At 39.8% G+C, this 282,041-nt stretch overlaps 13 protein-coding genes and 2 long non-coding RNA genes across 27 annotated transcripts; 11 read left to right on the plus strand and 4 right to left on the minus strand.

The window, feature by feature from the left end:
* Window positions 1-2,689: 2,689 nt before the first annotated feature.
* On the plus strand, window positions 2,690-5,202 carry LOC124860821. The gene is made up of 3 exons (XM_047354408.1): window positions 2,690-3,764; window positions 3,914-4,166; window positions 4,353-5,202. Exons 1-3 carry the CDS (start codon window positions 3,631-3,633, stop codon window positions 4,770-4,772), a joined length of 807 nt encoding a protein of 268 aa, XP_047210364.1. The 5' UTR covers window positions 2,690-3,630; the 3' UTR covers window positions 4,773-5,202.
* A 554-nt stretch (window positions 5,203-5,756) lies between these two features.
* On the plus strand, window positions 5,757-24,422 carry pmt (phosphoethanolamine methyltransferase). 2 transcript variants are annotated; one of them, XM_047352725.1, is made up of 12 exons: window positions 5,757-5,883; window positions 7,213-7,384; window positions 8,388-8,543; window positions 9,552-9,688; window positions 9,943-10,094; window positions 10,224-10,412; window positions 14,054-14,143; window positions 14,243-14,332; window positions 14,449-14,571; window positions 14,725-14,856; window positions 23,879-23,995; window positions 24,121-24,422. In XM_047352725.1, the coding sequence occupies exons 2-12, from the start codon at window positions 7,224-7,226 to the stop codon at window positions 24,229-24,231; spliced, it is 1,458 nt and encodes a 485-aa protein (XP_047208681.1). In that variant the 5' UTR covers window positions 5,757-5,883; window positions 7,213-7,223; the 3' UTR covers window positions 24,232-24,422. The 2 variants fall into 2 exon arrangements, with proteins under 2 accessions (XP_047208681.1, XP_047208680.1); XM_047352724.1 differs by lacking the exon at window positions 5,757-5,883 and adding an exon at window positions 6,098-6,255.
* A 5,160-nt stretch (window positions 24,423-29,582) lies between these two features.
* zgc:152774 (uncharacterized protein LOC553526 homolog) lies at window positions 29,583-66,581 on the plus strand. Its single transcript, XM_047352831.1, has 17 exons — window positions 29,583-29,664; window positions 29,785-29,857; window positions 34,595-34,727; window positions 34,929-35,149; window positions 36,419-36,566; window positions 37,157-37,310; window positions 44,728-44,856; window positions 46,921-47,040; window positions 47,123-47,226; window positions 47,456-47,584; window positions 52,487-52,603; window positions 52,805-52,882; window positions 61,455-61,494; window positions 61,572-61,897; window positions 62,023-62,482; window positions 63,860-63,975; window positions 65,212-66,581. The coding sequence occupies exons 1-17, from the start codon at window positions 29,626-29,628 to the stop codon at window positions 65,366-65,368; spliced, it is 2,544 nt and encodes an 847-aa protein (XP_047208787.1). The 5' UTR covers window positions 29,583-29,625; the 3' UTR covers window positions 65,369-66,581.
* A 4,054-nt stretch (window positions 66,582-70,635) lies between these two features.
* f8 (coagulation factor VIII, procoagulant component) lies at window positions 70,636-93,525 on the plus strand. Its single transcript, XM_047354362.1, has 27 exons — window positions 70,636-70,848; window positions 70,979-71,079; window positions 72,391-72,513; window positions 73,409-73,621; window positions 73,809-73,991; window positions 74,133-74,236; window positions 75,816-75,936; window positions 76,042-76,312; window positions 76,391-76,556; window positions 76,647-76,734; window positions 77,511-77,728; window positions 77,815-77,959; window positions 78,073-78,282; window positions 81,284-81,957; window positions 82,049-82,191; window positions 82,823-82,988; window positions 83,170-83,400; window positions 83,481-83,709; window positions 83,793-83,975; window positions 85,422-85,538; window positions 87,018-87,089; window positions 87,277-87,362; window positions 87,456-87,611; window positions 87,716-87,860; window positions 87,948-88,096; window positions 89,743-89,925; window positions 91,469-93,525. The coding sequence occupies exons 1-27, from the start codon at window positions 70,691-70,693 to the stop codon at window positions 91,667-91,669; spliced, it is 4,836 nt and encodes a 1,611-aa protein (XP_047210318.1). The 5' UTR covers window positions 70,636-70,690; the 3' UTR covers window positions 91,670-93,525.
* On the minus strand, window positions 93,374-95,376 carry LOC124860789. 2 transcript variants are annotated; one of them, XR_007036437.1, is made up of 3 exons: window positions 95,061-95,376; window positions 94,551-94,607; window positions 93,374-94,417 (listed from the first exon to the last, which is right to left on the minus strand). It is a non-coding gene; the product is annotated as an uncharacterized LOC124860789 (long non-coding RNA). The 2 variants fall into 2 exon arrangements; XR_007036438.1 differs by having other exon boundaries at window positions 93,374-94,462.
* Window positions 95,377-104,226: 8,850 nt separating this feature from the next.
* slc16a2 (solute carrier family 16 member 2) lies at window positions 104,227-146,765 on the minus strand. Its single transcript, XM_047353848.1, has 7 exons — window positions 146,335-146,765; window positions 127,132-127,276; window positions 122,802-123,294; window positions 120,417-120,560; window positions 113,899-114,127; window positions 109,536-109,802; window positions 104,227-109,445 (listed from the first exon to the last, which is right to left on the minus strand). The coding sequence occupies exons 1-6, from the start codon at window positions 146,762-146,764 to the stop codon at window positions 109,552-109,554; spliced, it is 1,692 nt and encodes a 563-aa protein (XP_047209804.1). The 5' UTR covers window position 146,765; the 3' UTR covers window positions 104,227-109,445; window positions 109,536-109,551.
* Window positions 114,134-120,044, minus strand: LOC124860489. The gene is made up of 3 exons (XR_007036372.1): window positions 119,997-120,044; window positions 117,716-119,914; window positions 114,134-117,630 (listed from the first exon to the last, which is right to left on the minus strand). It is a non-coding gene; the product is annotated as an uncharacterized LOC124860489 (long non-coding RNA).
* Window positions 146,766-146,919: 154 nt separating the features above from the next.
* On the plus strand, window positions 146,920-181,881 carry zgc:195212 (DUF4554 domain-containing protein). Of its 4 annotated transcripts, none has more exons than XM_047353850.1 (14): window positions 146,920-147,016; window positions 172,534-172,657; window positions 174,047-174,100; window positions 174,178-174,290; window positions 174,434-174,517; window positions 174,607-174,662; window positions 175,097-175,168; window positions 175,311-175,506; window positions 178,309-178,486; window positions 180,058-180,228; window positions 180,427-180,548; window positions 181,188-181,298; window positions 181,388-181,486; window positions 181,561-181,881. In XM_047353850.1, exons 2-14 carry the CDS (start codon window positions 172,555-172,557, stop codon window positions 181,606-181,608), a joined length of 1,407 nt encoding a protein of 468 aa, XP_047209806.1. In that variant the 5' UTR covers window positions 146,920-147,016; window positions 172,534-172,554; the 3' UTR covers window positions 181,609-181,881. The 4 variants fall into 4 exon arrangements, 3 of the variants coding, with proteins under 3 accessions (XP_047209806.1, XP_047209805.1, XP_047209807.1); XM_047353849.1 differs by lacking the exon at window positions 146,920-147,016 and adding an exon at window positions 172,256-172,366; XM_047353851.1 differs by lacking the exon at window positions 146,920-147,016 and adding an exon at window positions 172,256-172,366 and having other exon boundaries at window positions 178,309-178,432.
* Window positions 160,610-163,654, plus strand: si:ch1073-303k11.2 (LRRN4 C-terminal-like protein). Its single transcript, XM_047353852.1, has 2 exons — window positions 160,610-160,766; window positions 162,557-163,654. The coding sequence occupies exon 2, from the start codon at window positions 162,559-162,561 to the stop codon at window positions 163,330-163,332; it is 774 nt and encodes a 257-aa protein (XP_047209808.1). The 5' UTR covers window positions 160,610-160,766; window positions 162,557-162,558; the 3' UTR covers window positions 163,333-163,654.
* Window positions 166,611-172,136, plus strand: tstd1 (thiosulfate sulfurtransferase like domain containing 1). The gene is made up of 5 exons (XM_047353853.1): window positions 166,611-166,662; window positions 166,908-166,964; window positions 167,838-167,954; window positions 169,770-169,929; window positions 170,445-172,136. The coding sequence occupies exons 2-5, from the start codon at window positions 166,952-166,954 to the stop codon at window positions 170,497-170,499; spliced, it is 345 nt and encodes a 114-aa protein (XP_047209809.1). The 5' UTR covers window positions 166,611-166,662; window positions 166,908-166,951; the 3' UTR covers window positions 170,500-172,136.
* Window positions 181,882-184,553: 2,672 nt separating the features above from the next.
* LOC124860647 (thiosulfate:glutathione sulfurtransferase-like) lies at window positions 184,554-188,096 on the plus strand. 2 transcript variants are annotated; one of them, XM_047354110.1, is made up of 5 exons: window positions 184,554-186,601; window positions 187,203-187,319; window positions 187,441-187,603; window positions 187,696-187,774; window positions 187,880-188,096. In XM_047354110.1, exons 1-4 carry the CDS (start codon window positions 186,589-186,591, stop codon window positions 187,745-187,747), a joined length of 345 nt encoding a protein of 114 aa, XP_047210066.1. In that variant the 5' UTR covers window positions 184,554-186,588; the 3' UTR covers window positions 187,748-187,774; window positions 187,880-188,096. The 2 variants fall into 2 exon arrangements, with proteins under 2 accessions (XP_047210066.1, XP_047210065.1); XM_047354109.1 differs by having other exon boundaries at window positions 184,571-186,601; window positions 187,696-188,096.
* Window positions 188,097-196,516: 8,420 nt separating this feature from the next.
* On the plus strand, window positions 196,517-206,382 carry pola2 (polymerase (DNA directed), alpha 2). The gene is made up of 18 exons (XM_047352609.1): window positions 196,517-196,866; window positions 197,382-197,506; window positions 198,222-198,310; window positions 198,412-198,469; window positions 198,554-198,663; window positions 200,272-200,471; window positions 200,859-200,947; window positions 201,548-201,700; window positions 202,284-202,346; window positions 202,413-202,464; window positions 202,588-202,712; window positions 202,841-202,879; window positions 203,008-203,081; window positions 205,019-205,127; window positions 205,388-205,494; window positions 205,577-205,633; window positions 205,706-205,832; window positions 205,914-206,382. The coding sequence occupies exons 1-18, from the start codon at window positions 196,782-196,784 to the stop codon at window positions 206,064-206,066; spliced, it is 1,815 nt and encodes a 604-aa protein (XP_047208565.1). The 5' UTR covers window positions 196,517-196,781; the 3' UTR covers window positions 206,067-206,382.
* Window positions 206,383-206,775: 393 nt separating this feature from the next.
* Window positions 206,776-215,204, minus strand: LOC124859773 (sarcoplasmic reticulum histidine-rich calcium-binding protein-like). Of its 2 annotated transcripts, none has more exons than XM_047352608.1 (10): window positions 215,088-215,204; window positions 214,015-214,168; window positions 212,688-212,771; window positions 210,968-211,055; window positions 210,390-210,869; window positions 210,171-210,309; window positions 207,776-208,459; window positions 207,563-207,709; window positions 207,463-207,488; window positions 206,776-207,374 (listed from the first exon to the last, which is right to left on the minus strand). In XM_047352608.1, exons 1-10 carry the CDS (start codon window positions 215,183-215,185, stop codon window positions 207,277-207,279), a joined length of 1,998 nt encoding a protein of 665 aa, XP_047208564.1. In that variant the 5' UTR covers window positions 215,186-215,204; the 3' UTR covers window positions 206,776-207,276. The 2 variants fall into 2 exon arrangements, with proteins under 2 accessions (XP_047208564.1, XP_047208563.1); XM_047352607.1 differs by having other exon boundaries at window positions 210,968-211,070.
* Window positions 215,205-237,119: 21,915 nt separating this feature from the next.
* LOC124860184 (sodium- and chloride-dependent transporter XTRP3-like) lies at window positions 237,120-268,633 on the plus strand. Of its 6 annotated transcripts, none has more exons than XM_047353227.1 (12): window positions 245,220-248,648; window positions 248,756-249,053; window positions 256,377-256,517; window positions 256,624-256,693; window positions 258,060-258,287; window positions 258,449-258,559; window positions 258,654-258,895; window positions 259,707-259,869; window positions 262,959-263,160; window positions 264,150-264,309; window positions 266,003-266,168; window positions 266,921-268,633. In XM_047353227.1, the coding sequence occupies exons 3-12, from the start codon at window positions 256,483-256,485 to the stop codon at window positions 267,089-267,091; spliced, it is 1,548 nt and encodes a 515-aa protein (XP_047209183.1). In that variant the 5' UTR covers window positions 245,220-248,648; window positions 248,756-249,053; window positions 256,377-256,482; the 3' UTR covers window positions 267,092-268,633. The 6 variants fall into 6 exon arrangements, 5 of the variants coding, with proteins under 5 accessions (XP_047209179.1, XP_047209180.1, XP_047209183.1 ...); XM_047353225.1 differs by having other exon boundaries at window positions 245,223-248,648; window positions 256,624-256,715; XM_047353223.1 differs by lacking the exons at window positions 245,220-248,648; window positions 248,756-249,053 and adding an exon at window positions 237,124-237,278 and having other exon boundaries at window positions 256,624-256,715.
* Window positions 268,634-271,645: 3,012 nt separating this feature from the next.
* On the plus strand, window positions 271,646-276,061 carry zdhhc24 (zinc finger DHHC-type containing 24). The gene is made up of 3 exons (XM_047352705.1): window positions 271,646-272,575; window positions 273,571-273,848; window positions 274,090-276,061. Exons 1-3 carry the CDS (start codon window positions 272,271-272,273, stop codon window positions 274,380-274,382), a joined length of 876 nt encoding a protein of 291 aa, XP_047208661.1. The 5' UTR covers window positions 271,646-272,270; the 3' UTR covers window positions 274,383-276,061.
* Window positions 276,062-282,041: the final 5,980 nt, after the last annotated feature.

Raw genomic sequence — 282,041 nt, forward strand, 5'->3', positions numbered from 1 at the left:
TGGGCCTGAAAATGGGGCGCTTGTGTTCTTAGGCAACAGTATTATTTTAGCTATTTTCTATGCTGCTGGAAATTCACAATTTTTAAAACTCTTATTAAACACATGACAAAGAGGAAGCACAATAATTTTTGCTACAATTTCTAACAACTTTCCATCCAGACTGCCAACCCCTGCAAACACATAAACGCGCTGCAAGCACATAAGTCTCCAAAACACAAAAAACAAATGCAACAGAAAAATATGACAAAAACAAAGCTGCAATCACAAAAATTACAGAGAAGCAAAAACCTACAACCAACAAAACAAAGGAAAAATGCTGTAAATAGGAAAAACAACAGCAGAAAATCTGCAAATTCCCTCCACAAAAGGAAGTGCACAAGACCATTTATTTGGATCACTTTCCCAAAGAACACTGTCCCAGTGTATATTTTTCACAACTTTAACAATAAAATCTTTATTTAAATGCTTATATGTTCATTCAAAACTTTGGTCCAGCCTTGGGGACTTTTGTCTTTCTCAGAACTGTAATAAGGTTGTCATCAATAAAGCCAAGTAGTGTGGAAAATGCTTCATGTTGAGGTGTCCTGTCTCACCCACACTCTGTCTGGCTGAATCACAACCTGCTTTAGATTACATGCTCTGCTAACAGCAAGGAGGTGAGACTTTAGTGGGCAATACGCCTCATTTCAGTAAAAATTTTGACCTCCCAAAAAATAAATCTGTATTTAGATCACACACCATATCAAATATTTCACATAAGCAATCAAGACACCTGGAATTAGCCACATCCAAATAGGAGAGGAGCCATAAGACCTCAATCTCCACTGACATCAAGTCCTCTCTACGTTTGACAGGTCTAGGATCTTGTACAAAAATGGCAAGCCCTCCACCATACAAATTCCTATCCCTTCTTTACAAAAAATATTATTTTCCTGTTTTAAATCAGTGGCTTAGCCTAGTTTAAGTCAGCAGAACATGAAAATTATTTGCAAATCCTGAGGAGGTTTGATCACTGACTCAGCTATGCCAAAATCTTAAATCTGATATTGTACTTTGCTTTTGAGAATGCTCTGAATGCATTCCCAAAATACTTGAAAGAGTTCTCTGGAAGTATGCCAGTACTATCTGCATCGTACGACTCTGTTATCTGTTCTCCACAAAGCATAACAGAAAGGCACAATGACAAAGTTCACAACCAAACTCACTTTCAGCTGGTCAAAGTTCAGATCAGGCTTACATCAGAGAGGAAAAACCCTACATACGGCAATGCAAAAAAAGTCAAATTGTATCTATAAATAGCTAATGGTAGGTCTATAAATGTTAAACATTTACAGCCAGCACCCCAACAAACAAGTGTGGTGAGAAAAAAAAAACATCCCACCATCTGATCCGCAGAGAACTGGACAACTCAAGATACGTTCCACAGTCAGAGCTGCAACCAAGCAATCTACCACAAACGCAGACACACCACATGCTAACTTCAGAATATGAAAAGACAATTGAAATGTTCATATATTGTATCTTTAACTATTCCACATTTTGTCATGTTACAAAACATCTATTGTATTGAAAAGTTATGCAATAGACCAACGCATAGGGAATAGATATATGTTTTTACATTTTTTTACAAAAAGACATCTGAAAAGTGTGGAGTGGAGTAAAATTCAGTATAGCTAATTGCTAATTACATTTGAAAGTAACCTTTATAGTTGAGTCCTCCTAATGTAGTTTCAGTATCTGTTCTATAAAGAGCTGAGACTCTAAGGCCTCTGAGGCTTACATGTTTGTTATGAAACATTAGTGAGCAAACAGCTGCATGAAGAGGAACAAAGTTGAATAAAGTTGTGGAGACGTTTAGACCATGATTAGGTTTTAAAACTATCTCAAGCTTTGAACATTTCATTGAGCAATGTTCAGTCCAGGCAAAATAAGCATTATTCAGAGGAGCAGCAGGAAGGGCAATGGTAACTCTGGATGAGCTGCAGAAGTCCCCCGCTCAGGTGGGAAAATCTGTCGAGAGGACAGCTATTAGTCATGGACTCCACTAATCTGGCCTTAATGAAAAAGTGGCAAAAAGAAAGCCAGTACTGAAAGACAGACATAAGAAGTCCTGTTTAAAGTTTGCCAAAAGCCTTGTAGGGGATGCAGCAAGGATAAGGCCGATAAGGCAGTTCAGTCCAGTAAGACCAAAATTGAACAGTTGATCTGACCTACATTCGAAATGTTACTTTTGGCAGAAAACTAGCACTGCACATCATCCTGAACACAGCATCCTCAATGTGAGATGGTGGTAGCAGCAGCATGCTGTGGGCAAGCCTTTTATTCAGCAGAGGCACAAAAGCTGGTCAGAATAGTCATATAGAAACTAGGGGTGTCAAATTACCGCGTTAATTGCGATTAATTAATTACAGTCATGCTTAGCGCCTTATGTTTTTTAATCGTGTTCATCTAATTTTTAATCTCCAACTCTACTATTTCTTTATGAGAGTCCCCTTTTTATGAAATCTTGTTTTTTATGCATTGGGCTTCTTGTGCTTGAGTTGTTGAGGGTGGAAAACAATGGTCAGTCACATCCTGAAGTGGACATTGATTGGCTGTCGTGGGTTTGTATGAGCTGATAGGCTCAAGTGAGTAGCGGAGAAGAAGACGCGAAAATGGAGGAGCATGTGAGAGTTGTCGGTCCAATGACCGGGAAATTTACATTCCAAAAACACCCCGACGGCACCATTAATAAAGGTAGAGTGATATGCCTTCTTTGTAAGAAGGAGTTTGCTTACCACATCAACGCAAAGCACCCAGTCGCGAGTGCCGCCGCCACAGTTAATGTTGGCAGCAAAGACATTAGCAATTTAGCAAGCCACAGCAAAGCTCTTCGCCAAACTAAACTCGAGAAGAGAACACCCCACGTATGAGCTAGTCTGCAACCGACAGGCTGACAAATGTTCTTGCCACGTGGATAGCGTTGAACTGCGGGCCGATAAATATAGTGGAAGGTGAGAGGTTAACAGAGGTGTTGCAAACTGCGACCCGTCATACAAGCCACCGTCCAGGTCGACACTGACGACCAAAATCGCCAAGATGTACGATGGCGAAAAGAAAAACAAACTTTTGGTGAAGGTGAAGGACTCGCCCTTCTAGTTCGCCCAACTAGTTGCTATAACCGGAGATCATTGGACCTCAGCTGGCAATCACAGCTATTTGGGAGTGACCGGACACTTTATTGATGGTGAGTGGAACCTCAACTCATTTGCGCTGACCGTCATGAAAACAGAAACCAGGCACTTTGCTGATAAATGTGCCGAACAGTTCCTCAAGGTGGTACATGACTGGGGAATTGAAAAGAAGATATCCACCATTGGTACAGACAGCGCAGCAAACATGCTGGCTGCTATGAGAGCCCTTCCATACGAGCACATCGCCTGCAATGCTCACCTTCTCCAGAGGACCATCACGGTCTGCCTCGATAGTACTGGGTTTGCCGGTGTACTGACAAAGTGCCGCTAAATTGTTGGCCATTTTAAACAAAGCCCTGCGAGTACCACAGAACTTAACCAGCAACAAGTAGCACTTGGAAAAAAGAGCGAGCAACTTGTACAAGATGTACCGACCAGGTGGAATTCAACACTAGCAATGGTCTTACGCCTCCTACGCAACCGAGAGGCTGTCCAGGCTACATTGGACCAACAGAACCACAGATTGGTCATGCCAAACGAAGCTGAGTGGGGGAAACTGCAGAGGCTGGAGGTCCTGCTTGAACCATGCAGGTAAGCCCAAATAAACACGTCCATTATAATCAAAAACTATTGTCACATGTTAGGTAGTTACATTTCAGAACAATTAAATTGGAAATCAGTGACACTTTAGTTTAAATATCCAGCTAAGTTTATTTTTGCAAACTTATCCAACTCTGCAGGTATTTGATTGAGCTGCTGGGTGGTGAGGCCTACGTCTCCTGCTCTGTAGTGCTGCCTGCTTTTCGCCATCTGGACCGTGTCATGGACATCACTGATGATGATCCAGCCTATGTGGTAAAGTTCAAGAACGTGTTCCAGAGGGACCTGGCAGCACGGCGAGATGATGCCAATGAGACATGGTTCACGTTGGCCACAGCACTGGATCCACGTTTTAAGGATTTGAAATGTCTTCCAAGAGAAAAGAGAGAACAGGTAAAAACCATAAGGATAAGCTGGATGAAAGAGTCCAATTTATCAAAAACAAATTAATTTATATAATACTTTTCACACATAAGAAATGCAACACAAAGTGCTTCATAAAATAAAAAAACATCTACTGCACTTAGTGTTAATGATAATCATTCACTCATCCATCTATTAATTCATTCATTCATTTAGGTGTGGACCAGTCTGGAGAACATGCTCCAAGCAGCAGAGCCCAGAAGAGAAGCTACTCTCCAGCCCTCCACAGAGTATGATGAACCAGCTCAGAAGAAGAGGAGGAGCGTTCTCCTGCTGGGGTCTGACTCTGACTCAGAAGAAGATGGAATGATGTCTGGAGAGCTGCAGCACTACAGAGGAGAGCCAAGGATCAGTATTGATGATTGTCCCCTGCAGTGGTGGTATGCTCACTCAGGAGCCTATGAAAAGCTGTCAGCCCTAGCACGCAAGTACCTGACCTCCCCGGCAACCTCCATACCTTGTGAAAGACTGTTTAGCCTTGCAGGCCACGTAGAACAAAAGAAAAGGGCAGCCTTGCTCAGAGAAAATGTGACCAAGTTGGTCTGTCTCAGCGACTGGCTGAAGAAGAAGAAATAAGAGGCATGAGGTCAGCAAAGCTGCTATGTCCTCTGCCTACTAGAAGTGATTGTTTCAGCACTTTATTTTTGTTATGATGAACAATTATTTTTGGTGTGCTTGCTTACAGCATTTTGATTGATAGGTCTGTTTTATTTATTTTGTTATTTAAAGCAGAGGAAAAGCAACAAGTTCAGTGTTCAATAATTTTATTGTTCATAAAAGTGTTCTTGCCATTTTATATGTTAACGTACAGCATTTTATACGGACCTGATGTTTTCATTTTTAAATTATTTGGAAATTCAAAAAAAAAAAGAGCTCAGCAATATTTCTGCCCTAGTGACAGAAACTACAAGTTGAAAGCAGCACTTGGGACTAGTCTCAAATACAGCGGAATGTAAATGGCTAGAACTGCATCTGTTCAAAACAATAAATTACTTCATAAAACCACTTTTTTGTTATATATCAATCTTTTGATCTACCACAATAATTAACAAATTGAAATTGAAATATCTCAACCAACTTAAGGGCCTTTCTCAGCAATTTTTAGGTGAGATTAAAAAGGAGATTAATTAGATCAATTTAATTACACATCATAGTTAATTAATCTCAATTTTTTTAATCTATTGACAGCACTAATAGAAACCCAATAAAATACAATGAAGTTTATGGTTGTAATGTGACAAAATGTTAAGTGTGCTGAGTTTGAAAATCCTAAGTTTTGTTGTGTAATTTTTCAGAATCATTTTTTTTATTACTATTTTTGTTGTTTTTGGAAGGAAAACTAAGATTGTTCAAACCTGGTAACTTACGGTTCCTCCATATCTATAGTTTAAATAAGACATATATAGTAACAATCTATGTTAACTATTTTCAACTTTTAAAAGTAGGACATCCAAAGATAAAATCCCATTGAACTTTCCAGCAACTTTTGCAGCTTTAGCCCTCACATGGCTCAGTGCACTAGTATTGGCTTTGAGCCTGAACAGGATGATGCAATATTGCGCAAGTCACACATGCCACGAGACGTTTCCCATTGTGTCGGCACAACCCACATGAGATGAGACAAAACCAGTGAGGCAGACCAAGGCTGGGAAATATCACATAGACGGTCCGTTGTGCAAAAAGAGAAGTAAGTGTGCATCACTGAGCCTCTATCTTGCCTTAGGCTGATTGCTATCACATGTGTTTCTGTTTGTTTTTTTTTTTTTGTGGGAAGCTCTAGCATCTGACACTTTGTGGACTCTTGTCCTTGATTGATTATTCATGTTCATCCCCTCCCCCCGGCTTCGCAACCAGACCACCTCCTAACCACGCCACTTTGACCTTTCTATGCCATATAAGCAGCGACCACTCAAGTCAAATTCTCCATTTTGTCTGTGAGGGGCTACAAGTAAAAAGGTCTTATCTGAGACTATTATTATCATTACCTCCCAGACTGAATGGATATTGGATATTAATATTTGAGGCTGCACTAATTACACAGAAACCACCATGGAAAAAGGTATGAGAACAACAGAAATATGTTGCTGACTTTGAGAGGAAATGATGACCCTAAAGTTTGAATTCAGCTGGAGCTGCCTCATTTGGTTTAGTGGTAATTGTTCACTCAGCTGGTGGAAGTAATCCTACTGGGAGCACTGGGCTGACAAAACATCCCTGAAGCTTTGTCATGTTCAGAGCAGGATTCAGTTTTTCCACTTCTGTGGACAATAACTACAACTCATTTTCCTACTTATTACATTTTGGTTTTTTTACATTGATAGTAATGAGGACACAGTGTTTTTTATTAAGCCAAAAGATGGTCAGGAGAGAATAAATAAATGTCTATTTTTAATTCACTTGTTATGCATTTTTTTTATCTGATGTCACTAACATGTTGCTGTAAATCTTGACTTTTTACAAACCCTATAGAAAAGTAAAATGATTTAAATGATTTGATGATTTCTGAAAGGTTTTTTTTTTGCTTTTATCACATTTAGAAGCTTCATTAAGAAAGCAAATTAAAACCTTGTAATAAAATTTAAAATGGATTTCTGTCTGCATATGCAGCACATCGTTTACTGTTTATAGATTGCATAATCCATTCAATTAATGGTTAATCTGTATGCTGAACAGGGTGTTAGTGTGGATTTATGTTTAAAAGATTTTAAATTAAACATTTTAAAAGAACTGCCTGTTTAAAATATAATTGCAGAACTGGACACGTACGTGGTTACAGCTAATTTTTAGGTCAATTATGATTGACATGAAATACACACAAGCATATCTATTGACCCCCATGTCAAAAGTCTATGACATGGGAAAGAGTTCAATGGTTCAAATTACACAACAAGTTAATATTGCCGTGGCATCTGACCAAGGTTTGTTTTTTATTTTTTTATTTGACTAGCCTTTTGTAAATCATCAGTTTCAACTCACACAGTCTTTTGCCTTGTCCAAACCACTGTTTGCTCAACAGTTCGTTGCAACATGACAGAGTTTTGGAAGGAGCACTCCATGGCCGCCACGGTTGAGGAGATGATGTTGGATTCTCAAGCCATAGAGCTGACTGAGCAAGAGCTGCCCGAGATCCTCTCTATGCTCCCTCCCCTGGATGGATGCAGAGTGCTGGAGCTGGGAGCTGGGATCGGGTAGGCAAGCTTATTTGTATAGAATCATTAACATACAAGATACATTAAAGTGTTTTCCAGGAAACCAAAGGAACAGATAGGTAGACATTCAAAACAAGAAACATAGAAAACGAATAATGCATCACATAAAAATAAAATGTTTAAAACTAACATAAAAGAGATACTATGACATCATCAAATGAACCGTTGAAGCAACATTTGACCTTTATTAAAAGCTGTAATAAACAGTAATGTTCTCAGGCCTTATTTAAAGGAGCCAACTGTTTCTGTACATCTCAAATTTTCAGGGAGTTTGTCCAAGAGCTCAGGAGGAAAAAAAATTAAATGCTACCTTGTTTTCTTCAGTTCTCATCCAGGGAACATTGAGTTCAGCTCTCTGATGACCGGCCGATCTACATAGTTCATACTTTATCATCAATCTTGAAATTTATTTAGGCCTTTCATTTTGCAAACAGAGGCAGGGCAGTAACTTTCAAACTTATGTCATACTATTAATTTCCCTGTGTTAGTCAGCATGCTTCTTTTTCAGTGTGGTGGTAATGTTCTTCAGATGTTATGAGACTGATTTTTTTATAGAAATCACATGGTTCTTAATAGTTAGGTCTTGGCCAATGATGCCACGTAGGGACTATGGTCACGTGGTGACACAAAAATATAAAGCTATGTGTCATCTGCATAGCTAGAGTAAGAAATGTTGTTTTGACCTATAATCTATATGAAATGACACAAAGTTGTCCAGACGCTTTGTGTCGATTGCAGCACTAAGATCCAGTAGTGCTAACATAGAAGTTTTGGATGCATCATTTTTATCATTTTAAGTTTATCATTCTCAGTGTTGTGGTGTGGTTGGACTCCTGACTGGAAGGAGATTGTAATCTGAGAAAACATTAAAAAACAAAGCCAGTCTTAGATATACTGATTTTATAAATGTCTCATTTAATAGTTCTTTGAATGAGGTTCCATTTACACATGCTTCATAGAAAACTGCCATCTGCCTCTACAGCCGCTACACCAGACATCTACTGACCAAGGCCCTCCATGTGACCGCGGTGGACTTCATGCAAAGCTTTGTGGAAAAGAACAGGCAGAACAATGGTCACCATAGCAACGTCACCTTCATCCAAGCTGACGTCACAAAGCTGGACATCCCCCATGACAGGTATGTGTGAAGAGTACCAACTTGTTAAAGGTTAAGCAGAATAGATAGAAGAAACGATGGCACATCTGTGAATCAGTAGTGAAACAAGTGGCACAGAGTATGATCCGCCAACTATTACTGTTATACAATCAGATGAAGAATATATCATAATTTCTTGTTCCAAAAACTTGTGAATTATGTTGGCTAAATTGAGGCGCTTAAAATTATTTTTATCAAATAGTTCCATCTTGCATATCCTATTGTTCCTCCTGCTGGTTTTAACTACTTCTTCATGGAAGATGAATTGCTCCTACTCACTGTTCATTATGATGTTCTGTTAATTTGTTTGCATCTTCATCTGAAATTACATCAAAGGAAAATAACTCACTTAACAATATCAATATTTTACCATTTACTTTCACTTTGAATTATTTGATGGTCTCTGAAATATCTTTACCATTGCCTTAAGGTGTAAAATTTACCTTTAGTCTAAAATACTTAAGATAGGGTGCTTACATCAGTATTGTTCTTATTGTTTTTATAGTTTTGCTTTAGTATACATTCATTTGCTGTCGGCAAAAGAAAACGATAAATTAGAAAAATATTTAAATATTGAAAAAAGGTTAGTTTTACCTAGTTTCATTATCCAGATTGTGGTTCAGGACAGTAGGTTATATCTGCAAACTCTCATGTTTGAGTTTACATGTAAATCTCAAGAAATTTGAAAATCATTAAAACTCAATTTTGGCTCAAAGCTCTAATCACTAAACTTGACAGAAGTCAGCTTTTGAAATATATCTATCTATGAGTTTCCTTTAAATTGTATTACTGAAATAAATTAACTCATTAAATTCATTCCAATTCATTTGGATTCACCTGTGGTGCTCTTTAAATGTTTTTGGCAAAGTTAATTAATTGGGTGACGGCTGTTCCATTCTTAAATAATGTTCCAGGACTGCACTAATCTCTCCTGTATATTCTTTATTTCTTATCAAGCTGAACAAGTTACTTATTTAATTGTTTCCTCAGTGTCAACTTCATCTTCTCCAACTGGCTGCTGATGTATCTGAGTGACGAAGAGCTGAGGTCCTTCATGGAGAAAATGCTGAACTGGCTCCAGCCTGGTGGCTTTCTCTTCTTCAGAGAGTCCTGCAACCACCGTTCAGGTAATAAGCGAATAGGAAACTTTTCTTATTCTTTGAATTCACCATATAAACAAATGTGAAATTTTGAATTGCATGTAGAAAACTTCAATGAAAGATTTATAAATAAATTACTACTACAGAAAAAACACAGCTTTAGATATTAAATTTGGTCTCACAAAACAATATATATCTTCATTTGTGTCTTATTTCTGAAGAAATAATCTACTGCGTTATTCTATTCAATAAAAATATTTCAAAAATTTTATTTTTTATAGGTGACTGCAAGAGAGATTTCAACCCCACCTGCTATCGCAGTGAGGCGCAGTACACTCAGCTGGCCACCTCAGTACAGGTGGAAGCACCAGACAGGGACCAAAACTTTGGCTTCGACATTGTCTTTAAAAAGAGAGTTCAGACTTATGTTGAGGTGCTGCCTTATCTCCACATATTTATTTTATTTCTGTGTTACTTCACACGTTTAAATGGTAAAAAGTAGACTCAGACATGTCTTTCCTTATATCAACTTTATTTCCTCCTCATCCTTCTGCTGTTTCAGATGAAAAACAATCCAAACCAGATGTGCTGGCTACTGCAGAAGCTTCCCCGCTCCTCAGATGCCCAGAGCGGTTTCAGCACATTCCAGCAGTTCCTGGACAACCAGCAGTACACTAGACGAGGCATCCTGCGCTATGAAAAGATGTTCGGGGCTGGTTATATCAGCACAGGTGGACCCAGCACCACAAAAGTAAGGACAAAAAATTAGAGGGTGTTTGAGCAACAGGACAAAATGCTAAAATAATACAAAACACATATTTCTGATGATGCAGTTAAGGTGAAGATTATTCATACCTCTGGCAGATTTGGATTTAAAGTAATCTGTTAATTTTCCTTCCTGTTTTTTCTGACTGGAAGTAATGTTAACGTTTTGGATTGCCCCGGTTGGAGTCCTGTTTAGAATCTGATCGAGAATCTATGAAGTAAATGAAAGATCAGGGTGATGGCAAGGAGGCCTTCCAACTCCAAAGATCTGACGCTCTTCAACAAAAACTAGCTGTCAAAAGAACAGTGAAAGCAGGCAAAAAAGTGATCAGCAATTATAAGAAGGGTTTGATTGCTGCAATACTAATAAAGGTTTTCCATTGGTCACTGAGAAGGGTATACATAGTTTTAAAAAGCGATTTGTCTATTTTATCTACACACAAACAGATCTATAAATTATTGCATATTACATTGTTTTAATGCCTCATTTCCCATCAGAAACACATTTCTTTGTTCGATGAAAAGAATTTTAAATGTAGAAGGAATAACTGTGTATGAAATGAGGTTTGTAAATTCCTTTATTTTATGGGCCAATACCACCAAAATTACCGGATTTCTCATCAGCTTTAGACTTGCTTCTGTTTTGTAGTTGGCATGAAACAAATATTGCAAAGACCCTCAATTGTAACAGAAATAACCATCATAATTACTTTATTCTTTCTTAATATCAATAAATTTAATTAGAAAGGTTTACATACTTTCAACTGATGTCACACTCTTGCCTTGTACTACGTTGGTGTGATCAAAAACATGTTAGTGCAAAATAAAAAAATAAGGCAAATTTTTTTATACCTCAATCACTGTCATCTCTATGAAGCATGTTCCGATGCACCTTGTTTGGTATAGTTGTACAGTTAGGATGAATAATGTACAGTGTGCTACTTTTTCACTTGTTTTTTGCCTTTTTCCTTACTTAGTGATCACCTAACCATCCTATTCAGTCTTTGAGTGCCCCCAAGTGGACAAATGAAAATTTGTGATAATAATCAGAAAACCATGAGCATTTAACATGCTGACGTGAGTTAAGCCTTATTAGTGCAGACAAAGTGTCTGCACAGTGTAGCTAGAAAGTATGAAACATAATCAGGTTATTCCTATTTAATTTGTATAAGGCCAATATAAATTCTGTAGTAGTGGTACATACAGGTCCTTCTCAAAATATTAGCATATTGTGATAAAGTTCATTATTTTCCATAATGTCTTGATGAAAATTTAACATTCATATATTTTAGATTCATTGCACACTAACTGAAATATTTCAGGTCTTTTATTGTCTTAATATGGATGATTTTGGCATACAGCTCATGAAAACCCAAAATTCCTATCTCACAAAATTAGCATATTTCATCCGACCAATAAAAGAAAAGTGTTTTTAATACAAAAAACGTCAACCTTCAAATAATCATGTACAGTTATGCACTCAATACTTGGTCGGGAATCCTTTGGCAGAAATGACTGCTTCAATGCGGCGTGGCATGGAGGCAATCAGCCTGTGGCACTGCTGAGGTCTTATGGAGGCCCAGGATGCTTCGATAGCGGCCTTTAGCTCATCCAGAGTGTTGGGTCTTGAGTCTCTCAACGTTCTCTTCACAATATCCCACAGATTCTCTATGGGATTTGTTGAGGTAGGAAAACTTTACTGGCCGTCAGTTAACTCTTACATTACTCCTCACCTCTCCCCGACTCTTTTATTTGGCACCCAAAGGACAATCCTCAGTCAGAGATCAGTTGTACGTTTCCACAAGTTTATAAAAAAACAATCTGAATTCAGAGAGGGGACACACACTTACACTGGTACCTGGAAACGTCTGTGTGTTGTCCGTTTTGGAGGGGCCACAATATCTTTATATACCCTTCGCTGCTATGCAGTACACATACACAATCATTCTATCTGTAAATATCTCCCCAGCAACCATATAACCTCATATCCAAATAAGGAGTACTTCTGGTTCTTATCCTGTCTGGCTCCAACCTTGTCTCCTTCCCCAATTTATGACCTTGCCCTCTCTGTGCGCTGTTCTCCCCTGTCTTCTTCTCCCCCATCGGTGATTCCTTGTCCTTCACTAATTTATGACTTTGGACTCTCTACTTCCCTCCCTAAGAACCTTGCACTTTCTATGCTTCACTCCCTAAGCTTGACCCCCCTATGCTCTATGTACACATGCCAGTTACACACATAGATAGTTAATATTACACACATAAATAGTTTATATTCTACAGGTTCAGGTCAGGAGAGTTGGCAGGCCACAGTGATACCATGGTCAGTAAACCATTTACCAGTGGTTTTGGCACTGTGAGCAGGTGCCAGGTCATGCTGACAAATGAAATTTTCATCTCCATAAAGCTTTTCAGCAGATGGAAGCATGAAGTGCTCCAAAATCTCCTGATAGCTAGCTGCATTGACCCTGCCCTTGATAAAACACAGTGGACCAACACCAGCAGCTGACACGGCTACCCAGACCATCACTGACTGTGGGTACTTGACACTGGACTTCTGGCATTTTGGCATTTCCTTCTCCCCAGTCTTCCTCCAGACTCTGGCACCTTGATTTCCGAATGACATGCAGAATTTGCTTTCATCCGAAAAAAGTACTTTGGACCACTGAGCAACAGTCCAGTGCTGCTTCTCTGTAGCCCAGGTCAGGCGCTTCTGTTGCTGTTTCTGGTTCAAAAGTGGCTTGACCTGGGGAATGCGGCACCTGTAGTCCATTTCCTGCACACGCCTGTGCACGGTGGCTCTGGATGTTTCTACTCCAGACTCAGTCCACTGCTTCCGCAGGTCCCCCAAGGTCTGGAATCGGCCCTTCTCCACAATCTTCCTCAGGGTCCGGTCACCTCTTCTCGTTGTGCAGCGTTTTCTGCCACACTTTTTCCTTCCCACAGACTTCCCACTGAGGTGCCTTGATACAGCACTCTGGGAACAGCCTATTCGTTCAGAAATGTCTTTCTGTGTCTTACCCTCTTGCTTGAGGGTGTCAATAGTGGCCTTCTGTACAGCAGTCAGGTCGGCAGTCTTACCCATGATTGGGGTTTTGAATGATGAACCAGGCTGGGAGTTTTAAAGGCCTCAGGAATCTTTTGCAGGTGTTTAGAGTTAACTTGTTGATTCAGATGATTAGGTTCATAGCTCGTTTAGAGACCCTTTTAATGATATGCTAATTTTGTGAGATAGGAATTTTGGGTTTTCATGAGCTGTATGCTAAAATCATCTGTATTAAGACAATAAAAGACCTGAAATATTTCAGTTAGTGTGCAATGAATCTAAAATATATGAATGTTAAATTTTCATCATGACATTATGGAAAATAATGAACTTTATCACAATATGCTAATATTTTGAGAAGGACCTGTATGTGTACTATAGCTGAGTTCCAAAACTGATACCATTTTTCAACAAGTACAAAAAAAAACTTGGTGGCATTCTGGTTTACCTGAAGATCACGCTACCTATGCCGGTAGCAGAAGCCAGGTATCTTTGTTTGCCATTGAACTACAAGGCAGACGTGTAATAGGCTAATGGGGGTTTGAACTTCAAGCAAATTAAAGATTGACAAATATTCTCATCAGGAGTTTGTGGACCTAATGAACCTGAAGCCTGGACAGAAAGTTCTGGATGTTGGTTGTGGCATTGGTGGAGGAGACTTCTACATGTCAAAGGTAAGAGCCACAAAAGCTGTGACAGCATCGCCCTGCTGGGATTAGATTATTGTTGAATCAATTACATGAACTAAAAGTAAGACAAATGTTATCATACAGATGTTTGGGGTGGAAGTGCTTGGCTTGGATCTGTCCGACAACATGGTTGACATTGCCATAGAGAGGGCAAAAGCAGAGAAGCTGCCATCGGTATGTAATCATGTTTATTTCCCTTTCCTTTTCAATTAAAAAACCTCATTGTTAAAAAGCAGGCACCACTAAACTTCCATGAAACAAAATATCTCTAAGCTGTTAGCTTTTTTTAGGTGCAGTTTGAGGTGGCAGATGCCACCAAGAGGACATTTCCAGAAGGTTCATTTGATGTGATCTACAGCAGGGACACAATTTTGCACATTGATGACAAACTGGCACTTTTCAAACGCTTCCACGTGAGAATTCTTTTTATATTATTATTACAAATTCACATTAGATTGTTAAAGAAACATAGGAGAAGACTAAATTAAAGATTACAATTACAATTACAATTTTTTCTCCATTTTTGAGCCATGTGATAAGTAACCTTTCTGTTTCTTTGTATCCAGTCCTGGTTAAAGCCAAATGGTCAGCTGCTAATCAGTGACTACTGCTGTGGGGAGAAGCCATGGACTCCAGCGTTTCAGGACTATGTCAAACAGAGAGGTTACATCCTCTACACACCATCAGAGTATGGCAAGGTAAACCAGTAGGTTGAGCAAGCTATTTGTATATATGACCACTTTTCACTGACTGTCATTCAGTTCATACCATGGGTGATCATCAAGTTTAAACTAAGCAATCTATTTTATATTCAGGTTTGATTGTTCACCTTTTGTTTTAGTCAAAATCTTAAATAACGTGGTCGTAAATGAATTATGTAAATGCCCTGAATTATATTGCCAAATATCAAAATCATTTTCAATTGAAACCAATAAGCTTATGAGTATGCAATAAATTTTTTTAAACTAACTTTTATGAACTTTCCACATGCTGCTTGTGCCGTTACTGTTATCTACTGCATAAACAGCTATAAAATATTGGAATAGTTAGCTTTTATGACAAAGTTGCACATTTTAAAATCCAGCAATTAAATTCCTGCTTTGAAATTGAAACATCAATTGTTGGTTAGATTACTGCTGTATAAGGTTATTGATCTATACACAAATGTAACCTGGACTAATAATATCACCAACAAGAATAGTGGAAGCTGGCCTAACTATTGGCAATTTAGACCAATTTTAGCCTAGACCTTCAAAAATGTCTTTCTCTTAATAATGCCAAAGCTTTTGAACTATATAATTCAATGTTATCAATATGAAATGAAATGAATCTATTAATCATCAGCAAAGAAGGAGCAATAAAGACAAAGTTCAACACAAATCATCTTTATCAACCCTTGAGACTCCTCACAGGGTTGCAACAATGCAACATAATCCTTCTAACACTAAAGACACAGCTTTCTGTACACCCTAACAACTGTCAGAGTATGTGGTTTTTAGAAGGTGGTATGAATATGACTGTGTAGTTAAATTACATACCTCATAGCACATTAAATATATGTCTATTTTATACAGTAATGATTGCAATTTGGATGTATTTTTGCTCTCTTGGAAATCTCAAAAATTCACAGCTTACTTTCAGTGCCAACTCTCAACCTCTTTCTTCAGTTTTTTTGTTTAGATCTGATCAAGAAAAGAAGGTGACCTCCCTACCTGCGGATTTGTATCTTTGGCCAGTGCAACCCCAGCTGAGCTTAATGACACCCAAGTAGTACTGACGATTGAAGGATGAGCTTCATTGTTTTAACAGTGTTAGCATTTACATTTCTCCTCCTTAAACCAAGTGTTTGGCTGATCCTACGGTCCATGTTGTTTGGGTCCTAAATGCCCCTAGTAGGTCTCCCATGGCAAACAGGCTCCGACAAAGAGCTGTTTAGAAGCCTCATGAGGACCACAACAACACGTGAATTTGCTCGGTACGGCGGAGCTGGGACTCCACCTTGGAGTCAGGCCAGGCGTCAGGTCTCGTTGGTGACCACCTGGCGGGCGGGTTACTCCTCGGGCCAAGCCCGAATGAGAGACACAAAGCTATCCCAAAATGGGCCCATCAACTGCAGGGGGTAACATGAGGGGCTAAGGCAAAGAGGATCGGGGCAGTGGTCAAAGGCAGACAACTCGACGACCCAATCCTTGGACACTTAAACTGGCTCTAGGGACGTGGAATGTCACCTCGCCAGAGGGGAAAGGAACCGAAGCTTGTGCAGGAGATTGAGAGACATCGACTAGAAATAGTCGGGCTCACATCCACACACAGTGTGGGCTCTGGAAGTCAGCTCCTTAAAAGAGGTTTGTCGCTCTTCTACACTCAAGTGGCCGGCAGGGTCAGGTGATAGGCTGACATGGGTTAGCTTGTCGCCTCCCAGCTCAGTCGTCAGGTGCTGGGGTTTAACCAGGGGATGAGGGGTAATCGCATCCCTCAGCCTTTGGGAAGAAGTCTCTGACTGCTGTTTCGGCCAATGGCCTGAGCAACAGTGCAGAGTACCTGGCCTTCTTGGTGTCACTTGCGGACTCCAAGGACTTGCGGACTCCATTCTGCTCTTACACATGGGAAATGACATCGACACCTAGAGGGGTGTGATTGGCTGGAATGGCCTCCCTAATCTGAGCTCAAGTGGTGTTTCTTTATTAAAGTTGTATGTCAGTCACGCTTTTTTTTATGACGAACACCATGTTTAAGCATTGAAGGGGTTCAACAGTGCACCTGGCACCAGGACGCCCTAGGCCGATGATCGACTTTGTAGTTGTATCTTCTGGCCCTCAGCCGCATGCCTTCGACACTCGGGTGAAGTGAGGGGCTGAGCTGTCCACCAATCACCACCTTGTGGTGAGTTGGAGCCACTGGAAGAGGAGGAAGCCGGACAGAGTTGGCAGGCCCAGGCACATAGTAGGGGTCTACTGGGAAAGTCTTGCGGAGCCCTTGGTCAGGGACATATTCAGCTTTCAGCTCCAGGAGAGCTTTTGTAGGATCCAGTGGAAGACTAGTGACATAGAGGTCTGCGGTGCCTGTCATGGAGGCAATCCCCAAACTTGGAGGTGGACACCAGCAGTAAGGGATGCTGTCAAACTGAAGAAGGAGTTCTATCGGGCCTGGCTGGTTTGTGGAACTCTTAAGGCAGCTGAGGGATACCGTGAGGTCAAGCTTGTCACAGCCCGGGCGGTAGCAGAGGCAAAACACTGGGGGCTCATAGGAGTTCGGTGAGGCCATTGTTGTGATTATTAATATATTATTTAATATTTAATATTAATACTTTAATATTTTATTAAATAATATTTCGGTCTGTTAAGGGTTGTCCTGTGAATACCAGCCCAGTAAGGCAATGGTATTAGGACAAAATAGAAAGGGATGAGCCAAGCTCTGGCATTATTGAACAGCAAAACTGCACACACACAGAATGAATTCACACAATTTCTTAAAATACAAGAATTTATTAACAAAAAGAAGTCAACTCAAGTCAAACATATTTCAATCAACAAACTCTTTACTATGCTAAAACAATCCAACAAAACTACCAAGCAGAATTAAAGAATAACGAAGACTAATGGACTATGTACAATATAAACAAGTTGATCAAAGATGGTTGAAAACCATGACCAAAAGAGTGATGCAACATTACCATGCAATGTTTATTTTTGAGAACCAAGGATTATCTTGAAGAATCTGGAAATGAAGTTAGGTTAGTCTTGGAACCAACTTAGGCAATAATCAGCAACCTTTAGACAACCATTCACAATGCAAGATCAGATAAAATATTATTTTGATAAAATAATGTTTTAAAGAATGATCTGCTGAATAAAACCAACTTTCTGGATGACCAATTCTCAACGCTGTCTCATTAGCTGCCTTATTTATTAAAATAATATTTAAAGAAATATTATTAAGGAAATAGTAAAGTAATATTTAAGGAAATATTATTTTGAATAAGAACCAAATCTTTGAGAAATGGGCTTAATTGTGTTACTTAGTTATCAAATTTAGTAAAATAATATTTAGGGAAATATTATTTTACTAGATTGAAAACTAACAACTCTTATGGGGTAAATGATCTTTAGTAGGCAAGCACGTGTTCTTAGCTGTTAGCAGTTAAAGCTAACAAAAGAAGCTTATAGCTTATCATCAGAATCAAACATATACCTTTAAAATACCATTAATAAAAGGGTTTAAATGGACGACAAGTCATGGCCAATCTTCTCTGTTTAAAATCACCCTTTAAATAAAGTTTGTCTTAACTTAAAAAAAAAACACAAACACAGAACACACAAACTGAGCACATGTGCTGAGCAGATAATCTGCTAGTCCTAAAATGGCTGAGTTTCAACACAAACAAAACCAAACGTCATAAAACGAAAAATGTTAAGATTTTTTCATTCTAAACTTCTTCTCTCTGCCCAAAACACAACCTCTTACGTGAACCGTGCTGAGGAAAAGTTGTCAGGGTTTGAAGAAAGCATCCACAGTGAACAAAGGGTTAACTTGCAGCTAACCTCCGTAGCTGTGGGGTGGGACGGCTCACTCTGTCGGCCGGGCCAAATTGCACGTTACTGTTGTAGCCACTGGTGATGCGATCCCGTTGTCCTTCCTTCAGACCGGGAAAACTGCTCCACTTGGTGTCGTAGAGACAGGGTGTCTGCTGGGAACTCTTTGGAACACAGTTTGCTTCTGTCGACCTCAGAGAGAATGTCAAGCAACGCTTGTACCTTAATTACCACGTTCATGAATGAATACCGGATACACAAACAGCAATTAATTCCTACTTAACTTTGTGCATATGACACTCTTGGATCCAATTTGAAGAGTTATGTCTGTTTGCCTCCAAAAAGACATTAGTCTCTTTGCAGGCTGTGTCCCTCCGTCCAGTTCCGCTGGGGACCTGCATGTCAGTTTGTTGCAAAAGTGGGGTTTTTATTCGGACAGTGACGTCACAGGATGTCCGCTGTTATTCCCTGTTCCTGGCTGTGCTGGAAGTAGGTTAATGCAATTTATTTTGAAAGTTCCAGAAATGTTCTTACTGGCCATTCATGTTGTCCCCATGGCTGGGGTCCCAACACCATGGAGAAGGACTATAGGTCAGCATTGAAATGATTCTGTCAAACCATCTGGCACCTCAGAAGAGGGAAGCAGCCATCACTGTTTAAAGTGGGGGTGGTGAGCTGCTGACCTCGACGGGGGACATTATCTGAGGTAAAAAGAGTACTTCGAGGATCTACTCAATCCTGCTGTCACACCTTTCCTGGTGGAAGCAAAGACTAAGGACTGAGTTTTTCTTGTTCATCACACAGGCCGAAGTGACAGAGGTGGATAAAAAGCTTCACGGTGGTAAGGCTTTGTGAGTGGATAAGATCCAACTCTGAATATTTTGATGCTGTTGTGGCTGGCACACCTCTTTAACATTGCATGCCAGTCCAGAGCCAGTGCCTCTGGACTGGCAGACTGGGGTGGCTGTCCCCCTTCACAAGGAGGGTAAATGGCCTGTACTTCTAGCATTTTATCAAATCCCCAGAGACCGGCAACCCACCAGTTACAAGACGAAGCTCTGCCACCATCGCCACGATCGCTCCACAAGGGGGCCATCCGATCTCTGCACAAGCAGAGCAGGAGTATGGTTCGCATTGCTAGAATTAAGTTGAACCTGTACCCTGTGCATGTTGGACTCCAGCAGGGCTGCCCTTTGTCACCTGTCCTGTTCATAACTTTCATAGAGAGGAGGGGGTCTGGTTTAGGGACCAGTGGATTTCATCTCTCCCTTTTGCAGATGACGTGACTACTGGCTCCCTCTAGCAAAGACCTACAGCATGACATGGGGCGGTTCACTGCCAAGGGCAAAGCGGAAAGGATGAGGATTGGCTCCTTCAAATACGAGGCCATGATTCTCGACTTGAGGTTTGGGACTCTCTGCCTTAAGTGGAGGAGTTTAAGTAATTTGGTGTCTTGTTCACGAGTCAGGGGAGAATGGAGTCGGAGATCGACAGACAGACTGGTGTGGCCACAGCAGTAGTGTGGACACTGCACCAGCCTGTAGTGGTGAAGATAGAGCTAATCCAAAAGGTTAAGCTCTCAGTTTACCCCAGCATTGAAAGGAGTCAGCTGAGTTGGCTGAGGATGCTCCCTGGACGCCTCCTTCAGGAGTTGTTCCAGGCACATCCCACTGGGAGGAGATCCTGGAGACGACCTATGACACGCTGGAGAGACTATGTCTCTCAACTGACCTGGGAACGCCTTGGGCTTCCCCCAGAGGAGTTGGAGGAGGTGTCTGGGGCATTAACGTTTAGAGTGTAATAAATAATTAGTTTGCAATGATGCATTATGCCCCTTTCCTTCAAAGAATAGAATAGAATAGAATATAATAGAATAGCCACTTTACTGGTATTAAAAAACATGCACCAGTCAGCACATCAAACTATAGGAAAAAGAGATCTACTACTACTATGTATTACATAAATATCCAAAAATAAAATAGTAAAAATATTGACTATTAAATTGACAATATGCACAAGAAAATACAAGATTCTGCTGCCAAAGACATTCAGAAATTATTTTTGTCATTGTAATAAAATCCATCTGTATCGCATAAATAAAACTAATAGCTTTGTCTATGAAAGGAAATGCAAGGTAGGACACAATCCTTAGCTTGAAATGTAGATGCCATCATTTCTTCTAAAATAGTAGAACAGGTTGTGTGTGTTTTTTTCACTTTGGTTCAGCTGCAGATATTTTAAACTCATTGTACTGACAAATGTACACCAATCAGAATGTGACCAGATGCTGCTGTCCAGCTGAGATATGACTCAGAGATCAGTGTTATCATGTGTGAGTGTGAATAATCTGCAGGAATGTTTAGGCATCAAAATTAAAAAAAAATTATTAATACCAGTTGTATTAAAAAAAAAGTACATTTACATTATTTATTGATTAGCTATATTCTCTTGGCTATTTGGTGTTTTGGTTGTTCGCTATGTTTTACAGAATTTAGCAACTTTATTACATTTTTTGACTTCAATTGAACTTGTTGAATCAACTCATTCTACACCTGGTTTGGTTCATTTATATTGGTATTAGTTAGTCTAAAAAGATGAAATCCCAAAAAACTGTTTAAGATAAGAAAATAAATAAACTTTCACACAAGCAGTACAAATGCGATCATTACACTGTCTGACACTTCTGTCCTAATGGAATATCTGAAATCCAGCAGGTGGGATGTCCACAGTTTCTCACACAGTCTCACTGTGTACACAGGTGCTGAATAAGCTGGTCCACATGTGGCTTTCATAAAAACCAAATATTTCAGTTTAACCATTTCCTTGCTTCATGACTGCACTGTCAGATCCCTGTTGTCTATGTATCCCATCCAAACTCCTTTTTCACCAAATCTATCAGTGCTGTGTCTGATACGGACCATACAGGCAATTTCCCAGGGCGGCATTAGAAGCATCATATTTTTTAGAAAACCTATTTATGTCATTTAAAATCTAAAAGCAGGTATTATATTGTTTTTTTGCGTGTGCAGGCACCCCTACCTGCTGCTAAGAATAAAGAGATCAAGCTCAGTTTAATATCAATCAATCTGAGCTCACTTTGAATGAGGCGCAAGTTACAGTTCCTTGCGAAAGTATTCAGCCCCCTTGAACTTGTCAACTTCTTGCCACATTTTAGGCTTCAAACATAAAAATATAAAATTCAAATTCTTTGTGAAGAATCAACAAGTGGGACACAATCGTGAAGTGGAATGAAATTTATTGGATGTGTCAAACTTCTTTAACAAATAAAAAACTGAAAAGTGGGTGTGCAATATTATTCGGCCTCCTTGCGTTAATACTTTGTAGCGCCATCCTTTGCTGCAATTACAACTGCAAGTCTCTTGGGGTTTGTCTCTATCAGTTTTGCACATCGAGAGACTGAAATTCTTGCCCATTCTTCCTTGCAAAACAGCTCAAGCTCAGTGAGGTTGGATGGAGAGCGTTCATGAACAGCAGTCTTCAGCTCTTTCAACAGATTCTTGATTGGAGTCAGGTCTGGACTTTGACTTGGCCATTCCAACACCTGGATACGTTTATTTGTGAACCATTCCATTGTAGATTTGGCTTTATGTTTTAGATCATTGTCTCGTTGGAAGATAAATCTCCGTCCCAGTCTCAGGTCTCTTGCAGACTCCAACAGGTTTTCTTCCAGAATGGTCCTGTATTTGGCCCCATGCATCTTCCCATCAATTGTGACCATCTTCCCTGTCCCTGCTGACAAAAAGCAGACCCAAACCATGATGCTGCCACCACCATGTTTGACAGTGGGGATGGTGTGTTCAGGGTGATGAGCTGTGTTGCTTTTACGCCAAACATATTGTTTTGTGGCCAAACAGTTTGACTTTGGTTTCATCTGACCAGAGCACCTTCTTCCACATGTTTGGTGTGTCTCCCAGGTGGCTTGTGGCAAACTTTAAACGAGACTTTTTATGGATATCTTTGAGAAATGGCTTTCTTCTTGCCACTCTTCCATAAAGGCCAGATTTGTGCAGTGTACGACTGATTGTTGTCCTATGGACAGACTCTCCCACCTCAGCTGTAGATCTCTGCAGTTCATCCAGAGTGATCATGGGTCTCTTGGCTGCATCTCTGATCAGTCTTCTCCTTGTTTGAGATGAAAGTTTAGAGGGACGGCCGGGTCTTGGTAGATTTGCAGTGGTCTGATACTCCTTCCATTTCGATATGATTGCTTGCACAGTGATCCTTGGGATGTTTAAAGCTTGGGAAATGTTTTTGTATCCAAATCTGGCTTTAAACGTCTCCACAACAGTTTCTCGGACCTGCCTGGTGTGTTCCTTGGTCTTCATGATGCTCTATGCGCTTTGAACAGAACCCTGAGACTATCACAGAGCAGGTGCATTTATACGGAGACTTGATTACACACAGGTGGATTCTATTTATCATCATCAGTCATTTGGGACAACATTGGATCATTCAGAGATCCTCACTGAACTTCTGGAGTGAGTTTGCTGCACTAAAAGTAAAGGGGCCGAATAATATTGCACGCCACACTTTTCAGTTTTTTATTTGTTAAACAAGTTTGACACATCCAATAAATTTCATTCCACTTCACGATTGTGTCCCACTTGTTGTTGATTCTTCACAAAAAATTTGAATTTTATATCTTTATGTTTGAAATGTGGCAAGAGGTTGAAAAGTTCAAGGGGGCCGAATACTTTCACAAGGCACTGTACCTTTTGTCTGAGCAAAACCAAGAAATCAGAAAAAAATCAAGTTTTTACAAACTGTGTTGTAGTTGAGGTTGGGAGCGACAGAAGGAGAGGCTTGCCCAGGGTGCCACTCAAGCAAGAACAGCCACTGCTGACACGTGGAAATTATTGGACAGGCTAACCTCTAACAGGAGAACCTGAACCTCTAACTGGATACATTGTTGGTAAAAGGCAACGTTGCAAAATACCAAAAAAAACCTACTGTCCTGCTTTGTGTCAAAAACCCAAAACTACAAATGCCTTTTAGATCTTTTGCAAGAGATCCTAGGCAGATCTCTTAAAGGGCTACTTTTATAGTCCAAAGAAAAATAGCCGACAGTTTGTCTAAGTGAAATACTACTACAGTCCTCCAGGAGGTTGTGCTGTTCCCACTCTTCCTCAATCCTCTCTCTCGCTCTCTCTCTCTCTTTCTGACGCAGTTCATTCAGGAAGCTGGTTTCTGCAACGTTCGAGTACAGGACCGGACTGCCCAGTTCATTCAAGTGATCCAGACTGAGCTGCAGAGAGCAGAGGCCATTAAAGAGGAATTTATTCAGGTTAGTATGCAGAGCAGCAAAAAAACACACTTTTACAGAGAGGGGATTTATTTGCACAAGTTGCTTTTTTTTATTTAATTTTGGAAGACTTACTAACACGTATGTCTTCTTTATTTCTTTTGCAGGAATTTTCTGAGGAGGACTTTTTTGCAATAGTTAACGGATGGAGGGAAAAGCTTGAACGCTCTAGAAGTGGAGACCAGCGATGGGGACTCTTTCATGCAACAAGGAACTGAGAGATTTCTCCAAAAGTGAAGGAGATAGTAAAAGAAAACAAATTAAATTTCTTTTTGGCAAATGTCTCTGACAACTATGTTGTAAATTTATACAAACATTTTTAAAGCTTTATAGCTTCTTTTGATTATAATGGTTTATAGAATAAAGAAAGAAACCCATTTTTAATTAAACTTTATGTTGTTAACAGAAATACTGCCTGGTTTTGATTGTATTTAGATTTTTCTGTCTGCTCAGCAAATCTCAGACACTCTCCCCAAGAGTTATAGATCGAGACACATTCCAGACGATGGAAAATCCTGTTGTTTTTGTGGTGCAAGATTCAGTTCTGGGCAACATAAAGCCTTGCTTTATTATGTTGCATGATACATGAAGGGGTCAGTAACTCTTTCTTTTTGCCAATGAAACATGCAGTCGTTATGTTGAGATTTAGCAAAACATGTTTCTGTTCCTCTCTAGTTTAGGAACTGTGCAAATCTGGGGACAGGATTTCATTTTTGTGGTGCATTTGTTGCTCTGGACATCACAGTTTGTATTAGTAATCCAAGAGTTTGTTATATCTTCTCTTATGCTTGGTTCACACGGCAAGATTTTTATGTCAATGTTTGACTAGATCTTCCCCTTGCAGTGATTTTAAGGATGTTCCGATTATCATGATGCCTCTAAAGATAATCTTATAAGATATTCCTGCTGTGTGTGGTGTGTTAAGTGTGATCTAGTCTGTTCGGAAGGACCACGCAGACCTCAAATCGGGGTTATTCAACATGTTGGATTGTCTTGGCCCAGAATACTAGAATGTGGGTTGTTCCCCAAGGAATGTGACGTGTAGCCAATCAGAAAATGGAGACAGAGAAACACGGAGGGGAATCCAAAATGGGGAATGTTCAATGAAATATCAGAACAGAGAACAACACAGTGTGTAACGACGTTTTATAAAAATAAAAAAAACTACAGCAACTCACCTCCATATCATAATGTACCAAGTAGAGAACCTGCTTGCGCTGTCTCCACTCATTTGAACAACGCTTTTTCTTAAAGCAGTGTTTTTTCTGTTTAAATTAGTCCACAAACAATCGCCATTGCTTCATCATTGTCGGCCATGTTGATTTACTCTGAATGCAAGTTTGATCTCGAGAGGTTGTGCAAAATTTCCCGTCTGACATCTGAATGTTCATGAGTAAAATCTGTTCGTGTTTGGTGTGTTGTGATTGCCATGTGGCTTTACTTCCCACACTGTGGGACCAAACCTGTTAGATCTACAATTTTGTATTGTCAGGTGTGGGATCTCTCAGGTTTGAAAAATCAACCGACAATTTTAAAATATTGCCGTGTGAACACGGCCTAAATGAGAGACATTTCACTTGTCAACGTTTTTCCTTTATGATATAAACAGGATTAACAAAGTCGAAATCAATGTTTGTTGAGTTTAAATTAGTGTGTTTATAAGTTCGGTGTATAATCCAGTCTTCCAGCACAGCAGAATTGGTGAAATCTTGTCAGTCTTATACTTCCGGATAAGCGATCTTCAATGCCCCACCCTCTCACACCAGCACTAGTTCCAACACATCTATCCTGACAAAAACCCACCAGCAGCTGCCCCTTTTCAGACAAGCAAGGTGCTCGGCCTGTTCACTTAAACAAACTGTACCTGTATATAAGCGGATGGACAAATGGTTGCAGTATTGTTGTTGACACTGTTCTACCAGGAAAAAGATAACTCTGTTTATGAGTAAATTACAGGGAAAATTGTTACACCTGACTGAATACATTCTTCTCAGCTTGAGTAGAGTTTCTAGTTAATTCAGTTTCTAGATTTGTTACATTAAAGTCAAGCAGAAATGTGTTTTGCTCTCAGCTAAATTGGATTATAGTTCAAGCAGTTATCTCTAAAATCAGCTACAGACTCAGGTAGGATGTAATTCTAAGAAAAAACATTACAAGCACCAGTTAAACTGAGCTAAGTGCAGTTCCCAAACACCTTTAGAGGTTGAATGCATGGAACTCAAGCACAGAAATCCAAATCGACACGTCCTTTCTCTTATTTCTATCTTACATTTTCTTAGACGTGAAAAGTATAATACTCTGTATCCATAAAGTTGCTTATTTGTTTGTATTCCAGCTGATGGATCAGCTTACAGGATCAGGTCAGCTGATACTTAGATGTATGGACAATTTTTAAAGTGTAACCATGAAAAAAATTTATGTATTTGTAGCAGAAAGCATGATCACAAATGGATAAATAAAAATTTGGTATTATCACTTCCTCACACATATATACACAGCACATAACGTTAAAATTGACAAAACCAGAATCTTTCTAATGTAAAGAAAAGCCTAACCAGGCTTTGGACCTAGGTCTTTTCAACATTCATTATTAGAATAGGTGACATTGCTGACTTTTAATATTCATCCCTAGAGATTGATGTATTGAGAGGGTCAATTTCACCTCCTTGCCAAATTATAACCTCATTTCTCTCCATGCATTGTCATTTCATCCCTACAAACACCTGAAAATATTCAAACCCCTTGAACTTTCCACTTTTTTCACATTAAAACACCAAACTCATTGTTTTGTGTGTTTTATCTGTGTTTGCGGTGATAACAACATTTAAAAGTGTTTAGTTATCCGGACAAATCTTTCAGTAGCTGACCAGTTAAATCAGACGGGTTTCTAGAAGTTACAAAATGACAAAGACACAGGTGATTAGACAGACTGATTGATGACAACTGACAAATTGACAATGACTGAACCAGGAACAGGTAGCATGTTAAATGGTATAACTTGTCACTGAGGTGTGTGGCAGGTTTCCAAAACATCCGAGTGTTTGCACAAGCCAAGACAAACGAAGAAAGAGAAAAACAGACATACAAAAGCTTGTGGTCTTAGATAAATTCAACTTTCTGATCAACCTTTCAGCACAAATGTTTTTGTATTAACGTTGTAACAGGAAAGGCATCCTCTGAAAGTAAATCTAACTTGGGAACTTTCTGAAGCATTCTGACGGGAAAACACGAGCCATTGTAGAGAATATAAGACGGGTTTGGCATGAGAGTGTTTGGTAACACGTTTGGCATGAAACTGATGATCTGTCCTGACCAGTAAAACAGTAGTCTAAATGCAATGACACAAATGCATGAATAATGTTCTCTAGATCTGCTTGGGTGAGAAGTCAAATGTAATTTCTAGATTTTTTACATTGGATTTGGTTGATGGGCAAAAAAGAGGCAACTGTCTGCTTGACTAGGAGAGATTATCAAGGTCTTTGTCTTGATTGTGTTTAAAACCAGAGCATTGCTGGAGAGTCAGTCACTGATCAGGGATGCACACAAGACAAGGGTGGACAGCCTATCCAGCTGCTGCGGTTTAAAAGATACATACAATTGGATGTCATTTGCATAGATGATCACCAACAAAATACAGAATGAAGCTAGCTAAAGAAACAATGTAAAAAAATAATAATAATGGACCCAGAACTGACCCTTGAGAAACCCAGAGTATGAGGAGAACTTGTCTGTCTTGATGCAGAATGTCCTATCAGATAGATAAAAGGAGAACTAGTCCAAAGCAAAGCCAGAAATACCAATCAGAACATTCACCCTATTTAACAAAGTTGTGTGCTCAACAGTATCCAAGCCGGTGCTGAGATCAAGTAGGAGCTACAGAACATTTTTCTGGATCAGCAGCCAATAAAAGATAATTATCAACTTTTACCAAAGCAGTCTCAGTGGAGTGCTGCTTTAGAAAGCCAGACTGAAAAGGGTAGAGGATCTGTAACCTACCCAAACAGGATCTGACCTGGATTTCCACAAATTTTCAGGCAATTTACTGAGAAAAGGCAGCTTGGAAATAAGACTAAAGTTAGAAATCAATAATGGATGAATGGATGAAAATTAAAGCAAAAAAACATGCCTAATTAAAGAAAATTACATTGTGTTACACCTATCATTTTTTATTTAGGAAGATATAAATTCGTCATTGAAAACCTCATCATGAAAAAAATTACAAAAAGGGTCCATCTGGATCAGCTCCATTTGCTGTTATGTTTGAGAACCACCCACTATTTTTCAGAGGGCCACAAATGGCAAGAGGGCCGCACCTTGGACACCTTTAGGGTGCTTTAAGGTATGTAAAAGCTTTTCCATTTGTGGCTCATTTATTATGTTGCACATTAGAATATTTCCTATAGAATGAAGTTGACAAATATCATTTCCAAACCGCACCTTGGTTCCTTCTGCCCAAGCAGGATTATCCCAGGGACAGGAATCTCATTTAAAATAATTTTTCATCAGTTTATTTGCTTCTTGTCTTTCTTTTCTCTTAATTCTCAGCATGTTTAGCTAAGTCTTGGCTCAGGCTGACCTTTAGCCACCTACATCATCTTATGCACACTATGTGGAGGTTTTCTTTGTTATACCTCTAACTCATAACACCTTTACTCCACTGTACTATTACTGAAACATACAAGTGAATTTAAAAAGTATATAATATAATGGAAAATAAATTCATTTTAATATTTCAGTTCCACCTGCAGTCCATACCTTGTCAATCTCTCCCAAACTCTTGAATGGGCTTTGCCTTACAATCAATAGGGTTATCCCTATTGATTGTGTAAGTTTGTCTACCATCCTTCCACTTAACTTTCTATTAATATGATTGGATATTGCTCTCTGTGAACAACCAGCTTCTTTAGCAATGGCATTTTGTGGCCTACCCTCCTTGTGGAGGATGTAAAGCACTTACAATAAACAGAAATAAATGTTTGAAATATATCACTTCGTGTCTATCACACTTTGTATTTTTTATTTTCCATTAGTTAAAAATTATCCATCTCTTGTTCTGTTGTACTAACACATTACTTATAGTTTGAGTCAGGTCATATTATAACCAAACATAAAGCAGTGTGTGTCTTATTGTTTGACTAACATAAAAAGTTGGTAATTGCTTTTTATTTTATTTTGGACCTCTGTTGCGTAGTCCAGTTGGGTTATTCTCGATTTTACTTTATTATTTTCTAAAACTGTATTTGTTAAATTAGAATATTGTTTCATTTTTATCCTGTAGGCTAAGCATTATACTTTTATCGGTTTTGTGGTTTGTTTGTTTTTTTTTGATATCCTACTACATGTAACTTTCAGATTCACTTTGAAATAGATAGGAAAATAAATCAAACCACCTTCATGCCCTAACATGCAAAAAAAAAAAAAAAAAATCAACTAGTTGATTTTTCCGTGCATACACCAAAAAGATGCTTCAGGACATGGACGGTGTGTCATGACTCAATTTAAAGTCGATTAATGCAGCACTTCCTCTGTCTGCGACTCAAAGGACGCACCCACTGCTCTGCAGTGTGAAGTTACGTACCTGCTCTCAGAGGCAATATTATCACAGAGAAAACATGGCGAGGTTAAGCGAGCAGGGGATTCGCCTTAGTTCCGTAAGTATTTCAAATATATAAACCTGATTTTCTGCCAAAAAAAAAAACAAAACAACAACTTTTATTTAAAAACAACAGATGAAGAAAGCGTAACTGATTGATTATTATATTTTTCCCCAGATGAGCCCTTCCTTCCTTAACAGCAACTCCACGAGTCATACCTGGCCGTTCAGCGCGGTGGCAGAGTTAATAGGTAAACTGCAATGACACGATTACATGGAAACTTTGCATAGGACAGCGCACCTGCACTCTATTATTGTGCTCTTGCAACCTTTCGCGGTTTCATTTTGGTCTCTTCCGCCGTCGCACTGAAAGCTGTTTCACTAACTTTGTGCTACAATGGAGCGACTTCCTCTTAAAAACTCCAGACTTTATCAGTCTAAGCAGGCTTTTTTTTTTATGTCTGTAAATCTGTCTGCATTCAAAGTAGTTTAAATTCTTTAAACGTGTCTTGCTGTGGGAATATTTTCTGCACATTTCCCTGTTAGTCTGTCAGACGTTTTAAATATAGACGCTACTGTTGGGCTGCAGTGTGACTTTATAGTGTCTCTCTGAGCTGTCATAGCTCCACTCTGTGTGCTCTCATTGGTTCAGACCGAACCGCCATTATTTGGCTGCAGGGTTTTTAAGCAGGAACTGTGGCAGGGCTGCAGTTGAGACCTGTAATTGCATCAGTGCATTTCACATCACTGCTGTGTGTTGGGGTCAAATTATGTATTGTCTGTTTGGAGACTAAATGATGGTTTTAGATTAAGTGTCATAATGTTGAACCCTCTGCAGTCCAGGTGTGTTCACGTTGGTAAATATTTGTCACATAAACTGCCTTCAACTGCTCAGAAAACAGTTGACCTTGAATACTAAAATCTCCTTGAAAATCTCCCACTATATATGTGCATCTTTAAAGAGTTAGTTCATAATTTCTGAATTGAGATTCTGTTAAGAGGTTATTAGCTGTTAGTATCTTACCTAGTTAAGCCCTAACCCCAGTACCAGTGGAGGAATCAAACTTTTATTTTCTACTTTCATTACTGTACGGTCCCTTAGGTAAGCATAGACGTGTGGTATGCACAAAAACTTCAGAATCTCGGCTAAAAGATGATATAAACCATTTCTCGGAACACCAAACAAGGCAGTTGAATCGGAAAGCAAACAAACTTCACAAAATGCCTTCACTGTAAATCTTGGTCTTAGCTGTTCACCCCGAGACTTATACACACACAACCAGCATGGTGCCTATCTCCAGCAGTCTATGGGCGAGAGGCGGGGTACACCCTGGACCGGTCGCCAGTCCATCGCAGGGCAACACAGACACACACAGGACAAACAACCACGCATACACCCATTCACACCGAAGGGGAATTTATTAAGACCAATTAACCTAACAGTCATGTTTTTGAACTGTGGGAGGAAGCTGGAGTACCCAGCTAGAACCCACACATGCACGGGGAGAACATGCAAACGGCATGCAAAAAGACCCCCAGCCGGGAGTCAAATTGAAGTCAAACCTTCTTGCTGCAACAGCCATTGCCCCCCACCCCCACCCCAAGTCTTAAATCCACAGAGATAAAACCACATGTACCGAACAAACAACTACATCTCCCAGTGTGCCTTGCAAGTTTTTTCTCAGCCAGTTTCCTTTGTTCTGACCTGGTTACAAGGAGTTGATTGATAAAATTCACCAAGTCTGAGTCACATGCCTTCGTCCTGCTACAGTTTTAATTGGTGGGACTGATATGGATGTGTTGAATATAATTTGGTTCTGCTGGCTCTGCAGATGAAAATGAGGGGTCATTTGTGCAATTTAGACAAATCAAACTGGAGTTATTGCACCCTGTAATGCTGGTGGTCAGTAAATATCCTCTAGTTGGAGTTAAACTTAGCAGTTTCTTGTTGTTTTATTAGAATTGGGGTAAAAATAAATGTGGGTAATATAAAAAAAACCAATTTAAAATCAAGCCATTTTAGACATGTAAAAAAAAAGTTTATTACAGTTTGCAAGTACAAAACACAAGAAATCTCCTCTTTTGTAGATGGAGCCTAAATGTGCCATACTGTGCCAAAAAGCAAAAGACTTAAGGGGCTAGGGTAGACTCCTCTCTTGCTGTCTTGATTTAGTATAAATCCAGATTAGTTGTTCCCTGAGACTAGAGCCGGTAACTTGTCCGGGTGGAGCCAAAATCAAAGCAAACTTCTACTGTCTTAAAACAACTCCAATCCCAAAACCGTCAAAGTGCTTTATTCTATTGTATCGATCCATAAGCCATAATTTTTAAGGACTTGCTTATTTGTGATTTTTGCAGTAAGGCTCTGAAAAATGGTTATAAGCAGCTAATATCTTACCTGCAGCATAAATCCAGATTAGTTTAACCAAGAGGCTGAAGCTAGTCTGAGAGGGGCCAAGAACAAAGCAAAAAACGTTTTTTCTCACCAGCACAACTTCAGACTCTAAAAAATCTGCGAGTGCTATTTTATGAACATTTGAGTCATTGTCACATTTGCATTGGACCGTTATTTCCCATGTATGGTTATTTAGACAAGAAGTGGACCTAAGAGGTGGTAAACCACTAAGGATGTTACTGTGTGAAATACACTTCACTGCCAAAAGTAATGGGTCATACCAGCCAATGAACGAATTCTGGTGTTACAATCACACCCTGCACAGTCCAGACCTCAACCTTCTTGAGCACCTTTGGGGTTAATTAAAGCTGACTACAACTCTGGTTTTCTCATCTAACTGTGAACACACTCGTAAACCTTGTGGAAGATGTTTACAGAACAGTTAAAGTTGCTATTGCTGGCAACGGTGGGTCCATCAACAAATTGGACCTTTTAGATTAAGAATAGGATGTCATCAAAGTTCATGTACATGTAAAAGTAGACATACAAGTAGTTTTGGCAATACAGTGTATATACTATGAAGGGAATGTTAAGCATTTCAATACTTACAAAAGTAATAGAAAAATCAAAAACATTTTGGTTTAAGTGAATGTTTTATTGATTTTTTTATGGTACCTCTCTACTCTGTTGGGTAGTAACTTAAGATCTCAGTTTTTCACACAGGAAGATCACTGGTGGCGCACCACCTCTTAAGTCCATTTCCTGGGTAAATATTCATATGTATCTCTGTAAATACTAATTCAATAGAAATGTGACAATAACTTAAAGGTTCATAAACTATAGTTTGCACCAAAAGCTTTGAGATTTTTAAGATTAAGGATTTCTTAAGGATGTAGAAGTTTGCTTTGGTCTTTGTCACTTTAGGCCCTTCAGGACCAGCTAATCTGGATTTATACAAAGTGAAGCTACTATATTAGAATTATTGACTGCAGGTAAGATATTGATTGCTTATAACCTTACAACAGAACCTTACTTGAAAAATCCTTCAAAAAAGTGCTGGTAAAAGAATAGCGTTTAATTAGAACTGGTTTGCATGTAAACCAGTTATCACATAATGTTCTTGAATCACTGGGTTAAATAGACTACAGAGGTTCTGGGTCAGTTTGCTCGCTCACCAGTTTGTATCCGCTTTTGTACCTTTGGGTTGCCGTTTTGTCACCGCCTCCTTTCGTTTGATGCAAGTAAACAAACTATATTGCCCGCATGTAACTAATTGTTGCATGTTAGAGGTAGTCCATCAGCCTTTTCCCCAGCTAATATACCAATTTCTACTTTTCTTTTAAGTCCTACCTAATCATTTAATAAATGCTGCAGGTTTTTTGATGGAGGTGGAAATTTTGAATCCAACACCAAATGAATGAATTATGTTGTTATTTTCAATTATGCATCAAAGCATATGCCCTTAACCTTTTTCAAGTTTTTACTAAACGTAAACAAATTATAGACAGAAAATTGGCTGGAGCTCTCAGTTTTGGTTGCTGTCTGATTGCGTATCTCTACTTCAGTTTATTTCTCTTTGTAGTTAAGCATTATGACAAATTAGAGAGGCAAATAATTATGAAATTGCTCTTACACCCTTAAATGTAAGTATAATGAATAGTAAAATAAAAATTGTTATTACATATTACAAACAGTTTATATTGATTCCTCCTCTGATCCCTGTTTGGGAGAGTTGTTTGGACCAAAAATAACTATGATTTACTTTTTGCTGGTAAATATTATTTATCTTAGAGATGAATGGACAGAAGTATACGGGCTCTTACAGCACAACAGTGAGCATACGAGTATACAGTAGATTTTGAGAACAACAACTTAAGGAAAAGGTTAAGCAAATTGCCTGGCCTGTCACCAGCACAACAAGGAGAGCAGAATTATACCAAGTTGCACAGACCCAGCTCGACTGAGCCATTCAGAGTGTGTTTAATATTGGTACTTAAATTGGATTGCTCTTTTTTGTTCACCATATGATTTCATTTGCATATGAATACTTCATCAGTATTTTAAAAAAAAACTCTAGTGTTAATTAAATGTTAAATAAATATGAAAAAAAAAGTTTTTTGTCTCTTTATTTAAAATGTTCGGACCCCAGTGTTTGGATCAGGGAAGTAGTGGACCTCCAGCTATTTTAACTGGGGACCCCTGGTTTAAAAGGGAGCCCTGCGATGGATTGGCTACATGTCTAGGTTCTACCTTGCTTCTCGCCTGTAGACTCCTGGAGATAGGCTCCAGCTCCAGTGTGACCCACTATGGAATAAGCGGTATAGAAGATGAATGAATGAGTGGTTTAAAAGGTAGTTTTCCAAGTGCGACCTCCATAGGATCTCCATTTGGTTATGTCTTGCAGCTTTTTTCAGATAAACATTGTGTCCTTGAACTGCTGAACAACTTATCTGTTGCAAAAATGTGTTTCTTTGTCAGCATCCAGATGATGAGTTACTCTTTAATCAGTCATTTCTCTGCATTCTCAGTACCCCCTTCCTGTGTCCTTCTGTCTTCCTAACGTTTCTAACATTTTTCCCTTTTCATCCTCCAGACAATGCATCAGACCCAGGTGTGTGCGCCAGACAGATCTGGTTAGATGTGGTTAAAATCGACGATCAGCTTTGTCTGACATTCACTGATAATGGCAGCGGGATGACACCTAACAAGCTGCATAAGATGCTCAGGTAAGTCACAAACATTTAAACAGGAGGTTTATGTGGAAAACACAAGAATTCAGCGTATCTCTAAAATTGTATTAAAAACCAAAAAAAAAAAATGAATCGATTACTGATTACTAGAGGTAGTTCATTCAACCTGGTTAAAATTATCTAATAGGGAGACAAATATCAGTATGTCATCACTGTTTTCCTCCAATTTTATTCCAGCTTTGGCTTCACAGAAAAGGGCTCAGGTAAGGCCAGTCAGCAGGCCATCGGCTTGTATGGCAACGGCTTCAAGTCCGGCTCCATGCGTCTGGGCCGTGATGCGCTCATCTTCACCAAAAATGGCGGCTGTCAGACTGTGGGACTGCTCTCTCAGACCTATTTGCAAAACATCAAAGCCCAGGCAGTCATTGTTCCTATAGTGCCTTTCAACCAGCAGACCAATATCCTTTTTAAACACACTATATGTTTCTGTGTGAGGATTAGCATCAGTGTGTGTGAGATTTATTTGTAATTTAGGTACGGTGATGGTTCTTGCATAAATACCACTCTGGACCCATCCTACATATAAATGTGTGGTGCTCTAATGAAATACACTGTGTGCACCTTTATTAGGCAAATGAGAATTTGACCATTTCATAATTATGTGCATATTGTTCAACTCCAAGGTGTAAGTACTTGAATACTCATTATATTTAAGTAGTATTCACCCCCCTTGGCTTTTTATCGATTTTGCTAAATTGCAACCTGTAATTTAAATGTTATGGGATGAATCTGCACAAAATAGTCTACGTTGGTAAAGTGAAAAGAAAAAAATATAAATAAAAAAATAATAAAAAAAGAAAATAACTGACAATTGGCATGTGTATATGTATGAAGCCCCTAAAAAGTTCTGGTGCAACCAATTACCTTCAAAAATCACATAACTAGTAAAATGAGGTCCACCTGTGTTCAATATAAGTGTCACATGATCTTACAGTATAAACACACCTTTTCTGAAAGACCCCAGAGGCTGCAATACCACTAAGCAAGAGGCAGCACACCTTGAAGATCAAGGTGCTCTCCAAACAAGTCAGGGACAAAGTTGTTGAGAAGTACAAGTTCGAATGTATGTTTCCCCCGGAGCACCATCAAATTCATCATCTTTGAACGGAAAGCAGATGGTACCACAACAATCCTGCCAAGAGAAGACAGCCTACCAAACCCCACAGACCAGGCAAGGAGGCCATTAATCAGAGAGGCAGCACAGAGACCAAAGATAACCCTGAAGGTGTTGCAGAGTTTCACATCAGAGACTGGGACGGAACTTCACCCACCAGCAGGACAATGACCTGAAGCATACTGCTAAAGCAACTCAAGGGCAAACATTTAATGTCCCCGCGACCCACTATGGAAGAAGCAGTAGAAAATGACTGACTGACTGACATTTAAATGTGTTGGAGTGGCCTAGTCAAAGTCCACACCTCAATCCAATTGGAAATCTGTGTGAAGATTGCTGTTCACAAGCAAAAAATCGTTATGCAAGCTGAGGTTTTCTATTATTTTGTCCTATTTGTTGTTTGCTTCACAAAAAAACATCGTTAAAGTTGTAGGCATGTTATGTAAATAGAATAGTGGAAACTCAAACAATCCATTTTAATTCCAGTTTGTCAAAAGCCGTCACTGTCTAGGTGTATGCTATGATACAAGATCTGACCTTAATTCAGCGTTATGGTCTCTGGTTGTGACTGAAGACTCAGAGGCCAGTCTGGCAGCCATCCTTCACCACTCCATCATCAAGTCCCAGGAGGAGATACTCACACACTTCGACTCCATTCTTTCTAAAAAAGGCACCAAGATACTGATATGGAATATCCGCAGGTCAGAAAAAAATTGTTGTTTTTTTTTTGTTTGTTTTTAGACATATATTTGTATTGTCATAGAATATAATAATTGCTTCTTTGATTTAGGTTCACTTGAGTGCTGTATCTTTGTTTCAAATCTAGTTTAAATGCATTGTAGTTTGAATAATGAGGATTCAATCACAGATACGTGCAGAAGCAGATTTTTATAGACATGTCTGCTTAATCAAGGTTTAGGCAAATCAGGTGATGACACATTTTATCACAAACCTCAATTTACTGGGTCACAAGGAGACAAGCTGTTTCTTTCCTGTGGACATGTTGAAAATTTGTAATCAAACCATTTGTTCAAGTTTGTCATGGTTATTTTCACTTCCTCCTTGATGCACCAATCATAATCACTGTGTCCTCAAAAGTGTAGCACCACAGATTAGATAGATGGGCCCATGTGGCCTTTAGAGGGGGTTTAAGGTAAAATCTCACTGTAATCCAAACATGGTTTTTCTATTGTCTGAGCTTTACATTAAATTTAAATATGTGACACTTCTTTAAAGTAGCTTCAGAGCTGGGAAACGGGCTTAATTGTTATTTTTCTTTTTGTTCCTGAAGAGCCAGAGATGGTAAGACCGAGATTGACTTTGACAGTGATTCAACTGACTTTCGTTTGCCTGAGATTCACCTTGAAGAGCTGAAGCAGGGCCTGAGGAACAGTGCATCCCTGAGACCTGAGCAGAACATCCCCGACATGTATTACAGCCTAAGGGTGAGTCAGTAAAAACACATTTTAACACAAATACAGCCATTTACTTGTTTTAAGCAGTTGTTGGAGAATTGTGGGTGTTTATTTTACAATAGTGTGAGCACACTAAGAGTAATTTCAGAACAAAACTGACAGTTGTACATCTGTGAAACCCATTGCATGTGTGGCACAACAATAGCTTTGCATCGAACTGAGAAGAGCTCAAGAACAGTACTGCGTGTAGCTTAACTAACCTTGCTAACCTTTTTGACCAAAAACAGTAGTTACCTGAAATGAGTCAGTCAGCTCAACTGCCTGTTGAAGAACAAAGTAGTTAAGCAGCATTTTTAACCTAAAACTGTCCTTAACCTGAGTCTCTTTCAGCATTCTTTAGATTTTTAACATTTCAGGTAAATATTTGGATCTATTTTCTCTTCAGCTGTCATAAAGAATATAATATTACTGGGTTAAATTGGATCACATCTGTCTGCATTGGTACGGTAATTGTAATAGGGAATTTTTGAATAAATGTTAGCCATTTCTATGGCCATTTTTCACCAAAAATTGTTTGTTCTGAACTTATCGTTAAGTTTAGTGGCAACTTTTAGCTAAACTGAGAAAAGTTTGAGAAGACCCAGAGTTTGAGAAGCATGCATGTCTATTAGCTGTGTGAGCATTTGCCACAGCACACAAAGGGTGTAAAGATGATGTATATACTGACTGAAAAGATCCATTGGCTTCTGCCACAGCAATTTCCTGTTTCAGCTCAGTTAATTTCTGAAATAACGTCAAATATGAAGTGAAGTCACAGACCTAGAAGATCAAAACAATAACTGCACTGAAGGGAAAGGAGATGGCTGCTGCTTAGCTTGTATTTTAAATCATATTCAGAGAGCGTTAGGTTCTTGCTGGAGATATTTTAGAAGCAGTGTGCTGCACTTCCTCATCTTGCTTCCGAATGTTCTGGTCTTCACAAAAATAGCGCTCGTTGCTAGGTAGCACTGAACCCGTCCCTGTTCAGCTGTGTTTAGTTACTCATGTTTTCGCACTGAAGTAGGCAGGTTCTTTCCTTCTCAAAAACGGAAGTCAGGGAAATTTTAGGGGTGTGAAATTACAGCCGCTAGAGGGTTGCTATTCTCTTAGTTGCTGCATAACTAACTTTAACTAGCTCTTCAGCTTGCTCTCTTGGCTTGCAGCACTGTCTTTAGATTATATGATCAACAAAATGTCACCTCATGTACACAACTCTAGCCAAGCTGGTTAGCTTGTCAACTTAGGTATCTCTTTAAGTCAATACATACTGCGGAAGTACTCACCACCCTTGGCATTTTTCATGTGTTGTTGCCTCACAACCTGGAATTTAAATGGATTGTTTGAGAGTTTGCGCCATTTCATTTACAGAACATGCCTACAGTTTCAAAGATGTACTTTTTTATTGACAAAATATTAGAAAATGTCTGCGTGCATAACTGTTCACCCTCCCTAAAGTCATTACTTTGTAGAGCCACCTACAGCTGCAAGTCACATTGGATAAGTCTGTATGAGCTTGGATTATTGTCCTGCTGGAAGGTGAAACTGTCCCATTCTCGAATCACAGGCAGATTGACACAAGTTTTGATCAAGAATTTCCCTGTATTTAGCAACGGCCAGCTTTCCGTTGAGTCCCACCAGTTCCCAAGTCCATGCTGCTGAAAAACATCCCCACATCATGATGCTGCCACCACCATGTTTCCCTGTGGTGTTTTTCGGGGGGGTTGGGATGTGTTGGGTTCCCGCCAGACATAGGATGGCCACAACGTTCTATTTTAGTCTCATCTGACAAGAGCACCCCCCTCCATACATTTGGGGACCTGCCCACATGCCATTTGGCAAACTCAAATGTGCCGTTTTATTTTTAACACTAAGTAATGGCTTTTTTCTAGCTACTTTTCCATAAAGCCTAGCTCTATGGAGCGGATGACCTACAGTGGTGCTATTAACAGATACTCCAGTCTCTGTCTCTCTGATTAATGCCCTTCTTGCCTGGTCTGTGTGTTTTGGTGAGTGGCCCTCTCTTGGCAGGATCGTTGTGGTACCATGTGCTTTCCATTTGAAGATGGATTTGATGATGCTCTGGTGGAACATCAAAAATGTGGATGTTATTTATAAACCCTCCCTGTGTTCTTCTCAACAACTTTGTCCCTGACTTGTTGAGCTCCTTGGTCTTCATGGTGTGACGCCTCTTGCTTAGTGGTGTTGCAGTCGGGGCCTTTCAGAAAAGGTGTGTTTATACGGACAGATCATGTGATCCTTAGATTGCACACAGGTGGACTTCATTTAACTACTGTGATTTTTGAAGGTAATTGGTTGCACCAGAACGTTTTAGGACTTTTAAAGCAAAGGGAGTGGATACATATTGACATGCCAATTCTCTGTTTTATTATTTTTTTATTTGTTTTTTGTTGTTTCTCTTTTCACTTCACCATCTTTTGTGCAGATCCATCACATAAAATAAAATTAAAAATATTAAAAATTACAGGTTTAATTGTAACACAGTAGATAAAAAGCCAAGGGGAATGAATGCTTTTGCAAGGCACTGTACGTCGCATTTCATTAATTATAATACAATTTTAAATGTAAAGAAAACTAAGGTTATAACGGTCTTGTAAAAACATATTTATCTTAAATGTTTGCAATCATCAAACTAATTTCACATTAAACAAAGATAACCAGAGTTATCACAAACCAACCTGTCTATGTGAAGAAACTGAATGTTCCCACAACTTAATAACTGCTTGTGCCGGCCTTGGTGACAACAGCTTCCATTAGGCATTTGTGATAAGTAGCAATCAGTCTCTTACACCGCTGTGAAATAATTTTGGGTCACTCTTCTTTCCAGAATTGTTTTAATTCAGCCACATTGAGGGGGGTTTTAAGGAAAAAACCACTTAGCATGTTTATCAACTGGATTTAAGTCTGGACATTGACCAAGCCACACTTCCTGTAGTTTGTATCCTTCCGTTTGATACGGCATGGCTTCCCTCTCTCTCCTGTACTCATCCACAGTGCTTTTGGTCTCGCTGCCCAGAGCCTTCTCTGTGTCTGTCAACATAAATAAACAGAGCAGCAGTCTGGTCTGTTGCTTTGTTTTTTGTGTCTCTATCACATGATTTCGAACTATGGGGCACCTTGCTATTAATGATGAATCAAGGCAAGTTAAACTGATCCGACCCGATCCGACTATGTTAGGTACTAGTGGAAAAGCAGCATTAGTGGACCCTCCTGGAAAGGTTCACCACTATTCCTTGTTCGCTCCATTTGTGGGTAACCTTGTAACCTTTCCCAGACTGATAGATTTCAATAAATTTGTTTCTCAGAGCTAGTGCTAGACTAATTCTTCAAATAGTTGTCTAAAAGAACCGGTTTACTCCTCCACATGAGCCAAGTCAGTCATTATGAACACCTCACCCAGTTAATGGTTTATTAACTCCTTCTCTGCAGGTTTTTGAAAGACTGTGGTGTGTCGGAGCAGTAAAAAAATGTTATTATTATCTCAGTATCCTTAATGTGAAACATTTAAGTACCAACAAAAAAGCAAAAACAGAAGAAACTTGTAATGGGGCAGGTGCTTTTTCACAACACTGTATAGCTCACAAAAAAAGCTGAGTTGGGAATTAAATGTAGTTTTTTAGCAGGCCCAAACTGAAGCAGGTGCAGTGGTTGTGGTTAATGTAAAGGCAAACCCAACTACAGCTCATGTGAAAGGGTGAGTGTAGCTTTTTTGGCTTCCAGTTTCAAGCACAAACCAAGAATCTCTCCACCACTGAAGACATTTGTGGTTTTGTAGTAAAACTGCTCTAGTTGTGTGAATGCTGAAGGCATTCACAGTATTGAGATCCTGTTTCTCTTTATTATATGTACACTTTTTTTGGCACCTATTTCCTCCTTCATACTTTGTGCTATTTCAGCCATTCAACTTTTAAAATGTTCAGCTCATTTAGGACAATACGGGTATGACTTTTGGTATTAATACTTTTTATACTTTTTAAAATATTCAGGTTTTTGTGCCGATTTTTGGCCCATTGAAATGAATGGAAAATACTTAAACATTCCGCAAAATTCAGCTAAAACTTTGTGCTCTTTCACAGCTTACTACTTCTACATACTTTCAGCTAGAAATCCCATTCAACTTTTAAAATGTTCACAAGCCATTAAGCTATCTTCAAATAATTCAGCTTTTTCATATCTGTTACGGTTCTTCTACAATTGCGATTCAAATTTTACGTAAAATGTTTGAAGTTTTCAATTTTATAATGTAATCCAATGGCGGAATTCGGCATTTGCTAGAGTGTACAGTCTAGATTTTTGAATAACCTGAGAAAGAACAAACAAACTCTCCTCACTCGCTTAATTTTCATTCTACTGACACTAATTATATATCAAAACGTAGGATTCTCTTTCACGATTCAGAAAATGTCACCCTCATTGATGTGGGACTAACAGATTTCTGGCAACCTGCCCCAAAGCAACGCAAAGTCAACACACCCTGAATGGGAAACCTATAGGAATTTCAGAAAAAATCACAGCAAAAAATCATTAAACTCACATGTTTTTGAATGGACGCCTCTTGTAAACCGTTCGAGGTAGAGACATGAACCTTGTGCAGATTTATCTTCAGACCTTGCTGGCGCTCACAGTGAAGGAATTTATTTGATACCTTTTATCATTTTGTCATAAAAAAGGTTTGTTTAGGAGTACCAAATCTGTCCTTCCCAAAATCGCTTGAAATTTTAAAATTTCAAAATTATCCACTTTTCTACACTGTCATATCTCCTACACGGATTTATGTAGACACATGAAAATCTCCAGGATTGTTCACCGATCCCTGCTGATACCTACGTTCCAAAACGTTTTTGGATACCTTTTATCGTTTCTTCGTGAAGTAGGTTTGTTTGACAGTGAAAAATTCACCTTTACTCAGGTTAAAAATGGTCAAAATGATCCAGTTTTTCACAGGGTCACACCTCCCAGACAGCTTTTGTAGAAAATTGAGAAGCTCCATGATTGTTCACCAGGGCCTGCTGATTAATACGGTGCATGAATCAAATTGATAGCTCATATAGTTTCCGAGTTATTACACGTTGTTCGAGAGCATGTTCAGGCATTTTTGTGTTTTTCTCCATTTTTCCCTTTCTTTTCACCTAGTGTTGTACCTTTATTATTATATTTTCAACAAAAAAGGATTGATATTATCATTTCCCTGTCTGTTCTGATAAAACCGGTCCAATGATGATGTCGATAGCCCCTACGGTTTCTGAGTTATGGGCAGTAGATCGGGAGCATGTGCCACCATGTTATAAAGCCAGGCCATGATGAGACACAAAGTGTGGTGCTGTGTGAGTGAGAAACAGCAGCTGTTGGGCGCTCATTAATTACCATAGCAACAGAACACAGCTGCCAGTGAACTTAAGTAACCTCTGACAGAGAGTGGCTCTGAGGCTGAGATCAGGCCAGAAGCTTCCATGAATGATCACAATAAGTCAGTCATAGCTGACAACCACACTAGACTTTCAAAATAAGACCTACACATACTCTACAAAATAAAAGCCTCTTTTTACACTGAACAGCAACTTTCCATATTTACAAATGATTTTTTTAAAGCTGATAATAACATAGACAATGATTTCAGACAAGCAAGCAGGTTCTATATGACTAATGGAAATAACCCAGACTTGAAAGGACAACCCTGCTAGATTTTCAAAATAAGACAAAACATGCTCTGCCAAACGAAAGCCTTTACATTTTAAACTATAGAAAATTGCAGGACTGGGCTTCATACTACTGTTGGAGCTCACCCAGTGTTGGAAATAGGACCATGTTGGCCTTTTAAAATAAAGTTTACTGAAACATTCAAAATTAAAGCCTCAGTCTTCCAGAGTTACTAGTAATTTTTAAAGCTGATAATAGCATACATAATGATTTTAGAACAGCAACCAGGTTCTTTATATCTAGTGGAAGTACGCCAAACCTGAAAGGACAACTATTCTGGACTTTCAAAACAACACCTAGACATACCCTACAAAATAAACGTCTTCATATTTCACACAGCGATAATTGCAGAATTGGTATTAACACTATTGCTGGGACTCTTTGATGGAAATGGATCTACTTTATCCTTTCAAAATAAACTCACAGATATTTACAAAATAACAGTCTTAACATTCCTTAGTTGGGGCCTGCCATAGCAATGAAGGGAGAACAGTGAGTGGCCTGACTCCCATGCCATTGCCTGGTGGCACCTATTACTACACATCTCTAAACTGGACTCTTTATTTATTGGCGACTGCCAAAGCAATGCAAGGACGCATGATTACTGGTGAAACAAGAAAAGGTCTAGATAGACATCTTAACCTTCTACCCTCAATCATGATGCACACCGTTCTGTTGCTTTGGTTCTGTACCTCAGCCCCGCAACCTTCGGCTCTGGTCCGAGAAGCACGCACCAAGAGGCAGGCCGTGTCTAAGTTTCTTCAGAAATGTTCTAGTTTATTACTATTATTATTGTGTGAATGCTGAAGAGTGAATAATTTTAAACGGCAATTTCATAGACTTTTGAATATACGCTGTAGTAAGCATTAGCATTTTAGCTAATTTTAGCTTATGCATTGCTTTTTGCATAGTAGGTGGGTTAAATTAATATTAGCCTTCATGCTAGTGATAGGCAATATGCTAATGTTATCATTTTAGCTTCTCTTTCTCCTCTCTTCTCTCTTAGCTGAAGAACACTTGTTTGTTTTTTGTGTTTCTTCAGCGTATTTGTTGTTAGTTCATTCATTCTGAAATTTCTGCAAATTTTTATGTATTTTAGCTCTGACTTCAAATTCTTTGGCTATATTTTTGCTGCAGTCTATGCTTTTTCAGCTCATCTATGGGCAGCTCTTTCCTGCTTTTTTAAAGTTTTAGTCATTTCTTGCATTTCAACAACTCTTTCAACAAGTAGTTTTGAGGTAATTTTACATTTTTAAGCTGTTTTATAACTAATTGTCTTCCTGCTCATACAGATCAGATGACAGTTTTTCTTTGCTGTTTCTGCTATTTCTACTATTTTATCAGATTTCAGCAGATTTTCTGCAGTCAATTTCAGCTTGTTTCTGCCAGCTTTCAGCAAAAAAAGTCAGCTCACAGCATTCACACTGCATTTTCCCAGGAAATGCTAATTTTTCTAGTTCATTTTTAAAGCAGCCTTTGGGGGTTTTACCAGCTCTGTTTTACCAGTCTAAGTTGTAAGAATCATGCTAAAATGCAGGTTTCTAGATCAAGTCAAAAACTCTAGTTCTTATATTACACTCTCAAGCCTATGAAGACTGCTACCAGAATAAAAGTATACATTTGAAAAAAAATTGTTTTAGCTATAAACTACCTAAATCTTTGCATTATATCTTGATTTGCTTGTGTTTCTCAGGCATACCTCAGTATCTTGTACCTGAAACCACGGACGCAGGTCATTCTAAGAGGGAAGAAGGTCCTGGCCAAGTTGGTGTCCAAGAGTCTGACTCACATCGAACACGACGTCTACAAACCTCAGTTTAGCGTATCCTTGTGTTATCTGCATATATACTTTCAACTAACAGGAAGTGGGAAGCTGTTGGTCTATGGTGTTGATCCAGGCTCTTTAATATAGCTCTCATAACAATGAGATTTTGGAAATTTTATCACCTTTCCACCCATTCTCCTCATTGTGTAAGTTGGAAAGATAAACCTGTGTCCTTCCCCGGCCTTGTTTGTCACAGTTTCTGTTGTTTTAAACTTTTGTGATTGCCTTCTGATTGCAAAAAGTGGAAATATTTTCATCAAGTAAATGTTTTACTGTAGGATTAACATAAATCTGTCTTACTTCAATGAAATGTCTTTTTCCATTTGAAAGAATGCTGGAGAAAAACGGGCCTCTGTGTCATATTTTTATCCTAGTAATAACAGGGAATCATGAATTACTAAATAAACTGATAACCTTGAAAAAGTAAATTATACACTTTCAAAAAGGCTTGGTTTAATTAAATATTTTTTTATTGGAATTGGCAGTAACAATAATTTCAACTATGGGGACATGTTTGCCCCATTGAATTAAAGTACCGTATTTTCCGCACTATAATTATAAGGCGCACCTTCAATGAATGGCCTATTTTAGAACTTTTTTCATATATAGGGCGCACCGGATTATAAGGCGCATAGAATAGAAGCTACTGCAGTCAAACGTTTGACTGGGGTTGCGTTATGCATCCACTAGATGGAGCTGTGCTAAAGAGAATGTCAACAAAACAGTCAGATAAGTCAGTCAGTCAAACTTTATTAATACACTACAAACCAGCGTTCTGATAACTCCATTCACTCTCATGGTAAGGTCTCCTCTACATAGAAATCTATTGAATAGAGCCAACCGCACGTTAGGAATGCATTGGAGTCTATGAAGTTGAAGTTGAAATCAAACGTTAGTTAAAACGTGAAAGGGAACTTTTCCCTGATTCAATAAACACGTAAAAGAAACAGTTTGATGCACTAAATCAAACGTTAGTACTGTTAACCTTTCCTGTTTCTGTCCCCTGACCGTAGTCTGATGACACAGGGGAGACGCTTTCTCCAGGGCCGAAGTTACTAGTTTCCTCGGGGTTAACTCCCTCACTCATACGTTGCTGAGTTGAGCATGAAGAAACAGCATCAAAACACTGAGTTGTTGACGAGATTCGGGGTTCTTTTTAATGACTTTGCATCACGTAAAAACACAGGGCTTACAGACTCATACACCGCTGCTCCGGTCGCCGTCTCTACCCACCCCACACACACAATAAAACCGACGTCACTCCTTCACTCTTGATTCTCAGCTACGGCAGCACACAGCGCCACCTCTGTCCGGAGGAGTAATGTCAACATCTTCCATACACACACACGAAACATACACCCCACACACTGAGCTTCTAATCACATATAGTTCAGGCAATTCCTGCAACAGTACATTCAAACGTTATACACACACAAGTGGTGTTGGACTAGGAGTAAGCACAGTACAGGTGTTTACCGCTATTACTTCGGCGACACCCCTGACTACGGTAGCCGTAATGCTGCAAGCGGTGCGGCTTTGTAGTTTACCAGTCGTAATGAAACATTTTGACAGAGCGCCGTGTACAACCAGTATGGATCAACCAATTAACCAATTGATCCATATATAAGGCGCTCCGGATTACAAGGCGCACTGTCATTTTTTGAAAAAATTAAAGGTTTTTAAGTGCGCCTTATAGTGCGAAAATACGGTACTTGAAAATACGGTATTATTAAACGTCTATAAATGGCTAGTCGAATCATTTGATAGGAAAAGACAAAAAACCGGTGTTAGAATTTAGATTAATGCGACACTTTTAATTATTATCAATTTTCAAAACTGTGAATATGGAGAAAATAATAATCTATTCTGCTCAATATGTTAAATAATACATTATAATATTACCCTCAGGTTATATTATCACAAATGTCAATAATTATTTGGTACTAACATAGGCCTACATGTGACAAAGCATATATAGGTCTGATTATGTTTTTGATTTTTATTAAAAATCTGAAGCGTGCCAGTATGCAGTGCTGTTTTTCCTTGACCGGTGTCCGTCAGAAAGAGAAGGTGAAAGTGACTTTTGGACTAAACCCTAAAAAGAAGGAGCACTATGGCATCATGATGTACCACAAAAACCGACTCATTAAGGCCTACGAGAAAGTGGGCTGCCAGCTAAAGGTGAACAAAAAAGTATCGTGTTATATGTTATAATATGCTAAGTATTCTTCTACCTCTAAATAGTTTTTTTTATCTCCTGCAGGCCTCAGGTCAAAGAGTAGGCATCGGGGTGATCGGCATCATTGAATGTAATTTTCTCAAACCTGCTCACAACAAGCAGGACTTTGAGTACACTAAAGAATACAGGTACATTAAGAGCAAATCCTCTGTTTTGGATCCATAGTATCTCATTAGGGCAGAAAATACTAATATTCTGAGCTAGCATGACTTTTGCAGCTCTTCGATCTTAGTAGAGCAGTAAATTTATTTAATGCAAATAATTAAATACTTGCCCTATTTATTTTACTTTGCATTTTTGTTTTAAATTAAGAAAAAAGTGGTAAATATAGTAACTTTTTTTTTTTCTGCTTTCAAGACTCACCCTCGGTGCTCTGGGTCTAAAACTTAATGACTTCTGGAAGGAGGTCACAGAGAAGAGGGCCAGGGAGCGAGAGTTTCAGGCGCTAGATAAAGATGACAGTGACGACCAAGAAGATACTGACATGTGAGTCTTTGGTTTAACTTTTCTGCTGTGCATGTTATGAAAACACTTTTACCTCATTTATCTTATTTTACTGTCAATAATCCTTGTGGGTTCTGTAGTAAGACAACAGACAGCATCAATCCATAGACATTTTTCTGTGGTTGACAAATCTTTAAGTCCCACTGTTTTGATCTGGATTATTCTCCTTGTCTTAGTCAAAGTGATGGTCATGTTGTGGGTTAAACAGTTTTGGGTGAGGACTGCTGACTTGACAGCTGCCCAGTCACAAAAGGTCAATCCTCAAGAAGCTGGCTGTTTACATAGTGCTGATCAGTCAGCAAATTCACTCATAAAAACCTCTTAGAGAATCTACAGTTCAGATGAGCTGAAGGCCCCAATTCAAGCAAGCTGGGCTTCCTTAACACCTCAGCAGTACATCAGGCCTGTTGGCAAGTATGTTTAAAGTGCGAGGGCAGTGCAAGCTGCAAATCATTATAACCAGCATTGCTGCTTACACTTACAGGTCCTGTGATGCCGGTTTGTTAGTGTAGTGCAGGGATGTCTAATTCAAGTCCTCAAGGGCTGGTGTCCTGTATGCTTTAGATGTGTCGAAATTTGTGAATGAACTGCCTCCTCAGCATGTCATCAGGTTCTCTTGAGGCCTGGAAATGAACCAAACATTTGATTTAGGTATGTTGAACAAGGGAAAGATCTAAAACATGTAGTAGTTGACTTGTGAAAGCACATGGCAACTATTTTAGTGGCAAAGGCAGTGTAATCTATCTCCTTCCAAGTATATTTCTTGTGCAAGATGAATTACAACATCCTTATGTGTCTATCCAAAAAAACTCTGAAATGGTTAGCCAGCCAGTGTCTTAACTTTGTTACATTCAACATTTCCATGACATGACCAATGAGACTAATGGAAGCATTTTTATTTTCTACCTGCTGTTTAGAAATCATTTTCATGTCATCTACAGATTGATTTAAGGCCTTTACTAAACAGACTCTTGACCAAAGGCTGGCTCAAACTGCCTTATAGTCAAAATTAAATCATAGATTTAAGATTTCTGAGCAGTATACATCTAGATTTACCTACATCAAAGTTTTTACTGAAGTGATTCAGGGATATTGGAGACCATTGATAACCTCTCAGAGGGTAATTGTGTCTTGAGGCTTTGGAGCACTGATCATTTCTCCTCAACAAACTCCTCAGTTACAGGTGGCGTGCTGAATCAGATTCCTATAGTTGCTTGACTTTGTGTCTGCTGGATCTTTTACTTGATAAATCCCTGTTTTAACCCCAAACAATTATTTTATTACAACTAAAATGTGTCTGGAAGAGTTTTCAGAAGGGAGGGCAGGATCCCAGCTTAGCGATGAATGGCAGCCAATGCTAGGATCCAGTGGTAAGGTGGAAACCGTTTGAAGATACGGTGATTGTGAGGCAAACAAAACAAGATCTTGGACTGTTTTTTGTGATATTTACTGGATTGAAGTTCTCCTGTAAAAGCCATTTAGTACTGTTCTCTTAAAGCTTCTTTAACACGTGTTGTTCTCCAAGGCGTTATACTCATTCCATTATTATTTTCACCTTATATACTTCCACCAGCAGATATTATTTAGACTTTTAATGACATTTCTTACCATTTTGCATTCAGTTGCACGTGTCTCTTAAGCCAAAACATTTTGAAAAGTTACCTAATGGGTTTGACTGCCTGATTTGCGTGAAAGACTGGCTGATCTGATCGGTACCTTTTTTAACTTCCAGTTAAAGAGAAATGATTATTATAGCCACACCTGAAATGGGCTCTGAAATTGGCCAAGGTTTGGAGTAACTTTAGATCCTAATTTCAACTCACATGTAAAGTCTATCTATCAATCTTGCTTCTTTCAGCTAAGGAACATTGCTAAACTCTGACTAGTGCCATTCATTGAACTTATAAAAATTGTTAATTTATCCAAATTTCTGACACAAACAAGGGATCTGACTTTGGTTGCACATTGCTCTCAATGACATTTCAAATATAAACATTTAAAAAAGGAAATAAAAATATATTTTTGTATTTATGGTATATACAGTGTTTTTACTAAAGAGAAGGACCTGGATGAGGTTGTGCAAAAAATGGATGGCATCGATCTGGTCACTCTGACTGTTAAGTATTCCTTAGAGAGTCAGCCTGGGGAAGGAAACTGTCTCTGTGGCAGCTGGAGTTTGCAAATCACGCTCTGTAGCGCCGACCTGAAGTTAAAGGTCTAAACGGTTTGTGTCCAGGATGTATGGAGTCTGCAGAGATGTTAGCTGACCTTTTCCTGATCCTAAACCTGTGCAGGTCCTAGATAGAGCAAAGGTCAGCCCTTATGATCCTCTCTGCAGACCTGATTGTTCACTATAGTTTGGACCTGTCCTGTTTTGTGGATGAAGAAAACCAGACAGTGATGGACAAACATAGGACAGACTGAATAATGTGTGTAGAAGATGACCAGCAGCTCCTGTGGAAGGTTGCTGCTGGAAGTACAGTCTCTGCTGGGCCTTATTCCAAAAGGGTTTTCTGTCACAACAGGGAACAGAAACTGGTGCACCCTTTTATTTTCAGTAGGTTAGATTATTGTAACTGTGTCTTTACTGGTCTATGTAAAAAATCAATCTGGCAGGTGGAGCTCATCCAAAAATGATGCTGCCAGAGTTCTGACCAACACCAGGAAAACAGATAATATGAAACCCATTCTGAAATCACTGCACATACTCCTTGTTTGACAAAAGGTTGCTATTGGTCTATAAAGCAACAAATGGTCTCGGGCCAAAATAGATCACTGAGTTGCTTGTCAAGTATGAACCATGCAGACCCTTCAGATCTTCACAGACCTGCTTAGTCATTGTTTCCTGAACCAGATCTAAACAAGGTGAGGCAGCATTTAGTTTTTATGCTCTTCTGCCAACTGCCTGAAAACCTGAGAGTGTTGGAGAAATTGTTGGTTCCTTTAAATCAGGGCTGAAAACATTACTGTGTACAGCAGCTTTTAATTAAAGAATCGGACAGTTTGCCCGATCAATAATAAATGTCTGAAGTGTGACAATTAAGTTGTTTTTTAACATTTGCACCGTTTAAGGCAACGCTTTTAAATGTTTGACCTATTGAGAGCTTTATCAAGCAATGTTTTTGTTATATTAATGTCTTTCCTTTGATTTACTCTAAAGCTCTTTGGATTGGCTTATATGAATTGTGATGTACCAATAAACCTGCCATGCCTTATTTCCTAGACTAGATAAAGCCCCTCAATTAAAAGTCATACAGAATGCTGGGACCAGGTTAATAACGAGTTCAACCTAGCGAGATCATGTAACTCGTGTTTTATAATCATTACACTGCCTTCCTGTTAAGTTCAGATTTCCCTTTGAAATATTATTTGTCACATATGAAGCAGTGAATGATCAGACAACAGTATATCTGTGTAATCTAATGTATCTAAATTCAGTTTCTTGTTCTCTCTGTTCACAAAATTAAAATTTGTTAGTTATTTCCTTCACAAGACTGCTGAGGAATAAACTTCCTGAGTTGAGTTTGGTTGATTGATTGGATTCTTTTAGGTCATCTATTTAGTCTGGCGTTTTATACTGGCACTAGTATTTCACTATGTCTATTATCTGATGTGTGTTTTTATATTATTCTTGGATGACTTTTAAGTCTGATAAGCCTTAATGTATGTTCATGTTTTTTATGTTCTGTGAATTTGATGATCTTTATAGTGTATTATGTATGGCACTTTGTTATCATGCCTGCAGAGTAAGTTCTCTTTATGTAAATAATTTCCTTATATGCCGGGTTTTAAACCTTGTGGTTTTAAACCGTGTCTATTAACTTTGTTCAACCTTTATTCACCATTTCCCACACCTATAAATAATTACAAAAACTTCAATTAACTTTAATATACAGTGGCTTTTGAAAGTGTAGACATCTATTCCATTGGCTTATTTCCATCCAGGGCTGTCGTTCCAAATACCCTTCAGTTTTGTACCAAAACCTTTCAGGTCTCTGCAAGAAAACTGAAGATGAAGAGGGATACATTTTTTCAGCATCACAGTGAAATATATAGATATGCATACACATCAACAGAAGAATGACTTCATGAGAAAAAAAGTGAAAGTCAGGGAATGCCCTAGTTAGAGTCTAGAACAAAACTTTACTGAAAATTTGTGGGACCACCTGAAGAGGACTGTGGGCAAGAGGTGTCCTCAAAATCTAACAGATCTCAAGAACTGCTGAGAGGTAGTAGTTGATTTCATTTTAGCAAATATTGCCAAGTCAAGAAATAGGATGCTGACAAATCCTCATGAAGAAGACTGAAACCTGAACTGAAAAGGGGGGTTTGACCAAATTATTAGTTTAACTATGTGGACACTTATGCAACCAGGTTAGTGCGCTTTTTTCATGTTTGATTTTATTCACTTCAGTCGTTGCGCAGGATATATCTCCAATTATATATGGAAAACATTTTTGAAATAATTTGGAATGACAAATCCTGCCATTTTAACACTTTTATTGTCTTCCGTATCTTGTCCACCTGGCGTTTGAGTCTGATCCTGAAGCTGTTATCAGCCTTTCTGGCTGCCTGTAAGCAGCCGAGATAAATTAGGACACTTTGTAACCTTGTCATGTAGAAGCTTGTCAGGTCTTGGAAAATTGAAACAGAAAACAGCATTGGTTTTATAGGCTGAAGGAAAACTAAGGAATGGTTTCTGAATAAGTATTCTGAGCCAGGCCTGTGAAACGTGGCTAAAATAGAAAACACACAGGAAATTCAGCAGAAAAGATTCTCTCTATGCAGCTGCTGAAACATAATACTTCAACGCTTAATCATTTCTGCTGAATTACTACTTCCTTTCATTCTTCTGCTAACCACCAGATCTGCTTGTATTCACAGGGGTCCCTTGTGGTTACAGTGTGAAGAATGTCTGAAATGGCGAAGTGTCCCACCAAACCATTATAAAGTCACTCCTGAAAACTGGAACTGCAGCCAGAATCCCAATCCACGTTACAGGTGAAGCATTCTGTCATTGCTTGGAGTGAAAGTAATAACTTTATTATCCATTTTCTTGTTTTAACCCACTAAAAACAAAAAAAGGTAATAAAAGGAGTAATTAAACTTTTAAGTTCTGTTTTTGTCAGTGCTGTGGGTGTTTTCTAGCCAAACTGTTCCTTAGCTGTGGCTGACATTTGTTGGGCCCCCATGTCTTTGCAGAAACTGCTCATCGCCAGAGGAAACAGAGGAGAGAGAGGAACAGTTAACACCCAGCTACCAGAAAAGCCACAAGAAACTGTAAATTCCTATTTCTTCAACCTCTCACACAGACCTTTTCACACGACTTGTCTTTCTGTGTGTGAAATGTGTGTACCGTTTTGTGGTTTCCGTTTGTCGGTTTCTTGCTCTTACACTTGATGGCTAAGCTCTCCATGTGGCAGCATGTGTATCTGATAACCAGTTGAGCATTATCTCCCTGAGCTTAGGCTGAAGTGTGACTCATTCAGTTCTCATTCACAACATGTCATTTCTGGACTTGATGTCACTTATGTCTCTCCTACACTTCCTCAGAACTATACAAACTAGGTTTTTAACTTTAAAGGGCATATATCCTGATTGTTTCGCAGCCAAATGTTCCTAGAGAGTGATGATGCTACGTTTGGAATGACATACTATGGCGTCAATGCATAACAGAGTGCAGCCAAGATAAAAGTAGTGAAGGCAATGTTTCCAGCTCAGATTTGAGTTCATAAAGGGAGGAAAATGCTGTCTGGGGGAAATTTCTTGGAGGGCTAACAAACCACCCCATCTATAAGACAGATTTAAAAGGACTGTTTCACATGACTGGTCTGACTGTAAACCAACACAGGGGGAAATGACAAAAACTGTCACTTAAAACAGTAAAATTCTAGCAGCATTCAAATAGATGTTATAATTTCTGCTCCGGTTCTGAGCAGCATCATTACTCTCTAGTGCACAGGCATGCATCAGGATTTTCCTCACAACAACTTTCTCACCAGAATAGCCTACTTTATATTAGCAAGCCAGGCAGTGGTTGTGCATCACTCACTTTTCTCCACATAATCATCCCACACCCGAGAGAAATCAGCTGAAGCTAGTTATCTTGGCTAAACGTGCAGGAAAGAGGGATTGTTGATTTAGCTCAATCTGCAGGCATCAGCACACATCTTGTACTGACAGAGGCCCCATAAAATAAAGGCTCTCTATGTGACAGCATATGTATCTGTAAACAATGTAGAAGAAAACATTTTCTTACTTGATATATAAATCTGCTAAATATATCAAACCACAACCATCAGCGCATATCAATTTGTACAACATCACAGTTTTAAAGGAGTTTTTGGACACAATATCAGGTAGAATATTATATTTGAAGTGTCAGGCATTTAGGAACTATATATTGAAAAATATATTTGCCCAGTTGGATTAACTTTAAAAGGCCCTAATACCCACACCTTTATATCTTTAGTGGCCAACACACTAAAACTCCCAGATAGTGGGGAGGACATTTTGTTATAAAAACGTGTCAGAAAGGTTATATAATTTATGCTGTCATTTCAATTAAAGCAAAAATATCACATGAAGCATTTTCATATCATGCTGCCATACTGGTGAACTTTGTGCTCACAAACAACAGCTAAGGTTGCCTCTAGGGTCTGGCTATTAGCTCTGCTTGAACTATTGGTAGTAATCTTGGCATACACTGTATTGTTTCCTCTTCCTTCAGTTTTATGTTGTCCCCCCCAAAAATCCTTGACGTCCACAGAGCTCACCCAGGTTTGCAGCATAAATGGTGTTTGTGGCTCCTTTGCTCAATCCATTCCTTTTCTGTGTCGCCTTTATGCACCCACACATCCATTCGACAAATTGCTGTTTGAAAAGTATTTTTAGTTGACAAAACAATTTGTTCAGCAACATGGTGATATGCTTCAAGATGATGTAATAGATGCAATGTCATCTACCATATATGGTAGTAACATCCTATTTTAGTGACTGTAAAAGGCAGTTTTTTTCCCAGAAAAATGGGTTTAAAATTACTAGGCTCCCATTTTTCTCCAAATTATTGGAATAAATAGTTGAGTCCCAATTAAAATGTTTCCTGGAGGATGACCCTATTTTGGAACACCTCCAAAATTGAGAATCCGCTCTGTTGAGGGTTTTTAATTATTGCCATGGATTATGGTGCTTCTGTGCTTATCCTGTTGGATCTTACATGTTGACACCAATGACCATGAGATCCTCATTTCTAGGCTGGAGCAGTGGGTGGGTATCTCAGGATCAGCTCTCGAATGGTTCAGGTCTTACCTCTCTGAAAGAAGCTTTTACACCAACAACAACGATTTTATCTCCACACAGACGTTTCTTCAGTGGGAGGTACCACAAGGCTTCATTCTTGGACCCCTTCTTCATTCTTTATACCTGCTGCCATTAGGTGCAATTTTTTAGAAACATTTCATTTTTATGTTAATGACTGTCAAGCCTAGCCTAGCTTCAGAAACATATTGTCACTAATCTGAGAGTGAAAACGGACCCTTTCATAAAATTAAATATTCACGTAAGTACAATTGTTAAATCCTGCTTTTTCCAGTTAAGGCGACTGTCTAAGTTGAAGCCCATATTGTTTACAAGAACCCTCGAGACAGTTATACATGCTTTCATAAGATCCAGGCGCTTCTTTAAAATGCATTCAGAATGCCGCAACCCCATTTTGAACTGGTACAGCTAAAAGAGAGCACATTTCTCCACTTTTGGCATTCCTTTACTGGCTTCCGGTTCACGTTCGAATAGATGTATAAATCCTTTTGTATGTTTTTAAAGGTCTTTACAGTTCTGCCCCGTCTTATCTATCTGATCTGTTGTAGCCACATGTCCCACAGCGCTCTCTGAGCTCAACAGATCAGATGCTTTTACTGATCCCACACACATGATATAAGCTCAGAGGTGAAAGAATTTTCTGAGTTGCAGGTCCAAATCTGTAGAATGATTTACCACCACATGTCAGGCAGGCTTTTGCTGTTTTTAGGTGCTGTTCTAAAACAGACTTTTATTCCCTGGCCCTCGACCCAGTGAGTTATCATACTCTGGGTCGAATCATGTAAGCAACTTATGGAACAACTCATAAACACCAACCACCACTTATGATAGTAATAAATATGTAGCAATCTGAATTTTGTGGCTGATTTCTGATCTCTAGTTTTTTTATTTTATTTTACCAGTCTATAGCATATTTAACTGACTCAAGATTCTGTTTAAGTATTGTAATATAAGATATGAGACTAGCATTTAAAATAATGTATAATTCCTTTCGAGAGTAGGCATTCATTTTTTATATTAAGAGCATAGGCGGGATCATGTGTGTGAGAAATCAGTCTCTTGAATAAGGGACAACTGAATTGACAATTTAAACTTTTTAGCATCTTAGGTTAGCTAGATTTTTTTCTTAGATCTAAAATTTCCACAAATCTACCAGCGTTTCCAAATCCTGCATGTTTCATAACATACAGGTTGAAAGTTCAGAAGAATAAAACAGAACGACTTTGCTGTAATATGTTGAGCCTTCCTGGTATCTGCTGAAAGTCTAGCTCTCTCTTATTGTCTTGCAGCCTAAAGGAACATCAGATATTTCTATTATCTATGTGTTATTGCCAGTTGTGCTTAGAAATGGTGCTTTTACTGACTGAAAAAAGAGGATTTTGGAGCTTGTGAGTTAAAAATGACCAAATTCTGTAAGCTGCAGTGATAATAGCATTCTGGTTTTCCTTTCTTGATGCATTTGGAATGTGTGTCTTTCTAAAGCAAATCCCTAGTGGAGTTCAGGCAGTGTTGCTGTGAAAGTCAGCAAAATATGAAAATATAAGAGTGTTAAAACTCTTAAGCTGAGAACAGAATAAGTTTTGTGTTACCTTAATCTCACCATCTTGTTTTTTTATCTTTACTTATATGATCAACTGCGTAAAGCATAGTGGTGTTGTAATTATGAATATTAATATATTATTTAATATTTTATATTAATACTTTAATATTTTATTAAATAATATTTCAGTCTGTTAAGGGTTGTCCTGTGAATACCAGCCCAGTAAGGCAATGGTATTAGGACAAAATTGAAAGGGATGAGCCAAGCTCTGACATTATTGAACAGCATAAACTCTGCACATATATGGAATGAATTCACATAATTTCTTAAAATACAAGAATTTATTAACAAAAATAAGTATTCAAAGTCAAACATATTTCAATCAACAAACTCTTTACTATGCTAAAACAGTCCAACTAAACTACCAAGCAGAATTAAAGAATAAGGAAGACGAATGGGCTATGTACAATATAAACAAGTTGATTAAAGATGGTTGGAAATCATGACCAAAAGAGTGATGCAACATTACCATGCAATGTTTATGTTTGAGAACCAAGGCTTATCTTGAAGAATCTGGAAGTGAAGTTAAGTTAGTCTTGGAACCAACTTAGACAATAATTGGCATACCTTTAGACAACCATTGACAATGCTAGATCAGATAAAATATTATTTTAATAAAATAATATTTTAAAGAATGATTTGCTGAATAAAACCAACAGATAATCTGCTAGCACTAAAATAGCTGAGTTTCAACACAAACAAAACCAAACGTCATAAAGCGAAAAATTTCATTCTAAACTACTTCTCTCTGCCCAAAACACAACCTCTTACGTGAACCGTGCTGAGGAAAAGTTGTCCGGGGTGACGAAGTTGGAGGAAGCATCCACAGTGAACAAAGGGTTAACTTGCAGCTAACCTCTGTACCTGTGGGGTGGGGCGGCTCGTTCTGTCGGCCGGGCCAAACTGCACATTACTGCTGTAACCACGATGATGCGGTCCTGTTGTCCTTTCTTCAGACTGGGAAAACTGCTCCACTCGGCGTCGTAGAGACAGGGTGTCTGCTGGGAACTCTCTGGAACACAGTTTGCTTCTGTCGACCTCAGAGAGAAAGTCAAGCAACGCTTGTACCTTAATTAGTCCCATTCATGAATGAATACCGGATACACAAACAGTAATTCATTCCTATTTAACTTAGTGCATATGATCGCATGATTGTATGACACTGTTGGATCCAGTTTGAAGAGTTATGTCTGTTTGCAAGCAAGGAGACATTATCGCGCTGTGTCCATCCGTCCAGTTCCTTTGGGGACCTGCGTGGAAGAGGTCAATTTGTTGCAAAAGCGGGGTTTTTATTTGGACAGTCACGTCACGGGAAGTCCACTGTTATTCCCTGTTTCTGGCTGTGCTGGAAGTAGGTTAATGCGATTTATTTTGAAAGTTCCAGAAAAGTTCTTATCATGTTGTACCCATGACAGTCATGGGTCATGGGTTCCAAATAATTATAGGTTATTCCAAAGGGCAAAATTCCACTTGGACCACAGACAGTGTCTGCATTGCGTAGCATGAGATTAGGTAACATTTCTGCTGGATCAATACTATGGCATTGGTGTAGCAGTCAGTCAGTCATTTTCTACCGCTTATTCCATAGTGGGTCGCGGGGAAGCTTGTGCCTATCTCCGGCAGGGTACACCCTGGACAGGTCGCTAGTCCATCGCAGGGCAACACACAAACAACCATGCACACACTCATTCATACACCTAAGGGCAATTTAGATTGACCAATTAACCTAACAGACATGTCTTTGTACTGCCAGAGGAAGCCAGAGTACCCAGTGAGAACCCATGCATGCACAGGGGGGAACATGCAAACTCCACACAGACAGACCCCAGGTTGGGAATCAAACCCAGGACCTTCTTCTGTTAGGCAACAGTGCTACCAACTTCACCACCGTGCAGCCCAGGCATTCATGTACCACTTTGATATAAATTTTGCAGCAGCTTTCTGTATATGTGGTTATATGTGTACATGTCCAAACAAATCTGTGGCTGTCTGGCTGTCCTGCTGATGGAATTATATATGCTACAGTATCAGAAACTCAGAAAGGCACTGCTAGAGTGTTACTTACTTAAAGGTGTGTAAAGGCTTGCGCCACAAGGCAGAAACAGAATAGTTTAAGGGGCTATTAGAAAGCAAAATAAAACTCTTCATGTTGTATCCTGCCTTTGCTAACTTTCATCCAATAAAAACACTTCAGAACAGTGCAGAATGCTACAGTTTGATGAGCAGACCATCAAAAGTGATCCATCAAGCTTGTCTTCTTAGAAAATGAAATGTTTCCCAAACTTCTAGTTTTGCCAGATTTGTAGATTTCTTTTTACTATTTTTGAGATCATCATAGCAAATATTTGCACTCAGAAATATCAAATCCGTACCATTTTAGGACAAATCTATATGTACTTTAGCTAGCATTGCTTTATAAGGGCATGACTGGATGCCTTGCAGTCATGTAAGTCAGAGATAGCAGACAGGCTGTCTCCAGCAGCAGTGTGAGCAGGGTGTGCCTGCAGCCCATATCTGCATGTAATGCAGCTGGACCCCCTGTGATGGGGTGAATGCGGATTTTAGCATGCAGAACACCAGAAGAAAATGTGGCAACATTCTTTTACACTTAGAGAATATTCTGTATATTTCAACACATCTAACTGAATCTATATTTTATCTTTAGATAGGCATACAGCTAAAATGTGAATAGCATCATCTGCCACATGATGCTAGGTTTAACGAGTTTGGCTTTTTTAATTGAGTTTAGCAACTGCCTTGCAGTGTCCTTAAATAACTAGAGTCGAATTTGCCCAATACGAGATTATCACAGGATAGACGTGAGCAAAATTAGTAGGGTTTCTTGGTCTCACTGTGTTAAAATCAAAAAACTATATAACAAGATTTTAAAAATTGTTTACCACCTGCTGCTCCCAAAATAATATTTTAGATATTACAATGGCAATAATGTCAGTCATTTTCTAACACTTCTTCCATAATGGATCATGGGAAAGCTGGTGCCAGCAGTCTATGAACAGGAGGCGGGGCACACCCTGGACAGGTCACCAGTCCATTGCAGGGCAACACAGACACACACTCAGGGCAATGTACAGAGACCAATTAACCCTACAGCCATTTTTTGGAGTACCCAGAGAGAGCCCACACATGCAAACTCCATGCAGAAAGAGCCCTGGCTGGGGGTTGAACCCAGGACCTTCTTGCTGCCAGGCAACAGTGCTGCCAACTACACCACCATGCAGCTTTCTGCTGTTCTGATCTTTATAGAGTAATACAAGCTGATATTAGTTGTTGTTCATGTTTTCCTTGACCAAAAATATTTCTAAACGGCTCATTTCTTCTATCTTTTAAATGAGGAAAATGTCTAGTAGCCTTCCTTTGGTCAGCTGACTGGCAGTGTGCTGCAACATATGAAAACTTCTGTTATTTAATTAAAATTGACGTAAAACTATAGGAGCATTAGGATGGAATATCATAATAGTTTTGTAACTGTAGCTTTCAAACCACTTAGAATATACTGCTTGCTGCTGCTGGCTTACACCTGGCAACACTGATAAAGTCTTTAAATCTTTTAAGAAGCAGAACACTTTTTGACAGTTTTAAGTATTGAGAAGTGGTTAGTGTGGCACTGTGCCAGCAGTTTAGGGGGGAATATAAAGACATTTCCTGATTAGTATAACTGGATATAATTATCTGTTATAAGTGGTCTGCTATACTTCCTTCTCAAAAAGCTACTGAATAGGGAAGTTTAAAAACACACGTAAGTTAAACTGTATAAAGCCACAAAATTCCTGCAAGCTGAGATTCAAAGTAAAATGCAAGTAACTGGCTTCAAACTAGAGAAGTTGCCAAAATATTAAAGTTAGATTTCCTTCTTCATTAGCTTAATGCTGCTAATAAGCTCTCTATCAGGATTGCTGGGTTGTAGCTTAATGTCAAATAAGCAGAATGGCAAGTTTTAATCGGATCAGTTTAAATTGCTTCTTAAATTGTTTGTTTCCAGAGATGTGGACTCAATTTATAGACAGAACATGTGCATGTTTCCCAGTGAAAGGGCGGGCCTGATTTACAGCTAAGCCCATCGATATTCATATGCCTGGCAGATTAAGGTTTAACCTTTTGGAGTGGACCAGCCAGAGTCACAGCCTAAATCTGAGAGAGAATCTGTGGAGGAATCTAAAGATTAGGATGATGGCAAGGAGGCCTCTAGACCTCAAAAGACCTAGAGTTCATACAATTCAAAGTCATACAAACAGTGTGGTGTGCCTACTTTTATGCTAGATGCAGTCTTAATTTAACAAAGTCAATTATGCATTAGGATTTCATCTTGAGATATTCTTTTTCTAGAGCAAACCTGCCCTGGCAACCAGAACCACGTGAAGGCAACCAGCTTCTCTATATGGTATGCCTAAAAGGAACAAATGGAAACATTGAGAAAGCTGGTCAGCAATTAAACAAGGGGGTTTATTGCTGTAATGCCAATAAAGATTTTTCTATTGATTTTTGAGAAGGGTATACATAATTTACGACATGACAATTTTTATTAAAATTTCAATAAAAATGAACAGTTTCCCTTTATGATGTTTTATTATCTGTAAGAGGTGCCTCATTTTCTACCTTAAACAAGAGTCATGTTTTTCACTCAGGGCCGGTTTATTTGTGTAGAAGCACATTGTTTTCAGAAATTGGATATTAGCAGGTTATCATCTCATTCTATTATAACATACCTGCATATTTAGATGTCTAAACAATACAGGATTTGAATTCTGTAAACATAACAAATAGTGTGCAATTGATTAGAAACTGTTTATTTCAGTTGTTAGAGACTTGACTTGAACTTGGGAAAAATCACCCCTGGTCACCTCTGTTTATATCTAACCATAATGTATAAATTCACCATGCTTCCAGTGTCTCACTGTGTTTATTATTTCCTTCCAGAGAGTACTCCAAAAGCAGAAAACGAGAAAAATCAAAAGAGGTATGTGGTATTTTTAGCAACAGTTTTTACCAAACTGCGTTTGTAAGTTTTTACAAGCATGCCCGGTTGTTTTGCAGGCGTGGCACTCGGAGAAGCAAGTGGCTAAGCATGAAACCCTGTCACGCTGTTCATCAGAGAAGAGTTCTTCCCCGTCCACACACTTACCTGAACACATTACGCATGAAAAGAGACTGGAACAGGATGAGGCAGATTTGTTTCAAGACACTCACACAGATGAAAACGCAAAGACTCTATTGGTCACACACTACCAAGAGAAAGTTGCTGGAAAAGAAACGATCACTGAACAGACGAATGAACTTGCACATGTGGAAAATGATCAGAGCCTTGAAGACAAAAAGCGGGAGACAGTGGAGAAAGAGGAGGAGCACACAGACACTTTCAGGTGTGATATGAAGGAATTGATAAAGCACAGAAAATCACTGGGTTGATTTTGGAAGAAAAAATAAAATGTGTGTATAAATGTCCAAACAGTCCGGTGACAATAATCAACTTTTTTGTGTTCTTCAGCCGCAAAAGAAAGTCTGAACCTATTTTTACCTACATGACGAAACGCTGGAGACAGCAGCAGTTGGACTCAGGAAACGCTGCAGAGAATTTGCCTCCTGGGAAACAAACAAATACATTTAAAAAGGACAGCAGCAGCCAGGTGGAGCAAACCCCAACCAACCACACCTGGACCTACTCCCCGCTGGCCACCCAGACCGTGGTGGTGTCCCCGCTGAGGACGGAACGGCCGCAGAGCAAGGCGCTGCCTCCGGAGCTGGGGGAGCGGGAAGTCAAAATTCAGAAGCTGGCTGAGTTGGAGAGAGAAGCTGAGCGGCTACGGATCCTTCTTGGGGTGGAGGTCTCCAAGACAACGCAAGGCACGATGACAACTGCTGACAGTGTTATTAAGAAAGAGGGAATGGGGGAATCTAGGGCATCCACAACAAGCAAGGAGGTTGGCTGTCAAGCAGTCATGGCTGAAGTAAGGACAATTTATTATGACAGTAAAATACAATTACAGTTTTACTCATATAGGTCCTGATCTTCAAAGATTCCAAATAGGGGGTGCTAAATTGCTTGTACAAAAGAAATTGCACATGCAATAAGTGGGCGTGTTGCTACATCATGCTTCGCCATAAATCTAGATATTGGATTACAAGCTACTGTGCAGGAGAGCAGAGCTGTGTCCAGAGTGGCGCACGCCCTCCCCCATCACAGCACATGGGGCAGCTGTTAAGTGCTGCATCTGCACAATAGAAGCGTGCACAGCTTGTTACCTGTGTTGCTTGACGTAACTCACAATAGTTGCAGCTTACAAATTGGCCAATCAATATTAACATTAAAAAAGACAACTATGTCTGTCAATTAATTTATTAGCGGTTTGCCTCCCTTGATCTTGAACTTTTGAGAGTATGTGTTTGACGAGTTTGGAGTTAATCATAAACAGCCGCAATATTTAAGCCTGAATGTAAGATTTGCAACATAAACATTGTTTGTTTTTGGAGTTCGCTATCTGTATGTTATAGCTTTGCTAATTCTAAAACACAAGTTATGTGATCAGTTATGTTGGCACTTCGCCATTATCAGGTTTGTGGGCGCTTGATCTCACGGTGTGAGATGTCTTAACAAATCTGTTAAGACATGTACAGAAGATTCTGTCTCCCCATCATCTGCCAGTCTATCTATGATTTCTCACCACAGTGACAGAAGACATTTTTGCATCCTAGTTAGCACCTGCATTTTAAACGTACTAAATTTAGACGCAAAAACAACACCCGCAATGTGTTTCAGGTTTGATAAATTGAAACCTGGTGGTAAAGGATTACATTTGCATATCCCCTTCCCATAAATTTGTGTGTTTGAGTCATTGTCATGTGTTTTGCATATTTATGAGGGCAAATACGCTAAAACGTTTGCTCCCACTGTTGCGCCGATTTTACACACGCAATCCGATTGGCACCTCGCTTGTAGATCAGCTATGGGGACGCAGGTTTGCGTGTGTTTTGTACATTTAAACCTTAGGTTTGGTGCATTTGGTCGCTCTTAAGACATTTCATGCCTTTGATTCAGTCTTTTTTGATCTAGGAATGTCTGAAAATACCTACTTAAGCAATACTGATGGTATTGTTAACAACTTTGCTAAAGGAAATACATTTTCCTTGTGTTTATGCAGTAATTTAGTTACAAAAAAACTTGCATTTCTCAAATTAAGACAAGAAGAATGTGGAGATTCTAAAAGTGGCATCAAGTGAAAAACTAAATTTAGCCATTAAAATGTATCAAAGCCAGATAGTTGCAACTAATATTGAAAAATCTGGAAGTATCCTGCAGTAAGCTCTAAATGCTCTGTGTCCATCAGTGCTCCACTTCAGTGCCGGGCATGGCTGCAGCGCTGGAGAGCAGACCGAGGAAGGAGAGGAGTGAGAGTCAGACCAAAGTGAGAGCAAGTGATGGTGACGCCTGTGATGACGCCAGGTAAGTATTTAACATATTCACACCGTGCAGTTGCAGACACACACAATGGCTGCACAAGATGGGTGTAGAGCCTAGGTCCCCCCCCCCCCCCCAATCACTTGTATATTTTCTTGGATTTTATATGGTAAACCAACACAAAGTAGTGAATACTTGTGAAGTGGAAGAAAAATGATACATGCTTAGTTTTTTTTTTTGGGGGGGGGGGGGGGTTGTTTGTTTTTTTATTAAAATCTGAAAGCTTTTGCTTTTATAATTTTGTTTTTGTAAAACTCTGGCCATTCCGTGAAGGCCTCAGAGGTATTTTAGAGAACATTAAAGAACAACCATGTTGAAGAAGCTGACTAAAATTATACTTTATGGTCTACCTGCAAAGCATTATGTGTGGGGGACAAGTAACACTGTGTATCACCATCCCCAATGTGAAACATGGTGGTGGCAGCATCATGATGTGGAGATGCACACAGACAGGGAAACTGGTCAGAGTTGATGAGAAGGTGGATGGAGCTAAATACACAGAAAGCTTGGAAGAAAAATTGTTAGAAGCCGAAGAAGACTGGCAAAGAGGTTCATTGTCCAGCTGGACAGTGAGATTTAACATACGAACAGACATTACAACTACAATGTAACAGTTTAGATCAAGGCATTTTTGTGTATTAGAATGGCCCATTCAAAATCCACACCTAAATCCAATTGAAAATCTGATGCAAGAGTTGAAAGTTGATGCTCACAGATGATATGCTTCCAGTCTGACTGAGTTTGATCTATTTTGCAAAGATGAATGGACAAAAACTGGTAGACATACCCCATAAAACTCGCCAGTCGGAAGGTATTCCTTGCTCTTTATGATGCTGTTTGTTTATTAATGTTCTCTAAAAAACCTCTGAGACCTTAATCAGGTTCCCGAGGGCATTTAGTATGTTTATGCCACACTTTTCCAACTTTAATTTTTTTATTGAAAACCACTCAACTTCACAATTTTGTGCTACTTTGTGCCAATCTACCACGATCCCAATGAAACTGCTTGAGGTTTTTGGTTTTAACGAGAGTATGAATATTTTTGGAAGCTACTGTAAACAAATCCTAATTTTGTTGATATTGTGAAACAAATTTTGATGTCAAACTGCTCAAACTGTGCCACTGAAATTAAGATAAAAATGCTATGCCTCTGCACTTAAAACTGATTTCAAAGGGTTAGCATTTCAACCTATAATGACAATTTTTCTATTCTTCCATCAGATCAGGTCAGCAAACTCTGCATGACATCCGTAACAACGTGGTGGTGCTCCTCACAGCCCTGCTGCCTCAGCTGGACCTGGCTGGCATCAGCTTAGACACAGCAGATGTAGACCACATCCTGCAGCAGATCATAGAGGTTAACTCACTCAAACTATGAGCGCCTCCTAAGTCCTGCAGAAGATGGTTCTCTTGTGTGTCCTGCAAAGGAATAAACTAAATACCCAGGTTCTTCCATCATACGACTTTTCTTTTTTTTTTTTTACCTCATGGCGTCCGTACCTTTGGAGATTCCCGAATCCACTGGCTTCAGATTATAGTAAAGGAGGGTCTCTGGATGGATAAGACAGTTCTCTCTTGTAAGTGAAAAACCTAAGAGTTCAGAATCCAAACAACAGAACATATTTGGGGATTTGCTCCAAAAGACTGTACACGCTTTTCCAACTCCTCATTCATGCACCCCAGAAATTAAAGTTGTGTCATTGCATAAGCTTTTTAAAATGTGAGCCATCGTCAAAACTTCAAGAGGTCAAACGTAGTTACACAATGTAGCATATAAAGGCAGTCAGTATGTTATACAGATAAAACACAACATGTCTCTTTGGAGCCTTTAGAGATCTCTGTGATGGAAACATTTCTGAAAACAGAACCACTGTCAGAAATGTCTGCAGTGTGATATGTTTTACTTTACAGGCAGTTTACTTCCCTTTAATTATTTGACCTCTTATGTACAATTATATCACTTATTTAACCACTATCATAAAAAATTGCAAGAATGTGCATTTTGCAATGTTGACCCTTAGGAAGGTTCTAAGTAGAGCTTCGCAATGCTAATAGAAGAAATGGGAGCAGGAGACAAAGAATTTTTTTGCATACAATTTATTAAAAACAACAATTGAACTGAAATACGCTGTTCATCAGATGATCAAATGTTTAAGACCATAGCTAAACAAAAACAGAAAACCCCCTCAAAATAGAAATTAAAGTGTCAAAAAGAGACTTAGTAATGAGTATTCTTGTTGATCACTTCAAACAGTTGTTTAGGCATGCTTGATGCGAGTGTTTCCAGAAGGATAGTACAAAACGTTTCAATTGTGCAAAAAGCTCATTCTTGCAATGTTTTAACTGGTGTTAGGATTTTGATAATTGAGTCTTTGTGGAGGGCCTTTCTACTGTACAAAAGTTATTATTTTTTTACCTAAAACTGATTCCTATATTGTAATGTTTGTGTTTGGCCTCTTTGTTTTACATATGTTCTCAAGGACCTTTAAAGCGTGATACAAGTGTTGTCAGAGTTTACTGACAAACACTTGTATCAGGTTTTAAAGGACGTTTAGAACCTGATGAAAATACAGGTCCTTCTCAAAATATTAGCATATTGTGATAAAGTTCATTATTTTTTATAATGTCATGATGAAAATGTAACATTCATATATTTTAGATTCATTGCACACTAACTGAAATATTTCAGGTCTTTTATTGTCTTAATACGGATGATTTTGGCATACAGCTCATGAAAACCCAAAATTCCTATCTCACAAAATTAGCATATCATTAAAAGGGTCTCTAAACGAGCTATGAACCTAATCATCTGAATCAACGAGTTAACTCTAAACACCTGCAAAAGATTCCTGAGGCCTTTAAAACTCCCAGCCTGGTTCATCACTCAAAACCCCAATCATGGGTAAGACTGCCGACCTGACTGCTGTCCAGAAGGCCACTATTGACACCCTCAAGCAAGAGGGTAAGACACAGAAAGAAATTTCTGAACGAATAGGCTGTTCCCAGAGTGCTGTATCAAGGCACCTCAGTGGGAAGTCTGTGGGAAGGAAAAAGTGTGGCAGAAAACGCTGCACAATGAGAAGAGGTGACCAGACCCTGAGGAAGATTGTGGAGAAGGGCCGATTCCAGACCTTGGGGGACCTGCGGAAGCAGTGGACTGAGTCTGGAGTAGAAACATCCAGAGCCACCGTGCACAGGCGTGTGCAGGAAATGGGCTACAGGTGCCGCATTCCCCTGACCTGGGCTACAGAGAAGCAGCACTGGACTGTTGCTCAGTGGTCCAAAGTACTTTTTTCGGATGAAAGCAAATTCTGCATGTCATTCGGAAATCAAGGTGCCAGAGTCTGGAGGAAGACTGGGGAGAAGGAAATGCCAAAATACCAGAAGTCCAGTGTCAAGTACCCACAGTCAGTGATGGTCTGGGGTGCCGTGTCAGCTGCTGGTGTTGGTCCACTGTGTTTTATCAAGGGCAGTGTCAATGCAGCTAGCTATCAGGAGATTTTGGAGCACTTCATGCTTCCATCTGCTGAAAAGCTTTATGGAGATGAAGATTTCATTTTTCAGCACGACCTGGCACCTGCTCACAGTGACAAAACCACTGGTAAATGGTTTACTGACCATGGTATCACTGTGCTCAATTGGCCTGCCAACTCTCCTGACCTGAACCCCATAGAGAATCTGTGGGATATTGTGAAGAGAACGTTGAGAGACTCAAGACCCAACACTCTGGATGAGCTAAAGGCCGCGATCGAAGCATCCTGGGCCTCCATAAGACCTCAGCAGTGCCACAGGCTGATTGCCTCCATGCCACGCCGCATTGAAGCAGTCATTTCTGCCAAAGGATTCCCGACCAAGTATTGAGTGCATAACTGTACATGATTATTTGAAGGTTGACGTTTTTTGTATTAAAAACACTTTTCTTTTATTGGTCGGATGAAATATGCTAATTTTGTGAGATAGGAATTTTGGGTTTTCATGAGCTGTATGCCAAAATCATCCGTATTAAGACAATAAAAGACCTGAAATATTTCAGTTAGTGTGCAATGAATCTAAAATATATGAATGTTAAATTTTCATCATGACATTATGGAAAATAATGAACTTTATCACAATATGCTAATATTTTGAGAAGGACCTGTAGTGTCAATGAACTGATGGAGGAGTTTGTATATGCGTTTTAAAGATAAAATGTTGTGTTTGAAGTAAATGGTGAAACCATTTGTTGTGTTCTGGCTTTTATTGTAATTGTTTTGTTTTGTTTTTTTAATTTTTTTTAACCCATTGCTTGTAGTCACAATACAAAAAGTTGTTTTGGTAGCTCTGTAGTTTTGCCACAAGATGGCAGTGAAGCTGTGTAGTAAAATGATTTGTTTGCTTTGTATTAAAATGAAATGTATTGAATATTTAATTTATTTTTCGGCATGATATTTAATAGCAACAAATGTACCACACAATCCCCCAAAATCCTGGAAAGATTGCATTTCTTTCTGTCTTATTTTCTGATTGGGCAGCTATACGTTCATTCATTTAGCACATTCAGCAGGAATAAAATGTTTTGTTGCATGTATCTACTAGCAGATACGAATTATGTTCTCTCCGTTTTTAGTTATATGTTTTCCATTTACACAAGCAGCCAAATTTAGTCACAAACACCACAAGTTAAATTTCATCCTGACACAGCAGGTAGCAAAATAATCCCTGATGTTAACCACAAAACAAGCATGATGAAGTGTTAAAAAAAAGGCAGCAAATAGTTTCAAATTGAAAAGAGATTTTAAAAATGCATGTAAAATAAGTCTAAAAGTTTTGCACCTTTTATATTTTCTTCTTGTTGATCCATCTGCTCAGTTTGATTAAAAATGAATAGCTTTCGTCATAACTGCTTCAAAGCTTCATAAAACTATTCTTACATAATAATTGGCTTCATGTGCTTTTACTGCATATTAAGACAAGTCAAAATGTATGTCTTCTTGGCTTGTAGTTTCATTAAAAGGCTGTAGTCAGAAGCCTTGGTTTTGCATGTAGATTAATGGTTTCCCAAATAAATAGACATTGTACAATAATTAAATCCAGGTTAACCCAGTCTATTTACTGCAATTTTCACATTTCTTATATTACAACACAAAAAATAAAGATTTCTTTAATTACAAAGTTTGTTTTAAAGAATCTCTGGTCACATAATCCATGTTTGAACGGTCAAAGTATTTCAGGTTTTGAACTAAAGGGGGTCAAATGTAGTCCAAAAAGAAATTGTAAAATAGGTTTTCCATGTTCTCTTACAGCCTTTATAATGTGCACAATATGGAGGGTACCAAATGAAAGGTGTGTCTGTGCTCCCTAAGGGTGTATTCACACCTGCCACTTTTGGTCCGCTTTAAACGGACCAGGGTTCGTTTTTCTCCGTTGGTCCGGACCTTTTGTGCAGGTGTGAATACACTCAAGCGAACCCTGGTCCGGACCAAACAACCGGAGCGAGACCCACTTTTTGAGGTGGTCTCGGTCCACTTCCAAACGGGCTCTGGTGCGGTTCACTTATGGTCTGAATACGAACCCGAATTCAAAACCGAATCTGAACTAATTACAGAAAATGTAGCCCACGTCTCTTTGGACTCAGCAAGCCACCATAGCCGGTAGCAAAGGTGTACGTTGTACTGAAATCATACCTGATAAGTTGTATGTTGCTTAGCAACGCTTCTGGCATGCTGTGGGACAGGACACATGCTTTCTCTGACACCAACATTATAAATAGAAGTTCGCAAAATCTGTGTTGAATGAGCTGCTCTTGACTCTCACAATAATACTGCAAAGGCACAAATATGCAGAACAGAGTTGCTGCAAGCAGCACAGCTACAGTTTTTTCTCTAAATGTCCGGGTCTGTGCTCTGTCCCGCCCCCGTCTTTTCTATCCAATGGGAGCAATGATCGTCACTTGCGTGGCTTTGTTTAAAAGTTATAGCTCACTTGCAAAAGGTACAATGTGAAAGCAAACTGCAGCAAACAAAGAAAAATAAAATAAAGCTTTTGGTCCGGACCAAACAAGCGGACTAAAGGACTTTCCTGGTGTGAATACACCCTAAGACAGAAGAGCTCCCTGGGCAGAGAGCCATATTACCCCTATCAAAAATAAAAGTGGTGAAATTATTTTAACAAATTTTGGCATACATTCAATTAACATTTTGATGTTGCCGTATATTGGAACGTATCTTTTTCTGCCTGATTTCAATTATATTTATTTATAATAAATAAATATCTCAGCTGTAACGTCAACGTCTTCAAGTGTGCAGCCTGATTAGGAAAGGTTATAGTTGAACTTTTTTCTGAGGGGATCGATTACTTCATAAATAGATAAATACACATTTTAATATTTATGTTATCATTTTTTATTATGTGCCTTTTGTTCATTGATTAGATTATATTTATTTTTTTTTAGCGTTTTTAAATGTTTGAACTTTTACAATCATGCCAACCGTCGATCAAGAACCATTCATTTGAATCATCTGACAGTAGCTACCAATGGTGTCTCCTAGACAAACTCCTCTTCCAGAACAGCTAGTGTGATGTCATGAACCCCGAGTGTGTTTCCCATGTCTGCTTGGCCCTCCTCCTCCCCTTAAATATCTGAGGGCAGAGGAGGCGCAACAGAGCCCGGCTGGTGTTTGACATTGGGACTTTGTAAAGTGGACCTGCGCACACAGAGAGAATGAGGACACCGTGTCTCCTGCTACCGCTGCTCCTCTGCTCCTCCGCCGTGGAGGTGCCGCAGACCGCCCAAACTGTCAAGGAGTACTTCATAGCAGCGGTGGAGATCGGCTGGGACTACATCCACCTGGACGATGGGGACCGCGCATCCCGGGACAGGTGAATATATCCGACTGCAGATCAGACATTGCTGCTTCAAATCGGCTGAGAGTTCCAATAATATTAGATAAAGTGTAGTATTTTGACCACAGGTTTGTCTTTTTACTAACTCATCATTAATTATCTTCAGCGGGAGCTTTAAACCCATTCCTCAAAAGCACATCAAGGCAGTTTACAGGGAGTATAAAGATGCTACATTCACTGTCCTCAGACCAAGACCAGCCTGGACAGGTGGGTACCTGCTTCATTTCTTTTTTAAATCTCATCACATTTCCATTTATATTACTTAATGACGGCTGTGGATTTGTCAGTAATTTTGTCAATGAATGAATACCATACCATACCAACTTTATTTATAAAGCACTGTATACACCGACAGGACCAAAGTGCTGTACACAATCATAAAAACAATGCAAAATGGAAAAAGATTGAATATAAAATACATTTTAATGTACAGACACAATAAAACAAGTAAAAACATCTCAGATTTTGCCAAACGCCAAAGAAAAAAGATGGGTCTTAAGGAGTGACTTAAAAACAGTGAGTGAAGAGGCCTGTCTTATGCCCAAAGGAAGATCATTACAAAGCTTGGGAGCTGCCACAGAAAAAGCACGGTCCCCTCTGAGCTTGCATTTTATTTTTGGCACCTTCAGGAACAACTGATCAGCTGAACTGAGGGAATGTGACGGTGTGTAAGAATGTAACAGCTCAGACAGATAGGAAGGGGCAAGGCCATTAAGAGCTTTAAAAACAAATAAAATAATTTTTAAATGAATCCTAAAATGTTCTGGCAGCCAATGTAAGGAAGCTAAAATAGGGGAGATATGCTCAAATTTCCAGGTGCCTGTTAAAAGACGGGCAGCAGCATTTTGTACCCTCTGGAGCTGGGAAACATATCAATCACTGACTCCTATATAAAATGCATTGCAGTGATCCAGCCGTGTGGTCACAAATGCATGGATTATTGTTTCGAAATGCTGTCCGGAAAGGATATGTTTTACTTTGGCTAGCTGCCTTAAGTGGAAGAAACTGGATTGGTACTGGAATGAATAAATGTGGCCCGTGGTGCCTCTATAGGTTTGGTGGATCGGGGGCAAAGCAGAATTGCAGGAGTTTTATTAGATATGTTGCCAAAAACACAAATTTAAGTATGATTGACAAAGACCACTTAGGGTTTATGAGAAATAATTCAATAGTCTGTGAGTATGGAGAAGAAATTCAAAAAGGGGCATTATAAAAAGACAAAAAAGAAAGCATTTTAATTTAAAGCAATAGGTCAATAAAAATATAAAAATGTCTCTATTTCATCTCATACATTCAAATATTAATAATAATAATATAAACAAGACTACAAAACTGCCTGGCCAGGGAATCTACCAAACCTATAAGGGTGACCTCTCATAAGTGACTTCTTCCCCTCATACAGCGCTACTAAATATAGTATAACTTTACCTTTTGACAGAAATAACTTTGCACCAGAGCTGTTTGAAAATGTCAAAATTATGGCATCACATGTTTGAGCATCATGTTGTGTGATCCCAGGTATTCAGGGCCCAGTGATTGTGGCCCAGGCTGGTGAGAGAGTTGTGGTCCACTTTAAAAACCTGGCGTCTCAGCCCTACAGCATCAGCCCTGTGGGGATCACCTACTGGAAGCAGTCTGAAGGTAAGAAACCAAATGCCATAATCCCTCAAGCAAATTTTTTGCGGCATGAATAAAACATTAGTGAGCAGCATTCCCTTCTCCTTTGTCAGATAATAAGCAACAGCTTCGACTCAGGTTGTTGACTCATGGTAAGTTTTAAAGGTCTGTGCTGCAGTGCAGATGAGAAAATGGAAAAGTTAGAGAGAAGTAGCTGCAAGCTGACTGTTTCCTATTTCTGAGTCAGATTTCCACATTGGATTATTTAATATTTTGTGAGTCACTACAAAGCAGTTACCTTTTGGAGGAAATTGAAATTTGAAATAAACTTGACCTTTACATGACAAATATGGAACTGAGTTTGACATTAAGAAACGATGATAAACACTTTAAATGAACAGGAACCCTCATAGATAAGCCTCCTTAATCTCAAGAAGTGACAGAACAACCGTCTCCATTATCTCATGTGTGCAGATCTTATGTGGGTTGTGGGGTCCAAACTGCTCATGATTAATCCCATTTGCAAACAGCACTGGATCAGGTCCTAATGCTGCTAAACATCCCGAACTGTCACTTCCTGCGAACAGCTCGCTGGTAGATTCCGATAACTGATTTTATAATCTGAAAAGCTGCTTTAGTCATTTCCAGGGTATAGGCTTTGCTTTCAAGTCTACATTGCACATGTCCGTGCAATGGCAAAGGTAGGAATATTTTTAGAAAGCAGCGTGATGACTTTCCTGTGAATTAGGGAGAGGAAGGCTTCTGCCTGAGTCTTTGTTTTGAGTCACTGTGTACCAAGGAACTTTAATTTCTTTCTCACATTTCATTCCTCCTTTTTTCCTATCTTCATCATGAAGTAACAGCTGCTTTGATACACTTTGGTTGCAAAAAGAAAACATTCTATGTCCTCCCTTTCAAGGAGCTGGATATGATGACTCCACAGCAGGGCAAGAGAAGGAGGATGATGCTGTCCAACCTGGCGGATATTATGAGTATGTCTGGGACATCAGTCCCAACGATGGTCCAACCATCAGTGACCCTGACTGCCTCACGTACTTATACTCCTCCCAGGTGGACGTTGTCCGAGACATTAACTCTGGACTCATCGGCGCCCTGCTCATTTGTAAACCAAGTCAGTGAGCTGCATTAAATACTCCTCATACACAGATGCTGCAGTTTTAGGCAAAACCAATGGCCTTAATCCAGATTTAAAACCTGCATATTTGAATTATTATTGACTAATGTCTTGTTTTTAACCAAATAATTTATTTAACTCTAAAATCCAGCATCACCTTCAATCAGTCTGCATGCTTCCTCAGGTGCCTTCACAGAGGATGGCCAGCGGACACTCCAAGCATTTGTCCTTCTGTTTGCCGTGTTTGACGAGACTAAAAGCTGGTACGGAGAGGTGGGAGAGAGGACGAAGAGGGAGAAGTTCAGAAGAAGCGACGGCAGGAAGGAATACCACACCATCAATGGATATGTCAACTCCACTTTACCTGGTAAATAGATAGTCTGCCTAAGATAGAAGAGGTTGTTACATAAATGCACACTTTGCTCAGCATATCAGTGATTATACCATATCCCGTCTGCACAGGAATGTGTCTTCATTTTTCTGTGTCTGTCTGCTTCTACATGTGCAGGTTTAACAGTTTGTAAGGGCAATAATCCAGTGTCTTGGCATATGATCGGATTAGGCACTACTCCAGAGATCCACACCATTCGCTTCCAGGATCACACGCTGCAGGTAAACAAAGACTTCAGATAAAAGACAGTCACCGCAGACTGATCAGGGATGTCTGCCAGAAAAAACAAAATACTTGCAGGGCACTCAGGAATGCTTCATCTCAACAGCATTAGAAGTCTAGAAGATCTCCTTCTGGCTTTTCTGTCCAGCACTCCATAGTATCACTAAAGTTACTAGGATAACTAGTAGTTTCTTTGCCCAAAAACATAACAGCACATTCCTTTGGCTGTGAAGAGGAGAAGTCTAAAAACAAATGCTTAGTACAGCTTTTTTTTTCTACAAACAGCTTTCAATTTTTAGAAAAACCTAAAAGAAGATGCTTTCAATGCTTGATGAAGCCCTAAATGATGCAAATATGCTAAGATAAAGAGTTATATTAATTCTTATTATAAAAGAGTGAACTGTATATAATGGTGCGAAGATAACAAAAATGATTCTAAAGCTGAGATATTTATTTTTTCTCAGCTGATATGCTTGCTTTGATTTTGATGACTTTTAAAATAAAACAGGGAAATATTTTTTACAGTTCTGGATCTGATTCTGTTTAGTCTCCAATCCATCTCTGCTAAAGGCTGAAGTCATGAGATCTAGAGCCTAATTTGTTGTTAGCCTTAAATCTTAAACATGGTTGAAAGAGATATCTCTGTACTTGTTTAATGATGTTGTGTGTCATTTTTTTATATATATCTGCAGGGTTATTAATTTAAACAGAAATTAAACAAGACGACAAGCCCCTCCCTACCTTTTGTTCTTAAAGACTGGAATCCCAGAAGAAGTTTCGGTTCTGTTAATTCAAATTTAACTCATATCCAAAGAAAATACAGAAAACTTGTCTTTTCAACTGTAAATGTGAGGTTACAATAATTGCAAACTGTTGGAAGTCCGTTGATTTGAATTGTGTGTTAATTAGAGATACACAGATCAGACTTCTTTTGCCCATTACTGATATGCGATTTTCTTTGAGGTCTGATCTGTTGAGTCTATTTATCCAATCTTACCTTTAAGTAATTATAAGATCGTTACAAGACCATCTACAATAATGCATCAGACCATATTTCCCTATTTTCTCCTTTTGTTTATTAAACTCAAAGCAACGTGCATTAAAGTACATGCTGTTGATGCATTTATGGACAGAAAATTGCAGGAGTTCTTAGTTCTGATGCATTTAAGTGTTTAACTTGACGATCACTGATCAGAGCTGATTAAAGAAAGTTTAGTCAATTCTGATCTCTGGATGAATGCATCTTTAATATTAAAATCAGCTGATCCATTTTAAACTGCTGCACATTAGTTAGAGATCAGACTGTTTCACACAAAGGTGTCTTTCTTACTTTCTTGTTGTCTTGTTAATAACAACAGGATGGAGCGGGTGATAAATAGACAGATCGGAGCAATGTCTGCAGTAATCTGGGCGTAGCTCTGGCCTGCCGTGCATCATGACTGAAAGAACAACATCAAAGATGCAAAATATAAGACGATAGGGGTCTAAATACATTAATGAGTCTAATATCTAATATCTTGTTCAAATGAACGCTGAACTGTATTAAATCCATGCTGCTGGTGTTTGTTTTACTTTTAGGTACTGACCCATCGTAAAGTCACAGTGGAAATGACTCCACTGACATTCGTCACTGCAGAAATGAGACCTACAGCTATAGGCCAGTTCCTATTCAGCTGTCAGATCCATGCTCATCGCTATGGTAAAAAAATCCATCCAACCAGTGCAGCACTAATCAGTTTTACTTTTTAGAATATTATCACAACTCCTCCAGTTGGGAATAATCACCATGAATGTTGCCTCACAGATGGCATGAATGCATTGTTCTCGGTGGAGAAATGTCCCGATCCCGTCATCAAAGAGCTGCGAAACGTCAAACATGATGATAACAGCAAAGAGGGCGAGGAGGGGAGTGATGAAGACCGCGATTTTATGTTCAACACAGTTCACTTTCTGCCCAAGACACCTCAAGTCCAAGCCAGATCCAGCAGAGGACCGCCATTCAACACATGGACCCATTTTCTTGCCGCTGAGGAAGTCGATTGGAACTATGCTCCTCATCTGAAACCCACAGACAGGTGAGAAAATGTGGAGACAGTAAGGATATAATATTTGGTGGTAAACTCATTGTTTCACTTCTTTTTTGTTTTTTTCAGTGAATTACAGTCCAGATATTTATCCGGATCTCCCCACCACCTTGGCTACACATATAAAAAGGTTGTGTATGTGGAATACACTGATGAATCCTTCACTAAGAGGAAAAATCCCTCGGAGACCCTGATGGGTCCTATACTGAAAGGAAGAGTCAACGATGAGATCTACGTGAGTGATTTGAATGTCTGAGGAGTGCCTGCTAACAAGCTGCTGTATCTAGGATTTTCTATTTATCTGCTTTTGGTTGAATTTTTCCAGATTGTGTTTAAAAACTTAGCCAGTCGCCCTTTCAACATCTACCCCAATGGCCTTACCAAGATTCTCCCATGGCCGGGATCCACTAATGGTAAGCCTAAACTCTAAAAGTGCTACATTCACTGTGTTTGTGGAAAATACAAAAGATTTCCGCAGGCTGTGGTTGTCCGCTTACTTCTGATGCAAGGTTAGCAGCAACACAACGGGGAACAGGAGGAAGTGGGATTCTTCTGCAATCACCGAGACTAGCAGTGTAGCGCCTTCCCCCAGAGGCATATCAAGTGTGAATTTGGCTGTACTTGCAAAAGTATTCATACTCATTGATGTTTTTCAAATTTTGCCACAATACATCCACACACTTGATGATAATTATGCCATAGACTAACACATAGAAGTGCATTATAGTGAATGAAAAAGATACATGGTCTTCAACATTTTTTACAAAATAGAACCTAAAAAGTTCGGCCTGCATTTGTGTTCAACCCCTCTGAGTCAAAACGTTGTAGAACCACCTTTTAGGGTGTGTCTGCTAGTTTTGCATGAGTGAAATCATTGCCCACTCTTCTTTTTGCTTAGCCAGATTGTATGGAGAGTATCTATGAACCGCGATTCCCAAGTTCTGTCTGAGATTCTGTACTGGATTTAGGTCTGAATACGCTTTGATCTAAACCATTGTATTGCTGCTCTGGCTGTGTGTTTTGTCATTGCCCTGCTGGAAGGTGAACCTCTGAAACTATGTATTTCTTCCACTTCACGACTTCATACTACTTTATTATTGGTCTGTCTCATAAAATCCCAAGAAGATACAGTGAGTATCAGTTTGTCTTCGCTGATTCCTTCACAATTTGCTCAAATCTCTTCAAACAGCTGCTTTGAAAGACCTGCGCTCATTGGGGGTTCCCCCCAACAAGACGTTTGGCTATATTTGGAGGCTAACCTCAGACGACGGACCCTTGGAGGGAGACCCCCAGTGTCTCACTCAGCTGTATCAAAGCACCATCTCCCCAGAGCAGGACCTGGCCTCTGGGTTGGTGGGCACCCTGCTCATCTGCAAGTACAAGGCTATAGACAGCAGAGGCAATCTGGTAAGACGACTAATGACGCTTCAGCTAAACACTGTCCTTAATGTATACTATTGGATGTAATGCTTTTTTTTGCTCATTCCTTGCAGCTGGGCCTAGACGAGAAGATGAGTCTGATATTTGTTGTGTTTGATGAGAACAGAAGTTGGTACTTTAAAGAAAACATGCAGAGGTCAGCTCGAAAGTCCTACAACACAACAAACCCTGAGTTCTATGAGTCCAATGTCATCTATAGTGAGTTTACCACGCTTGCATTTGCATATTTTCTCTGCCATATTTTAGTGAACAGTGCAAAAATAATCAAAATTGAAAACAAACGTGTGCTTTGAATGTCCCTCCTCCTCCAGGTATAAACGGCATCATGTTTAGTGGGCGTCAGTTTGTCATGTGTGAGACAGATGTCCGTTTCTGGCACGTGGCCAACGTGGGAACCGGGAGTGAATTCCTCTCCATTTACTTCACCGGAAACCTGTTTCAGCATCAAGGCCTCTACCAGTCTGTTCTCACCCTTTTCCCCATGACGGCGGTAACTATTCCCATGGAGACAGAAATGATCGGTGAGGGCAAAAGCTCACATTTACACCCATTTCTTAACATGAACATGTTAGCTTGTTAGCTTAAGGTTTAAAGCAAAACTTCAAGTGATTCATGTTATCTCTGTAATGAGTGACTAGAGGTTGTTGTTTGGTCGGTGATGCATAAGTGTATTTGAAGTGTTGGATTTCAAGGCCATTCAGGTGCTTCCCAGCACCAACACAAGGCATCTAAATATGATACATTTCACTGTTAGGATTATGAATCTGAGAATATTATTTAATATTAATATTTTATCAAATAATATTTCGGTCTGTTAAGGGTTGTCCTGTGAATACCAGCCCAGTAAGGCGATGGTATTAGGACAAAATAGAAAGGTGTGAGACGAGCTCTGACATTATTGAACAGCATAAACTCTGCACATATATGGAATGAATTCACACAATTTCTTAAAATACAAGAATTTATTAACAAAAATAAGTCAACTCAAAGTCAAACATTTTTCAATCAACAAACTCTTTACTATGCTAAAACAATCCAACCAAACTACCAAGCAGAATTAAAGAATAACGAAGACGAATGGGCTATGTACAATATAAACAAGTTGATTAAAGATGATTGGAAATCATGACCAAAAAGAGTGATGCAACATTACCATGCAATGTTTATGTTTGAGAACCAATGATTATCTTGAAGAATCTGGCAATGAAGTTAAGTTAGTCTTGGAACCAACTTAGACAATAATCAGCAACATTTAGACAACCATTCACAATGCAAGATCAGATCAAATATTTTAATAAAATAATGTTTTAAATAATGATCTGCTGAATAAAACCAACCTTCTGGATGACCATTTCTCAACGGTGTCTCATTAGCTGCCTTTATTTATTGAAATAATAATTGAAGAAATATTATTAAGGGAATATTTTGGAAAGAGCCAAATCTTTCTGGAGAAATGGGGCTTAATGGTGTTTGCTTAGTTATCAAATTTAGTAAAATGATGTTAGGGACACATTATTTACTGGATTGAAAACTAAACCTTTCTGGGTAAATATTATTTAGCAGCAAGCACATGTCCTTAGCTGTTAGCAGTTAAGCTAACAAAGGAGGCTAATAGCTTAGCACCAGATTCAAACACACACCTTTAAAATTACCATCAATAAAAGGGTTAAAATTCATGAGCACAGACGGCGCGTTATGGCCGATCTTCTGTGTTTAAAATCACCCTTTAAATAAAGTTTGTCTTAACCTTAAAAACACCAAACAAAGAACACAAAACTGAACATGTGTGCTGCAGATAGCCTGCTAGCACCAAGATAGCTGAGTTCAACACAAACAAAACCAAACTTCATAAAATGAAAAACGTTTAACGGTTAGCTTCTAGCTAACCTCCTTAGCTGTGGAGGAAAGACGTTCTATCCACTAACCGCACTGCACGTTACCGTAACCACGGTGATGGGGTCTCTGCTGTCTTCCTTCCAGACTGGGAGACCGCTCCGCTCGGCTTCATAGGGAACTTCTCTGGGACAGTTTGCTTCTGCAGGCCTCAGAGTGAAAGTCAAGCCAGGGGTGTACCTTAATTCCTGTTTTTAGTGTTTTTATGAATGAATACTGGGTACACAAACAGTTATTCATTCGTACTTAACTTTGCATATGATCGCGTGATCTTATGACACTCTGGGATCCAGTTAAAGAGTTTATGTCTGTTTGCCAGCAAAGAGACATTAGCGCGCTTTTCCCCTCCTATCCCGATGATCACCGGTGTGGAAGAGGTCGGCTTGTTGGAGAGGGGGTGCTCTTATTCAGACAGAGGCATCATGGGAAGTCTGCTGCTACCCCCCCACCCCCCCTTTCCTCAGTTGCTGGAAGTCAGTTAAATGCAATTTATTTAGAAAGTTCAGGAAAGTCTGTACCGGAGTTTAATGTTGAAATCCATGGCTGGGTCCCAACATCACAAAGCATGGATCAAAACAGAAGATTTGGATAGCACAGGGTAATTTTACAGTGCTTTACAAAGGTTTTAATTCCACTTCCACTCTTTCACATTTTGTCAAGTTACAACCTCAAATATCAATGTATTTCTTTGGGATTTTAGGCGACAGACCAACACAAAATAGCACAGAACTGTGAAATGGAAAGAACACTTTAGCAAATAAAAATCCCAAAACGTGTCATGCATTTTTATACTACCACCTGAGTCCATTCTTTCTAGAATCACACTCTGCTGTGATTACAGCTTTGCACATGTAGAGAATACACTTTTTGCAAATTCTCTGCAAAATAGCTCAGGTTCAGTCAGATTGGATGGAAAAAAGTCTGTTTTCAAGTCTAGCGACTGATTCTCAACTGGATTTTGGTCTGAACTTTGACTGGGTCATTCTATCACATCAATATGGTTTCATATAAGCAAGCGGTGTACAAACTGTTTGCTGCCTAGAATAAAATTGTCAGTACAAAAGTACACACAGGCCACAAAATGTATTTAATGTTCATGAAAAGACAGAAAATGTTATCTCAAATTTAAATAATTTTTCCATGCTCAACAATAAATTAAACATTCATTTTTTAAAGAAACTAACAAAGTAGTCTGGATTTTTGTAGAAAAGGAATTGGTAAATCTTTGTAGATCTGCACTGGGACACAAGAAACTTGTGGAGGAAAGTTCTGTTTTCAACCTTCGTCCACAAGTTTCTTATGTCCCCCGTTGCTTGTGGCAAACTGCAAACCTCTTATAACTTTCTTTAAACAGAGACCTTCCTCTTTCTACTCTTCCATTAAAAAGCCAGATTAGTGCAGTACACAACTAATGGCTAATGGAGCTGTGGATCTCTGCAGCTTTCCAGACTCTTTAATTAGCCTCTTAGGATTACCGGAAAAGAAGCAATGTAACCGTTTCTTTGACTTCACATTTATGAACTACATTGTGTATGTCTTTCACTTAAGATTCTGGTAAAATACATTAAATTTGTGCTTGAAACGTGAAAAAGTTTTGACATTTTAACTAATTCTAACTTTTTTTTGCAGGTGAATGGGAGATAAGTGCCTTTGACAGCAAGCTCAGGAGCCGGGGAATGAGCATCCGTTACACCGTTCGTGCCTGCAACGATGGAGAGTTTTCTCTGGTCGACCATAATGTGGATGAAGATATATCAGATTACTACGACGACATATTTCAGCAGCCGAGGGGCTTGAGACCCCAGAAAGGCACGATGCTGGTTCGGGTGTGCAAGAAACCTGTCGCCAACAACACTACTGTCACCAACAACACTACATTGAGCAAAGATGTGGGTCCCCTTTGTGAGCTGAGGAGAATGTCGGTGGCATCGGTGAGAAGGGAACAAGTTCCCGAAGATGCAGGGATCCCAGAGGATGTCCTGGAGAAAGTAGAGAGAGATGGGGGCTGGAGAGCTGCTGAAAATCCGACTGGAGCAGATGAAAACAGAGGTGGGAGACAGAAACGAGAGGCAGGTGGGAACTGGACAGGGAGCAATGACATCTCACTAACTGCTGAAGAATCAGCGAGACAAAGGGTCCAGTCTGAAGACTTGATCTCTCCAGAGGAAGACATGGGCGAAAACTACATCTATTCTGAATCTGAGGGTCTTTCAGATGAACTGTTGGACCTTGAATACAACGTCACTGATGGCAACACAACACAGGTCAATCTGTCCTTCGATTATGATGACTACAACAGTGAGGTACGCGTGCTTAGTATCTGTCTTAATCAGGAGAATTTCCAAACATCCAAACACCCGCCTCACCACTATTAATGCTTCACTGTTTCAACAGGTGAACGGTTCATCGGAAGTAGTTGGTGCAGATTTATTAGGTCCGCGCTCTGGAGAAACCAGGCCCCGTTACTACTACATCGCTGCAGAGGAAATTACCTGGGATTATGGCATCAAAACGCCACATCAGTTAATTAAACCCAGGTGGGAATAATAATAGTTTTTCATGCAAGTAAATAAGTGTATTGTTTACCATAATTGCATTGACTTTTCACAACAGAATAACGAAGAAACAGTAAACATTTTTTACATCTATTTTTTGTCATGTAGTTGGAAACTTTGTGCTTTTTTCCCACACAATTTCTATAAATATCAACATCCCATAGCAGAAAATGTATCCATCCTCTTTTTGCAAATGTTTTATGTTTTTCTCTATTTTAAAACCTAAAAATATAAAGAAATCCTTTAAGGATCACAACAAATTAGCTATAGCAGATATTTGTTAAAAATTATAAGTTGTTTTTTTCCTAAGGTCATGTAACATTAGCATCTCTGAACAAGTTTTATTTAGCTGGACTGAGGACAAAAATTGCTCTTTGGGTGGCAAAAGGTTGAGGACCGCTGATTTTAGAGCAAAGCACATTCATGTGGTACAATGGCCCAATCAAAGTCCAGACCCAAATCCAGCAAGACATTAATGGCAAGACTTATAAAATGCTGTTCACACACTCTTTCATCCCAATCTGACCAAGCTTGGGCTATTTTCTAAAGAAGAATGAGCAAATATTTTAGTCTCTAGTTTTGTTTTGTCACTACTTGATTTTCCTCCAATCAGAGAGATGCGTCGGGGGATGAGGAAGTTTCTGCCTAAATATGTGAAGGTGGTGTATCGTGCTTACATGGACAAAGACTTCAAGCAGCCCATCTACAGAGGAGAGCTTCAGGAACACTTGGGAATCATGGGACCTGTTATCAGAACAGAAGTTAATGATCTCCTCACAGTGAGTTTCCCCCTCTATAAGGAAAGAAGCACAAGAAAAGTTTCTCCAGTTCTTCTTTTTCACGATTCTCTGCCTTAAGTTTACGTTTAGGTCAGATATATATATAAGAAAATAAATTAGTTCTGTTAAAGACAGGAGTATAAATACCTAACATCTCATTCTGTGTCTTGTCCTAACTCAGGTGATCTTTAAGAACAATGCAAAGAGACCCTACTCCTTTCATCTTCATGGCGTATATGACCGAAACCAGCATGCTGGCCCCACACAGAGCAGCTCATCCTCTGGTATTCTCGGAGAACCTGTTAATCCAGGAGAGACTCGGACTTATAAATGGAAAATTAGCCAGAAACAAGGACCCTCTAATCCTGAGTTTGACTGCAAGACTGGAGCTTACTACTCCACTGTGGATAAGGTATGCTGCTCTCTTACTTGCACATTCAGAAACTGATTCATGTAGCAAACATCCTCACCTCATTTCTTTAACCCATATAGGAGCGGGACCTTCACACTGGTCTGATTGGTGCACTTGTGATCTGTAAGTCTGGAACCCTGCAGAATCACTGCAACACGCAGCCAGGTATCCAGGATTTCTCCCTGCTCTTCCACACCTTTGATGAAACTAAAAGCTGGTACCATGAGGAGAACCTGCAGAAGTACTGCTCTCCTCCTTGTCAAGCCAACACAGAGGATCCCTGGTACCATACTAGCAATAAGTTTGCAGGTGACTGATTGTGATTCTTGTAGTGCTTGCTCCTACTGTTTGTTAATGTGTCCATTAACAGTATCGATGCACGTTTTCCTCAGCAATAAACGGTTATGTGGCCGAGACCCTTCCTGGTTTGATCGTGGCTCAGCATCAGCCTGTGAGGTGGCACCTTCTTAATGTTGGAGGCGACAAAGAGTACCATGCCGTGCATTTCCATGGTTTGCCTTTCACTGTCCATGCTGAGAAAGAACACCGTATGGGTGTCTTCAACCTTTTTCCTGGTAAAAACATTCACTCAAACACGCATTCATATTCATACGTTAAAAAAATGTTGAGTCGTTACTCATTTTTTCAAATTTTCTTTTCAAGGGGGTAGACTTTCTTGTTGTCTTTTTACGATCAATAGTGATACAGCTTTCTGAAGCTTTTCTAAAGTGCCGCTCTTTGGACTTTGGTTGCTTTTTCACAAATTTTTATTTCAAAACCTAACCATGAATATAAAGACATGGCTTCTAGATACACCTGCCAGAAGTATATTTTCAGGCCTGTCATTTCTTTTGTTTCCCCTAACAGATTTGTTTGTTTGTCAGTTGATTTATATGGGATATATATGTCATACTGAGGGTGGAAAACATTTAGCAATAATTTATCATGGTTGGTCTAGTTTTTTTTCCAAAAGCCTGGAATTTTACCAGAAGTGTGTAAACGTTTAACAGCCACTGTACATTTTCAGGAGGTCTCATTATCATGTTGTGATGTTGTCCCTCTTACACTGTGTTGTTCAGTATCTGACATTTCTTTCACTGGCCTTCTGTAGAACGTCTATATGGCAGGGATGGAAACGTTCACCATTCTCTGTTTAGGAAAGAAGTGCAGATGTTATGCTTTCTCAACCATAGCCATGGTGTTCTCCTTGATGTCAGCTGGTGTTGGAACCAGGTGCTCTGGGCCTTCTCCATTTCTATGTTATTGATTGTCAGTGGGACATGGTGCTGATGACCAGTTCTTCGGTCTTAGTGGTATAGAGGGTCAGAATGCATGTTGTGCATGGGCTACCAGTTGCTGGAACAATCATTGATTGTAATAAGCCTAAAAACAGTGGTGTCATCAGCAATCTTAAGGTCAAGGTTGCTGGTGGATATCCCTGAGCAGTTATGTGTCAGCAGTATAAAATGCCCGGGACTCAGCACACATCTTTGTGGTGCACCTGTGCTTACTGGGGTTGCTTTGATGTTTCCGGACTCTTGCTGCCTTAAATCCACCAGCATATTCCTGGATCTAAATCCAACAGCAGCAGCTTTTCTGCAACCTGTTTTGGCAAGAATGTATTGAATGCTGAGCTACAAATAAACAGTTTAAAACCAACTAAAGTCTAAAGAAAAGACTAAGAAAGTCTGATCTGTTAAAACTAATAATCAAGATTAACGGAGTTTTGAATACACAGTGATGTGTTTTTATATATAGTCAATCCATTTTGCTTTACCTTTTAACTGTGTTTTAGACAATGTAACACCTGTATAGATGATGGTAACAGATGTTAATATTATCAATGTATACATTTTCTTATTATTAGGATTTTTCTTATGATTAAATTAATTTGTTTTGCGCAAATGAATGGAAATCTATAATCAACATTATGTTCAACATATACTATAGAAGTATTCTGATGCCTTCTGGTGAAAATTTCCTTCTATAACCCTCTCATTGTTCTGTTCTCATTCCTGAAGGTGTTTTTGGGACGGTGGAGATGAGGCCCCCCACGGTTGGGACATGGCTAGTGGAGTGCACCATAGGAGACAACCAGCTGGCTGGGATGAGGGCCAAACTCTTGGTCTATGACCCACGTAGGTGCACACAGGTCATACCAACTCTGATGATCAGACCCAGTGGGTCTTGGTTGAGATGGATTCTAAAACATCTGGGGTCATGGTTGTCTATAAGAAAAACCCCCCAGCCTTAATGAGACACAAAAATGCCATTAACTTAAATATCCTTGTGGTTCTTTTTGCTGGTTTTTGTCATGTTTTCTGAACCCTTAATATATATATATATATATATATATATTTTTTTTTTTTAAGATATTTTTTCGGCACTAGTGGCCTTTATTTATTTATTTTTTGACAGTAGGCAGACAGGAAAGAGGGGTAGAGAGAGGAGGAGACACTTGGCAAATGTCGCCGGGTCCGGGACTCGAACCTGGGACGGCCACCTCGAGGACTGTAGCCTCCGCACACGATCGCGCGCTTAAACCCCACACCATCAGTGCCGCGCCCCCCTTTAATATTTTTATCTGTATTTGTATACGACAGGATTATATATGTGTTCTTTTTTGGTTAGTATTGGTTATAGTATTTATATGAATTTATGTTTATTACATTTTTTGTGGCTGTTTTGTGTCTTGTTTTTTTCATCTTTCCCTTAAACAAAATGCAATTAATTTAACCAGAGCACCTCTGGTTAAGCCCCACCTTTGTTTATGGAAAGTAACTCTAAGAATAATTACCCTGTTCTTAGATTGGTTCCATTAAATGTAATTGACAGTTGAAAGGATCAGATTTTGCTACATATTTTACTGAAAAAAGAAGAAACGTAACATTAATATACAGATATGTTCATGTGCATCTCAGTAAACTAAAATCATTGAAAAGATAATTAATTTCAGTGAACGTAGGCTCCAGGATATCGGCTACAACTGTTGTAGAAAAACAAACTGAGCTGTTTCTCAGTGATCCAAAGTCTTTGTTGCAAATTTTAGTACATTTTGTATTTTATTTAGAAATCAAGATCCCAGTTTCTGGAGGAAGAGAGAGAAGGCACAGAATCCAAGTTGCTTGAGGTCCAGTGTTTCCACAGTCAGGGATGATTTGGGGAGCCATCTCATCTGCTGGTTTTGGTCCGCTGAGTTTTGTTAAGTCCAAAGTCTGTACAGCTGTTCAAACAGGACATTTTGTAGAACGCCATGCTTCCCTCTGCTGACAAGCTTTAGTGCATCTGCCCACATTGCCAAAAGACTTGCAATATATCACTGTGTGTAATGAATCTATATAATTTGAGTTTCAATAAGTTTACTAATAGGAAAAATCACTTTTCAATGAAATTCCAATTTATTTAGATGCAACTATATATAAGGGCAGAAGAAGCATCAGATATACTGTGTTTGTCAGATGCTTTTATTCCAGAATGAACTACAAAAAGGTCAAAACTCTGGAACAATTTAAATACTGTACAGTGTTGTTTGCTATAAATGTACTCCGTGTCTATTTTATATTTCAGGAACACCAACATGCTTTACTGAACTTTTACTCTGATGTTCTGATATGCAGGATGTGTTTTACCTCTGGGAATAAAATCAGGGCGGATTGAAGACTCCCAAATTACAGCATCAGATCACAGCAGTAAGACCAGCTTTTCTATTTGTTTGCAATAGGTCGAGTGTCTTGTTATGTGTCAGTATCAAAAGAATAACTGCCACAATACTCAGTTTATCTAAAGGAAATACCTCAGCTATATGAAATACACGCATCAGGAAATTAAAGACAGTTAGATGGATTATGGTCGTCATGTTTATGCTTGTGTTTCAAGATAACTGGGAGCCAAGGCTGGCAAGGGTTGATATGACTGGTTTTTACAACGCCTGGATGGGAAAAGGCATCAAATCATGGTTGCAGGTGAGACATTCTGAGCTTCTACATCGAACACACAAAGCCATCATAACATTATTCTCTAGGTATTAGTTGGTCTAAAGTCACATGCATGTTCAGGTTGATCTTCTGAGGCCCACCCTGCTGCATGGTATACAGACGCAGGGGGTGAGCTCAAAGCTGAGGAAATTCTACACCGCCATCTTTATAGTCTCTTACAGCCTCGACAAAGAGACTTGGACCACTTACAGAGGAAACAGCTCCAGTACCAGCAAGGTGTGTCCACAGATCTGTAAACAGTACAATAAAGGCTTAACAGTTGTGTGATAATCCTCATGATCCCTTTAGGCTGAGCTGCCCTCTGTGTGCTTGTGTTGCAGATGTTTCGTGGCAACCTGGATAGCTCCAAGGTAAAAGACAACAGCTTCTCTCCACCCTTTGTGGCACGCTACGTCAGGATTCATCCACACAGCTACCAGCAAAAACCCGCTCTCCGGCTGGAACTGTTGGGATGCGACCTCAACAGTGAGTTGCACCGTCGGCAACTTTTTTTTACCATGTGTGTAGTTTGAAAATAACCCCGAGCGTATGTTTTTATGTGCGTTTGACCAGGCTGTTCTCTGCCTCTGGGACTTGAGAAGAGGTTGATTCCCGACAGCGGCTTTAGTGCCTCATCGTTTCATTCATCTTTGCTGCGAAGCTGGAGCCCCGGCCTCGCGCGCCTGCACCAGAGCGGCGGAGCCAACGCCTGGAGGCCAAAGGTGTGTTCACATTCTGTTACACATCAAGGCACTTGCAAAATTTTCATAGCTCTTGGCCTTTTCATTTATTGACATTGTACAACCACAAACGTTGATGTAGTTTATTGGGATTTTATGTGATAGAAAAATAAAAAGCAATGCACAACCTAAAGTTAAAGAAAGAAGGATACATAGTTTTCAAAATTTTCTAAAAATCTTTAGCTTTTCCATAACTGCATTTCACCGTACGTACAACTGCGGTATGTCTCTAGAAGCTTTGTACATCTAAACCCTAAACGTCCCCATTCTTCTTCGCCAAACAGTTCAGGTTTAGTTAAATATGATGGGGAGAGTGTGTGAACAACAATTTTCAATAGAAAGTCACCTAGATTTAGGTCTGGTCTTTGACTTGGCCAGTCTGAGACATGTTGTGATCTAAAGCAGGGGTCTCCAACTCCTGGTGTCAACAGCCACTGTCCTGCAACTTTTAGATGTAACTCTGCTCCAACACACCTGAATGAAAGGGCTAAATTATCTTCTCAGCATGTCATCAAGTTCTGCACAGGCCTGGTAACGAGCTGTTCATTTGATCCAGGTGATTTGAAACATGGAAACATCTAAATGTTGCAGGGCAGTGGCTATCGAGGACTGGAGTTGGTGTTTTGTTAGGAAAAGACACAAATGCATTATTTTTTATCATTTATACCAAACAGAACTAAGAAACATTTGGTCACAAAATTGGTCTCCATCAAGGGTATAAACCAGTGAAGCTCATAATACGGACCATTAACCTTTCTCCCCTCACACTTCCATTATCATTCTTGGCTCCAGTTTCTCTTTCCTCCCCTCTTCAGCCTTATCATTTGAATACTTTCCAGCACTGAACTGCGTACGTGTGACTTGTCAGCGTGGCAAATTGTTGAGCTGCAGTACATGTTTGCTTGTGACACCGGAGAACAACAGAGGTCAACCTCTCTGTGCCAACTTTTGGCTATAATAGTTCCAAGAAGATTGTCAGTGCCTGAACAAATAGCAAAATATTGCATAAAACCAAAAGAATTTCAAGGTTAAAGGATTAAGGAACTGAATTTGAAACTATTGCCAACAAACTGTCACCACATCCTGCCTGTAAAGAGCAGCAGCATAAATGATGCACTGCTGAAAACATTTTTTATAGCAGTTTCAGTTTCTTAGTCACCAGCTTGTAAGCTTAAGATGACATTGGTTTGTTGCTTTTCTTTTTTTCTCAGTTTCTGGATTTCATAACACTTTATATTGTATGCAGATAACTGATAAGTGAGTGACCCCTAGTACATTTTTGTGCACACATTTTTATGAGATACAGTAATTGAGAGAAAATAGAGATTAATGCTGTTGTGGTTCTGGTGTTTTGTTTTGTACACAAATATGCAGTTAAAAATCTTTTTTTGTCACACTGAAATGTTTCAAACTAGTTTTAATATCAGACCAAGATGACGTGAGTAAATATAAAAATATTTCCAACTATAACAAAAAGCAAAATCAGATGAAGTCTGTAAAGGGGTAAATACTTTTCACAGCGCTCTATATTTAGCAAAAAATATATATATAAAGATTTGTCTGTGTTTTGTAACTCGGTGTATTTCTTTTTGAAATCTAAAGATGCTTCTATATCTTGTTTGCCTCAGAACAACAACCCCCACGAGTGGCTGCAGGTGGATTTGGGGACCGTCAAACGGATCACAGGAATCATTACCCAAGGCGCACGGTCGATGCTGACCAAGATGATGGTGACGGAGTTTTCAGTCACATTCAGTCTGGACGGACATTCCTGGAGCAGCGTGTTGGAGAAGAGCTCTCAGAGAGAAAAGGTATGCTGAAAAATTCACTTATGGTTGTCATTTACAGTCAGGCCTGTGTCAGAGCTGCCAGGGGGACACCGACCTGACTCTGCCAGGCACCTTCGGCTATTTAGTGAAGGAGAGTTTAGACATCCTAAAGGTAGATGAGTCAACTCACAGTGTTTTAGTGACACATTGCTGACTAAGTGCTAGTATTTGTTTTGGAAAACATTGATCTACATCTATGGATGGCGTACAAAATGAATATTTCTGCTCACTGTGGTCTTTAAGATTAATTTAGTAAACAGTGTCTTGCAAAAGTATTCATACCACTGGAACTCTCTCACAGCTTTTGACTTAACAAGCAGAAACTTTATGTATTGTGTTGCAATTTTTTCAAACACAAACTAGTACGTAACTGTGAAGTGGAATAAGCATTATACGTGGTTTTAAAAGGTTTTTTTTAACAAATAAAAATCCTAAAGGTCAGTTGTAATGAGCCTAATTCAGCCTAACCAGTTGCTTTCAGAAATCATCTAATCAATAAATAGACAGGTCATAGCAAAGGTTGAGGAGAAGTTTAAAGTAGGGTTAGATTGTAAAACGATATGCCAAGCTTGGAACATCTCATGGAGGATTGTTTGATCCATTATCTGAATGAATACAACTACAAGGGAGCTGCAGAAATCCTAAACTGCAGTAGGAGAATCTGCCCTCTGGACAACTATTTGAAGAAATCCTGTTGGAAGGTTAGACAAGTCATGTAAGGGAAACGGCAACCATGTGGAAGAAAATGCTCTGGTCAGATGACTAAAATTAAACATTTTGCTCTACATGCAAAATGCTGTTTGTGGTGGAAAAACACTCTGAACAAACAATTCCCACCATGAAACATGGTAGTGGCAGAATCATGCTGTGGGGAAGCTTTTTTTCAGTTAAATACAGGGCAGTCCTGAAGGGAAACCTAATTAGAAGCAGCAAAAGACTTAAGACTGGGGCGGTGGCTCACCTTCCAGCTGGACAACAACCCTAAGCATCCAGCCAGAGCTACAGTGCAATGCTTTAGATCAAATCATATTCATGACCTTTATCAAACTGTGAATCTGTAGTAGGACTTGAAAACTGATGTTCAAATACAATCCCTATCCAATCTGGTTTAGATTGAGCTATTTTGCAAAACAAAAGGGCAAACATTCAGTCTCTAGATGTGCAAAGCTGATAGACATACCCCATAAGATCTGTGCCTGATATTGCAAAGACAGATGGTACAAAATATTGACCCAGGAAGGCTGAATACAATGCAGAACTTTTCAGATTTTTCTTTTTAAAAGATTTTAAGAACCATCTCTCATTTTCATTCAACTTCACAATTATATGCCACTTCGTGTTGAAGTCACATAAAAGTCACATAAAATCCCAATAAAATACACCAAAGTTTGTGTTTGTAATGTGACAAAATTAGAGAAACGTCAAGGGATGTGAGGACTTTTCTGAGGAACCGTATGCACTGACATGATAAACGCCATCTTTCTGTGCTGTTTCCTGACTTCTTGCTCTTCCCTTTCCTCATCAGATTTTCACAGGCAACAACGACCCAGACGAGGAAGCTTTCACAGTTTTCGAGCCTCCTTTGTTCGCTCACTACCTCCGTATCCACCCACGTGGCTGGGTCAACGACATCGCCCTCCGCCTGGAGGTGGTCGGCTGTGACACACAACGGGAGGTCGGATACCGGCGAACAAAAACCCAGGCACCAGCAGCAGCTCTTCAGTAGCGATGCAGATTTAACTGGACCTGTTTTTTTTTCTGTGTAGCTTGCTGGAGAATAAGATATGTTGCGCAGTTAAGTTACGTCTAAAGCTGTTTCCTCCGTAGCCAGAGCATTGTTTACATTTTCACTTGATTTATTTTTGACAATGTGATATTTGATTCTTGCATCACATGACTGTGATCACAACCGTTTGAATGTAAGCAGGTGTAATATTTCAGACTTTGGTTGCTGTATACTGTTTGACTAGTTGTATAACATCGGAAAAAGCTGAATTTTTCTGCTTTATTTGAGATATTAAACTATAAATTTAAGAGAGTTGGCCTGTTAGTTATGCCATGACAGGTTAAATGCTCCAGACATGAGCACAAAGACAAATGCCAAACACTTGTTTTCATTTTTTTTCTTTATTCCCAGAAAAGGTCTCATGTTTTCTCCCCCTTTTTAAGTGCCCAGAACAATCCTGAAAGTGTTGTTTTTACTTATCCACCTCAACCAGGCCCTCCTGGCAGAGACAGTGGGCAGTTGAGCTCCACTATTGTTCTGTTACAAGTTAAACTATACAGTTCTGGTGCCCAGAGGAAGTACAAGTTTGTTCCCAGACAAAATAATTGGGTCGGAGGACTGAAAGGGAACTAGTATGATCAACACGTGTGGCTGTTTGTATCATGAGTCCTGACCAAAATCTATCACCTCATTATCAGTCAGGAAGTTTCCAGGCAGGCGGGAGGTGTCGTGTTTAGTTTGGAGGGCAAGAGCAGACAGGACCTGCGTTGGCAGGGATGTGGCAGTAGCACACTGTAAGCTGGCTTTCACGCTTTATCTCTCTGAAAACAATAACTGCTCTCAAAAACACAAGCAGAGCATCTGTATTCATCAGCAGAGGCCCGATGGTCGGGACACAAGATGGAAAGCAGATGAATCAGAGGAAAGCAGAGGCTAGGGGCTGTCACCCAGATGTGATGGCTTATCGGCTGCGGTGCCGGTGTTCACAGCGTGTGAAAGCAGCAGCAACAACAAACACAGACTAGTCACAACTTTTAACATTACGTCAATTACGTCATTTCCATTACACAGCACCTTGGAAATGTATTAATAACCTTTGAACTTCCCCCTTTTCCACACCTGAAAGTGTGGTGTGCATTTGGGCTAAAATAAACTGATCAAACAAAACAAACAGTGTCACTAAAATAAACAACAGATGCTTATAAAGCACATTTTCCCCGTACATAGAATCAATATTTATTGCCAAGTACATTTTTACATACAAGCAATTCGACCTGGAGTACCCGGTGCATTTTAATAGAGAAAAAGTAGAATAAAATAACCAAATAACAATAAAGTTTAAAAGTCTTACATATAAATTTTAAAAAGTAAGTTACAGTATGTACCTAAGGTGCAGTTGTCACAATCTGTCTGTGTTTGGGGTTTTGAGTTTGAGTACTGTTTACCTTCTCTGCACTGCCATGTTCTTTATTGGCTTTATTTCAGTTCATTCATGTTTATTAGATTCATTCTGGTGTTTAGGTGTTTGTTTCCTCTTGGATTTCTATGTTAAATGTTTTAGTTTGTATTTTCTTATACATCTGTTTTCTCCCTGCTCATGTTATGTTAGCAGTCTCATTGTTTACTTGTTTCTGTTCACTTAGATGTTTTCTGCTTCCTCCAGTGTTCATTGGTCCAATTCTCCACCCTACTTCAGTACTTAAACTCCCTGGTTTCATTATTTTCCACTGGTTCCTCCTGGTAACTACCCTGTTTGCTACCTGGCTCCCTGACAGTTACACAGTCTGGGTTACCATTGTAAGTTGTTCCAGTGTGTTATTATAATTATTGCTATTAAAGAAAAACTCTGCAACTCACCATGCTGCTTCTGAGAGTTAATCTGCACGTTGGTGCAACAAATACTCAGCGTTATATGACAGCAGTGGGGTTCACCAAAAAACTTCCGTTCGAGAAGTAGTGAAAATATCACCAGCAAACAACAGTAAACAGTGCTATGGTCATAGCACCAAACAACAGAGCTGCGTCCATGTGACGAAAAAACGTATGTCATGGACTGGATGATAGGTGTTTTTAGGACAGAAGTGGCATCATCATAAATTAGAACATCTTAATCTCAACTTAATTGATTTCAATATTTCAAGTAAAAATCTAATTTTGATTCATTACACAGAGTAATACATTTCAAGCTTTTATTTCTCTTAACGTTGATGATGTAGCTTATTGCTAATGAAACCCCTGATGCTCAGGTCCGGTCTGGTGACCCACTATGGAAAAAGCCTTACAGAACATGAATGAATAAAAAAAAGGTTCACAAGCAACATAAATATACATGGTATTGAGCGCTGTGAAGCAAACCCTCTTCGGCAGTTTGGGACAGATTAATAAGGCATACACTGTGCCATATACTGTAGAGTACATGAATACACTTAACAGTAGGTTGACATGTCTGAGTTAAAAAATCTTTATCTTTATTTATCTACATTAATATCAAATTTTTTGGAGAAACTTAAGTCTCTGGGGTTTTTTTTTTTATAGCTGTAAGCCATAATCATCAACGTCAAAAGAAATAAACTTGAATTTATAGTGATTCAGCCGATGATTACAACATGCATTGGTTCTCTCTGGACACTCCATCTTCATCCATGCATGGTTGTTTGTCCTGTGTCTCTGTATTGCCCCGTGATGAACTGGCGACCTGTCCAGGGTGTACCCCTCCTCTCTCCCAATGACCACAGCCCACCTGCACCCCTGCAAGGACCAAAGCGTATAGAAAATGGATGGATGGATTTCCATCTGTATTTTAGAACAGAACTTGTGAGACTCAAGCAACACAGATTTGGTTGTATAATCAGTAAATATACAATACATATTCAGTACATACAAAATGGGTGGGGAGCTGGTTCCTATCTCCAGCAGTCGTTGGGGCTAGGGTCAGTACCTACAAGGTAAGGTAAGGTAAGGTTATTTATGTAGCGTTTTCAGTAACGAGACACTCAAAGCGCTGTACATACAATTACAATACAATCACAAAGAACACAGAAAAACAAATCAAATGCTAAGAAATCTAAAAATCTATGAATCCTTCTGAGAAATCTAAAAATCTCTGGTCAATATTACAATGATACAGATAACATTAATAATCCTTTGGGTTTTACTGGTAAGAGCTGGTTCTAAACCAATCTTTCTAAAGAGGTAATTATATCATTAAGTCATCTATGTAGGTGAAAGCATCTTGTGCTAAGAAGTCTCATTATTCCACTGAATTCTAACTGGTGAAGCTGAGTCACTGGTACAAAACAGCTTTAATCCATGTTGGGACCCACAGCCATGGATTTCAATATTAAACTCCGGTATGGACTTTTCTGGAACTTTCAAAATAAAGTGCATTAACCTTCTTCCGGCACAGCCAGGAAACAGGATAACTGCGGACTTCCTGTTGTTTTGTAGTGTCTGCCAGAATGATGGAATCACACTCCTTACACACTTATGACTTCAGCAGACGTGGAGATGCAATGGGTTGTTGTTGCTGATCTCATCCGTTTGTCTCCAGATGAGCGGGATGCTTTAAATCAGTTTGACCTTGCTGCATGTGATGAGAGGATTCAAGGATTACTTGACCTAATTGAAAATCCAACTAGAGATGCTCTGATTTCAGATGTTCTTTGTTAGCTTACCTTGTTGTCAGTCAGTCATTTTCTACCACTTATTCCATAGTGGGTCGCGGGGGAGCTGGTGCCTATCTCCAGCAGTCTATGGGCGAGAGGCGGGTTACACCCTGGACAGGTCGCCAGTCCATCACAGGACATTACCTTGTTGTATCAGCAGAAATCACAACTGGAAGCTAAAAGATATCTTCAGTTACAGACTGACCATCAGATGGCCCTTCAAAGGGAGAGTGCTGCAAAGCTTGAGCTCTCAAAAGCTGAGGAGAGGACCAAGAAAGCTGAAGCAAAGTTAGTGGACCTGAAGGCAGATGAGCTCAAGAGAGCTTCATCCCAAAAGCAGGAACAGACCCTCACCGTTCAGGTACCCAATTTGCATTTTCACTCACAGCAGCTGCAGCAGCCACATCAGGGGGCAGACCCAGACAACAGGCATCCAGCACCTAGGTCAGAGTCTCCCCCTCCTAAATTTAGTCAAAGTGTTCAACTTACTTCCACAAACCTTAACAGAATGTTGGAAGTCAGATGGTCTCCAGTGGTTTCCTGTCAAATCCCATTGCAGTGAACCACCACCAAGATGACCAAGGGCTGGACTCGGCGTGCACAAGTGGTCCAATTAGGTGGAAGGAGCACCGTTCCGGCCTGATCGGCACCCCTCTCTTTTCTGACTCTGTGTCGACCCCTAGGGGCCAGGAGAGACACACATGGTTCTCAGGTGACTCAATCCAACCTGACCCACCACCACTTGCACAAGTCTATTCATTAGAAAGCTCTCATTTAAAGCATGAGAAGACTTGTCTCCTTCCCCAGAGGTTTTATCAGGATCTTCCACCATTTCATGAACTTAACTATGACTTCTCAGATTAATACATGTCCGTTTCAAACAGTCCTTGCTAAGGACATAGAAGTTTTGGATCCAGGTAGCCAGGAGTCAAATATTGATGCTTACCTGCTTGAGGTTGAACATTGTCTTCATGACGTTTTCCTTCTGATCATGAGAAGCTGAGGCTTATTTGGAAAACAACAGCACAGCCAGGAAACGGGATAACTACGGACTTCCTGTGACGTCACTACCCAAATAAAAGCACAGCTGTTGCTACATCCGCCCTCTTCCACACGGCCTTCCAGAGGGACCGGATAGGAGAGAAAAGTGTGCTGAAGTCTGAAGAGTTTAAACTCTTCAAACTGGATCCAGGGATGTCATACGATCATCGATCATATGCAAAGTTAAGTACGGATGAAATACTGTCTGTGTATCCGGTATTTTCATTCATGAACGGGGAAATGAAGGTACAAGCATTGCTTGACTGTCTCATCGAGCCCTGTAGGAGCAAGCTGTGTTTGAGAGAAGCCCCCTGCAAAGACGCGGTCTCCCAGTCTGGAAGGAAGACAGCGGAGAGGACGGGCCGCCCAGCTACACCTCCGGAGCTAACCCTTTTATTCGCAGATCGAACGCACCTTCTGATCACGACAAACTGAGGAGGTTAGCGGGAAGCTAACCCTTTGTTCACTGTGGATAACTTCTTCAAACTTCATCACCCCTTGGACAACGTTTCCTCACCACGGTTCACGAGGTTAAGTGTTTTGGGCAAAGAGTTTTAGGATGAAATGATCTCAACGTTTTTCATTTTTATGAAGTTTGGTTTTGGGTGAAACTCGGCTATTTTAGTGCTAGCAGGCTGTCTGCCGCACACGTTTGTGTTCTTTGTATGTTTTTAAAGTTAAGACAAACTTTATTAAAGGGGGATTTTTAAACAGAACATTGATCATAACGCGCCGTCTTATGCATTTTAACCCTTTTATTAACTGGTATTTTGAAAGGTATGTGGTTGATTCTGGTGCTAAGCTATTAGCTTCTTTGTTAGCTCATATGCTAACCGGTAAGAACATGTGCTGCTACTAAAGAGTATTTAACAGAAAGGTTGTTGGTTTTCAAGCTAATGAATAATAGTCCCTGAACATCATTTACTAGAGTTGATAACTAAGTAAACACCATTAAGCCCATTTCTCCAGAAAGATTTGGCTCTTTTCCAAAATATCCCCTTAATATTTCTTCGAATATTATTTCAATAAATAAAAGCAGCTAATTAGACACTGTTGAGAAATGGTCATCCAGAAGGTTGGTTTTATCCAGCAGATCTTTCTTTAAAATATTATTTATTGAAATAATATTTTATCTGATCTTACATTGTGAATGGTTGTCTAAGTTGGTTCCAAGACTAACTTAACTTCATTTCCAGATTCTTCAAGATAATCCTTGGTTTGCAAACATAAACATTTCATGGTAATGTTGCATCACTCTTTTTGGTCATGGTTTTCAATCAACTTTAATCAACTTGTTTATATTGTACATAGCCTATTAGTCTTCGTTATTTTTTAATTCTGCTTGGTAGTTTAGTTGGATTGTTTTAGCATAGTAAAGAGTTTGTTGATTGAAATATGTTTGACTTTGAGTTGACTTATTTTTATTAATAAATTGTATTTTAAGAAATTGTGTGAATTCATTCCATATATGTGCAGAGTTTTGTTGTTTAATAATGTCAGAGCTCGTCTCACACCTTTCCATTTTGTCCTAATACCATCGCCTTACTGGGCTGGTATTCACTTAACAGACCAAAATATTATTTGATAAAATATTAAATGATCTCAGATTCATAATCACAACATCCAAATTTTCAGGTGCTAATAATATATTGCTTTTACTGGTGCTGAAGTTGAACTAAGTAATCTAAGAAAGCTGGGTCATTGGTGTAAGAGCAGCTTAAGTCCAAGTTACTAATGTTTGGTTTTCACTGGTAAAATCTATGAAAAGTAATGAAATCATACATTTAGGTAAAGTAAGATAGGAGGGGAAAAAAATCATATTTCAGACTCTATTCTTAGCAGAACAGAGTCTGAACTAATACAAAAAACCTCAGCAGGGGTAAGCAACACACACATAAGTGAAGATTTAGCAAATGTACGGTGGAATCTTGAGGGTGCGAATATATAAGTCTGAGTGTGTTTGCAAGAATTAGACTGTCAACACTGATAGAAGCGCCATTGTCCTTGAGAAGAGAGATGAAAGTTTTATCAATCGGCTGCATAGTCCTATCACCACACAGTTGGTAGGGGAGTGTTGGGGAAGAGCGTTGTGTTTATATAACATCCAGAGATATTTTGTCGATAGCCAGTTACCAGAAGTTGCCAAGGCCACATTGGGGATTTAGAAAAACTATAAATGTTGTGGTTCAGGCAGTTGTGAATTTCCAACTACCTTAAGAGTTTTACTGGTATGTCTCAATTGTCCAAATTTCTGGTATTTTCCACAGATCTGGAGCGTACAACTTCTCCAAGATTATATCCTTTAACCTCTGAGTCCAACCGCTGCCAGGCTGCGATTCTGTTCAAGAATCGTGTCCAGCTTGCGATTCTGCTCTCTTCACATTTCAGTCTGAGTGTTGATCGCTCTACAGACTCCATCCAACATCGCAGGCAGCTTTTTAACGCTTTGAACAGCCGCCGACGTTTTGCAAATCACTCGATAAGTCAGGTAACCACCAACTCCAAAAAGCAGAAATCCTGTTATCAAATGTCCAAATATGTGCACATTTTCTATGTCCTCGACCGACATTGTAGTCAGGCACACAATCTTCCACTGCTGGCAATCCAGAGAAGAACATCCCGTCTGGACAAGAGGGTCTCCTTTACCCTGTCTTCCCGTAGGAAGAAAAAAAAATTTGATCAATTACGTTGAGAGACCAGCTGACCAAATCCATAATTTACAAGTTTGAAGGATATGCAAAGCGAGGCGCTGAGAAAAATACAGAAAAAAGCAGAAGCAGGGATCAGCAGGGAGGGAGGGAGGGAGAGAAAATGCGTGTGTCTTCCACCGAGAGCAAGAGAAAAGATCAGCCACTAGCCACAAAGAACTCCACATTATCCCTCAGTCACCATCATGCTTAACAATTCAGTTATTTTAGTTTTTCTGCTAAAAGCACTGGAAAGAATAAATCATTTTATGTGGAAATAGAGTTTTTAGCTTACTAGAGAATAACAATACACCACAAATGGTTCTTGAAGAAAGGCTCCACTCAGCTTCTTCTTTTGTGTTCTTTTAATTGACATAATCAGAAACTGAAAACTAACGCTGAGGTGTTACACTTGATGCCTTTGAGGCAGTGAACAGCTGTGAGGACATGGCTTTAACAGAAAATCTTACTAAAACATTCATTTTAAACCCACTGGTCTTCAGATATTTACTGAAAATATTTTGACAATTTTACATGCATAATTTAATCATATCGATGATGATATAATTAGGTTCTTTCATTATTATTTTATGTCTTTTTTGGAGCAACTTTCGACTTTCCAAGCTTAAGCAGTCGTTGAGGTGCTGTTTCAGGGACTCTGTGTTGTGAATTAGGACCTGATTTCCACACTTATCTGTGTAACCAGAGTATGAAGAAGTTTCTTCTTCTCTTTGTGCTGTTTGGATGCAATGAAAGCAAGAGATTTTTTTTTTAAATGCCACAATTTTACCATCATACCTTGCAACACTTCTTGCATCAGCAATGAGGCCCAGGTCGAAGGCTATTTCTGTATTTCTTGACATGAAATGTTTTCGCTGCATTGAGGAAAATATTTTTATTTTTAATATTTTTTTTGATTTTGCAACAGTTTAACTTACATGATAAAAGATTAATCATCCTTATCGTTAATGTATATGCCTCATTGTTAAAACTAATTTAAGGAAATAATTGCGCAGCAGTACAATGCGTAGTGTTTGACTCATCCTTAAAGTTTCCACAGTGACACCATTTACTCAGAAAAACTCCTAAAAGTACAAACCTTGAACAACTTACAGCAGCTTTTCATTTACAGAACAATAGAAATGACTTCTGATAAATACGACAATGACATAATGAGGTCCTGATTATATTTAACAGAAGCTGAAAAATCATTTGTCATATTTCTTTTAGCGAGGTACTGTTTTTGCGGGTGTATTTAGGTTATATGTTAATTTCATTTTCATGGTTTCAATGTAGAGACCCTAACTGCTGGAGGAAGACAGGCCTATACAATAAAATAATAATAAAATGAAACTGTTTTCTTTTAAACCAAAAGAAACACAGCTGAAAAACTCAAACCTAGCTGGATCTGACAAAAAGGTGAAGGAAAACCATTAAGCATAAACAATGCAAGAGTTGTTACTGAATAGTGACAGGTCAGTTTAATAACAGATGGGAAACAGGGACTGGGGTAATGGAGAAAAAACGTATAGCAACGAGTGGCCGAAAAACAAAAACAACACTAAAGAAAAACAGAAACAACAAGAATGAAAAATTATTCCATTAAAACACTAATTTTACTATGAGCTAAAAATAGAATCCAGTCAAAACACAAAACATATTTACCCTCAGAGCAATCCTTTAAAACAAGCGCTACAGAGACTTTAACTAAGCTTGTGTTGTCCGGTCGGAGGAGACTAAGAAAGATCATTAAAAAAGCACCTCATGGCCATTGTTATGTACAGTGGAGCATCGGTAATGCCGGGGGTCTGTTTCTCTTCATTAAAACATTATTAGGAAGCATTGTATTCCAAGCTCTAACCTACGTGGACATATTAAATAAAAATCCGGTGGACCTGGGTCATCGATAGGTCAGTTGAAAAATGATCCAAACCATATGGGCAAATGGATGACCTAGAGAGATAGATGTGCTCCAACCTTGTGATGTCTTATAGGAGAAGAATAAGTGTTGTCCTATTTGCAAAGAGAGTTGAACAAAGTAGTAATGGTACCAATAAGTGTGATGGTATCAATTTTTATTTTTAAGAAAATTTTCCTTAACATTGGATTTTTTTTCTTCCAGAAACAGGATAAGTTTACTCAAATTTGAGGTTGGATATTTCGATTTTTTTCAGTGTGAGACTATGTTACTGCAATAAAATATTATTATATTTTAAGGCTTGTTACAAATCATTACTACAGGTGTCAATAAACTGGGAAGCTGCTGTTTAATGGGGTTGGTCTACTTTATTTATTCCCTTCTTTTTTTCCTGTCATACAAACCATGTAAAATATATCATGAGCTAGTTTATTGTTCTTAATGGTTATAACATAAATCTGCATTAGCTCAACTGTAATCAGGGTCAACTTGGAGTTCAAAATCTCTTAAAAAGGAGAGGAAGAACCCCTACTGGACAATCCGGAGTGTTACAGAAATCAGACAGAAAAAAATGGGCTTGCGGTTTAAAAAACACTATTGAGTATTCAAACTTTTAAAATGAAGCACATGTTTGATTCTGTATTAATAAGCAGGAATATGAATCGTTTTTACAAGTTAAAATAAGAAGATCAAAGTATATGAAAACTACAGTAAAACTGTTACTTTAGTGACACTTCTTGATTAACTCTACTTTCACTTATTTAAAAATGGACATAAACCAAGCTAAGTTCAAGGAACTGTCCATAAAACACTAAGACTGGATTACATCAAGGCACAGATATAGAGAAGGAAACTTTTCTGCAGGATTGAACATCCCAGCAAGCACAGTGGCCATTTGGAGGAAATTTGGAAACAGCGGTACTTTTCCTGTAGCTGGACACCTGTCCGATCTCAGTGACGGTAAAGGTGCCTCAGCAAGAGAGATGACTAAGAACCTGATGGTCACTCTGACAAAACACCACCATTGCTCTGTGGAGAGAGGAGAATCTTCCAGTAGGACAAACATTGCTGCCCCAATTCACTAATTAGGCTATTAGTGAATTGGCCATGTTGGACCGCTTGTTTGCTGAATATTAGACCATTTGCACAATGCTGGACGCCACCAGGCCTCCTGTCGTTTTCGGCCATTTTGTATCCAGGACAGTCCGTTCCTACAGATCCCGTCAGACATTGCGACTGATATGACGGGGCGCCCTGAGTCTGACGTCACAGGACGCTATATAGGAAGGCGCCCATTTTGAACACTCGCCTTCAGCTGGAGACCGTGACACGGTTACCAACATCTGAAGCATCACCTGGAGAAGAGTCCCGAGTGGATTTCATTTATTCTCTCTCGTTGGCCAACGAAGAATTCATAACTGAGGTTTCTGGAATAAGAAGGCCAGAAATTTCACTTTGCCGATCGAAGCCGTGAGTTTAACACGTAACTAAAAAACCACGGAGTTTCAAGGAGACACCGTGTTTTGGTCCAAGTCGACTTTGATGGTCAGATTATATTTTCCCTTTCGCCAAGGAGGCCAGAGGACGAAGATTGACCGCTTTTCCTGAAGTTAACTGTGGACGCACATTAACTTCCACCCCACTCTCTCTCAACCCCGCTCACAAGGAAGACGGCGACAAGTAAAACCCATCTTTTATTTTTTTTTTCTTAGAAAGTCTGGGCAGAGTAGAGGAGGTTTTAGTGCGATGAGATTTGCTATTTAATCTAATGTGCCCTGAATTATATGTGCATGTAACCTTTTTATTGAAACTTTGATGTGCCGTGTTGATGTCTGGAGGCCGCTGCGCTACCCAGCTTTGTGTGTGTTTTGTGGGGTTGTTGAACGCCTGAGAGCCAGCGCAGGTGCGCTGTGAGACTGGACTCTTATCATAACCTCATGGTGAAATTCCCCATTTTCTTTGTCTTCAACCTCACTGCTTGCTAGCTTGCCGCCAAAAGTTTTATAACCCTTTGTGTGCTCCAGAGTTGGGGGAAGTTTTATGACTGAGTATAACTGAGTTAGTTAGAGCTGCGCCCCAACCTCCACTCACCACCACATCCCTTTGTCATATTATCACTTTTGCCATAACTGCTGGTTTGATCCCATTCCCATTAGATATTTTACCCCTTTTGTGTAGAACTTTGCATGTTTGAGTAGGTGAAGATTATTAAATCAGAAGAGTGAGTGTATCAGGGCTGTGATTTAATAAATATTTACATAGATGGTAACAGAAGGCGTTTTGTGTTTATGTGCAAGAGTGATTCATCAGTCAAGATAAGGTTAAAAGTTCCACACATTTTGGCAGAAACATTCGATTACACAGTGACATCTCTGGTAATATTTATTAATTATTACTGAGTATTTAATGGTTGTACTTCTCAAAGGCGTTGAGCCACAATTACAACACCAGAAGACATCTCTGGTCTCGATTCATAAATGAGGATTTTGGTTAATAAATTAATTTTGTCAAATTATGATTTTTAATTATAATTATTGATAAAGATTAGTTAATCAATCATCATAATTCCAACAGCCAGATGGAAGCCCCTTCTCTGTAATAGGCGAATGACCTGGACGTTGTCAAAAGAGACCATGAGAAACAAAATAGTCTGGTCTGATGAAACAAAGACTAAACTCTTTGGCCAAAATGCCAAGACTTGTGTCTGGAGGAAACCATGGTGGCGGCAGCATCACAATGTGGGATGTTGTGTAGCAGCAGAAACTAGGAGACTAGTCGAAGGAAAGATGATTGTAAGAATCTGCAGAGAGATCCTTGATCTTTTGGAAGCCATTCCAAAGCAATCTGAATGTTCTTGATAGGCCCAACCACAGCTAGATATCTGAAAATGACCATTCAGCGTTGTTCTCCGCCCAACTCGATGGAGCTAGGGAGGGTTTGCAAAGAGCAGTGGGAGAAAGCTATATTAGCCAAGCTTGCATTATACTCAAAAAGACTGTAATTGCTACTAAAGAGGCTTTAAGAATTATTGAGCATTTAGTTTTAAATACATTTTCCAAACTTCAAACTTTTCCAATTTTGATGAATTTAATCTATTTTGGAAAAGGCTGTAAACATGACAAAGTAGAAAGAAAGCGTGTCAATACTTTCCAGATGCACTGTGAGAAGCAATAAATGCTAAACATAAATGAAAACCTCCTCATATGGATGACACAGGAAACCAAAAACGAATTAACAACCAGAAAATACCATTTTACACTTTATTGAAAGTTTAATAGAAAAAACATGATTCCATTGATGAGGATTCAAAAGGAAAACACAAAGACAATTTTTCGTAGCAGCATGACTTAAATTCCCAATCTAATATAGTCACTGGCCATGTTAGATCATATTGTAAATTGGATTAAACAAAAGGATGAATTGGTAAAGCTTGTGTGGGACAGAAGCTTGCAGCTTAAAGAAGTGCAGAGAGGCAGGTTTAGTTTCAGGAACCACCTGGAGTTTACAGAGAAAGAAAGCTTAACACACCTCTGCTCTGAAAGTCTACACATATTTCAACATTTAAGGCTGTGGGAAGACCTGGGCTGAACATTAATGTAGGAAGCAACACCAAACAGTAACTGTGGAAACATAACAACCACAGTTGAAATAATGGCCACATGTATATAAAAAAAACATTATAGAGTGTGCGGTACATATGAAAGACAAAGAAAGGTTCACATGGTATTCCCAAGTTGTGATTTTTACTGGCGAAACCACAACAGTGTATTCTTGCTGGAAGTCCGGCAGTCTTTGAGGTGCAGACATGTTGCGTATCATGGCTCAGATTTCTAACAATTGGTCCTTTAGCTATCAGTTTCACATATTGTTTGTGTGGTTTCGAAGTGAGGTAAAGCACACCAGTTTAAACGTTAAGCAGACTGAGCTCAGAGGAATCCAGAGGAAAGGCACGCTGCACAGCAGAACAAGACCGGGGTGTTCCAAAAAGTCTGGACTCACTTCAGTGGGTCCAATATTGAGTTGGAACTCAAGAGGCCAGCTTCTCCCTTCTAACCGGTTAAATAAGAACAGCTTAACTGATTAGACATGCCGCGTAAACACTTTTAAGTCCACCCGACCTGTTTAGCATGAGTTCCAGAGCATTGTAACAGCTACGGATTGCGCCCTAGGGTAGTTTTACCTCGTCACACGTCAGGCGGAGTATGAATTACACCTCCCATGTGCCTCTCTGAGGCTTTGACCTGCACAATGTGTCAGTAGAAGATAAAGAGATCAACATGGGAGAGAAATACAAAGTTTTCTCCATGGAAAAGAAAGGAAACCTGGCAGTTTTTAATTAGATAAACACATTTTCAACACTATTATAATAACAAGCAGTGTTAGTAGCTCATTAAAGTGAAACAAAAGAGGCCTTACCGTGAGAATCTACTGCAGGACATAGCTTTAAATGCTGAATAAACATTTAAGGTCCTTTGCAAAAGTATTCAGGCTCCTTGAACTGTTTTACATTTTGTCTCGTTTCAACCACAAATTCCTACGTAACTCATTGGGATTTTATGTAATAGACCAGCAGTGGGATTTTATGTAAAAGTGAAAAATCATACATGGCTTTCATTGTTTTACACAAATAAAAAATGTGAAAAGTGTAACGTGCATTTGTTTTAAGGCCCTTTTATTCTAATACCACTAAATAAAGCTTTCAGAAGTCACCTAATTAGTAAACAGAGGCTACCTGCGTCTTGAAATAATATGACTCTGAAGTCAAACAGAAGTCATACTCTGACAACTCTGAAGCTAACCATAACATGGCTATCCAAAACTGGCTAAAGAAGGAATGCTCTAATCCGGGAACAATTTCAACTTTTTGGTCTACATGTAAAATGCTGTGTAGTTGAAAACTAACAAGACACATCACCCTGCACACACCTTGGCCCATTTGTAACATGGTGGTGGCACCAACACGCTGTGGGATGCTTATCTTCAGTTGGCAACACAGGGCAATCCTGGAGAAAAAAACTGTTAGAGGCTGGAAAAGATTTGAGACTGGACGGAGGTTCACCTTCCACCTGAACAACAACTCTCACCATCCAGCCAGAGCTACAATGGAGATCTAGATCTTAGCATGGTCATGTGTTAGAATGGCCTAGTCAAAGGCCTGACCTAAATCCAATTGAGAATCAATGCCAAGAAAAGTGTTCACAGACATTCAATTCAATCTGACGAAGCTTGAGCAATTTTGCAATGACGAATGGTCAATCATTTCAGGTTCTAGGGGTGCCAAGCTGGGAGAGACAAACCCCAAAAGACTTGTAGCTGTGGTCTATTTATGTGCAACCTTGTGTTGGTCTATCACACAAAGTCACAATATAACACTGATGTTTGTGGTTGTAATGTGAAAAAGTGCAAGAGCATGAAGACATTTTTAAAGTACTGTATCATCAGGGGTCTGACATATTCAGAATTTAGCGGTCACAGTAAGAGGACCAGTGATCCTGCGTAGACAAAAAACGTTGGCAAACTAGAACTCTGGCCAAACTCACACCATTCAACCATCCAAATACTTTCTGTCATTCGAGATCCATTCACCTCCTTTACCATTTCATATTATGTCTAATCTTCACAAATAATCCAGCACAACAAATCTTCATCCAGTATCAATGCAAACAGCTACAAATGATAATTCAAAAACATTACAAATTATATAAAAACCTGTCAGTTTTGTCTTTTAAATCTACAGTAGTTGACAAAAAAGGGGCACCTAACTGGTTCTGACCAGAATCTAGGTGTCAATACTGACAGCTTAAAGTAAAAAATCATTTCTAAAAAAATTACATTGAGCAGGGACAAACAGGGATTCTTCAAAGCTAACAGCAAACCTTGGTCACTTGTGTTCAGCTTGGCTGCCTGCTAGAGACAGAGTCAATTTAAGGCAGATTTCTTTTCAAATACAGGTTAATGCTCACATCACGGCTTGGTTTTAGTCTTTTGCAAAAAAGGAAATGATTTTACAAAAAGACAGAGGTGTGAGCTGCTGCCTAACAAAGTGACGACAGAGGCAGTATAAAAATATGCAAACAATAATATAAACAAAATCTGTACATTTCTATTAAATGGCAGCTGGTTTTACTCAAACCTAGACTTCCTACTTTATGGCTACCAGAGGATTCGGCCCTCTGGACAACTTTTATGCCCCAAACATTTCCCACAATGTTTGACTTTAGTGACAGAGGACTTACAGGGATCTCTAAGTGCAATGTTTAATTTACAATTCCAACAATAGAATATTTCGCTTCAGTGCAGGAGCTAAATATTAACATACTTCTGTATTTATTTCAGTTAAAATATTCTGCACAGGACATTTAAGTTAATGGAAGCAGGAGAAAGAACAAAACCAACAAATGGGGGAACGGAAGCACACAGCATGATCAATGACAGATCTGTGGCTCACACAAAACAGAAATATGATGCTCATTACTCAGGTATAGGTGTACTGGCATAATCTGAAGGGAACCTCTCATAGATGAGGTCTGTGTAACTTTCTGGCTCCAAACTGTTGGAAAGAAGCAGACTTAATAAACAAAAAGTCAAAGCAAACAGGGAAAGATAGCTGAAGACCACAACATTCCCTTTTCCCAGGTCACCTTTTCGCTGTTCTTGTTTGTATCCGATCTTAATGCGGAGTGCTGCAGCTTTGCTTTCCCTTAAAGTTTACTGTAGAGGGGAACTTATAATCTAAGCATGAGGAAGTAGGTGGTTCCAGTGAAACAAATAACTACTAACTGCCCTGTTAGGGTCACCAGGGGTGTGATGTTGTGTTTCATTACTGCCTGGACATTAATCTGTGCCCTGAAGTGAATCAAATGAAAAGCAGCAAATTAATTCAATTATCTAAGAAATGGCCTGAGCTTGGGCTGTTGGGCCATTATCATCAGCATGCATACTCTAACCATCCTTAACTTTAAAACTAATAAATAACACTGCAGTCAGGCCACTTTTGCATTCCAGCACAAGAACAGGTTGGATCACAACTTTTGCGTCCTGTTGTAGGCCTGTCTGTATTGCTTCACGGGGTGACGGTTTGTTAAGTCTCTCAGGCTACTGTTCAGTTTTCTTGGGTGAATATTGTTTGGTGCACTGAAGCCAGTTTGGCATTCCAGAAGTAACATCATCTCCCTTTGGCAAAGTTTGGCTCCCGTTTGTTTTTATTTACACCTTATTTTTTTTCCATAGTTCTCTATTTTGGACATGAAAACGAATTCACCTATCAATGCTATTTAATAGTGGTTCAGCTGTCTCTTGGTACTTTACTGATGCGAGTGCATGCACAATTATACACATATTTTAACGGCAACTTTCTTCTAATGCCTAGCATGTATTTAAAACAACAACAACAACAAAAAAAACGATAATAGAAAGAAGCATTCAGTAACAACTGCATAATTCCAATTTTTTACACTAAAACAGCTAGTTTTAAAGCAAAAGAAAGTTACGGTTTAGTATTTTTAAAGCTATAAGAAGTATAGTGAATGCAGATTTGTTGAGCATCCTGTTAAACTTAATAAGGCTAAGACAACTGAAGCTTTGATGATTAGATATTAACAAGAGAAGATCTTACATCTACAATTTCATCAACTCTGGCAGCAGATGGTTAGACATTTTAGCTTTGACTGTAAAACTAAACTTGTACCCATGCAGTGAGAAGGAAGTGATCAAAACTGAAAAGAGAGAACAAAAATAAAACTGTAACATACTAACAGCTGCCTGATCCACACATCTGTCTCCTGACAGACATCATCAAAGCTGTTCTGCCCTCCACCTGTTTCCATACCATAAAGGTCAGGACCTAAAACCTGTCTGCCGCTAATTTGATGCGATTATGTTTAGTCGCTCAACTATGAGAGGAAGTTTCTCAGAAAGCTGAAGCCGCAGAATAAAGCTGAGAGCATAAGAACTACAAATCCAGGAAACTAAGACTGTTCAGGCAGCGTAAACTAACTAAAATGCATGTGTTCTTAACCCATATGTATGAGGTACTACAAAAAGAAATTTTACATGTTTCTCTTGTCTATCTTTTCATCTTAAGAATGCATTTATTTAGAAAAACTAATAAAAAACTGCTTTATTGTCAGAAAAAGTATGATTGCAAGATAATCGCTCTTACTGCTGATCTCTCTGTCTTTTCCCTTCCCTTTTGGAGGTTTGTGTTACTATTCTGATAAGGAAATGCTTCTAGTTGAGTATTTGTTGTGCTCATCCAGCACTGAAACTCCATCTTCTGATTCATCTGTGCCAGTTTTAGCAGGCACGCACATCTGAACTTTTCTTTGCATAAAAAAAAGCAAACAACCAGCAGAGATATGGAAGGGTGAGAGATTAAAGGTAAACCAGAATGAAGTCCAAAGGTGAGACTTCTGTGAAAGAGACGGGCGTTCTAAGGATAACAAAAGTGCTGGTGGGCTGAATCCCTGGGGAAAACACAGAGAAAACCAAAGATAAGAAGCAAATAATGTAAATAGGCTTGTTATTAAAATGTTCACGTTTGAAAGGGGGCTAACCTTTATAAGATGTGAGTCAGATGTCTGTCTCTACATCTGTATAACCAGGCAGGATGTCTCCATTGGAGCAGCTTTTGGGTTCCCCAGTAGGTGAGGTGGTGGGCAACATGTGGGCAGTCGTGGACATCTCCTCGGACAATTCTTGGTTTTGCTGGATCCTGCGGTGGATCAGGGGCACAAAGAACAGCACCACGCCCCCAACCACAGGAGGTACCCCAGCCAGGGAGAAAGCTACCGTGTAGTTCCCAAAGTGGCCACGAAGAAGACCTGTGCAGCAGATCCACAACAGAATATTAAACATGATCTATTTAAAGGTCTAAGGCAACATTTGAAACGTTTTAGGAAGGTACTTGAACTTTAACTTGAACTTTAAACTGTTCACATCTTGCCACATTATAACCACAAACCTAAATGTATTTAGTTGGGTTTTTGTATGACAGGCCAAGAGACAAAGTAGTATATAAGTATGAAGTTACAAATAAAATATGCAAAGTGTGGCAAGCATTTCTACAATGCCCCATTTAATTTGATATCCCAAAACTCAAGGTCAGTCTAAATCCAGATGTTGTGTGATGGCCTCAGAGGTTTGATAAAGAACATTAGTGAACAACCTGTATTCTGAAGACCAAGGAACACAGCAGATGGACCAGGGAGAAAGTTGTACAGATTTGTAAAGTAGAGTTTGTTGTTAAAACAATATCCAAAACTTTGAAAATCTCAAGGAGCACTTGATCAGAAAATGGAAAAGAGTACATCATAGCTGCAAACCTACCAAGACATGACCTTCCACCTAAACTGAGCAAGCAGAGCCTCAATCAGAAAAGCAGCCAAGAAACCCATTGGTAATTCTGGAGGAGCTGCATCAAATGGGAGAATTTGTCAAAAGAACAACTATTACTTGTGCTTTTATGGCAGAGTGGCAAATAGAAAGCCATTGTCGAAAGAAAACCAAAATAAATCTTGTTTGAGGTTTACCACAAACCACTTAGGTTGACACAGAAAATGTGTAGAAAAAGAGGATGTGTTCAGAGAAAACTGAAATGAAACTTTTTGGCCTACATTCAAAAAGCTTTGTTTGGCAGAACTGCAAGTGGACGAGGGAATTCGGCCATTTGACAGAGGTGTGTTGAAGAAAGGGACTCGGCCATCGAGGACTGGAGTTTTACAGCACTGCATACACTATTCCTGCCTTGAAGCATGGTTGTGGCAGCATCATGTTGTAGGGATATCTTTCTTCAGCATGGACATGTAAGCTGATGGTAACATGGATGAAGCTAAATTCAGGGCAATCCTGGCAGCATAAGACATGAGGGAAGTCTACTGGAAAATTAAGCGCATGGTCTCGTGCTGGAAGGGCCCGGCCAAAGACCAGAAATTATTCCAAATGAGAATCTGTGGTGAGACTTAAAAATAGGATGTTCACAGTTGCTCTTCATCCAATCCATTTAAAATTGTCTCTAGATGTGCAAAGCTGGCATAGTCCAAAAGACTTGGTTCACGCAACACACCTTCTCATGTCAAGCCTTTTCCAGTGTGTGCAACACTGAGTTTATTTCCTATTGAATAACATATTGAATATGGATTTGTTTGACAGTTTTCTAACAATGACTGGTCTGTCCTGAATGCATCTGAGCTCAGTGAAGAACATCTAAAAATGGTAAAAATGCGGCCCCTCCTGTTTTCAGTAAAGGTTAAGTAGCACTTCAGTAGCTTTTTGGCAGCGGTTTGTTTGTCTGCACATAAAAGGTTCAGCAGTTCAGCAACAAGCATCTGTGATACAGTGGGGTGCATGAGTGAATAAGGACTGGGTAACCTGGACAACAGTGCTAAACAACATTTCAAGGCTTTGATGCAATAGCTGCTTTCATCCACACTGCATCTTTGTGAAGCCAGGCCATTTTTTATGCAAAACAAGGAGACATTCTGTGTGTGTTTCAGCAGTGGAAAAGTATTATAAAATGGTTCCAAAACCTTCAAAGTCACCAAAGTAATGTTGGGACCCAGCCATGGAAACAACATTAAAAGTCCGGTACAAACATTTCTGGAAAATAAATTGCATTTAACTGACTTCCAGCAACTGAGGAAAGAGGGGTAGCAGCAGACTTCCCATGATGCCACTAGCTGTATAAAAGCACCCCCTTTCCAATGGTCCGATCTCTTTCCACTGCTCCTCTGCGGGACCAGGATAGGGGAGGCCCAGCGCGCTAATGTCTCTTTGCTGGCAAACCGACATAAACTCTTCAACTGGATCCAAGGATGTCATAAGATCATGCGATCGTATGCACAAGATAAGTAGAAATAAATCACTGTCTGTGTATCCAGTGATTTTCATTCATGAACGGGGTAATCAAGGTACAAGCATTGCTTGACTGTTCTCTCTGAGATCTGCAGAAGAGAACTGTTTCCAGAGAGTTCCCAGCACGACGCCGAGTACAGCAGTTTCCCAAGGAAGGACAACGGAGGCCGCATCACCCAGGTAACGTGCAGTTTGGTGGGCCCGACAGAGCAGCCGCACCTTCAAACCCCTCTGCAGGTAAGGAAGTTAGCTGTAGCTAACCATTGTTCACTGTGGATGCTTTCTTCAAACTTCGCCGCCCCGGACAGCTGTTCCTCAGCATGGTCAGAGGTTAGGTTTGGGCAGAACAATAATAGAAAGATTTAGATAGAAATGATCTAAATGTTTTCATTTTATGAAGTTTGGTTTTGTTTGTGTTGAACTCAGCTATCTTGGTGCTAGCAGACTATCTGCAGCACACGTACTCAGTTTGTGTTCTTTGTTTGTGTGTTTTTAAAGTTAAGACAAACTTTATTTAAAGGGTGATTTTAAACAGAAGATTTATCATAACGCGCCGTCTGTGCTCATGTATTTTAACCCTTTTATTAATGGTATTTTAAAAGTGTGTGTTTGATTCTGGTACTAAGCTATTAGCCTCCTTTGTTAGCTTAACTGCTAACAGCTAAGGACATGTGCTTGCTGCCAAATAATATTTACCCAGAAAGGTTTAGTTTTCAATCCAGTAAATAATGTGTCCCTAACATCATTTTACTAAATTTGATAACTAAGTAAACACCATTAAGCCCCATTTCTCCAGAAAGATTTGGCTCTTTCCAAAATATTCCCTTAATAATATTTCTTCAAATATTATTTCAATAAATAAAGGCAGATGATTAGACACCGTTGAGAAATGGTCATCCAGAAGGTTGGTTTTATTCAGCACATCATTATTTAAAACATTATTTCATTAAAATATTTTATCTGATCTTGCATTGTGAATGGTTGCCTAAGTTGGTTCCAAGACTAACTTCACTTCACTTCCAGATTTTTCAAGATAATCCTTGGTTTTCAAACATAAATAACATTGCATGGTAATGTTGCATCACTCTTTTGGTCATGATTTCCAATCATCTTTAATCAACTTGTTTATATTGTACATAGCCCATTAGTCTTCATAATTCTTTAATTCTGCTTGGTAGTTTAGTTGGATTGTTTTAACATAGTAAAGAGTTTGTTGATTGAAATATGTTTGACTTTGAGTTGACTTATTTTTGTTAATAAATTCTTGTATTTTAAGAAATTGTGTGAATTCATTCCATGTGTGTGGAGAGTTTATGCTGTTCAATAATGTCAGAGCTCGTCTCACACCTTTCTATTTTGTCCTAATACCATCGCCTTACTGGGCTGGTATTCACAGGACAACCCTTAACAGACCGTAATATTATTTGATAAAATATTAATATTAAATATTAAATAATATTCTCAGATTCATAATCATAACAGTACCTAATGGTGAAATGTTTGTCTTAATGGCCTGTCTGCATTCAAATTGCTGTCATAGCTTTTGAGCTTTGAAGGAACTTACATCAACATTTTGCTGTAAAGTACACAAAGTAAAGCATAACTTGAACCTCTTTTAGTGGAGATCTTTTTGGATAATAAGAATAACAATTTTTCATAAAAAGGTTAATGTGAAGTCAGACTCCCCAGCTAGGAGCTGTGGGAAAGCAGAAAGAAAAACATGTATCTGTATATGTTAGAGACCCGTACGACAGAGCAAAAACATGCCTGAGTCATCAAATTAGTGTTTAGTGGTTGTTATTTCAGGAACCATAAGAGGAGCATCTCATGTTATGTCGGTAAAGAGCTGACTTTTGACCTTGTGTGTGCTTTTATCCTCAACTCAAATCCTGTGAGAAGTCTCTAGTTGGCTACAGTCCCAAAGACCTATAAATGTAATCCATTATATAACCTAAGCAGCAAGGCGTTTACCCTACTTAGGTTTTGTAATGATGGGGATCCTTACAAAATAAATATTAGCTTTCAGAAATAAGTCAAGGTAGGAAATAAAGAAAGCGTGACTCGCACCTGCAATTGGTGGACCTGCCGTCATCGGGAGGGACATAAGGCCCAGAAGGTAACCTATGGCTTGTGAGGCCTGCATGGGACCAACCAGCTCAAAGGCAATGGGAGCCATCATGGTGAGAAAGCAACCATCACAAAGCCCCAGGAACACACACACCACCACCAGCGCCTCGAACACCGAGCACTGGGGAATCATCATGGACATCAGGCCCAGGGCCATGAAGGACGCCACCTGGAACAGAAAAAAATTAACTACCTCTCCGTGTCTTAAAGCTCTTGGTTCTTTGACAACAATCTGAGATAAAGAAACCTACATCTGAGGAACATTTGAACATCTAAACCACATCATGTGAACTGAAAAATGTGTGGTATTTTTATCAGTGCTTAAAGCACTAGTTAGCTCAGATTCCTCCAGTCACTTAATACCACCTAATTAAAGTAAGCTCCAGGACTGTGACAATAATACTGTGAAGATAGAAGGAGGTGTGTGTGTCTTCACAATGAGCTAAAAGTGTTACTATTATACCCCTTATAGTCATAAGCAAGCAGCTCTAAGAAGGGTTCAGCAGCAGATAAAACCAAAGCAAGGCTGTCTGACTTTAAAATCTCCTGAGTTAACCTGGGATTTGTACAAACTATGATAATACAACAAAACATTTTAAAAGCAACACTCTATTAATGTATTGTTTATCTAATTATTTAATTTATTGTAGATTACCTTTCATTCACACAGCTTCAAAATTGTAAATACAGACCTAAATATAGAAATACACCAACATTAATATTTGGTTAAATGTCCCCTACTAAGTTGAGAAGGAACCACACATTTTCATAGCAATCAACAAAGTTCATGCATTATTCTGGCTGGATATTTAACCACTCTTTTCATCAGAGATGGCAAAGTTAAGTTAAAGCTGTAGGTTTTCTTGACAAGCACACAGTTTTTAAGCATTGTCTACCAGTTTTGAAAAGGTTAAGGTGGCAGCCATTCCAGAAGTTTAATGTATTCCTGCTTTATCCAATAGAAAAAAACTGTGTACATTTTCATTGGTTCTTAAGTTTTATTGTTTGCTATCAAATATATAAAATGACGCCTGCGACTCCTTCTCAGTCAGGTCAAGCCAATCCGTAAACTTTGTGGCTCTGTGTATACACCAGGGAGAAATTAACCATTCTTGTATCCGACTGTTGTGCTTTGCCCCCTCCTGTTTTCTCAGAAACGAACAATCGGTTCCAATAAGCATCCACGTCATTCTTTGACAGTAAAGCTGTTTCTCACCTTAAAGGAGAAAGCATTTGGAAGATTAAAGTGTGAACGTTACTTAATAGCTAATTATAAATAAATTCCTGTGATGACAAATTAAAGCCTGCATTTTCACATCAGTGGTAGGAAATAACGTAGTACACAAATACATATGTTAAATCATTTATATGCAGGAAAAATCTTCATTTTAGTGTCTTGCCAATTTATCAATACTGCTGCAATTTTTTCATATTCTGTCACGTTACAACCACAAGCTTTAATGTATTTTATTGGATAAACTATTGGATTTTTATGTGAAAAACCAACCCAATGTAGAACATAATTAATAATGCATGGTTTTCAATTAACACAATAAAAATCTAATTAATCATTTGTATTCTGTCCCCAAAAGCAGCTTTAGGTTATAAAACAATATTCCAAGATTCAACATCTAATCAAGCACTGTTCAATTCATCATCTGCAAATGGAAAGAGGAAAGCACGACTGCAAGCCTACCAAGACATGGTATGACTGGGCAAGGAGAGCATTAATTAGAGGCTTCAGAGGAGCTGCACTAGTCCATAGCTCAGGTGGTCCTGTAATCTAGAAATCTGGGCTTCATGGAAGAGTGGCAACAAACGTCTAAGGAAGTCAAGTTTGTCACAAGCCATGTAGGGGACACATGGTTCTGGTCCAATGAAATATAAACTAAATTTTCTTCTATGCATGCAAAACGGTTTGTGTAGTGGAAAAAAACACCCAGAGCACACCGTCCACATGGGAAAATATGGTGGTGACAGCATCGTGCTATGTGGAACAGAGGCAGGAAGTGGTGAGAGTTGGTAGGGGATAAAATACTTAAATATAGCATTTTACCTTCTATTTCTTAATCATGCACTCATTTGTGTTGGTCTATTGCATGACATTTAGAAAACAAATTGTGGTTATAATGAAGCAAAATGTGGAAAAGTTCAAGTAAATGAATACTTTTAGAATGCAGGTAATGTTACATTAGCATTCAGTGTGAGTTGAAGTAATTTGTTTAGCCTTTTCTCTCCAATGAAAGTACGATGGTGTCTGTCAGTTGTGTTGCTGGGTCTTACACGTTCGCTTTGAAACGGATGCAGACCTTCTAAATGTATTTACACCTTGCACCCATGTGGTAATTTAGCTCTCATGCTAACTCCAGCTACCTGCTTCCACCAGTGAGAGACCCAGTTTACATGTTTGCACAGGTTTTACACCATTGGCAAACAAAGCCAGGTATATCATGTTATACATTTATATTGTTCTTTATTTGACTTGTGAGGAACTTCGCATGTTAATCTATGTAACAGTGTTTGGTTTTATGACTTAGAAACAGTGTTGTTTTCGTTAACGATGACAACATTTTTTCGTTGATGGTCCTTTTTTCATGACGAGATAAACATGGCTCTTTGAGGACTAAAACATGACAAGACCTGTGTGAGCTTTTGTTGATGAGATTAGGTGAAAATGTTAGTTGGTGGTCTGTCAAACATCCAAAAAACAGGACATTTCTGCCTTTTATGCCTGTAATCTGTCTAAATCTAAGTACAGAGATAGAGAACACACTTTTTTCTTTTACTAAAAGTGACTAAAACCTTTTTGAGTTTTCTTCGACTAAAACTATCACGTATAAAAATAACTAAATGACTAAAACTAAGATGGCTGCCAAAAACAACACTGCTTTGAATGTAACTGTGGCTGCATTATTTGGTTTGCCTTTATTTTCCATTTTATGACAGTATGTATGAAAATGTTAATGCATTCAGTTATGTTTAGAACCTTGTTTATCAAACACTGTATGAAGATTTGATGCTTGAAGGTTTTCTGGAGATGCAAAGATTACCTTGGATGCTCTGAAAAGGAGACACAAATATCTGCACCCATCAGAGACGTTCTTCTGGGATTTTTTATGTTAATTGCCTCTATATGCAGGCTGTAATTGTCATAGTGTTACGTATGGATCTGACCCACATGCAGAATCACAGTCAAGGGAAACGGGCACAAGTTTGAAAAAGGTTTATTTAAGGAGAATGGATCGGTATGGTGTGCAGGAACAACTGTAAGGAACAACGACAGGTAAGTGGCACAGTAAACGAAACCGGAACTTAAATGTGAAATGTCTCTTAGTAGGAGGGAGTAGGCAATCCGCCAGGAGGAGAGGGATTCGGACTGGAGAAGAAGTGAATATGAGACAATGGTGAGTCCAATGATTTCTTAGTTACTTGGGTTAGAGCTTGGAGTGCAGGCGAAGCATCAGCTGAGAGGTGGAGGGTGGACAGGTTAGGTTGAATGGTCTCTGGAGAATCCGGGTCAGGAAGCAGGCAGCCGGGGAAGTTCCAGAGTTCGGCGTCGGGTAGGTGTGTGTGGAAGATCCTTCCTGGGGAGATCCTAGGAGCGAGGCTAGTGCGAAACGAAGCCACCAGGGCCAGCCTAGGTAACCTCCAGGTAGTCGCCTGTTCAGTTCACTAAGAAGAACAAAGAACAAGTTAAACGTTGTCGAAGGCAAAGTACAAATAAACTTAATTAATACGAGGCTGGCTGAGTAGCTACCACAGAGGCTAATACTCGAGTGACCAGATGCTGGCTGCTTCTTGCTTAAGTACTCCAGGAGAGATGGAAAACACCTGTCTCCACCACTGCTGAGCAGTAGCGCCTACTAGGAGTCAAAAAACACAGACAAAAACATACAACAGAAACTCCAGCCCCGACATTACCCCCCCTCAATGACCACCACCTGGCGGTCCAGAACCAGAAGGATCGGAAGCGAAGAAATCAGAAATCAAAGTGGGGTCACAAATAAAAGATCGAGGAACCCAAGAACGATCCTCGGGACCATAACCCTCCCAATCCACCAGAAACTGCCAGCCCTGTCCACGCCGACGGGAGTCAAGGATGCTACAAACTGTCCAAACCGGGTGTCCCGACCGGTCCAGGCTGGGCGGAGGGGGTTCAGCCGGCGGGCAAGAACCACAGTCAATTATGGGCTTAACCTGAGATACATGGAAGGTAGGGTGTACTCGTAAAGAGGAAGGTAACCTGAGGCGAACGGCAGAGGGACCGACTAAGGACTAAATAACGTAGGGCCCAATAAACCTAGGTGATAACTTCTTTGACATGGCCTTGAGAGGGATGTCCCGGGAGGATAACCAAAACCTTTGTCCCGGCTGATAAACAGGAGCTGGCCGTCTCTTGCGGTCAGCGATACGTTTGTTCTGGGCCGCAGTCCGATTCAGCGCCTGAACTGTTTGTCTCCACATCAGTTCACATCAGCGAACATGATGGCGAACAGAGGGTACAGCCACGTCGACCTCGTCAGCCGCGAACAGAGGTGGCTGGTACCCTAATGAGGTTTCAAAGGGGGAAACTCCTGTAGCAGACGAGACCTGCGATTTGATAGCATACTCAACCCAAGGGAGATGCTCGGCCTAGTCTAACGGGGCAGAGGAGGTTACACACCTAAGTGTGGACTCGAGCTGCTGGTTGTGTCTCTCTACTTGTCCGTTAGATTGGGGATGGTGGCCTGAAGTCAGTGGTACCTTGGCTCCTAAAACTGAGAAAACTGTCGCCAAACCTGGGAAATAAACTGAGGCCTTCGGTCAGAGAGAATATCCTGTGGTATACCGTGTAAGCGAAAAACGTGCTTGACCAAAAGTTTGGCAGTTTTCAACGCAGAGGGAACCTTTCCAAGAGGCACTAAGTGACAAGCCTTGGAGAAACGGTCAACAATAGACAAAATGACTGTCATACCCTTGGAAGTGGGTAGCCCAGTTACAAAATCTAAAGCTAAATGTAACCAGGGACGCTTAGGGATGTGCAGAGAACCTAGCCGTGTGGAACCACTGAATAACCCTAGACCTTACCGCAGCAGGGACATAAGTACGGTTGGTTGGCCCCGTACCAGGGTCAGGCTCAGTTCTTAGTGCTCAGGAGACCAGTTCCTGAATCTCCCAAGACACAGATCCGATGGTCCAGGCAGGGGGCACAATAGGTTCAGGTAGCTTCTCAGAGTCATCTGGTGCGAACTGCCGAGGAAAGAGCATCAGGCTTGGAGTTCTTACTCCCAGGTCTGAAAGAGATGGTTAGATTAAACCGAGAAAAGTAAAGAGACCAACGGGCTTGTCTTGGGTTAAGTCTTTTAGCAGCCTGTAAATAAGCCAAGTTCTTGTAGTCGGTCCAGACTAAAATAGGGTGAACGGCACCCTCTAACCAGTGTCTCCACTCCTCTATGTCGAGGAAGGATCGGTATGGTGCGCAGGAACAACTGTAAGGAACAACGACAGGTAAGTGGCACAGTAAACGAAACCGGAACTTAAATGTGAAATGTCTCTTAGTAGGAGGGAGTAGGCAATCCGCCAGGAGGAGAGGGATTCGGACTGGAGAAGAAGTGAATATGGAGACAATGGTACGTCCAATGATTTCTTAGTTTCTTGGGTTAGAGCTTGGAGTGCAGGCGAAGCATCAGCTGAGAGGTGGAGGGTGGACAGGTTAGGTTGAATGGTCTCTGGAGAATCCGGGTCAGGAAGCAGCCAGCCGGGGAAGTTCCAGAGTTCGGCGTCGGGTAGGTGTGTGTGGAAGATCCTTCCTGGGGAGATCCTAGGAGCGAGGCTAGTGCGAAACGAAGCCACCAGGGCCAGCCTCCAGGTAGTCGCCAGTATAATCCTTGGAAGGTTTTTGAAAATGTAGTTAGAGTTTGAACGAAGCCACTGGGGCCAGACTGGGTAACCTTCAAGTAGTCGCCTGATCAGTTCACTAAGAAGAACAAAGAACAAGTTAAACGTCGAAGGCAAAGTACACATAAACTTAATTAATACGAGGCTGGCTGAGTAGCTACCACAGAGGCTAATACTCGAGCGACGAGATGCTGGCTGCTTCCTGCTTAAGTACTCCAGGACTCAATCACAGAGATGGAAAACACCTGTCTCCACCACTGCTGAGCAGTAGCGCCTACTAGGAGTCAAAAAACACAGACAAAAACATACAACAGAAACTCCAGCCCCGACAGTAATCTTGTAAATGCTCTTTTCTAGTCAGTCTGAAATATAAATTTATAAAACCAAAACAAAAGAAAAATGGTCAGTGATTTCTTATTATTATTATAATAATAGTACAACATCAGAGCATTTTTCAGTCAGTCATTGGTTTTGATTGCTGTGCGCCACCAAATATTTCACAGATTTCTGGGGCGCCACTGTTAGCATTCAGAAACACACAAACAAAGGCTAACATCCCAGGTATTCCACTAATTTCTCACCTGCATGTAGACCTTCCCTAGACCAGGAATGAGGTCTCCGATCTTCCCAAAGCCAAGTCGTCCCACCCCCGACGAAGCTCCGATGCAAACCAGGAGCACCCATTCCTTGTTATTCTCCTTGAACTTCTCATTCACAAAGTTTATCTGAAATGGACCCAAAACACAAAGCACGATAAACTTTGGTTTTTGTAAAAATGGAAAACGTTAATATGTTACACCAGCTTCTGCCCACCTTTCACCTAAAAAAACCTGCGAACTATTCTGTGGAGAGAAGGAATTGTTTATTCCAAGCCTAAAATCAAGGTCTTACAATAACAAAATGTTCTCATCAACAGACCTTTGGAACAGGAAGATCCACTGCATATACATCACATTCTCCCACTCCCCTTTAGCCATGATCTCCCAAACCAGGCCCAAAACATGAAACCGCCCTCTGAAGTCTTTTTTCTGAGCCTCCTGGTTCTTGTGAAATATTTGCTCTGCTTTGAAGAGCTCTGCATCCCACAGTGGCCATAGGATAAGCATGTTTAGGGACACAGAGAGGCCATACAGGAGAGGCTTCCTGAGGTGGTGGAGCCAATACAAAGGCCGGGGCTGTGTTTACATCTGGGGCCGGGCCTGAAACAACAGGCTGGTCAGAGGGAGGCCGGAGCTACAACATCCGACATCTGGATAGAGGGAGATCAACTTCGAAGCATGGCGTTGAAACTTTTACATTTCATTCTCATGCTTCATTACATCATATCAAATTAGTTGAAGTTCAAGTCATGTTTTGCAATCATGACATCTAAACTGCTATCCCCGCAAAAAGCTGAACAGGGAGTGATTTGGCATTTATATTATTACAATAATGACAAAGCCACCTGGATTTAATGGCATGGATTGCCAATAAAAAATATATGTTTTTCAATTTCTTTTGTCACACCAGAAGAAAAACTCAAAGTAGGCAAGCCTGTGAAGGGGGAGAAATTAGCTATTTATGTGGAACAAGATAAATCAAGCAGGACTACAGTAAAAGACAGCAGTGCAAACATAAAGTCTGTATTTATCTTTTAAATTTCACTTAACAAAACACTTTTCCTATGATATAGCACATGAATTATTAAAGAAAAGTTGGGGAAATGTTACTGATACACAATAATCATCTGTAGTGACATTTCTTTCTTGTTACACGCACAAATGTTAGTGTTTGTTATTGTGATTTTATCTGATAGAACAACTCTGAGTAAAAAGGAAAAGTGAGGCATGGTTTTTAAAATATTTCAGAAATAAAAATCTGAAACGTGTGGCATGCATTTATATTCAGTCCCCTTTATTAGGATACCCCTAAATAAAATCGAGTGTAACTAATAGGTTTTAATTGCACCTAATCATTAAAGCCCACATATGTGCACCTCCGTAAAAATCCAGCTGTTCTATTAAGGGCTTACAGATTTCTTATGGAACATCAGAGAACAAACAGCATCACGAAGAACAAGGAACACAGCCGACAGGTCAGGGATAAAGTTGTGGAGAAATTTAAAGCAGCGTTAGGTTGTAAAACAACATCCCAAGTTTTAAACACCTCATGTACTGTTTAATCCATTAGAACATGGAAAGGGTACGACACAAAAGAAAAGAAGCCCATAAGAAGTATATCTGGAGTTTACCACAAGCTATGTAACAGACAGAGCAATGGTGCTCTGGTGATATGAGACCAACCTTTTATTTTTAAGCCTACATGTATGACACTGTCTAAGGGAGTAACACTTTTAATCACCTTGAACACACCGTCCATAAGGTGAAACATGGTGGTGCCAGCAACATGCTGTGGGGATGTTTTTTTTTTTTTAGCAGAGACAGAGATGCTAGTCACAGCTGGGTTGAGAACAACTGGTTTATATCAAAGAATGTCCATGGGTTAAAATGGCACAGTCAAAGTCCAAACTGAAAAGTATCATTCAACTGTTAATCTCACTGAGTTTGAGCTATTTTGTAAAGAAGAATGGGCAAAATGTTCAGGAAACACATACCAGAAGGCTTGCAGCTGTAAAAGCAGAAAGGTCTATAAGCAAAAAGGTGGTTCTTCAAAATATTGACTTAGGGGGGTGAACACAAATGCACACCACACTTTTCAGATTTTCATTAGTAAAACGTTTTAAAAACCAAGTATCCCTTTTCTTCCAGTTGACAAATATTGTTTCTAATACATAAAATCCCAATAAAATACATTTAAGTTTGTGGTTGCAATGTGAAAAAGTAAAGGAAAATTAAAGCTGTGTGAATGCTTTAACAAGATACTGTATTCGACTAAACCATTTTAGGACATTTAAGCAGACAAAGCTGACATTTTGCTGTTAATTCTTGAAGGTACCAGAACACAATGCTGATGAGAGATTTTCTTACCAGATGGACATATGGCACAAAGTATCCCAGCACAGCTGTTGCTACTCCAAAAGCCCACACTCGGTACGTCACAATGTGAAAAACACGCAGGTTAAAATACTTCCTAACCCCAGCAATGGCCTTGCTCCACTTGCTCATCCCATGAGCCGTAGCCTGGGTCTGGGTTTCAGCAGGGCCAGGGCCCATCCCTGGAGGGCCCATGCCTCCTCCGGTGGGAAGCAAAGGTTTGAACGTTAATGCCAGCAGGGCCTGGACCAGCATGAAGAGGCTGAGAATCTGGAAGGTTCTGCTTAGACCCAGAGGTCCAACCAATTTGTTCAGAAAAACTGGCAGTCCCATGGAGAAGAGGCTGGCCCCGGCCGTCACTACACCGTTGGCCAGGCCCAGTCGCTGCCGGAAGTAGTGCCCGAGGATTACTAACGACGGCTGGAAGGCAAAGGAGGAGCCACAGCCGAACAATATCCCGTATGTGAAGTAGCGAAGGATAAGTGAGCTGCAAATATAAAGAAAAAAGATTAAAATCTAAGAAAAAAAGTTATTTTTTACCACTTATAAAAGGGTGTGTTTTACCTGTAGGTAAGATTGGAAGTACAGGTCCTTCTCAAAATATTAGCATATTGTGATAAAGTTCATTATTTTCCATAATTCATATTCATATATTTTAGATTCATTGCACACTAACTGAAATATTTCAGGTCTTTTATTGTCTAAAACCCAAAATTCCTATCTCACAATCAGCCGGTGGCACTGCTGAGGTCTTATGGAGGCCCAGGATGCTTCGATAGCGGCCTTTAGCTCATCCAGAGTGTTGGGTCTTGAGTCTCTCAACGTTCTCTTCACAATATCCCACAGATTCTCTATGGGGTTCAGGTCAGGAGAGTTGGCAGGCCAATTGAGCACAGTGATACCATGGTCAGTAAACCATTTACCAGTGGTTTTGGCACTGTGAGCAGGTGCCAGGTCGTGCTGAAAAATGAAATCTTCATCTCCATAAAGCTTTTCAGCAGATGGAAGCATGAAGTGCTCCAAAATCTCCTGATAGCTAGCTGCATTGACCCTGCCCTTGATAAAACACAGTGGACCAACACCAGCAGCTGACACGGCACCCCAGACCATCACTGACTGTGGGTACTTGACACTGGACTTCTGGCACCTTGATTTCCGAATGACATGCAGAATTTGCTTTCATCTGAAAAAAGTACTTTGGACCACTGAGCAACAGTCCAGTGCTGCTTCTCTGTAGCCCAGGTCAGGCGCTTCTGCCGCTGTTTCTGGTTCAAAAGTGGCTTGACCTGGGGAATGCGGCACCTGTAGCCCATTTCCTGCACACGCCTGTGCACGGTGGCTCTGGATGTTTCTACTCCAGACTCAGTCCACTGCTTCCGCAGGTCCCCCAAGGTCTGGAATCGGCCCTTCTCCACAATCTTCCTCAGGGTCCGGTCACCTCTTCTCGTTGTGCAGCGTTTTCTGCCACACTTTTTCCTTCCCACAGACTTCCCACTGAGGGGCCTTGATACAGCACTCTGGGAACAGCCTATTCGTTCAGAAATGTCTTTCTGTGTCTTACCCTCTTGCTTGAGGGTGTCAATAGTGGCCTTCTGGACAGCAGTCAGGTCGGCAGTCTTACCCATGATTGGGGTTTTGAGTGATGAACCAGGCTGGGAGTTTTAAAGGCCTCAGGAATCTTTTGCAGGTGTTTAGAGTTAACTTGTTGATTCAGATGATTAGGTTCATAGCTCGTTTAGAGACCCTTTTAATGATATGCTAATTTTGTGAGATAGGAATTTTGGGTTTTCATGAGCTGTATGCCAAAATCATCCGTATTAAGACAATAAAAGACCGGAAATATTTCAGTTAATGTGCAATGAATCTAAAATATATGAATGTTAAATTTTCATCATGACATTATGGAAAATAATGAACTTTATCACAATATGCTAATATTTTGAGAAGGACCTGTAGTCATAAACACTGAAACAGTAACAGCATTCAGTAAAACCAGTTTGACTGAAAAGAGCCAGTAAAAGTCTCCGTCAGAAAATTAATGGTTTCGCTATGACTCCTGGAGCTCATAGTTGGTCCCACTTGTGAGCTGACTGAGCAGACATTCCCACTGAGCTGTAGCTTAACAATAAAATAAGCTCTGCATGTCTTTTGGGGACATAGATCACAGTGAGCAGTCTTATGCACATTAAACTAGACAATGACATCAGAGTTAATCAAGTTGCCTAAAAATATGCTAACTGTGGTTTGATAAGGGATGGCCAAGGATTTTCTTTACATTTTGAATTGTCTAAATTCAAAACGTATACATATGATTTGTGGGTGTTTTTGGGTTTTGTTGGTCTTATTTCACAGTTGAAGTTTTGAATCATGTTTCTGTTTATTTTTCTGGTCATGTTTTTGTTCATGTTTTGTCAAGTTTGGTTTTTGGATCTGGTTATGCTTTTGTTTCATGTTTTTCTAGTTATGTTCCTATTAGTTTGTATTCTTGAATTCCTGTTTTCCTGTTTCACGTTTGTTCTCTCCTGTCAATTAAGTTTATTCGGTTCACATGCACCTAGTTAATCTGTCTCCTTGCTTCACCTGGTTCACACTCCATATATACACCTCTTGCCTGTCGGTTTATTGTTTTGGTTCCTGCCTCCTCCTTTGAGTGAGTTTTTTTGTTATTAAATCTTTTTTCACCTACCGTCAATCTACCTGCTAGTCTGCATTCTGGGTTCATCCGTTGCTCAAGTCCTGACACTTTCACCAGACATTGATACACTGCTAATAATAGTTTTGGCACAGCAATGATGCTTTGGGAGAGATTTTTGCTTTTTGGAACACATCACCTACAGAAATTATCAAAGTGATCCTGCGTTTGTTCATGTCTTCATGGATTTAGTTGGAACTAAGCTACACCTTTACTACCAGAACTCATACCCACCTGTCTGCAATGATCCACTGAACAAAATTAGCTAAAGTATGTGAATACCTGTCAACTCTGTGCCATCAGAGCGCGTGTTTTCAGAAACAGCACATGTTGTAAATAGACAGCATTCACCACAAGTCTTCATACGGACTAGGTATGGGCCAGTTATTGGTATTAAGGTGTAACAACGTTTTAAAACAGTAACAGTTTCTAAACCGCCAAAACTCTCTGCCACACTGTTCCTGTGGCTTGATCCTTTTTATGAGATGCCGTAAAAGTTCCATCTCTTCAATTGCCAAGTAAGTAGAATTTATTCCTTAACTTTAAAATATATTTAGCTGAAAGAAACCAATGAGAAAATCAGTCCTATAAGTACATGAAAGATGACACTCTGACTTTAAACACGAACAAGATTCTTTCAAGAACAAAGCTGTGGCTATCCCTGTTGCTTGAGCAACCTTTTCTATGGATTTTTTCCTTCCACTTAACTTTCCGTTTATATTCTTGGACAGCCAGTTTCTTGTGGTTTACCCTCCACAAGGATGCTGGACAATTGTCAAGTCAGCAGTCTCAACTATTATTCTGTAGGACATAACATTACCATAATAAAACATTTCCGTATTAAAAACCATGTTTCTTGTTCTTATAGAATATTCAAATTTTCAGAAAAACAGAATCTTGGGTCTTTATAACGTGTAAACAATAATCATCAAATTAACAGAAATAAACTCTAGAAATATATAACTCTGTGTGTAATGTATAAACAGTCACATTCAGTAAATTAGAATATGCGTTCTGATGAGGCCCGTTTGTCGGATTAAAAGTAACTTTTGAAAATAACAATCTTTAAGAAGGTATTAATCATACTTTCCATTAAGCCCACATTTCTGTATTAAAATGTTTTTTATGGCTCTGATGTAATATTCAATCATATTCTAATTTATTGAATATGACCGAAATACACAAGTTTCCCTTTTTGAATTCATTAACTAAAATAAATTAACTTGCAATGCTATTCTATGCTATGGAGATGTGCCAAAAAAGAATGATAAATTAAAAGTGTACTGTCTTTTTCTCAGAAATGAATTGAAAAATTCTGCTATAAAATGGTGGCATAAAAGTCTGGTTTTGTGCCGACACTTTTTGACCTATTTTGTGAAGCAGTGTATGAATGCAGGGTAAAATACAGAAGCATTGTTCATGTTTACGTTTTTTTAATTTGTTTCTGGACATTTGACTAAATTAAAGCGCAATCAGTCTTGGCATAGTGGGGGAACAATCCTATTCTGTCATGTCAGTGCTAGAAAGTGTGAAAAATACATTTACCATGTCGATTATTTTTATTTACACACTGAGATTGCCTGTTTGTGTGTGTATGTGGTTCATGAGCTACTGTCACCATGAGCGTCTTACTTTGCAAAGGATGTAGAGAGAAGCCCTATAAAAGCCACTGCCGCCCCACTGACAGCAGTCTTCCTGCAGCCGAAGTGGTCCGTGAACATGCTGACCACAGGAGAGCAGAAGAAGATCATGCCCATGGCTAGGGCCCCGACCCAGGCTGTAGAAGGAAAGCAGAGAGGAGAGAGAACCATCATAAGAAACATGTGGAAACCACATGTGTTTTGGCAATCGCTTAAAGTAAATACGACCCTGTTTGTACGCAGAACAAAGATCAGAGTCCTTTTTATTTTTATTTCATGCTTAATGCTTGCAGACTAGTGTTCTTTGTGATGGAGCACATTTTGCTTTAAATCCATCGCATACTGCTTGGACTTAAGGATGTTATACACAATGGCTTTCTCAAGAGGTAAACAGCTTTAGTAAGGTAAGGTAAGTTTATTTATATAGCGCTTTTCAGCAACGAGACACTCAAAGCGCTGTACATACAATTACAATACAATCACAAAGCAAATAAACACAGATACAGACACAGAAAAACAAATCAAATGATAAAATCAAACAACAGAGGTAATTTAAAACAGTAAAATAAAATAAAATAAAGAGAATAGAATGATGGACAAGAAAATGAAAGGAAAATTGGACTGAAAACGCAACTAATCATGCCTAAATGGCACAGTCAAAGGCCACTCTAAACAAATAAGTTTTTCATCTTGATTTAAAGCAACTTAGGGTTTCAGATCTTTTACAGTTTTCTGGGAGTTTATTCCAGATTAGTGGAGCATAAGAACTAAAAACTGCTTCTCCATGTTTGGTTCTGGTTCTGGGTATGCAGAGTAGATTTGAGCCAGAAGACCTGAGAGGTCTGGGTGGTTGATACACTGACAACAAGTCTGTAATGTATTTTGGTGCTAAGCCATTCAGTAATTTATAGACTAACAGAAGTATTTTAAACTCTATTCTCTGAGCTACAGGGAGCTGGTGTAGGGACTTTAGAACCGGGGTGATGTGCTCCACTTTCTTAGTTCTAGTGAGGATGCGGGCAGCAGCGTTCTGGATCAACTGCAGCTGTCTGATCAACTTTTTAGGCAGACCTGTGAAGACACCGTTGCAGTAATCAATTCTACTAAAGCTGAACGCATTAATTAGTTTTTCAAGGTCCTGCTGAAACATTAATCCTTTAATCCTGGAGATGTTCTTTAGGTGATAGAAGGCCGACCCAGTTACTGTCTTTATGTGCCCCTGAAGGTTCAGGTCTGAGTCCATCACTACATCCAGATTTCGAGCCTGACTGGTGGTTCCTAGCTGTATTAACTGAAGCTGTGTGCTAACTTTTAAACGCTCTTCCTTTGGTCCAAAGATTATTACTTCAGTTTTGTTTTAGGCCCATCCATGCATTGATTTCTTCTAAGCATTTACCCAGCGCTTCAATGGGTTCATGGTCACCTGGTGACATCGTAACATATAGCTGTGTGTCGTCTGCATAGTTATGATAACTTACATTGTTGTTTATTAAAATCTGTGGTAGGGGGAGCATGTAGATATTGAATAGGAGGGGCCCTAAGATGGACCCTTGGGGAACGCCACATGTGATTTTTGTGGTCTCTGATGTAAAGTTACCTACTGACACAAAAAGTCCCTGTCCTTAAAGTAGGATTTAAACCAATTGAGTGCTGTTCCAGAAAGGCTGACCCAGTTTTCCAGGCGCTCTAATAAAATGGAGTGATCAACAGTGTCGAATGCTGCATAAAGGTCCAATAATACCAGCACTGTGGTTCTTCCACAGTCTGCATTTATACGGATGTTATTGAACACCTTGACAAGAGCAGTCTCTGTACTGTGGTGAGCAGGAAGCCTGACTAGAAGACATTGAAGCGGTTGGTCGTTGTTAGGAAGTTGTTTAACTGCTGAATCAAAGCTTTTTCAATAATCTTGCTGATGAAGGGGAGGTTTGATATAGGCCTGTAGTTCTCTAGTAGCAGCTTGTCAAAGTTGCTCTTTTTCAATAAGAGGTTTGATAATTGCTGTTTTCAGGGCCTGGGGGAAAACACCTGACAAAAGGGACGTGTTTATTATTTGAGTTAAATCAGATGTTATTACAGGCAAAACTTTCTTAAGGAAAGTTGTGGGTAAAAGATTGAGACAGCAGGAAGAAGAGCTTAGTTGGTGTACAATTTCTTCTAAGATTTTGCAGTTTATTTGGTGAAATTGGGAAATTGTGTCAAAATCAGTTCTAGTTGGAGACAACTTTGGTACTGAAGTTGATGTGGATGTGCTTTTTTTCACTTCTGACTGGTGGAGCACTTCTCCATTGAGACATTTTCTTCCCAGAAACGACTTTCACTTTAATTGGAGTAATTGAATCAATGAAGTCCAAGATTTTCGAATGAAAGTTATCTACCAGCTCATCTACAGTGTTACAGGGCAAAGTGGAGGTAGAAGAGTAAATCTGGTTAAAGGTTTCAGCAGCACCGTCCTTAAAGATGCGTTTTCTTATCATGTCTCTTTGGCAAACTGAGTCATTGCAGATGATGCTTTCAAAAATAACAGAAAGGTGGTCAGATAGAGCAACATCAGTTACAGACACCTTGGAAATGTTTAGACCCTTAGTGATGATCAAGTTCAAAATATGTCCCTGTTTGTGCGTTTGCTGTTTAACATGTTGAGTCAAACCAAAATTTCTAAGAGTGTCACATACACGGGTTGGACAATGAAACTGAAACACCGGTCATTTTAGTGTGGGAGGTTTCATGGCTAAATTGGACCAGCCTGGTAGCCAGTCTTCATTGATTGCACATTGCACCAGTAAGAGCAGAGTGTGAAGGTTCAATTAGCAGGGTAAGAGCACAGTTTTGCTCAAAATATTGAAATGCACACAACATTATGGGTGACATACCAGAGTTCAAAAGAGGACAAATTGTTGGTGCACGTCTTGCTGGCGCATCTGTGACCAAGACAGCAAGTCTTTGTGATGTATCAAGAGCCACGGTATCCAGGGTAATGTCAGCATACCACCAAGAAGGACGAACAATTTCCAACAGGATCAACTGTGGACGCAAGAGGAAGCTGTCTGAAAGGGATGTTCGGGTGCTAACCCGGATTGTATCCAAAAAACATAAAACCCCAGCTGCCCAAATCACGGCAGAATTAAATGTGCACCTCAACTCTCCTGTTTCCACCAGAACTGTCCGTCGGGAGCTCCACAGGGTCAATATACACGGCTGGGCTGCTATAGCCAAACCTTTGGTCACTCATGCCAATGCCAAACATCGGTTTCAATGGAGCAAGGAGCGCAAATCTTGGGCTGTGGACAATGTGAAACATGTATTGTTCTCTGATGAGTCCACCTTTATTGTTTTCCCCACATCCGGGAGAGTTACGGTGTGGAGAAGCCCCAAAGAAGCGTACCACCCAGACTGTTGCATGCCCAGAGTGAAGCATGGGGGTGGATCAGTGATGGCTTGGGCTGCCATATCATGGCATTCCCTTGGCCCAATACTTGTGCTAGATGGGCGCGTCACTGCCAAGGACTACCGAACCATTCTTGAGGACCATGTGCATCCAATGGTTCAAACATTGTATCCTGAAGGCGGTGCCGTGTATCAGGATGACAATGCACCAATACACACAGCAAGACTGGTGAAAGATTGGTTTGATGAACATGAAAGTGAAGTTGAACATCTCCCATGGCCTGCACAGTCACCAGATCTAAATATTATTGAGCCACTTTGGGGTGTTTTGGAGGAGCGAGTCAGGAAACGTTTTCTTCCACCAGTATCATGTAGTGACCTGGCCACTATCCTGCAAGAAGAATGGCTTAAAATCCCTCTGACAACTGTGCAGGACTTGTATATGTCATTCCCAAGACGAATTGATGCTGTATTGGCCGCAAAAGGAGGCCCTACACCATCCTAATAAATTATTGTGATCTAAAACCAGGTGTTTCAGTTTCATTGTCCAACCCCTGTAGATCTAGAATAACATAAATGTGATTCAAATCTGAAGATTTCTAGAAGGTAAAAATTTGCTTTTCAGCAACTGATGTGACATATATTGCATTGAAAAAGTGATGTTTAAGTTGAATGATTTCAAATGATAATAACAAATACTGTAAAATATGTTTTAATATAATGTTTTGGAGCTTAACAAATATATCTAAACAGACCAAAAAGTAGTTTAAAGTGTATCTTTTAAGTATGCCCAAGCAGAGTGTCCCACATAACAAGCCAAAAGGCTCTAACAGAGACACAGTATGCCCTGTAGAGCAAACAAAAGCACATGCCTGAGTCAAGTCTCCAAGGGAGCAAAGGTAGCTTGAATGTCTACCGAGCTGTTCTGGTTGTGTGTCAAACTGGTGCAACAGTTCAATGAAAAAATGTGATGCCCTTGTCTGACTTTTAATGGCACTCTATAAGGGAAACATGAGCTTGGGAGCTCGGCACAGTCGTAGCTGTGAAGCTTGACATAAACATCCTGCACTATGCTGCATGTTTCTGCTGGGCTCCTTAACCATTTCTGAAATGATCTCCAAGTTTCTAAGGTTAAAGATTTTCGGGCCATCATGCAGTTCCACAAATTCTAGATCAGAAATGAGATTACCCTCTTTTCTCTGTCAACTATTTCTGACCCCTTTAGCTCAATATCTATTATAATTTCCTTGATGACTTCATACAGCCTAATGCTCAGATCTTCTGCAAGCTGTCTGATATTTAACTCACAACAATCTTGGTGTTCACTGTTGTTCCATCCAGGTGGTAGAGATTGCCTAATATGAACCCAGTGCAGATCTAATACCACCAGGACTTCCTCCGTCTAATGGCTGGTGTCATTTTAGCAGAAACATTAAAGACACACCATTTAAAGCGTACCTGAATCACAGATATGAATACCAGCAGGGTTGAAAGGTTCCACTACGGACATTATTTTTACACTTTTTCTCAAACTTTCTCTAAAGGCTACTTGGTTTACAACCATCAACACATTCTGGCAGGATCATTTTCAGATATTTTACCCCTGTTATGTAGAACTTTGCATGTTGAGTAGGTGAAGATTATTAAATCGGAAGAACGGATGGTATCTGGCTGTGATTTAATAAATATTCACATAGATGGTAACAGAAGGCGTTTTGTGTTTATTGTGTGCAAAAGTGATTCGTCAGTCAAAATAAGGTTAAAGGTTCCACACGTTTCGGCAGAAAGGGTCAATTAAACAGTGACATCTCCGGTAATATTTATTAATTATTGCGGAGTATTTTACGGTTGTACTTCTCAAAGGCGTTGAGCCATAATTACAACACCAGAAACATCTCGGGTCTCAATTCATAAATGAGGATTTTGGTTAATAAATTAATTTTGTCAAATTATGATTTTTAATTATAATTATTGATCAATATTAATCAATCAATAATCATAACTCCCAACACATATAAGCACAGAGATTTTACAACTATCTCCTATTAGGGGCCCAAGTTTTTCCTGGACATGCTCATTTCTGTTAGAGTTACCACTGGGGCCCAGACTGTATCACAGAGAAGTGATTTGAAGGTCCTGATTAGGAGGAGATAGATTAGGACACATATTGGACACAAAACTTTACAAGTTGAAATATACAAGATAGAATTTATTGTGGATTTTCTCTAATCCACAGAGGGTCAAATTTATACATTCAGGCTCGAATATGGAGATAGGTGATACTGACTTTAAATTTTACCACAATATTTTGAGGTATTAATTGTGATAACAATAAAAGTGATGATAAAAAAATATTTACAACTTCTTTGCAGTCTTTTTAGGCATGTATGGCTGTGACCCACAAACAAATATTGTTTAAAAACATAACCATTTTAAAACAGGCTTCTTCAGGATACCAATGACATAAAGACATGATTTTTATCACTAAAATGCACACAGTAACTGCATTTAATTAAACAGTGGATAAAATATTTAAAGTAACAATCCTGGCATTACTCTGAGTTTTTGGGGTTTTCAGACATCATTAATTGTAATTTATTGTCACGATACATCAAAATCTTTCTTATTATGATAAGAAATGTTTCACGATAAATGATACGATAAATGCCCATCTCTAATCCTATACATACAAACACCACACTAATATTTCGATAAATGTCGCTTAGCAAGTTACTTAAACACTTTGCACTGTTGCACTATTGCTGGTGGACATCTGACATCTCTTGTAGCCTGGAATCAATAGAAAACTTGTTCAGGGCCAAACTTCAGATACCTTTTGATATTTGATGTTGGTGTGTCCCCTTTCCAATGCCGCCCCGGGCATCTGCCCACATGGCCTATAAAAATCCACCACTGGGTACATTGCCCTGAAATCCAACTGAAAATGAAAACCAAGGACTACTGTACATCTAAATCCCTCAACTTTTTCTAAATATTGTGGCAAGATGGTCAAACTGTGATTCCAACCGGATGTTCTAAAAGGATAGCAATCCAAAACAAACAGCAGTACTGGCTTTGGATAAAGCTGGCTAGCATTAAGCTTTTTGCACGGCCTTGACTTCAGCTCCTTTGAAAAACAGACTATACTTACAATGGGGTATGATCCAGAAAACCCACCAATTTAAATGAGCTCTGCCATTTCAGAGCTGTCCTTAAAATCATTGAAGTTGAATAATTGGATTATCAATCCACCACGGAAAAGGACTTAAAAGACAGATTTTTATGTGCCATTTACGATCATGATGAGTGTATGTAACCTAACCACAGACAGCGGAGTCTATTTTCAGAAAACAGTATGTCACGCATTTCAGTATCTGGGGACAGAGATTAACAAAAGTCAGATTTTATTTCCAAAATACTAAGACCATAGTGGGTCTGGCAACATTTAATTAAAGGTTTAAAACTACAAACAGATGTTTCAGTGCTTATGTGGTCAAACTGAAAATAAAATCAAACCTGTCACATCCCCCAACCAAAAAAAAAAAAAAACACCCTCTCTGACCCAACCAAAGTCTAGGAGTAAATGAAGGGCAGCGCTCTCATTAGGGAGGATTAGGTCAACACACACTGAGACAAAAGAAAGAGAACACACTGAACTGGACTTGCAGCAAAATAGAGGCGTGTGTTTTGCTGCGGGGTCACAAGCTTTTCTTTCTGCTTAGACACATTCAACAGTGAGACTTTATCGGCTACGTCTGTACATTTAAACAGCAAGAGACTGTCTAGTATATAATCTGGAAAGAGTAGAAGCTTGCGCACATTTTAACAGGATTACATGGAATCAGTTTTTTGTAAGCGTTTAATACTGTTACAATGTTCTCCTTTTAAGCTAGGCCGAACAATCTCAATGTTATTTATATGTGCGCATGAATGCGACTTCTTTTGATCTACGCGATGCAAGCGGCTACGCAGCTGTGCCTTCATAAACATCCTTCATGCCAAAGCAGTCAGCACTATTTCAAGCTGTAAGTAGTGGGCAGCTTGTAAGAGAATGCACCCTGAGTCATTAATGCCCCTTTGAAACAGTCTTATGATGAAACTTTCATTTACATAATCTCAGCACTGCTTTCACACATAATCAAGTCCATGAAGAGAGATGCACTTGTTGGCATTCAACTGCACCCCAACCCAAGGAACTGGAACTGAAATATTTCACTGAGCTTAAACTGTCCATTTTTGGCATTAATGTCAGAGAATCATCTGATATCTCAAGAGTAGCTCAAATAAATTAAAATACAGAAGAGCATACAAATGAATATTTTCCACTTTGCAAATACTAATTAAAGTTTCATTTCAAGTACTAGCTGCTGGCGAACGATTGGAAACAGCTCATTGCACAAATGCTCTCTGACAACATTGTTCGTGGCTTGCACTGACATAAGAGGAAATATTCAGTCAATAAAACAATGCAACAGACTGTGGCTGGCATTGTGTGATGTCCTCACTGTAAAAGAGAAACAATAGGCATACATACCTTTGCACTATTAATAGAAACGTGGATTTGCAAGAATATAGTGTTGATATGGAAATCATTTTCCTCAAGGCCAAATAAATGTCCTTAGCAGGTGCTGGAGATGGAACATGCACAAACATATGCTGTGCAAGCTATTTTTGTCCTGAACACTGCAGAAATCTAACTAAATGAATAGTATGTTATTTTATGCCAAAATTTACCAACCAAGTGGAAGATTGATCCATTTATGTGACTGACATGGTATTTCTAAGCCTTAAATAAACACTATGGGAAATTAAACAATGACTTTGCCAGACATACACAGATTTCCAGCTTTCCTTGAGGTCTTATTTTTACACTTTTGTTTATGACACATAAATGGAGAAAAAAAAAAGAGCTGCAGAGAAAATGAACAGAAAACTACTGGATTTTGTTAAAACGTCTATATATGTAAGAAAAGTACTGATAATCACTTGTGATGTATGAACAAGAAAGTATGACGATGAGGTGATGGTTTTAAACTGTAGGCGAGCGAGATCAAGATGGAGAAAGACGCTGCAGATGAATCAGAGGACCAGAGACACGGCCCAGCTGATATTCTGCCCTGAAAGGGGGATCAACCCCGGAGCCCTAAAGGACTGTAGCTCCAAATTGAGTATCTGATTCCAGCTGCTGCATTTTACCCAGACAACTGAGTGAACAGCTGACTGGTCCGAGTTTCAGGCTTCTGGAAGTCCTGAACTAATGTCTTTTATACCTTAAGGGTTTTCTTCAACTCTTCCGCCTCTGGAGGTTACTGATTATTAATACTTATGACATCAGTGTTTCTGAATATACTAGACCTAAGACAGACCATCAAAACCTGGGGGCATCGGTGCTTGTCTTACCCATGTCTGAATGCTTGTATAGATTACAAAAAGGATTCTGTCTCGTAACCGTTGTCCTTATCCAGAACACGTGGAGAAAACTGCAGGTTTTTGACATATCTAGAACATAATCTAGTGTTACTGTTGGCCTGTTGACAGCTTCCTTGATCAGTTTCCTGCTTGTCTTTTCAATACTTTCCCCTTTATAATGGGTTTGTTTGTCAGTTGAATTATTCTGAAAAAATATAAAATCACAGGTGGAAAAAGTTTTAAATAGATTTATCAGGGTCTCATTTTCTTTGCATTACAGAACCCTGGTGTGTACACCCCTGGGAGCCACTGTATGCTAAACTCAAGAAGGTGCATCAAAATACAGACACAGTACTTAGTTCTGATGCATTTAAAAAAATAATGACTTTCTATTTGACAAAGCAGTTAAGGAACACACAGAAACACATTTTCAGTTGGATTTTGTTTGCACAAATATCTTTGTTTAGTACCCTGGAGCATTTTCAGTTCAAGATTTCAAGAGGCAGTAAGACATATCTCTATAAAGTGTTGCTGTTTCAGAAAAAAAAAAAATCTTTAACCATGAAAACCCTTAATATTTTCAATCATGAACGTTTTAATTTTTACTTTGTCAGCTGTAAAAATCTGCAAGGATCTGAATAGGCAGGTCGGAGCTTTACAAAAACCTAAAACAAGATCTGGCCAAGAAAGTTTCTGTTACATAATATTCAGAGTTACGTCACACATTCTTTGTGTGTTGCTAATTGTTGTGCCCCCCTACAAGCCCCTTGAAAACAAGAAACACACGTAAAGGGGCTTTAGTTTCCATTAATTCCAATCCACTCCTATTAGTCCACAGCGGGTCGTGTTGAGCAATTCACTGAACCGTTAAACAATACCCCTCCCTGTGTGGGTAAAGAATAAGAACAGAGTAGGATGTATGTTGTTTGAGAACAATGCAAGAAAAGAAACTGGTTGAAATGCTGCTTGCAGATAGCAGCAGGTGTAGCAAACTGTAAAAAGCTAAGAAAAGGTCAAGGGCCTTATAAAATTACTGGAGTTGACAACATCAGATTTTCTACCAATGTGTTTCGAGTCACAATACATAATCGCTACCCGGATGCGATGACAGCTACAGCGCAATGCGCCTCGGCTACAATTGTATGAAATTAAAAGCACTGGACAAAACATTAGCAAAACCACCTACAACAGCTAAAAAGGGGAGTATGGTCAAAGGGCCTCTGTTCAAAAATGAGTTTTGACAGCGGAAATCGCTGGATGTTTCATGACTTATTTATTTGCTGCCACTTTCTGAATGTTCTTAAAATCCCTCTGATGATGAAAGATTTTTAGTTAATCCAAGCTGTCAGTCGATGAAAGCCACTTGTTTGGGTATCAATATTAATGTAAAAGCAGATGAGCTTCATGTGTGTTTGTAAAATAAGCTTGGGGTTCTGTTTTTGAATACGTTTTTTATCTAAATACGTTTATTTTAATATTTTACGAAACACCGACGTTTTTCTGAATGCCTTCCTTCCTCTGCTCTTTCTCCAGCCTTATTAAGCAAAGGTCCAAAAAAAGAGAAAAAAAAATCAAACACACACCCATAAAAAAGCCAATTTCTGCCATATTTGTCCATCTGCTTATATAACTGTGTGAAGGTTCATGAGGCCATGATTCAACCTGAACCCATTCCCCTGCCCTCTGGAATGCCAAAAAGCAAACCGTGCCTTCAGACCTGCCAACTTGGGATTTTAAGCTGCCAGCAGAGATGCTGGAGAAATCTCAGGCAGCATAGAGGCAAATCAGCACCAATGTGGGCGATATGCCAGAAGCTGGACAGGTAATCATGGCTGTAAGCCCACTGCTCAAAAAATAAAAAGAAAACAGATCCCCTACATATCACTTTCTCTATATAATGCTTGAGAATTTCCCCTAATGTTTTTGGTGAATAAACAACCACCAACAAATGTGTGTGTCTCTGCCTCAATGCAAAAAAATAATAATTGACTAATTGTACCCTAAAATTATGAGGAGAGAAAACGTTATTAGTCCAGTTCTTTGGTGCAAGATTTCCATAAGCTCCTGATTATTTCTTCTGGGTAAGAGTGAACTATAAAATGGTAAGAAGCAGTTTTTGAAATAATTTAGTTAGGCATAGCAATCAGATTCTTTGAAAAACCTGAGGCAACCTGAGGTAAAATACTTTTTTACTGCATCATGATATTTACACAAATCCGTGTGACGTTATATAAGTGATTGATTGGACTCCCAGCAGTAATCATTTAAAAAATGCTGGCAATGTGGAACATGCTATTGATCAATCAAAGCCTTCCTTTAACTGTTAATTAATTCTACTTATGCGGTTTATCTCATGTTAAACTATATTAGTTGAACTCACTTTTCTCCTAAGCTCCCTGCTTGCTTGCATTCTTTTACTCCTAACTTTTTATCTCTTAGCCAAAATTACGGAAATATTGGACTAACTCCCAAGGATTATTATTATTATTATTTTTTTTTTTTTTAAAGGATTTTGATGTTTTTATAATTGAACTCGAAAGCAGGACAGGTTGACACCAGCTAATCAGCACAAAATGCCTCCCTTCACCACAGAGGACTTCGACAAACTTTTACAGAAATTGGCTGTTTTGGAGATAAAAATCCATCGACTAGAAGTGAATGTGGAGGTGAATATGGGGTACAGCAATGATTCAACTCTGCCTGGGATCCCAAACAGTGACAGCCAGCTCAACAACTCAACCGGCAATCAGAACACTGAGAATAAACCTACAGGCAGAACCCCCTGGGATGTTTTAGGGGCATGCCCAGAAAATCAAGGTGGACGACTCACTGGAAGATCTCAGCAATTAAATAAATTAGAATGGCCAGAATTACAGAGAAATGCCCCCGTTTCCCCTGGGAAAAGGAGACTTCGACAGCGAGCTGCTGTCACAACAACTGATAGGAGGGAGACAGCTGGAAATAATGGTATTCTCCTCCAAAACAGATTTGCTCCACTACAGAATGAAAACCAGGAAAACGATCCATCTTCTGAGAACAATAAAAACTTCTGCCACAAGAAAAACAGAAGTTATGATTGGTACCAGTAACGTGGTCTCCGATATCTCAGAGAATATTCTTGCAATCACAGAAAAGAGCCCGTCTCTAGAAAACCTTATTATACACTGTGGAGCCATGGATGACGTGGCTAAGAAAAAATCAGAAAGACTGGAGGAGGATTTCACTCGTCTTCTGAATATTGTTGGAGGTCTCAATATCAAGGTGTTTCTCAGCGGACCCTTTGCACCGATTTTCTGTGGAGAGGAGGTTTTTTCCAGACTTCTGATGATTAATAAGTGGTTGAAAAAAACATGTGCCACCACACCTGTGAACTTCATTAACAACTTTAATATTTTTTGGGAAAAAAGACAACTCTTCAAGCAAGATGGTTTCTGTTTGAACAAGCAATGAGCCAGACGTCTCACATCTAATCTCTTCTATTCAGTAAATAATCCGCCTGCAGCTTCGACCTTCAGCAGAGAACATGGAGTACCAACAACAATGATAACGCTGCCTCCAACAGCTCCAGCAGAAACAATCAGCCAGTTGGCTGAGAAAGAGAAGTCATCACAAAGGGTCTCCCCGTCGAAATCCACAGGAGAAGTGGACCCCTCATTATACCCCCATCCCCCCAAACCCAGACCCAGACCGCACAGAACTCTCCCATCTCCCCACTGAGCCCGCTTTTTGTTTTACTGGATTCTGATAACATGAAAGGAGCTCTTAAAATCGGGACCCAAATGGCTCTGACATCTTCTCCATTCAACATCCCCCTGTGGCCGAGGCCCTGCTACTAAACCAACATCTTACAAATGCCGCAGACCTCCACCACCTCCTAATCTATCTCCTCCTAATCAGGACCTTCAAATCACTTCTCTGTGATACAATCTGGGCCCCAGTGGTAACTCTATCAGAAATGAGCATGTCCAGGAAAAACTTGGTCCCCTAATAGGAGATAGTTGTAAAATCTCTGTGCTTATACGTGACAGAAAGAACAAACCCAAAAGGATAAGAGACAGTAGAAAACAATAAAAAAAAAAGCCATTAACTGTCAGGTAGAACCAGACACAGAGTTAATATCAACAACTAAGTCATATAAACTGGCTTTACTGAACATTAGATCTCTGTCAGGAAAATCATTTTTAATCAATGACTTCATTACTGACCACGATCTTGATGTTATGTTTTTAACAGAAACATGGTTACATTAATTTAATGAAGCTCCCATTCTGATAGAGTCGACGCCTCCGAATTACAATTTTCTTTGTGAGAGCAGACAGCAAAGAAAAGGTGGAGGGGTGGCCACTTTGTTTAAAGATTTATTAGAGTGTAAAAAAGTATTTCTGGGAAAATTTGACTCTTTTGAATATTTGGCTCTCCAGGTAAAGAGCCCGGTCCGAACCCTGTTCTTGAATATTTACAGGCCTCCTAAGTCCAAAACAAACCTTTTCAGTGATTTTGATGAGCTTTTATCTGTGATTTGTGTTGATTATGACTGTTTAATTATTGTGGGAGACTTCAACATTCACATGGACAATCCTGAAGACAGAAGTACAATAGATCTATGTGACACTCTTAGAAATGTTGGTTTGACTCAACATGTTAAACAGCAAACGCACAAACAGGGACATATTTTGGACTTGATCATCACTAAGGGTCTAAACATTTCCAAGGTGTCTGTAACTGATGTTGCCCTATCTGACCACTTTTCTGTTATTTTTGAAAGCATCATCTGCAATGACTCAGTTTGCCAAAGAGACATGATAAGAAAACGCATCTTTAAGGACGGTGCTCCTGAAACCCTTAACCAGATTTACTCTTCTACCTCCACTTTGCCCTGTAACACAGTAGATGAGCTAGTAGATAACTTTCCTTCTAAAATCTCGGACTTCATTGATTCAATTACTCCAATTAAAGTGAAAGTCGTTTCTTGGAAGAAAATGTCTCTGTGGAGAAGTGCTCCACCAGTCAGAAGTGAAAAAAAGGAGTGTCGAAAAGCTGAACGCAGGTGGCGAAAGACTGGACTCCAGGTTCACTATATTATCTATAAAGAGAGACTATACAGATATAACCTACAACTGAAGAATGCAAGGGAATCTTTCTTTTCTGAGATCAGTAAAAACATTAACAATGCTTTTGCATTATTTGCAACGGTCGACAGATTAACAAACCCTCCTGTAACTGTAGCATCTGAACTCCACTCTACCAGGGCCTGCAATTAATTTACTAACTTCTTTACAGAAAAAACCCAAAAGATCAGAGGGGCAGTCAGCACATCCACATCAACTTCAGTACCAATGTTGTCTCCAACTAAAACTGATTTTGACAAAATTTCCCAATTTCACCAAATAAACTACAAAAACTTAGAAGAAATCATACAGCAACTAAGCTCTTCTTCCTGCTGTCTCAATCTTTTACCCACAGCTTTCCTTAAGAAAGTTTTGCCTGTAATAACATCTGATTTAACTCAAATAATAAACACGTCCCTTTTGTCAGGTGTTTTCCCCCAGGCCCTGAAAACAGCAATTATCAAACCTCTTATTGAAAAAGAGCAACTTGGACAAGCTGCTACTACAGAACTACAGGCCTATATCAAACCTTCCCTTCATCAGTAAGATTATTGAAAAAGCTTTGTTTCAGCAGTTAAACAACTTCCTAACAACGACCAACCGCTTCGATGTCTTCTAGTCAGGCTTCCTGCTCACCACAGTACAGAGACTGCTCTTGTCAAGGTGTTCAATGACATCCGTATAAATGCAGACTGTGGAAGAACCAAAGTGCTGGTATTATTGGACCTTAGTGCAGCATTCAACACTGTTGATGACTCCATTTTATTAGAGCACCTGGAAAACTGGGTCGGCCTTTCTGGTACAGCACTCAATTGGTTTAAATCCTACTTTAAGGACTGGGACTTTTTGTGTCAGTAGGTAACTTTACATCAGAGACCACAAAAATCACATGTGGCGTTCCCCAAGGGTCCATCTTAGGGCCCCTCCTATTCAATATCTACATGCTCTCCCTAACTCAGATTTTAATAAACAACAACGTAAGTTATCATAACTATGCAGACGACACAGCTATATGTTACGATGTCACCAGGTGACCATGAACCCATTGAAGCGCCGGGTAAATGCTTAGAAGAAATCAATGCATGGATGGGCCTAAAACAAAACTGAAGTAATAATCTTTGGACAGTAACAAGGTCGGCCTTCTATCACCTAAAGAACATCTCCAGGATTAAAGGACTAATGTCTCAGCAGGACCTTGAAAAAACTAATTCATGCGTTCATCTTTAGTAGAATTGATTACTGCAACGGTGTCTTCACAGGTCTGCCTAAAAAGTTGATCAGACAGCTGCAGTTGATCCAGAACGCTGCTGCCCGCATCCTCACTAGAACTAAGAAAGTGGAGCACATCACCCCGGTTCTAAAGTCCAGATACTGGCTCCCTGTAGCTCAGAGAATAGAGTTTAAAATACTTCTGTTAGTCTATAAATCATTGAATGGCTTAGCACCAAAATACATTACAGACTTGTTGTCAGTGTATCAACCACCCAGACCTCTCAGGTCTTCTGGCTCAAATCTACTCTGCATACCCAGAACCAGAACCAAACATGGAGAAGCAGCTTTTAGTTCTTATGCTCCACTAATCTGGAATAAACTGCCAGAAAACTGTAAAAGCACTGAAACCCTAAGTTGCTTTAAATCAAGATGAAAAACTTATTTGTTTAGAGTGGCCTTTGACTGTGCCATTTAGGCATGATTAGTTGCGTTTTCAGTCCAATTTTTCTTTCATTTTCTTGTCCATCATTCTATTCTCTTTATTTGATTTTATTTTACTTTTTTAAATTACCTCTGTTGTTTGATTTTATCATTTGATTTGTTTTTCTGTGTCTGTATCTGTGTTTATTTGCTTTGTGATTGTATTGTAATTGCACATACAGCGCTCTGAGTGTCTCGTTGCTGAAAAGCGCTATATAAATAAACTTAACCTTACCTTACCTTACCTAAATGCTCATTTCCTCATATATATTTTAAGTCTTGAGACATTTCTTTGGGGTTGCTTATCTATTCTGTTGGCGCTATTCCTTTCTTGCATCCACTGCTGGATTTCCAGTTTGGACTTCAGATTGCTGTTTATTTTGTTCTATTCCTATTTGTTCAGAATAAGTTTAATAGTTATCATCCTGATAAATTTGCATCTCCACCTTAAGAAATGTCATTTTTTCTGACAACAAACGCAACGTCTCATTGTATTCACAATTTTTCTACTGCTACTAAGATAATCTAACATAATAACTATTACAAATAGAATAATTGTGTGCTGTTATTTTATTATTATTAATTTTGATACATTGACTTAATTCTAAATATAGAATAAGCCAAATTTATTTGTCTTTTAAACAAGGGAAAACTGTATTTCCATTCTTTCTGTCAGCTGCCTGGATCTGTGCAGCAACAGGTGGGGGAAGGGCAGGGCCGCTCTACTTTGTTCTCCATATAGCCGAGAGAAAACACATGTCACAGCAGCACTTTCTCTGATGAAATTATTAAAATATCTTTAACCTCTAAGAAGAGTATGACAGACAAAATAAGCGCAACATTTTAAACCCTCAGTAAACCTTGAAAGAACACTTTCCACATCCTCATCGATTTTACATGGACTTTAGAATCTGCATCCTACCTAACGGTTAAAAGAGCCAAACCAAATAGAGTAAGGCCAAACATTGACAACAATGGTGTAATTATACACAACTGTTTGGAAGACAGACTTGGACAATCTCAGAATGGTTTTAAGAGTACATCTCAAGTTAGTCTGGCTTGATTCAGGTTGCTTGTTAACTACTCTACCTATCACTAACAGCTATTTTAAACAGATAAGTTATTAATCCCAACTTTACCAATAAAACTTCTAACGGAGTCTTTCTGACACTTTCCAGCCAACTTGCTTTTTCAAACGTGGTAACAAGTTCGGAAATGTACTCTTTGTTCACTGCAATTCCCCTTCTGCTCTGTTTCATATCAGTAGCACACAGATCAAAATTACTTCAGACGTTGATTAAAGATTAATCCCCCGCTCCTGCCGAGCCTTACTTCTGCCCCCGTCTCACTCATTCCCCTGATTTGCCAACTGTGCAGCGAGCTGTGGTTTGAATCTCTCTCCCTAGTTGAGTCGCTTCACGAGGGGCTCGCTCCCCACCAATCATGTAAGCCTTTTCAACTCATCGGCCTCTCCAGGTGCTTGTGGACAGAAAATGAATAAAACTGTATCTTGCTGTAGTTATTGGGCAAAAACAACACCATCTGTGTTTTGCAACCCACCTCACCAACATTTTACTGTTAAAACATGAAAAGGTTTTATACACACCCTGTTTTGGTAGTTCTAATTTGTCTTATGTACCCCCCGGAGGACCTGGTAAAATAAAGACTGAAGTGATAAAGGTGAAACAGAACTTTGATGGCCAAAACCTGGATCCAATACAATTCCTAAGGCCTAAAGAATTACCCCAAATTAAAAGTAAAAATTACCCAACTAACTCTCATTTATATTTATACAAATAATAAGATATGAGAGGGTTTTTCAATTAATTGTTTTCTCACCCTGGCATTTGTAATAATGAATGGGTTAATTTGTTCCAGGCAGCCATTTAATCTCCTCCCACACACTGCCCTTAACCTTGGCTGGTGATTGTGAAATATGAAAAGAACTTCAGAAAAATACCCTCTGGTGCTATTGTACGGCGAGAACAGGAAAGAACGAAAAGAGGAACCCAATGCCAAAAATAATAGTAACAAAAGAAATAATCCACTAAGCAGATGACACATTTGCTCATTCAACTTTACAGCTGGTGATATAATTGCAGGCAAAATGGTTTCAGTGGAATCTGTGTTAATATTCTGATCATGGAGACTAAAACCAGTGGTCAACAGCAGTTACATTGTCACACAGAGATAGTTCCTGAAAGAAAATGTTAACGTTTGGTACATAATGCAACTATAAGATGTGTATGTTATTGCAGAATTGAATTACTGCAACTTTTCAAGCTGTAAATTAAATAAAGATAAAACAGCCCGTTTTGGGGTTTTTTTGTTTTTTTTTTAATCCAGTCATTCACAAGTTTCACTTTGTTTAATTATTTGCTATAATTTGAAGCCTCAAAGTGAAAAATCTATCAAAGATGTTACCTGTTCACAAATTACAGCCGTTTCCCCGCAGCTCTTCTATTACAGTGCTGCTAATGAAGAAATAATACATAGACGTGGTCGATGAAGGCCATTCTACGCGTTAGTGTTCCTGTTAGAGCTCAGAAAGTCATGTGATCAAACCAAGTGTTAAAAAGCAGCACTGGAAAAACTGCATCATCATCAGAAAACGTTACAGGATCAAATGTTTCCATCATAACATTTCTACGGTTTAAAGTCCTTTTATATAGATGAAAGATAAAGGGTCAGAATGACTGGAGTTTTCTTAGGCTGTAACACAGCATTCTATGTAGCTGAGCACTGCCAGACAGCTGGCTGAAAGAAACCTACTTCAGATCTCCCCACTTACGAGACTGACATATTTAGCTATTTACCAGGAGTTTATTCTATCCAAAATTTAAGTATCAAATAAATGTTATATATAAAATTATTATAACTGTAAAAAAAAAAAATCAATGTTATGTCGTGAGTAGTGGGAATAATTGTTGAATTTGTATTTTACACCAAAGCAATTAGACTGTTATACATTTTATTTCAACGTTTTTTGTAAAAACTGATATTTTCAGTTAAGGTTATCACACCATTAGTACATAATAAATGCAAAGGGCTTAAAGTTTACCGTTTCAACTCAGCATGTGAGTGGAATATATGTAACAGTCTATGTATAGTTCTCCATAACTCCACCTTTTTAATCTACAGGTCATTTATTGCAGAGATTCACCGATCAGGCTATTCCTAGCTGATCGTGATTTCCGTTTTTTTGGGGGGTTTTTTTTAGGTCTAAAGTGCCAATTCCAATTTTGACCATTAGGTTTTCTATAAAAAAGGTTCTATAGCACATAAAAGAGAAGGAAACATGTCAAGCAAGTTCTTTGGGCCAGGTATTAGTTTTAAATCCAACTGACCATAAAGAATTTAACTAGATTATCCCCATTAAAGTATCAAAAGCAAACATTTAACTAAAAATCGTTCTTAGAAATTCACGTGGGTGCCTTTATATGCTGAAAATGGCTAAAGTTCTCAGGAAACAAATACTTCAGTATTTAAAGAAAAACCGTCTGATTCCGATCTATATCAGATTTATTGGTGCATGTCTAAGCTCCATGTTCATCTTGGACAAAGTGCAGCTCAGTCCACTTGATGATTTTGGTACTCACCCACTTTGAACTGGGACGTTGGGTCCTTCGGGTCTGTGTGCTCCTGCACCAGCATCATATGAAGGATGCCAAAAGAGTTCTGAATCCCGAATATGGACCCGTTGCACCAGGTTGCAGCAAAAACCACAAGCCAGCCCCAGCCCCCTTCTGGCGGGACAAATCCGGGTCCCTGGCCGTGCATCTCCAGCTGCAACCCAGCTTCAGCATCAGGAGAGGCGGAGAGGGGAGGCTTGGACTCACCCTCGATCAGCTGCACGGCACTATATTCCTTCGCGATTTTACACTCGCTGCCCACCGGCTGGCCATCCTTGCTGCCATCCGGGTCCAGGGGAGCATCTCTCGGCTCCATCTGAGACTCTGCAGCCGGCTGCTCCGCCCGGGACATTTCAGTGGACGGCTGCGCCTGATTCTCTAACCCGTTGGTCCCCATGCTGTCTGGACTGAAGGAGAGGTTACTGTTGGATTTTGGCGCTCATGCCTGGGATATAGGTCATTGACATAAGAGCAGCGATTTGAATAACAGATTTGATTGGCTATCTGTCAAACGTGCAAGACGGATGGTGGTTGACGGGCACACAAGCCTCCTAGACGCCGCCTGAAGCCGAAGTCTGAGCGTCAACCTCTGAGAATAAACCCCTGACTGCAAGCGTTACATTTCCCATTGTGGGCTCCGTGTTTCCAGGTATTCACCGGCCTAATCTTCCTTTCTAATATAAGTTGTGTTCCCAGGAACTGCCTGTAGAGAGTTAACTCATATATTTATTTACTTGTACTACTGGTTCCGCTCGGTGCGTCCGCTCCGCTTCGACACCGAGCCTTCTTGTCGCACAGTTGGCACCCGGTCCGTAACATCTCGCAGACGGTAGTGATTTATCGCTCCCCTTTTTTCCCTTGACTCATTCACGCCCTTTCAGATGTCGGTAGGCCTGTGTGAGTCCCAGTTGTGGGCTGTGTCGGCTTTTAACTGTCAGCACGGCTCCAGCCGTCATCGAGCTGCTGCTCGCCCCCGCCTCCTGTGCCCTCTTCCCGGCGGGCAGACGGTTGGAGCCAGTACTGTAACGCTCTGGTTGGAGCCAATGGCTGGGCTTCAACACGATACTTCCTGGCCGTGACGGAAAGAGACGAATATTGCCGAATGGAGTGGAACGGCGACTAGCATACTGTAGCTAACCTGATCAACTGTACGCTTCTTAGCAGCAGTAACAGTTTATTCTATTAAATTAACCAGCTAATCTTTACTTACATTTATTCAGCATATACTTTAGTACGACCTATATGAAGCGATATTCCTCTACACGACGTATTAATGAATATTATGTCTCAAAAGTATGCTAAAATCATAAAAGTGTCAGTTTTAACATTATTAACACTACATTAGCCAATGGCCTTCTTTTAGGAGGCTACAGCAGCAGACGAGTGCCTCTCAGTACATGATAAGATAATTGAAAAACCATTTATTTTAGCGATTCAATTCAGAAAGTTAAAGCTATTTATGTTCACCAAGCCTTTGTTTCAGTTAATGTAGATGATTACGATTTACAGCCAAAGAAAACCCCACATTCAATTTAGGACTAATATCAGACTAAAAGGTTTTTTTTTTAAATGACAAATGTTATTTTATGGTCATGTTATGCCCTACGAAATCATGGGTAAGACTGCTAACTCTACAGTCACTGACACCCTCTACTAGGGTAACCCACAAAGGTAACTGAGTATCTTGGTGGTTACAGAGTTTATATAAATGGAAAGTTAAGTGGAAGGAAGAAGTATGGTAGTAAAACTTGCAGAGGACTGTACACTGTTCTGCAACTAACGATTATTTTGCTAATCGATTAATCCGTTGATAATTTTTAAACAGAATATGAACCAGGTGAAGCTAAAACTATGCCACAAGTTTTGGATAGAACATATTTACAGACAAAGAAGGTTTTTCATCTTAAATGCTAAATCTATATATTTATGTACAGTTTTGGCTTAATTACTGCTCTGAATGAGTTGCTCTTTCAGCAAATGGCATGTCGTTAACTGGAGTCTGTAATGGAATAATCGTTTATTCCATTACAAAATTAGTTGATTGTCATTGAAATAATCAAATAATCATGATTAATCCGATTAATTGTTTCAGTCCTTATATCATTAATGAATGCATACAATATACGAGTTTCATTTTTTAATTTAACCTTTAAGAAACATTTACTTTTTAAGGACATTCTAATTTATTAAGATTAACCTCTCTCTTTGTATACTTTTTATGATATCCCTAGCCAGAAGTTATGATACCAATACAGTGGGGTAAAAGTTGTATATCTTTAGTCAAAAAATTATTATTTAAATAATTAAAAAAGATTTTTAAAGTTACCATCTAGACTTTTATGTAAAATCAATCAAACTTACGCAAGACATACAGGTCCTTCTCAAAAAATTAGCATATTGTGATAAAGTTCATTATTTTCCATAATGTAATGATGAAAATTTAACATTCATATATTTTAGATTCATTGCACACTAACTGAAATATTTCAGGTCTTTTATTGTCTTAATACGGATGATTTTAGCATACAGCTCATGAAAACCCAAAATTCCTATCTCACAAAATTAGCATATCATTAAAAGGGTCTCTAAACGAGCTATGAACCTAATCATCTAAATCAACGAGTTAACTCTAAACACCTGCAAAAGATTCCTGAGGCCTTTAAAACTCCCAGCCTGGTTCATCACTCAAAACCCCAATCATGGGTAAGACTGCCGACCTGACTGCTGTCCAGAAGGCCACTATTGACACCCTCAAGCAAGAGGGTAAGACACAGAAAGAAATTTCTGAACGAATAGGCTGTTCCCAGAGTGCTGTATCAAGGCCCCTCAGTGGGAAGTCTGTGGGAAGGAAAAAGTGTGGCAGAAAACGCTGCACAACGAGAAGAGGTGACCGGACCCTGAGGAAGATTGTGGAGAAGGGCCGATTCCAGACCTTGGGGGACCTGCAGAAGCAGTGGACTGAGTCTGGAGTAGAAACATCCAGAGCCACCGTGCACAGGCGTGTGCAGGAAATGGGCTACAGGTGCCGCATTCCCCAGACTTGGGCTACAGAGAAGCAGCACTGGACTGTTGCTCAGTGGTCCAAAGTACTTTTTTCGGATGAAAGCAAATTCTGCATGTCATTCGGAAATCAAGGTGCCAGAGTCTGGAGGAAGACTGGGGAGAAGGAAATGCCAAAATGCCAGAAGTCCAGTGTCAAGTACCCACAGTCAGTGATGGTCTGGGGTGCCGTGTCAGCTGCTGGTGTTGGTCCACTGTGTTTTATCAAGGGCAGGGTCAATGCAGCTAGCTATCAGGAGATTTTGGAGCACTTCATGCTTCCATCTGCTGAAAAGCTTTATGGAGATGAAGATTTCATTTTTCAGCACGACCTGGCACCTGCTCACAGTGCCAAAACCACTGGTAAATGGTTTACTGACCATGGTATAACTGTGCTCAATTGGCCTGCCAACTCTCTTGACCTGAACCCCATAGAGAATCTGTGGGATATTGTGAAGAGAACGTTGAGAGACTCAAGACCCAACACTCTGGATGAGCTAAAGGCCGCTATCGAAGCATCCTGGGCCTCCATAAGACCTCAGCAGTGCCACAGGCTGATTGCCTCCATGCCACACCGCATTGAAGCAGTCATTTCTGCAAAAGGATTCCCGACCAAGTATTGAGTGCATAACTGTACATGATTATTTGAAGGTTGACGTTTTTTGTATTAAAAACACTTTTCTTTTATTGGTCGGATGAAATATGCTAATTTTGTGAGATAGGAATTTTGGGTTTTTATGAGCTGTATGCCAAAATCATCTGTATTAAGACAATAAAAGACCTGAAATATTTCAGTTAGTGTGCAATGAATCTAAAATATATGAATGTTAAATTTTCATCATTACATTATGGAAAATAATGAACTTTATCACAATATGCTAATTTTTTGAGAAGGACCTGTATTTTGCTACCTACAGTATACAACGTTATGTCAGTGTCAGTTTTACTCTTTGTCTTACTATTTTGTTGTAAAACACTAACTGTTCAAGATAAAGTAAACTCTTCCAATAACAGGAGTGTGCCTCTAGTCACATCACATATGACATAAGGGCAACTAAATGGTTAGTATGTATGTAAATTTTTTTTGTTTGTTTTTTTATCTTTATTCACCTGTTATTGCATTTCCCTTTCAAATGTGTTCACTTGTGTTCTGTGCAAATGCAGCAAAGGGTTTGACCAATATTTGAGAAAACTGCATGGATTTCAACAATTAAAAACATGGATTTGGTTTTTGAAGAGTGTAAGGGTGGTAGAGCAGCAGAGCAGGTGCCCCATATATGGAGGGTATCACCTCTGACCTGCAGACCCCTGCTATTAACCCTGCCCCCCTTCTATCTCTGCCCAATTCCTGTCTGATAACTTTCAGTCAGTCAGTCATTTTCTACGGCTTATTCTATAGTGGGTCACGGGGAAGCTGGTGCCTATCTCCAGCAGTCTATGGGCGAGAGGCAGGGTACACCCTTGACAGGTCACCAGTCCATCGCAGGGCAACACACAAACAACCATGCACACTCATTCATACACCTAAGGGCAATTTAGATTGACCAATTAACCTAACAGGCATGTCTTTGGACTGTGGGAGGAAGCCAGAGTACCTGGTGAGAACCCACGCATGCACGGGGAGAACATGCAAACTCCATGCAGAAAGACCCCTGGCCGGGAATTGAACCCGGGACCTTCTTGCTGCAAGGCAACAGTGCTACCAACTGCGCCACCATGATAACTTTCAATTAAGGCCATAAAATAAATGTTTTTTATTTTTTTTAAAACAAGTGGCTCATCCGCCACAGTGTTAACTTCTTGCCGCTGGTCTACTGAATTAATACGCCTTTTGTGAAGTCATCGACTCAAGTACATAGAAAGCAGAATTAGCAGTTTGTTTTCTTGAGCGCATGTTTTAAAGAACCCTGCAGTTTAAATTCATAATTCATTATCCAACTGTGTTTTTATTCCCAATTTGTTAGTGGAAAAAACACTGATGGATATAATCTTTAATTTATGCTTTTTCTCACTGTCATCTTTTTTCCACTGAGAACATGAGAATACGTTTTGCACTGCTGTTAAATTGTTTCACCAATTTAGACTGAAATAAAGCATTGATAGAAATTTCCTTTGCCCAAGTCACTAAACACAAGTCACTAAAACTCCCCTGGAGCAGCAGGAAGCCATTATTTCAACATGTTTACTTTAATTTGTTCTTTTGACAATAGTAGAGGAATGTCTTGAGAAAAAGGGTGCTCAGGTCTGTTGGCTGTGAATGCCAACACTATATTACTATTTAATAATCAAATCATCCAGTGAATCCTTGTTTTTCATGGATCAAGAGGATTTTGTGGTCATTCTTAATCAATCATGACGCTGAAGGTCTGTTTCAGGGTTATGGTTATGGTTGTTTTTCCTGGTTTTCCTGCACTTCACTCCATTTTGCCAGAAAGCCTCCCACCCAGAGTAAAATGTTACCATCACATTTTGTTCTTCTTTTTTTTTCAAGCCACAACTCTTAAATAGACCTAAACAAGTGTATAATAGAGGCAAATGTGAGACACAACATATTCTATGGATGTCTGATTTGTGGATGAGCATCACATGCAGCCACTGCATAGTACAGGTACCCTATGGTTATTTTAGTATTGAGTTGGACCTTTGTGGTGAAGTAAAGGTATATTGTACACTATGCACATATGTGAGAGCATCTGAATTTACTGTCTATTTGTTTTACTCACCTGAAATAGGGAATCTCAAATGCAAGAAAAACATTCTGCTGTATGACATCATGTTGAAGAAATAGCAAGCATCGACCAGTGAGGGGAGCTACAACCATGTGTAAAATGTTTCTAGGACTACAAGGCAAAAACATGGGAAAGTCGTCCACTTTTTTCACCTTAAATGGGTCTGAGCTGACTATAAGACCAACTGTTACCGCTACAAGTCTTTTGGGATATGCCTGTACCAATTTTACACAACTAGAAACTAGAATTTTGTCTGTTCTTCAAACAAAATTGCTCAAGCTGAGTTAGATGAGACAAAGAGCATCTGTAAATATCAGTCTTGCCACATGTTCTCATATGGATTTGGGTCAGTACTTCGACCGGGCCATTCACACATTAATATGCTTTGATTTAAACCATTGTAGCTCTGCCAGTATGTTTAGGGTATTCATCCTGCTGGAATGAACCTCCAGTGTAAAATTATTTGGTTTTCTTGCAATACTGCCCTGTATTTAGTTTCATTCCTCTTCCCATAAAATCAAATGACCAGTTTTAATGATACTTCTGAAGAACAGTAATGTGACAGGGTGTTCAGGGTGATGTTCAGTGTTTTTTTTTTTTTTTGGAGCACCTTTTTTCATATGTTTGCTGTGGCCTCTATATGACTTGTGGCAAACAGTAATCGGGACTAAAGTCTTTGAACAATAACTTTCTTCTTGACACTCTTCTATAAAGGCTAAATATGTGATCATTAATACTTGTAAAAAGATTCTCCCTCCTGAGATGTGGATCTCTGCAGTTCCTCCAGATGCACACCACATTTTTCTGGTTTTTATTTAAAAAACATTTTAAAACCACATAACCCTTTCCTTCCACTTCACAATTATGCACTACTACTGGATGTGTTGTTCCAACACATAAATTCCCAATATAATCCCCTGGAATTTTATTTGAACAATATGTGTTAACTAATTCCAGTGCTGTACTTTTGCATGATGCTGGATGAATTGATTATCATAATACTAAAAACCATTGTCAACTTTTCACCTACAGTTTGGCTTCAATGACAGATTCGAGTTTCAGCTTAATTTACGGAAAGTGGAAAAAACTTAGTGAACAATTTATTTGTTGTGGTGGCCGATATTACCACAGAGATTTAATTCTGCTGTATGGGAATTAAACTCCTCCATGTTCTGTAGACTACCTGTAATACAGAGGTAACAATTAAATCTGTTAAAAAACTGAAAGAGCCTGTAAAATTGATAGCAGTAACACATGCCAAATAAATTAATTGAAGAACATACTTTCTATCAGGATAACTATAAAGAAATGCAGTGTGATAAATAACGTGATCACATCATGAAAAGCAGCTGCTGCTGGTTGAACAGCGTGGGCCACTGTGGCTCCACCGAGTTAAAATTAGCAGCTCACTCAACTTCACAGTGCCTGGATATACGACTACCCCAGGATTCCTTTTGAATGAAGTGGTGAGGGGTCAAAAGTGACAAGGATCCAGACCATAATAGGGCATCCTGTTTAAAATGAAATAGCTGAAATCCTCAGAGAGGTGTGTGTGGGTAGGTGGGAGAATGAGGCCCACACGCACTTCTGAGTTTCATCAAGCCAGCTGGAGCTTGACTCAATGACTGAATGCAAAAACAATACTATGAGACACAATTATTAGAATTAATCTGTTGAGAGGAATTGCTACCTGATACAGCACTTAGTTTACTGCAAAGAAATTTAGTATTTAGTAAAGATTTCACAAAATAAATTACAACATATTTCTATTCTCTTTGAGTGCTGGCAGTGATACAATCTTTTTGTCTGGACATATGTCTAACATCTTGCTCTAACTTGCTCTAGTGGGGTGGAGGAATTTGCATTGGAAGGCAGGTCATTATCTAAGTACTATGACTCACATTGCATGGCTTCCTTTATTCCTCAGGGACTTTAGTGCCATGATGGAAACACCTTAACACACTAACATACCCATGGCAACAGAAAACCCATACCCAATAAGCTGTCAGCAAGATTTAGAAACGTCTCTAATCAAAGCTATTTAACAGTTTACTTCTTGCTTTGTGAAGTCACATTGAAGACATAATAACGAGGCATATCACAGGTGAAATCTCCATGCAGGTATGTGTCTGCACAGTGTGTTCCGCTTGGTTTTACCTGAAAGATGAGTAGTGCAGTGATTTATCCTGGAATGAGTATGAGTGTTACACAGCAACTTTAGTTACTGACGCTGTAACATTTCAGCGGTTGTGGTGATTAGAATTACAAACTGTTTGTCCTACAGTGTCACAAACCATGTTTCACAGCACTTCATCCGCTTCTTTGGATATCGTCAGTTTTTCAAAAAAATATTTCCTCACACAGAAATAAAAGAAACAAGTCTCAGGTATTTCAAAAGACTTGGTTATGAGAAAGAGTCATATGACAGAGTTATTTGAGATAGCCTGTCTCGGTTAACAGTGAGTAAATAAATGACTTATTCTAGTGGTACGTCGCTGAAACATGTGCCAGCCAGATCCAAGCAAGCTGTTGAATCTTATCAGCTTCCGAAGATGTACAGCAGGGTGACAGACGAGGGATATGGTAGAGATGATTGTCTCATGTAGCCAAAACATTAAATTATAGAGCTTAAAGATGAAAAAGCAGTGGTGATGTGGGAAAACTGTGGGAGGAGCAGTAGAAAATTACAGAATTTTCCACTGTGAATTGTTGCGCCATCACTGAATGACTAAACAGAGTGACCCGTTGAACTTGATGGAAATGTCAGCAAGCTAATACAGGTCCTTCTCAAAATATTAGCATATTGTGATAAAGTTCATTATTTTCCATAATGTCATGATGAAAATTTAACATTCATATATTTTAGATTCATTGCACACTAACTGAAATATTTCAGGTTTTTATTGTCTTAATACGGATGATTTTGGCATACAGCTCATGAAAACCCAAAATTCCTATCTCACAAAATTAGCATATTTCATCCGACCAATGAAAGAAAAGTGTTTTTAATACAAAAAACGTCAACCTTCAAATAATCATGTACAGTTATGCACTCAATACTTGGTCGGGAATTCTTTTGCAGAAATGACTGCTTCAATGCGGCGTGGCATGGAGGCAATCAGCCTGTGGCACTGCTGAGGTCTTATGGAGGCCCAGGATGCTTCGATAGCGGCCTTTAGCTCATCCAGAGTGTTGGGTCTTGAGTCTCTCAACGTTCTCTTCACAATATCCCACAGATTCTCTATGGGGTTCAGGTCAGGAGAGTTGGCAGGCCAATTGAGCACAGTGATACCATGGTCAGTAAACCATTTACCAGTGGTTTTGGCACTGTGAGCAGGTGCCAGGTCGTGCTGAAAAATGAAATCTTCATCTCCATAAAGCTTTTCAGCAGATGGAAGCATGAAGTGCTCCAAAATCTCCTGATAGCTAGCTGCATTGACCCTGCCCTTGATAAAACACAGTGGACCAACACCAGCAGCTGACACGGCACCCCAGACCATCACTGACTGTGGGTACTTGACACTGGACTTCTGGCATTTTGGCATTTCCTTCTCCCCAGTCTTCCTCCAGACTCTGGCACCTTGATTTCCGAATGACATGCAGAATTTGCTTTCATCCGAAAAAAGTACTTTGGACCACTGAGCAACAGTCCAGTGCTGCTTCTCTGTAGCCCAGGTCAGGCGCTTCTGCCGCTGTTTCTGGTTCAAAAGTGGCTTGACCTGGGGAATGCGGCACCTGTAGCCCATTTCCTGCACACGCCTGTGCACGGTGGCTCTGGATGTTTCTACTCCAGACTCAGTCCACTGCTTCCGCAGGTCCCCCAAGGTCTGGAATCGGCCCTTCTCCACAATCTTCCTCAGGGTCCGGTCACCTCTTCTCGTTGTGCAGCATTTTCTGCCACACTTTTTCCTTCCCACAGACTTCCCACTGAGGTGCCTTGATACAGCACTCTGGGAACAGCCTGTTCGTTCAGAAATTTCTTTCTGTGTCTTACCCTCTTTCTTGAGGGTGTCAATAGTGGCCTTCTGGACAGCAGTCAGGTCGGCAGTCTTACCCATGATTGGGGTTTTGAGTGATGAACCAGGCTGGGAGTTTTAAAGGCCTCAGGAATCTTTTGCAGGTGTTTAGAGTTAACTCATTGATTCAGATGATTAGGTTCATAGCTCGTTTAGAGACCCTTTTAATGATATGCTAATTTTGTGAGATAGGAATTTTGGGTTTTCATGAGCTGTATGCCAAAATCATCCGTATTAAGACAATAAAAGACCTGAAATATTTCAGTTAGTGTGCAATGAATCTAAAATATATGAATGTTAAATTTTCATCATGACATTATGGAAAATAATGAACTTTATCACAATATGCTAATATTTTGAGAAGGACCTGTATACCCTGTGCTTAAAGATGTAAGTGTGCTAACAGTTGCTAATTGGTACAAAACACACTACATTTGAATTTGAGTGAACAATGTTATCAATTTATACCAGTGTTTGATCATGAATTGAGGTTTTGAAGAACCTAATGTTTGTATTCAACACTGAATAATTTTATGTCTCTGTTACACAAAGCAGTCAGAAGTAAGATCTGTTTGTATTTAGCACAATTGCTAAATTGAGATCTTTGTCATCATGCAGATGTTGTGCACATATGTGGCCTGCATGTTAAAAGGATCAAAGGCATCAAGGCATAGTTAAAAACTATGCAATTATGTAAATATATGCGAGGAAGTTATATTTATTTTATAGGAACTGTTTTATTGGCACTAATTATAATACATATATATAGTCATAATGTTGTAACCCAATTATGTACTGCTGGTGGAGATGACTTTACTTTCTGTTTTTTGTTAGCTTATTTTATTTGATTGTTCTTAAAATTTACAAGGATATATAAGCCAAAAAAATGTTTCCAATCACTGAAGAAATGCATTTTGTTTAAAGATGCTTGGGAAATACTTATAACTAAGCTTCTGTCCATAAGATCTGTTTTTGCTTGGGATTCATGATTAAATAACACATTTTATGCTTCATGTTTTTATATCACGGATTAATTAGACAGGAATGTCAAGAACCCTAAACTGAGGAGTAGTTTTGAACTTTATAAAAGCATCAAGGGCATCAAGGCATGTTTCATCTAGCCTGAAGAAGGGTAATAAACTGCAACAAAATAATGCTGTGGACCATTGCGCAACAACCAAAATGTATACGCAGTAACTGAGGTTTTACTCTTTTAGCACCACCTTTTCTGAGCACTAATCCAAGCTAGATGCCAAACCACTTACGCTCCTTTTCCAGAGTTTTACATAGAACTTTTATTAAGAGCTTATGATTTTGGCACCCATGATCCTCCTATGATTACTGTTAAATGTGTGGTTTAAAAAACTTTTTTAAAATGCATCATATGATTTTTATAAATTGAAAAGTGCTTCTTGAGTCTCAAGAGTTTATTTTTTTGTTTTCTTTTTAAACCGTGGGATTAGTTAAACTTGCATGACGACAACTATACAAGGTTTATGTGTATTTGAGAGCACTGGATATAGAGACTTGTAGAAGTTCACATTTTGTGACGTTCAACCACAAATTTAAGTCTTTTTTCTTTTTTAAGAACCAACATTAATGCATAATTGCAGAGTGAAAAGAAAACGATATGTTTTTACAAAACGTGTGGCCTGTAATTTTTTTGTGTGAAGTTAAGTTAGTCTTGGAACCAACTTAGGCAACGATTTACAATGCAAGATCAGATAAAATATTATTTTAATAAAATAATGTTTTAAAGAATGATCTGCTGAATAAAACCAGCCCTCTGGATGACCATTTTACAATGGTGTCTCATTAGCTGCCTTTATTTATTAAAATATTATTTGAAGAAATATTATTAAGGGAGTATTTCGGAAACGAGCCAAATCTTTCTGGAGAAATGGAGCTTAATGGTGTTTACTTAGTTATCAAATCTAGTAAATGATGTTTAGGGAGCAATCTTCTGTTTAAAATCACCCTTCAAGTAAAGTTTGACTTTACTTAAAAACACACAAACACAGAACACAAACAGGGCATGTGTGCTGCAGATAGCCTGCTAGCACTAAGATAGCCGAGTTTCACACAAACAAAACCAAACTTCATAAATGAAAACATTCAGATTATTTCATCCTAACTGTTAATCTGCCCAAACCTAACCTCTGACCATGGTGAGGAAATGTTGTCCAAGGGGCAAAGTTTGAAGAAACGTCCACAGTCAACAAGCGGTTAGCTTTCAGCTAACCTCGGTAGCTTCGCGGGGGGTTGAAGGTGCATTTGCTCTGTGAACAAAAGGGTTAGCTCTGGAGCTGTAGCTTGGTGCCCGTCCTGTCCGCTGACCACACGGGTTAACACAATGATGCGGTCTCTGCTGTCTTCCTTCCAGACTGGGAGACCGCGTCTTTGCAGGGGTTTCTCTCGAACACCGTTTGCTTCTGCAGGGCTCGGAGGGAAAGTCAGCAATGCTTATACCTTAATTTCCCCTCTTTATGAATGAAATCACGGGGTACACAAACAGTGCTTCACTCATACTTAACTTGTGCATATGATCGTGTGATCTTATGACACTCTTGGATCCAGTTTGAAGAGTTTATGTCTTTTTGCCTGCAAAAGACATTAGCGCGCTGTGTCCCCCTCCTATCCCGATGAACACCGGTGTGGAAGAGAGCGGATGTAGCAACAGCTGTGCTTTTATTTGGGTAGTGGCGTCACAGGAAGTCCGCAGTTATCCCGTTTCCTGGCTGTGCCGGAAGAAGGTTAATGCACTTTATTTTGAAAGGTTCCAGAAGAGTTCGTACCGGAGTTTAATGTTGAAATCCATGGCTGGGTCCCAACACCAGGGTGCGGGTTCAAACCCAGGACCTTCTTGCTGTAAATCTACCAAGATAAGGCTGTCCCTCTAAACTGACTGGGAAGCTAGAGCATTGATCAGGGTGGCAACCAAGAGGCTTGAGGTAACTCTGGTAACTCTGGAGGAACTGCAGAAATTTACAGTTTGTTTCTGCAACTAGAAAAAATTTAGAAACATTTATTGGTTTATGGTTTTATTCAAATCATTCTTTAAAATATTATTTTATTAAAATAATGTTAATTTGATCCTGCATTGTGAATGGTTGTTTGAAGGTATACCAATTATTGCCCAAGTTGGTTCCAAGATTAACTTAACTTCATCTCCAGATTCTTCAAGATAATCCTTGGTTCTCAAACATTAATAACATTGCATGGCAATGTTGCATCACTCTTTTGATCGTGGTTTTCAACCACCTTTGATTCACTTGTTTATATTGTACATAGCCCATTAGTCTTCTTTTATTTTGCTTAGTAGTTTAGTTGGGTTGTTTTAGCATAGTAAAGAGTTTGTTGATTGAAATATGTTTGACTTTGAGTTGACTTATTTATGTTAATAAATTCTTGTATTTTAAGAAATTGTGTGAATTCATTCTGTGTGTGTGCAGAGTTTTGCTGTTCAATAATGCCAGTGCTTGGCTCATCCCTTTCAATTTTTGTCCTAATACCACCACTTTGGCTGGTATTTACAGAACAACCCTTAACAGACTGAAATATTATTTAATAAAATATTTAAGTATTAATATTAAATAATATATTTATATTTGTAATCACAACATATTTTACATTGTGCTCATATGAGTACACACATCTGATATCACAATCTTTGATTTGAACTTATAAAAAAAGGAAAAATGCTTGGCTCTGGTTTTTTAGTAAAGTGACTAGTACTTTCAGGGTACATCCTCTACATAACAGACTCCTAAACTTATTCATCATCCATTCACCAGCCTAAAAAGAATAATGCCAAACATGTCTCAAAACGTTTAGTGGTGTTAGGGATGTGTAAATGCCCTAAAGCAGAAATGAATCTTCTTTCCTGGTACATTTCTTTCCCTTGGTACCACAGTGCCACTTGGGAAGAAAAAAGCAGTAAATTTTTTTTTTTTTTTGCCAGTTTTACTCCATAAAAGGATTAGAAAAGAGAAAGCCCCCATCCTTTCATTCCTTTGTCACAATGGGGTCACATGAGAAATGGTGGGAGTCTATAATAAACACACACGGACAAATTCCTCACCTCCCACTCTCAAAGGCACTCATAAACACACACATACGACCTTATGTCCTGCTCTGCTCACCGAAAACACCTGTGGACTATGCAGGAATTTCGTCTTTAAAGCAAGTGATCAAAAACAGACATATTCACCTCTGGCTTAAACAAACAACACTGCAACAAGCACAAGTATGCCTCCTGCTGCTGCTGAGCCAATTAACATGCAAAACAACACTCAGCTTTGTGCTCACCCCTACCAACACCTTCTAGACAGCTTAAAAAAAGTTTTTATAAAAAAGGAGCATTGATGGTTAGATGGAAGGCCGCTTGAGAAAGAGAAGGGACTGTGAAAAAAAAAGGAGTATGACGATAAAAAGAAGGGAGGGAGAGGCAGCCACTCAGGGGAGAAACAGGGGGTGTGTTGAAGAGGAGGAGGAGGAGAGAGTCTGAGAAACAACTTAAAACAGTAAGAACTGCAGACATTTGTGAGCACATGGAAAGAGCAGCCAGAGCGGGAACAAAGAACAGAAGGAGAACTGAATAATCAGCATCAAAAAGGTAATTTCAGATCTTTCCAAACATTTTATTGAGAATTTCTTCTGTTAACCAACTGCAGAACATGTATTGTTTTTTTATGTATGTTCAGCCATCAGTAATTGTTTTTAAGAACTTTTCTGTGTGTTTGACCAGGACAAACAATATTGGTGTTGGTTTGCTCATGGTTTCAGGGCTCCCACAGACCTCATATGGCTTATTGCCAGGAATAAATAGAAGGGCTGATCTGGGTCACCCCAAAAGCTTCCAGCGCTCAGATTTATTTATCTTATGGTGTTTACAGGATGGAGACCAGAACATTGCAGATGTCTGAGTGTATTCAAAGGCATCTCTGAGCGAAAGTATGCTTGAAAAAAACCCAAAACAAAACAAATTGTTTTTATTTTTATTTTGTGATGAAAATGTGTTCAAGGAAGAAGAAAGGGATCAGTGCTAGTGTTTACTCTGTCTTATGGCAAAGTAGCAAAAAGGGTACAACTTAAATGGTATATATCGCAATTTTTATAATGTTTTCTTTTTCAACTGTGTTCATAGTTGTAGCTCAGAGTAGTTATTCCTTTCCAGGTTCGAAATGTTTTACAACTTATGAAGATAAAAAAAACACAGGCAAAACTTGCCGAAAAGTCAAGCAGTTACATTTAGAACATTAAATTCAGACATCAGTGCGTGACACCATGGCCATGCAAGACGTAAGTAGAGATAGAATAGTCTGCTGCTAAGCATTTTGTGTAGAAAGTCAAGATATACACTACCTGTCAAAAGTTTTAGATACACTTTCTCACTTAATGGGTCTCTTTAAACTGTAAATTCTCACCAAAGGCAACACAACTGTGAATGAATGCTCATGGAATTATATAGTAAACAGAAAGTGTGAAATAACTGTAAACATTTTTATATTTTAGATTCTTCCAGATAGCCACCCTTTGCTTTGATTACTGCTCTGCTCTCTTGGCATTCTTTTCATGAGCTTCATGAGGTGGTCACCTGAAAGAACTTCCCAGAGGTTCACTGAGAGACAGCCAAAGGTTAATATTTCCATCATCACAGCAAAGGGCAGCTACTTTAAGAAATCTAAAGTATAAAACATATTTTAAGTTCTTTTACAATTTTTTGTTCCCTACATAAGTGCACATGTTCATTCACTGTTTTGATGCCTTCGGTGAGAATCTAAGTACAATATAAATAGTCATAAGCATAAAGAAAACCATTGAATGAGAACGGCGTTCTAAGACTTTTGACCGGTTGAGTATATAGGTATGAATCCGGTCAGAGGAAATGCTGTCTAAAAGCAATAGTTTGGAGGCCGATGAGGGATTTAAAATTCCTCTGTCTACAGATCTAGCTACCGTTGGTTTTTCTCAACAAGTCATTTGTCCCTAAAAAGTGCGTTGAAACTAATTCTACACAGGCGGCAGTTGGAAGGGCAAATGCAAAAGTTAAAATACTCATAGGGCAACAGCCAGTTTTCTCTCCTTCACTTGGCTCAGACACTGAGAAATGATGGTCTGGCTGTCGCCTCTGCTCCAGCTATTGGTCAGCATAAACAGCAGTGTGTCCTCAACCCCTAATTTCAGATTGTTGTTTCCATTAAGCACAACTGTTTCCTAGTACTGTTTTAAAATCCTGGGGCAGCATTTGGCCTTTGTATAACTTGATATTCTTGATTTTACTGTTCTTTGTTTTTAAAACACAGTTCTGTTATCAGTATTAAAATTGGTAATGACGTGATATAGATAACTTTAAATATTCAATCATCACAGTGTGACTGATTAACGTTTTGGTTTTTTGCACAGAGATGGCGTCACTTTGCAGAAACGTGGCTGTACTTCTCTTTTTCGTCTCACCTCTAATAGACTCCCACCTCTTTGCTCATGCTTCTACATCTTCCCCACCCATTACTCGTAAACGGATCACATTCCTGATTGGCCTGGGCTCAGAGACCGACGACACTGATTTTGACGACCACAGCTCTCCACCTGAAGTGGTGCCCTCTGTTAAAATTCCCCGTTTGTTCAGTGATTTCGTCTGTCAGTACGACCCCTGCTTGGAGAATCAGGAGCCCTGTGATCACCTCAAAGCTAAAACCGGGTGCCTTTGCCCTGGGAGGAGTGGTGGGGACAAGCCTCCTCATGCTCCACGCATACAAGCACTGCTGCCAATCACTGAGGGGGAAAACGCAGGGAAGATAGAGGTGCAGTGGTGTGCTCCTCAATCTGTTGTCTCCTCATACAAGGTGATTGTAGAGGGAAGTGACAATGCTATGGATTTTGGGGATGCTTTCCGGCGAGGTTTCGTGGGATCTTTGGAAGTAGGGACGAAGGTTTGCGTGGAAGCAGTGAATAATGCAGGACACAGCAGTCCCTCAGACTTCTCTTGTAAGAGGTTCGAACGCCCTGAATCTTCTGACCACAAACTGATGGCTGGGGTCATAGGAGGAGGAGTTGCCTTCATTCTGCTTCTTGTTATAGTAGCTGTGGTCCTCTGTAGAAGACAAATGTGTCAAAAAGCAAGGCGGGAATCTGTCATTGGACTGGGAAACCCCTCTTACAAAGCAGAAAGAGCTTCATGATCCAGACAAGACGAGTGTGGGCAGTTTAATCCAGTCAAGTTCATTACTAAGAAAAGATCATTAGTTCTTTTGTGTGTCTTATGACAAAACATTGTTTAAACTCCTGTTTCATGTTGTCTGCATATAATTGTGCAAAAGATCAATGGAATATGACTAACTTTAGTTGTTTGCTGTTAGTATTACAGGTTTGTTTGCAGGCAAATTAACCTTTGTAGAATAATTTTACAGTATTGCTGTTTTATGGCTTAACTTAAATATTAATTTTGTTTTTCTAGACTGTTGAGTGAGATTCTTTTAATAAAATTACTTTTTATAAAACTTAGACAATGGTTGATTTGATTTTGCTGAAAATGGCACAGAAGTATTCATTTCGGCGTTTGTGTAGAAGATAATTCTACATAATTTGAAAGACTGAACTGAGCATATAATGCAGCACAATGCTTTGTAACTAATAAACACTCACATACCCACCAAGGCAACTTTTATGGATCTTTAAAAAGGGTTTTTTAACTTGATAAAAAACTTGCATATGTGTATAAAATATGTACATGATTTCAAATAGATGGTAAAAATTTATTATTTCACTAATTCATTTTAAAACATCAAATATTATATTGATTCCTTACAACCAGAGTCATATATTTAATGCCTTGAATTCTCTCTTAATATTAATGATTTTTTCCTACAGCTAATGAAAACCCCAAATAAATTATTTAAGAAATTTGACTGTTCCATAAGTTCAATAAAAAGTATTTTGAATACAACAAAATGTTATGGCCTAGACAATCAAGGGGAAATTAGTAACTTCATGGTTGTCCAGAAAACAGTCATTATAGACACTCTCCACAAAGAGGGTATGCAAGAAAAATGACTGTTATAGAAGCTGGGCGGTCACTGAGTGCTGTATCAAAGGACATCAATGTAAAGTTGAGTGGAAGGAAAAGTGAGATAGAAAATCTGCACAGCCCACAGGGAAAACAGCAGCTTTGAGTGGATTGTGAAGCAAAGACCTTCAGACGTTTGGGGAAGATTCAGAAGATGTGACTGCAGTTGCAGTTAGAGCTTTAAGAGCCACTACGTACAGACTTTTTCATTACGATGATATTCTAATTTCTTGAAGATGCAACTGTTGCTACTGAGTGTATTTCAAATGGTTTGTTAAATGTTGATATAGTTCACTCAGAATTTGGTCAGGCTGCTTTGTTTTTTAGCTCTGTATCTTTGGATTAAGCTTCAGAACTCCTTCAGGGACTCCTCTTATCACACTTTTAAGGGTTTTACTTGATTTTTTTACTCGTACTCGTACTCGTCGTCTTCCGCTTATCCGGGACCGGGTTGCGGGGGCAGCAGACTCAGCAGAGATGCCCAGACGTCGCTCTCTCCAGACACCTCCTCCAGTTCCTCCAGGGGGAGCCCAAGGCATTCCCAGGCCGGCCGAGAGACATAGTCCCTCCAGCGTGTCCTGGCCGTCCCGTGGGCCTCCTCCCGGTGGGACGTGCCTGGAACACCTCCCGAGGAAGGCGTCCAGGAGGCATCCGGTATAGATTGTCTTTTTTATATTTTATTCCAGCACTTTTAAATGAAACTTTTACAAAAATCAGTTTTGGCAAACCGTCGCCTCAGGAGGGGAAAGCAGTGCTTCGCCAACACTGTTTATAGTAGGGGCGGGGGACTGCTGACCTCGACTGAGGACATTATCGGGCGGTGGAAGGAGTACTTTGAGGATCTCCTCAATCCTGCCATCACGCATTCTGTGGTGGAAACAGAGGCTGGGGACTCGGGGTCGGACTCTTTCATCACCCAGGCTGAAGTCACCGAGGTGGTTAAAAAGCTCCGCGGTGGCAAGGCTTCGGGGGTGGATGAGATCCGCCCTGAGTACCTCAAGTCTCTGGATGTTCTAGGGCTGTCATGGTTGACACGTCTCTTCAACATTGCGTGGCGGTCGGGGACAGTGCCTCTGGACTGGCAGACTGGGGTGGTGGTCCCCCTTCATAAGAAGGGGGACCGGAGGGTGTGTTCCAACTACAGGGGGATCACACTCCTCAGCCTCCCCGGTAAGGCCTACGCCAGGGTATTGGAGAGGAGAGTCCGACCGATAGTCGAACCTCGGCTTCAGGAGGAGCAGTGTGGTTTTCGTCCCGGCCGTGGAACACTGGACCAGCTCTATACCCTCTACAGGGTGCTCGAGGGTTCATGGGAGTTTGCCCAACCGGTTCACATGTGTTTTGTGGACCTGGAGAAGGCATTCGACTGTGTCCCTCGTGATGCCCTGTGGGGGGTGCTCCAGGAGTATGGAATCGGGGGCCCTTTACTAGGAGCCATCCGGTCCCTGTACGAGCGGAGCAGGAGTTTGGTCCGCATTGCCGGCACTAAGTCGGACCTGTTCCCGGTGCATGTTGGACTCCGGCAGGGCTGCCCTTTGTCACCGGTCCTGTTCATAACTTTTATGGACAGGATTTCTAGACGCAGCCAAGGGCCGGAGGGGGTCGGGTTTGGGGACCAGTGGATTTCGTCTCTTCTTTTTGCAGATGACGTGGTCCTGCTGGCCCCCTCTAGCCAAGACCTACAGCATGCGCTGTGGCGGTTCGCAGCCGAGTGTGAAGCGGCTGGGATGAGGATCAGCTCCTCCAAGTCCGAGGCCATGGTACTCGACCGGAAAAGGGTGGCTTGTCCTCTTCAGGTTGGAGGGGAGTTCCTGCCTCAAGTGGAGGAGTTTAAGTATCTCGGGGTCTTGTTCACGAGTGAGGGAAGAATGGAGCGGGAGATCGACAGACGGATCGGTGCGGCTGCCACAGTAATGGGGGCGCTGTGCCGGTCCATTGTGGTGAAGAGAGAGCTGAGCCGAAAAGCAAAGCTCTCAATTTACTGGTCGGTGTACGTTCCTACCCTCACCTATGGCCATGAACTTTGGGTCATGACCGAAAGAACGAGATCCCGGATACAAGCGGCTGAAATGAGCTTCCTCCGTAGGGTGGCCGGGCACTCCCTTAGAGATAGGGTGAGGAGCTCGGCCATCCGGGAGGGGCTCGGAGTAGAGCCGCTGCTCCTCCACATCGAGAGGAGCCAGTTGAGGTGGCTCGGGCATCTATACCGGATGCCTCCTGGACGCCTTCCTTGGGAGGTGTTCCAGGCACGTCCCACCGGGAGGAGGCCCAGGGGACGGCCCAGGACACGCTGGAGGGACTATGTCTCTCGGCTGGCCTGGGAACGCCTTGGGCTCCCCCTGGAGGAGCTGGAGGAGGTGTCTGAAGAGAGGGACGTCTGGGTGTCTCTGTTGAGTCTGCTGCCCCCGCGACCCGGTCCCGGATAAGCGGAAGACGACGAGTACGAGTACGAGTTTTGGTTTGTTTTTTAGCACCTTTTTTAACCAGAACGCTATAAGAATAGACCTTGAATATAAATAGTATCTTCATGTTTAACTATGAGAAAGTTTTATTTTGAAAGTCTTCTCTACTGATGCTAGAGCATAGTTATTGGCTTGCTGCTTTCATCCTTACTAAGTCCCACCCACTTTCTGTATGCCAGCCAATTATTTGTCAGTAAACAAAATGAGGAAGAAACTGTCCCCTTTATAGGAAGAGATTACAGCTCATCTTCACAGCTTCACCCATTGACAACGATGGCAAACACAAGTAAGTCTGTTTCACTTTTTGTAACTGGTAAAATGTCATTAACTTAAGATGACAGAAATCTGCATTTTAACTCTGAACTCAAACAATCTTTAGGCTTCAGATTATTAAAATATGTCCTCATAATGTAACAAAATACAGAAATGTCTTCAGAATATAATTCAGTAAAAAGAATTATGTTTTAAATCCTGGTGGTCAAAATGTTTACAACTTGTCAATATTAATCTACTTCATAAATGTCACCTAAAGGAGCAGCTAAATGTTCAAATAATATTACTGTCATCCTTGATGGAGTGACTCAGCATTCTAAGTAAGGTGCAAAAGAAAGCCACCCGGCTCCAATGGGAGTATGGCTGGTTGCCAAGCATCACTGAACAAACACATAAAATATTTATGAAATTTGAAACGCCCTAACCTGTTGAATCAAGGCAGCGAGGGCAGTGTGACTGTACTCCCAGAAACAGGTCGTGCGATAAGCAGAAACGTGGTATTTTTACAGATTCTTTTTTGAATAGGTACACAGTTATCTTAACCATAATCTTAGCTGTTCTCAGCAGTTCAGGCACAGTGATCTCAGCATGTGTAAAATGCACATGTAGCCAGGGGAATGAACTTGTACATGACCTCACACTAAGGAACGGTCAAGTCACAGTTGAAACACCCTCGTTGTGAGGTGTGTTGTCACCTATAATGCAGCTTGTGTGTAAAGCTGTAAGCAACATCCATGGGCTCATCTAACCCATCACACAAACAGTGTGAAAACAATGCAATCTTGGGTCAAACTGATTTATCACTTGAACTTGTGCTTTTAAAAGTGGTTGACGCAGTGTTCTTTAAGCGTTATAATGTGGTGTTTTTTCCCTCTGTTTTTACTAGTCAAATATGAGGAACTGAAAGCTCTTCTTGCAAACAACAAGGGTCTGATTCTGATTGATGTCCGCTCTGAAGAGGAGGTAGATAGAGGACGTATCCCTGGTTCCATTCACATTCCCTGTAAGACTTAATTTACTACAAGTTATTCTGCAGGGAGTAGTAAAAAAAGAAAATGATGTCTATTGAAACCAGAGGTATTATAGGGAGTGCTGTTTTACATACAAAGCATAACATGGTGGGTGAATATAGCTTTTCTGGTTTTGTGTTTTGCATTACATGCTCATCTTCATACTATATTACAGTGGCTTCTAAAAGTATTCATACCCCTTGAATTTGTCCAGATATTGCCATGTTCCAACCACAAACATAAATATATTTTATTGGAATTTTATGTGAAAGACCAACACAAAGTGGTATACAATAGTGAAGTGGAACAGAAATTATACACAATTTCTTTTTTTTTTACAAATAAAAAACTGAAAAGGGCATTGTGCAAAAGTATTCATCTCCCCTGAGGCAATACTTTGTAGAACCACCTTTAGCTGTAATAACAGCTCCAAGTCTTTTAGGGCATGTCTCTACCAGCTTTGCACATCTAGTGACTGAAATTTTTGCCCATTCTTCTTTGCAAAACAGCTCAAGCTCAGTCAGATGAGATGGAGAGCATTTGTAAACAGCAGTTTTCAGGTCTTGCCACAGATTCTCAATTGGGTTTAAGTCTGGACTTTGACTGGACCATTCTAACACAATAATATGTTTTGTTTTAAAGCATTCCTCTATAGCCCTAGCTTTATGTTTAGGGTCGTCGTCCTGCTACAAGGTGAACCTCCGCCCCAGTCTCAAGTCTTTTGCAGACTCCAACAGGTTTTCTTCCAAGTTTGCCCTGTATTTGGCTCCATGCATCTGACCACCTTCCCTGTCCCTGCTGAAGAGAAGCACCCACGCAGTATGATGCTGCCACCACCATATCTGACAGTAAGGAGGGTGTGTTCAGACTGATGTGCAGTGTTAGTTCTCCGCCACTCATAGCATTTCGGCCAAAACGTTTAATTTTTGTCCCATCTGACCAAAGCACCTTCTTCCACATGTTTGCTGTGTCCGCAACATGGCTTTTTGCAAACTGCAAACGGGACTTCTTATGGTTTTCTTTTAACAATGGCTTTCTTCTTGCCACTCTTCCATAAAGACCACATTTGTGCAGTGCACGACTAATAGTTGTCCCGTGCACAGATTCTCCCACCTGAGCTATGGATCTCTCCAGAGTTACCATGGGCCTCTTGGCTGGATCTTTGATCAGTGCCCTCCTTGTTCAGCCTGTAAGTTTAGGTGGACTGCCTTATCTGGGTAGGTTTACAGTTGTGCCATACTCTTTCCATTTCGGGATGATAGATTGAACAGTGCTCCGTGAGATGTTCAAGGCTTGGGAAATCTTTTTATAGCCTAAGCCTGCTTTAAACTTTTCCACACTTTATACCTGACCTGTCTGGTGTGTTCCTTGGACTTCATGATGCTGTTTGCTCCCAAATATTCTCTTAACCAACCTCTGAGGCCGTCACAGAGCAGCTGTATTTGTAATGAGATTAGACAACACAGAGCTAGGCTCTATTTAGTCATTAGTAATCATCAAGCAACTTCTGAAGGCAATTGGTTGCACTGAGAGTAAAGGAGGCTGAATACTTTTGCACACCGCACTTTTCAGTTTTTTTTTGGTTTTTTTTGGGTTTTTTTTTGGTAACAAATGTTTTAAATCATGTATAATTTTCGTTCCTTCACAACTGTATACCACTTTGTGTTGGTCTTCCACATAAAATTACAATAAAATATATTTATGTTTGTGATTGTAATGTGACAATATGTGGAAAAGGTATGAATACTTCTACAAACCACTGCATATGACTAATAAGTGTTTGTCTTCTTCTCCTTTTGTCTCAACAGTCCAAACAGTAGACGCTGCTCTTCGCATGGAGCCAGATGACTTCAAAGCCAAATATGGAGTAGGGAAGCCAGCTCCTGGTTCTGAGCTGGTGTTTTACTGCCAGGCCGGCAGGCGGGGGGAGGTGGCCACAAGGAGAGCACAAGAACAAGGACATATTAAGTAAATTAGTTATTTTTCATGTGTCTATTTAAGGGTATTTTGATTCTGTCAGCTTTAGAATATAGACCTGCTAAACCTAGGGTGGGTTTTCAAGTAAACCTTTATATAATATTAGACCATTTTGACATTCTGCCCTTTATACAATACAGTGACATTGGGAGAATAACAAGCTGATATAAGGTGGTTTATCTTTACTTTCTGAAAGTGTTTCATAAGTCTTTTAAACTAAACAGAGTAATCTGTGTTCATTTTGAATTTTTTGTGTCATTAAATCCAATTCAGTTTCTTTTTAATACAATGCCATTGCAGTTTGATTTCTTATTGCCTGGTGTTGAAATCCCATCAAAATTTTAAATCAAAAATGCTAAAATTCCTGAATTCAAGGTCCTTACAGCTTGAAAATATCTATTGGAAAAGAGAATTTTAGCATTCAATCTGTGATCAAATTTATCCTGCCTGTTTTTTGTGCAATTATGCCAACCCCTGATTCTTTGCTCTTTTTTTTTCTCATTCAGTGCACGTAATTATGCCGGAGCCTACAGTGAATGGTCAAGAAGACAAAAGAACTGATTCCTTCTTTAAAAGAAGCCTCACATTGTGCGTTATATTTATATATATATATATATATATATATATATATATATATATATTGCAAAAAGTTATCAAAGAAAATGGATAGACAATTTTGTTGGTTCACATAGAATATAGCAACAAAAATGTGAAGTCTGAATTCATTACACACATTAAATTAAGATAAAATAAATTGTGCTGTTTACTCTTAAAGGTGTCCATGTGAGATTATTAGACTGGTTTAATTAGAAAAGACTTTCAATATTGCACAATATTGTAATTAAGCTCATTATTGCATCAAATGTACCATCTATATGCTTGTTTTAATTGCTATGTATTTACATGAAACTGTAAAGTGGGCAAAGAGGGTCATATTCGTCTTCTCCGGTGCTTATAAACACTGACCTTCAGTAAATACAGTAGTTTGACAACCACAAAGTTGTAACTTATTGGGATTTTACATGATAGATCAACACAAAGCAGCACTATTGTGAAGTGAAAAGAAAAGTACAGTGGATGGCTTTCAAAATCTTTCCGAAGATTCTCAGCTGTATTTAGGCCTAGACTTTGCACTATTCAAACACATGCATGTGATTTGATCTAAACTAGTGTTGGTCAACTCTTGAACCTCAAGAACCTGTTTTCTGTATGTTTTAAATGTGTCTCTGCTCCAACACAGACAATTAAAAGGGCTGAAGTACTTCCTCAGCATGTCATGTGGCAAGAGATGCCACTGAACCATTAAATAAATCCAGGAGTGTTGGACCAGAGAAACATTAAAAACATGCAAGACACTGGCTGTTGAAGAATGGAGTTCACCATCCTTGATAAACGGTATCATTGTCGAGTTAACTGTATGTGAAGAGTCGTTTTCCTGCTGGAAAGTGAACATCCACCCCGGTTTCAAAGTCTTTTGCAATCTCTAAAAGGTTTTCTTCCATGATCCCTGATGTCACACATAACCTTTTGCATATAGCCAAAAAAAGTCTCATTTGACCAGAGCACCTAGCTCCACGTGTCCTGCTATATGGCTTGTGATAAACTGCATTTGCAACAACTATTTTTATCTTTCTTTTAACAATTGCTATCTTCTTGACATTCTTCCATCCCGGCCAGATTTGTATATAATAGTTGCTCTGTTGACAGATTATCCTACAGATCATCTCTGCAGCTCCTCCAGAGTTACCAGTGGTGTCTGAGGATTTCACAGAACAGCTGAGTTGTTTGTTAGATTAAACTACACACAAATGGACTGTATTTACTAAACTGCACTGAATTTAGTGACATAAGAGTTTTGTTTCTTTCTTTTTTTTTTTTTTGTTAAACAATTGGTCAAAATGTCAAAAACGTTAAAGGAGTTTGAATACTTTTACAAGGCAATGTACTGCTGACCAAATTTATGAGTAGCTAAAGTTAAATCTTAGTCTTTGAAAGTAGTTTACTGAACTTACTGAACGTTTTTATTCAATGTGAAATCCATATTAAATATAACAAATAGAGAAACATAATAACGTTATCTACAGTACCATAGTCACATTGATTCAAACGCTGCGTCCAGACTTCCTTAAGTAAGCAGATAAAAGGAAAAGAAGGTGTTAAATGTATTACTACTCAATAAAAGAAATGATAAGGCATCATAACATCGTATTTATTTGTGTGGTGGTTTTGAATTAGGAAGTAAAATAAACAGAAAGCTACAACTTTCACTAATATATATATTTATTAATATTAGTAAATACTTGCTATTTGACGAAAACCTCGGTTCATTCCTTCACTCTGTGCGCCTGCGCAGTTCTAAAGATCTGATTGCGTCCTGACAGTTTGAAATTCAACTTTAAATTTAAAAATGCTGAGAGAAATACGGCAGGTAATTACTTGAATGAGTTTTATTCTAACTAAAAAAAAATGCGAAACGGGTATGTGCTAACAGGATTTCTTTCTCGAAAAGTGTTTTTTTTTTTTCTTTTACGTAAAATGCTAAATATTAAAGCTAATCTTAATGTTAGCATGTCGTTAATTGGCTAATCTGTTCAGGTGCTGAGGCTAATCAAGCTGATGGGAAAACAAAACGAACGGTCTGGTTTAAAGACTGTTGGTGGACTTTTAGTGCTTTTATGGACCGAAAAAGGCTCATCCTCTCAAAGATTAAACTGCACTGGTAAGATCTGGCTACATTTTCTGATCATCTTATCAACTGAATTAAGCTAGTTCCTCAGGTTTAAATCCCTGTCTGAATTGTAGACTAATTTTTACAAAACAGCGTGCTTTTAACTATTAAAGGGCAATACTCTATCTAAAGTTGTAAATAAAATTAATATATATGGACCGGGGGCATCAAAATACAGTTCATACGAAGTATTCCTTATCATTATAAAGTTATATTTGGAGTTTTTGAATACTTTTTTGCAAGATTAATAACAATCATTTCATGATTAGTAATATGACAAATCAGGTACAAATGTACTGAATGTGGGCGAAGTATATTATAAATTACATTTAATCATTTTCCAACATTTTATAGAAAAAATAAAACAGTTTAGAAAATGCTTGCGATTCTATCACAAAGAAAGAAAATTGTAACTTCTAATGAAAACATGGCTTCTTACAGTGATTTCACATTTAAACCCATTATCTTTGAAACGCCACATCTCAAGTTTAATATTTGTCAAACCAGATGGCTGGTTTTGGTTTATCTGTTGATATACCATTTTGTTTCTGGGAAATTATTTTCTTAATTCTAACTTTAGGGTTTTACAAAATTCTTAAAACAAATAATAGTAAAAAAAAAAAAAAAAATCTGGTTGAAAAACAGCCTCTGAAAAATAGATAAAATACATTTTACAGGGCTCATAGTTTTAGAGTTATTCATGAAGAAAACATGCAGATAAACAAAGGAGTCTGTATTTACTGTAGGATAATTTTGTCCAGGTTTGACTAATCTAAGTGTTAATGTACAGTGGGGAGAACAAGTGTTTGACACACTGCCAATATTGCAGGTTTTTCCACTTGCAAAGCATGTAGAAGTCTTTAATCTTTATTATATGTACTCCTCAACTGTGAGTGACTGAATCGAAAACAAAAATCCAGAAAATCCCATTGTGTGATTTTTTTTTAAAGTAATTCATTTGCATTCTATAATAAAAAAAACTTGTTCTCACTACTGTATATGTTAATGTAAAGCTGATTTTAAGTTGTCAAAAAAAGATTATAATAATAAAGTTTATTTACCACATGGCTGGGTCAGAATTCAATCTTAGCATCATTCTGTTTCATGATTGATGTACTGACCTACATAGGCTAAGTCTTGCATTTATTAATTAATGAATCATTTTTATTTAATTTAGTCAAATGCACAGACAATGCTTGTAATTTGACTATTGAACATTGTAGAATAAAAAAAAAAAAGGAAAAGTGGAAGAACATTAAATTTTTTTTATTTATTTTCTATACATTTGCTCCATTTTCCATATTTTTTAACCGTATTACGCAGACACAAAGCTTCATGTACCTGGAAAAACACTCGTTTAATAGTCATTTAATGCTCTAGTTGCAGCTGCTGGTCCCTGGTGTGTTGGAGTTGAATTGCAAGCCCTTCAACCTGGTATGTACACAAGACCAAACACAATGAGACACAGAATATATTTATGTCACCTGTTTTTGTTGCTTTGACGTGCACAGATTTGAAAAAGATCCTGTTTCCTGGTGTGGGGCCCTGTCCTGAGCCGGATCCTGAGGAGCTGAGCACCTTCACGGATCTGTTTGGATCACTCCAGTTCCTGTTGACTTTTCAGGTAATACTTGCAGCTTATTAAGCATGATAAACTCTAATTTGCTTAAAAATATCAGCCTCTGAAGGAAGTTTGTTAATTTGTGGACATTTTGCTTGTTTAGTTTATCAGTTTACCTTGATAAAAACATCATGTCATTCTTGCAGATACATTTTCCAGGACGTTACTCGTCCAAATGGCAGGCTCATGTTAAGACGTTTCTTCAGACTTTCAGTTTGACCAATGCTGGGGTATGTAGTGATCTTTCCCCCTTTAAACTATATGCTGTCAAGGTGAGAAAAATCTAATTTGTGTTTTTTTTTTTTTTTTTTTTGGACAGATAAGAATCCACCTAAAATTTAAACTCCATGAACAGAAATCACAACATGAGTTTAGGTAAGACATCAACATCACAGGCTGGTTTAGTTCTCTGTTTTAGAGCCTTGTTAGAAGAAATAACAGATTTTGTTTAGTTTTATGAATATTGCATCAAATCACAACAAATGTCATATCAAGGCATTTCCAAAGACAAACAAATCCAAATAATATCCAGAAATATTTAATCCAATTAATGTAGGACCATCAAATCATATAGTGAGATTCTGATTCAGTTGCATGCATTCCGATTGGATTGTAGTTATAATACAATTAGTCTCTGATTAATTACATATTTGTAGTAGTTTTTTTTACGTACTGTAATTGCAATAACCATTTGTTCAATCATTAATTTATTTGTTTATTATATCTGAAATTTCACCAGGAACTTAATAAAAAAAAAGTTGTTAAAATGTATAAACTTTAATAACTGCTCCTTGGTTTTATTCCTGCAGAGTTTTCCTGAAAAGTAAAGTTACCCTAGCCGTCCCTCCACCTCTGATCTTGGACGTCACTTGTTCTGCACAGTCAGTATTGTTTTGTGTAGACTAACAGATATGTCATTTTTCTTTTAACCCAATGAAAAGGTTTGTTGAAAGTACTGCTGCTCCTGCAGGTACAGTGAAGTCACAGCTGAGAACAAACTGGGATTTTTTTTCTTCTTCAAAGAGCTCCATGGTGCAATCAGAAAGGACCGTGGTGTCAGGGAGGACATCCTGTCGTCGGAGAAAGGTTCCCACTCAGCATCCCACCCAAAGCCATGGATCAAGGCCTGTTCGGAGAGCTCAGTGCCCAGATTGTTACGCTGCTGAGCCCCTGTGTGCTGCAGCACCCTAATTTGCCTACAGAGCTATCTCGCATGCAAATATCCTTTTGTCTGATTTGATCATGTTATGTTCTGATCTCTTTTTAAAAGAAAATAGGTGAGTGTCTAAAGTGGTGGATTCACCGCAAATTCTGCCTCCTAATGCCGACCTTGACAAGCTGCTTGAATCACGTGGTGACATCCGGTGTACTGGTTTGTGCCTTCAGTGGGAAAACGGGGTCAAAAGAGGACACCTTGTAGACTAAAGGCCATGGCACTCTGCCTAAAAATAAGAAAAAACTCCCTATGGATTTAGTCACGTGACAAGGGCTGCAACTATTCTGATGCACGATCTTGAGTCAGAGAAATAGTTTAGTTTAGCAAAACTAGCAGAGCTAATTAGCTAAACAGGCCATCTAGCTTTTTTGGTAACCAGGTGTGCTTATAGATGTTTCCAGTCACCCTATTCAAAGTTAAAGAAAGGTCACAGCTAAAATAAGAAGTTATTTTATTATTTATATGTAGATAAAGGGATAACTGCATGCTCCTATACATGGTTTGAACACAAAACAAGGGTCATCAATTCTGTTGAACTTCCAGTCTTCCTTGTGTGCAAAACTCTGTCAGTTACATCTATAAAACTAGCACACACACAGCAACAAGTAACTTAAAAAGGACATTTGTTTCTCACAAGTAAGCACAGTTTTTCGGATGTATTGATGAGATGGCACAGAAACACTGTTCAAGACCTTCCTTTTTAATTGCAATTTAAGGTCTGTTTGATAGCAAGCCAGATTTAAATGAAAAGACAGAAAAGTTGATGTTGCCTTCTGTTTAAACAAGGTCAAAATATGGTTGAAAAGCGAAAAGTGAAAAGATGTCTATGTGGAGAGGTTTACTAATTAAAAAGTTGTAAGGGTTTATCAAATGGGTTACACAAGCTAGACTTTCAACACAGGACGAATGGGCTACAGAATGTTGAATTTTCTATATGTTTTCTTGCCTCAATAAAGACATGGAACAGGCATCTGAAACGGGCATCAAAAACAGGCTTCTGATGTTTGGAGGACCAGCTGTTGAGTTTTGTCTCAATATTTAGGGGCTTGATTTTCGGCTGGCAGTAAAATCCTATTTTTTTTTCTACTACATAAAACATTGGATAAATTACTTTGGGAAGATACTTTTCTCCTGTTTTTCTGAAGTGAACTATATAACAGTAGGTGATAATTTGCTATTTTAGCCTTCCTCCTGAAGTACACCTCCTTCCTTTCCTTTTTCAGCCATTCGTTGCTTTGTTGACTATCAAGTTTCCAAAAACCTTTAAAGGTCCTTACGTTTCACTTTCGAATGCTTTGATGTGTCAGGAAGTTCATAGCTGACTCAAGTCCCAAAAAACAAGCCCAAATCATCACCCCTCCACCACCGTGCTTGACAGTTGGTATGAGGTGTTTGTGCTGATATGCTGTGGTCAGTTTTAACATGGCACTACACATTAACGAAACATTGGTAGCTTTGTCTGATCTGTCTAGGGGACATTATTCTAAAACCATAAGACTAGCATGTCAACTGAGGCTTGTAGACTCAGACGTGGATTTCCAGAGTTTTAACTATTTTTGGGGGGTAAATTTAGCCCTATCTGCTTCTTGGATCATTTTCTACGTGCGAGTAATCTTTCTCGGTGTAGTCTAATTTATTACAGATATTTTTGGGAATGGCCTCCCTTCCCAAGTTGACAGGCAAACAATGCTTTTCTAAGGTCATTGCTGATAACTTTCCACCTTGACTTTGTGTTAACACAAACCTGTGTTCTCCAGACCAGCAAACTTCCAGAGCTCCTGGTTTTATGGAGGTTTTCAAGCCTGCTCATGATCAGATTAATCTGTTATTCTGGCTGCGAATTCCTCATTACATTCTCTAGAAGCAAAGCGGGGGGTACTTTTCACACACTGCTTTGGGTTTCTTTCTTGTTTAATAATAATTAAAGCGTCATAATTTGTAGTGTAAATGTTAGAACCTGGTTTTGACCAGACAAGGTGGAGTGCATTTTTTTGTAAATTAAATAAAGCACACATAGAAGCTGAAGCTGGATAGAAGATGAGAGAAGCGTGACTTGGTTTCGCCTGCTCATCTGTCCTGCTTACTTAAGATATCTTTTACCCAGATGGCAAAAGACAAAGTGACAAGGTTTTGAATTTTGTGAGTTTTTGTGTTGACTGGGACTTCCACTACTCTTATTATCCTCTCATTTGTCCCTTTTGTAGAAGCAGTAAACCTACCACTTAGTCTGCTTTCAGGTGTCTTAAATAACCTCATCAGAAGTAAAACAACAAAATAATAAAATCTGCTTGGTTATCCAATGACGTTGGTGACTATTGCGATTACAAAATGACTCACATTAAATAAACAAATAATAAAAGTGTTGATGTCTTTCTGCAAACATAGAACCTAGATAATGAATAGTCAGTCCTGGCTCTGGAATAAAAAGCAAACATTACCTGCATCTCAAAAGGATGTTACTGAATAAGTTGCTTCTGTTCAGTGTCTGCTCACCACCTTTCTAAAATTAGCTTTCTAAAATGTTTATGCTCGATAAACACACACCGGTGTCACTAAATAGGCTACAGGCATAGACGGCCTGATTGCACGGTACTTCGATAACAAGCTAACATTTATTGCAGTCCAGGCAGTCCTTCCAACTGCATACAGTGTGTTGCCATAACAACCCATATGCACCCATTGCGCAGCCCTGTGTTTGGACATGTAGTGGTATATTTTGTGGTAGACTGGGTGTTTTTCGTTGTTTCCTAAGGCGATTTAGACGTCCGATTTAATTTGATCGTCCTTGACTTGCCATGCTTTCAAGTGTTGGTATACAGCCCTAGTAACATCCTAGTTCCAGCTCCATCTGGCTTCTTCCAGACCCTTCCTGTTGCTTTGGACTACCAGCAGCTGGGACTGGACAGAATCCACTGCTCCTCCTTCAATGGTAAACAACCACCACCGCTGGGAGATCAACATGTACCGACAGCCAGGATGCAGTGTGGGTCTTTACCTGGAGGGGTTAGGTTTCCAATAAAAGTCTGGAAATTGAGGTTGGGAAGTTGGGCGGCCACAACATTTAATCCTATCTTGTAAAGAGTTTCTATAACAAAACACAGGTTTGTTTTTCTCTTGACTTCAGGGAATTTCATATAAAAGCCCACATGTTCAGCTGTGAGAGAATTAAGCACAGGCTGTAGAAAAACAACTAAGTGATCCCAGAAGCTGAATTAAAATCAAATGAGAAAAAAACAAATGACAGAAAGTGAAGTAAAAACATTTCAAGGAACAGCAGCAGATAATAAACTATGCTTTTTGTTCTGTGTTGATGCTTCAAATCTACTCACTGAACTGAGATGTAAAAATAGTCTCATGTTTATTTGCACTTTTAAGTGTTGAATTCCTAAAATGTTCTTAGCACAAAGATTCAGGAGAGAAAAGATGTGAGAACAGCACTCTAAGTGATACTTTCCCTACCTTCTGGTTAAAACTGTAGTTTTCGGAGGAGCTGGGATTCATTTGCCTAAGTTATATTAGTGTAGCTACAACATCACAATATAAATACCAGGATGCTGATGTTGAGCAGTGTTTGCTGTCTTAGAGTAATTTGTTCATGTTAGTTTGTCGTAATAAATGGACAAAGGTGTACAAGGCGTATCTACAATCATCCCAGGGCTGGTTTCTCCTTATCCAGTAGTTGTCGAAATATGGTAAAATGAAGAAAAATATTACTCACCAAAGTCATTGCGTTCTCCATCTGGTTAGTCATTTTGATGTGCAACCAAGCACATACTTCAACTCGTACTTAAGGTCAGATTAATAGTGGCTGATTTGAGATAAAGTTTACAGAACATTCACTATTAGCTAATAATTAAAAGTGGATATTTTCCCTACAGACTGTAGTTAAACCCCCGAACCAATTAACCAGGCTAAATAGTTTTTCTTTGTTTTGCTAATATGTTTTATTTTTGTAAATTATTCTGAACTGGAGAAATTTGCCTGTTTCAGACTGTTGACTTGACAGTTGTCCAGAAGACAGTTATTGACACCCTCCACAAAGAGGGTAAGACACAAAAGGTTTTTGCTAATGTCCTTTTTTTGCTTATTAGTCAATTAGATCACAAACTAAATGGCCAAAGCTTTAAAACTGATAAATGTCAGCCTTTTTGATCATTGTGGCACATGCAGGAAACTGCAGTTCAGTGTAGTACAGTTAATTAGTGAATTATTCTCACATCATGACACAAAATAGGCTATTTAATCATAATTAAATAACATTAATGGTTTTAATGGGTTTTTTTCCCAATGTATTACGATATGGAAAACGACAAACCCTTTCTTTGGATGCTGGGAGGATGAGTCTCTGTTACCTTTATTTTCTCAAATATGTTGTATAAAAGGAAACATTTGAGATCCAAAGGATGGAACTCTTCCCTCTATAAAATATGTACTGAGCTTATAGAACCAGAACACTACGATTAGTTTCTTACCTGAACTTAAAGTGTGATTTTCTCACAGAATGTTAGTCACTGTCATTTCTTGAATATATATTTTGTGTTTTGAATGTTTCAGCATCCCATGGGGATCAGGTGCACGAGGGTGGAGTTGTGTACATTGTGGAGCAAGAGAACTGGGATGATCCAAGGCAGGATTCCAGTCATCTCCCAGTTCAGCAGAGTCTCCTAGTCTGCCTCTTCTTACAGCATAGTGACCCCTTCACCTCCGACTTTACGGATATATTGGGTGAGAAATAATCATCACAGTAACAGGTTTATTTGTATTTTACTTTATTTTATTTTTTCTTGCCTTCATAAATTTCCCTCAGGCTGTAACTCTAATGAGAAAAATAAGAAGACCTCCTTTAAAAATGTGTTTGAGAAAAGCCTAACAACAAAATGTATTACAAACAAGTGACCACTGAACCCTCTGGTTTTCCTGCAGCTGGTGAGTTGTTGTTAGAGCGCCACCTGGAGGATATTCTAAGCAACAACAGACAGGCCGTCACATCAGCTCTGCAGGATGAACTTTTCAACACAATGAAAGATTCAAAACAAAGAAAAAAGGCAAGGCAGACATTCTTCTTTATTTAATATCTCACTTGGAGCTTTATATGTGGCATTATTAGGTTCAGGAATGTAACAGGAATCTAGTTAATAAAATAAAAAAATATACAGTGCCTCATACCCCTTCTACCCTACTTGCTTCATACCCTTCTAGCAGCTTTGCACATAAAGAGACTGAACGTTTTGCCTTTACAAAAAAGCTCAAGCTCAGTCAGGTTGGAGGATCTCTGAAGATCAGTTTTCATACTCTTCCATGATTAAGGTCTTTTTTCTGCTGGAAGGCCAACCTCCGCTCCAGTCTCAACTCTAACAGGTTTTTTTTCCAAGACTGCCTGCTTAGCTCCATCCATCTTCCCATCAACTCTTACTTTCTTCCCTGCCCTTGCTTAAGAAAAGTATTCCCACAGCATGATCCAGCCACCACCTGGTTTTACTGTGGATGTTTTGTGTTCAGTGTTGCTAAAAACTTAATCTAGTCAACACAGCCTCTTTCTTTCTTTTTACTACTTTCACTACTTTGTGTTTGATAATCCCTTAAAATCCTAATAAAATACCTTGGAAGTGTTCTGCTGTAACAACACAAAACATGACGTGAATCATCATGAATGATTATCATTTAGTTTGTGTTTGTGTTGTAAGAAACAAGAGAAGCTGCAGTCAGCTGCTGAGGTGATCCTCAGTTCCACCATCAGCATAGTGAGCTGCAGCAGCAACATGGACTTCAGAAAGGCCTGCTTGCAACACATGAAGGTGGTTTCATTTATTTTTTTCTATTTTATTTCATGATATTCATTTTAAAATGAAAGGCTAAAAACAAACACGATTTATGTGTTTGTCAGGTACGTGACACTCATGAGTTATCAGCCTCCCTCAGAGAGTCTTTGTGGAGAGTGACGACATGGAAATTTGTCCCTAAAGTCAGGTGCTATTCTGCTCAGGTAAGTGTGCTGTTTGACAACCTGGAATAGATCGGCTTTTAGCTTTATTAAAACTCACAATTTTGTTCCAACAGGTCAAAGGTCAAGCTGAGAGTAATGAGCCCACGAGAGCTGAGATCTGAATGCTTTTTCCCCTTCTGGCTGTGAACACAGGCCAGAAATGAAAGTATTTGTGCTGACTAAAGTTCGCTTCTTTTACTGCAATAATTTTGTGTTTCTAGTACGCTGTCAAACATATTCTACACCACAATGTATGTGACTGTGGGTTTTTTTGTGCTACCATGGATCTAAGTTGTAGATTTAGGGTCTAATTAATCCTAATATGTTTTGAACTAGACTAACTTGTCTTTGATGGTCATTGCTTAAATAAATTGTGTATAAAACATCTTCTAAAAGTAGTATACCAGTGTAAACTGTTGAGCTTAAAGTAATTCAGCAGGGAAAGTAACCATGATGAGGAATCATCTGAATAGGCCTGTTGCCACTGACTTCCACTTATTGTAGTTTTTGTTGTTTAAATTCCATCAGACAGCTCATTTTAATCAGAAAATTAAAACATAATTTGTCTTGATCAGATTGCATCTAACAGCCAGCATATTAGGCCAATAGGATAGAGTCCAAAGTAACACCACTATATTAGGACTGTAAACTTGGATAAATCAGTGTTTAAACATGTGAAAGAATGACGCCTGTAACCACAGACTGTACACAATCAGAGCTGTAAATGTTCAATAACCCCTGCAAAGATGACCTCTGACCTCAGCAAGAGCACGTACCTTACCTTCTGTTCATCTGCTAACCCTAGCAGTTCAGTTCGTATTTATTTTAAGTCTCACCTGTCGTGATGCTGACAGTATTTGTGGATTTACATGATTTATTCTCAACCGGATTTATGCTGAATTGTTGGGGAAAGGAGAGCTAAAATGTTACCAAAATATCAGCTTTATTATGATCCAATTTCTCAAGGCTTATGGATGCGAATACAATATACATCACTAGAAAATCTCTTTTGAAACAGTCAAATCTTTTCTTTTTTCAACACTAGTGGCCTTTATTTCCTTCGGTAAGTCATCAGGAAAGGGGTGAAGAGAGGTGGAAGACATGCAGAAAATGTGCCTGGAGTTGGAGTCAAACCCGCTCCAAGCTGCGACGAGGACCGAAGCCTTTAAACATGGGTCAGGCATTCTTACCTCTGCGCCACCACCACATCCCAGTCAGATCTTTTCTTTGTAAAAATGTGAATTTAGATATGTTGAATTATTTACTGTGTTATCAGTCAGTTAATCAACCTATTTATCAACCTGAGGTAAATTCTTCACCTTCTCAGGGAATAATTCATATCATTGGTTAAATAGACCATCAGTTCAGTTTATTTCCATGCTACAGTTTATTATCAAGTCATAAGTTATGTACACACATTAGTTGAAGATTGAGAAAATCACCATTACCTGCTAATGAAATCGGTGTAAATCAAATATTAATCAAGGTAGTGTACACTGCTGAAAAAAATGAAGGGAACAGTTAAACAACACAATATAACTCCAAGTAAATCAAACTTCAGTGAAATCAAACTGTCCACTTAGGAAGCAACACTGATTAACAATCAGTTTCACATGATGTTGTTCAAATGGAATAGACAACAGGGGGAAATCTTTGTCGATTAGCAAGACACTCAATAAAGGAGTGGTTCTGCAGGTGGGGACCACAGACCACTTCTCAGTACCGATGCTTTCTGGCTGATGTTTTGGTCACTTTTGATTGTTGGTGGTGCTTTCACACTCGTGGTAGCATGAGACGGACTCTACAACCCACACAAGTGGCTCAGGTAGTGCAGCTCATCCAGGATGGCACATCAATGTGAGCTATGGCAAGAAGGTTTGCTGTGTCTGTCAGCGTAGTGTCCAGAGCCTGGAGGCGCTACCAGGAGACAGGCCAGTACACCAGGAGACGTGGAGGAGGCCGTAGGAGGTCAACAACCCAGCAGCAGGACCTCTACCTCCACCTTTGTGCAAGGAGGAACAGGAGGAGCACTGCCAGAGCCCTGCAAAATGACCTCCAGCAGGCCACAAATGTGCATGTGTCTGCACAAACGGTTAGAAACCGACTCCATGAGGATGGTATGAGGGCCCGACGTCCTCAAATGGGGGTTGTGCTCACAGCCCAACACCATGCAGGACGCTTGACATTTACCAGAGAACACCAGGATTGGTAAATTCGCCACTGGCGCCCTGTGCTCTTCACAGATGAAAGCAGCTTCATACTGAGCACATGTGACAGACGTGACAGAGTCTGGAGACACCGTGGAGAGTGATCTGCTGCCTGCAACATCCTTCAGCATGATCTGTTTGGCAGTGGGTCAGTAATGGTGTGGGGTGACATTTCTTTGGAGGGCCGCACGGCCCTCCATGTGCTCGCCAGAGGTAGCCTGACTGCCATTAGATACTGAGATGAGATCCTCGGACCCCTTGTGAGACCATATGCTGGTGCGGTTGGCCCTGGGTTCCTCCTAATGCAGGACAATGCTAGACCTCATGTGGCTGGAGTGTGTCAGCAGTTCCTGCAAGATGAAGACATTGAAGCTATGGACTGGCCCGCCCGTTCCCCAGACCTGAATCTGATTGAGCACATCTGGGACATCATGTCTCGCTCCATCCACCAACGTCACGTTGCACCACAGACTGTCCAGGAGTTTGTGGATGCTTTAGTCCAGGTCTGGGAGGAGATCCCTCAGGAGACCATCTGCCGTCTCATCAGGAGCATGCCCAGGCGTTGTAGGGAGGTCATAGAGGCACGTTGAGGCCACACACAATACTGAGCCTCATTTTAACTTGTTTTAAGGACATTACATCAAAGTTGGATCAGCCTCTAGTGTGTTTTTCCACTTTAATTTTGTATCCAGGCCTCCATTGGTTAATAAATTTGATTTCCATTGATGATTTTTGTGTGATTTTGTTGTCAGCATTTTCAACTTTGTACAGAACAAAGTATTCAATGAGAATATTTCATTCATTCAGATCTAGGATGTGTTATTTGAGTGTTCCCTTCATTTTTTTTGAGCTGTGTATATTAACATGTTAATGGTTATGAATATAACTAATAATCCAGCTAACAAACCAATACAGAGACTTAACAAAATGAACAGCGCATTTACTTTTACTGATGAGGACTAAAGAGTACTGAACTTTGGTCTGAGATGTCCCTCCGTTGGAGAAAGAGGATGTTTGGACACATTATGGGAACAATATGTTGTCAGATTAATCTTTGAGCAAGAATGTTTTCCAAACTTTAACAAACTGGAGACGTTTTTCACACCGGGCCCCAGAAAATCCTCCTAGGTCCTTAAACCACAAACATGGAAATTGGCATAAAAAGTATATCAAAACATAAGAATTCATTATCATTTATAGAAAAGGGTCAAATGCCGCATTATTTAGGGCCGTTACCAGTTAAAAAAATAGTTTTAAAATGGGATCATATTGAATTCTGATGTCAATTTAAAAATCTGTGTGGCTAAAGATTGAAATTAGTGTGCATTGAATTATGTGACGACCTTTTTATAAAAGGAGAAAAATACCGTCAATACTTCATGTGATGTCGTAAACTGTTCTTGGCTAAGAGGTCTCAGATTACTGACCACAAGAGAGGACAAAGATATTTTCCTGATTGCAGACGAAGATTTTGTGGAAAATAAATTTACACTTACATTTTCTCTCACCAGTGTAGTAAAAAAAAAAATGTCTTTAATTCAAGGTCTTTGTGGCCAGGACATTTTATACTGGATGCATTTCAGGACATTTTTTGGATGCTCTCTTAGGTCCCTCCAACTGCAGCATCCGTCATTGTGGTAAAAACGCCCATCTTACATTTCTTGCCAATCACACAATAGTTTGAGTCTGACACTACATAAGAAAATGTCTTTGCAGTGGACCAGGTCTCATTGCGATAAAACCGTGTAGTTGAGATAATGGAGCGAGTGGCCTAGGAAACCACAACAAACACCTAAAAGATCATGGACTACCAGCAGTAACTTGTGCATTAGGTAACAGGAACAAAAGTACTTGCAGGTGATGAACAAAGGTATAATGTCAAGTAGGCCTTCTACGGTTGCTTTGTCTAATATGTCCCAAGTTTATTGATTCTGTCACTGCGAAACAATTGGAAACTGAACAAGAAACTTTTAATGAAGTGTGGCAGCAGAGCGTGTAATCAGGAGTCTTTAAACAGTCTCAGAAGCTTATTAAAACAAAGGGCACTATTCATCTGATCATGGCTGATATTTAATATGACCTTAATATGAAGAAGGTCCTGGATTCAAATCCTGGCATGTGGTTTTTCTACCTGGAGTTAGCATGTTCTCCATGTGCATGCACCCTCCCTCTCACCTGCCAGAAATCGATCATGGTTGGATTTTGGACAGTTACAGGTTGATATCATGTGGTCCTTAAAATAAGAGACGGATGATTATGATCTTAAATGATTGTTCTTCATCTTTTACTTTTACCTTAAACATATCTTGTAAATACAGTTTCACTATCATGTTTAAGACATATTAAGGAAGAATGTAAAATTAAACTGCATTTAAAAAAAAATAAGAAACACATAATTAATGTTGTTAAACATAATACAGTGTTTTGTTGGCTTTTCTTTTATGTTTTTTAATGCAACAACACCACTGAAAACGATGTCACAAACTGGGGGGAATTACACTGATGGACTAAATCCATCGATGTAATCACTGACAAGAGCTAACCTGATCATAAACAAAAGACCGTGATGTAGTTTTAAACTTTCTTTATTGATTTTAGAACAAAAATATTTGTAAATCTCAGTTTCAATGAGTAAGTCATAAATTCTTTTAATAGATAATTCATTGCTTGAAACGTAGACAGAGACTCTAATGATTTGTATTTTGAACTTCTGCTCAACTCCGATGCTCTTACATGATTATTGGCTCATTACCTGAGTCTTCAAGGCCAGATCCTGCCCACTGCCTGAACCTCAGCCAATTATTTATCACCAAATGACATAAAAACGGAGGTGTGGAAGAAGAGAACGGAGCAGAGATCACTCATTCATCTCCACAGCTTCACGTACACACCGATATGGGAAAGCCAGGTTAGTGTTTTTTACTAAGGGTATGGTAAATATCTCAATTTTAAAATTAAATAGCATTGATTTAAAATATTTTTTTTAATTGGTTCATTGAAAATGAATTAAAAGGCAAAAATAATTCAATTCTGGTTTTAATTCAAAAATACTGTGAGGGATCCTAGTTGTTAATACTTTAATGATTTGCAAATATGTATGAATATGTCATAAATGTTACACAAAGGCAGATAGAATGTGTAGATAATAGTTTATGACATTTATGCGTATTTCACAGTGACAGCAGTGTAGATGAGGTCAAACTGATAGCTTCCTTCATGCTTTTTACAATTTGTTTTACACACTTTTTGTTATTTCTTATTTTATATATATATATATAACTGGAATTTGATTGCAGGGTTTTTATGTTTTGTTTTAAACATTGATTTCCAGGCTTTTATCATCCTCACCAATGTTTTAACATTTTTCTCCAGTTTGAGCACATATGAGCTCAGGATGTCTGCAGACACTAGCTGAAAATTATTAAGTATAGATATATATAACTTTAAAAACTGGTCTGTGCTTTCTTCTCTGGGTGTTTGTTCAAAAACCATCTACTCTTGTATTTTAGTCACCTACGAGGAACTCAAGGCTCTTCTGGCCAACAGCAAAGATCTGATTCTGATTGATGTCCGTGAGAAAGACGAGGTGGATAAAGGGCGTATCCCCAGATCCATTCACATTGCCCGTAAGAGATCATTCACTATAATTTAGTAAATATCTATATCTTTTGTGTAAGATGGCGCTCTTAATGCCACCGGACTATGTGAGTGATCTGCTGTTGTTGCTTTCTCCTCTTCTGTGATCAGTTGGGACCGTCGAGGCTGCTTTCAAAATGAACCCAGAAGCCTTCCAGGCCACGTATGGGATCCCCAAACCTGCACTGGACGCTCCTGAGCTGGTGTTTTACTGCCGATCAGGAAAGAGATCAGCAGAGGCCATAAGCAAAGTCAACAAACTCGGATATGTGAGGTAAAAAAGCTTTCGTTTGCGCTTTTAATATTCCTTAATACATTCCTAAAGATAAACACTCTAACCCTCAGTGTCTCTATTCTCTTTTTCAGAGTACGTAATTACGCCGGCTCCTACATTGAATGGTGTAGTAGGGAGGGATGAAGACCCATGTTGAAGAAGAGCCTACATGTATATAATTATATAAACTGTAAAAATCTTCACGGAAAAAAACCTTTTATCTAAACTTCTATGTAACTTACAAATTAAATACGCTTTGCTTTCTATTCCTAAAAGTGTTTTTTGGGGGCGCGGCGCTGATGGTGAAGGGGTTAAAGCGTGCGACCATATGCGGAGGCTGTGGTCCTTGGGGCGGCCGTCCCGGGTTCGAGTCCCGGACCCGGCGACATTAGCCACATTTGTTTATTTTTTGTTTTCTCTCTTCTCTTTTTTATATGTCGTGTTGTTGTTTTCTTGTGGACCATGAGTCTGTTGAATAAAGTAATCTACCCTTCTTTCCTGTCTGCCTACTGTCAAAAAATAAAGGCCACTAGTGCTGAATAAATATCTTTGTCATGTCAGATCCTGGATTAGTTATGCAAGAATTAATATAATCATCAGGCTCAAAGAATTTACTGCATCCAGTTCAGTGATGACTTTATTGTCCTGTACAACAATATGCATCAATATGCATTCTACTAAATATTTAATTTTCATTAAAGGTTTAAATTTGTCTGTTATAATTAACTATGCAGATATTAACAGCCCGCTTTATTTATTCATTAACAAACATTTACCTTCAGACAAGTATTTAAAAGGTTTTATCATTTAAAATAGTTTTGGGTCCAGTAAGAAACTAAATGAAGAGATGCTTCGCAACAAATGCAGCAGATGAAAATTAGATATTAATTTAATGAATCAGTGATGGTTATTTTTAAGCACTGGTTCCCAAAGTTGGGCTCAGGATCCGGTTGTGGGTGTCAAAACACCAAAATGGGCAGTCTGGAAATATTGTCAAAAAGTTAGAATACATAAAAAAACAAAACATTTCTTATAGACTAGAGTCCTGAAGGCCTGTGCAGAGCAGCTCTGTGGGATTCTGCAGCACCTCTTCAACCTTAGCCTGGCCCTGTCAAAGTAACCCTAGGTTCCCCAGCATAACACTTCTCAAAGTGTCACATTACCTCCACTGGCTTGTCTTCTTCAGACAAACTCAACCATCCATTGGATGTATGAGAAAACATGATTTGTTAAACCAGGCCGCTTTCGTCCTTATTTGAAGACCCTCATTGTTGGTGCTTTCGGCAGCGATTTGAACCATGGGCGCCCTGGCTGACCATATGCAGCTCAAACTGCAACTCTGTGTATTCTGGTACATTTCTATGAGCGTCAACAAGAACGTCTTTAGCAATTTGAGCTACAGTCCCTCGCATGTTGGACCACACAGGCTGACGTGTGTCTGGTTCTTTTGATAAATACTCCTCACAGCAGACTAGGAAGACTCCACCAGAGCTGCAGTGTTGGGGATGTTCTGATCCAATCATCTATAGCTGTCACCACTTGATCAAATCCTTACACTTGCCAATTTTTCCTGTGTCAATTTTGAGGTGAAAATGTTATTTTGCTGCCTCATATATACCACCTGTTAACAGATGTCATGATGAAGATATCAGGGTTACTACACCTGTCAATGGTCATAATGTAATGCCTGATTGGTAAAGAGAAAATGTAGTCACAAATGGAATAAAAAACAATATTGGTTGAGAAGCTCTGCTGTTAAATTGTGAGTCAGTGGAGAAAGTTTGCAACAAATGTTCCTACAGATATCACAAACCTTCTCATTTGAATTTATGATAGATTCAAAATATTATATATAAACTGATTTAAAATATATCCATGAAAACTAGAGCTTTCAGCACCTGCTCATGTAAAAAATGAGTTTCTAAGCTTTTGACCGCTTCTCTATAGAAGAAATCAAATTCATAGAAGAAAAACTACAATTTTATATCCAATTTATTTGAAAATGTTCTAAAATAATAATAAATTCTAACAGTTGATGGAAATGTTAACATTAGCTTAACGTCAGCATTCCTAACCTCTTCATGTTCTGTGTTTAATCGTATCACAAAGGTTAAAGCAAAGAAAACAGAGCCAGAGCGTTTTTCTGTGGCTATCACATTCGTTTAGGAGGGTTAATGAAATAAATCTGATTGGAAATTGTTGGGCTGCGTATTTGTCAGGTCAAAATGTTTATAATGATTAAATCTCTTCAAACAAAACAATATTTTTTACTTAAAAATAATTACTGTGGAATTTGTTTAAATGCATTCAAACGGCATTAAAATACAGTTTTGTTACATTATTTAGTAATGTTTTATTCTTTGAATAAATTATATAAAAATAACCTCTGAGTTTACCTGTCAAATGATAAACACTATAAAATAAAAACTCGGTACCGTTATCAGTGATCAATCTGTCGTGTCTGACTTCATACTTTTCCTCTATTTTTACATTTTTAACCATTTTAAACAAAAAGTTGAACACACACTGTAAAGCACAGCCTTATCTAAAGCAGCATCTCTTCCTTGCTGCGTTGACTCTCACATATGCAAAAAAGACAGTATTTTGAATCCAACTTGGATCTGAACGGATCCCTCTAAATTCTGATGGCTTTTCTGGAAATATTTCACTTTTGCATCGAAGTAACTTAAATATATAGAATATTTTGTGGGATTTGCCTAGCGATAATACAAATGCCAATTAATCATTGGTTGTTTTTGTCATGTAATTATTGAGAAGCTTGGCCTGTTAAAAAACATGTTATCTTTTTTGTAGATAAAACTCACAAACCTTTGACTAATCAATAAGCCCATATTAAGGTCATTGTTCCGACTTTCAGTTTGCTGGAAGAAAAGAAGTTCTCATCCGTCAATTCATGAGCTAAAAAATGAGAAAGAAAGCTTACTGTTGTTTTCGTCATTTAACATTCAGTGAGCAGGCATCACTATGCAGGCCATCACCGATTTTAATTTGATTGTTACATAATTTCAAGAGTACAATTGATTAGTTCACCTTTGTTCATTAACTTTCCTTTCGGTGTTTTATTACGAAATGAATCTCCCACAAAGGCTGTAGACCAAACGTTCTTTGAGATAAACTTACATCCTGTTGCTGTTTTATGACAATAATAAAAATAAATAAATAATAAATATAAAGGTGCTGACGAAGTGAAGCCTCTTGAGGTGAGGAACATAACCTTTAACAAATACTGAAAATATCAGAGACTGCTTTTAATGAAGGGTTTCTTTTATGAAACTTGATTAGTTAGACCAAAACTGTAGGATGATGGACAGGATAGATGTTTTTTATGCTGTGCAATCAGTAAGCATGTTTAACTGTCAGTTTATGTAGAAGAACACATTATAAATTTGCATGCAAACTAGATTTGTCTTTATCTATAAATTCTATTTTTTTTAAATGCACCCATCGGCCACTTTATTAGGCACACCTTACTAGTACTGTGCCCCATTTTCCATTCAGAACTGCTTTAAATTTTTGTTGTTGAGTTTTTTTTTTGTCCATAATAACATGATAGCGTCAAACAGTCTCTGCGGATTTGTCAGCTGCACATCCATGACTTGAGTCTCCTTCCCCACCACATCCCAAAGGTGTTCTATCTGTTGGGTTGAGATCTTGTGACTTTGGTGGCACATATTCAAGAGGCCAGTTTGGGATTATTTGAGCCAAAAGGGGATCAGCATGGTCAGCAACAATTCTCATATAGGCTGTGGTGTTTAAACAATCCTCAACAGCTACTGAAAGGTCAAAAGAGTGCCAAGAAAATGTCCACCACACTACCACCAGCAGCCTGAACGGTTGATAAGGTTGGAACCACACCAAATTCGAATCCTACCGTCTGAATATCACTGAAGAACAAGACTCATTGGATCAGGCAAATGTTTTTCCAAGCTGTTATTGCCCATTTTTGTGATTCTGAATGAACTGTAGTCTCAGTTTCTTGTTATTAGCTGTCAGGAGGGGCACCAGTCTGCCTTTTCTGCTCATTCTGCTCAGACATCTGATACTCGTGTTAACATCCCTGCAACTCGCTAGATGTTTTCTCTTTTTTTTTTGACTATTCTCTGTAAATCTGAGGGATGGTTGTGGGTGAAAATCCCAGTAAATCAGCAGTTTTTTAGCGATTTTGACCAACCCATCTGGAACCAACAGCCAGGACATGTTTAAAGTCACTTAAATCCCCTTCTTCCCCATTCTTACCCCTTGTTTGGACTTTAGCAAGTCGTTTTCATCACATAGATGCCTAAATGCACTGAGCTGCTGCTGCCACGTAGAAGGAAATATTTTCCTGTATTTTTCTGACTTCTTAATGAGACATCCTTGACTTGCCTTAGTCAAAATAGCACAGACACACTGTAGAACTCCTCCCTTTTTATCCACATATTAATAGCCTTATTAATAGCAGCTGCTTTAAGGAGTGGTGCTTCATCCCTGTCCTCTGTGGGTGGGCCTTATGATCAGACCGCAGCTGCTAGTCCCATTGCGGATGTAAATCAATAACCCCCAAACTAGATTTATTGTATCTGAACTTAGAGATAACACATTGACAAGCTGGACTGATTGAAAACACCGAACTTGCAGTTTTCTGGTCAAGAGCTTATATATTTATTTGACTATGAACAATTGGTACCTTTACATCTAGGTCATGTTATGAACAGATAGCACACTGCAGATAGGAGCTACATGGTCTTATAACAACCAACAGCTTCTTATAGATAATCACGATCACCTTATAAGGATTTATGAATTAAGCACTAAGTGTTGATCCTCTTCATTAACTTCTGCTTCAGTTTTTAACGGCTTTTTCACTCAGTTATAGTGATCAAAATAGATGTTAACCAATAAAAAAAAGTGAAAACTAATTTCTGTATTCTGAATCAAAAAATCCAGCTATATTTTTTGCACCAAGTAAAGATGTATAAAAAGCTTCATAATAAAATTCATATCTCACAGTTTGGTTGTAGTCTCACATTAGTGTTATTTAAGTTATTCGTCTGTGACATGACTTGCATTTCAGCTCCACTAACATTCCTCTGCAGGACGGACCGTCCTGCTTCTCCCAAATCCTTCCAGCCAGCACCTGGGACTGGACACAGTCCACTGGTAAACATCACCCACTGCTAGGAGAACGACATGTACTAATAGCCAAGATGCACTGGAGGTCTTTACCTAGAGGTTCTAGTTTTCCAGTAAACAAAATCTGAAAATAAATGAGGCTGGAGTAGTTTGGGCGTCTACAACACTTATTCCAGTATTGTAAAAACTCTTTATGAGACAATTAAAACTAATTTTATCCTCTTTACTGGAGAGCTATTCACATAGAAAACACCTGTTTATCTGTGAGAGACACTTTATGAACCTAAAGCTGCAGAAAAAAAGTTTGATTTCAGAAGGAGATAAGAGTAAAACCACACAAAATGGGAGGAATGGGGAAAAACAAAATCCTTAAAGTGACCATAATAGAGAGAATAGACTTTACAATATGCCTTTTTTAGCTGTGATTAAAATCATCTCAGTCAAGATGATCTTATGTGGACTTTTGATCCAAATTCAAAATCTGATTCATCTAGACATGTAATAAAACAAAATTTAATTTTTACAAGTTTTGGTTGCATTTCTGAGTCCTCCTAAATATCCTAGAGATTATCTTTATTACAGCTGATTGGAGATAAAAACTGAACACTTCAGATGCAAACGTTACATTAATAATTGCCTAATTATCAGATTTGCACAGTGCAGGTAAATAATAAGTTGTATCACAAAGTGACGAGCAAACATTTACAAGGTAATCTTAGTCTGTTCTTCATGATTAGCCTGGAGAGATTTTGTGCACAGCTGTGGTGTTGAGAAGGAAAATTAAGATGTTTGAGAATGGGAGAGTTTGCTTTTTTTGTCTGCCTATTTTTAACAGGCAGGGCTGTTCAATTGAAATAATCCCACAATTAGTTTTGCAATAAAGTTTAACTTCTTAATTATAAATGTATTATGTCATGAGTACTTTATTTGTAAGTCAAGATAGTAAAAAGTATTTAAAGACTATAGAAATACACCTCTGATTAAATCAGTTTTAAAGTCATTGTTAGAGCACCACCTAGAGGATTTCCTTTGCAACAATAGATAGGCGGTCGCAGCTCTGCGAACTGAACACTTTTCAACACTGGAAGTTTAAAACAACAAATATAAGGAAAGAGATCAACACAAATACATGCAAACAACCTTACGGCTCTTCTTTTTTTAAATTGTCAACTTTAAAGTTGTAAAAGTATTTTGCATCATCAACAAATAATTCTTTAAGCGGTTTAACAAAATGTGTCAGGTTAGCTATTTGTTCTTGATTTGACTTGCTACTTCATAAATTATTTTTTTATTTTTGGGTTATGTAATCTAATCACACAATAATCACTGAAAAAAAAATGCAGAGTAATATTATTACAGTTATTAATAATTATTATAGCTGTTTAATACAATGCCTTTCAAAAGTAAAGATACTGCCTGAACCTTTTTAGATTTTGTCGTTTTGGCACACACTTTGGTGTGTTTTATTAGGATTTTATGTGATAAACCAACACAAAGTATCAAATAATAGTGAAGTGGAATGTGATTGAGACACGGATTTGAAATAAAACAAATAAAAATATAAAGAGTGGTGTGCATTTTAATTCAGCATCTTCTTTTTGATACCCTTACATAAAATCCAGCGCAACCAGTAACCTTTAGAAGTTGCCTATTTAGTAAAAAGAGTCCAGAAGTGTGTCATTTAAATTTTGTCTAAATCTGGCTGGTCAGTGAAGGTCTCAGCGATTTGTTGGAGAACATTAGTGAACAAACAGAATCACCAAGACAAAGAAACTCCTTTAACAGGTCTGGGATAAAGTTGTGGAGAAATTGAATACAGGCTTAGGTTCTAAAACAATATTCCAGGCTTTGAACATCTCAGGGAGCATTGTTCCATCCATCATCTGAAAATGGAAAGAGCATGGCAGCTGCAAACCTACAAAAACATTGCTGTCCACCTAAACTGACAGGCCAGGCATGGAGAGCATGAAAAGTAGCCAATAAGTGCATGGTAACTCTGGAGGAGCTGCAGAGATCGACAGCTTAGGAGGTAGAAGCTGTTGACTCAATAGCTTTTTATTGGGCAATCTTAAAATCTGGGTTGTGTGGAAAAGTGGCAAACAGAAAGTGTTGGAAAATATTCATGCTATGCTTATAGGATCTGTTTTGCTATGCTCAAGTATGTTTAATAATGTGTGAAATAAAATGTATTGTGTAACTTAGAGGCCTGCTAACAGACTTCTCTGTGTATATGTCTGCAAGATTCCTGCCTCACAACAAGAGGATATTTCTGTATGTAAGATTTCTGCCTTACAACAAAAAGATATTTGTGTATATGTCTGTAGATAAAGGTCAAAAGTGGAAAAACAGGAAGTGCTGAAAAAGCAGCTGAATGTCAGAGTGCCAGACAGCTCCGGATAAGAAATCAAACATACATTTGTAATGTACACGCCTTGCTTCTGAATAAAACTGCTGTTCTGGGAAGAAGAAATCAGAAGTTTCGGAAGTATTCGGATGAGCTTCTCCCTGTACAGGCATCTAAAAGCTACGCAGCCTCCGTGTTCTTTTATTACTTTGTTTTTATTAGTAACAGTATAGGATGTCTTAGCTTTACCCAAACAAACGAGCACGCAGGAGTTTAGGGAACAACTCCATCAAAAGTCATAAGACGTCCTGTTTCCAGTTTACCACAAGCCATGTAAGGGACAACGCAATCAGGTGAAAGAGGTACTCCAGGGAAGATGAGGCCACAATTAAACTTTCTGGTCAATGTGGAAAAAATGCTGTGAATGTGGGAAAACTAACACTGCATGTTCCCCTTAACACACCGTCTCCACTATAAAAGATGCTGGTGGCAGCATCATGCTGTGAGCTTGCTTGACGTCAGGAGGGAGAAGGCAGTTGGTCAGAATAAAAGAGAAGATGGTTGTAGTTAAATACAGGGCAATACTGGAAGAAAACTCAAGACAAAAGTGATGATTCTGCTTTCAGAAGGTCAACAACCCTAAACATACAGGCAGAACTACAATGCAGTGTCTTAGATCAAGGCAAATCCATGTGTTATTACAGTCAATGAAAGTCCAAATATCAAAAAGCATCTAATTTCCCTTCTACTTCACAATTCATCCTTTGTGTTGGTCCATCACATACAACTCCAATAAAATAAACCAGTGTCTGAGATTGTAAGGTGACAAAATGTGCAATGTTTAAAGAGCAATTCATGTTTTTGGAAGGCACCAAATCAGTTCTGACATTAAAGGACAAAAATCTGACATTTTTATTTTATTGTGAGGTACATGGCATGATGTCATGGAAAAACGTCCCAAAGAAAGGAGCTAATCTGCGCAAATTAGTGAACGTTTTTCTTTTCAAAATTGTACATGTCAGTTTTTTTGCTGTAGGGACCGGATACAATATTGTTTCAGCAGGTGGAAAGAACAACTTGGAATGAAATCAAAGTGCTCATCGACGCAGAAATCCAAAATGGTTGTGTAACCACCTAGGCCTGCTTTTAACAGCTGCCACTGCTTTGACTGAATTGGATCTGTGACTAGATGAATGGATTGTACTGAAATGAACTGGATTGATCTAAACTAAATTTGTTCCGAACTTTATAGTTTCTTGTATATAAATTGAACCTTTTCCGAAATGTAAATGCTTTTAAACATTTGAGTGATCTGCTTTAACTTGAGTGCCACACCACAGTGAACGTTAGAAAACATATATAAAATAAAACAAGGATTACATCCACGAGGAGTTACATGGACTTTTATTTTAGAGGCACCACTACTTCCGCCACTTGGCGGTGACGTAAGTTCCGGCCGCCAACACTGACAGGCTTTTTTCGCGGTAAAATGAAACACGCATGTTTATGTTGATCGGATCAGATTCTGTGTTCTTGTGTCCACCAAAGACCGCGTAGTTTTGGGTAGCGGGAGTTTTCGCATTAATCGAGTTGCTGGTTTTGTTTTGAAGCGGGTGGAAAGCTAACTTTAGCTGTTGACGAACCATCGCAACATTTGGGCCGACAGCATTTAAACGAATATTTGATTAAACACCCGAAACAATGGCGCTTGTTACCACAGAAAGCCTAAAGGCAGAACTGGAGACATTCGAGATTACCTGCGAAGATGAATCTGTTCTCGACAAGAGTGAGTGTTTTACCTTCAGCAATCTTGATCTTTTTTACTCACATGTGTTGTTATAGTTCATCATACTTCCGTTTTGAGCTTCTTTTCTGCGATTTATGAATGAAAAATCAACATTTTGCCTACAATTAAGATGCAAATTTACAAAGATTTGCAAGTATGCAGTGCTTTGCATATCTGTACCCATTGAACTTTTTCACATTTGGCAACGTTAAAACCATAAACCTGAATGCATTTAATTAAATAGATCAACACAATGCAGCGTTTGATTGTGAACGGGGCTAAAATAAAGTCGCCCCAAACCTCTCTGATTTTTCTAAGTGAAAGATTGAGAAATCCATATTTAGCTTTCTTTTACACATCCTATTTATGCATTATCACGTGTTGGTCTGTCACATAAAACAAAACAAAAAATACACAAAAATATTGGGATTGTAACTTGACAGTAGAAAAATCAATACTTCTGTATAGAGCAGCACCTCTTGGACCTTACCTACCTTATTGCTTGTGTCCCACAGTGGTTGAACTGTGCATCTGCAGCAGGACACAGGCAGAACAAATGCTGAATGAGTGGGTTGCCTACAGTACCACAAAAGATGGTCTAGAACTCACCCTGGAAAACCTGGAGCACTTTGATCACGAGGTAACAAAACATTTGTGCTAAAGGGACTAAATGGGGCTTTTACACTATAGTCCTATGCAAACAGCAGGTTGATGCCCTGCCCAAGGGTCCATCAACACATGGAGGGGGTAAGCTGGAATCTATCGTGGTACAACAGCTGATATATTCATTTATAATATTAAAAATCAAAATGATGCTGCCTCACCGGTCTCTGCTGGACATCATACTCAGTAAAGTTGACTGAACCAACGTCTTTAGTTACCTTCAGATTGCCAGACCCCTGAATCACAGCAGTCCACCCAGTAATCCTCCATCTGTCAGCGGGAAGGTTAATATTCATGTTAAGTTGCACATAGTTTAGGTACATCAGTGTTAAATAGATTCATTTTCCACAGCCGCAGTGGAAAAAGCTGCAATACGTTTCCGTTCATAACCCTAAATAATCCTGGGAATTGTTCTAAATTTTCAACCCGTCACTAATATACTCTTAATAATTATAATGCAGGTTTATCTCAATGCATTTTAATGCCATAGAAAGTTGAATTTCATTTGTATTATAGAGACTCATAATAAACCAAGTCAGAGATTTCATATTTCTGGTCATTTTTAAGATTATGCTTACAGCGCCTGATTATGTGGGGTCATAATGTTTTAGATTGGACTCATGTCTGGACTGGATTGTGTTTGTCACCATGCATAGTCTCTCTGCCACAATGAGTTTTATTTTTCTTGGCAGTTCCTAAATAAGAGGAACAAATCCAGATCAAGCTCAAAGAAAGATGACAGTTATAACCGAACCAGAGACGTCCATTCGTTGCAGGACCTGTATCCTTCAGGGCAAAGTGAAAAAGAAACATTTAGATTCACAATGTTTGTGTAATGAGTGGTTGGAGGCGATTGCAAACCTTGACAATAATTTCTCCCAGAATAAAAGCAGAAGAAGAGGAGGAGAATCTTTTAGACTCTTATTCCACTCCTGGGAAGGTAAGCTGTCACATAGTCCTGCTCATTAGTCATCAAATAAACATTTTAAAATCAGCTCAACTGTGTTGGTCCTTGTTCATACAGCTCTCTCAGAAACGAGCTCTCTCCACTCCAGAGCATCCTCAGTCCAAACGGACCACTGCTCTGCTAACCAGCCCGGGCCTGCTGCTGTCTCCAGCTAACTTTTCCCCCAGGTATTATTCTGCAACACACACTTGATTTTGTTCTATTCTGCAAACAAGTTATTTTTACTGTTTTATGCTTCTTCCAAGACTTATTAATTCAATTCAGTTTATTTATATAGCGCCATGTCGTCTCAAGGCACTTCACAACAGTCAGGTACCTACATTCCAGTTAATCCTAACCAGTGAACAGTGCAGTCAGAGTTAGTTATTTATTCAATGAAAAGTTTTTCTGTCTAAGGAAACCCAGCAGATTGCATCCAGTCAGTGACTTGCAGCATTCACTCCTCCCGGATGAGCATGTAGAGACAGTGGACAGTCACTGGCGTTGACTCTGCAGCAATCCCTCATACTGAGCATGCATGTAGCGACAGTGGAGAGGAAAAACTCCCTTTTAACAGGAAGAAACCTCCAGCAGAACCAGGCTCAGTGTTAGCGGCCATCTGCCACGACCGACTGGGGGTTTAAGAGAACAGAGCAGAGACACAAAAAGAACACAGAAGCACTGATCCAGGAGTACTTTCTATGGGAAGGAAAAGTAAATGTTAATGGATGTAGCTCCTTTAGTCGTTTCACCTAGAAAGAAAGAACAGATAAACTCTGATCCAGTTTTCAAGGTTAGAGTCTGAAAGAGAGCACATAGAGTTAGTTACAGTAAAAGCTCAGTCAATTTCCATGTCTAGGAGAGAGAAATGGTTAAACACTGAAAGACAGAACCATGTGGATCATCGGTAGAGGGTGAGCATTAAGTTGTTGCCAGCAGAAGCTTGAACGATGCCCCTCTCCAGAAAGGTGTCACAGGTAGACACAGAGCCAGGCCAGGTGTAGCTTCTAGGAAGAGAAAAGACAGAGAACATAAAGTTAAAAACTGAGGGTGCGGCGCTGATGGTGTAGGGGCGAAGCACGTGACCATATGCAGAGGCTATAGTCCTCGAAGCGGTCCCAGGTTCGAGTCCCGGACCCGGCGACATTTACCGAATGTCTCCCCGTCTCTCTTCCCCTTTCCTGTCTACCTACTGCCAAAAAATACAAAATAAAGGCCACTAGTGCTGAAAAACATATCTTTAAAGTTAAAAAGTGAAATAACAGCAAATAATGCAGAATTAGAGAGTAGTGTGAGAATGTAGCGAAGAGGGTGAAAGTGGTCATTATGTCCTCCAGCAGTCTAAGCCTATAGCAGCATAACTACAGAGATAGCTCAGGATAACCTAAGCCACTCTAACTATAAGCTTTATTAAAAAGGAAGGTTTTAAGCCTAGCTTTAAAAGTAGACAGTTTGTCCATCTAGAGCCCACTGATGGTCATTGTTATACTAAAAACCACAACGATTGGGATACCTCTCTCTGTCAGATTGATTATAACCATTGGAAAAGAGAGGGGGTCATACAGGTAGCAGAAATGGAGGGTGTGTTTGCACCTCAACCATAACTGAGCCGGTTTAGGCTAAACCTGACTCCCCCTTACTCCAACCAACAGGGAGGGAGGAAGACGGAGGTAAAAAATAAGGAAGATTATTAAAGACATCTGAGTCAACATCTTGAAAAAAACTTTGATATAAAACACCAAGCAAGCGAAAACAGTATTATAAATAACAGATCTGTGTTTTTTTTTTTTTCAAAGTCTAACCCCTTCACAGAAATACAGCCAGCGAGGAAGTAAAGGAGAGGTGGTGGTTACATTTGGAGCCGTGCAGGGCGCCCGATGGACGGGCAGGAAAGATCCAGGCGCGGGCGTCCAGGTGAATCTTCTAGAGGGACCTGAGGACTCCCTCCACAGCAGCTACAAATACATGTTCCAAAGGCTGCGAGATGTTCGAAATGGTACGTAGCACTTCCAAAAATGTGTTTATTCCAGTTTCAGCAGTTGTTGACATTATTTCTTGCACAAAGTGCATACTCCTCTGTGAGCCCTTCTGGTTCCCACCCCACACTCCTGCTGAAGCAATGTACTGCTTTTATAAGGGCAGTCAAAATAATACCGACCAGTTTTTAAGCAGATAAGGTAAAGAATGTAAGTTAGTGGTCAGGGGATGTGAAAGTCAGAAGCCCTTGGCTTTTAATGCCATCTTTGATACAAGTTCTCTCTTAAAAAGTCATGCTCTTCTGTGTTTCTAATTATAAATCCGTTTACATCTTTCCACATCTGGATCATTCAGTCACACAACCTTTAACATTTTTCATTTTCTGCCTGTTTTTTCTTTCCTCCAGTGTTGACAGAGAAGATTGAAGAGCTGGGAGAAAGCCTGAGGTCTCAGTTCAACATTGAAGAGTTTTCAGTCGTCTCTCTGCCTGCTCAGGTACAGAACCGTTCATTTAAAAAGCATTGCTCTAACACCTTTTTCATTGTTCTTAAATCAGTCAACCAAACTTTATTTAGAGAGCGCTTTTAAACGCTACAACAAAGGGATATATGGAGGGACACGCATAAAACCACCAGGAACCCAATAAAATGATCAAATGTAGTAAACAGACAGATAAAACAATACTATAGTTATGATTTAAAAACAATAATAGCAAATTTCCTGTAGTAGATATTTATCACAAATTATATGCTGCATTTTTTCCAAAGGCCATGTAACATTAGTGGCTGCACGGTGGCGCTGTTGATAGCACTGTTGCAGGAGGAAGGTCCTGGGTTCAAATTCTGACCCGGGGCCTTTCTGCATGGAGTTTGCATGTTCTCCCTGTCCACCTGTGCGTTCTTTCCGGGCACTCCGTCTTCCTCATACAGTCCAAAAACAAGACTGTCCAATGACTGCTGGAGATGGGCACCAGCGTTTTCTCCAGAGTTGCAGCCTAACATCTCCTTCTTACTGAACCTGCAAACCCTTTTCATTTGTGTAAATGATCATGAGCCGACTGTCTGCTTCACTGTTTCTGCTTGTCTCCCTCTCCAGGACAGCGTAACTGTACTGGGTCAGGTTTGCTGTGACAGTAACGGCAAACTGAATGCACAGTCGGTTCTCCTGGAGGCAGGACAAGAGCAGGGTGGTCAGCAAGTGCCCGTTGACCTGTCTGAGCTAAAAGAATATTCTCTCTTTCCTGGTCAGGTGAGCTGAAGAAAACAGGCTTATATGGCAACTAAAGGCATCAATGGGTCTATATTGAGAGCTGTTTTCTGCTCATTCCATTTATTCCCATACATCATTATTGATAGTTCTGCGGACACACACCGAGTGGTGGTTTCTCCTTTGCCTCTGCACTGAGGTCAGTGTGCAGCAGGTTATAAGACCACCAAGAGAAACAGAGCATGCCAAGGACGTGGGCTGGAGACGGACCCATCGTCTGACCGAGAGCTCTAACAGTCGTCTACGGCATCACTTTTCCTTCATGAACATCCTGGCTTTACTTTAGGGTTCCTACGCAGGCTGGAAAAGTCTGGAATTCAATTTAAGTGTTTTCTAGGACTAAACAGCAGAAATAGAGTATAAAAAACTACTTGTATTCCCAGACGTTATTCCCATCTATTCTTTCATCCATCGACATGTAAATCGGTTTCTTCTCATGTGTCTCTTTATTCTCTACATTACTGGGCCATATAAATGTTTAGGAACCCTGAGACACACCAGCTGTTTCTCCTTTAGAAATAAATGCACCTCTGTCCGTTTATCCTGAACACCCTTTTTCCTTCAGGTGGTGGTGATGGACGGGATGAACACAACAGGAAAAAAGCTTGTGGCCTCCAAACTGTATGAGGTCAGATTTGTGCTCATTTTGCTCTGTTCTGTTTGTGCAACTTGCAATAACCTTGTGTTTATTTAGGGGTGTCCTCTTCCTTTTTACAACACCACTGTAAACATGGAGACTGATGAAGGTAATAAACACTAACCACTAACGCTGGTTAGTGTCTTATTGTATAGAAAATGTCAAATTCCTGTTTATTCATTATTTGTGAGGAAAAAAAGAGGTTTTTCTTACAACTCCTTGTCTCGCTCAGCTGCAGAACCGCTCAATGTTCTTGTGGCTTGTGGACCGTACACACCCTCTGACAGCCTGACCTTTGACCCTCTGATAGACCTCATCGGTGTCATTGTCAGGGATCGTCCTGATGTCTGCCTGCTGGTAAACTGGAAAAATCCTAATCTGCAAACTCTTATCAGTGTGATAGAAAGCTTATAATGGTTTTATTTATGCCATCTCTATACTATTCAGTGTTTGGTGAGCACGTCCTTTGTTCTTCTCTTCTCTAGTTGGGTCCTTTTGTGGATTCCAAACATCAACAAATCGAGGTACGTTTCGTTTTCTGAACTAGTTCTTTTACAGTGAATTTTCAGCCTCCATGTTTAAAGCCAGCAAGAGGTTTGTTTTTTGTTTTTCCAGAGCAGTTTAGTCTGATGTCCGTCTGTTTCTCTCACAGAAAGCCCAGGTGACGGAGACTTTTGAGACGATTTTCTCCCGGTGTATTGAAAGCATTGTGGATGGAACCAGAAGGTACGCCACATCTCCGCTCGCTTCCCGTAAAATGGTTTTCCTTGAAGGCCGCGGTTGACGCTGTTGTTAAGGTACACAACAGGCTGTGTGCATCATTGTGCAGATTTTCAGCTAATAGCTCGGTTGGAGCTAAAATCCTAATTTCTCTCATTTAAACTGTTATCTGTTAGTTTTCATTGATTCAGTTAAGAAAAATAGGAACAAATAGGGTGATTGGTACTGAAGGCCCTGTAGATCCAGGTTAAAATTGGGCTTGTCTAAATCGCATGTGTACACACAACATACTCATCTCTTGTGTTTTAGTGTCTTTTAATGCCTGACTGATTTTAAGGTCAGAGTTAATGACACTGTTCCTGCACTCGCTTGAATTTTCTACTATCCAGATCTGGATAAGTAAGGAAAAAAGGAAAATTGTTTGATTTCTTCAATTCTTCAAAGGACAGAAATCCAATAAGGCCTAATAATTATGGAGGTTTTTATGTTACCTTCCAGCATGTTTAAATGATGTGCTCTGTCTTTGTTTTGACACATCACACCTTGATTTCTATCATTTCACTTTTTCACATTTTGTGCTCTAATGTTTAGAACATAAATTTAATCTAGAAGAGTCTGGAAAAGTCAATGAAAATGGAGTTTTGAAATGTTACCTGTGTAGAAACTGTGTAGAAAATGCACTAATAGTGCATTCAACATGTACTCGGAAGTCAGAATATTTGATTTCTAAGTTGGATAATTTCTAACAAAGCCGAAATTCCTACTTGAAAAGTTGGACGTTCCCAAAACATCCAGAGTTCAAAATCTCAACATATCTGCTGCGCATATTGAATGTTATGGAAATTGTAGTAATAAACCAGCTACCAAAGTAGGTGAGATTTTGGAGTCCTACAATATTTATGCATATGACAGGCAGCTTTATGTTTCTGTGACTTCATTGCAGTCACTGAGTCAGTGTGTTCAAAATGTCCTTGAGTTGATTCATCAGAATTTCCTCCAGCTTAATGCAAAAAACAGAAGTCATTGTTTTTGTTCCCAAAAAAAGCAGAAGTTAGAAATCAGCGCTCAACGAGGCTAGAGACCATAGAGCATTCAATAAAAAGATAAAAAACTAGGTGTCATTGTGGATTCAGACCTGAATATTAAATGCCACATAAAGTCTCTTACTTACTCAGCCTGCTACCATCTTAAAAACTTTGCCAGACACAAGGGTTTCAATCATATAAGAACACAGAAAACTTTGTGCCTGCTTTTATTTTCAGTAGATTAGGTCATTGTAATGGTGTCTTGACTGTTCTCCATAAAAAATATAAAATAGACAGCTGCTGCTGGTTCAAAATCACTGCCCAGACTCCCTGTTATGCTCTATAAGGTGCTGAATGGCCTTGGGCTTAAATACATTTCAGAGTTGCTGGTCAGGTGTATAATATGTAGACCGAACTGAGCCTCTTACTGTACCGTACCGTGTCTACGTGTGAGCGTGTTCATTTATTGTTTGAATCTGTTGAATGGAGAGAAACCGTTACATGTTGTTGGCTTATATTGCTAATTAGTCCCACTGGTTGTCCATCTTGCAGTTAGACTTGTTCAACACAAGTTTAATGTCATTTCTAGATCCAAGTTCTGACGTGCAGACGAATTGAATGTGGCATAATTATTGTAAAAAAAGGCCATTCTTCTGAAAATGATCCAGTACTGGACAGAAAATGATGGGATATTTAATAAAGGTGGAAAAAAATACTTTCATAGACGTTCAGAAAGCCTGCAGAACTATTCATGAATATTATTTTATTAATTACCAGAGTTTTACTTCTTGAACTGCAGTTCGGACTGGATTTGATTTCCACTGTGTGTGTCCCAGTGGATGTTTGGTGGGAAAAAACATGATGTAGACGATGCGGTGATGCATCCAAATCTGAAATCTTCTTTTTTCTTCCGTGAAGTGTTGGCTGTCACCTGGTGTTTGTCCCCTCCCAGAGAGACATCCACCACGATTTCATCTACCCACAGCCTCCCTTCATCCTGCCGAACCTCAGCAAGGACCAGGCCCAGGTCTCTCTCTGTCTCACACACAAAGCAGATTATCTGAACTAGGTAGACTTCTTGTATGTTGACTACTTGCAGCAGCTGTAAAAAACAATCCTTTAAAGGTGTTGTGTAATTTTATTGATACATATTCTACCTGAGATGAATCATGTAGCTTTTTCTAACTTAAGGATCTCACAGGAGTCGGTTTATACTAGTAGGTGAACGGAAACACTTATTTCTGTATTTGTTCTGATTGTTCTTTGATATTTCATCTATCCCTGCAGCATGTCACCCTGGTCCCTGACCCCTGCACGCTGCTGATCGACGGAGTGACCTTTGGCCTGACGTCCACTGACATCCTGTTCCACATGGGAGCAGAGGAGATCAGCTGGTGAGAAACATTGAAAGGTGACCGATGTCTTTCTCTCATTTCCATCGACTCATCGAATAACTAAAATTGTGCGGTTTTGCAGCGGCACCAGCTCAGACAGATTCTCCCGCATCCTGAACCACATGCTGACTCAGAGGAGGTAAATGTCCCGAAAGTCTTCACTTTTGTCTTTTTCAAGGTGGAAAGCACTAATGTCCGTTCTCTCCTGCAGCTACTACCCCCTGTATCCGCCCACGGAGGAGGTGAACATGGATTACGAGAAGTTCCAGATTTTCGGCCAGATGTTGCTCACTCCAGATGTTCTTGTTGTTCCCTCGGAGCTGCGATACTTCGTGAAGGTACAGACAATAGTTTAAAAAACTGCAGAAAACGTCCTTATGCTTGATCATGTTGTTGACCTTTTGACCTCATATCATCAGGATGTGGTGGGCTGCGTGTGCGTGAATCCCGGACGACTCACCAAAGGCCAGGTGGGAGGGACGTACAGCCGGCTGCTCATCCGACGCAGCGCTACATCCGCGGACGGCAAGCGAGCGAGCCCGTGCTTAACGGCTCAGGTTGTTAAAATATGATGTGATAAAGGCTTAGTGTTATCAAGATGTAAAATGAGCTGAATTAGCTACACGTTTTCTGTTTTTCTTACCAAGAATTTAAAAATATCTCCTTCCTGTTTACATCATAATAAATATTGGTCTATTTTTATGTTCCAAAACATCTGGTGGGCTGTTGATTTCAGGAGAAATAAATTATTGAATTAATTTGTACAGTTTTTTGTTCTGTCCTCTAGAATGTGTTTTATTTTATCTCCGCAGTCATCTCTGTCCTGTTTGCTGCTTTATTAAAACTTTTCTTACAAGAGAAATAAACTTTGGGTCATTTATGATTTTATTTTCTCGGTTGTTTGAAATTCATATCTCATAATTAAATTCTGCTTTAACACAAAGCAAACTGTCAAATTTCAGATTGAACAAATATAATTATTGCTATTTTATTCTATGCTTAAAACCACCCAACAAACCAAGGCAGCATTTCACAAGGATCTAATACAGATTAGTGTGACAAATGGATAAAAGCCTAAAAAATGGATAAACTACAAATGAATCTCAATAACTTAGAACATACAGTATTTGAATGGTTAATTTATTTCCCTACTTTAATTAAAGAGGGAAGCACATTGATGGAAAGTTGAGTGGAAGGAAAAAGTGGTAGAAACAGGTGCCCAAGCAGAAAGGATAACTGGAGAGTAGAAGATTACGAAGCAAAGCCCATTCTATATTAAAATCCCTTTAAATTATAAAATTTATTGAGATGCACCTTTAATATTAGTGCAATAATATTAAATGCTTAATGCTAACAGCAGTTCAGTGCTTTTATGGCCTGAGAAAAAAAAGCAGCAGTTTAAAACATTCATGGTAGAGGTGTCTCAGACACAGTTCAGAGACCTGTCCTTGAAACAGATCCTAGACAGTGCAGGGACACTCCAATGACCTTCTCAGCTCCCATCACCATCCTCTGCAGGGCTCTCTTGTTGTCTGCTGACATGCAGAACATCAGCACTGTGAACCACAGCTCAGCTGAATGTTGAGGGTGCTTGTAAGGAGGGACGTTGTCCTCAGGTTCCTCAGAGTTCAGTCTCTGCTGGGCTAGTTTCATGAACCTGTCGGTGTTGTCCAACCTGGTGATGTTATCAGAGATCTGGCCTCCAAAGAACTCAATGCTATCAACTCTCTCTGCAGTATAGTTGCTATTTTGAGGAATTTAATGGTATCCAATGTGTCTCGTTCAGTCATAAAAGTGATCAAACTCATCTGAGTCATTTTTCTGGTCTGTCTTTGCTTTGTCCTCCGCCACTTGGAAGATGCCTAAGTTGAGACATATCGCTGAAAAATGAATTCAGTTTGAATCAAAAGGATGAACACCTTTAATTAGATGCAACATATATATTTTTTCTGGTGTTCCTGTACGTACCTTTGGGTTTTCCCTCAGTTTTGTCTCTGAAAAATGAAGAAGCAGCAATGAGAGTTATATTCCATGATGTGTTTTAAGACGGAGAAAATGAAAAACGCACTTTTTGTTTGTTGGCTCTCGAGGTGCGAGGAGATTCTCAATATTTTCTTCATCGCTTGATTCTTCTGAGTTATTGTTTGAAGACTGAGCTTCATTCTCTTCCTCATCTTCAGCTGCTTCCTCTGGAGTATTCTTCATCTGTTTGGACCTGCGACAGAAGAACTACATGTAATTTAGTTTGTGCAAAGAAGGTTTCATTCTTTCAATGCCGTACCTATTTTCCTGTGGAAAGATGATGCTGTCCTCTGAATCTTCTGCTTCATCACTCCTGAGTTGGTCTTCCTCTTCGTTGGACCCCTCCTCATCCTCTTCTATCTTCTCGCTGCCTTCGCTCTCATCCTCATCTCCATTCTGCGAGGAGGCAGAATCCTGCTTCCTTTTCTCTCTGTCATCATTCTCCAGCTTGTCTGACTGCTCTTCATCTTTTTCCTCGTCCTCCATGTCCTCTTGCTCTTTTTGATTCCTACTGGGAGAAACCTCATTATTCTCCTTGTCTTCCTCCACATCACCATCTTCACTTTTCAACTTGTTCTCTGTTTTTTCATCTCCAGATCCTGTATTTTTCTTTCCTTCTTCTTCATCCCGTTCTTCTGTGTTGCTTTGCTCAGAGCTGTTAACTTCCTCATCAGCCATCTCTTCACCTCTATTTTCACTTTTTATTACATCACTGCCTGATCCATCGTCTCCTCTACAAATCTCTGATCCATTGTCTTGACCTGGACTTCTCACTTTTTCACCCAAGCAGTCAGTCTTCTCATCTTCTTCACTCCTGTTAAACCCCCTGCCTCGCTTTGTCCTCCTCCTGCTTTTTGTTTTGTCTCCCTCCTCAGAGGAGCTGTTTGTTTCTGAGCCCAGGGCGACTGGGCAAAAGGCAGCGACAATCTCACTCCTGGATGACCTGATACGAAATGGTTCAAACATTCATTTGATAGAAATCTCCATGTGAACTAAACAGCTACCTCTAGTTTCACAGTAAGGAATCTTTAACCTACAAGATGATGAACATGGTTGTAATAACTGTCGTCCAGCCTCAGGTAGACAAAATACAACATAACCGATTACTTTTTGTCTTTTTTATGCTTATTTTAACAAGCTCCGGTTTTGCATGTTTTACTTGCTTAAATTAGAACATAGTGAGTAGATAGTTCAGGTTTGGTAGAGAAAAATCAAGAAAATGTTTTCTTAGGAAATGTTGGATGACCGTGTGTCAGCTGGAGAAGCAAAAAATCCATAAGGATGCAGGAACCAAACAGGCCACAAAGTCTGATGTTTCTGTTTCCATTAGAGTGCTTGTAAACGTGTAAATTATTTAACATCTGCTGTTATTTCACTCATAATTTTAATGTACGTGATTCCAGAAAGACATACGATGTACAAGATAGACTAAATAGTAATCTTTTAGTTTGACCAACATCTTTCTTCTGATTGGAAGTAATGTTAACATCCTGGAGTGCCCAGCCAGAGTCCACCCTTGAATCTGATAGAGAATCTGTGGAGGTAGCTAAAGATTAGGGTGATGGTAAAGAGGCTTTCCAACCACCAAGACCTGGAGCTCATCACCAAAGATAAATGATCACAATACAAGAGGAGACATGAAAAAATGCTGGTCAGCAATTAAAGGAAGGTTTTCAATGCTGTAATACCAATAAATATTTCCCATTGATTATGATATACTGTACCTTATTTTCAACATGCAATTTTTAACTGTAAATATAAATACTTTTTTTTAAGTCAGAAGAAAAGAAGAAGATGTCAAAAGAAATATTCCCTCTACCTTGTCTTGCTATCATTTTAGAGAAGTCTGTCTGATTTCTAAGAAACTTCTTGGTAGAATGAAAATAACTTCAAATCTGAATCTGCCAGGGGTATGAATAATTTAGTTTTTTACTGTGCAGGTCTTTTTGTTTAAAACAGTCAGCTTTGCTCATCTAGAAACTGACATTTTTGCTCAACATTCTTTATAAAATAGCTGTAGCTCATTTAAATTGGATGAAGAACTTGTACAAACATCGGTTTTCAAGTCCTGACATAATTTCTCAGTTGGATTGAGGTCTGGACTTTGACTGGGCCGTTCCAACACATGAACATGCTTTCATCTAAATCCAATCTTCTGCTGCCTCTAACAGGTTACTTTGAAAATACTTGCTATGAAGCTTCTTTTAATTTAGTTTTACACCAAGCTGATGTTTTATGTAGTTTTTTTTTACTGCACATATTGTGTTGTATAAACAATTAAACCAGCCATACACACTTTAACACAGAAAAAATGTAAACTTTAGCTAATGATTGTTAATTTGACTGCTTTTTCAGTTCGTAATTTTGTTTGTTTGTTGTTGTTTTTTTGTTGTTGTCATTAATTAGGCCATTTTACACTGAACTAATTCTCATGAAAATAAAAAGGCTCCTAAGCTCAAGGGGTGAAAGCAGCCAACAAAAACCTTAAAATAATACAAAGGGTTCAGAAATGATTGTTTAAAACATTTACACTAAGCTCTGTATCATTTAGTTAATAGATTACTGACACATGTATTGTTATATTGATAGTTGAGGAAGGTGCTGGCCCGCTCATCAGGGTCCAACGTAATCAGTTTATCGGCATTATTTCTTACTTCTGAGAACCACATCTTTCTGACTCTGATGATGAAGGCTTTGTTCTTCCTTTCTTCTCTCTCTTCTTCTTTTCTCTGCTGGTCAAACTGGAATCTCTGCTGCTTTCACTGCTTTCTACATGTCCACTGGAGAGACGAACTGCAGGATGTAAAGAAAAGGTCGATAAGACAAATTCGCTCGCACTTCCGTACTGACTTTGTTTCCTGCTTTTCTCTCACCTGGTTTAACGTCGAGTTCAGAGGACAAACATCTTCTGCCTTGACAACTTCTCACCCTCTTTGAAATCACTACGCTTGTCTCATCTTCCTCCTCCAAAGTTTGAGTAACCCTCAATGCAGAAGGCTCCTCTGTGTGGAGCTGGCCTGAAGAACCGTGAGGGATCCCATCAATACAGAGGTTATCGTACTGTGGAGGAGCCGGGCCTGCAGCTTTAGGCCTGGCCCACGGCTGATGATGAGCAAGTGGGGAGGTGATGTGTTGCAGCAGAGGTGGGTGAGAATATGGGAAGTTGGGTGGAGGGAACAGTGAGGGACTCTGGGATTGAAAAGGCGCTCTGAGGTAACCTGGAAGCATGTATGCTTGGGTCAGCCAGGAGGACTCTGGATGGGGATAATAGGAGGAATTATCTTGGCCATAAGCAGAATTGTCTTCAGTGGGATACGCTGGAGCATTACATTTTGGAGACCTTATGGAAGGATCTGTAAATAAAGAGAAACCTGGTGAAAGAGCCTCCAAGATTCAAGCTTCTTCAAAAAGAGAAACAGATATCTTGAAGGGCCAAAAGAAGAAAACAAACCCTGTGAAATTAAAGGCTCGTCAAGGGTTCCTGTTGACACTTCATGTTTATTGTGTTGTAGGTATGACTTCAAAGAGTCTTCCATCCTCTGTTCAGGAAAAAACTAACATGACATGCAATGAACAGAAAGTGCTTTTTTCATTTTGTTTGATAAGATCTAAGAAACACTTCATGGAGAAAATCGAGTCTAGAGATTCTTTTCTTTTTAAACTTGCAATGCTTTGCAAAAGTGAGGTATTTATTTATTTTTTCACATTTTATGTGGCAGAAAGTAAAGCATGATTGTAAAGTGAATGGAAAATGTCCTTCAAATTAAAATCTGGAGTTTATTTGTATTGCCCTCTTGTGAGAGAATACTTAACAGTTTTCTAGGTATTTGTCTACCAGTTTAGCACATCTAAAAACTGAAACATTTGCCATGTTTTTGCAAAGCAGCTCAAGCTCAGTTCAAGTGAAATGACAGTATTGGTGAACATCTCTTTTTAAATCTTGCCACATGTTCTCAAATCAGTCAAGGTCTGGAGTTCGACTGGGATTTTCTAATACAATAATATGCTTTGATCTATACCATTAAATTGTAGTCCCTGAATGTTAAAGGTCATTCTCCAGCTGGAAGCTGACCCTATCATTAATTTACTCAGGTTGTCGAAATATAACCAAATCAGAAGATGACACAGATTCGATGCACAGAATTAGATTGAAATGAGGTTTTATTGTTCCAACTTAGGTAGACCTTGATTAGAGTTGTTAGAAGCCAGAGGATGAGGAAGCCCCAAGGATCCGAGCAGAGAGAGAGTGTTCTGGCGGTGGAAATATTTACAGTGCAGATTTCCTGAAGAAGAGTTCCATATGGCGACAGACAGGCAGACAGACAGATGGGCAGATCGACAGAAAGGCAGGACAACAAGCGATCAGGCAGGCTGACAGAAGTCCACATAACAGAGACTATGTTCCAGCAACAGACTGTGTCAGCAGCTGTCTTAAAAAGCCATGAGCTCATTAGCTGGATGAGTTGCAGCTGAGAACAATGAAGTGCCAGAACCAGCCAGCAGAGATCTCACAGACCCTTTGCCCCAGATTCAACTCCTTTCAGCCTCTTACAGGTTTTCTTCCTGGGTTGCCCTGGGTGTAGCTCAGTCCATCTTTCCATCTACTCTGACTATGTTCCCTGTCCCTGCAGAAGAAAAGCATCCCCACAGCATGATACTGCCAACACCATGCTTCACTCAGGAGATCTGTGCAGTGATAGTTTTTAAATTCATATCGTTTCTGCATGTAGGCCAAAAAGTTCAAGTTTGGTTTCTTCTGACCAAAGCACATTTTTCCACCTGTTTGCAGGGATTGTGGCAAACGTTAAATAGGGCTGCAATTATTTGCTGTGGATTTTTAATCGATTTGAATAATAAACTAAATTTGACTGCATTATTTGATGACTATAATCAGTTGGAATGCATGTACTTGACTTGGAATCTGTATGATTACATTGAATTTACTTTTTTGTGTTGTAAATTGGTGCCATATAAATAAAACGAATTCGGGGGCTCAGTGTAAATGTACACCGCACTTTTGTATTGGTGCATCAAATAATACCCCAATAAAATACTTTTCTGGTTGTGACAAAATGTGAATAAGTAATAAACACTTTTGCAGAGCACTGTATATGGAGTCAGCTGTTGGTGGTTTGGTAAAACTGCCTTCATATATAGTGCTGTGGCCGTACCTTCTTCTGAGAGGCCTGTTTTCTCTCCTGGAGTTGTTGCTGCCAGCGGTGGATGTTTTCCTCTAGGTACCTCTCATACTCAATCTGCAAATGTTATGATGTAAATATGAGCTACTATTAAAATCTGAGACAAACTTTCATTCCTGATTTACTTTGAAAACTCTCCCACTTACTGAAGTACACTGAACGCATCTGTCACATACAACCAATTTACTATGTCTCACCTACACAGAATTGCACCATACACAAATGCTCACACTTATTGAACATTAAACATGGAATAAAACATCAACAAACTGTACAAAAGCAGCATTAAAGACAAAGGGACAGTCCTGCAACCATCCCCCACGACACCCCCCAACAGCTGCAGCCACAATCCACCTCCCCAACCTCAAGAGGGGCCTTGGCACCTCCAACCCCCACCCTGAAGTTCCCCCCCACCAGCCCCCTACCCACGCCGAGGACGGCTCTTTCCATCCAGGAGAGGGACGTCAACAAACTCTTCAGGAGACAGAACCCCCGGAAAGCTGCTGGTCCGGATTCTGTCTCACCAGCCAGCCTGAAGCACTGTGCTGATCAGCTGTCTCCAGTCTTCACAGACATTTTTAACACCTCACTGGAGACATGTCATGTGCCTGCCTGCTTCAAGTCCTCCATCATTGTCCCTGTTCCCAAGAACCCAAGGACCACAGGGCTTAATGACTTCAGACCCGTCGCCCTGACCTCTGTGGTGATGAAGTCCTTTGAGCGCCTTGTGCTCTCACACCTAAAAGACATCACCGACCCCCTCCTGGACCCCCTGCAGTTTGCCTACAGAGCCAACAGGTCTGTAGATGATGCAGTCAACCTAGCCCTTCACTTCATCCTCCGGCACCTGGACTCCACAGGAACCTGCTTTACTTGCACTGCCATACTTGCACAATGATCATCTGCACTGTTGTACCGCTCTTGCATCTTATACTGCTCTATATTTACTCTCACTCACTTAAAACTGTGCACATATATTTATATTATATTGTAGATATGTTTATACTGTTTAATTTGTATTGTATTGCACCGACTACGCCAAAACAAATTCCTTGTATGTCCAAAAACGTACTTGGCAATAAAGCTTTTCTGATTCTGATTCTGATTCTGATTAAAAGCAATAAATGCAAATGCCACACTTTGTACAGCAATTAATTGTTACTGTTAGTTACATGTAGGGGTATAGGCAAAAGTGGGAGAAAGAGAATTCAACTCTCTGATTGCTGCTGGATAAAAGCAGTTTGAGTATCTCACAGCGTGTGTTGTTGTGTTTGTGTGCTGCCTATGTGCATCTGCGCACCTGTATAATTTTCATGGCAGCGATGTGGGCCAGCATTTCTTTCAGTGTATCCTGGGCTCTCTCAAACTGCAGTAGCAGCTGCCTGTTGTGCTGTCGGGCTTTGCACTCTCTCTTCTTCAGCTCCTGCAGATGCTGCTGAAGTTGCATCCCTCTGCTACAAGAAACATAGAGATAGAGATTAAAAATATGGTGATGGCATGCAGCATGGAGCATTTTGTACCTGCATCTGGTGGCATGTGGTGTTTGCACTGACAGGTGGCTTAAAGTAGTAGTAGGTAAGAAGTCATCTTCTAAATACACCTTCCTGTTGATACAGTGAAGAAATAATCACTAATGTCCCATAAGTTTTTAAGCATTTATAAAGGTTCTAGAATAATTCAGTCAGGATATTAGACCACTCTATTTATTTCTTAGTTTTTCTCTGGTTTGCTGGCATGAAACATGAGGTCATGATGTTGGTAAGTCTTCTCAGGAAGCCTTCCACTGCCAATTCTTCTATATAATCAGGACTCCTGCCCTGTTGGAAGTAGTCAAGTGTCAAACACCTGACCCAAACTGCCTCTCTCTTAGAAAAAGGAAATGAGTTAGGAAGTTCAGGAACCGCAGTGTTTCAAGCTGATCACGAAATGGAATATGATGGAACACCAGTGTCACTGTCACCTTTAAGAAAGTTGCAATCCAAGAACGAAGCGCCTGGGCCAAAATCAACACCACTGCTGAAATTTGCAGCTGCCTATATGAACAAGCCAAATGTTTTCTGTAGAAATGATTTATGGTCAGTAGAGACAAAGATTGAGCTGGTAGACCATTATGACCAGAAGTATGTTTGGAAGAGATGAGGCAAGATGAGGCTTGCAGACCTATGAACTCTACAAACTGTCAAGCATAGTAAATTCACATCAATAATGAATGTATGTAATCCTCTGACCAGCACTTACATTCAGTGTAATCGGTTGCTGTGAAACAATAAGGTACTATCATGTGGATCTTTGAGACAAAGCCATAAACAGCATTAACCTCACAGGTGTCATCCTTGTTCTCCAAGCCTGCAAGTGTCTGTTCAAGTACCTTACCTTTCCTTTATAAAGACCTCTTTTTGTTTGGCGAAAATATTTTGCTCCATGCAGGTAAGATGCTCAACAGAAAGCAAATTCTCCCCTGTTGCAGCCATGACTGCTGCTTAGATGAACAGATTATCAAGGATTAAGAGCGATGCTTTGAGGGGGAGGGACCAAAAGCATGCTGCCAATCCAAATCTCTGCATGCTAAATGGGTTTAACAGTTCTAAGATACACTACCTTAGTTGTACCACCACACATAACATATCTGAAGCACTCTTTTAAATGCACAGTGATTCTGCTTTAAAAATCAATCCTAATGAGCTCATTTTTGTATTTATATGGAAGATCGCACAACATCTGAAATCCTCCCACCTTCAATTTTATAGTCGAGTTAAGGTCAGATTACAATATAATATACATGTTCTTAAAACTGCACAAATTTAGTGTATAAAAAAGGGCAGAAATGAGCACCCCCCATCTTAAAAAATTATTATTTTCTCATCCCAATACAAAATAATTTTAAATTCATTATTATTGTTTATAATATTACTACTAATAATAATAATAACAGTTCAATTCAAATTCAAAGATACTTTATTAATCCCAAAGGGAAATTAAATGTTGTTTTAGCTCATATTATGAAGGTTTCTTCAAAGAGCCATTGTAGATGCTGATGGCAGGAAGGATCTCCTGTAGAGGTGTGTCTTACAGCAGATCTGAAGACTGAAGATACTCTTTTGTTGTACAACAGTCTCATGAAGAGGATGCTCAGAGTTCTCCATAATGTTCTTCATTTTATGAAGAATCCTTCTTTCCACAATGATCTCCAGAGGTTCCAGAGGAGTCCCCAGAACAGAGCCAGTCTTCTTTATCAGCTTGTTGAGCTTTTTTAAGTCCCTGGCTCTGATGCTGCTTCTCCAGCAGATGATGGCAGAAGAGATCACACTTTCCACAACAGACTTATAGAAGATATGCAGCATCTTGCTGCAAACACTGAAGGTCCTAAGCTTCCTCAAGAAGTACAGTCTGCTCTGTCCCTTCTTGTAGATGGCTTCACAGTTGCATCCCCACTCTAGTCTGTTGTCCATATTTTTTTTACCTATTCCTGTTTCTCTTAAAATCCATAATAATCTGCTTTGTTTTATTCATGTTCAAGGTGACATATGCCCCTGGAAGCTGGAATCGAACCCACAACCTTCTGAGTGCAAGACAACTACTCTTCCTACTGAGCCACAGTCGCCTCATGGACTGAATAGTGATTTCTTTTTTTTAACATTCTTTATTTAAGTACCATGAACCCAACATATATGCATCCGTACATACAGGTCCTTCTCAAAATATTAGCATATTGTGATAAAGTTCATTATTTTCCATAATGTCATGATGAAAATTTAACATTCATATATTTTAGATTCATTGCACACTAACTGAAATATTTCAGGTCTTTTATTGTCTTAATACGGATGATTGTGGCATACAGCTCATGAAAACCCAAAATTCCTATCTCACAAAATTAGCATATTTCTTCCGACCAATAAAAGAAAAGTGTTTTTAATACAAAAAACGTCAACCTTCAAATAATCATGTACAGTTATGCACTCAATACTTGGTCGGGAATCCTTTGGCAGAAATGACTGCTTCAATGCGGCGTGGCATGGAGGCAATCAGCCTGTGGCACTGCTAAGGTCTTATGGAGGCCCAGGATGCTTCGATAGCGGCCTTTAGCTCATCCAGAGTGTTGGGTCTTGAGTCTCTCAACGTTCTCTTCACAATATCCCACAGATTCTCTATGGGATTCAGGTCAGGAGAGTTGGCAGGCCAATTGAGCACAGTGATACCATGGTCAGTAAACCATTTACCAGTGGTTTTGGCACTGTGAGCAGGTGCCAGGTCGTGCTGAAAAATGAAATCTTCATCTCCATAAAGCTTTTCAGCAGATGGAAGCATGAAGTGCTCCAAAATCTCCTGATAGCTAGCTGCATTGACCCTGCCCTTGATAAAACACAGTGGACCAACACCAGCAGCTGACACGGCACCCCAGACCATCACTGACTGTGGGTACTTGACACTGGACTTCTGGCATTTTGGCATTTCCTTCTCCCCAGTCTTCCTCCAGACTCTGGCACCTTGATTTCCGAATGACATGCAGAATTTGCTTTCATCCGAAAAAAGTACTTTGGACCACTGAGCAACAGTCCAGTGCTGCTTCTCTGTAGCCCAGGTCAGGCGCTTCTGCCGCTGTTTCTGGTTCAGAAATCCACTCATTTCAACTTCTAAATCTTTCCATTCTTTCCCTCCATAAATGGGATCACTTCAAGAGGTACCAACTGGCACACATTGTTCTCCAGACCAATCCAGTTCGTCTCCTCATCTTGTACCAGCCATTCGACCACGACACAAAGTTGTGCTGCCCAGTAATACAATTTCAGATTAGGCAAACTACGACCACCTTTTTCTCTTGGGCTTAATAGTAGTTTCTGTCTGATTCTTGGCTTCCTCCTTTGCCAAATAAAGTTATTAATGATTTTATCTAAAGTTTTAAAAGAAAAGGCCGGTATCCAAATAGGGAGTGCCTGAAATAGATACATTAATCGTGGAAGTAAATTCATTCTCACTGTTCCTATTCTGCCCAATAAGGACAGAGGAAGAATCTCCCATCTGGTTAGGTCCGACTTTATTTGTGTGATTAGTCTACCATAATTTCCATTAAATAGTTGCGAGGTTTGTGGTGTAATCATCACACCTAAGTATTTAAATCCGCTCCTTGGCCAATTAAAAGTGACCTCTTTATCTAAACTTTATGGCCATTTGCCCACCAGCATCATAGCCTCCGACTTGGTTTCATTAATCTTGTAGCCTGAGATTTCTCCAGTATCTCTTAAACCAGTCATAAGCCTAGGGATTTAACTCAGAGGGTTAGAGATATACAAAATAATGTCATCCGCATATAATGAGATTTTATGAGTGACTCCTCCTGCTATTACTCCATGAATTCTAGAGTCTGTCCATATGCTTCCCGCCAGGGGCTCGATACTAATCGCAAATAGCAGAGGCCAAAGAGGACATCCCTGCCTAGTTCCTCTTTTTAAGCTGAAATTCTTTGAGGAATATCCATTCACCCGTATTTTGGATGTGGGTTCAGAATATAACACTCTAATCCAATTGATAAAATCTCTATGAAATCCCATTTTCCTAGTGTGTATTTCAGGTACTGCCAATCCACCCTATCAAATGCTTTCTCAGCATCAAGGCTGAGAAGCATTGAAGGATCCTGTTTCTGTTTCGCCACAGAGATCACAATTAAGGTTCTCCTAATATTATGTATCCCTAGACGCCCCATTATAAACCCTGTTTCGTCCGGTTTAATTATTGTGTTGATACATTTTTGAATTCGATTTGCCAATATTGTTGTCAGAATTCCTCTCTTTCTACCCCTTTCACATGAAGCACTATAAACCTGCCCCACCCACTCTGTTCTGAGTTTTTTGTGTTCTGTCTCATTAAGGTGAGTTTCCTGAAGCATTGTAATAGAACAGTTCAATCTTTTCAGCTGGGTCAGAATCTTCTTTCTCTTCACGGGATTATTTATTCCATTTATAAGTAATTACTGTTAATGTGTCTGTTTTTGTAGCTTATCCCTTGTAACTGTACTTAATTATAATCAGAGTGACGTCAAAAACTGCAATTACATAAAATATATTGTTTGCTGAGAGACACAAAATGGTAAAAAACAAAAACGTTTTCCTGAACATGAAAAACAACTGTGAACTTCCAATAACTCGGTGGGTGGCCCCTGAAATGAAGTGAACACAAACACAAGCCTACAACCAAAGACAGGGGGTCCCCACCCCCGATCTTCTTTGGGCAGAGAGATGGGGCTCTCTGGGTGGTGTGCACAAAGTGCCTGGACGATGGTCCTCCAAGATGTCCCTGAAGTATCCTCACACCTCCATAATCGTTAAATTTGCTTCATCCAGTCTTCCTCTTCCTCCCTTCCCCACTGTCCTGTAGCTTATTTTTCAACACTTCTTTTATAGCCTGATTCTATATATTGAAGTCAATATTTTGTGATAAATGATATTCCCTCACATGTCTAGTCTTATTTACTATTATTCTATTGTTATTGTCTATTATCTTCCTTACTGTTCATCACAAATATAGCTTCTATTTACCTCTCACCCTGGATAATGGCTGTGATCTCAGCAGGGTTCAGCTGTAGGCTTTTTCTCTTCTTTCCCGGAGTTGTCCATCCGTCTTGTGTCAGCTCCTTTTCCAGTATTTCTCTGTCCTCCAAAGGTGATTCAATGGCGAGTTCTTTCAGTGTAGAATGCACTGCTAAAAGTGAGGGGAATAATTTTATGGCCTCGTTCAGGAAGAGTTTCAGCTGGGCTCTTTTCTTTTAGCTTTTTTATTACCTCCCAGACTTTTTTTCTTTTTTTCTGTAAGTAAGATGAGTAGTCATGGTCGAAATAAATCATGTGCTCTTGGTACTGTATATATATATTTTTGTTTCCAAGCTTGTAAAAGCACTTTTTGTTTTACATTAAAGTCCAAAAACCGGGCTATGATGGATCTTGGGGGCGCCGCTGCGGCTTTAGGCTTCGGACCAGACGCTCTGTGTGCTCTTTCTAGTTTAATAACAACTTCTTCTCGGAACTCTAAAGAGGTGCTCAGGAGGTCTGTGATAAAGTTTATCATGTCTTCTTTTTCCGCTCCCTCTGGAACACCATACAACCTGATGTTATTACGACGGAGTCTATTTTCCATGTCGTCACATTTAGCCGTGAGGATAGCTTCTCTTTCCAACAAATATCCCAGTGCTCTCTCCTGCCGTTTGCTTCTGTCCTCCGTTGCACATACTCTGTTCTCCACTTCAGTTAATCTTCTGTCCAGCCCCTCCATTCGTTTCAAGTCCTTCCCAGATGACTCTACCTGGTGTAAAGAGCTCTTCAGCTCCCGAAATGAGTCAGTGTTTTCCTGCCGAAGTTTTCTTAGTTCCATTAGCATCACTGTTTCCCCGCTGGCATCTCCAGTAGCTTTCAACGGTGTAACTTCGGCTAACGTTAGCTGCTTGGAGCCTGTTATAACGTCGTCTTTTCTACTAGCCTTCATGTCGTTCTTTTCTGACTTCTGACTAGAACTCCGTACTCTTGAGCCCTTTCCCTTCAGTTTGGTACTTATTTATCACTTTTCATTACTTTATTGGCTATATATTGGTGGGTCTGGTGGAGCTGCAAATTTATGCGTCCGTCCGCTTCATATCCTTCCCGGAAGTCCTGAATAGTGAATTTGATTTAGAAAAAAATCATTTGAAGGAAAAAAAAACATTAATTTCGAATTTCATGCCTAAATTCTGATTTGTCGTGAGACAATACCCACATATTTTTGCCCCAAATCCTTGAAGAAGGAAAAATAGCGCCACTTGTTAGCATGAAAACAAAAGCCTGTTCCGGTTTACGGCAAAAATCGCACCCCGAAAATCGCGCAAGGCATCATGGGGAAAGAGATCAGGTGGATAAGCACTCCCAGCGCCATAGAAAGAGAGAGTTACGACGCTCCCATTGAGCTCTATAGAAAGAATGGAATGCGGAAGTCATGTGGGTCATGGAGCTGCTAATAGTTCTAAAGACCAGCAGCTCCAGCACTGGACGTAGTTCATTCTCAGTGTTTCGGAAGGATTTTTTACGTAAGTCGATGAAAATACAACATTATTTTGCTATTGTGAAGCTTTAGTTGTCTGTTCTGTATCGCAATTTAGCAATTATATTTTATATCGCCAGGATTGGTTAATTAAACTCGCTTGTTGTATTTTAATCGCAGCTAGCTCATTGCAAGCATGACGGGTTTAGACAGTTCAATCTCATTGTTTCTGATTCAACATTTTAAAATGTCCATTACAGCTTACATTCTTAACGTTGATAATTTTCTAATTTTTATTGTAATTCCAGCTACTGAACTAGCACATCTTGAAAAATACTGTGATATTGACATGGTTTATTTAATTAAAGTTATAGATTGTTTATCAACGACAGCCACATAAATGGGGACATTATCATTAAACGTGATTGTGAAGATTAGTAATTTTTTACTATTCTTTTCCAGGTAAACCACACGAGAATGGCTTAAGTGAACTGCTGAACCATGTTGCATACAAAGAACCACAAAGTAACAAGATCTCATTTTTCTGTCCTTAAAAATAATAAGAGCTGAATCAAGATGTTTGAACAAACTGATTTTAAGACCTTTACAAAGTTGGTATTTACAGCAGGACTGTTACTGAACATTTGTTTTATGTTATTAGTTTTGCATTTGCTAGTCATGGGGGAAGTTGAAGTAGATATTAGAATCTAATCTCAAGACAGAACAAGAAATTAAGAATTATTACTGGAACATATCAGCATCAATACACAAAACAGTAACAAAAAATACTTTTAGACAATCAAAGGTAACACTGCTGTATTCTTGTTGATTTGGAGTGCTGGAGCTGACTGGTTGTTGGGGAGGCTGTCAAAAAAAAATCTAATCAAAGTGATCAGAAATTATATATATATATATATATATATATATATAGAGAGAGAGAGAGAGAGAGAGTGTTTTGAAGAAACACATTTATTTTTCTTCGTATTTACTGGAAGGCATTTACTTTTTTGTCCTTCAGTATGACCTTAAAGCTATGATAGTGATTGATTCTGAGTCCTCTAAACTGTTCCTGTATTGTTTTCAGGGAGGTCAGCAGATGTGGTGACTGACTTCAAAGGGAGCTGCTGCCAATGATGCCAAGGAAGATGAACCCTCATTTGGACTTCGGCACATTTCTACCTTGTCTAGATTTGATCAGATACAGTTTATTGGTGCAGATGTAATTAACAAACTGTATAAATGGTAGTGCAAGTACTTCTTTATTAAAGCTAGTTTTGCATTTTACATATCTTACAGTAAATTGTTTGGTCATTTATTTTTGCACAATTCACAGTTGTTTTGTCATCTGATATGATTTTAACTACAGTTTCAATAAAATGAACATTTTAGTCAATGAATTACAATTTTACAACAGTTGTCAGACTACAGTCACAATCAACTTTGTTATAGATACAAGTACTCACTTCACATGACAGCAAAAAATAGAATAATTAGGTCTTCTACAAAAATTAAGAATTCATCCCAGGTCTTCAGTCATATTTTCATACAGCTACTTATTTTCATCATTTGTTTAAAAATTTCTTAATTTTTAAATTAAATAATTTAAAATTTTAATTCTGCTCATTTTTCATCTGTAATATTTGGATATTTTTTTTGAAATACATAGGCAATAGATCTTTCCAAGTAGTATAGGATGTAGATCTGAAGGTAAGTTTGATCAGAGCTCTTAACTGCTGGCACAGAATAGTTATAGCATTCCCATGCTAGCATGTGCTAGCATGCAGAGGAGATCAGAAAGACCATTTATATTAGATATTGTTACTTCTGTTTGGATTTTCAAATTAGGATTTAGTAACCAGTAATCACTTCATTATTATTTAATTACCAAAAGTCGCAGGAAAGAGTGAAAAAAGTCACGCCTGAAGCCGTTCAAACTGATTGACACCATTGAGATGTTTGGAACAATTGAGAGCTACATGAACCACGTGACCGCCTAGTTCAAAGAGGGTCATAACTCTCTCTTTCTATGGCGCTGAGCACCCCTAACAGGCACTTTTGTTGTTGACTGCTAGAGACAGGGGTCTCTGTAGACTAAAAGTGGGCGTTTTTCAACCAGTAGGCGTTCCGTGATCACGAACAGTGATTGGTTGGCTTTATGTCCTCTGTTTTTCACGGAAGTACATATATACAGAGCTAACCTGTATCAGAATCAGAATCAGATTCTGATTCTGATACAGGTTAGCTCTGTATATATGAAGTTGTATGGAGAAGCGCAGAATGAAAGTAACGCAATTATCAGTCATTAAGTTAATTTTTGAAATTGTATTTTTAATGTTGTCAGTTTGTATTATGAAGCCTACATGTACAAATTTGTAGGTAAATAAAAGTACAGGTCAAAATTACAGGTTTAAAATCTAAGTGAAGAAAGGTGGTCTATCGTACTTATGTTTCAAACGTGATCGTAGCGACACCCAAGCAGTGAGGTCAAAGAGTGAAAAAAATAAAATAAAAAGACTAGTTATGCTAGTTTCAAAGTTATTTATACTTAAAAAATTAACTGTTAAAGTTAAACTGTTTTACATGGCTCCACAAATTACTTCATTTATAGTAACGTTTTAAACATCAGGCGTTAATTGAAATTTTCTGTCACAAAGGACTTTTGCACTGCATTTTGAATTCATTGGGAAAGGGAAAGGCCTTGTCCTTATGCAAGTGCTACTTTGTAAAAAGTTGTGTTTGGTGATTTTAATAATTTCTTTTAACAATTGAAGGTGTCGTTGACTGGAAAAAATTGTCTAAAGAATTTCAGGCTGAGTACCGGAAGCCGTACTTCATATCAAACTGCTTAGGTTGTGGAACCACATTTAAAGATTGTGGTGCAGGTTACTGGGGCAATGGGAAACGAGGACAGCTGAGAGGCTTTTATTTGGAACCCAGTACTCCGGGGTACTGCAGCCACTTCTGCGACATGGATGCAGGGTTAGTTTCCCAGATTCCTACTGTGATTTCCTCCATCACATGAAGTAACACTCTAATGATGCTATGTTGTTGTTTTTGTTTTTGTTTTTTCATAATAGATGCCATGCACAGTTATTAAAATTTACAAGAGGTTCGTAGGACTGCATTTTTCTGCAGTAAATAGTTTTATGTTAGTGAAAGAATAATAGGATTGACAGCAAAAAAAAAAAATTGAGCAACCAATGAAAACAAAACAGCATGATTTACAGCTTTTAAAGAAAATGCAGATGATTTGTAAATATATATATTCATATTTGACAACTACACACTAATCTAGAAATGTAGACTGCATTAGATTGTAGACTAATGTTAAAATCAGAGTTGTGTGTGTAGTTAGGTGGGGAGGCTTTTTCATTCCTATTCATGCTGATGGAGCTGAGACATCGTTGTGGAAAATTATTTTTAATGCTCTGAACTTCTCTGACCTCTCTGACCTCTGTGTTTTGTTACCCTAGAGGAGTTGGTCTGTAAAACCATTATCAGAAGTTTAATGGTTAAAACACATCGTGGAGGGTTGTGTCTCAGGAAGAGCAGATGGCCTGCTCGTAGAAAACTTTGTTACCTCTGACCCGAGGAAGGTCTAGGGCCATAAATCACAGACTCTTTGAAGTTGAGGTAACACACATACTCTTTAAATACTGCGTGTAAATGTTGATCGGGGCTCTGCTTCACTGACTAACCTCAGTGACGGGGTCTTCAAACGCTGAATGCCTTTGAATAAAACTTATAAAGACAAAGTCCGGACTTTCTTTTGTTATGAGTCAATTTCTACCCACTTTGATAAGAAAATTCCACTACAATTTTAGCGTCACGGACAGGATCTAACGTGGCAGAGGAAACCGTAGGAGGGGACACGGACGCTTGGCCAGCCTGGAGACTAAGTTGTTCTCAGTCCACCTCCATTTTACGGAGGGGAGTCCTCGTGCCCGCCTGCGGCTTCTGGCCGATTGGATCCGAACTATTTGTCTTCAAATATATCTGGGTGAGAAGTTGCTTTGTATGATATAATGCATATTACTTTTATTACACATTAACCATCATCTCCTAACTAATTAATTAGGTTCCGGAGTTGCGAGAGGGAGGACATCAGCTGAGGGCCCGGTCAACCTGTAAAGGAAAAGTTGTTTTAGAAAGGAATAACAGGGAGGTTCTTATTGGTAACAATAAGATAAAGCAAAACCCTGTGTTTAAAAGCCAGACGGCAGACGTGCCGCTGAACGGGTAAAGGAGAAAAAAAAAAGGGTTCTGGAACCTCAAAGGCATCAGGGGTGCCTCCTTCTCCAGACTCTGTGATTTATAAAATAATGAAAGGAAAAGGTGGGGATGATTGTGTTAAATGTGCTTTGATTTGGGAGGATAAGTTTGGTTTTCCACAAGGTGGAAGTTTGAGTGTAAATCAGTTGAATAAAATAAAACAGTTGATGGATGGAGATTGGGAGAAATCTCCATCCATCAAATAAAATAAAAAAGGATTTAGATCAGAGAGAAATATGGGTAAAATGTTGGAATGAATGGATTACGGAGGCTATGCGTAAGGAAAGAAAGTCCGAATTGAAATAGATGGAAGGGGGAAAAGATTTGTCCGGGGACGTGGGAAACAGGTATGACAATGCTGGTCGTGCCGTTGATGTCCCCACGTTTCCACCCCCATATAGACCTAGTGATGCTTCACCCTCCTGTCTATATCCATCTTTACAGACGGAGTTGCGGGCCCTCCAGATGGCAGACCTCGATCTAGACTCCAGTCCTCCTCCAGCAGCGGGCCAACCAGCAAATCTGCCCGCAAGTCAGCCAAGACAACTCGCCAGTCCGCTTCAGCATCAGCCCGTGAGTCAACTCACACATCCACCTGCAGTGCAGGCTGACCTCACTGAGCACAGCGGCCCCAGCGGAGCGGAAGGTGTGATTAAGCACCAGCCTACAGATGAGCAGCGACCGGGATCATCGAAGGACCAGAAAATACCTTTCCTCTCCTCTCCTGTTAGCTTTCATGAGTTTACATGGTTACGTAGTGGAAGACAACGAGGAGAAGATAAAAAGCGGAAGAAGAGTAAGTTAAACAACGTCCTGATGAGATTGTCGCTGATTTTCTTTACCAGATGGAAGAAGCGTTCAATAAACATTCAGGTATGGAGCGCCCTGCTGACTTTACTGTTTTGGGCCCCTGGGAAAAGATGCTGTGTGGATATATTATGGAAGGACTTCTCATCGCAGCACAAACTAAGACTCTTTATGTTGGTTGGAGACATGGGGTGCGTTTTGAGGAGCTGAAAAAACATGCTTTACACAGCGATGATGTCATCAACGACAGGAAGAAGAAAAAGTGGACAAAAGAGGGACTGATTTGCATAACGCTGCCTTGACCCTGTACTGCAGTACAAATTCACGTGGTTCTTTTCCTCGAGGACGAGGCCGGGGACGCCGGGGCAGAGGTCAGGGAAGGGGACAGTGGTCCCGCTCCGATGCTTGCCATAACTGTGGAAAGTTGGGACACTGGAGGAATGAATGTCCAGAGAAGTTGCAGCGGCCTGACAGCAGTAACTGATGGGGGGAGGACGGGACCCTGTATCTGGCTGTCACTCGCATTGAGGAGGGGTCTCTTAAGGAGCGTGAGGTTTCACAAACACACACACAGTTGCATGATGATACTGATTCACATAGGTTGCTTACAGAGGCCATATTACACTTAGAAGGTGCCTCCGTAGTTTTACCAGGCACGTATCTCCATACACAGAACCCTGCTTTTAAAAGAATGCCTATGTTTTCTATGATGGTGATGGGTGAAGAAATGTCTTTTGTTGTAGATTCAGGAGCGACACACTCTGTTTTATCAGCTAAATGTATCAAAGAGCAGCCAAAACTGAGTGGTCGATATGTTCATTCTGTCTCTGCTTCGGGTGAAACAGTTAGGGAAAGTTTTTCTGTTCCTCTAAAGTGTTGCACTAATGGGTAGAGACCTCATTAAAACAGGCTTAGTTTTACTGCAGATGGTCTTCATACAGTCTCTGACACAGTTCTTACAGTGAGGTGCAGTTTTTGTCCGCAAGTGCTAACTGACGCTTATGGAAGGTGCAAATTCATTGTTTTTCACAGCAGCTGCTGGGAAGAGGTTATATTCATTTTTCCTTCCCTCTTCTGATTCATGCATGATTTCATGTTGATTTACACTGTACCTTATATCAGGTCCTGACAAAAACTATGAAAGGCTTGGTTCTGCAGTTTCTTTTTTCTCCCTTTGGGGAAGGAAAGGAAACCTGATCAATTCTGTGCTGCACAGGAATCTTAAAACACTTGTTTTCTAAGATATCACCAGCTAAAACTTTTAAAACTTTTGAGAGTAATTGGTTTTGTTAAACGCATTTTCCTTGGTAAAACAAACCTTTAAAATGAGAATGGGGAAACAAATTGGGTTCTTTTTGAAGGTAACAAAGAATCTGATTGGACAGTGGTACCACACAAAAATTAAACTAATCTTATGTTCCCTAAAAGACTCTGCATAGAAAAAGATTTTTTTTTTTTCTTTCTGCTCTCAGTGGAGGAGGACGCTTTTTCTCTGTCTCCCGCACTCCCTCCCATATCTGCCCTGCTTCAGCTCTGTGTCATGTCTTCTTTTTGGGGCCTCTTCTTTCAAATTCTTCTTCGACCTCTCTTGGAAGTTATGTAAACATGACGCTCTGCTCCCTCTGCCCCCCTCCCTTCCCTGAGGACATCTGTGGACCTGCTCAGAACTTTGTGGCCGTTTGATGAACATTCCAACGTACCATCAAGGACAATGGCCTCTGTGACAGTGCTTCACACACTCACTTGCACATACACGCATGCTCAAGATAAACATATGCACCCTCACACCACCTTCACCGTTCCCGGCATGATGTTGTTTTGTTAACTTGTTGCTTCTTTGTGCTGAGGTTTTTTGCAATCTCAAACTGTATCCTGCTAAGGATAAAGTGTGATTTTTTCCCTCTACTTACCTAATGTGGTCTCTTTTATCATCTAACAAGGGCAGCGCCTGTGAGTGGGCAGCAAAGCCTCGGTGACCCGTCCCCCCCCCCCCCTGTCTTGTGTCATGATGTATGTTTGGATGGGTTGTACAGGAATTCTAATTTGCCCTCGGGGATCAATAAAGTATCTTTGAATTGATTGTGAATTTTGAATTGAAGGTTAGGATTTTTTATAATGGAATAAAGACAAGTAAAATCCTTTATTTTAGGGAAAGAAAAGAAATAAAGGCTCTCTCAACACTAAAGAGGATGGTCGGCTCAAACTCCAGTCTCCTTGTTTGATTTCTTAGGGTTTAAAGATTAAAAGAATACCTAGGAGTACAAAGGTACACAAGGTAATTTCAGATTACTAAGAGATAAAATATTGGAACATTTATCAGCATTTGGATTATTAAAGAGGGGTTCTAGTAATAATTTTCTCCCCAACTATCAAAATTTAAATAGCCCAAATTAATTTAAATAGCCAAATTAAAGAAAATGATGTTTGTTCTCCCCTCCTTGAACCGTCACCTTAACGTGGTGGAGGGGTTTGAGTGCTCAAATGATCCTAGAGGCTATGTTGTCTGGGGCCTAAATGCCCCTGGTAGGGTCTCCCATGGCAAACAGGCTCTAGGTGATGGGTCAGACAAAGAATGGTTCAAGAACCCCTCATGAAGAACAAAATATCGAGGCACGTGACGTCGCCCGGTACGGCGGAGCCGGGGTCCCACCCTGGAGCCAGGCCTGGGGTCGGGACTCGTCGGAGAGCGCCTGGTGGCCTGGTTGCTCCTCGCGGGACCCGGCCGGGCCAAGCCCGAACGAGAGACGCGAGGCCATCCTCCAGTGGGCCCACCACCTGCAGGGGGAACCGTGAGGGACCGGTGCAAAGAGGATTGGGTGGCGGACGAAGGTGGAGACCTCAGCGGCCCGATCCCCGGATGCTTAGGCTGGCTCTAGGGACGTGGAATGTCACCTCGCTGGGGGGGAAGGAGCCTGAGCTTGTGCGGGAGGTCGAGAGATATTGACTAGAAATAGTCGGGCTCGCCTCCACGCACAGCGTGGGCTCTGGAACCCATCTCCTTGAGAGGGGTTGGACTCTCTTCTACTCTGGAGTGGCCCACGGGGAGAGGCGGCGGGCTGGTGTGGGTTTGCTTGTTGCCCCCCAGCTCAGCCGTCTCGTGTTGGGGTTTACCCCAGTGGATGAGAGGGTCGTATCCCTGCGCCTTCGGGTTGGGGAGAGGTCTCTGACTATCATTTCAGCCTACGGGCCGAGTGGTAGTGCGGAGTACCCAGCCTTCTTGGCGTCCCTGTCGGGGGTGCTGGATAGTGCCCCACCCGGGGACTCCATTATTCTGCTGGGGGACTTCAACGCCCACCTGGGGAACGACAGTGACACCTGGAGAGGCGTGATTGGGAGGAATGGCCTCCCCGATCTGAATCCGAGTGGTGTTTTGTTATTGGACTTCTGTGCTAGTCACGGATTGTCCATAACGAACACCATGTTCAAACATAAGGGTGTCCATCAGTGCACTTGGCACCAGGACACCCTAGGCAGGAGGTCGATGATCAACTTTGTTGTCGTATCATCAGACCTTCGGCCGCATGTTTTGGACACTCGGGTGAAGAGAGGGGCTGAGCTGTCCACTGATCATCACCTGGTGGTGAGTTGGATCCGCTGGAGGAGGAGAAAGCCAGACAGACTTGGCAGGCCCAAGCGCATAGTGAGGGTCTGCTGGGAATGCCTGGCGTAGCCCTCGGCCAGGGATGTATTCAACTCCCACCTCTGGGAGAGCTTCGACCAGATCCTGGGGGATGTTGGAGACATAGAGTCCGAGTGGACCATGTTCTCCGCATCTATTGTCGATGCTGCTGCCCATAGCTGCGGCCGTAAGGTCTGCGGTGCCTGTCGTGGCGGCAATCCCAGAACCCGGTGGTGGACACCGGCAGTAAGGGATGCCGTTAAGCTGAAGAAGGAGTCCTATCGGCTGTGGTTGGCTTGTGGGACTCCTGAGGCGGCTGACGGGTACCGTGAGGCCAAGCGTGCTGCGGCCCGGGCTGTGGCAGAGGCAAAAACTCGGGCCTGGGAAGAGTTCGGTGAGGCCATGGAGAAGGACTACCGGTTGGCCTCGAAGCGATTCTGGCAAACCGTCCGGCGCCTCAGGAGGGGGAAGCAGTGCTTTGCCAACACTGTTTATAGTGGGGGCGGGAGACTGCTGACCTCAACTGAGGACATTATCGGGCGGTGGAAGGAGTACTTCGAGGATCTCCTCAATCCTGCCATCACGCATTCTGTGGTGGAAACAGAGGCTGGGGATTCGGGGTTGGACTCTTTCATCACCCAGGCTGAAGTCACCGAGGTGGTTAAAAAGCTCCGCGGTGGCAAGGCTTCGGGGGTGGATGAGATCCGCCCTGAGTACCTCAAGTCTCTGGATGTTGTAGGGCTGTCATGGTTGACACGCCTCTTCAACATTGTGTGGCGGTGCCTCTGGACTGGCAGACTGGGGTGGTGGTCCCCCTTTATAAGAAGGGGGACCGGAGGGTGTGTTCCAACTACAGGGGGATCACACTCCTCAGCCTCCCTGGTAAGGCCTACGCCAGGGTATTGGAGAGGAGAGTCCGACCGATAGTCGAACCTCGGCTTCAGGAGGAGCAGTGTGGTTTTCGTCCCAGCCATGGAACACTGGATCAGCTCTATACCCTCTACAGGGTGCTTGAGGGTTCGTGGGAGTTTGCCCAACCGGTTCACATGTGTTTTGTGGGCCTGGAGAAGGCATTCGACTGTGTCCCTCGTGATGCCCTGTGGGGGGTGCTCCAGGAGTATGGAATCGGGGGCCCTTTATTAGGGGCCATCCGGTCCCTGTACGAGCGGAGCAGGAGTTTGGTCCGCATTGCCGGCACTAAGTCGGACCTGTTCCCAGTGCATGTTGGACTCCGGCAGGGCTGCCCTTTGTCGCCGGTCCTGTTCATAACTTTTATGGACAGGATTTCTAGACGCAGCCAAGGGCCGGAGGGTGTCTGGTTTGGGGACCAGTGGATTTTGTCTCTTCTTTTTGCGGATGACGTGGTCCTGCTGGCCCCCTCTAGCCAAGACCTACAGCATGCGCTGTGGCGGTTCGCAGCCGAGTGTGAAGCGGCTGGGATGAGGATCAGCTCCTCCAAGTCCGAGGCCATGGTACTCGACCGGAAAAGGGTGGCTTGTCCTCTTCAGGTTGGAGAGGAGTTCCTGCCTCAAGTGGAGGAGTTTAAGTATCTCGGGGTCTTGTTCACGAGTGAGGGAAGAATGGAGCGGGAGATCGACAGATGGATCGGTGCGGCTGCTGCAGTAATGGGGGCGCTGTGCCGGTCCATTGTGGTGAAGAGAGAGCTGAGCCGAAAAGCAAAGCTCTCAATTTACTGGTCGGTCTACGTTCCTACCCTCACCTATGGCCATGAACTTTGGGTCATGACCGAAAGAACGAGATCCCGGATACAAGCGGCTGAAATGAGCTTCCTCCGTAGGGTGGCCGGGCACTCCCTTAGAGATAGGGTGAGGAGCTCGGCCATCCGGGAGGGGCTCGGAGTAGAGCCGCTGCTCCTCCACATCGAGAGGAGCCAGTTGAGGTGGCTCGGGCATCTATACCGGATGCCTCCTGGACGCCTTCCTCGGGAGGTGTTCCAGGCACGTCCCACCGGGAGGAGGCCCAGGGGACGGCCCAGGACACGCTGGAGGGACTATGTCTCTCGGCTGGCCTGGGAACGCCTTGGGCTCCCCCTGGAGGAACTGGAGGAGGTGTCTGGAGAGAGGGACGTCTGGGCGTCTCTGCTGAGTCTGCTGCCCCCGCGACCCGGTCCTGGATAAGCGGAAGACGACGAACGAACGATGTTTGTTCTCCTTTTGAAACACTATGTTGGAACAAAGTCCAGTTTGGAGTCAAGCTTCTTAGCTTAATTTCTGGTTAAGTTTAACACTGCATAAAAACGTCAATGCCGACTTAAAATTCTTCTTTGCATTTAACCTGAGCTTAGAAATTCTTGAATACAGCTGCGATCAAATTGAGCCAAACAAAAAGAGAATTATAACAATAACCCTCAGGATTGTAGTTATTGTTATTACAGAGTTATAGTACAAATAATTGGCAAAAAGTTTCAGCATCAGTAAAATTGGATTCATTTAAGAGAAAACTGTTGCTGTGCTTCTAAATAGTTTGAGATATCTTTGGATTATGTGCACTCATCTTAAAACAGGATCCTAAAGATTGTCATAACAAAATTGATCAATTATAGTATTAAAAGATATGGCTGAGAAAATATATTTTGAAAAGAGATTGTTAAAAATTTCTTTTCATTCTTGAAGCTTCAAATTTGGCCATTTGTCTGTCTTTGATGTTTTGTCTTTGTTTTGTTGGAATGAATGTTTGTTTATATGTTGCATGAAACAATAATCCATGTTTAGAATAATGTTTCTAAATCCCAGATTGATTAAAACTTTGAGTTTTCAGGAGAGTTAAGAAGCAGCTTGTTTCTGAGGTATGTATGTTAACAGTTTTGCAGTTTAAGGTTCACTAAGATGGGTTGGAATGAAGAAACTGTGGGTCCCGCCCATAGACTGCCAATCAGAGGTTAGTTCTGCCTGACTCCGCCCACCTACCAGGTTGGTTCATGCCTTTGCTGTCATGGTAACGCTCAGCACCTCCCTTCCTGAGTTTTAACACTGTTTAAGAGACAATAGAATCAAAATGCTTGTAGTGATTGTTGCCTTAAGAACATGTTTTGTATAATAATTAAGGATGTAGCATGACTTTTAGATTTATGTGTTTTATTATTAAAAAGTTAATGAAATAGTTTAAACTAATTTGAAGAATTAGTTTTGCATACAGATTCATTGGTGATTTATTAGATTGAAAGTTTTCCCTGGTGCCATTAAGCTAGCTGACTGTTCAAGATATGCCAAAAGTAAGGAATATATTTTTGATAAAGAATCTGAGTCATGACTTCATATTATGTGGAAATTATTTATTAGATTAAATTTGTAGAGTTTATGCATCAAAATTACATTAGATGTCCATTAATCTAATACTCATCTTCATACAAGACAAACCAGGATTATATGTGACTTATTTCTAAGTAAGACATTGATGAATTGCACAACAACTGAAGTTTGCATTTTGTTGTTCATGGAACTGAATGGCAGTTAGAAACATCTGGATTTTATTTATGTGCTTTTGGTAATTTCATAGTGACACGTATTTTTGTCAGAATTCCTTTCTTTGGTTCTATGTAATGTGATCCTGGTTACTAGACATTTTTTAACTTTTTGCTGGATTGTCGCAGGGGTTGGACCCTGCGCCAGACGAGGGGAATGTCAGACTGAAGTGACATGGAATTACAGAAGTTTTAGCACTCATGGAGAAAGGGTAGCTCATACCTCCAGTGAGGACTTAGTGACAATGCGAGAGAGACGTTGTACTTTGTTTATATAAATGGTGCATACCTCCCTAAGACCACATTCTGAAAACCTGTCTGAATGTATGGTGTTGATTCTTTTGTGAAATTTTACATCTTCACCGATTAGACCATTTTTGAAATTTTCTTTGGGTATTCTGAAACTATTGAAATAATGACCTGTAATCAGGCCTTCCTCACACATCATGTCACATTTTTTTATATTCAGAATATTTAGCTGATGGTCACTGCTAGTATACTAGGTGGAGTCAGAAGATTAATTATCTTTGATTTTGCTGGATGTTTTGATGAAGTTCATGTAGTTAAGCACCTAGGCTTGAGAATGGAACTTTGAAATAAAAATTAGCCAAATGTTGTGAAGGCTCTGCTTATTGTTTTCAGTTACGATTGAGACTTTTGAAGTGCTGTTTGACAGGTCTCCTAGTTTGGGCATGGGGATATTGCTAAGATCTTTGCCTTCCACATCTTTGTGTGAAGAGAGGATGTTGTTTTACTGTCAAAACCTGTCCACTGTGTTTTCTCAAGTTTCACAGATTGTGAAGGCTGCATTACTGGAAACAGCCACTTCCAAACTCCACTCCTTGGTTCCAGGAGAACACACTTGAAGTCCAGATGCTGGAATGGCCCATATCAGATACTACACCGTTGTCAAGGTAGCAGAGCATGTTACCTGGGTCAATGCTACACTGCAAGGTGTTTCTGAGGAACACCACCTGAGCAGCATCCTGGTTCTGAACCTCCTACCTAGAGGAGCTTCCTACGACCGCCCAGCTGTACCAGACTGGTAACAGGGCAGCTTGAAGCGCAGAAGCCACTCAGGAGAGGGAGCAGGATTTTTGAGTTTTGTTTATGATTTGTTTTCTTTGAAAAAACTGTTTGCTTTCAGTACCAGAAGAAAGGACATTCAACTTCAAGGTCACGATGCAGCTATATGGAAGATGGTCTGTTCTGATACTAATGATTGGTATTGCAAGTATTTTTATTACTCTTGTGTTCTTTTGGGGAAAGGTACAGCAAAGACAATGTGTGGCTAATCTGAGTAATTATGCCAATAGTACTCATCAGCTGATTTGAAGAGAGATTCATCACTTTTCTGACTACCATGATCATGCTGATAATGTCTGGTGGCAACTGATGCATCAATTGTGAGGAATTATATTGTAAGGCAAAGCAGGAATGTTAGTAGATTTTCTAGTGAGCATACTTTAATATGTGCTAAAACGCTAATTCTTTATAGATTTTGGGGTAATAGGAATCAATAAGATATACAGATATAGGTACAGATATTTGTATCGCACAGGAGGAAAACACACCTTATTTCCTTGGAAAGACAGAAGGTTGCAAAACTATTATATCTGTTTCATGTGCTTTAATCAACAGACATAAATTTGAGTCATGTCCTATCAGAACTGCTGCTTATACCATTTCAGGATCTTTGGTCCCAGATCCCTTTGTGTTAACTCTTAATCTTACAGTCGTCCCGAATGGAAGTAAAGTTGTATGGCATGGCAGGTAAATTAACCAGGGTTCTTGTTACTTTTCCTTGTAGAGATGGGTACTCATGTCCTAAGAACATGGTATGGATGTGTGGAAATAGATTATATCTGTATCTGCCTGCTAATTGGTCTGGAGTATGTTATCTAGCTCACTTATTACCTACAGTCACAACTTATAATTCAATCAGCCCATTATTAGAGAGGAAGATAATGCTCAAATGGCAAAAGAGAGCTAGGATTCCATATTGGAAAGGGATTTTGGGTACACTTGTTCCTAGTTATGGTGCTGCTAATGCCACCCATAGGATTAATGAGTTGTCAGTTGAGTTAGAAAATCTTACTGCTTTCACAGAGGGAGGTTTCACTGTTCTAACTACGGAGCAGCAAGCTCTTAGAACGATGAGTTTGCAAAGTAGAATGGCTTTGGATTATCTGCTAGCTGAGAGGGGTGATGATTTTGAAGAATTTTCCTTTTAGTTGTGATTATCTTGTAATCAGAAGAAAGGAGTGTTGTGGAAAATTATTTTTAATGCTCTGAACTTTCCTTACCTCTCTCCCCTCTGACCTCTGTGTTTTGTTACCCTAGAGGAGTTGGTCTGTAAAACCATTGTCAGAAGTTTAATGGTTAAAACACATCCTGGAAGGTGTGTCTCAGGAAGAGCGGATTGTCTGCTCGTAGATAACTTTGTTACCTCTGACCCGGGGAGGGTCTAGGGCCATAAAGCACAGACTCTTTGAAGTTAAGGTAACACCCACATACTTACTCAATGACTGACTAACTCATACTGACTAATCTCACTGACAGGGTCTTCAAACGCTGAATGCCTTTGAATAAAACCTATAAAGACAAAGTCCGGACTTTCTTTTGTTGTGAGTTAATTTCTACCCCACTTTGATAAGAAAATTCCACAACAACATCATCATATGGACAAGTGAGACAACACTGGATCTTCTGGCAAGTTACACCAGCTCTTTGTTCAAATGAAGCTTTCCAAGAAAGAACTGATATGTTGTTAAACATGAGAAGATTCACTTCTGTTATAGGTTTGTAGGATGTATTTGGCACAGGTTGACTTAAATCTGTGAAGGGTGCAATAAAGGATCATGGCATATAAAGCGAAGTGTGCTGCCTGGTCTCAGTCAAAGGTCATAAGTCCATAAGATAATGACCCAGAACAAAAAGCTAAAACTAAACTTACTCTCGTGTTTTAGTTGAAACATGGAGTGGGAAGAAGTGACCTGTCAAACCTGAGAAAGCCGAAGCAGTTTACTAATGAGATGTAAGCCAAAATACCTGCTCCAGCTGCTGAAATCTCATGTTTGGAGCAAAATGCTGCATATCTTCTATAAGTCTATTGTGAGAGTGTGATCTCTTCTACCATCATCTGCTGGGGTAGCAGCATCTGAGCCAGGGACTTAAAAAAGCTCAACAAGCAGATAAAAAAGGCTGGCTCTGTTCTGGGGACTCCTCTGGAACCTCTGGAGATCATTGTGCAAAGAAGGATTCTTCATAAAATGAAGAACATTATGAAGAACCCTGAGCATCCTCTTCATCAGACTGTCCTACAACAACAGTGTCTTCAGTCAGGCTTCTTCAGATCTGCTGTAAGCCAGACCTACAGGAGATCCTTCCTGCCATCAGCATCTACAACAGCTCTTTGCAGAAACCTGCATAATATGAGCTACAACGACATTTAATTACCCTTTGGGATTAATAAAGTATTTTTGAATTTTGATTGAATTTGAATTGAAAATGACAGCAATCACTTGTCAGAGGTGACTGCTTCAAAATGTTGAACAAGAAAATATGAAGTCAAGGGTACCATCCTTTGTCTCCAAGCTACTCTCATTACAATAATTATTTTTTAAATGATACGTTTTTGTGTTTTCATTCTGATTTGTTTCAAACTACTTTTGTGAGTTTCACATTATTTTCATGCCCAAAATGGATATTCTTTTAGAAAATAATAGCAGGGTATCAATCATTTTGTCCCAATATGTACTTTTAGCCCTCACAATATCTCTGGAAAGTAAATACCGTTGATTATTAAAAGATCAACTTTATGAAAATAAAAAAATAAATAAAAGTCCGTTGCCAGGGAATAAACTACTAAAATTAGGAAAAAAATTGAACAAGTCCGTGGAGAGACCTTTTTGTTTATTTTCTTATTTTATTTTATTCAAACAGATTCGATGTAAAAAAAAAAAAAAAAAAAGGTGGGGGGTGTTATCGAAGATTATAAACAGAAAATAAACTCCAGTGACAAACGTGAATTAAAAAAAATCCCTTCCTGTTATCGTCCAATCATCTGTTGCGGTTGAGTTACGCCCATCGTCAAATGCTCGTCAAATCATGTGCTGCGCTTGATTTGTGTTGGATTTCGTTCGTCCAATCAGGGTTGGTGGTTGAGAAACGCCCCGATTGAGAAACGCCCACTTCGTCGGCTGAGACCCCTACTTGGACGGCTACGTGCTGCTCACAAGATTTTCACGGAACGCAGGCATGGCAAAAGATGCCCGAGACAACTGGAAAAATCCCACGGAGTTTGTACTGGCCTGTGTTTCATATGCCGTGGGACTGGGAAACGTATGGAGGTTTCCTTACCTCTGCCAAATGCACGGTGGAGGTAAGTTACTGATTGTTACCTGAAAGCCCCGTTACTTTCAATGTTCTTGTGCCCATATATCCCAGTCTTAAGATACGTAATCAATTGGATGTTTGTGTGGTCTGCTTTATTTATTTATTTTTCTATTTCTTGTGTTAGTTGCAACTGATTAAGTTGTCATTTATGTCTGCAATCTGTTGCATTTGGTTTTAAACGCATTTTTATTCTCGCACCAGAGCAATAATGTTGCGTAACGCCCGTTTAATGACAGCCAGGCAATTCCCTTTAAAAATTGACCCCGGGTTTTATTTGAGGTTTGAAAAGTAATTAGAAATCTAAAGGTATGTGAGATGTTTATTATGAATAACTCTTTCTGATACAGTGAGTAGAGGCTAACACTGGTTCGAGACTTACTGCTTCCAAAATGAGTCACGATTTGGTGGTACATTTCCATAAGGGAACCTAGAGCTGCTATTGTTAACAGTCAGTTGTTACTCAGATAAAAATAACTGTGAAACACCATTTACCAACAAGCTGCGAGCGACTGAAAGCACTAATATCAAATAAGTTGTTTGATCTTATAAGACAACGAGGTTATACTTTACAAAAGGTTAGTTTTGATGGACGAATGCAGGGCGAATCATAGGCTTCATGGTTCATTCCTAAATCCTTCCTTACAGGGCTCACGTAAAGTCAAGGACTGCACAGTATAAAATATTTGATTAAAAGTCGTGGTGGCAGAAACTTTTATTTCCTGCAGATGAAAGTATGTCTTATCTAAACCTGTCCCAGTGTTGGCACAATCCTTTGTGATGTGTTTGTTTGCAATGTTAGGGAAACACCACAAATTATACGAAATCCCTCTAAGAACTTGCTGATTACTTTGAAATAAACAATGAAGACATCAGTAGACATAATATATAGTATTTCGGAGCTGTTTTTATTGTTTAAATTATACTGGGTGCTCAGAGGTATATTGAAATATTTGAAACCAATTTGGTACATGATTACGTTATTTAGTTTTATGCTAAGGCTAAAGACTGTTTTTACATAGGCTAAAAATATGATTAACATTTTACTGCAAAAACATGTGTTATGATTTTTTGAGTACCCCTACGCTGAGGCTAAAACAGCAATTTTTTGTGATATTTCAGTTCAATTTGCAATACAATTTACTAGTGGCATCCAACAATGAATATGGCACCAAAAGTACCAAATAAGACAGCTTTCAGCAATGTAACGTATTTACTTTTCTCACTCCTGGTTGTAGCTCTTTTATCTTCACACCTTAAAGTGGCTGCCTCTCATTAAGGTCACTGTAAAACAATATCATTCATGATTATATCGAAAAATTGTGTTTCATTTAATGAAAATTAAACCTTTTGTTCAGCCTTTGTTGAACATTTGTAATTGCAACAATTCTAGGAATGAAGGTGTAAAAACCACACATTTTATCAAAATTCAGCGCAGAACAAAGATCTTATTTCTTTGGACTAGCTCAGATGTTTGCAATATAATAAGAGTACTCAACTCGTATAATAAGAATATATTGGGGAGTGGGGGGTGCCAGGTTCTGGCAGGGGGGGTCTTGGCCAGGCATTGTGCAGCGGTGATTAGGATATGGCTTCGCTTGGTTGAGGGACTGGCTGGCCTGCTCGGTGCATCAGGATATGCCATGCATGAGTGTTTACAGTGTGTGCATGCATTAGCTGGGTGAGTTTGTCCTGTCTTGGTGTGGGGTCGGGTGGCTGTTGTGAATACGGGGCTTGGCGTTGTCTGCTCTGTTGCATTTGTGGGCGGAGGCTGGGGTGGCGTTGTGTGGGGCCCTTGCCTTGCCATTGCGCCGCGCTGTGTGGTGGAGGGTGGGATGAGGCGTGGGTGCTTGGAGGTTGACTGTGTGTGGAGCTTACACTGTATGGATCTTTTCATCGGCTTTTCGAGGGTGGAGCTTATCTGTTGGGGTGTGCCCCCGTGGAGAGGGGATTCATGGCGTTTGCCTTCGGGGACCTGTGTTTGAAATCTGTGTCCTGGTTGGAGGTGGCCCTGTGGGGAAATTCATGTTGGGCGGTGGGCTGCTCTGGGTTATTGGGGGTTGGGACTGTTTCATCCTGGGGCAGCTCTAGTTGGTGGGCTAGTTTGGACCAGGCAGACCCTGGTGTAGAAGCAGTCTTCTAAGGTACCTTGTATTCTCTTTATCCTTCTTTCTCTCCTATATTATTTTCTCATTCTCTCCCTTTTTCCTTTTTGCCCAACTTCTTTCTCTTTGTCTCTTTTTTTCCCTTTCCTTTTCATTTCCCTCTCCATTTCCATTGCAATTGAAATAATCCCAAAGCCGTAATGCTAGTTTAGTTAGCTAGTTTTTGAAGGCACCTTAGCAAAGGTTGGCAAAATCACAACAGGTAATCAAAGCAAAAAACTGGAGAGGCTAGAGGTACTACTATGGAAGAGGGCACAAGGTACTGGAACGAACAGGCTTGAGCTGAGAGACATAAAACGTAGGGTGGATGCGAAGATGCTAAGGAAGCCAGAGGCAAACAGCAGTGGGACTGATGATGCAACCAATAGTATAGGGCCCAATGTATCTGGGAGACAGCTTGGCTGACATGGATTTCCGAGGAATGTTGCGAGACAAGAGCCAAACCTTCTGACCAGAAGCATAGTGAGGAGCAGGAATCCTCTTGCGGTTAGCGATGCGGCGGTTGGTCTCCATTAGGGCTGAACGATTTATCGTTTTCTGATTGAAATTGCGATTTCAGACAACATGATCACGTGATCGCCAAAGCTGCGTTTTTTTTGGGCTGCGCTCCAGACTGACCCAGGATCTGCTCTGTCAACTATTTGACACATCCAGCGAAGCTCACTTAGAAAGCTAACCTGAGAGAAGAGGACCAGAAATGTATCACAACTGATAATGCAGCAAACGTTATCAAAGCTGTGGAGCTTAATGAATGGACCAGACTTCAATGTTTCGGACACAGGCTGCATCTTGCAATTGGTAAGTGTGTATGCTTTTATAATGTGATGTCTGTGAACTGTGTATTAGTAGTTTTTCTCTTAATTTTGTTTTCTTTGAAGCCCTTATAAATGAGTAAGAAATATTGATAACATATTTACACATTAGATAATGAATAATAACCTTTGCTTAAGCTTTTGATGTATTTTCCTGCTTTCTATAATACAATTTTCTTGTACTTCTTTTGTTATATTGCTAGAAAATTATGTTTGCCATTATTATTTACAACCTGTAATGCTCACTTAATGTCTGTGTTCTCTTTTTCTGTTTTGTCCAGAAAATAGCTGTTAAAGATGATGCAAGAGTTAAGCGGGCAACAGGACTCTAGATACAGATAGTTGGGGTCTTCTCTCATAGTTAGAAAAAGAAGACGGCTCTGAAAAAGGCACAAGAATTAAATTTACCTTAGCATTCACTGATCACAGAATGTCCGACAAGATGGGGCTCAAGGCAAAATGATAGGGCAGGTGCTGGAGCAGAGCAAGGTGTTGTCTCAGGTTCTTTCTGAAGACAAGAAGACATGTCACCTGGTCCCAACTTGGCAGGACACAGATGTCCTTGAAGCTATAAACAATGCCATTGGTCCTCTTCAGGAATTTACAGATGCTCTGTCCGGTGAAGCATTAGTAAGTGTGTCATACCTGAAGCCAGTTCTCCATCTCCTGAGAACATCAATCCTGACTGAAAGTGATGAGGACACAGATCTCACAAAGGACATAAAGTCAAGAGCTCTTGGTTACATTGAAGAAAAATATAGTGACCCAGCCACACAAGAGCTACTGGACATGGTTTCATTCCTTGATCCTAGATTCAAAACTGAATACATAACTGCAGAGAATTGAACTGGGTTCATCTCATAAGACCAATTCATCTTTGATGGATTCATTGAGGGGATGAAAGAAAGCTCCTTCAAGAGCGCTGGGATTCCAGCCTAAACTTGCAGCGATAGTGTGAAACTCAACTGAGAAATCCAAAACAGATTGTTGCCCCCCTTTCAATTTCCATATCTTCCTAGAGATGTCAGAGTCACCGTGATGATAGTCAAAACTGAGTTTGAGCCATCATTGGGCAAAAAATAGGGTGAACGATTGAAGACAAGAGTGCATTGTGACAGAAACCCTCCACAACGACCTACCTCCCCTGAGAAAAATTCAGGAGCAGTAGTGACTTCACGGTCATGAGAGGATGTACTGTCGGAACTGCAACACTAGGGTCACTGTAGGGGAAGGAACAGATGGAGGATTAGTCTGCGTATTGTACAAAAGGGCAGCAATTTGTTCCATATTATGGTTAGTCTGGTTCTGTTGTTCTACTAAATTCATGAGTGAGTAGTAAAGATATCTGTTTGTCTAGAGCCAACCTGAGAGTCTCTGCTGGGTTTGTATGGCCTGAGTGTTCTGTCATTGTTGGACCATATGTTCGCTACTATACCTCCCAGTGTCATCTAGTACTATATACCCCAGTATGGTCTGCTACCACAACTCCCAGCAGGAATTGCAGCTGATAGGAAGGGGCGTTGCAGCTCTGATGTCACAGTGGGCTATATAAGGAATATGAGGCGCCCCACCATTGCTTTTTCCCCGCTGGAAACATAGACCGGTTACCACGCAACGGACGCACACATCCTTCTGGAGAAGAAATTCACACGTGGGTTTTCATTAATTCTCCCCACTGGCTAAAACTCATGAGAAACTCAACGAGTTAAGTTTGCAAGAATAGGAAGACTTGCAAGTTTTACTTTATTGATCGAAGACGTGGATTTAACACGTAACCAATAAACCCACGGAGGTTTTCCAAGGAGACGAAATTTTCCTTTGTTTTTGTTCCAATTGACTGCTGATGGTCCGTCATATTTTTCCCCTTTTGCCAAAGGAGGAAGGCCGGCCGTCTTTGAGTTTGTTACGGACGCGTAACAAACTCCCCCTGCTCCAGAGAAGATGACCGTTTTGTTTTTATTTCTATTAGAAATAGCTTGGGCAGGATAGAGTGGGATTTTAGGGCGGTTTAGAATCACCACTTATAGTCCATTGTGTTCTAAGTTGTATATGTGCATGAAATGTCTTATTGAAACTTTGATTGCTGTTGGACCCTGAAAGCCGCTGCGCTTTGAAGCTGTGCGTGTCTCACTGTGTTTGAACACCTGAGCGCAGACTCAGGTGAACTTAAAGTTGGACTGCTAGAACCTCATGGTGGAATACTCATTATTCCATTGTCTTCACTCTTTGTGTTTTTCCACTGGTTGCCGCCTAAAAGTTTTATGACCTTTGGGGTTAACTGAGCTACAACTTTGGGGGTTTTATGACTGCAACCTGGTGGTGGCCCCTCCCAAAGCTTTGCTCAGTACTATATTTTATCTTGTTTTTGCTATAACTGCTGGTTTGACTTCATACATACTCAATGATGAGTGTTGATTAAACAGTGACATCTAGTAACAGTTATCAATTATTACTGAGAATTTAATATTGTAATTATCAAGGTCTTTGAGCCATAATTACAACACCAAAGGACATCTCTAATTTCGATTCATAAGTAATTATTTTTTTGGTTTAGAAATTAATTTTTTTCAAATTATGATTTAAAATTATAATTCTTGATAAATATTAATTAATCAATAATTATATAATTATATTATCTTATATTATATTATTATATGATTCTTACATCATAGTATTTAAGAGCTTCTTGACCCACGTGCAGAAATTTCCAGGAGACGGGTAAGTTTTACAATGTTTATTTTAGAAGGAAAGAGAGGCTGCAGTGGAGGCCGTCAGAAGCGGAGTTACAGACCATGTCTGCCCTCCGTAATTATGGGAAATGTCCGCTCCATCTCCAACAAGACCAAGTAACTGGCCGCGCTGAGGCGACACCAGAAGGAGTACCAGGAGTGCAGCCTCTTGTGTTTTATGGAGACATGGTTAAATAGACATATAGCGGACTCAGTGGTTTCCCTGGGCAGGTTTAAACCAGAGTGTGGAGCGGTGAGAAGAAAGAAGAAGAGCTGGTGTTTGTGAATGAAAAGGTGGTGTAACAAGATGCATGCCCATGTGAAGGAGCAGCCCTGCACCCGAGAATTACTTAATGTGAGGATGCGGCCTTATTACCTCCTGAGGGAGTTTGGGCAGGTAATAATATTTTCTCCGCCACTCTCCCAACCTTCCAATGGAGATCTCCAGAAGCATCCAAGCTATCCATAACGGACTTCACCTTGAACAAGCTCTTCAGTCAAGTGTCCCACTTCATGCTGCCAACCCGACACCTGCCGCTGCCCTCAGCCTGTCGAGGCATACCACCTCCAACGCCTGAACCATTTTCTTGGAGAAGAGTAAAGGGTTTCTTTTGCAGTGTGCAACTACAGTGCCTTGCGAAAGTACTCGGCCCCCTTGAACTTTTCAACCTCTTGCCACATTTCAGGCTTCAAACATAAAGATATAAAATTCAAATTTATTTTGAAGGATCAACAACAAGTGGGACACAATCGTGAAGTGGAAGGACATTTATTGGATTAACAAATAAAAAACTGAAAAGTGGGGCGTGCAATATTATTCGGCCCCTTTGCATTAATACTTTGTAGCGCCACCCTTTGCTGCAATTACAGCTGCAAGTCGCTTGGGGTTTGTCTCTATCAGTTTTGCACATCGAGAGACTGAAATTCTCGCCCATTCTTCCTTGCAAAACAGCTCGAGCTCAGTGAGGTTGGATGGAGAGCGTTCGTGAACAGCAGTCTTCAGCACTTTCCACAGATTCTCAATTGGATTCAGGTCTGGACTTTGACTTGGCCATTCCAACACCTGGATACGTTTATTTGTGAACCATTCCATTGTAGATTTGGCTTTATGATCATTGTCTTGTTGGAAGATAAATCTCCGTCCCAGTCTCAGGTCTCTTGCAGACTCCAACAGGTTTTCTTCCAGAATGGTCCTGTATTTGGCCCCATCCATCTTCCCATCAATTTTGACCATCTTCCCTGTCCCTGCTGACGAAAAGCAGGCTCAAACCATGATGCTGCCACCACCATGTTTGACAGTGGGGATGGTGTGTTCAGGGTGATGAGCTGTGTTGCTTTTACACCAAACATATCGTTTTGCATTGTAGCCAAACAGTTCGATTTTGGTTTCATCTGACCAGAGCACCTTTTTCCACATGTTTGGTGTGTCTCCCAGGTGGCTTGTGGCAAACTTTAAACGAGACTTTTTATGGATATCTTTGAGAAATGGCTTTCTTCTTGCCACTCTTCCAATAAGGTCCAGATTTGTTCAGTGTACGACTGATTGTTGTCCTATGGACAAACTCTCCCACCTCAGCTGTAGATCTCTGCAGTTCTTCCAGAGTGATCATGGGCCTCTTGGCTGCATCTCTGATCAGTCTTCTCCTTGTTCGAGATGAAAGTTTAGAGGGACGGCCGGGTCTTGGTAGATTTGCAGTGGTCTGATACTCCTTCCATTTCAATATGATTGCTTGCACAGTGCTCCTTGGGATGTTTAAAGCTTGGGAAATCTTTTTGTATCCAAATCCGGCTTTAAACGTCTCCACAACAGTATCTCGGACCTGCCTGGTGTGTTCCTTGGTCTTCATGATGCTCTCTGCGCTTTGAACAGAAGCCTGAGACTCTCACAGAGCAGGTGCATTTATACGGAGACTTGATTACACACAGGTGGATTCTATTTATCATCATCAGTCATTTGGGACAACATTGGATCATTCAGAGATCCTCACTGAACTTCTGCAGTGAGTTTGCTGCACTGAAAGTAAATGGGCCGAATAATATTCCATGCCCCACTTTTCAGTTTTTTATTTGTTAAAAATGTTTGACACAAAAAATTAGAATTTATATCTTTATGTTAGAAGCCTGAAATGTGGCAAAGGTTGAAAAGTTCAAGGGGGTCGAATACTTTCACAAGGCACTGTATATTCCAACAATCCAGAGATGCTTTCCCTGATGACACCAGTCCTATTGCATACATCATTGGACTCCTCTGAGGGCAAGCGTTAAGGTGGGCAGAAACCTTAATTGATGAAAATGCAATTAATTTCTTTTCTCTAAAAGAATTTCTGGATCAGTTTAAGCAAACGTTTTCTCTCTGGCATAGTGATAAATCTGAACAACAGATCAGTAGCAGAAATTACCATAGTTTCGCACTCTCGCCGCACAATCAGGGTGGAATCAGCCGGCTCTTAAAGGGGCTTTTCGGAACGCTTTAAATGAAAGAATCAAAGGCGAGCTAGTCAGCTGTGACGAACCGGACACCCTGAAGGATCTGATACATCTATCCATCAGAATAAATAACAGAATCAGAGAGAGAACAAGAAAGAAGAATCATAACAAACCTGACACGGTAAGTCATCCGCCTGTGATGACGTCACCAGAGGTTAAAACTAAATCTGCTGTTTTCTCCCCTCAGGCCGAACCCATGCAGCTTGGCCGAACCAGATTATGCAGTGAGGAGCGAAATAGACCACTAATATCTGAAAGATGCCTGAAATGTAGTGAGATGGGTCACTTTCGTCTACATTGCCCGGTTTGGCCAAACGGGAGATCCCGTCAATAGACAAAGGGGAATTGACGGGCAAATTTGCTGAAATCGGGGGTAAGATTTCATCTCCACTTGCATCTGTGCATTGAACAGGAGCAGCATCCCGTTTTGGCCCTAATTGATTCCGGAGCAGAACAAAATCTAATCAATCCAGAACTGGTCAAAGAATTAAATATTCCTACACAAAGCCTGCCCACTCCTGTTCCAGTAGCAGTATTAGACGGAAATGCACTGGAAACTGTCTGTCTTCAGACACATCCCCTCCACTTCATAACATCTGGTAATCATCATGAACAAATTTCTTTCTTTTTTTGCCCCAGCAAAGAAGCCCACGTGGTCCTAGGTCATCCCTGGCAAAAGATTCCCCATATAAACTGGACCTATTCTTGCATTGAGGCTACTGCCTTCGTTTAGGTGTTCCTGCTACCTCAGTTCCAACCCAACCTCTCTCAGGTTCCTAGTGAATATTATGATCTCAAAACTGTGTTCAGTAAAGATTTGGTGCTGTCTCTTCCGCCTCATCGCCCCGTATACGACTTCAGTATTAATTTACTTCGTGTTGGTCAATTACCTGGTTGTCTATATAACATTTACGATGCTGAGAGAAAGACAATGAAACAGTACATTAACGACTTACTCAAAGCAGGAATAATTCGCCCATCTTCCTCCTCTCCCGTCGGTGCAGGTTTATTCTTCGTGGCGAAGAAAGACAAAACCCTGAGACCATACATCGATTACCGAGCACTAAATCAGATCACCCATTAAAAATAAATATCCACTACCTCTTCTTGCCCAGCTTTTGAAACCGTCTGTGGTGCCACCTTGTTTACAAAACTTGACCTCAGAAACGCCTACCACCTCGTCTGCATCTGTGAAGGGGACGAGTGGAACACCGCCCTCAAAACCCCGGTTGGACATTTTGAATATCTGGTAATGCCCTTCAGGTTAACTAATGCTCTCGCAGTCTTCCAAGCTCTGGTAAATGACGTCCTTAGAGACTTCATAAATGTCTTTGTTTTTGTCTACCTTGATGATATCTTAATCTTCTCTAAAGATCTCGAATCCCACAAGAATAATGTCCTCAGGGTTCTACAACGTCTCCTGGAGAAGCGTCTGTACGTCAAGGCAGAAAAGTGTGAGTTCCATGTGTCCACCATATCCTTCCTTGGATTTATTTTTGAGGGTGGACAGGTCAAGGCAGATCCAGGTAAAGTTCAGGCAGTGGTGGACTGGCCAACTCCCTGCACGATAAAAGCGCTTCAACGCTTTCTAAAATTATGATGTAGGTGATCGTGAACTACTTGATATAAAAATGGCTATGGAGGAATGGCGTCACTGGCGCATCTTTACCCATCATCAACTGGATGGACCATACAAACCTGGCTTACCTTCAATCCGCAAAATGCCAAAATTCCCGCCAATTCAGATGATCTTTATTCTTCTCCAGATTCAACTTTTCCATAACCTACAGACCCAGATCACAGAACACTAAACCCGATTCACTATCCCAACAATTCTCACCGGATGAGAATGAGCCAGAACCTGAACTGATCATTCCTCAGTCATGTGTCATGGGGTCTCTTTCCTGGAAAATGGAGGACCAGGTGCAAAGGACTCAGGAGGAGGACACCCAGGTCGCATTTATGTTCCTACCTCTCAAATATCTCAGGTTATCCATTGGCCCCATGCATCTATTTTCTCAGGACATCCTGCTTCAAGCCACACAATCGCATTCATTTGCAAATTGTTTTGGTGGCCAACCCTTAACAAGGACGTCGTCGATTAGGTCAATGCCTGTTCCATCTGTGCTCACAGCATCAATCTCCAGCCAGACTCCTTCAACCCTTGTCCATCCCCAGTCAACCCTGGTCACACATTTCTCTGGACTTTGTTACTGGTTTGCCTCCTTCACACAACAAAACTGTCATTCTTTCTATAATAGATAAATTCTCTAAAGCATATCATCTCATTGCTTTAACCAAACTCCCATCTGCTGCTGTCACTGCTAAGTTACTCATTCAACAAGTCTTCAGGATTCATGGATTACCATCTGAAATCATTTCTGACAGAGGACCCCAATTTATCTCGCAGGTATGGAAAGATTTCTGTTCTGTGTTAGGAGCACAACCTAGACTGTTATCTGGTTTTCACCCTCAGACAAACGGCCAATGTGAGCACTTGAACCAGGAGATGGAGAACACCCTGAGGTGTTTATGTACCAACAATCCACAATCCTGGAGCAAACATCTCATGTGGGCCGAGAATGCTCACAACACCCATATATCTGCAGCCACAGGTACAGTATGTCACCTTTTTAAACATCACTAGGTTGTCAGCCATCTCTCCTTCCTTCTTCTTGTCCCGAGCCAGTTCTTCCATCTGTCAGAACGTACTTCACCCACTGCCAAAGGAGTGGGCACAAACTAGAGCTGCTCTCCAGCGTTCCTCAGATCTATGCAGATAGAAGAAGAAGACCAGCTCCAACCTACTCACCTGAACAGAAGGTTTGGCTCTCTGCTCACTATATCCCGTTAAATCTTACTCTAAGAAACTGGCTCCTAGGTTCATTAGTCCTTTTCCCGTCAAAAAAACTCATCAGTCCGTTTGCTGTGAGCCTCAAACTCCCGTCTCATCTCTGTGTCCATCCAACTTTCCATATGACCCAAGTTAAACCAGTGGCCAATCCTTTGTGCCCTCCAGCATGGATCTGAGCACAGGTTTGTGTGGAGTGTTGTTCCTGCTTTTTCCACAGGGGTACAACAGGCAGCTGTTGCAACACAGCTGCAGATGATCAGGAGCCATCAGGGAAGACTTCATAAGCTGCTGAGACCTTGGAGGAGGCATCAGGTTGTTTACTGTCACAGATTTGCAATCAGACCAGTAGTCCAACTCAGAGTAGTCCTGTGTTCGGTGTCACTCTGACTCTTACACTGGCTTTGCTTCTTTCTCCTAAGGTTACCGCTCTGAGAAACCCAGTCCTGGTTCTTCAGTATTCGGTCAACCTTCGATCGGGTTGGTTGACACTTAAGTGTGTTTATCTCAGCTGAATGACTCTTCCTGTTTCCCTGGACCTGCCAGCAGAAGGAAATTGTCCAGATCCAGAGAACCTCAGCTCATAATCCACGCTCTGCCTGTCTACCCTCCAACAAAACTCACCTCCTGGAAGATTCTGCTCATACAGCACGCCAACCTGTCAACCTCAGAATCCGTGGCTTGCTGTCTGTCTTCTAAATCAAATACCATCTCCTCCAAGTAAGAGATTCCGTTTCCTTCGGACATTCACCATTGTGACTCACCATTGTTTCAACCCTCAGAGTGCCGCCAATCGAGACCAGACCCCTGCTGGATCCTGGAACCAAACCTGTTTCATAATTAACTTGTTAAATCTTACCTCGGCTCCGTACTTCGTGCTGCACTAGAGTCAGTTGGTTCTAGCCAATATGACACACAGGGTCTCATAGTCAAAAGTCTCACTCTCAGTTTTTACCAACTGATTTTACTTTCAAGACTTAGCCGCTTATAACATCTGAACTGTGGCTGACCACTTTATACTTCTCTGTGGCTGTTTATAAAAATCAGCCAACATACGCCCCTTTTCCACTGGCTCATTTTAGGCAGCGTGGCTCCGCTCCATTCGGTTTCGCTGTACTCGGCACGATACTTGTTCTGTTTCCACTGACCCACTGACAGCTGGAGCTATGGTGGCTGAAGCCCCGCCTCCACCCGTCAGTGTAGTGCTGTGCTGCTATTAACATTACTGTGTGAGATTGTCACATTGAAGTAATCTGCGTGAAACGATAATAAATTAATTAATTTAAAAAAATAAAAACAAATAAACAATATACAAATAATGTTTGTATTATTGTATATACAAGAATGTCTGTTCCAGCAGAAACCCAGCAGACGAGCATGTAGCAACAGTGGAAGTATGCATATACGGACAGCGAAAAGGAAAACTCCTATTTAACAGGAAGAAACCTTTAACAGAACCAGGCTCTGCCATCTGCCATGACCAATTGGGGGTTTGAGAAGACAGAGCACACACACATAAAAAAAAGAAAACACAGAAACTCTGATCAAGGAATACCTTCTATGTTAAACAAAAGTTCATTTAATGGCAGTAGTAGCTCCGTTAGTGGCTTAATCTAGCAGACAAATACAGCTAAATAGATAAGCTGTGAGCCAGTTTTCATGTTTATATGAAGAAAGAGAGCACATACAGTTAGTCACAGTAAAAGCTAATAGCTATGTCTAGGAGAGAGACAGAGTAAAACACTACAAGATAGGGCCCAAGTGTATCATCTATAAAAGGAGAAAATTAAGTCGTTGGCAGCAGTAGCTCAGCCGATGCCACACACATCAAGTTAAAAGCAGAACAGAAGAAAGGAGCCAGCAGTCTGACAACGAAGTGCTCTGTTAGGAACGTATAGACCAATCAGATTTCTATTGTTTGATGGAGCTTGATCATTAAGGGCTTTATATATGAGAAGAAGAATTTTAAATTGTATTCTAGATTTAACATGGAGCCAATGAAGACAAAATAAAATAGGAGAAAGATGATCCCTCTTTTTCATTTTCATCAGAACTGTTGCTGCAGCGATTTGAATAATCTGAAGGCTTTTAACTGAATTTTGTGGACTTTCTGATGGTAAAGAATAACAATTTCAGCATCACTCCTGGGCAGAATATTTCTAATTTTGACAATATTTTGGAAGTGAAACTTGGAAATCATTGAAACCTGTTTAATATGTCTGCATTTTCTCTAGATTACTCTTTGACTGACAGTCTGCAAACTCACATAAGTTTTTCCTTGTTTATGCTGTTCAAGCTCCTATAAGTAAGAAACCCAAATTCAAAACAGATGTTTTGTTTTCATATTTCACATATAATAGTGAAATAAAGGCCATCGTATTTGCTGTTAACTGTTGCTTCAATTAAATTGTTCGACAAGCTTGGTGTGGAATTTGCCAAGTAGGGGAGTGGGTCATTTTATTTATGTGTAATTTAGGCTAATGCACAAAACTTCAATATCTTCACCAAAGCACCAATCTGTCTGTACATGTCTGTATAGATCTATCAAGAGTGTTGGTTATCCATATTTATGCATAACATTATTTGTTTTTGGCATGAAATACCTAATTTTATATGTATCTCACCCCAGACTCACTGTAGTCTTTGCAACATAGTTCTTCTCAAAAAAAAATACACAGGCCCAATCCCACTGGAGTTACTCTGCACTGCAAATTTGGTTTTCAACCACCAGATCATGCAGTATTACAATGTATTGAAGATATGATAAATCAGGGAGACATCACCTCTGCCACGCTTTCTGTCTGTTGCACAGAATTTTATTTTACTCCCTGTTCCTTCACAAAATAGATTTCATGAAACACTTTACCCCAGTGTTGTTTCCTTTGTTTATCTTTAAATAAAATATTTTTGAGCTAAGTAAAATGGTTTAATATAATCTGATTTATTATATTAATTTTCTGAATACAGTGGGGGAAAAGTGCCAATTCAGGTCCTTACCTTTAATTTAACCTTATAAATGAAGTTTTCACAACTGGAAAACAGTTAAGTTTTTATGAGGACACAATGTTACCATAAACCTGGACCACAAAGGAATAAGTACAAGATTATCCATGCAAATAAATCATACAAAATGAGATTGTGGATTTTTGTAGCGTGGTGGTGGGATTATAGCAACAACATGTTACACAAATACCTTGTTCAAAGGTTCACTTGCGCAAGAATACTTAAATACTTAAGAGTCTTAGACTGTTTTGTTGTAAGGATGGCTTTAAATGAGAAAAACAAGTACCATTTGCCATTTCTGCTCATCCTTTGTCTGTACTCAGTAGATAAAATTGCAATTTATTATTGTTTTTAAGCAATGTAATGTGTTTCATTTAATAAATAAGATAACACTAGGTTTAAAATGTTTAATGTCTACAGATGATAGATTTTAAACCAGTTACATAACTTGTTACAGTAAAAACATTGTCCTTTATAGTGGACTAGTCAAACATTGATGGTCTTTCTACTTTTCTATAAACTCAAAATAGTTTTGCTTGGTACTCAGCAAGAAACCAACTTTACAACCGGTCAAAAGTTTTAGATACATTTTCTATCTGAATGCCTCTCTTTATTTTAATGGTTATTTACATTCTAGATTCTCACCAAAGACTACAACACTGTGAATAAACACATATGGAATTATTATAGTAAGCAAAAAGTGTGAAATAACTCTAAACATTTTTATATTTTAGTTTCTTCAAAACAGCCACCCTTTGCTTTGATTACTACTTTACTCTCTTGGCATTCTCTCCAAGTTCTTTACAATTTTTCTTTTGCTACATAATTCCATATGTGTTCAGTGAAAATATACCTTAGAGAAAACAATTGAATGCGAAAGTGTGTCCAAAACCTTTGACCAATAGTGTATGAGGTATAATTTTAGAGAGGCCACCTCAGAGAAGCCAGCTCCACGCATTTTGCTAAGTCAGTGACTCATAGCAGTAGTTTCTAAAGAAAGAAACAATTAAATGTCATTTTTTAAATAAATTCAATTAAAAATACATATAATTATTTCACTTTATGTATTTAATGACTCCTTGCAGTGGCTCCTAGAGTAGACCTGCTGTGCTCCACTCATAGTGCTCATTCATCTTATTAGGATGGAGATATTAACACTGAAATGTAAAAGTAATTCTTAAAATGTAAATTTACCACCACAGTACTGTTCACATGTTTACTCAGTGTTACAGTGTATGCTATCGCTTTGGTTAGGATATTATGCTAATAAGGAAATGAAAGTATTGTGTCATATTATGTTTAATTTAATATGTTCACTTGTAAGTTACATTGAGATTGTTCTGACTGTTCTGTTTCCATGTTTTTTCATGTTCTTCCATATTGTTATCCGTAAAATCATATATTTTCTTTTGATGTTGTGGTTATTACTGTGTTTGGATTTTCTTGTATGTATTTTGATTATGTTTCAGTCACCCTTGGGGATAGAGGGGGTTACCAAGCTCTGGTACTGTTATTTTGGGGTTTATAGGCTGAAATGTTTGAAACCCCTGACTTATAGGACCATAGTCACAGGTTAACTTTAAATAAATACATTTTAAATATGTAATACCATAGCTCAGCATAATAAATGTTTTCATTTGTTGCAGTCTTTTTAAAATGATTACTAAAGATTAATTAGTCAATAGTTTACTTATGGGGAAAGTATCTGGTGCTTTCAATAAACTGTGCTTCAACTGCAGTGCATAATACCTGCCCGACTGCGCTGTGCTGCTTGATCAGCAAAAATATAATCTCGGCTTGCACCACTCCATTGATTTTGAACAGTTTGTCATTTTTAGAACCAGGAAATCACAAAACATTAATAAAACAACAACATTTTACTGGTCTTATAGTTTAGCACATAAACACCTCAAAAATTAAGTAATGCAAAGTACATAAAACAGATTTTCACATGCAGTTGTTTAGTTACTTTATGTATTATAAAAGTAAATTTTTTCCATTTCTCTTTAATACCCATTACTCTTTTTTTTCATAATAATATAACCCAAACCCTAACTAAAATAAAGTTAAATATCATGATTTAGGTTCTCCCTTCCTTGAACCGCCACCTTAAGGTGGTGGAGGGGTTTGAGTGCTCGATTGATCCTAGAGGCTATGTTGTCTGGGGCTTAAATGCCCCTGGCAGGGTCACCTGTGGCAAACAGGCTCTGGGTGATGGGTCCGAAACAGAGCGGTTCAAGACACCTTCATGAGGGCCACGCAATTGAGGTACGTGACGTCGCCCGGTACGGCGGAGCTTTCGCCCCATCCTGGAGCCAGGCCTGGGGTCGGGACTCGTCGGACAGCGCCGTGTGGCCGGGTTGCTCCTTGCGGGACCCGGCCGAGCCAAGCCTGAACGAGAGACGCAAGGCCATCCCCCAGTGGGCCCACCACCTGCAGGGGGAACCATGAGGGACCGGTGCAAAGAGGATCGGGCAACAGATGAAGGTGGAGACCTCGGCTGCCCGATCTCCGGATGCTCAGGCTGGCTCTAGGGATGTGGAATGTCACCTGGAGATTGAGAGATATCGACTAGAAATAGTTGGGCTCACCTCCATCCACAGTGTGGACTCTGGAACCCTTCTTCTCGAGATAGGCTGAACTCTCTTCTACTCTGGAGTGGCCCACAGGGAGAGGCAGCGTGCTGGGGTGGGCTTGCTTGTTGCCTCCCAGCTCAGCCGTCTCGTTATGGGGTTTACCCCAGTGGATGAGAGGGTCGCATCCCTGCGGACAGGTCTCTGTCATTTTGGCCTACGGGCCGAGCGGTAGTGCGGATTACCCAGCCTTCTTGGCGTCCCTGTCGGGGGTGCTGGATAGTGCCCCTCCCGGGGACTCCATTATTCTGCTGGGGGACTTTAATGCCCAGGTTGGAAACGACAGTGACACCCGTAGAGGCGTGATCGTGAGGAATGGCCTCCCCAATCTGAATCTAAGTGGTGTTTCATTATTGGACTTCTGTGCTAGTCACAGATAGTCCATAATGAACACCATGTTCAAGCATAAGGGTGGTCATCAGTGCACTTGGCACCAGGACACCCTAGGCAGGAGGTTGATGATTGACTTTATTGTCATGTTTTCAGACCTTTGGCTGCCTGTTTTGGACATTTGGGTGAAGAGAGGAGCATAGCTGTGTGAAGCGGCTGGGATGAAGATCAGCTCCTCCAAGTCTGAGGCCATGGTTCTCAACTTGAAAAGACTGGCTTGTCCTCTTCAGGTTGGAGGGGAGTTCCTGCATCAAGTGGAGGAGTTCAAGTATCTTGCGGTCTTGATCGGTGTGGCTGCTACAGTAATGGGGACGCTGTGCTGCTCCATTGTGTTGAAGAGAGAGCTCAGCCGAAAAGCAAAGCTCTCAATTTACTGGTCGGTCTATGTTCCTACCCTCACCTATGGCCATGAACTTTGAGTCATGAACGAAAGAACGAGATCCCGTATACAAGCGGCTGAAATGAGCCTCCTCCGTAGGGTGGCCGGGCACTCCCTTAGAGATAGGGTGAGGAGTTCAGCTATCCGGAAGGGGCTCAGAGTAGAGTCGCTGCCCCTCCACATCGAGAGGAGCCAGTTGAGGTGGCTCGGGCATCTATACCGGATGTCACCTGGATGCCTTCCTCGGGGGGTGTTCCGGACATGTCCCACCGGGAGGAGGCCCAGGGGACAGCCCAGGACACGCTCGAGGGACTGTGTCTCTTGGATGACCTGGGAACGCCTTGGGCTCCCCTGGAGGAACTGGAGGAGGTGTCTGGAGAGAGGGACGTCTGGGTGTCTACTGAGTCTGCTGCCCCAGCGACCCCGTCCCAGATGAAGCAGAAGATGACGACGAGATGATTTAGGTTCTGTACCTGTCAGGATGTGGTGTACTGAGTGGACCCCAGTGGACCGAATGAAGCTGATTGCTTTAACAGAGACAGAGAGTGAAAACAAAGCCTGGCTGGAACTAAATATTACAATGACATATTTAAACCAAAGAAACATAGTAATAACAGAACATAATCCAGAAAGTACTATGAACAGAATACAACAATCAGAAGAAAGCAAACCTAAGCAGACAACCAAAGCACCAAAACAGAAACAGGTTCCAAAACTCAACTGTGAGAACCAAATAGGAGAAAAACCCAAAGACCCCCTAATCATATTAGTACCAGCTGTTCTGGTACAGTACATTACAAAATGTTCTCTTTATACATCTGCTTCCACTAAAACAACATGAACAATTACTGTTTTTGGTAATGTTGACATTTACTTTCAGGATTGATATGCTTCAATATTCTTGTAAAATCTTGAAAAACAGTACTTTTCATTTAAATTTAGCATATATATATATATATATATATATATATATATATATATATATATATATATATATATATATAATTTTCTTTTTTTATGCTGTTTTTAAACAACCTATCTTCCACCTGAACAATTTCTCATTGACACTCGCACAGTGAATGACCAGAGAGTTACCCTTTCGTGTTACTTCCAGGCGACTTTGGACGTGAAAATTTTAACAAAGAAATATGACTATTTTTTGTTTCAGTTGTCTTTAATCATGTGTGTAATCCTAATATAATTTCAGTTGCTGCACAGTTTCTTCAGTATTAAGATGTTTCCTTTCAGTATCTGCATTTGTGGGTATGTCACAGGCACTTTAAAAACTGTATTCAAAGGTTCAGAGTTGTTTTTACCAGCATCCATGTTTTTATCCATGGCTGGGACACAACACTTATTAGATTATAGGATCATACATTTTTTATTTGATGTCAAGAACCATGAAGCAAATTCAACTTTGCGTCAACTAACAAAATATTGTTGGGCTACCTTTAAACTTTCCTTTATACAGATGTTGCATAGCTATTAAATAAAAATAATTCTGGCTTAATTTATTATGTCAAATTTTGGAAAGCATCTTAATTTTGAAAAAGAATGTCAACATTGGCAACAACATTCATTGTTCATAACGTTTTAGTGCAAGTCTTTGTTGTCTAAGTCATGTATTGTCACCTACAGGGGGATTCTTAATTCCATATCTCCTCATGCTGTTTCTGGAGGGTGTGCCTTTGTTCTACTTGGAACTAGCCATTGGTCAGAAGATGCGTCTAGGCAGCATTGGGGCATGGACTGCTATAAGCCCATATTTAGGAGGACTTGGTAAGAGTCTGGATTACAAACACAAAATTTGATGATGGTAACTTGGATACGTATTCAGGGAACTTTTCTTTGTAACCTTTATTCTTCTATACTTATCTTGTTTCAGGTCTTGCCAGTGTTGTAACATCATTGTACTTGTGTCTCTATTACAACATTATCAACGCATGGAGTTTCTGGTACCTCTTTCACTCATTTCAAGTGAGCTGCTTATTAAATGTTTTAGTTGGCAAATTCTGAAACTGTCATATTGGGGTTTGTACCAGGAGAGTCTAGAGCAGCACACCAGGGAAATGGTTTAAACACGTTTATTGTAATAATGTTTCTTGTCAATAACAGGACTCCATAATCATCAGGCTTCAGGAATCGGCTCAATAGAAGGGAGAGAACTGTTAATGTAAGGAAGATGGTGATGAATCCAGATGGTGTGAATATTGGGCTTACTTATAGTGGAGTAGATAGATTGTGGGAGGGAGTGGGTAAGCCACGGAGACTGAGGTTGGCAGGTGAGCCTGCTGTGCGAGCAGGCTTCTTCAAACGATGGATGATGTTGGAGGGTGGACAGGCAGGGCAGGTCAAGTGAGGAGCACACTTGCAGGTAGAATCTGATTTCTTTGAGGGACTCTTGGGCTAAGGTAACTTCATTGAAGTAGTTACTAACCGGCAGGAGACTGAACCACAGTGAGTTTTCCAGGAAGTGGGTTCTGCTGTTGTCAACACGGAAGGGCCAGGATCACGGAGGGTTTTTCCAGGGCTGGGTTCAACAAACACCACTCCTTGGAGGGAGATACAGAGCAAGGGGTTAGCAAATAGCAGAGAAGCTAAAGGCAGACATAACGCAAGGTTTGTTTGGTCTGATTACCACTCAGCAGAGTAAACAATCTGATGCCTCCTCCAAAGTCTCAGCTGCTTATGAAGATCTTCAGGAATTGCTTCTGATGCAGTGCAGCTATGTGGCTGCACCTCCCTGTCACACCTTAGTGGAGGAAGAGAAACACAACACTCACACAGCAAAACAAACCTGCACACAGCTCCATGACCTGACAGAAACTGTGTTGGATTGGTTGGGGCTTAAGATTGTTTGATATTGTGAAGAATTAGAACATGTTGACAATCTGCTGAATCAGAGAAATGTTGCACATTGTGTTCTATGCTCCTGCGCAGACTCATCAGTTTTAGTTACCACCCTTTCCTCTAGCTTAAAAATTAGCTTTTATATAGCAATAATGCACTTAACCTAAGCGTTGTTGGCATTTTGCAAACTGAAATGCAGTTTTTGAAATAAGCAATGCAGTCGGCCCAGTACTTGGAAGTCCTAAATTTGTCAACACATTTATTAAATGTCAATTGTAGTTGACCCAAATTAGCAAATCTGTTTAGAAGTATTCTTTTGCCTGAATCATCTGTTGTTGATTTTTCTTTAATATGATTTGTTTTATTAAAAGGAACCTTTATAAATTCATGATTGTGATTTTACAGTTAAAAATTGTGTGTTTTTGGCATTTCGTGTACCCAAGATCTACTCTGTGCTCCTTCCTAACCCAGCCTGTCTTGCCCTGGGCAGCTTGCCCTGTAAATTCCAACCGGACAGGACCTATAGAGGAGTGTGAAAGAGCTACACCCACCCAGTATTTCTTCTACAGAGAAACCCTTAACATCTCTCCCTCTATTCAAGAGAATGGAAGCATTCATACAGGCCAGGCACTGTGTTTCCTGCTTGCCTGGTTGATAACTTATCTATTTATTGTCCGAGGTGTAAAGTCAACTGGAAAGGTACGAAAGCTTCCTTATTTACAGACTCAATAAAGCAATAATATTTTGTATAATTGCCTATATAAATAGAGTTAACGGTGATTATGTGATCCTTAATTTTGTTCCTGACAATATCAGCTCATTGCATTGCATCTCTTAATTGTGCTGTTTGATTTTTGTAGGTTGTGTACTTCACTGCAACATTTCCATATGTTGTCCTGTTTATCTATTTGATTCGAGGCATTACTCTTCATGGAGCTATAAATGGTGTCAAATACATGTTCACACCCAAGGTGAGGTTGGATTGGATGTAGGAACAAAGACTGTTGGTATCAGAACAATGGGGTTTGCTGAATCTCGCTCTGCATGTGCATCTCTGTGCTTTAGATGGAAGAACTTTCCAATCCTACTACTTGGATCAATGCAGCCACTCAGATCTTTTTCTCTCTGGGATTGGGTTTTGGGTCACTCATAGCTTTTGCCAGCTACAACCAATACCACAACAACTTTGAGCACCAGGCCATCATTGTCTCTCTTATCAACAGTGGAACCTCCATCTTTTCCTCAGTTGTAACCTTTGCCATCTATGGGTTCAAGGCGACTCTCAACTATGAGAATTGCTTGGAGAGGTATGCATTATTGGTGTCACATATTTTCATGTCCAGGCATTACTGTGTGCTTAAGGTAAAGTTACAAATTCTAAGTTGGAAATTTTTGACTGTTGAATTCTATACATCTCAAATTAGGTTTAAGGAGGTATGTAAGACTTCCTGTTCATAAAAGTTGTGTTTTTTTATCTGGAATATATACACTGCCTGGCCAAATCAAAAGTCGCCACCTGGATTTAACTAAGCAAATATGTATGAGCCTCCCATTGGATAATTACTGCATGGGCGATTATGTTTCAGCTGGCAACAAGTTATTTAACCCCAACTGGTGCAATGAGTTGCCTATCATTTCTTAAACAACCATGTTGAAAGACACATCCTGTGTTCGTGGAAAAGATGTCGGTCTGTTTCAGAAGGGTCAAATCATTGGCATGCATCAAGCAGAGAAAACATCTAAAGAGATTGCAGAAACTACCAAAATTGGGTTAAGAACTGTCCAACGCATTATTAAAAACTGGAAGGATAGGGGGGACCCATCGTCTTTGTGGAAGAAATGTAGCCGGAAACAAAATCCTGAATGATCATGATCGGCAACCACTTAAATGTCTGATGAAGAAAAACAACAGTAGAACTCCGGGCTATATTGAATAGTGAAAGTAAGAGCATGTGTTATGATTTGGCGCTATATGAATAAAAGTAACTGAATTGAATTGAATTGTAACTGCTGGATATCAGTATGCCGTCTGTCTTCAAACATCTCATTGATGTAATCATCTTACTAGCATAGGTTCATCTCCGTTTTAATAAATTGTCCCCTTTTCCTCTATCTCAGGACACGCATTGTGCTGCTCAACACTTTCAGTCTAGCCGAAGACAGCATAACAATTGACAATGTTTTTGAATGGATTGGGAAGCTGAACAAAACGTATCCAGAGCAGTTCGCTGAACTTAGCTGCAAACTGGAAGATTGCAACCTTGAGAGTGAGCTAAGCACGGTATGTACTTTGTCATTTCTTTATTTATAAGTATAAATAAAATGAAGTTAAAACACGAAAAATAAGCATCACTAATAGTGATGACAATACTGTAGTCAATGCGTACAACAACTTGTACATGCTAAGATAAATACTTTTACATAGTAAAGGCTGAAGCATCAGCTTGTAAATGACCAACATTTTCCATAAATCATCTTGTTTTTATATGAAAAATACATTCAAAATACACCACTTTCTTAACCATTTAAGGAGAATGAGCACAACAATCTAAACCAAATATCTTTCTCATTCAAGAATCAAGAAAGATTATTTTTAACTGGGTTACAGCATGCTAACTGATAAAATCTGCTTTCTATCCTGCATTGCAGTAGTCAGTTTCTAGTTAATGTACTGTATATGTAGTTTATACCTCATCTTCGTTAATTTGATGGCTGTTTTACTTTGGTAGAGTTTCACTTGAAATCTTTTGTGGTGTTGTGACACTGCTCTGTGGAGTCACCATTCATTTTATGTTCCTTTATTTCTCTTAAAACAAATACCACTTGAATGTGAAAAGCAACGATGTGAACAAATACTCTAGGTCAGGGGGTCTTCATTTATTTTTATTTACAGAAATATCAGTAAATAGAAGAGTGCCAGGAATGCTGATTTTACTAGAAAATAAGTTATTCTAACGAGAACAGCAGTTTTATGGGGTTTACCTTTTAGTAATGTTAATTTTGAGGCAGACCTATGTTCACTGTAATTTATACAGCCAATCTTTCATATGTTTCTGTTAAGGACTAGAAAAGTTTAATAACTTCTTAGAGAGAATGTCTGCTTTACTAACAATGATCAGACTGTAAGGTTCAAGCATACTCCGCAAGTACAGAAACATTCGTTTTCTCTCCAAGGGCTGCAAGAAGAAAATAACATCATTCTGTTCTTGCAGCATGTTTTTGACACATCAGATTGGGCATAAATGTTTTCTTGTGTGGTGTCCTACAACTATTATACACAAATAGTGTAGTAGGTGGGAACTATAAAGATTTCCTGAAAGTTCTGCACTTGAGTTGTGAATTATAAAATATCCTTAACAGACAGAACTTTTTCCTTGTTCTTGGCACCTCAAGAACAAATGTCTCTTGGCTTTTTCATTGCATTGACCTAAAGATAGGTTAGGGTATAATTGCGGGGCAGTCTGAATTATCTGTGATTGTTTTGAACTACCATTTAAAAATATTTTGTGACTTTTATTAATTTCTTTTAAAGATTTTTAATTATAGTTGCATAAAAGAGGACAAAAGTTGCATTTAAAGCAGGCATATGCAGAATCAACTTTTTGTGAAATATTCAATTTAGTCTCTCCAGGTGCTGCGTGGATATCTGTATATTCTGTTTGGGTCATATTTTTCAATCCGTTTAGTTTTCTCTATTCTCTGTTACAGTTTCTAAATTGTTACATTACAGTATTTGCTGCAGAACAGCTAAATAAGGTAATGGACTTCCAGCTACCAAATTTATGTATCCACTATTTTTCTTTCTCTGTGCGATTTTGTAGTCTAAGCTTAAATACGCCAAAGCTGCAAGAGGATAAGTCTAAATGTTCGGTTGTTGGGTGTATTAACCCACACAATGTATTACACTGTCACCCAGCATCTGCATCTCTTCAAAGTGCCTGGTTAGTATCAGTTTCAAGAAGGATTTGCCGAAAGATTTAATCTGATTAAGGGGTCAGTTCCTTCTGTCTTTGGAAACGATGGATGCAGCAAAGCGGTAAGCTGCAAATAACCCCTAAAATGACAACAAACTTTTTTTTAGCCATGAATTTATTTTTTGTTCATCTGACGTCCTGGTTGCTTACCTTGACTTAAAGTCAGATTCTGTTTCTTATTCTGAAGCCGTTTACAAGAAGGGACAGAGCGGACTGTACTTCTTGAGGAAGCTTAGGACCAAGATGCTGATCTTGTAGAGGTATGTTGTGGAGTGTAATCACTTCTGGAATCTGAAAAAGCTCAACACGCTAATAAAGAAGACTGGCTCTTTTCTGGGGACTCCTGTAGAACCTCAGGAGATCATTGTGCAAAAAAGGATTCTTCATAAAATGAAGAATGTTATGGAGAGCCCTGAGAATCCTCTTCGTGAGACTGTTGTACAACAACAGAGTGTCTTCAGTCAGAGGCTTCCTCAGACCTGCTGTAAGACGGACCACTACAGGAGATCCTTCCTGCCTGCAGCCATCAGCATCTACAACAGCTCTTTTAAGAAAACCTGCGTAATATGAGCTACAACAACATTTAGTTTCCCATAAGGGTGAATAAAGTATTTTTGAATTTGAATTGAATATTGAATTGATGGTGGTTGATATGTGCAGCCCATGTTTTAGAAATTTAACTCAGTCTTCGGTGTAAATACAGCTATTCTCCAAATGGTTAGTAGGAAAATTCATACCATTGCCAAGAAATGTACCTCACAATCCACAGGGTTGTTTTTAAAAAACATACTAAATAAAAAAGACAAAACATCTATTTGATATTTGGTCAAATAATCTATATACTAGTTACATTTACCACTACAAGATTTGCTTACTGTAAATAGTAAAAATGTAAAAAAATATATATATATTAAATTTAAATAAATTTCCCTTCAGGTACTGATGACTAATGCTCCTGTTAGTATCTAAGGTTTGTCACAGACTCCAAGTAGTTTTGCAACCACAATAGCAACAAAGCAATTATTCTCCCAGGCATTCATTCCTACGCAAAATCATTTAACTATAGTAGAATTAATTTAGACAAAATTTTGTTTGATTTTTAGCTGCATAAATTTCTCTCTAAATATCATTGTCTAAATCCTCACAAATTTTAATGACAAGGTACTTTGACGTATTACATATGTAGTACAATAAATCTCTGAGAATCAAAGTATTTTTCTACTGTAATATGACAAAAGACAGTTGCATTGTTTCATTGTGGTTACTTTTAACACTGGACTACATGACTGCTTTTATTTAAAAAAAAGAGCATCCCTATGTTTATACACAGACTAAACTGAAGCAGAATCCTTGCCAGTTTCTCATCCATCTATGATATCTCATCTGTCAATTTCAGGCAGTAGAGGGCACAGGTCTGGCCTTTATAGTGTACAGTGAGGCCATAAAGAACATGCCATTGTCTCAGCTGTGGTCAGTGCTGTACTTCGTCATGCTTCTGCTGTTGGGAATGGGCAGCATGCTGGGAAACATCACAGCCATTATCACTCCGCTTCGAGACTTCAAGGTTTTGTCCTGCATTAGTGATGAGATCTTTAATGGTAAGAAGCAATGTGAGGTTTTCCTTGCACACATTCGCCTTTGTTGTTTTTGTAAACTTCATTTGTGGACCCTTAGATCTGCAGAACCGCTTCCTTTAAGTTGTCCCAAAAACAAGGCAAATATTTAGATATCTGGCTTTCTCAGTTGTGGCTTCCAGATTTTGGAACATGTTGCCTTTAAATGTTAGAAGGGCATCTTCACTTTCTGTTTGTGTTTTTTTAAAACATCTTTTCATGAAGGCCTTTGGCACCTTGAGTTGGTAGGCTTCTTTAATGTGTCTATTCTGTTTTTTAAATGTTTTAAAATTCTTATGTTGCTGCGGCGCTGATGGTGTAGGGGTTAAGCGCGCGATCATATGCAGAGGCTACAGTCCTCGAAGCGGCTGTCCCGTGTCCGAGTCCCGGACCTGGCGACATTTGCCGAATGTCTCGCCCTCTCTCTACCCCTCTTTCTTGTCTGCCTACTGTCAAAAAATATATAAATAAAGGCCACTAGTGCCGAAAAAATATCTTTAAATGTTTTATGTTGTGGTTTTTATGTAATTTTATCCTGTTATTATAAAGCATTGTTAAACTTTTTTCCTATAGATATTGTGCTTTATAAATAAATGAGACTTGGACTTAAACTGTTTTGCACGAATTAGCCAAAGTTTTACTTTGCTTACCTCTAGTTCCTCATGTAAAAAATAGCACTGTTTTGTTCAAAGGTTTTTAGAAGAGGGAGCTCCATCAATTGAATCTGCTCATACACAGCTCTGCATATGAGTTAAGGTCAGGGTTATCTAATAATAATAAACTGATTCCTTTGTCTGCGAAATGTGCACATAATTAATTTGAGGGAGCCAGAATCCTGATTGCGTTGTTCTGGTTGAATAATTCACATTAGAGTTTAAAAGGGCAATGTGGGAGCAGTAAATGCTGACAAAAATTATTAAAAATTATTAAAAATGGATTTTAGTAACAGAAGGCTGTGTTGTTTTTTTTGACAGGAGTTGTGTGCTTGGTATGCCTTCTGCTTGGCCTTGGTTTCACAACGTCATCAGGAAACTACTGGTTTACCATGTTCAATGACTATGGAGCTACTTTCTCCCTGTTGTTCATTGTCCTTATTGAGGTCATAACTGTCAGCTACTTTTATGGAATCAAAAGGTTTGTATGTTTTTTTATGACAATGTCTGTTTCTCTGTATTTTGTTCTGTCTCTACTGTATTAACTACAGCCAATTATGATTCTTTTCTATTAATCTGACAGCTTCAGAATTTAATTAAGAGCACCCTATTGCCTTTAAGCACCAAACCTTGCCGTTGTGTTGTGGGGGCGGGACGCGGCGGCGGTGGTTGGAGTGGGGCTCTGTGTGGATCTTGCGCTGTGTGGGTGTCGCTTTGTCGGCTTTTCGGGGATGAATTTCACCTGTGGGAGTGTGCCCATGTGCTGTGGGGATTCATGGCGTTTTGGTTCGGGGGCATGTGTTTGATATCTGTGTTGGTTGGGGGTGGCCCTGTGGAAAAATTCATGTTGGGGTTCATTGAGGGTGGGGGGCTCATGGGGATAGGATCGGAATTCTGTGCCGGTTCTGGTTAGCGGGCTAGTTTGGACCTTGTAGACTCCTCTTTTGTACGTGGCCCCCTCTCCGGATGAGGATGGGGGTCAGTGGGGACTGGGGTCGTGGCGGGGGGTTGGGGTCTGAGCCAGGGTCGCCCAGGTTCAGGCACGAGCCCAGGCAAGCCCGGACCAGGTTCAGGTGCTGTATAGAGTATGTATGGGGAGTGTGAGTGAGTGTCTCTTGTTGTTTGTCTTTACAATGGGTGCGTAGGTGTGCATTTTATATGTGTACGCATGAGGGTGGGAATGTGTGATTGTGATTGTGTGTGCCTGTTTTTTGTGTCAGGTTGGGTCTTGGGCTGCTTCCTCTCCTCGATCAGTTTAGACCCCCCATCAAATGTGGGGCCTATTTCCTCTCCACCACAATACCTGCTAGTGGCTGGTGTCTCTCCGCCCACTGGTTTACTTGTGGTTCTCGATGTCCGGGCTGGGTGCTTTGGTGTGTGCCGGCCCGCTCCTGGTGGCTGCTTGCCGGTGCCCAGGCCCCTGAGCTCTGTCTTGCATTGATAAGTACCATGCACTTTTTGGTAAAAAAGCTGGTAATGTGAACATTTCTGCATGTGTAGAAGCAAGCAGTGTGTTATCTTGTAAACTCTTCATCCTTCTTTCTCTTCTCCATTCTTTTCTCCTTCTCTCCCTTTTTCCTTTTCATTTCTGTCTCCGTGTCCGTAACAATTGAAATAATCCCAAAGCAGTTTCTAATAAAGTTTCTTTTTATGAATATCTAGCAGAGCTTTAAAGCATTAGCTGTATTGCTCCACTTGTGAAAATAAATCTGTTGGGCTTTTTCTTGGCATTTAGACAACAATTCTGAGGGCTACTCTGCCAGACAGGACACGGTTGGTTACAAAAAAAAAAAGAAGTTGCACATTTCAGTCTCCATATAATTGTAAATGTTTATTACTCACCTCTGCCTATATGTAATTTAATACCTCAGTTGCCTGGTATTGTACCTATCTTTGGTACACAATTCTGTTAACTAACCGTTAGATCCCTTTTGGCTCTCTGTCAATATATTAAGCATGTCTTTATGATGAAAGCAACAGACTGAATGGTGTTCCTCTTATCGGTTGATAAAGCTCCGGATGTGACAAATAAAAATGCCTTATCAATGCTCCTCAATAAAATGTGATCTTAGGAAGATACACACTTACAGCTACTTGGGTACAGCCCTCTGAATTGGAGGAGAAGGTCTCTTTTCTGAATTTTACCTGATAAATACAATTTGTCCTTAATTAAGGTTTGATAAAGATATAGAAGACATGCTTGGTCATCGTCCAAACTGGTTCTGGAAAATCATGTGGGCAGGAGTTAGTCCCCTTCTTCTTATCGGCCTCCTCTTGTTCTATGTCATTAACATCATCCAAGGAGGAATACCTACCTACCAAGCATGGAACAAAGACCTGGTGAGTTTGTCTTTTGATTCCACGTGTCTCAGGTGTGGATTTTCTTCTTGCTTCTTCAGTCGTCACTGCAGTGGTTCATGTGCTTCAGCAGTCGACACTTGACTGTCTGCCTGCACTCTTACATTGTCTATGTGGTGTTTTCTTCCTTATCTAACTCACTTACTCACAAACCACCAAGCCTGTGGGGGCAGTGTAAGGTTAAGGTTTTTGCTCAAAGAAAATTAGACATTTTGTAGCGGTGGCCATTGAAGTCATTGGACATGTTGCATTAAAAGGTGGCCTAGACTTTTTACAGGAGCATCAAAGGAATTATTATTTGACATTTACTTTTTTAAAGGCGCAGCACGATGTACTTGAGTTTTCCTCCAGCATAGAACAATTACCAAAGATACTACAGTTAAAAAACAGTTTATCAAAAGATGAATAAGGGGGACATTTGTCTTTGTGTATAATAGAACTAAAGATGTAATACAAGAATGACATCCAGGCCTGAAATCAAGTTCGTTCCATCCTGCTTCACTTTATAAATAAGAATAATTTGATGAAACCCAGAATAGATTAAAGTTGTTAATAGGTTGATAAATGTTAATCACATAAGCATTTCAAAAGTAAAATCTAACAATGTTAAAGGAAAATGGGTCTGTAACAAAAGAGTACATTTGCATGTCTGGAAACTGCAGCTGGTTAAATTTTAGTGATCGAACTTTGAATTGTGAATAAAGTTAGGTATTGACTCTGTGTTTTGTCAATAGGGGAAATCAGAGCAGATGGAGTATCCTCTCTTCGGGCTGGTATTCATCGGACTGCTCTCGGTATCTTCGGTGAGCTGTGTTCCTCTCACAGCTTTATACGTCTTCTGGCAGAGGAGAAAACATGCACAGCGGCATAAGCAACAGTGTACTGTGAATACAGTAGCTGCTTAGTGATTGGATGGTGACAGGGCCAAACTTCCTTTTCCTCACCTTGGACAGTCCCACCAGGTGAAAGGCAAGACTATAGCTTCCATCATGTATTATATAATGGAACAATAGCAAACAATAAGCATTCGTTTGTGTTTTCTTCACATTTTTGTCATTTTCTTTGGTTTAAATCTGTGAACCAAAGCTTTTCAAGATTTTTGATACTGGACAAGATATCAATGTTTTCTGAATAATGTGGTGTTCCTGGTGAAATCCAGAAGTAAACAAAATCTTTATTAATTTTATCTTAGATATATTTTTTACTGAATCAACGGATTCTTTGAGCCAGTCAACAAACTGTGATGTACACTGGAGTAGATTCATCAGTTCTTCTACAGAGTGAGACGAATTCCTTCATCAACTAGTTTGCGCATCTTAACTGTGGCACCTAATATAGGTTATGTCATGTATGTAAATAAAGTGTAGGTTATCTGATTGTCAGAGATTTTAAATGTTAATTGTAATTGTATTCAGTGATTTATATAACACTGGTTCCCTGCTTGAGTGATGATGAAATTAAGGTATTTAGCTTTGTTGCTCACACAATGAGCAATTGAATGTGGGGTTTTAGATTTTGTTTTCCATATCTTAGTGTTTTTTGTTGATTTTGCTTTGGGTTGCACTGTCACTTCATAGCATAATGTAAGCTAGTTCAAATCATAGCTGAGGCCTTATGTACAGAGTTTATTTTTCAATCCTGAATGGATCTTCTCCTGGTCCTCAAATTTTCTTTGATAGTCCAAAAACATGGATTAGGTTTTTATTAGGTTAATTGATCTCTACATTTCCCTTGTGTCTAAATGTGATATGGGCACCATTTATCTGTATTATCACAGTGATCAATTGGGGGATCTGCCCAGCATGTGCCTTCTGCTTGTTTGCTACCGAAATATGCACCAGCCCCCCATGACCCTAACAGGATTTAGTGGGTACTGGAAATGAACCAGATTTTATCGTACACAACTGCTTCAAATTCAGCTTTGAATGTGAATCTTATTATGTAAGTACAAATTAGGTCAGTTACCAGTGCAGTCTTGTAAAAACTATTGAAATTTAATATTCAACACTGCAATTGTAATAAGAAAACACATTTTTTGTTTTTTGTACATGTTTCTCACATAAGCTTTATTTGTTTATTATTATCTTAGCAATTGAGCATTTTAAATTAGTTGAATTACAATTTTATTGTAGCTTAGGTAACATCACATCACTGTGGCTGAATGTTGCTGAATATGTTTTTAAATCCTAATGAAAAAATATGTTGGACAGAGAAAGAAAATGTTGATGATTTAACAGTCTAATAATCTGACAAAAGGGTTGTATAAAAGTTTTGAAAAGCACATTTATAAATTTGTTGTGTCCAAAGAATGTGTCCAGAATTGTCATTTTAAAAATGAATTACTTTTTTGACTACTTTTATAGTGCCATTTTGATTAGAGCAAATCGATACAAAAGCACCTATATCATCTTTTCATATATTTGTAAATTAAAATGTTGCAACTGAAATGTTTGTCTTCAACACTTCCAGGTATTGATACTTAAAATATGGATCAACTGTTTTGATATTAATCTGATTACTTTTAAAGACATGCATTTTTGCTTTTTCATTCTGTTTGCTAAATAAGAAGTCAGTATTCACCATAGACAATCAACTGCCACTGAGATTTGTTTTCTAAAAACATTTTTACATTACCCCGCAATAATGTTTAGCTTTTTAAAAAAGTTTTATTTTTTCAAATAAAAAGGAAGTGATGACGATGATAATCACAAAAGTGACTACACCCCTCACATTTTTGTAAACATTTTATTATATCTTTTCATAAGGACAACACTTTGATACAATGTAGTGAGTCAGTCAGGCGTTCCAGTAGTAGAAAATTAATTGTAATGCTTTTACTGTGATTAACTTAACTTTCCTGTTCTCTTTGTATTTTCTCTGTACCTTTTTTGTTCCACATCAGTTCAACAATTAATAAAAAGGCTTAGAAATTGTTTACAACACAGTACCAAATATTTGACATTTTTAGACACCTTCGGATTCAAGAAAGCTGCAACACTGTCACAATGCGGTTTGTAGCAGGACTAACGTGCAAAGAAGATGCCAGGAGCAAGGCGCATGAAAGTAAGTACAGTTTTAATTATCCTCTCCTACAATACCAGGCAGGACAGCAGGAGTATGCACGATTAGAACCAGACCAGGACCCAGAGTAACCAAACTAGACCTGACAGTGTGCTAGACAGGGTATCAACACACAACAAGGAACCAAGGGGACAAAAGGCAACTAAGGAACTTATATACAGACAGAATAGCAGGGGAACTAATGAACGACAAGACCAGACACTCATTTAGAACAAGAAACAGGTGTGACACAGACTGCAGGGAGACAGAGCAAAACAACAGACTCAGACACTATCCGGGCATAACAAATGCTGAGTTTCGGGGGTCTGGAATGGATTAATTGTATTTCAATTCATTTCAGTGAGGAAAATGGGTTCCACATATGAGACCTCCATCACATAAATAATTAAATTATAAAGCAGAGGTTCCATCAGGGGCGTTTTTAGGGTCTTGAAACACTGGGGACTTTAGCCCAGGCCCTAAATAGACTGAAAACGTTTATAAAAATTTTACTTGGTTACAATTTTTGCTAGTTGTTGAAGTGAAGTATTTAAAGATATGCAGGTCAGGGCTCCTTTTCACAAAGAATACTACTGCAGGATTTTCAAATTGTCGGTTGATTTTCAAAACCTGAGAGACTCACACATGACATGACTATAAAAAAATCAAAGGTATAACAGGTTTGATCCTACAGTGTGTGGTGTTTCACTCACGAACATTCAGATTTCAGACAGGAAATCTCTCAAACCCTCTCATCGAGTTTAGACTACTTATCTTATGTTTCTCGTCACCATGCTTTCTTTTTTTTTTTTTTTTTTTTATACGTGTCCTGTCCTGCACAGTAGAGCTCAGAATTGTTTTCTGAGTGCCAAGAAGAAGAGAATAGTTGTGTATGATGTGAGGAATGACCGACCCAAAATATAATGTGATTGGTTAATCCCTGTCCAATGGGGTAACAAAACATTATTGGGCATCAGGCTGGAATATTGTGTTCCTCTATAATGTTCCTATAAAACATTTTTTCCCTGTGTTTAAAATAATCAGTTCCCCCTCTATAATTCTGGCAAATAAAGAGCAAATGTTTCCAAATTCACAGGAGTTGTTGTCCACGATGAGAGGAATAAACACAGTGAAGGACTTGTTGAAAAAAGAATTTGTTCCCATGTTATAGAGGGGGAACTGATTATTTCAGCTGTCTGAAATATTCTGATCCCCCCTGTAATTCTGGCAAATAAAGAGTAAATGTTTCCAAATTCACAAGAATAGTTGTGTATGATGTGAGGAATGTCCCACCCAAAATATATGGTGATTGGTTAATCCCTGTCCCATGGGGCAACAAAACATTACGAGGTGTGGGCGTCAGGCTGGAATACTGTGTTCCCCTATGATGTTCCTATAAATATTTTCCCCTCTTTTTAAAAGAGAGAAAATATGTTCTCATACATGACAGGGACAGTATGTTTAATATAGGAATATGTAAAGTACTTAAATAATACTAGAGCTGATTATTTTAAACAAAACATCAGACATTACCATTATTAAAAATGTTCAAAAACTAGCTAGTAGAAATATCTTTTATAAATCCAGTATTTTGTCATATATTACATTAGAACGCGATTTACTCGAAAAATAAGCTACACTCTCATCTATTTAGGAAGCTTGTCTTTTCGTGTCCAGCAGAGTGAGCATCCATTGTTTCATATCAGTAATAAAAAAAGTATAAATAAAGACGGCGTGTTGGAAAACAGTGTTTGGTGGCTGGCTGATGTCCGTCAGGTTAAAGTGAACATGACACAAGTTGGAAAAAACATGGATTTTTCCGGCGAAACAACAGGAAGCTGTGCAAAAAAAAAAAAAAAAAAACTCACAAGACCAATTCATTATGTATTTGTTTTTTATCTTTTGTAGGTGCTGTTGATTAAAAATAAAGTAACAACATTGACATGAATACGTTTCGTCATTTTACCGACAAATCGATCAGAAAAGCTGTGAAGACGGTCGGATCCGCCTCTCTGGCTGCAGTGCGCGCTCCCGACACAGGGGGAACAGATTCAGGGGAACAGAATTTCGCACAGCACCGGTGTTACGCATCGTAGCGAGAGATACCCCGCTGCATCGCGGCCACTCAAGGAGCCGAACGTGCTTTGTCGTACGGTTCGGCCGGGCCAGCTAAAAGCCCTTCTCCACAGCTACGACCTTTGTTTACCCATACGTGGATGTTTCCCTCAACGCCCAGAACAACTTCTCTTCTGCACGGTTCACGTAAGAGGTAGTGTTTGGGCACAGAAGATTAGTTTAGAGTTAAATCATCTAAATAATGTTCGTTTAATGACGTTTATTTTTGTTAGTGTTGAGAAAATCAGCTAATGATGTTTTCTGTGTTGTGTTTTAAAGTTAAGACAAACTTTATTTAAAGGGTGGTTTTTAAACACAGAAGATCAGCGATAACGCGCCTTCCACGCTTATGCATTTCAACCCTTTTATTAGTGGTATTTTAAAGGTATGCATTTGATTCTGATGATAAGGCGAATGTTTCTATCCAGCAAACTTATCAAAACGTGTACCGTTTAATGGGTGAGTTTAAATAGTTCGATACTATTTGGGCGTTAAACCAAAGTAGCACATGTGCAGAAAGAAAGCAAGTATTCTGTATAGTATAACATTTTTAAAAGGTGTTAAGGAGGCAATATTAACAGACGGAACTATGCCGTGTTGTGGCACTCCGGTTGTATTATGATGTAACACCTACTGTCGGATGTGATTTGAGAGAAATTCAACAAAGCAGTTCCTAGTTAGGAGAGTAAGATCTGTTTTCTTTTCAACAAAGACTAACGTGGTTTTATATTTTAGGTTACAATAATGTCTCCGGGAGGTTTGTGACTTAATATTATTAGTTCAGAGTCGTGTAGAAAGCTAACAGAGCGTTATTTGGCTAGCCGTTAGCTAACCAACCACTCTGTGCGTCTGTAAAATCGCTCCTTCCAACTACACTGACCGCGTCGCGGTTTTAGTTGTATTTCAAACATGACGGGTTTGGGCAGCAGGCTGTTCTGCAAGGTCGGCAAGCTTTGTGAACACATCCCTGTGCTTCTCAACACCTTCCTGGTGTTCTCCATAACCGGGGAGGTGAGCTACCTGGTGCTGGTGGAGGCTCCGCTGGAGGCGGAGCAAAAGAAGACGGTGTGGTCCACCTGGTGGAAAGCGCTGCACCTGCTGAGCCAGTACTTCATGTTGGGGAACATCTGCTGGAACGCCTTTCTCTTCCTGAAAACCAGCCCCAGCATCAAGGGAGTGTTTCTAGGAGGAGATGGCCTTGGGCAGGGCTGGAGGTAAGGAAACCTGGTCGATTTCCCATCTTCCTTTTCTCAATGTATTTTACTGGGATTTTATTTAAAAGCCCAATATGAAGTCCTGCATTAGTGTGAAGTGAATTATATGCGATACTTTTTTTTTTCTTCCTTTAATTAGTATTGCATTTGCATTTAGTCCCCCTGACTCAAACGTACAGGATTAGGTGGCGTAAGGGTCTGGACGCTTGGCACATTTGGAAACTGATACTTTTTTTCATACTCCTTTGCAAATCAGCTCAAGTTCAGTCATATTGAGTAAAGACTGCTTGTTAACATACATTTTTAAGTCTTGTACGATTGTCAATGCTATTCAGGTCCAGACTTTGACTGGGTCATTCTAGCATGTATTTTGCAGCCTCAAACAGGTTTTCTTCCAGGACTGCCAGGTGTTGAGTTTCATCTATCAAATCTATCCTCCCCTCAAATCTGACCAACTTCCTGGTCCCTGCTGAAGAAAATCATCCCCACATCATTTGTCTGCCACCTCCAGGTCTCTCTGTGTGTGTATTCATGGTGATGCACAGTGTTAGTTTTCCGCCATATACAACATGTATGACAACAAATCACATTTTGGTGTTTCCTCATCTAAAATCTCCATAAAATACCACGTTTGTTGTAACAAAATGACTGAGAAACACCCAAAGTGGTATGAAAACATTTGCAAGGCAATGCTCACAAATCTATTAAAGGTGCAATGCTGTATTTTGGTTTTAAGACCAATTAAAAGGGGATACCTAATCCTTCCACACAATGTTGATCTCCAATTTTTCAAATTAACTCCAATGTAAAGTAATAAATGTTTAACTACTCTCTTAAAATAGTTAATCATTTATTGTGGTATCAGCTAAAATTTCATGAAAGGCAAAATGGTTGGTTTGTATTTCTGAGATATTTTGGATCTCTCCCATTTATTCCAACAAATATCAATGACATCTTTAACATTAAGTAATGTTTGGTTTTCTTTCGTTACGCAGGTACTGTTACACTTGCGAGACACACACCCCTCCACGTTGCTCCCACTGCTACGACTGCAAGGTGTGCGTTCTGCGGCGGGATCACCACTGCGTCTTCTTTGGCCAGTGTGTCGGCTTCCGCAACTACCGCTACTTCCTGAGCTGCTTGCTGTTCATGTGGTCGGGGCTGCTGTACGCCATGATGATGAATGCTGAGGTCTTCATAGTCATACTGAAGGAGGGCGTGACTCTGCACAGCATCCTGCTGCTGCTCATACCCTGGATCATGCTTGTTTCAGGTCTTGTACCCTGGTTGCCTTGTGTATTGTGCTCGTATGCTCTGTGGCTTTAATATTAGCTCTAAGTTGGATTTGCCTCAAAATGTTTATATTTATAATTTCTTCTTAACAATGGGGGCTCCTCCACAAAAAACGATAATGGAAACGATTCGGTAAAAGGGTATTTTTGTGCGGACATTCTTATGATTAACTTAAATAAATAAAAGTATACAAGCTAATAATATCTTCCTTTGTCTTTTAGGCCAGGTTTCAGCGCGGGCCTTCGCCTTTGCCTTCATCGCTGACACGTGCGTCGTGGGTTTTCTGCTCGTCTCCGCCTTCTTCTTCTTCCACCTCTTCTTGATGTTTCGAGGTCAGACCACCAGGGAGTGGTACTCTTCTCGCCGCCCCTATAGCTTGGGTCTCCTTGGCAACCTGCACCACATGCTGGGCCTTCGCTGGTACATCTGTTGGCTCTCCCCACTCATCCCATCACCGCTCCCTGGAGACGGGATAAACTTCCAGGTTACAGGATCGCTGGAACCCTCCCAATAACATGCAGAGGTCTGAACGGACCCTAAAGCTTTACTTTAGTGGTGGTGGTTAATGCTGACAAGAGCTGCAGCAGGAAAATTACCTCATTTTAAGAGGAGGTAGCTTTGGATGGGATGACGGTTAGATACTTGGTGGTTCTTTTGTCATTTTGAAGTTATTTGTCAGCCTTTTAGCTGTGTTGAGGAGGGAAATCAGGGGTGATTCTGAAGATAATTTTTGCACTGGTTAGGGCTAACCTCATAAAATTATTTAGTTCTTTACAACACTGAGCACTGAACATATGTTTAAAATGGTACTGAAATAAGAATGTAATGTATCAGTCATTAACAGTAAATGTAGACTAATAAATCTTTGTTAATAGACATATTCAGCACTCACGAATGTGGCGATGTAGCTAAATTATGGGGTTATTTTTCCTAAAAACCTAAGCTGCCTGAATCAGAGTCTTACTCAGATTTGTTTTGCACTTTTCCTGATTAAACTACAGGATCTTTTTAATCAACTTCTGAGCAGCTGCTGAGTGTATCACAGACCCTCAGTGGGGGCTATTTCAAGTTCAACAAAAATGTATTTACTAGAGATGCACAGAGGAATAGGCTGTCGATCAGAATAGGATGATTTTTAGCTTAATCAACCTCACAAGTGATCAGGAACTGAAACATTTGACTTATTCTGATCTGCACCAGGCTGCACTGACCACATCACTCCTCAGTGTGGAGGCTGTTACTAAGTGGAGAAGGTATTTTCAGTATCATTAAGATGTTTAAAGTCAAAAGTAGAGCGAAACACAGACATGTATGATGTTATTTAAAAGGAACCCATTTTGTATGAGATGTTTAAACGTATGAGGTTTATTTAGGCTGTGAGAGAGAGCAAGACCTGCACCTGATATCAGGAAGGCCTAGCAAAGTTGCTCTCTTTTATTCTTTTCAGCTTTCAGCCTCTGTTTGCCAGGGAACATGCTGGATTTAGAAACGTTTGAAAATCCCAATTAAGGTTCTGCATTCTCTAAGGAATACACACAGAGATGGATGTGTTCAGTTATTAATATTAACCACACTAAGTGCTAATATATGATGATAACAATGGTTTTAATTCTTTGGTGACAAAAACATGCGGACAGGATATCAGGAGGTTTTTTAAAAATAAGTTATGATAGAAGCCCACGCAGTCTTTCTGTGCTAGAAACTACAAAGAAAGCGGAGCCTTTGTGTAAGTTAGCCCACATCTGTCTCACTTTGCCCTGACCCTGTTTCTATTAAATTACATATATAAAGTAGAATGTAAGCTGCATTGAACTAATTCACGTCGTGTATTATTTTGCCACAGACCATAGATATGTTTACAAGAACTCCTCTCTCACAAACAATCAGATGTCAACTCTGCTTTTAATATAAAAAAAGCATTGACCAGTCACTGTAGGATGGCTTTAAGAAATCTTTTGCATATTTTTAATTATGGCTTTTAAAGAGATCAGAATTGGCTAAAATTGTTATCGGCAGGTTGGAGTTGGATCAGAAATCAGCTGCAAACCTCCATTTGGGGCATCTCTGGTTTTCACATTTATTCACATCTCTCAGAAACAGTACATAGTGTACATCTCATGTTTTAGTTTACAGACTGATGTAATGTAAAGTCATCTGACAAATCCAGTATTTAAAATGATTTTATGATGGTGATGTGTGCACTTATTTTTTTATATTTTATCATTTGTTAGTGTTTCCAGGCCGTCATTGTACCGTTACCTACTGCAGCATTAAGAACTGATCTTCTTAACATCCTTCCTTTGCAGGATGACAGTTCCTTTCTCAGTATTTGTGACAGTGTGTTTATGGTTCCATTTTTCTAAGGTATTCTTGAGGCTGATAAACACAATGTTTCAGTATGTCATCTCCTAATGGTGCGTTCACACCAAACCCGATTTCTGCGAATTTTTTGCCTCATTTGTGTGCTTTTGCCCGCTTCACATTCCGCGTGAACTCCACGTTGGCATTTGGCAACAAGCGGCAACGCTTCGCCGCGTCATCAAATAGGAGGAGCTTCCATCTGCTGCTTGCTGGTTTCAACTGAACATGCTGGACATGGATTTCATGTATAATCACGGTGTTTTACCTGTGGAGAGCCGAAAAACGCCGCCGACGTCAACGTCCCTGGGTTCACCAGATTCTTCAGGGACGGGAACAGTTCGGAGATTACCACCACCTACTCCAGGAGCTGCGTCTGGATGACGGTCGATTTCAGCAGTACTTCCGTCTATGCAGGACCCAGTTCGAAGATCTGCTGCTCCATGTTGGGAGACGAATCGGCCTCCGGGACGCCAACTGCCGGCGACCGCAGTGAAGCCAGCCCGAAGCCGGACACTCAAGCTCCGCGGAGCCAGCGGCATCCAGCCCACGGCCGATCCGAGTCAGGCACCCAGATTTCGGGTAGCTGCTCTCTGTTGCTCCCTCTTCTGACGCGCGGTGGTTCACTAAGGACCATCAATAAGTTTCCGTACCAAACAATCGTGGAAAATCTGAGTGCCTGAATCGGATCAACCGTGAGCTAGATGCCGCTAACTCCGCGGAGTTTGAACATCCAACTTCAAACTAACTTCACTGCGGTTTACCGGCGCTGCATCCCCGCTGCTTAACGCCTGTCCATGTGTCTTCGGTGAGTAAATAAATCTCAGCTCTAAAAAAAAAAACAGCCAATTTTTAATGTCCACATCTCCTAAATATAAGATATTTGTGCCTAAACATAACCAGGTCAGGTCCTTTCTGTACTTGTATCGGTAAAAGTAATTAGTTGAGTCATACAACTCTGGCTTGCCGCACACCGCCACTATGATCTGGTCCTCCATCATTGACAACTGCTTCTTCTCCGCTTTGGTCCTTCACCCTACGTCACAGCCACATCCAGTCCCTGATTGGTTGACGCGACGCGAATTTAGGAAAAAGTTCAGATATTTCAACTCGTCCATCGCGCCGCTCCCGCTTCGCTTGCCGCGCCTTCCGCGCCGCGTCCTTCGCACCGCGCCGCTCCGCTCCTGAACGCGCCTCTACATAGGGATAACATGTAAATTGGCCGCTCCTTTCGCAGAAATCGCGTTTGGTGTGAACGCACCTTTATGGTGCGCTGCTTCAGTTCAGTATGTAGAGTTGCCTTTGGACCGTGCTAACATGTCTTACTGCACTTGGTGCCAGCTTTACTTTCATTACCTCGCCTCCTTTTGCCAGTTGTATTTTATCATTTTAATTCTCCTTGCCTTAAAGTGAATTAACAAATCACAAGTCTTTCTTTTGACATGTTCTTAGAAAGTGTTGGTGAATATGTAATCTAGCAAAATCTTTGTTTTTTTTACTCAATGTTTTGAAAAATATTGCTGTTTTTTTCTATGTTGGGTTTTGCTGTTTGAGTGTGCATCATTTAACTCTTTGGACTGAGGTACTTTGCTGTTTTTATTGTTCAGTATTTGCAAACAGGTTGTGTTGTAATGTTTACTTTAAAAATGTTGGTCAGAAAAGTGTTTTTTTTTTTTTTTTTCTACTTCAGAGTTTTTTTTTATGTTTGATTAAAACTGTTGAAATCAGTCAAATACCGGCAAGAGTTTCAGCAAGAGAATAACAGTTCTTTGGTCATCTGCGAACATTAAACCCTTAAGGGACCATTCAGGGAATGTTCCCTACTGGTTAACCAGTCTTTAATCTTTAAGGAAGGTTTTAGGCAAGTTCCCTAAAGGTTCGAACATAATTACCCTTCAGATAATGTTTGGTAAACATCCTATAAGGGTTACTGATTTTCTACCCTTCAGAGAACCTTTTGGGAATGTTCTCCGTCAATCTCAGGTTAGTTTCAACAGTTTTCTGGAAACTATATGGGGATTTTCTCCAAAGCATGTCTAAATGTTAAGCACAACTTTTACAATATAACTTTCAGGGATCTTTAAAGAATGTTCTCCAAAAGTCAGTTTCAATATAAATGCCTAGATTTCTTTTTAACCATTAGGGAATTTACAGGGGTTGGATAATGAAACTGAAACACCTGTCATTTTAGTGTGGGAGGTTTCATGGCTAAATTGGACCAGCCTGGTAGCCAGTCTTCATTGATTGCACATTGCACCAGTAAGAGCAGAGTGTAAAGGTTCAATTAGCAGGGTAAGAGCACAGTTTTGCTCAAAATATTGAAATGCACACAACATTATGGGTGACATACCAGAGTTCAAAAGAGGACAAATTGTTGGGGCACGTCTTGCTGGCGCATCTGTGACCAAGACAGCAAGTCTTTGTGATGTATCAAGAGCCACGGTATCCAGGGTAATGTCAGCATACCACCAAGAAGAACGAACCACATCCAATAGCATTAACTGTGGACGCAAGAGGAAGCTGTCTGAAAGGGATGTTAGGGTGCTAACCCGGATTGTATCCAAAAAACATAAAACCACAGCTGCCCAAATCACAGCAGAATTAAATGTGCACCTCAACTCTCCTGTTTCCACCAGAACTGTCCGTCGGGAGCTCCACAGGGTCAATATACACAGCCGGGCTGCTATAGCCAAACCTTTGGTCACTCATGCCAATGGCAAACGTCGGTTTCAATGGTGCAAGGAGCGCAAATCTTGGGCTGTGGACAATGTGAAACATGTATTGTTCTCTGATGAGTCCACCTTTACTGTTTTCCCCACATCTGGGAGAGTCACAGTGTGGAGAAGCCCCAAAGAAGCGTACCACCCAGACTGTTGCATGCCCAGAGTGAAGCATGGGGTTGGATCAGTGATGGTTTGGGCTGCCATATCATGGCATTCCCTTGGCCCAATACTTGTGCTAGATGGGCGCATTACTGCCAAGGACTACCGAACCATTCTTGAGGACCATGTGCATCCAATGGTTCAAACATTGTATCCTGAAGGCGGTGCCGTGTATCAGGATGACAATGCACCAATACACACAGCAAGACTGGTGAAAGATTGGTTTGATGAACATGAAAGTGAAGTTGAACATCTCCCATGGCCTGCACAGTCACCAGATCTAAATATTATTGAGCCACTTTGGGGTGTTTTGGAGGAGCAAGTCAGGAAACGTTTTCCTCCACCAGTATCACGTAGTGACCTGGCCACTATCCTGCAAGAAGAATGGCTTAAAATCCCTCTGACCACTGTGCAGGACTTGTATATGTCATTCCCAAGACAAATTGACGCTGTATTGGCTGCAAAAGGAGGCCCTACACCATACTATTGTGGTCTAAAACCAGGTGTTTCAGTTTCATTGTCCAACCCCTGTATCTTAAACAGTTAATAATAACCTGCAAAAACAGTAAGGTAACTTTCCTTAAGGGTTACTGATTTCCAAACCTTCAGGAAATGTTCTCCTAGTTCAACAGTAGTTCAAACTATTTTCTAGGAACCCTTGCAAAAAATACTTTATATGTTCCCAGGACGTTTTCTACAACTTTAATTATGTTAACCAATACAGAAACCTTAGGGAATATTATCAGAAAGTTGTTTAAGACACCAGCTCCCCCATGACCCACTATGGAATAAGCGGTAGAAAATGACTGACTGACTGTTTTCAACATAGCGGGACTTTTTGGGAACGTGTCCTTAATGTTTAAGTAGTGAATCATCTTTAAGGGACATTGTGGGAACATGCCCTAAAGGTTTAAAAACAACCCACAGCGATCACTTAGGGAACCTCCATTTAAGCTTAATGGCTTTCTAACCTTCATTTAGGTAATGTTCTCTAGAAGTTCACTTCAGGGAACATTTTGTAAAGGTCACAGAGCATGTAACCTTCCTTTTGGGAACTATCAGGTTCCCTGAGGGTTCACCCTCAACTTTAATGATGAAAGCTATAACTAACAAAAATCACAATGTAAATTTCTGTGCACTATATATCTAAAGTTAAAACAAATTTTGCTCTTGCAGCGACATTGCGCACTTAACTGTAATAATAAAGCCAATTTGCGCAATAAAATGTAAATCTGTTTCCTATGGAATGAATGTAGGAAGTACAGGTCCTTCTCAAAATATTAGCATATTGTGATAAAGTTCATTATTTTCCATAATGTCATGATGAAAATTTAACATTCATATATTTTAGATTCATTGCACACTAACTGAAATATTTCAGGTCTTTTATTGTCTTAATACGGATGATTTTGGCATACAGCTCATGAAAACCCAAAATTCCTATCTCACAAAATTAGCATATCATTAAAAGGGTCTCTAAACGAGCTATGAACCTAATCATCTGAATCAACGAGTTAACTCTAAACACCTGCAAAAGATTCCTGAGGCCTTTAAAACTCCCAGCCTGGTTCATCACTCAAAACCCCAATCATGGGTAAGACTGCCGACCTGACTGCTGTCCAGAAGGCCACTATTGACACCCTCAAGCAAGAGGGTAAGACACAGAAAGACATTTCTGAACGAATAGGCTGTTCCCAGAGTGCTGTATCAAGGCACCTCAGTGGGAAGTCTGTGGGAAGGAAAAAGTGTGGCAGAAAACGCTGCACAACGAGAAGAGGTGACCGGACCCTGAGGAAGATTGTGGAGAAGGGCCGATTCCAGACCTTGGGGGACCTGCGGAAGCAGTGGACTGAGTCTGGAGTAGAAACATCCAGAGCCACCGTGCACAGGCGTGTGCAGGAAAGGAGCTACAGGTGCCGCATTCCCCAGGTCAAGCCACTTTTGAACCAGAAACAGCGGCAGAAGCGCCTGACCTGTACAGAGAAGCAGCACTGGACTGTTGCTCAGTGGTCCAAAGTACTTTTTTCGGATGAAAGCAAATTCAGCATGTCATTCGGAAATCAAGGTGCCAGAGTCTGGAGGAAGACTGGGGAGAAGGAAATGCCAAAATGCCAGAAGTTCAGTGTCAAGTACCCACAGTCAGTGATGGTCTGGGGTGCCGTGTCAGCTGCTGGTGTTGGTCCACTGTGTTTTATCAAGGGCAGGGTCAATGCAGCTAGCTATCAGGAGATTTTGGAGCACTTCATGCTTCCATCTGCTGAAAAGCTTTATGGAGATGAAGATTTCATTTTTCAGCACGACCTGGCACCTGCTCACAGTGCCAAAACCACTGGTAAATGGTTTACTGACCATGGTATCACTGTGCTCAATTGGCCTGCCAACTCTCCTGACCTGAACCCCATAGAGAATCTGTGGGATATTGTGAAGAGAACATTGAGAGACTCAAGACCCAACACTCTGGATGAGCTAAAGGCCGCTATCGAAGCATCCTGGGCCTCCATAAGACCTCAGCAGTGCCACAGGCTGATTGCCTCCATGCCACGCCGCATTGAAGCAGTCATTTCTGCAAAAGGATTCCCGACCAAGTATTGAGTGCATAACTGTACATGATTATTTGAAGGTTGACGTTTTTTGTATTAAAAACACTTTTCTTTTATTGGTCGGATGAAATATGCTAATTTTGTGAGATAGGAATTTTGGGTTTTCATGAGCTGTATGCCAAAATCATCCGTATTAAGACAATAAAAGACCTGAAATATTTCAGTTAGTGTGCAATGAATCTAAAATATATGAATGTTAAATTTTCATCATGACATTATGGAAAATAATGAACTTTATCACAATATGCTAATATTTTGAGAAGGACCTGTATATCAGTGCACCGGGTGAAGAGAGAGAGCCCTTCTTTCACCGACATTTCGGCACAGTTTATC

The sequence above is a fragment of the Girardinichthys multiradiatus genome, chromosome 23 (assembly GCF_021462225.1).
Source record: "Girardinichthys multiradiatus isolate DD_20200921_A chromosome 23, DD_fGirMul_XY1, whole genome shotgun sequence".
Classification (NCBI taxonomy): domain Eukaryota; kingdom Metazoa; phylum Chordata; class Actinopteri; order Cyprinodontiformes; family Goodeidae; genus Girardinichthys; species Girardinichthys multiradiatus.

Bases quoted from the DNA above. Each gene is read 5' to 3' on its own strand.
- pmt (XM_047352724.1), top strand. The intron at 7,385-8,387 runs GTAGGCAAGCTT...CTGCCTCTACAG, and splicing joins GAGCTGGGAGCTGGGATCGG to CCGCTACACCAGACATCTAC. The intron at 9,689-9,942 runs GTAATAAGCGAA...TATTTTTTATAG, and splicing joins GTCCTGCAACCACCGTTCAG to GTGACTGCAAGAGAGATTTC.
- f8 (XM_047354362.1), top strand. From the start codon at position 70,691: ATGAGGACACCGTGTCTCCTGCTACCGCTGCTCCTCTGCTCCTCCGCC. The intron at 76,735-77,510 runs GTAAGCCTAAAC...CTCTTCAAACAG, and splicing joins ATGGCCGGGATCCACTAATG to CTGCTTTGAAAGACCTGCGC. The intron at 77,960-78,072 runs GTGAGTTTACCA...CTCCTCCTCCAG, and splicing joins TGAGTCCAATGTCATCTATA to GTATAAACGGCATCATGTTT.
- zdhhc24 (XM_047352705.1), top strand. From the start codon at position 272,271: ATGACGGGTTTGGGCAGCAGGCTGTTCTGCAAGGTCGGCAAGCTTTGT. The intron at 272,576-273,570 runs GTAAGGAAACCT...TTCGTTACGCAG, and splicing joins GGCCTTGGGCAGGGCTGGAG to GTACTGTTACACTTGCGAGA. The intron at 273,849-274,089 runs GTCTTGTACCCT...TTTGTCTTTTAG, and splicing joins CTGGATCATGCTTGTTTCAG to GCCAGGTTTCAGCGCGGGCC.
- LOC124860184 (XM_047353223.1), top strand. From the start codon at position 237,155: ATGGCAAAAGATGCCCGAGACAACTGGAAAAATCCCACGGAGTTTGTA. The intron at 256,716-258,059 runs GTGAGCTGCTTA...TTCCTAACCCAG, and splicing joins ACCTCTTTCACTCATTTCAA to CCTGTCTTGCCCTGGGCAGC. The intron at 259,870-262,958 runs GTATGTACTTTG...TGTCAATTTCAG, and splicing joins TTGAGAGTGAGCTAAGCACG to GCAGTAGAGGGCACAGGTCT.
- zgc:152774 (XM_047352831.1), top strand. From the start codon at position 29,626: ATGGCGAGGTTAAGCGAGCAGGGGATTCGCCTTAGTTCC. The intron at 61,495-61,571 runs GTATGTGGTATT...GTTGTTTTGCAG, and splicing joins AACGAGAAAAATCAAAAGAG to GCGTGGCACTCGGAGAAGCA. The intron at 62,483-63,859 runs GTAAGGACAATT...TGTGTCCATCAG, and splicing joins GTCAAGCAGTCATGGCTGAA to TGCTCCACTTCAGTGCCGGG.
- pola2 (XM_047352609.1), top strand. From the start codon at position 196,782: ATGGCGCTTGTTACCACAGAAAGCCTAAAGGCAGAACTGGAGACATTC. The intron at 202,880-203,007 runs GTACGTTTCGTT...TTTCTCTCACAG, and splicing joins CCAAACATCAACAAATCGAG to AAAGCCCAGGTGACGGAGAC. The intron at 203,082-205,018 runs GTACGCCACATC...TCTTCCGTGAAG, and splicing joins ATTGTGGATGGAACCAGAAG to TGTTGGCTGTCACCTGGTGT.
- slc16a2 (XM_047353848.1), bottom strand. From the start codon at position 146,764: ATGGGGACCAACGGGTTAGAGAATCAGGCGCAGCCGTCCACTGAAATG. The intron at 120,561-122,801 runs GTAAGAAAATCT...GGTCCATTTCAG, and splicing joins TTGTGCCATATGTCCATCTG to ATAAACTTTGTGAATGAGAA. The intron at 109,803-113,898 runs GTGCGAGTCACG...TCTGCTGCACAG, and splicing joins GGCAGGTCCACCAATTGCAG to GTCTTCTTCGTGGCCACTTT.
- zgc:195212 (XM_047353849.1), top strand. From the start codon at position 172,346: ATGCTGAGAGAAATACGGCAG. The intron at 174,663-175,096 runs GTAAGACATCAA...TTATTCCTGCAG, and splicing joins AAATCACAACATGAGTTTAG to AGTTTTCCTGAAAAGTAAAG. The intron at 175,169-175,310 runs GTCAGTATTGTT...TCTTCTTCAAAG, and splicing joins GACGTCACTTGTTCTGCACA to AGCTCCATGGTGCAATCAGA.
- si:ch1073-303k11.2 (XM_047353852.1), top strand. From the start codon at position 162,559: ATGGCGTCACTTTGCAGAAACGTGGCTGTACTTCTCTTTTTCGTCTCA.
- LOC124860821 (XM_047354408.1), top strand. From the start codon at position 3,631: ATGGTCTTACGCCTCCTACGCAACCGAGAGGCTGTCCAGGCTACATTG. The intron at 3,765-3,913 runs GTAAGCCCAAAT...CCAACTCTGCAG, and splicing joins GTCCTGCTTGAACCATGCAG to GTATTTGATTGAGCTGCTGG. The intron at 4,167-4,352 runs GTAAAAACCATA...TCATTCATTTAG, and splicing joins CAAGAGAAAAGAGAGAACAG to GTGTGGACCAGTCTGGAGAA.
- LOC124860647 (XM_047354110.1), top strand. The intron at 187,320-187,440 runs GTAAGAGATCAT...TTCTGTGATCAG, and splicing joins CAGATCCATTCACATTGCCC to TTGGGACCGTCGAGGCTGCT. The intron at 187,604-187,695 runs GTAAAAAAGCTT...TCTCTTTTTCAG, and splicing joins AACAAACTCGGATATGTGAG to AGTACGTAATTACGCCGGCT.
- tstd1 (XM_047353853.1), top strand. The intron at 167,955-169,769 runs GTAAGACTTAAT...TTGTCTCAACAG, and splicing joins TGGTTCCATTCACATTCCCT to TCCAAACAGTAGACGCTGCT. The intron at 169,930-170,444 runs GTAAATTAGTTA...TTTCTCATTCAG, and splicing joins CAAGAACAAGGACATATTAA to TGCACGTAATTATGCCGGAG.
- LOC124859773 (XM_047352607.1), bottom strand. From the start codon at position 215,185: ATGGCTGCAACAGGGGAGAATTTGCTTTCTGTTGAGCATCTTACCTGC. The intron at 211,071-212,687 runs GTACGGCCACAG...ATGTCATGTTAG, and splicing joins AACAGGCCTCTCAGAAGAAG to TTTTTTCCTGAACAGAGGAT. The intron at 207,710-207,775 runs GTACGGCATTGA...CTTCTGTCGCAG, and splicing joins ATCTTTCCACAGGAAAATAG to GTCCAAACAGATGAAGAATA.